This window comes from Platichthys flesus, chromosome 11 (assembly GCF_949316205.1).
Source record: "Platichthys flesus chromosome 11, fPlaFle2.1, whole genome shotgun sequence".
NCBI lineage: Eukaryota > Metazoa > Chordata > Actinopteri > Pleuronectiformes > Pleuronectidae > Platichthys > Platichthys flesus.
Window position 1 is genome coordinate 5622069 of NC_084955.1, and position 250617 is coordinate 5872685.

Sequence of the window (250617 nt, forward strand, 5' to 3'; positions counted from 1 at the left end):
GTTCTAAGTTTAATTGACAGGGGCTCTATCGCTTAAATGAACAGTAATGGGCTAAGTGGGCAGCCTTGACGCTTGCCCCTAGATAAAGGAAAATACTGTGAACATAACTTATTAGTGACTACTGCAGCTTTAGGAGATGAATATAATAGACAAACTCAGGACATACATTTCGGCCCAAACCCAAATTTACCCAGTACAGCAAAAAGATATTCCCATTCTACTCTGTCGAATGCCTTCTCCGCGACTAGGGAGACCACCACCTCTGGTCCTCCCCCAGACGCTGGAGAATGCACCACATTCAGGAGTCTACGAATGTTAATGAATGAGTGACGGCCTCTCACAAAACTGGTTTGATCATTTGAAATTATGTCTGATATTATGGTGTTTATTCGAGAGGCCAGAATTTTAGACAGTATCTTAACGTCCACGTTCAGTAAAGAAATAGGCCTATAAGAGCTGCAATCCACCGGGTCTTTACCAGGCTTCAGCAAGACTGTGATGAGAGCCTCTGTGAGGCTCTTTGGGAGAGCTGTCTGTTCAAACGAGTGCTTAAACATATTGAGAAGCAAAGGGATCAGTTTGAAGGAGAATTTTTTATAGAATTCGACTGGGAAGCCGTCCGGCCCAGGGGCCTTCCCGCTCTGCATGTCCTTAATTGAGTTATCTAGTTCCTGTCGGTTTAGAGGTCTTTCCAGGTTGTCCCTTTGTTCCTGTGCAATTGTTTGAGTATTCAGGGTTTCTAAAAAATTAACCATAGAAGAAGTGTCCTGAGGGAATTCTGAGGTATATAACTCAGCATAAAATGTTTTAAAGGTATTATTAATTTCTTGGGGATCAATTGTCAATTCTTGAGGTGTTTTCCTAATTGTTGATATGAGTTGGGCAGACGACTTAGCCTTTAACTGGTGAGCAATGCCGTGTTAAGTCTCCAAGCTGGCCTTGCTGGGCAATTAAGTGTAAAGCCAATATCAAGGATGACGGGTGCATGATCAGATTCTACAATAGCAGAGTAGTCTACAGATTTCACTGAGGGAAGAAGACGCCTATCAATGAAAAAATAGTCTATTCTTGAATAAGACTGATGAACATGTGAAAAACAAGAGAACTCTTTTTTGTTTGGATTCAAAAATCTCCATGGGTCAATACAGCCAAGGTGCGTCATAAGACTTAAAAGAGCTCTGGACATTTTGGATGAAGGTGCAGATTTGGGACTTGACCAGTCCATGGCTGTGTCCATCACGCAGTTCATATCACCGCCAAATATTAGATGATGAGTATTTAAATCTGGTAATAAGGTGATTATCTTCCTGAAAAAATCTGCATCATCCCAGTTGGGGGCGTAAATACTAACCAAAACCACCGGGGTATGATAGAGACGACCTGATACTATAACATAACGTCCCTGGGGATCTGAAATTATTTTTAAGCAGTGAAGAGTACTTTTTTATGGATTATAATTGCAGCACCTCTAACTCTGTTACTAAAGGTTGAATGGTACACCTGACCTATCCAGGCCTTTCTAAGCAAAACTTGATCCTGTACTCGTAGGTGCGTTTCCTGCAGAAATGCAATTTCAGTGTGCAACCGTTTTAAATGTGAAAAAATTTGCGCCCTTTTCACTGGGCCATTCATGCCTCTGACATTCCAGCTAACAAAACGTACTGCAGACCCTCCAGCTAAAGTTGTGTTTGCTCTATTCATAGCTTAATAAACAAGCGGATTGGGTAATGATACGGCTGAAATGGATGGTGCTGTATAGCCAGATCGGGAGAATATAAAATGGAGAACAACGGGAGAAAAAAAAAAAAAAAATAAGAAAATAAAATAAGAAAATAAATAAATGAAAAAATAAAATAAAAATACCCACCCTGGAACATGTGTAAACTATAGGTTCGTTCACTGAACAGTAACGAACCGCAGCTATCTTACTGTGACTATGCTTCCAATAGCCCAAGCTTCTGGTGAGTGGAAAAAGAGAGCCTCATCCTCAAACTGAACTCGGAGGCGTGCGGGATGCAGCAGGCTGAATCGTATCTTCGTCACCAGCGTCAAACTTATCACCAAAAGCCCTTGAATCTTTAAAATAGACATCATCGTCAGAGTCCTCTACATGGATGATATTTCTTTATGAGATATCTTTGTTCTTCTGTTATTTTCATTTTTATTTGCATATTAGAAACATCATCTCCACATCCACCTACTCTCTGTGGATTTTCTGGATTTTTCCCTATGGTGTTCTCAAATGGGCTCACTCAAACATTTTCCAGACATTTATCTCGGGGTCTGGCAGGAAAAATTCTGGAAAATGTCTACTGACGTGGACATTTGTGTTCTCACATAAACACCCTCCAGAACATTCCTGGAAAAGGACTTCAAGTGCATATCTGAAAGCAGCTAGAGTAGTGTGGGCAGAAGACAGGTCACCTTCCACTAAAAAGGTTGACGCTCTTCTACTTATTATTACTAAAATTAAGAAGGTTATTTGTGGTTATTTGACTTAATGGAAGCAAGTAACATTTATTCTATATCGTAACTTTTTAATTTTTCATGGTGAATGGATCATCAAGTTAATCTTATTACAACTTCACCACCCAACACTGTGAGTCACAAGATGTCAACAGATATAGACAGTAATAAGTTAAGAGCTTATCTGAGACACAACCCAGACGGAGGATTTCATTAGTGTTTATTGTCTGGTCACATAATTCTCAGACTGTCTGATGTGTCATTATTCACTCTTGCATAACTAATAACTGTTCTGCTGTACAGTAACGAACCGCAGCTATCTTACTGTGACTATGCTTCCAATAGCCCATGCGTTTTCCCCCTTACACAATGCTCCCCACTCTCACTTTAACAAGTATACACATTCAGCGCATTGACTCTGAACAGAGATTAATAACATTGTAGTTCCCAGTCAACATAAACAACCGCCATTATTGTAACTAGTAGGCAGGCTGACTTAGCATTATTCAAACTACTGCATAGACAGGATAGATGGCTAAATGATAAATAAATGCATCTGAACCATAGGATCTGAACAAATAGTCTAGGAAAGTAGTTTTGCTTGGGCTACGCCCCTCTCATTTGAGTCAGAATCAGTCAATTGGTCCGGCAACCCGACGGTCATAGAACATCTTGGCAGCTTCTGGTGAGTGGAAAAAGAGAGTCTCATCCTCAAACTGAACTCGGAGGCGTGCGGGATGCAGCAGGCTGAATCGTATCTTCTTCTCATAGAGGAGCTGCTTGACGTTTTTAAATGCAGCGCGTTTCTTCGCCAGGCCCGCAGACATGTCCGGGTAGATCCTCAGTTTGGAGCCGTTAAACTCCACGTCGTGCGTCCGGGCCCACCGCAATGCCTTTTCTTTCACCTGGAAACGATGGAAACACACCACAAAGGGACGGGGCGGCTTTGGCCGGGAGAACGATGAGCCCGCTCCAACTCCGGTGGGTTTTCAAAAACCTCTTCGCCCATTGCTTTCATTAGCAGGTCGGATACAAACTTGACGGTGTACTGGCCCTTCTCGCTGTCCTCCGGGACGTTCAGGATTCTCAGGTTTGCTCTGCGAGAGCAGTTCTCCTGGTCATCCATGCGTTTGAGCAGTGTGGCATTTTGCTCCTCTAGCAGTTTTATTTTCCCGTCCGCTGTGAAAATCGCACTGAAGTTATCCCCAGCCAGAACTTCGGTTGCGCTTAGCCGTGCTTGAAAGCCAGTAACAGTCTCTGTCAGTGCATTCACGGAGGACTGAAGCGGGGCAATTGACTCTTGAATCAAAGCAGAGATGTCCTCCTTGAGAGAAGACCGTTGTTTCGACAACTCGGCTACAAGCTGGCTCACGGAAACAGCCTCGGCGTTTGCAGTCGTTCCACCACCGTGTGGGCTAGCACTAGCCATAGCAGCTACCTTGCTAGCAACACTAGTTCGGGTTGTTGGCGCAGCACACAGCGGCGGCGCACTGGTCGGCTTATTCTTACTCATCTCACCAAAGTTGGTGGCCTTTTGTCTGTCTTAGACTGATTTAAGCAGTTGGATGCCCTGAGCGGCGTTTTTAAAGGTTAATATTGATAAGTTAGGTGGGGAGCTCTGCCTTCGCGCGTCCTACCCCTGTATGTCCAAACCTGGAAGTCCCCAGGCATTGGGTTTTTAGTTTCATATGGTAAACAGTGTGTTTGTGAACACAGTATGTCAGGGTATTACAAAGAAAGAACATTTTTGAATTCAAACTATTTGGCCTGTCATTGAACACTTGGTGTAGAGCAGGGGTTCTCAAACTTTTGCAAGGGCTAGCTGCAGTTGGAAGACGTTAGCTAGCTAGAAGGCTAGCTCTTGGGGCTATGAGCTTTCTAAAAAAGATAACCCTCCTCTTTTGATTAGTGGATCAGAGACGGAACAGTATTTGATTTGTTTGTGTCAGTCAGAATGTGCCCCCCCTGGAGAGTGTCCGCCCCCCATGCACACACACACACACACTTTGAGAACCACTGGTGTAGATAAAAAATTGGATCGGCCTGGTTGTGTAACATTTATCTATAATCTCAAGTTTCTACTGAAATCCAGCTATATGAGTCTGTACATAAAAAAGATTGTTTTGTATTTTTTCTTATTCTACTGGCTTTCCCTCCATAAGTGCCCACAACAATATTCATGAACAGCTTTAAAAATGCTCCATAAATAACATAAGTATTTTATTAAAATATGTGTAAAATACAAAATCTCTGACAGTATTACACAGAGACGGTATTATCTGTATTCTAAATATGTACGTCACTGCAGAGGCAGGGGAGAAACCAAAGAGGACATTGTCAAAGGAATGGAATTGAAGAGGAAATGAAAAAGTGACTGAGTCATATCAGAGCAGCCTCTTACTTGCTGGCGAGAGCTAAAAGACGCAAATTATACAAATGCCCATCTGATTAATCACCCAGAATCCTGCCTGCAGGAGACGGTAAAACACTTAATGGATGTTTTAATGGGTCTGCATCGTATGTCCTGGAGCTTCTGATAACAAGTGAGTTACTTTGTGAGACACGGAGAAAGAGAAAAAAAAGATGTTCACTGAAGCAACGGAACTAATACATTTGAGATATTTATGTTGTGTAAAAGATTAAAGCACCATTACTCAACTCTTGCAAAACGAATGTAGTAGATAAAGTGTGTGTGTTTGTATATCTATTAGCCTGTATAGAACTTGTGTCCAGGGTATTCAGTATCCCTATGATGCTTTTCATTCTTTTTGTTTGCGATGTCACATCAAGTTAAACTATGCATTGCATTTAGGGAAAATCTTGTAACATCACCCAATCTTGTCAGTTGACACGGTTCTTTGCCTTCTGTGGCTGCTGGTTCCTTTTTTATTTTTTGAAAACAAATGCACATGTGTACAGCTGTGCATGTAAGAGCACAAACCACAGTTTGTGTTTATGACAGTGAATTATGGGCCCCGCCTGTAGGGGGAGAGTGTCACAGAGAGCAATTGCTTGATTGTTTTGCTTTAATGAATTTGTTAGGGGGGCTTGTGGTTCTTTGATTTCAATGAATTATCCATTTTTTAATAACGTGTTAATGGACACAGTATTTTCATACTCCGCCCACTCCCAATATGACGTTGCAGAGTTTATGGGCATAAGTCAGGGTGATAATGGGAACAGTGTTTATCTGTGACATTGACATATTTGGGTAATCCTGAAAGGCTGTAGGTGAATTAAAACACGTCCGCAGGCCTGACTTAGCTCATGCTGCTGTGACTTAGTCTTGCGTGTATATGCGATTGTGTAAGGGGCTTTGAAACCTGTTTGGTCTAGGACCTCAGGTGACCTTTCTGACTGAAGGATTGGGAGTCAGGCTTAAATTCATTAAGATCAGAAGGGAATAGATGAAATTGAGTTGATTTATAAAATAAGACACACAAAGGCTCATATTCACTGGATCCACCTTTGATGAGCACTCATGCATTTGTGTGTATTCATAGTGGTGGATTTGTGTTGACCTGAGGCAAATTAAACTTTAATAACTGTGAGACTATACATCCTATTAGATAAATACTCAGTGATTCAGTGATGACACTGTGACACCAGTGCACAGCATGTGGTAAATTCCTCATACTAATCACTTAATAAGGAAGTGATTAGTCATTTTCTTTGAGAGGAAATTAAACTACCGGAGACTTAATTTTTCCAACTCATACTAACAAATTCATGCTGTTTTTAATTATGTTGAAGACTGTCTCTGTTACACGTCATCGATCTTCAATTGATACAACATGAAAATAGTTTCCGCATAAATCTTTAAAGGACTTTTGCAAAGCACTGTACTTTTGCAATAATCAGCAATTTGCAATGGTTTGGATAAAATGGCATCTATGAAAAGCACATGTGATACAATTTGTAGGGTGTCATAGAGGGATTTAAGTTTCTTTAGAGCCTTGTAGATCAAAATACACACACACACACACACACATGATTTTACACATAGCTCTTATAAAGACAAAGGGAGATAATATCATGTTTCTGTTTGTCATTAATAAGGTCATTTGTTGCCTATTTTGGCATTAAAGAATCTGATTTAATAAATAACACCTGTTGCTTTTAGTGTTAACATGTATTGTATTCATACTCGCTCCAACACAGAGGAGAGGTGACAGATCAGATACAGTTTACTGTGCAGCTCTCTGTGGAGTTTGAGTTGAAAAACATTGATGGAAATGAAAAACATCTTGATTGATCGTGACAATGCAACATGTGTGTGATTAACAAACCCTGCAGTGGTGGAAAGCCCCAGAATAAAATACACTCCAATGGATTAGCATGCTGATGTTAATGACTGTACTTGAACTGTATCTGGATGTCTTCTGACCTTCCACACTATGTTTATGGTCTGACTGTGGTGGGAGTTGCTGATTTGGGCTTGAATCTGGAATTTGTTTGTGTCCGCCTATATTTAACAAAACTGGATGTTTTTTTCCCAAGCTATTATATCAAAAGTCTTGCTTTGGTTCCCTTCCAGAACGAATTTTAGGAAAATGCAATGTCTTTGGTAACCCTTTTCTGTGGTTTATCAGGTCATAACAAAAGAAAAATATTGTAAATGCTATAAATGGTACTGACAGATTGGAGGCACAGCTAACCTCCCCAGACCTAGAAGAACAGAGACCTCAAGGTTGGATGCACATGATAGCAGCAGCCTTAATAGAGTTTTCAGGAATTATGTCAAAAATGCACTGTACACTGTCATCTGTCACACAACATTTCTAACTTTGTTACCTCCATTACTTCTCTTTTAGAAACACAAAGATTGATGTTTTGACAAATACCTGGCCTGTTACCCAAAAGACTCCATTACAACTATAGGCAATGACGGGTTACGTGGGCCCTGGAGCCAATGGTGACCCTTGCCTTAAAATGTATTATTCAACTTTTCCTAGATTTTTATAGTGTTAAGTGATTATTAAATAGTTTCAATGTTTTTCTTAATCGACAGATGAAATCATGTGACGTAATAAAGTAAACATTGCATTTAGACTGTACTTGACATTTCCTCAGGCTGTGTGGAGTCTCTGACTTGTTAAAATGGGCACCGAAATGAAAAGCAAGACGTTCTGAGTTGTACATGTGCACCTGACAAAGCCAGTGTAGCCCGGGCATACATGCGTGGGTGTAGGTTGGCTTGGGGTACGCGGAGGGCACATTTAGTAGGGGCCCGTGGTTGTGACAATTGTCCATGACTATAGGTCAGGGATTAAGCCAGGTTCAGGGTTCACGCTGTAACATGAGCCTGGTGAGTAAAACATTTACCACTTACAGGAAATGTTGCAGCCATATATATATATATATAAACAATATGTGTTCTCCTCCATTCATTAATTCAGTGGAATTCTCCCTGACACCAGACTAATGTGGGCATGAATCAGTCGCAACGACCATTTTACAGTGTAAATCAACACTGAATCACAGAGGGCAGTGAAACTGACACCCGGCCTAACCCAGCCTGATGCTCGGCTGCACGTGTTTTCCATCCGCTGGTAAAGGAAAAACACCTGCTGTGACTTCACTGACGCATGGTCTTTCCGTGGTCACTCGCTGGTGTTACAGAAGTGAATTGTTCTATAGAGTAGAGAGGTGATAATGAGCTGTTTTCAGACATAAACTCAGGAAAACATCCAGATATTTAAGTTTGCCTTTCACATATGAAGAGCGCAGCAGGAGATTGGCTGGGTCTGACTCATCCACAACAGAAAGATTCTGGTGACGGTTGGAGCCTGGGTAAAGGATGCGGGAGGCGGGACATAACGTATAAATACGACTGCGGAAATGTTTTTTATTTACAGCACATTGTCACCAGCGTCAAACTTATCACCAAAAGCCCTTGAATCTTTAAAATAGACATCATCATCAGAGTCCTCTACATGGATGATTTTCTCTTTATGAGATATCTTTGTTCTTCTGTTATTTTCATTTTTATTTGCATATTAGAAACATCATCTCCACATCCACCTACTCTCTGTGGATTTTCTGGACTTTTCCCTATGGTGTTCTCAAATGGGCTCACTCACAATTCTGGAAAATGTCTACTGACGTGGACATTTGTGTTCTCACATAAACACCCTCCAGAACATTCCTGGAAAAGGACTTCAAGTGCATATCTGAAAGCAGCTAGAGTAGTGTGGGCAGAAGACAGGTCACCTTCCCAGGGCCGGCCCAAGCCTTTCGGGGGCCCTAAGCAGAATTTGATATTGGGGCCCCCCCTCCCACTAGCGGAGTCATTTGCGCTCGACGATTATTGACAAAAATGTCACACTACAATGATTTGACAATTAATTAATTGACATTATCAATTGTATTAATACTGAATTACGTAGATGTGATTTCCTGTATTTTGTATATGGCCAGCTGGAGAAGGGAAATACCTAAATTTAAGCATATTCATAGCATTTTGCTTTTTGACTTATTGAGATGGTGACTTAGGCTTGGTCTCAGTGCCCCTTGACCTCTTGGGCCTGGAAGGCTCATTCAGTTGCTCTCATGCCAAAAATATTCTAGACTTTTGTCCCTTGATAGACCCCTGTATTATTATAGTCATTATTTACACCAAAACAGTCACCTTTTAACCTTAGAGGGCACTTAGATCACAGATTTATTTTTAACTTTCATATTCAAAGTAAAGCATCAAGTGTGGTTTACTGAAGTTAAATTGTAAAATAATTAAATACAACAGCATTTGTATTTTTTTTTAAAGTATCAGTTTAATAAAACAGATCTTTCAACAGATTTGTAAATGTGCAATCTTAAACTGAAATCAAAATACACAAACATTAGTATTATCAAAAATAACATTAAAAAATAAAAAATAAATAATGATAGTGCCTCTGTATTCCAAACAAACGATCACAAACATATTAAATAAATAATTTGCAACTGTGCAAATGCGTATTAAGTTAGCAATTTCCAATTACAAAATAAAACCAAAATAGACAAGCATGAATATAATAAAAAATAGAACGTTACATAGATACATAGATTAAATAATGAAAGTGACTCAGTATTCAATTAACCTTTTAAACCCCATTAACTAATTGTCTACACGTATAATGGTAATGAAAGCTTCGACCATTAGATTTTTTGGGGAAGGTGAAGGTGTCACTAATTTGCACTGGCCCTCTTCTTACCAGATCAGTCCTTTCTGAGTCAGACAGGAATGCTGACCATTCAGCTGGGTCAATTGGAGGAGCTGTTGATCCACCTTGATAGCTGGTGCTTGTTGAGGGAGTGGATGGGACATCCATAGCAGTGGATGCTGTAGAAGGACCTGTAGGGACATTAGATACAAAAATAGAATCATAACATAACACAAGATATTTCACAGTTAAGTAAGGCAACATAAAACAAAAACTGTTAGATTAACTGACCTGTTATGCCGGCAGAGGTTGAAGTCGGTGTATCAGTGACTGTCAATGCTGGTAACTGTTCCTCAATGGGTAAAAGTTCTCACTTTCAGGTGACTGTAAGTCTGCTGGGGGTGAACCTGCAAAGATAAAATAAATAAATCAACAAATAAAAAAAATGTAATTATTTTTTTTTAAATGTGTCATGTCATATTAAAAGACTATGTAGCCATTTGCCATCAAGAAAAACCTCACCTGCTGTATCATCAGCTGTGGAGGCACTGACACTTGATGACACATCGGGGGCAGGTACAGTTGGTTGTGCTCCAAAATACTTCAACAGTGTTCCTGAAAAAATAACATTGCAAAAGTGCATAGTTGATAGTGAGTTTATGAAAAATGAGTTTATTTTGCCATCATTACTTACACTCATCAACAAACAATTCCACACCTAACCATTCCTATTCTAGTGAGGCAAAATAAGGCACAGCCTAATTGCAGTGTGGTGAACACTTAACATCCTAAATATAATATGAATACAATATAAGTATATTTTTATCACAGACGTCTCCTCACTTCAACATGGTGTTTTCTCCTAAAGACCAATAGGCCATCTCTCAACAAAGATCTTAGAGCAGAGCGCACATTGTGCTCCATCTTTGGCTGAGATGTCACTTTTACTAACGTGCACAAGCACAGCAATGCTAGCTTGCATCCCTTACACCTAGAAGGTTAAGTTCACCTTTGGCTGTTTCCTCCAATATAAACCGATATCTCACGGACTAAGACTCTGCACTTAGTCGCTGTCAGACTCACCACTATGTCACATTTATAAAACAGTACTGTTGTCATGTAGCTAGCTACTAGTGCTAATGTCCACCTCAGTCAGCGAGCTAACGTTAGATTAAGCCTGGCAAGAGCTAGCAGTACATGTTTGATTGAACATCCTAAACACTGCCAATATCGTTGACATATACACCTAGATAAATGTATATTAATGAGATACATACACTGTTGATGAATATAGCTCATGTGATGTCAAATATAAGATGACATTAACTCGCTAGCTAGCTAGCTAACTCCTATTATAGCTTGAGCTGCTCCTCCCTCAAATGAGTTCAACACATATTTTAAATAATCATGCAATCATACCTTTATCTTGCTCTTTTTTCTCATCTTCTGTCCTTTTCTTTTTCCGTTTTTGGGCACCAGAGAGATACGTCCTTTTAGATGACATGCTTATATATGTCCCTTCCAACTTAACCTTGAGTATTATGCAGTGTCTGTCTTTGACCGCGAATTATCTGTCAGCAGATTGAGCACGCAGTTGATATGCATGACTTGTACGCTGGCAGATATATTGATCGTAAAATCTGAATTTTCTTGTATAGATGTATTCTTTATTTCATTCAATCAGGTCACTTGTTTAAGTTATTTAATATTATTATTATTTTAAATTATTTTTAATTATAATTTTTTTTTTCCGATAGGGGGCCCCCTGGCGGTCAGGAGGCCCCAAGCGCCCGCTTGTATCGCTTATGCCTCGGGCCGGGCCTGCACCTTCCACTAAAAAGGTTGACGCTCTTCTACTTATTATTACTTAAATTAAGAAGGATATTTGTGGTTATTTGAGTTAATGGAAGCAAGTAACATTTATTCTATATCGTAACTTTTTAATTTTTCATGGTGAATGGATCATCAAGTTAATCTTATTACAACTTCACCACCCAACACTGTGAGTCACAAGATGTCAACAGATATAGACAGTAATAAGTTAAAAGCTTATCTGAGACACAACCCAGACGGAGGATTTCATTAGTGTTTATTGTCTGGTCACATAATTCTCAGACTGTCTGATGTGTCATTATTCACTCTTGCATAACTAATAACTGTTCTGCTGCTGATCGGAAGTTCCTGACCTTTGACCTCAGACGCTGCATCACAGTATGTGGTGCGAGGAGGAGTGATTGGCCACAAAAGCCAAACAGGCTTATCAGAGACGTACAAGTCAGACCTGCTGACTAACTAGTGACTGGTGATTAAAAAGATGAAGCACTTGTACATTCAGGACAAAGAAATGTTCTTATTCTTTGGAGTTAGGACTGATCGTTTATACAAGAAAGACAAAACAGTGCAGAAGATTCCTTGAGACAAAAGTGAAATTACTAACCTATGTATTTAGAATAGAAATATATATTCTGTGTAATGTCAGATGAGATGAACAATGATGACGACGTACAACAAAAAAAGTATTAAAAAATTGTGCCGGAGAATAAGAAAACACTCACTGATCACTACAGTCTTTTTTCTTTTTTTGGGGGGGGGGGGGGCGTGGGACAGACGTTAGCATCAATTCAATTGATTGGTCCTGGTTGAGCTGGGATTGTTTTGGGGCCACATAAAAAATGTTGTTCAGGGCCACCAAAGTCCTGTTGATTGGGGAAATGAATCAATGAACTCTGGTTTGCAATAGCCAGGGAAGGTTGTAAATTCAAGGAAATCCATGAACGCAGGGGGCATAAAATCCTGGACAGTAGTACAGTGTGTTTTTTTGTTGGCATTTGGCAGTCTCTGTTGTGTCACTCTGGTCTGAATCAGAGAGAATCCCAAAGCTGGTTTGGACGTACATGTTGAACAACTGCGGTTTCTCTGCATAGTAATGTTGCTCAACATCTGTTGACCACAAAAGTATTTTTCAGAAGCGCAGGCTTAATATTAGTGTGTGGGAGGACCCAGTCGTCACAGGAGGTAAGGAAGTATAAAAATCCTGTCACTTTTCAAAAGCTTTTTTACCTTAAATGTTACATGTGGTGCATGAGAAACTAAAATATCATAAAGATTTAAAAAAGGAAAGAAAGGGTACCTGCTGAGCTGCCACATGTCCAAACCATGGCACTTTAGAGCCACATGTTACCGCTGGGCTGAAGACAGCAACTTCATTTTATTTATGCTTTGTAAACCAAATGTGTGAGTTTGCTTAATTATCCATGTTGAACCTTACAGAGGAATCTTTCACAATATCACGTTGTTTACAAGTCGCAATCGGGAACCCGCCGGAGACGCAAGCAGACAGCTGCAGTCTGTGTATCACTGGTGGAGTCTGGAGAACTTTCATCATGCTGCCAACATGCAGACTGGCCAGTTCTCTTATGGCTACCACAGTGATTTTCTTTGGGGCTTGATACACACTGCACCAGTAATCATATCAAAACAGCATTAGTTTGAGCAGCTGTGATGCACAGGAGTCTTAGTGCAGCAGCCAGGAGAGAAGGGGCTTTCCATTGCCCTAGTTTCTAACAGTGTGTGTGTGTTTGTGTGTGTGTGTGTGTGTGTGTGTGTGTGTGTGTGTGTGTGTGTGTGTGTGTGTGTGTGTGTGTGTGTGTGTGTGTGCGTGTGTGTGTGTGTGTGTGTGTGTGTTTGTGTATGTGTGCAATGGAGATGAGAAATACAGCTACAAGTGGAGCAAATTAAAAAACTAGTCAGAGAAAATGTGAAAAAATAGACCAAAGGCGGGAAAAGAGACTTTAAAAGTGTGTGTGTGCGTGTGTGTGTGTGATTGTGTCTGTGTGCTATCTCCCAGGTGGGCCGAAGACACATCATTCCTGTGACGTTCCTTTGCAAACCACAAACTCTCACATTACTTCCAGCACTGTAGCTGTGGTAAAAACCATTAAGCATCAAAGAACATTCCCATAAGCAGACGAACGCAGTGACAGTTGCCGATTCTGGTGAGGAACACAGACTCATGGAGACTGAATGTTTGTGGTGAATATGGATATATTAAATTCCACCAGATCCACTGGGAACCTCATTCTCGATATTCAAAGTCGAACACTTGTGAATCACTGTGTTACAAGAGCTCTGCAACGCGCTCACAGCCACACCGGCTACATGGCTATACATGGACACCGTGGTTCTTTGAGCTGAAGGCAAATAATAGCATTGCAACATCCTCAAAATGACAATGCTGCCAAAATGATATATATGCGCTGAGTCGATTGTTTACCATGGTCACCATGTGTCTGACTTTGTCATGTTGTGAACTTGGGGAATGTATTAGCTAAATATTTAGAATAAATCGCATAGACAACAATTCATTATTTACCTGCGTTAATTTCTGCTAAATGAACTCGTTGGTCAAACACTGTATTGTTGGAGGCGAAAGCTTCAAGCAAACCTGAGAGTCACTTATTTTTCTTCTTCTATTCATGTCCTTGGTCTATTGTCCTTCTTCTAATGCTGTCATAAGACCACCTCTTTTGCTCAGACTAAACTTTGAGTTGTTGCGGACCGTGGCCCGAGGCATCTTTCCCACCTGTTGGTTTCACACCAAACTGAAAATCTGGTGGTTTGGTAAGAGTGAAAAAGAGTCCTTGGAATGTCGTTAGTGCATGTATTATTTTATAAACCCATGAATTGGACAAATCCAAAATGTAACCTGATTAAGACGTGGGAGGACGAGAAAATCATTACATGGTAACTAATGAGGAAATCAAAAGTCTCTCCCAAACAATGCTTCCAACAGTCGCAGAGAAACAAAACCACAAATGTCAACCTCAAACAAAAAATGTCTGTAAAAGTGTTTCTGTCAATATATTTATCAGAAAACTATTGTTTTTATAGTTATTATTGCTTTTATACTGTAAAGCTCTTTGTGATACATTGTTATAAGAAAAGTGCCTTACAAATAAAGTCTAAAATATCATGTGATCAGCAAAAGTTATCCCCTTAACATCATGTATTTCTCTACAGAATATGAAGGTTATCAATGAACTGACATTACTCTCCCTTTCCACGACACTGTGACTGTGTTTCACACGTGTTTTCACACATGTGTCAAGGTATGTACATTCTTTACTGTTCAGTCAGTCTATTAAAAGTTAGGTTGGGGGATGGATCTGTATGATAGTAAATCTTTTTTCCCGAAAGAGCATCATGAAACCTCCTGACATATCATTTAACACCTGCACTTACACAAGTTCCTCATTCATCATCTGAACCTGCTCTACTTTTCTGTGCACATGTGCATTTGTGCCATGTTTATGTGCTTCATACAGTGATTTAGTGAGCAGAGATTTTAGAAGTGGGAAATGAAAACAGAGGTATTTTAAACCCCATTAGAAAACAGTGTAGCTTCCTGTCCATAAAGAAGCCATTTACTTTATCTTACTGCTGATTTATCTGATTATAAGTCAAGAGTCACAAGATTTATCTAAAGAAAATTTATTTTATTCATGGGATTAGTAGTTGAATGTTTTGAAGTGTGGATTTGGTATTTACTGTGGCCGTTACGTAAAGTTAGCTCTAAGGACAAATCTAGCAACATTTTATTGTTTTTTTAACAATTGTTATCTCTTTATTGGGGTTTTCTATAAACAATTCTATTGTTTTTGTTCTTAAGTCTTCAAATGGTCTCGTGTCTTTGTCTCTGTTTCTCTGTAAAACAGTTGTGTCACCTGGAGACTGTTTCCCTTCATAAGGGTGGGCCATGAAGCACTGATTAGTTCATAACACTGCATTTTTTGTATCATCGTGAACTTATGCACGGCTCTTCTTATATGTTGGATTAAAAATTGATGCCAATTTCACACAGTGTACCTTCACTCACCAATTTCTAAGTAAAGCCAGATGTCAGTGGGAGACTTTGTACTGTGAGAGTAACATCACACTGGGAAGCCTGTCATATTTACACACCTGGTTTATTGTTACTGATACAGTTAAAAACACGCACTCTAACACAACACATGCAGAAAAGACTCTGCAAATGTACCATTCATTTCTAAAGCTTATTGAGAGTTTTGTGGAGGTTCATTCTTATGATGTTCTTTCAAGCTAATGGATAATATTCTGAAGTTAATTTACAACTAACAGATGTTAGTTAGTATTTACACAACCTTAAGATGTCATTGTTTATGAGAACTTTGACATAGACCATAGACTGTGTATAAAGATGGACTCTACATCTTCGCTTCCTCGATTTGTTGAAAAATGTATCCAAATTATCCTGAATATAGGTGCAGACATCTTGTCATTTGTAGCCGGAGTCCGTCTGATATTGAGTTTCCATCAATGTGTGGTCATTCATGACATTCCACTCCATCCATCAGTCCTTTATCTATACCGCTGATCCTTTTGAGGGTCGCAGAGGGAGCTGGAGCCAATCCCAGCTGACAGAACCACACGAACATTCAAACCTATGGTCACTTTAGTGTCTCAAATGAATCTGACCCCAGTGTGCATATGTGTGGACTGTGGGAGGAAGCCAGAAAACCTGAAAAATCTGACAGGCCATGTCCACTCCACTTACATACAGGAGATGGGTTTATTAGATATGCAGCAGTCAGCCACCAGGGACCGAGGATTTGGCTTCACTTTTGTGCAGCTGTCATGTCGTCCGTCGATTTCTTTGGTTTGAAATCTCTCTTTTTTTCCGCCTCAGTTGAAGAACCCAGGCTTTATTTGGTGAGTTGCTTTGGTGTGTGCAGCGGAAAACTGAACTTATTTGTTCCCCACAATGAATATGAAGCATTAAGTCTGGATTGGACCCAGTTTCTTTGCCTCTCCAACTTAATATTAAACCATTGCTCAGATACCAATGATGGCAAACGACTGCCAGGAGCTGGTGGGAATTATCTTACCATTAAAATCTTACATTTCAGTGCTGAGCTTGCAACATTTGGTGACAGATGCATGTGTCACTGGGGAACTCTGAAGCACCAGTCTTCCAGTTCTGTCAAAACCTCAGAAATAATGAGTTTCATCCATGAATTCCAGAATTTAAAACACACTAAATGACCCAAAAGAAAGCTGCAAATTAGATTTCTTAAGATTTGATTTAAGGAGACAACACTGTTGACCACTTTCAAAGTTTGGATTTCTTTGAAATATATAAGCTCACACGAGTTAAATCCAGCACACAAGGCTGCAGGGCTCTAATGTGACATTTTGTAGAGATGCCAACCTTCTTCTTGTTTATCAAGCAGCTGTCTCCATAGTGACGGATGTAATATTTTCCACAACCAGAGCCGATGTTGCAACATTTAATCCTTTGATTGAATTACCAAGGAGGAGCAGAGAGAGTGGAGGAAAAGCTTTTCTAAACATTTACTCTGTTAGGTTGTATCTAACAGTATCAAGGTCCCAGCTGTCACTGAGGGTGTGTCCATTCACACCACTGACACCGAACAAGTTCAGCTCTGCTGTCACTATTGAGACAGCTTGATATCACTTCACTGCCCACACTTTCTCACTTCTCTCTCATTCTCTCACCAAACCTTGCACTGTGTTTTAAATTTGAATTCTTTTTAATTTTAATAAATAATTGTGTGATATTTTGAATAATTGTGTTTAAGAAAGAGATGCATTTTTCAGGTTTCATCCACTGTTATTCAAACCAAACACTCTATAGCACTTCTTTGCTCACAACATTATGACGCCTCAACTTGGTTAATTGTTCATTGTCTTAGTTTGGTATTCCATATTGTCGTTAGCTTACTATAATTTTGCCTTCATCTGCAAATGACGATCATAAAGCTAGTTGGGTAAGGTCAGTGAAAAAGCGGACTTCCTCCATCATCTTTATAGCTGATTGTTGTTCATGGTCCTGTGCTGTAAATGCTCTTATTATGCATCATAACCAGTGGGAGTTTCGTAGATACCTCTGAGCTAAACCACAAAATAAAGGTGGAAAATGACAAACCTACAAATAATCAATAAATGTATTAATTATAAACAAAAACACTGAGTTAAATGCTAAAAGGTCATATGATCTGTTATACGATTTTTATTGGCCAAAGATATCGTCTGACATAACATGGGGTATGTCAGGAATTGAAACTGGCACAAATTAGCTAAATGTGTTAAGTATATATAATCTTCTACTCTAATAAGCCTGTCCCACCTAATACTTTGTTATCATGCAGATATGGAAAAGAGGTGTAAAGGTGTAGTTTGAAAGCTCTAAACATGTTAACAAAACACCTTTTGTTTATATGTCTTTTCCACTTTCCGACACATGAACAAACTGAAGTCAGAACAACGACTTCAGGATTTGGCTCATGGGACCTTAGAAGAGGAATGTGAATGCCCAGAGATAATATTCAGGTTAAAAGTTTTGTGAAACTGGTCCACATTTGCAAATAATCTCTCTCCTGAGGTGTTGCAGAAGTATAAATGTTAAATGATAAATTGGCAGGAAATGGATAAGTATTTGTTATTGTTGTGAAAGCACCTTTGCCTTACTTGGCTAGCTGACAGTGTAACAGACTCTTTAATTCTATTCATGTAGCCATTAAAGTCTTTTTTGTAAACACATACTGTACACTTTAATCCCAAACTTACTTTGCCTCACTCTGCCTCACTCACCTCACACTCATCCACCCTGCCCCCCCCCCCCCCCCCCTCTCTCTCTCTGTCTCTCTTTCGCTCTATTTCTGAGTCGGTTGTACACACAGTGTGGTTTCAGTGTCCTCAGCCCATTAAACTGCATGAAACCAGTGTGAGTCCCTGTATTGTCTGTGGTGAAGGCCAGTCCTCTGCAGGCCTTGTGTTTTATTGCACAAATTCATCAGCATTAGGCAATGACGGCAGGGCGCTCTAGTGTGGTTCAAATACACATTCAGGGGAGCAGCCTGGAGGAGAAAGTGTGTACTTAAGTGACTTTGTATGAGAGCATGTTTTGATCTGAGCACGAGAAGATCAATTTAACAGCTGAGGGTTACGGTTATACTTGGATTGGTAATGGCTGAGTTAGGGTTGTGGTTTTGGGAATTAATTCACATTAAATAATAGCACATCATCAGAAATATAGTGACATGTCTGTTTTTCTTTGTCCAGTGATGTGCACAAAGAGTTTCACACGTACAGATACCAAAATATAAAAATTAACATCTTGTGTGCATTGCATATCTGTATATATTTCATACACAAAGACCACTGTTAGTGTGCTGATGACAGAAGAGAAACCGACTCTCCAGACCTGTAACTGTTAATGGAAATGTAATTGAAAGATGGCGGTGCAATAAAATAAGTCAAATAATGCCTGTGCCACCTCAGTGCCACAGCGGCTCATATATGTGAACATGGATTAGATGACGAAGAGAATGAGCCGACTGGGAGAAAGTAATGATAGAGGATAAAAGAAATAATTAAATCGGGTTTGATAGTTTCGGTAAACATTTTCTGTTTTAATCATGATCAAGTTTCTTGCCAAGTGTTAAATGACAAAATCCATATGACTCCTGGCTCCATCTTCATACTGCACGAATGTACGAGTGGTATCAATCTTATGTCTATCTAGATCTCAGTGTTCCCCAAAATAATTAAACATTTCTTTGGATTGCAGAGACAGAGTTATGTATGTGAAACAATGTAGATGAGATGAGATTAGATGATTGATTCCAGTTTGGTTCGAGAGAAGCTGCGAGCAGTTGCATTGTGTCTGGAGAAGCAAGGCAAGCAGTGTTTGACCAGTAAAGCTAAAAGTAGACAGCAAATAGAAATATCCTGAATTAGAGGGAATACAGTGTTATGGTCTCCAGTCCTGTAAAAGATCTGATTTTGCCTTTTCACATCCATCTTGTAATTTACAGCTCACTTGTGGCCACAGTGGTTTATTACTGTTTCTGTCATTTTCACAGGAGCAGCTATGTTCAAGCGGCCAAGGCTGTGACTAGTGAACCAGAGGGGAGAGCAGAGTTTCCTAGAGTAGGCCTTGGCCCAGCAGGCATAGTCAGAGACCACCTGTAGGCAATCTCTCAGCCAACAGAAGTTATCCATGTCTTTTCCTATGGTAATGTCTGGCTTGTACAAACATCACATCCATGTTCTGAGTTCCCGTCCACTCATATGGGCAGCAGGACTGCACTGGCTGGACTGCCAGACAGCAACAGGGGCAGGCAATCCCAGTCTGACTGATACAAGCAGGCGAGGAAGGTCATGCTACCATGATGGGGTTGCTGATTCCCTGGAGGACGGAAGGTTTACACCAAAGAAGTGTCACCTGGAAGTTCCAATAGAGACCTTTGGTGTGATCTAGTTGGCCGACCAGAGTGCACTGGCCTTAGAGGGGGACAGGAGACTGGAGTGGTGGTCTCATCCCAGGACCTCTCTGCCTTCATCTCCCCTCCAGTCATTGGGCTTTAGGACTGGGTGTCATTATTCTGTCCCTGTGTAGAACTTTTGATATGAATTTGGACCCTTTGACGAGACTTTTTTCAACTTCTAATGTGTTTGGAGTTTTATTGTGGGGAAACTGCGGCTCAAGAGGTAGAGCAGGTCGTCCACCAACCAGGAGCTCTGCACTCTCCCCCACCATGTGACCTTGAGCAGGATACTGAACCCCATATTAGTGCTGGTTCAATGACAGCAATGGCAACGAGGGGTGACAGTAGCAATGTGAGGCCAGCAGTAGTTCTCTTGGTCATTAGAGGCTGTTCATGGGTCACAGGCAGTGGGCATCACCCTTTAGTGACAGTTTTGGACCTACAACAGGCGGTGGGGTGGTTGAGAGGTGGGGCTGTGGTGCACTGTGACCATCAGGGCAGACCGGAAAACTCTGGCTGGCCATGTCAGCCTTTCAAAGCGACATTGGGTCTGCTAAGGGACTTGCAAGTTGGTTTTTCAGTTCTGCTTGCCTATCTATAAAAGTAATTTCACAGCACTGGTTGAGTTCAGTGTACATTTTGTTATGGTCAGGAGTCACACTTTCGGAAGGCACAAAATACAGAAAGAGGTAATTGAATCTCATTTGTCTAGTGGGAAGGTTACCTAAAGAATTATGTCCAATATTCAGAGATCTAACCTGTAAACAAAAGAACTGTAAAATAAATAAGAACACCACAACAACACATACTTCTTAAAATACAGTGATTATACAAATTACATAGAGCTGTAACTTTAAATGTTGAAAAGTAGCCAGATGTTACGTCACTGTACCAATTCTTAGTCTGTAATCCCTCACATTACTCCACATATAATTTCTGCCCTGGCCTTCTGCATACAATGGACTAGGCTTCCAACCAGTTCAGTTTTATGGTCCCCGAAGCTGCACTACACACATGGATATACACAAAACCAGAGACCACAAGAGAGAAAGAGAAAGTGTTCATACATTCTTCCAAGTAGATTGTTTATAAGTTGCAAATGCACCCACTTACCTCTGTATTAAAAACGTACCCACTGACATTATCTATGTTCTTTGTCTCTGCAGGATATTCATAGAACCACAGTTGCATGTAAATCTCTTAACAATGCTTTTATTGTTATTGTTATGAATATTAAGTGCGGTTGACACAATGGCATACCTGTTCAAATTGGTCTTGATGGTTCATAGGGAAATAATGGTCTGTTATTTAAGTGAATGTTGGAATTTACTTGTTGGGTACATCATGCAAAATGTTGAATTGTATCACATATAATTAAATTTTTGCTGTTTATGAATAAACTGTTTTGTAACGATGCATTGTTCTCAGTAAAGCATGTAAATGACAGATTGAGCAAATCAAGTACCCCTCAACATGTAGACTACATACAAAATAACCACCCACACACTTGCACAAATAAATACATGAAATTATATGAAAAACCCAAATAAAAACTTCGAAACAAAGAAATGGTTGCGACAAGTGAAATTGTATGCACATATATGCCAGCAAAGGATGCTGGTATGCTGCTCATTTCGACAAACACAGACTCAGAGACCAACTGATTAGATCTGGTGCTCAAAGGTTAAAGGTCACTCTGCCCTCACAAAACACACTTTGGCTTGAACTAAAGAATTCATGCACTAATTATGATTAAACCTGAACAAATTTCTAATAGTACATAAATAATGACATTTTATATCCAAGAAGTCAAAGTTAAATTCATATTTATATCACAATGAGTGCAAAAACACTTACTACAGCTGTGTCAAAATGCAGGGGCCTGCAACTCAGCCCCTCAGATAGCTAACCTGTTCACTGTGTCAACAGCTCGAAAAAAAACCTGGGATAGGATGGCCCGAGACACATCCACCTGTTGGATCCTTTGTTGCTCTGGAATGGAAGCACACATTTGTTGTGTGCATATGAAGCAGCCTTAGAAATCAGACGGTGTATTCATGCTGCTGTGACGCACTCTGTCTTCAAAGGCAGCCTCCTAAGGATGTGGCCCCAGAATTGAGACACAGCTCATAAATCAAGAACAGAGAGCAAAATTGCGACCTAATTTCGTGCAAACTGAACTATTAGTGGATGCCAGCCACCAGGAGACAATGTTTTTAGTTTCTGCCTTTTTCAAATCTCAGTGATTCTAAGTTCATCATGTTCAAGAAATAATTCATGCGATTGAAGATTTTGTAAACCGCACACAAATTATACAGTCAAGAGCATCCAACAATAAAATACAGGAATCAGACTAGAGTAAGGGAGTGACAATTCTCATAATCCACTGCTCAATTCAGACCGCAGGCGTGATCACTCAATGATGGTTGCACCAAAATAAAACACGATACGTGCTGTTAGAAGATAATAAAGTTGTTTTGTACCGTGTTAGAACGTGTAAGAGGTAGAACATGCATTTTGTGATTATGTGTGTTTTAGTGGAAATTGTGAAATGGAAAATGAGTTCCATTGATGAGAGCTTGTGTCATTCTATGAAGATGTTTACACGTCAAGGTGTTTTAAGAGAAGGGAGGACTTGCTATAAAATGGCCTAACTTGAACTTGAACTTACTTATATGTGCAAAACACAGTTATTTTTCCACATAAATAATCCATCAATTCCAACGTAACCCCCAGTCTGTAATTGTTTTAACCTTATGCTGAATTGAATCTACCTACACTGTGGCTTTCTGTAAATACAGTGATGCACATTAATGGATTATCGTGGCAGATCCCTCCTGTGCTCTCCTTTCATGCCTGCACCCCACTTGGACACGCAGACATTTAATTCAATCACTTTCAAGTGCAAACTTGAACCTTAATTCAATTGTTCTATGCATCACAGGATTGTTCAGTTTGTAATGAAAAAATATCTATTATGTACTGGTTTGTCACAAATTAGACTATTCTTTTCTGTATTTGCCCCTTGAAGAAGAAATTCTTTTGAACATGGTGCCCACCAGCTGTGGGAACCCAAACAACTTGTAAAAAAGAATCCTGGATTTTATGACCAGTGGTCCATCCGGCAAAAATGGCTATCTTGTCAAAGAAAGGAACATTTTACAGGTGGGGTCACGAAGGATTGATTACATATACAGTACTCATTGCTGTGTGCTAGTTTTGCATCAGGGACGTTAAAACACATTAACTAAAGTGGTTGAGAGTGTATGTCAGGGCTCTGATGAGCTGTAGAATAGGTGAAAATACAAGTAGTGTAACCAAATTTTAAATAACTTAATCCAATATGAAAACTGTGACACACTGTTCCATTCAGTTTTCATTATATAGAATTGTTTTATAAATATAACAGAGTCCAAAAGCAAGTGATCCCAAAAAATGCTTCTATCTGGACCCACAGTGAGGCCTGTCTCCCCAATGACCATGACACAAAGTTTCATCATTTGGCTTTGGCTCTCTCCTTCTCCCATCCTGTACCACCCAGCTACTCCCCTGGTCTCTGCAGAAAGTTACTCATCCATTGGTCCACACAGGCAGTGTGCCACCTCTCTAAAGCCTCACGCTTCGGCTTTTGCCTTTTCACAACATGTTTGCCAACTGTTCTGCTTAGTATCAAAAAACAGGTATCCAGGAATTATCAGACACCCCAACTCTGGCTGCATCATTAATAACGATCATTAGTGGATTGTTCACAGCAGAGCTTACTGAATCTTGCAATTATCAAGACACTAGAATCAACACCCTGTGAGTGCATGCCTATACTATGCTAGTAGACCCTTTATCTTTGACCAGTGAAATCTAATGAGCCACTCTCTGAGTCCAAGTGACAACTGGTCAAAATATGAGGAACTTCCTTGATTGCAGACTTGAGCCAAAAACACTGTGACCTTGGCCTTTGACCTTTGACCACTCCTCAGTTCATATTTGAGTCTAAATTAATATTTAGAAATTTGAAGAGATTACCTGGAGATGTTCCAGATATTGCATTTACAACACAAACAAATTTTCTCTGTGAGGAAAAAACAAAAATAGAATGCCTCTGGGCCACTGGCTGTCACCAGTACAATGGTCTGAAGATGAATATATTAATAGTTAAGTCCAGCTGAATCATGATGGAATGGAATTACATTCTACTTGTGACCACATTGTTTTCATATATGCATGACATTTAAAAAATGCATGTTATGGCATTTTTTGCTAAAATGGATATGTAATTCTCATTCTTTTGAAATCATCCTTATGCTCTCAGTGCACTGAATGTGCTCAGTGGCAAAAGTGACATTTCCACAAGCCTCCGACACAATGGCATCCGTCTGAGATTGTGCATCACTGTCTCACCGCTCCACTGCCTAATGGTGCCTGTGCTCATTAACATATTCCCACAAAATCCCTCATCGCCCGTCACGGAAAAATGTTGGATGCAACGGGCATCTGTCAAAATCAGCAAAAGTGTTCAGTAATGGACGAAAATGTCCTGTTATATGTTTGTGTTCTGTTTGACGTCATGTATCATCTCATCAGGCCGGAATTAGTGACCTCCATCTTTAAAGTGGATCACATTGTTCACACGCTTCCTAAGATTGAATGGTGTGACCAGGTTAACGTTTACATGTACACCAATATTCAGATATTACCTTGATTAAGAAAATAAAATGAATAAGCCAGTAAGTGCAATGAAAACAGGCATTTCTGATTACCTTAACCTGAATAAGGTCATACTCAGAATAAAAAATAATCAGATGTGGAGTATTCCCATTTTAGGCAAAATATGTATGTCTCCTAATCACATTATAACATCCAATAAGTAGGAATCCAGGAAATATTTAACTTTGTTAGATATAGTTGATTTCTCATTGTAAAAAGGCATGCTAATGATATTATATTTAAACAAAAATCCAGATCTAGTGAATTTAAATGTGGTGGTTTCATAAGGGAAGTGTGGCTTCATGATCGAGGTATGTACTTCTACGCCATGGAGTAGAAGTCATGGAGTCTGGAGTAGGAAATGTCAACAAATTTGCCAGACACTGGTCCATAATCTCAGATTATACTGTTTTATAATGTGACAGTGATCCCACTGCATTATAGATATGAACTAGAGACTATCAGGGTGATTCACTTTGCTTTTGAATCAAATTAATTTGTCCCCAGAGATAGAGTATTTTGCGTATTTAACTTGATTGATTATACTTCTTCCATGTGCCACTTCTCTGTTTCAAAGTCAGGGAGCATGTAATTGACTTAAGTGTCTTGGATATTTTCGGAAAGACCCTGGCGAAATCAGTAAGTCGTGCATCCTTAAACATCAAAGAAAAAAAGGATTGAATGATATACGAGACATAGAGAAAGAGAAGCCAATGGAATCATCATCATTGTAATTTCAATTATTATTTTTAAGTGGTAGAATGTCTGGGTGGTGTCCAGCTACAATTCTTACTGCATGTGAAGCTAAGGGATGATAAGTCAAAAAACAATGACGAGCTGTCTGACGTATTCATCAACTACATAGAACAGAATTGTGTCCAGCGGTGGATATCTCAACTCACCTGACCTTGTAGATGTGTTGGAGAAGATGGTGACAGTGAAAGATGAAACTCAAATTGGGGTGGGTTTTTATTTTGCTACTTTTGTTGAAGAAGGATCTCATTGCTGCCACAGACAGTTTTGCAACCACTGCGTAAAATGGAGACAATTGCATACAGATGAACCGATGCGATACATATTGTTTCATAATATGCTCAAAGTATTAAATATGCGTTCTCAAAGAGGCCTGGCAGTGTCACTAATGATCTCCCTGTAGCTCAGCTAAGTCGCCCCGGTCAACTGAGAGGATGTGTCTGCCCAATGAAGCACACAAGTGTTAAATGATGACCAGAAGAGATCAGGTCAACATAAGGGTCAGTCCTCCCAAATCACATAAATGAACATATTTTTTGTTTTTCTCTAAAAGGGAATTGGCCATGTGAAGACATGACGATTGTTCTGCAATTGCAAATAGTGCAAGTAAAACTGTTGACAACAAGTTATGTGGATGACCCACATTAACTGATGTTGTTTCTCAAAAGTCACATGTTTAAACTAACACGTGTTAATGCTTTCAATTGTCTCGGTTTTAGTGGGATACAACAAGAGGCGAGGGAGGAAAGGTTTATTCGGCTGACCCACGTATTGACAACCCAGCCATACACACAGAACTGTGTTCCACGATGTATTTCCTTTGTGCAATTGGTTCCCTGCAGGTGTTGACCTACAAGAGAGCAACCCCAGACTGATGCTCTTACCGTAAATGAATGTCTGTGTGTGCCACAAAATGAATATTGGATTTGCTTAAAACAAAAACTAGTTTTTTAAATGCCAGAAGATTTGCAGCATCACATTATGATACACAATAACACACACACACATACTTTCCAATAAAAACAAAAAACGCAGAGATACACATGTACAGCTGTTTTCTTTGGGTTTTTTTCAACACCAATCAATCAGTGATATTGTAGTGAGAAACTATCAAGAGGTTTTCTAACTACAACGTCCAAGTTGGCCCCTTGCTGTGTCATTGATCATACATTTGATCTATGAGCTCGGTTCTGTCATGACCTCACCATTCAAAGGGTTAGCAACTGGAAAACAAAAATACTCTGTTAGATGAAACCCAAAGATTCTGAAAGGTAAGTTAATCATTTTATATTTAAGTTACGAAGGCCATGCATACAAGACAGGGGTTAATGACCAATACTGCAACCAGCCACCAGGGGGCAATCAGGATGATTTGGGCTCCCATTTGTGTTTGATTTTGTGGCTGCAATCCACTGCTCGACTTCATCGTCCAATCAAACAGGTGGGTTAATGCGTGCTCAACAGAAATCACTCAGCATTCGCCTGCTGCGTGTACATGTCCAGCTTCCACTGTGTCTGTGTGAGAGGAAGTGTGTCTGTCGTTTCGCTGTGTGCCCGTTCCGCTGCTCGTTCATCCACATCACACAGAGCCTGCCAGAATTAAAAGCTAGCGGGCTAATTAGTGTTTGGCCTATGTTTTTTCCTCTAACGACCCCATGGTGCTCTGCGTCCTGATTGGCTCTGACACCGCAGGCCAGCAGCTAATTGGATCAACACAATTACCCACATTCTTACCATGTTGAATGTTTTTCAATGTGGTAAATTTCCCTCGAATACCCACAAAATCACACAAACACAGATATGCATCCACATAGACTGCACACATAAACATCCATGTGCACAGTGGAAATCACACACAACCACTACTTTAATGGCTGACCCAAGTCTTCATCTGTCAGCACACTTTTTGTTGATGATGAAGGTAGTGTGAACAGTTAGCAGATATTTTTATTTGTTGAGTAAGTAGAGAATTAGGGGAAGTTAAGAAGAAGTGTCGGCTAAGTACCTGGTTAACAGCTCATAGAAATGCTGTTTCAACTCCAGTTTCATAACTGCAAAACCAACATGTCAAATATTTCACTACCTCTGTGTCTCGACTGTTTTTACAACCACTTACTTATGACGTGTTTTTATGTCTTGTATTCAGCAGTGTGTCCCCCAGCTTTACTTCTTTTGTTTTCATTCTTCCTTAATTTCTCCTGCTAAAATAAACAGGTCTCTTTCTTGCCTCACCTCCTTCGATTTGTATGTGTGTTTTAGAAATTCTTATCATAAAAGAAGCAAACATGGTATGATTTACCTTGAAAATTAAATCTAGCCACTAGGAGAACATGTACTAGTGAGGTGTTAATATTTATTCTATCGACATATAATTCAAAATTTATCTAAAATTAAAATATATTTTTACAGATGTGGCAATATACCATGAAAATGACTTCATTATATCCACAATAGCTATTTCAATAAAGAAAATATACAGAAATAAACTAGAATGGCACTTTGAATACCTCCACTAAGCTCTAACAGTTCTAAACATTAAATAAGGTGCACCAAATTTCACACACACATTTTTCCTCTTAATATGCCAGATTTAATTATCTGAGAAATAATTGAAACTGTTGAAAGAAGTCCTTTCTCACAGTGTTAAGAAAGTGAAAAAACTAATTTGGATCCACCCCTTGATCCGGATCTGCTGCAAAATGTAATGGATTCTTCTCTGACCCTTGCTGCATCCTTGCTGCAAGTTTCACGGTTATCCACTCTGTTGTTGTACCAGGAAACAACCTGGGTTAAACATATGTTCAACCTGGGTATAGATATATATAGAGAGAGAGAGAGAGAGAGAGAGAGAGAGAGAGAGAGAGAGAGAGAGAGAGAGAGAGAGAGAGAGAGAGAGAGAGAGAGAGAGAGAGAGAGAGAGAGAGAGAGAGAGAGAGAGAGAGAGAGAGAGAGAGAGAGAGAGAGAGAGAGAGAGAGAGAGAGAGATAGATTCATTCTTGTAGTGTGGATGAGAGACCAAGGATGTGAAAACATAAAATAACAAATACATCTTATTTGACAGAAATGTAGTGAGTGAGTAAAATGGAGTGATGAAGAAAGAGTGTCTGTTTGTGAGAGGCTACAGAGCAAAACCACTTCAGTTCATCTGCTGCTCATTTGGCTTGAATTAGCATGCAGCCCCCTCTAGCTCCAGCTTCCTCTTTCTCTACCTCCCTCCTTCCCTACCTCCTCTGTCTTTGACACAGTTACCTCCAGCAGCCTCTCTGGTGAGTGTGTATATGAAAAAAAGAGCATGCCAGGGAACATACAGTGTGTGCACGTATGTGCGTGTGTGTGTATCTAGCCTCCCGCTGCCTTTTCTTTTTCTTTAACAGGCCACCTCCAAGGCAGGACCCCCCCTCATCTGTTTCAAGGCAGTTAACACAAACACACACACACACACACACACTGAACAAAGCCCCCACAGTTAGTCATTCCACGGATCTGCACAGGGATTGAGGTTTGTAAATGGTTACATATTCCCTCAGCTGCATGGACATAATGAGCACTCTCAAGGATTTCAACATGAAATTATGGCTCTGAGCTGATCCATTTTCACATGAAAGAAAAGCATGTCCTTTGCTGCTACATGGTGGAATTGAATAAATATCCCGCCAACACAAACATGTTAATGCCATTATTACTTCACTAGACACCAATAGAGTTTTGTTCAAGTTTTGAAAAGTTTGTCGTTCCGTTATCAACAGGTTGTAGGTTGTTTTACTCGGTTAAAATGTCAAATACTTTTGTCCACATGAGGAGGTGCTTGTTGGACTCTGAGTGTGACAAGTCCATTTAAACCTCCGTGACCTTTCATATCAAGATGACATCCCCCTGTAGACACATGGTCCAATTATTAATACAGGTTCTCTTATGACCGCTGGTATTTCCACTCCCTCTGATTAGCTGGGGGTCCCCTCAGGATGAGCCCTTATTGAGTCATTTGGGGTCCTCGTACTGTCAACAGCCCAATGAGGAATATAGTGCATGTGGCCTTTGGCTCCTGCTGCCGACCACGCCCTCTGGAGCTCTGTTGTATTTCTTCAGCATGCAGTATTTAAAGTAAACATTAAAGGTAATGAAAAGAGACACAACACGCAAGAGGAATCAACCTAACTGTATGATGTATTTGATTGCTAAATCATGACGGAAATTATCTCAGGGCAATCGAGCAGAACCAGGCTCAGGGCTGCTGTCATCTGCCTCAACCAGTTAAATTAAGCAAGTGACAATAATAATTATAATAATAATAATTATAATAATAATCAGGAGAGAAATTAAAGTTTCAATAAGGAAAGACCTTAATTGAAGTATGAGACGTGATATAAATTAGTTTGGTTCTTGGACTCTGCATGATGTCATCAAGTTTAAAATGGGGTGTGGCCTCTTAATAAAGGAAGAACTTGACCAAGCCACTGAATATGGAGACTGGAGGTGATTGGGGAGATGGAAGATTGCAGCAAATCACTGCACTGACAGCTGACAGTGAGAGAGGAGAACAGATATGAAGTGTGACAGCCAATACATGGTTAGTTGCTTTAGATCATGGCCCAATCTGATTGGATCACAGATAATATCCCACAGTCAGCTGATTAGAGAAGGCAGGAGTCATTAAGAAAGTCTTCCTGATTGAACTAATGATTAAGCCAAGCTTAATTTTTGATCGAAAGAGGGGTAGAAGATCAAAAGGGACACCCATATTCTTGTGTGTCTGAAATCATACATTTGTCATGAGTTACTGTTACCCTGATCAAATTGGTGTCTATGTCAGTCTGGGCCAGTGACAAGCATTCAAGTTTTATCAGAATTTAGGACCAGGGGATTTCAAGACATCTGGCTTTTTACAACAGATTGATATCAGTTTAATAGTTTCATCTTTTTTATATGCACATACAGTATCAGAAAAAGGAAAATGACTTGCATGACTGCAAAAACTTAAGAGCGAGAAGCAGAGGTTCAATGATGGAGCCCTGGGGTACTCATTATTTTTTATTCAAAAATGCTGATACAGAAACTTTATAGGAAACAGGGTTCTTTGAAATAAATAGAACTTCGCACCAATTTTGTTTAACATATGGAGTTCACAATCATTTGAATCCTTGGCAGGGTTGGGGAATCTGTTTCCTATCGATCTGATATGGTAGTCTTGAGAGTTTCTCTTTCAGTATCAGAGCTATTGTGCACAGTTCCACAAGCATATACCAAACCTGCAATCAATATCTTCCTGTTCACCTTGTTATTTGTGTGTTTATTTGACATTTTAAATAATTAATTTCTACATATAATATAAATACAGATAGATGACAAGAAATAAACAATAATTCACTCTGAAATTCAAATTTGCACCAGTTATTCTACATTTATATCTCTGGCAGCCTATATGATCAGTATAACTACTTGCTTAATACTGATCATATTGTCACGGTGTAACCATCACAAGTCAGATAAATCCATCCATCATCTAGACCACTTATCCTTTGATGGACACAGGGGTGGAGAAGCTAATCCCAGCTGACATTGGGCGAGAGGCAGGATATACCTTGCACACGTCGCCAGCAAAACACAGGGCTTACATACAAAGACGAACAACCATATTAACACCCTGAGACACAGGGAGACCATTCAAACTCCAAACAGAAAGGCCCTGGTTCAGCCAGTGGTTAGCATCACCGTGTCGCCCATTTAGATTAATAAAACAGAGCTGTAATGACATAAAGATAAGGTAAGATACATGAACAAATTATGTACAAAAATATGATACATTATTTGGTTGTTACTGTGGTGTTCACATAACAGGCCTACGATTAAGTTTACACTTAGGGTATTTGTGGGTCTTCTTCCAGAGTTGAAAAAAAATTATGAATTGTCAAAAACATACAGTAAGGACTGATTAGTCAAAAAGAAGTTCTGTGAATTTGCACTTTTCCCCAGTGATCCGGATCTGAATTTTGAAAACTGAATTTGACTTTATCATGATACATTCAGTTTCAAGTTTAATGGAATTCAGAACTAATAAATTACATTTCAAAATGTTATTTACATTCAGTCATGCAATAATTCAAATTAACTTTACAAATTCATATTAATCAGATTAAAATTCTGGCTTTTATTCCAGTTATTCAGTAATTCAAATTCTACATATTTCGGCCCGAAGGAGGCCTCCATTAAACCTCTTATCTGTATTGTCACTTTTATTCCAAAGTACTGCTAGACTTTCTTACAAGTACACAGCCTTTCTGTTCTAAAAGTAGTTAATGTGTATAGTAACTACATATCATTGATATAGGTTACAAATTATGTCTTTACTTGCCTCTGGTTTGGGATAGAACAGCCCTGGAGGAAGTCGAGGAGGTCAGTCAGCCGTACTAAACAACAAGAGGAGCAGTCATTAAATGGAACCCAGCTTTAGCCGGTTGGACGCAGGTGAGACTTTAGTGAGTCGTGAGTTATGCATGAATCCCAAGTCATGTCTGGAATTCTGATGTTGGATAAGAAAAAGGTTCACCTTGAGTCAAGATGATAGATTTAGCATTTGAATACAAATATTCCTATAAGGTTTCTGGTTGATTCCCTTTGTTTCAATACAGTCTCACAATCATCTTGGACAGGAGACATATGCCAACATTTCTGAAACAGATGTCAAGATTTTCGAGATTGAAAACTGAAAGTAAAGATCAACACGTTACCAAAAAGAGGCGAGTCAGGTGTACAAAGAATAAAAGGGGAAAAGTGTATATAAACAGTTAACTTTGACCGGAATATAATAACATAATGCAATTTGTGCTACATGCAATTGACAATCCAGTGACATCATTTGTTTTTGACCAGAACAACAAATCAAGTTTCTACATGTGTTTGATATTGAGAACAATGTCCAAAAGACATCCAGGGGCTGACCATAGTGTCGTTTTTTATACCAAACACGGATGTGAATCATTCTTCCCTCCATTGCTCAGTCTCTGTTTCAACATGCACCAACTGTAAAAGCGCCTGTGGACAAGGTTAACTTGATGTTGAGAAAGCACTTAGGATCAAAGAGATCACCAAATGGCATTAAATGCTCCAGCCTGCAGACACTGAAGGTAGAACAGTGCGCTCCACCTTCTTAGAGCTGCTGCAGATGTCCAGTGGTTTTTATTTTGGGTTAGAGTGGGGACAGAGGCTAACCAACTGACGGTTAAGAAACAGTCTCCCAGCTTTATAGAGACGGGGAAAGGAAACCAGAATGCCACTCAATTTCCTCCTTCAGCCGCCTCACACACACACACACAGGCTCACAGACATGCCACTAAAAATTGATGAGAAGGGGCTTGACTGCGGTCACATTTACAAGAAGACTCGACTCAACAGCAGCCTACAGATTCTCAGGCAGATTTATCACGGATGATGTTTCAGTTTGGGGTTAGGGAATATCCATGTATTCACAAATGCTCTGATCTTATCAATTTCTGTCTTAAATTTGTGATTGTATCATCTAAAAAAATATAGATAAGAGACAAGGAATAGCCTCAGACAGGAAAGGGGCACCACTGTGGGAGTTCCTGAATAATTCACTGAGTCCAAGTGTCCTGAAACTTGACATGATATTGTAAAATTTATGAAAATAACCAAACTAGAAATCACCAAGAGACTCTATCAGGATCCAGATCTGTATTACCATTTGTATTGTGAAAAAATAATTATGCAGATACTTGAAAAATCCCAGATCTGGCTTTTTAAAAGTTTGAATTTTCTAACATATTTGTTTCTGAGATTGTGTAATGCTGCTGTGGCCGCCATATTGAAACAAATTTCATAGACATTGCAGGATCAGTCACCTTCAAAGTTGTTTCTACTCAGTACAGAGTTATTGCAGAAAAGAGGAAGGAAATGATTTGTCAACCAAACACACATCATCAATAGTAAACATTTCAATTGTCATCATAATACATTACATATGCCAGAAGATTTAATTGCCAAAGAAATCTGAAAGCTTTTTCTTCAATGAAGCAAAAATGTCATCAGTAGCACATGGTCTTCAAAGGCTAAACAGTTTGGTCCTGATACTAGAAGGAAGCATGAATGTCTAATCATGTTCCACTTGTTTGTTTTGATTGTTTGATATGGTCAACTGCCACCAAACATCAGATCTTATGCTGAAACAGTCAATAAAAGTAAAGATGGATTAAACTCTTCTGTCTTGGGGGATGACCAGATACGACACTACGTAATAAAGGAATGATATTATAATTGGTCTTTCCTCTAGTGTGTTACATATTTTTTTTGGTGGATATAAAAGTTCTGCTAGGTCCTTGTTAAAATCCACAACAAACAGAGCTCCTGATGAAATGGCTTGTCAGTAGTCTGGCAGATAATATTGAATGTTAGCAGTTAGCCTGGCAAGCTCCCTAACAAAGCTAGATGAGGTGAGAGCAGAGGTTGGCATTTCGTAAACACAGTCAAAGTGGTTGACCAATCACAACAGAGGAGGAGGGGCCCTAAAGAGACTAAAGCTAAAAGAGACTAGAGCTAAAACCAAGTGTTTCAGACAGCGGCTGAAAAGAGAAGCAGCAGCAATGGACAATATGAGGACAGTGATGCTCTTTCTGAATTGGAGTTTGTCAGACTTAACAAGTAATAATCAAACTTATAACTATGAACCTGAATATGAGGATAATAAGTCTCATTTAAGATATTATTGCATTGTCCAAAAAAATCAAACACATTGTATTGTGAAAGGTAAAACAAGATCACGTGATATGAAGATTTAAAACTTGGACCATCATGCATTAAAAGGTTGTAACTCTTTTAACTACACAGATACACTTAGTACATTTTCATGAAGATAGTGCAGACAATGGACAATTACACACAAATAAATACAGAAATCAAAGGGAAAATAAGTACAGTTTGCAATGAAAGGCTATTTCTTTATTATTACATGTATTTATTCATACTTTTGTCATTTTTTTTTGTTTTGTCCTTCATACACATAGTGCTACAGTGCTATTAATGAAAAAAGAGCTGTTTAGTGTCCATTCATCTAAGCCTAGTGGTGACCTCCGTCATGGCCATCCAAAACTGAATTTGTTATACAACACCAAGAGGAAACAGCGTGAAATCAGGTAGCACTCCAGATCCCATACTGGACATCAAACAGAGTTCTCAGGGTTCAAACATTTTCCCCATCAATGACCAAATATCCATTCACCCTTCTTCCCGTCCATTATTCAGGGAGGCTGTTTAACCCATGTCTGTGACCATGGGTCGGCCATTCAATTAAACCAGTAAATCTGAGTGAGTCAAGCTGGAATAAATCCTGCTTCCCAGGTGGGTCCAATTCAAGTTGACTGGCCAGGCTGCAGTCACAGCAGTGCCCCCGTTCACTGTTTCACAGGGTTTGGTTCACTTGGCTGTAAACGGACACCATTAGCCGGCAGGGTCGTTAAGCCACTTTTGAGCCAATTAAATTTCTTAAACACGCAACACACCCAGCTGGAAGTCTCATGTTTGTTTTTTTTGCAAACACAAAAAGAAAAGGAGAGGAAGACAGTAAGGAGAACAAGATGTATTTTTCACATTTTTACATTTCCGTCTTTTCATCTTGTGTTTAGTCTATTATTGTGGAGTGTTGGTGTACAAAATTAAAGACTGGCAGGGAAATCTTTTGATGGAGGGGTTACCACAGTTAGTGCTGTGGTGTAGATGAGAAAGACATAGGAAGTGAGGATCGTGAAATGAGAAGGAACGGAGAAGAAGGGTCAGGTAAGGTGAGGTTGAAAAGTTAAAACGACCTAGAGAGGTGTGGGAACCAAAGGAAATGGAGTAAGGTCAGGCAGAACTGTGGTGTTGTTTTCATTCTGTACCCCTTGGTAATTTGCAATATTTTTCGTCTTACTGGATTCTCTCTCTCAGCATCCAGATTAAATGTCTGCCAGCATTTTTACCTATATATATATATAGGTAAATATATATATAAATGTATAGGTACTTCTTGATGTGCCTTTCTTTAACATTGGGCACTATATACTCTTGAATCCTGTGTTATGAAATCGGATGTGAATGTTGAAACTGGAAAATAGAGTTGAGAAATCTGTAATCAGGGAATGAAATGATAACACTGACAAACAGATAAAGGACAAAAAAAATGTTGTGGTTTCCAAATAACAGAGCGGACGGGAAGACAAAGAAAGTGAAAGAGGTAAACACTTTAATGACTTGGTGAGAAACACATACAAAAACAAGAGATTGGAATGTATTGATGATGAGATTATAGCCTTATTCCCAAGCCCTCCAATAAAAAACTTCATCTAAACAATTTCCTGGCTGTATGCAAATCTCTGTTTACAGGCCTGACCTAATTCTACTGCTGGGTGCATGTTAAGTTCCTATCAAACAAGTAAGAGAAGGCTCTCTGCAACACGATATACACAGAAATGAAAAGGAAACACGATCTGTAAATAGGCGCCACTCTCCAACAGATGATGTGACATCGGTCTGTATATTTTGATTACAGACTAACAGCCCAGGTTTATCATGCATATGTAAACCAGGCAGATATACACCGAAACCAAAGGAAGAGATGGGATACTTGCAAAGGTCTGGAATGACTTTACCAATGACTGTTTTTAGTCAATGTCAGTATACTGCTACATAGACACAACGACAAAGGGAGCATTGTTACTGTGTGCAGGTTGTTCTCATCCTGCACTCGGACCCATGCTGAGGTAAACTTAGGTTGTAAAGCCTGTTTGAATTTATTCTGTTCTCAAGCGTACATAAAGGTTGAGAATATAACTGCTTTTGTTGTTTGTCATTATTTCTTTCTCCCTGCTTTACTGTGGCAACATCAACTCCCTCTTCACCACAACAAAAGGGTACAGTCTTCACAGCACCATCACCATGACGTCACACTAGGCGTTTTCAGGAACCCCACTGCTAACACCTTTCGGACGTCATACCTGGAGGGGGGTTGGCGCCATTTGAAGAAAGGTTTTTGCTCTCTGTAGATATCAGAGAGCTAAAACCTTGAACCATCACGGTGCAGTGAATTCAACTTTTTCCCAGGAGAGCAATATGATCTTAGATTTTGTAGGTGCAAACATGTGCTTCAAACCTTGAGGTCATGGTCTGATACAGCAATTGCATTCACATCATCCACAAAGAGCATGGACGCAGTCCTGAGAACATCGAACTGGACGCTCCCCATCCTTCAATAGCATAAAGATTCTGGCCGTAAAACAAACAATATACAACTTGGCCACTAGGGGTCTCTCAAACATCATAACATTGACAAAAGATCTACTTCGAAGACATTGTGAAGCATATCGGACCATGGAAATTATTATCTGATGGGACTCCGGTGAAAATCTGGTTTGCGAATAAGGTCTGTGGAGATTATCAGTGGTCCAGGTCATAGTATTACCAAGAGAGATAATTAATCTGAAGAAGCCTCTTGGATGAGAGGTGAAACGTCTTCAAGAAACTCAACCAAACCAGTTGACCTGTTTTTTAGCACTTTGATTTACGGACTAGGTAATTAAACAAGTTTTATTCACATTACACAGCAAACGGCAATCAATAATCAACGTATAATCATTTAAGATAATCAGAAAATGGACCACTGTTGCTGTTAATGATGCAATATGATGCAGAAATATAGGGAAATTCCACGCCCCTTATCCCTCTTCTTCACTTGGTTTTTCACTCATCCTCTGGTGCCATTTTCATTTTTTTCTTCTTTTTGCTCTTTCATCCTGTTTTCTTTATCTTTTCTCTCTTCATTCTCCAACTTTACTCCTCCTCGCTCCACTGCACTCCTTCTGCCTCCACTGTCTCCGTGCTTTCCTTTTTCTCTCTCTCTCTCTCTCTCTCGCCCTCCCTCCTCTACTTAAAGCCATCTGGACTAATTGTAACCATGTGTGTGTTTGATGATTACAGTGGTCGCTCTGTCAGACTCTGAGAAACTTCACAACGCAATTCAGCCACAACATTCAAACCAGTTACCAGTTTTAATGTTTTGTTTTGGCTGAATGGCGTGTTTCAGTCTAGATATAGATTGCTGATTGGTATTTAATATTAGAAGACATCCCGGTGCATCACTCGCAACATGCTAGTGAAGACTCCAAGCACAAGAAACACTTTACTTTTCAAATACGAAAATACAGAGAGGAAGCATTTTCAAAATTTCTCCTTCGTGTCATTGTGGTGAATATTTTCATATCATGTGAAGTGACAATACCCTAAACCACAAGGATAAGCGTTTCACAGAAATGGAAATGGAGTGATGAGCCGGGTAAATGGCCCTCTTCCTCTTTTCGTGTGCCATGGGAAAATCATGCCAGGCTTTGTGCTTTGTGCTGCTGCCTTGCTCAATTAGAAAGAATGCTGTTTTTGTCTCGCAAACAAGAGAATTACGCAGATTTGAAATCAAAGAAAGCTGAGGATAAGAGGGAAGAGAAGGAGAAACGGAGGGAGTGTGATGGAGAGGGGGAGCAGTGATCTGGTTTCTTCCATGTAATGACTTGTAAAATGTTGACTTTTCTTCATCAGTTCAAAGTCAAGAGTTGGGATTCTTCAAAAACACACTTACAATTCGGTACTTTCTCTGATTATATGGCTATGATTGTTTCGCAATCTAAGGTTCATGTGAACAGTGTACAGTAGAGTGATGAGCCAAAAGCATAGAGTTGGATTTAGGCTTCAGCTGAGCCAATTTTCAGTATTGTTTAAAAAGCAGAAATATGCCGTAAAACTGTTTAATCCAACACATGGCTTGGCTCTCCTCTGTGATTCTACATATTTACTAAATCTACCAGCACATTGAACTTAATTGACCTCCAGAGCCTCTGGACCTAATTAAAATCTCCTGTGACAGAGAGATGGCTTGAGTAGCAGACTTTTTCCTAAATGTCTTCTTTTGTAATGTAGTATTCTAATGTTTGGTTTATAGGTCTCCACCAGAGGACTGTGGAGCACAGCTGTGGCAGGATGGTCACTCCAGCCGGAAGGTCTCTTGTGACACCTACGGAAAAGGCACAACCATTACTGTTTATGTGGCTAATCCTCTTTACACTCATCATTTCTTTTCAGCTAACTAATCTCTTCTCCTCCTCTGCATTTGCGCCACCACGGTTGTGTGAACAGCTGTGTCATGGCTGAAACTGATCGTGGGAAGGGAAGTTCGGTCTGGGGTAGTAGTGGGAGATAAAACCCCACTGGATGAGCTGTCTGTGAATGCATCGTTACCGAGCAGTTTCTTGATTACATTCCAGCTCTTTACTGTCTGAAGAAAGGATAAGTGCTCTCTGGCATGTAAATGCTCAATCTTCCGACACACATATACCAATAAGTCAGTACATGCCCTCTTCACAATTACACACTAAAGCTGCTTTCATACATGCACTGAATGATGCAGATATTCTGTATTTTCTCCTGAGAGGTGCATGTCTGAACGCAAATGTCAGAGTGAAAGGCTCAAACGCACAACAGACACAAAAATGAAAAGAACTAAAAGAAAATTAACTCCAAGCGAAAAAACGGTAACACAAAACATACAAAACTGCTGTAAACATGATCACGTGATCTCCTGCACCCGGCAGCTGCACCTCTCACCTGAATAATGCGCAGGATTTGATGCTGTTGTGAAAGTGTCCATGCAGGGAATTGTGTTGTGGATGTGTGAAAAGCTAAGTCTGTGTCTAATTCTCTGGATTTTACCCGCAGTTCATGTCTGAAAACGGCCTAACATGCCAACATTTATGGAACTGTAATTGAGACTACTCCTTAGGCTCCATCCCACTTATTGCTACAATTGTTAGCTTTGCTCAGCTAGCCCAACAAATACACAGTTAAAACGATTATCCCAGATTTATCACTTGAATTGAATAGTATTTTTTTTATGACTATGGGTCTTTGATTTTAGACAGAAGTAGGAAAAAAGTGGACATCTTCTATTTAACTTGCCACCAATGGTAGGTTTTTACCTCATCTCTTTGACTCGGTTAAACACTCGACAAACCAATAACTGTTTAATGTGTCAACATGACTCACTTGAAAATTGGGAACTCTTGGAAGGTGAAGTATAATTTGTGATCTACACACATAATAACAATGTGGGGGGGAGGTGTGGCCTAGTGGGTAGAGTGGTCGTTCTCCAACAAGAAGGTTGCCGGTTCATATATGTACTGAACCCCTAAAAAATGGCCCCTCATAAATGTTGAGTGTAATAATGGTTAGTCGCTTTGGACAAGAGCGTCAGCCAAATACATGTTATGTAATGTAATGTAATGTAGCAAGGGGGAGGTGGGGTTAAGGGCCTATACTGCAGCCAGCCACCAGGGAGAAATCGAGATGCTTCAACTTTACGTGACATACAGTCTATCTTGAAAGTAATACATAGAAGGATTATTCATGCAGAGTGGAGCCACTGTTAGAATACTGCTTTACAAGGAAAAATCTATTACTGCTGCTAAACATTCACTGTTTGGACGAGGGATTTACCCAGCAGTTAATTGTCATACAGCTGAGTATGAAAAAAATAATCACATGACGGACAAATGGAAAGGAAAAGCCTCCTAATGTCATCCTTTACTTCATTAAATGTTCACTCCAGTGATTTAATCCTGTTACAATCTGCTATGTTATTAAGGTACTAAAATAAAACATATAACAGTCTTATGTTTTCAGGAGAGGGAGAGTGGTTTAATTTAAGACAAGGGGCTACATTTCTTTTAGCTGTAAAGATATAATTGATAAGTGATTTAACTGTTATTAGCAGTCTATGGTCTTAATCCAAAGCCCCATTATGATATAGAGACATGAATGAATTGATATACTGAACCATAGCCTGTCCTCCATGCACATTTACCAATCAGTATACAACCAGTTCAATTCAGTTCCACTAGGAGGTCTAGATATTCTACACAAGAGATGGAACAGCCATCTGGCTCCATCTAGTGACCTTTTATTTCAATCACATTTATCCTAACAAAAGGTCACGCTCATCTGATCTTGGTTGAGGATGTATACTAAAAATATGATAAGAAAGTGTAAAAAATATTAAATGTGCTCTAGTTTTTCCAGATCTGTCAGGGAAAAAGACACAAATAAGGCCATAGGTTGGAACAGTAACATAAATTCAGCCCACGATCATCTGATCCTAATCAAGTTCACTCTTCCTTCATCAGTGTTTTCAAATAATCGATTGTCGAAAAAAGAATATGCTTCTAAAAGAAGAACTCCTGTAAGATCTGCAGAAGGTGCAGTGAGAAATGATGTTGAAGGAACTAAATGTTGGTATCAGAGTGACCAACAGTCCTTTCTACTGAAAATGGTAAAATAAATTGAATTAACAGATTATGGTCTTATTACAAAATATAATATATTTTTTTCATTAGGGAAATGTATATCAAAATCTATTCCATGCTTTACAACCGTTGCCTTTCATTTGATTGATCAGTTATTAACTATATTTGCAGTATATACAAAATGTTACCCTTGTTACATTAATCACGCTGTATTTTCACTTGTCATAGTTGGATGTTGTACATTCCTTAAGATAGAAACATAGGTCTCCTGGACAATGCCATGAAAAACAGACTATTAATGTTTTCAACGATATATAGTACAAAGGCCTCAAAGAAAAGTAAAACAGAGCTGTATGCCAAGCGCTTCTCTGCTCAGTTGACACTAAACACAGTGCCTTGGTTTAAGAATTAATCTGAAAATAAACCAGAATTTGAAACTAAACTTATTTAATATACTTATATTGCTATAAAATATGAAATTTGGCATTTGTCATTACTGCACTCTCTTCTCCACTTACAATTTAATTTACAAATAGGTGTGTTTTTAATTGTTACTCATCTCATCTGATCTATAATTTAATCCGGTTCTCTGGCCATTCAACAGTCACTTACCTAATACTGGACACATGAAATACCTTCTCCCACTTCACAGTTCCATATCTCTGTATTGAGTCTATTCCAATAACATTGAAGAATAAATGTTCATAAAACAAGGTCTTTCCAAATACAGAATCATTGAGATTGCACCACTGAGCCCAGGTATTTTTATCTGGAGGTCGCTGCTTAAGTAATTTGCATAAAAATGGTTGAACACACAGCTTCATCACCTTTTAATTGTTTGGTAAGTGAAGGAAATATACAGATAAACAAATCATATCTTACATGCATTACCAAACATACATTCAATTACATTTTTGTTTTTCCAACCCGTGCTGGACAGTGGCTGAAACAGCAATATAAACTCTGCAAAAAATAATAAGAATAAGAATAAGCAGTCATGCTTTAAGTCGAAAGAAGATGGAGTTTTGTTATGTGACTTCACTTTAAGAAGTTTGGCAGGCCCCATCAGTTCCAAAATTAGAATGAATGACCTTGAGACCATTCTTAAAATAAAAAAATATTTCTGGTTTAATTTGGCTTCATGTCCCAAAACAACTCATTCCATCATCAGAGCAGCAAGAGATGCTGTTGCAGCGCTAAAGACAGTAAACTGTATATGAATTGAATCTTCCTTACTTGGTGTATTCTGTCTGATTTCACCAGTCTGTTTAGAGTCATTAATCTTGTTGGAATAAATTAGGAAAGTGTTTTTAAGGATTTTGATTAAACTGACATATCGTAATATTTGCAAAGCAACCCTAATGCATTTGCTTATTCCCTATTAGAAATAAATTAGAGCGTCAGTGTCAGGCAAAGACTGGACAGGCCACATTTGGTGTCCCTTAACAAAGCGGTGAGAACTCCAGGCTCCATCCCTCTGCCGCTGATTTGGTGCGCAGTTCTCTAAGCAGGGGAAATTTTTCAGTTTTATCTGTGGTGGTGGAACGTTTCATTTTCATTTCCTTCATGTGCAGCAGAGCACACGTTGAACGTGTCCTTACATGCCTGGTGTGACACCGCGCATGGGCCCAAGGTCAGAATCAGTTCTGGTGTGGCTCCAGTGGAGGTCACTGTTGTGTGTTTATGTGTGAGAGAGCGCAGGATGGATCCGTGTGTGTTTGTGTTTGTGAGGGTGTGTGTCATGTCAGGCCAGTTTCTCTCAGCACTGTCAACTGTGAGAGGATCAGGTGACCTCAGGCTCAACTCTGGTCGATCCAGATGTGTCGGCTGACTACGTGCACGGTTGGAGGACACACCGGCTTCCACTTGAGAGAGCACTGCAGCAACTCCACGCCTCACATGCACACGCGGGGGAGACAGGGAGAGGGTGGGCGGGTCTGACAGAGTAAGGGAGGGGTTTTATGATGAGTAAGAAACGCCCCCTTCTCATACTTACATATTCAATGAGCTCCAGACAGGCAGCCAGGCATCAGGACAGGGGAAACTTGACGGCCACAACACGCAGCCCATTCATTCCCCCCAGCAGCGGGCACGCTCCACGCAGCCTCCAGGACTCCTCCCGCTGCCTGGACGCACACTTGTTAAACTTTCCCCCGCCGCACTTTGCCCGGCGTCGACGCTATGGACCCGCCATGGACGGACACCGGCGCTCCGGTACGGCATGCAAATACGTACTCTGACGTCGGCGATCATGTGGCTTTTGGCGTAGATCCTCCTTGTGATCGCCAATTTTCCCTTTCCTGTCGCCTGTTGTCTGCTCGGCTATTGGGCCGCCGCCGCGCGACTGTGTAGACGCGGAGACTCGGCTCATTTCGTGGGTTTACGGCGGAGGTGGGATTTGTACCCGCAACGCCTCAGCATCGCGCCCAAAAGACAACAACACGGCGGCCAGGTAAGAAATGGGACAAACTGCTGGTGTGTTGTTTGCGTCTCGGCACCCTGCTGAACCCCCCCCCCCCCCCCCCTCCCGCTCTACCAAGTTCTAACTGCGTGTAGTTTGTTTGTTTGCGGCGCTTCGCCCCCTCTGCCCCCGCCTGGCTCGCGAAGCAACCAGCACGGCTCTGCATAAATATTTCAACTTGTCTCGCCGCATGAACTTTGCCTGCCCCCTGACGCCTCCACCTGCACCACCGACGCGATGCGGCCGCCAACTTGTTTACGGGAACGTTTATCGCCGCCGCGTTCAAGTTCCACTTTGAGCCGAGGTGACCGCGTCGGCCGCGAGGAGAGGCGCCGTGTCTCACTTTTCCTCCTCCCCGTGTCGACATAACCAGCAAAACATGGCCGTCCTCTGCCGACATGTTGTTACGTCGATGGCGAGGGAGGGGGGGAGGAGAGAGGGGGTAGGGGGGAGACATTTGGGGAAAGTGTTTTTCTGCGCCCCTCTTGTCACATCGCGGGGCTTTGGCCGCTGGAAACCCCCGCAGCTCGGCCGGCGTGGGTCCGCTCCCACCCCGGTGCTGACGTTACACCGCAACTTTCTCCCGTGCGTCGCTGTTTGTACACTTTGATTTGTGCGTGTCTGTGATGTAGGCGGAACGTTACCCCTGGTGATGCCTCCTCCCCTCCGAGACCCCGCTCACACGCACACACACACACACGCAGGGCTGTAGCACCAGCGTGTGTCATTGCAGCAGCAGCAGCAGTTAAAAAAGTCACACATGGCTTCTTTTTATTCACTATATCAACTTTGGCCGTGGGGCACAGGAAAACATGTCCTCAGTTCACCCTGGGAGATCACATGGAGGGATAGTGGCTGTCTGATCTATGTCAATGTGTTTCATGCTTTCTGTTGTACGAGGCATAAGTTAAAATGTGTGAAGACACTGGACTGAGGCATGGACATAACCGTGTACAGCATCAAACATGTCACACGTTGTAACAAGAGGGGCAAACCTCCGCCAAGACCCCACTGACCCCTCGCTAAATTATCTTGTATCAGGATCCACACTGAATCCTACACACTCATAAATATCATTCGCTTAAACAGGCCAGATTCCCCACCCCCCCCCCAACACACACACACACACACCCCTTATCAAAATCTGTGATATCTGTGAAGATTTGGGTTCATCCAGGTCGTGGTATCTTCCGAACAAGATCCATGAATTATTCTTCAATTATTCACTGGAAACATTGAAAAAAACCACATTTAATGTTAAAGATAGTGATAATAACATCCTGGACCCACCGGTTGATCCGGATCCGCACCTAAATAGAATGGGTTCTGTCATTCCAACAAATTTTGTGATAATTCACTGGTAGTTATTGCATAACAAGAAACTAAACTGTTTATTACCCCAGTGCCAAAGATGTCATCTCTATCCACATGCAATTGTGCCAAACCCCAGGTTGGTATTGATGCTATTATAAGGGATATTGGGTCTCGGCCATGGAACGAAAACACATTGCACTCAGGTTAAATATTGTAAGAGCGGGCTATGACCATGTTACTGTAGTTGTGATAAAACAGGTTTTCTCCTGTTCACTAGGGAACAGTTTCAGATCTCTGACAGGTGTACACACTCACTCCCTATAGGTGGGCACATTAATTGAAAAGCATTCAGTGCCTGTTATGGATACTGCCGACTCTATATCTGTAGAAATGTCTTGTTCATCAGAGGATATTCTCCCGACACTGCGGTGATCTATTATGTTGTATTCATAAAAGCTCTCTGATCAACAGTTCCACCCTCTACGTTAAAAAGAAGAAAAGATGCAAGTGTCTTTCGATCCCAGAGCAGTTAACCCTCCTGTCACACCAGTTACTAGCAATTCCTCTGGGACAGAAGTTGGCTTCGCTCACTAAGCCACGCACTCATGCTCTCTCCACGTGAAGAGAAACATGGCTCGCTTTTTGTTCTTCACATGGTTTCCTTGTTTGATCTGCCATATCAGAGATAATGTTATGTAATTTGGAATGACAGGCGGCTCATTTTTATTGGGGGCTGAATAATCAAAGGGTTTCTGTTGATAAAAGTAAACCATCTTGTTTCAAATCGTACACAGACCGTGGTCTGCTCTATGGGGTAGTCAAGCGTTTTGCAGCATACATTATATGCTAATATATGCTATTATTGTTAAAGTTAATGTATCAAATAACCCAAATAGTGAAACAAGACATCTGTTTTGAAATAATGATGTCCAGTGTACTGGACAAATTTAAAACAGCTAAAATTCCTATTGTTGTGTGGTTTCAGATTTGAAGACTACAGTCAATTATTTTGACTGATGCTGCATTAATGTACATTTAAAATTACACTTGATTCGTGAAATAAATTATTTATATATAATATAATTAGATGTATTACATTACTATTATATATATTTTAATTATATATATATATATATCTTATATTTTTTATATATATTAGGTCAATATCCTACCACATGGGCCACAACATTGATGGTTGTTTCATTATAACACATCGAAGGGGGAAATGATTGGTCTTACTTCCCGAAAGGTGTCTATCCTGACTGAATTGTCTTCTTTCCAAGTCTTGCTCAGCCATGTAGTGGTTGTCAACGTACTGTGACCTCTTAGGGTGTCACAGGCGAAACATCCAGCTGTGAGGTGATCTGCTTTATTCTTTTCTCGAGGCAATTGTTTGTTCACAGTAGTCAGAAAGTGGATAATGAACAAGACTCGGTCTGTCACATTCATTTAAATCGAATATCACAGAGCCTCAAGAGTTGGTGTAAAAGTATAAGCCAAGAGTTGCATGAACACACAAATCTCTCCGTTTAGAAGGATTTCCTTGGATAGCTTGTGCACAAGCAATTGTAAACCAATGCCAAATGTGTTTTCCGATCAAGCTGCATATGACTTCAAAAGCAGTGTTTAATGTCCAAGACCATAATATACAGTGTAGCAGAGAAGAGAGTGCAGGATAATCAAATACAATTTATATAAATGACGTGTGAGATCAGATTGTTGAGTCATCGTGCTGCCAGATGTTACACATGTTAGACATGCGAGGGCTTTTGAAATAGTCTGACAGTGTTTATGGCAGGTAACTAGAGCTAATCTGGGGCAGACGAGTGACAGGAAAACACATTGACTGAGAAGTTATGTTTATTTTGGATAAATGAAGGTGGACAGTTGGCAGTTAGTATATGGGATGTGTGTGTTGCTGACGTTATAGCTGTTCACTGTGAATGTTTGAGAGAAGTGCCCATTAGTATTTTTCAGAGTGGGGAGGTTGCTGCTTGATCAGAGGGAGACTATAAACAATAGTGGAAAAGCTGTGGCCTATCCCTATAAAATAATGTAATTTTAGACAAATTATATTGTATATATTAGGAATTATATGAGAAAAAAAATCATATCTGTGTGTATCTAACACTGATCAATAGCTATATACAGTGAACAAACGTCCCTTTTCCACTGGTCAAAAAACCCACTAAAATCTGACTATTTTTTCCAGTGGGAATAGAAACAATTGGCATTCATTCCCAGGTCAAATGACGCTGCAGCAGAAAGTGGTAAACACAAAGATGAACTTGCTAATTTTTTATCTCTTCGTCTAGTCTAAGCGATGACGCTGCACATTTCCTTGCGCAGGCTTAACAACGTGCATGAGCGTTGTAGCGTAATATGAATCTGCACATATTTAAACAAATTTGTTGGCAAAATAAAAACCAACATCTAAATAAATTTGAATCAAACAACATTTATCCAGACTGAAGTGGGCTAGGGAGGTTAAAATAACATGTTGATATTATTGATTGACTCTATAGGAGTAAATTGCAGTGTCCCGTACACCAGAGTTCCTGTTTTATTATTTTGATCTTTGGTCATGCTTTGCTTACATAAATATTGTAACCTGCGTGTGAGACAAACATTTGTAGGAGCGGACTTGCAGTGTGTTTTAGCATGTTTTAGTCTCTTGCATTAATCAGGAACATCCAGACTTTTGTGATTGAACAGCACATGTCCACATCTAGTCCAGGGCGATATAATGGCTGTCCCTTCTCCTGGTGAAACAGTGCAATGAGTCATCACGGGTTGGAGGACGGATGCTGTTGTCATCAAGGCCCCTTGTGCTGAGTTCGACTCTGTGACGACATCACTGACCCTTTAAGCTGTGCTTTGTTGCAGGGTTTTTCGATTCAGGTGCCTTTTCTCCGCTGTACCTCCTCCGCCAGTTCCTCTGACATGTTGTTAGGTGACTAAGGCAACCACAGAGATGAGCTCATCACCTGTAGGTGGGGCTGAGAGGGAGAGCGTGATGGAGGGAAAGGGACAATTATAGCAGCAGAGCAGAGGAGATGCTTAGGGACAGACGGAGAGGGAGCATGAAAACTCTATCAGAAGATGTGTGATGTCTGAGTCAGACAGAGGAAGAGATAACTGAGTGATAAGAAAAGACAGAAAGTCCAAGGTCCCACATACGCCTTAACCTGTAAAGTAAAAGTGTCATATTGTGTCAGTTTTTAAATGTCAGCACTTTGTTGGATTCCTGAAAATCTTCCACCACAGCTCTAGTCGTATCCAAAGCAGTAACATGTACAGGTAACTCACACAAAGGGTGACATTCTTCTAGGGTGTAGTCGTTTTAATCACCTGCTTCAGCAATGTTCCTGATATAATGTCACTATTTCTCACCCATGGAAACCAGAGAATGACAAAGTATAGAAGCAGCCCACCAGTTAGAATATCTGAGTGGTGTGAATCAGAAACAAGTGACAGCTGAACAGTGACAAATTGAAAGAGAAGTCTGTGTATATGTGATGGAGAAAGAGCAGCTACAGTACATTTCATAATCTGTATTTTTGGAAACTTCAGTCAGTTCTTCATTGCTGCATTGATTATTATTTATGTCTCTATGAGTTTATAGCAATTTATACAGCAGTGTGATTCTGCGTGTGTAAGCACGTATTAAACTACTCTGTGCACATCATCCACCAGCCAAGGGGCTTTTTTCTTGTAGCCACTGTGGTCTGTTACTACTTGAAACTACTTCTGCAGTTACACATTAAATCTCATGTTGAAATTCTGAACCTCTGCACGCAGCTGTCAAAAAAATATATCAGCTTTATACCCATCCACACAATTTGGTATCTTTACGTCACGTGGAGCAATCATGCCTGCATGTGGTTAGAGTCGCTCCCCTATTCACGTCCCAGTGTGTCCTCCAAATTTCAAGTTTGGAAAAAAAGAAAGAGGGGTAATAGAGAGAGAGAGAGAGAGAGCGCATATTAAAAGGCCTTCTGCACTGCACCACGTCAGCCAGTGGTAGAGCTTAGACTCGCCCCACTTGTCTGAGTTACACCAATGGGGAGAGGCCGGAGACTATTCACAAGCCACACCCACTGCAGAAAGCAGAGATTGGCAGGTGGGAAATCTGGCCCCACGGAAGTACATGGAATACTTGCAGTGACTCTATGAAACGAACGCCAAACTCTCTGGGTGGTCGCATTTGGATTCAACAACGGAGAGCTTTCTGTTCTTCTGGTTACACAAATATAAAGGACAGACTGCGCAGAAATATACATATTTCTCCTCAAAATATACATTATCATAAAGTGATACAATTTGTAGTGATTCAAATCTGATAACAGTTGGACAGAGGTTTTGCAGCACCTCTCCACTGTTCTTTGTCATTGTTGACCTAATTTGCAAGCTGCCTGTTCTTTGCTGTATACAATGCAACAATTTTAACCAAGAACTCTCTTCAAACATTTTATCCTGCCCGCGAAAAACCCCTCCCATTTTGCTCGGTTGTAAGAGCTCTTAAGTACAAGGTTTCTGTGGGAGAGTAATGTGCTGTTATCAGAGTGACTGTCTGTTTGTGTGCAAGGCCATGCGGCAGAGTGAAAGAGAAGAGCATAAAGCAAATAGGACGACAAAACCAAGTTAATGGGTGGGGGGGTCTTCCTTACAAAGCCACATAAAATGTAGTTTACCACTGCACTACTCCATTTGCTGTGATAAAAGGCCGCCCCCACCCCATCTGCTTTTCATTGACACACGGAGCCCTCTGGAATCAAGTCAAGACTCTCTGACGTGTGGGCTTTCGTCATTGGGGTCGCTCTGCGAGTGCGGAGGGGTTGCAGCAACAAGCCGAGTCTATGAAGGCAGAGATGTTCCATGATGATTTGGCCGTTGGATGGATGTCAGTTCCTGATGGTCAACAGGCAAAACAGTCAGAGCCTGTCATGGTTGGTAAAATAGCTGTATTTTACCCAATTTCCTGGGTACACTGCCAACTTATAAATATTCAGAAAGGTATTAAAAATATGGTGGTTTCGTAAGTTTGTTAAATGTGCTCTTAGTTACAAACACAGGTAAATGTCACTCTCCTTTTATGCCCTGATCGATTTCACAAGCTAGTTTCAGTCATGGGTTTTTGAAGACCACAGCAGGAGATGTGGGTCAGACGCCTTCACAACAACAGGAAAATGTCCAGAACGTTCAGGAAAGAGGTGGCGTCTGGCTGGAGCATGCAGGAGGCAGGACATGGCGTATGTTTGTGGAAAGAAGAGTTTTTGTTTACAGAACATTGAAACTGGTGTCTGCTCTTAACTTCAATAGCTCTCAAACCATATTGTCTTCAAAATTGACATTTTAGTCCATGTCCTCTACATGTAGACTCTTTTTTTCACCCTGAGATATTTTTGAGGGTTTGTTTTTTTGAAGTTAGAAACGTCATCAACACACCCATTTGCTCACGGTGACTTTACAGAACTTTTTTCCTGCTCATCAGATATTTTATAGGAGGATCACAGGAAAGGTTCCTGAAAATGTCGAGCGGTTCATTTTCAGACATCAGTGGGGGTCTGAAGAAGCTTTAGAGCAAACACAACTCTTTGTTAGACATTCTGCTTCTTTCCTCTGAACCTGTCATTCAGATCTAATTATACTGTCAAACATTTGTCACCATGTGCAGTATTAGGTGTGGGGTGTGCACCTTACTGTCGTGCAGACAAAGTAAAGTCCTTGCAGTCGTGACACTGATTGACCTCTGTGTTTCTGCTCCTGGATTCAAGCACACTCTCACAAGCGCTTTCTGTCGGATACAGTGTTACCATAGTAACACAACCATCAGCCGCAGAGTGGGTGACACTTGGGTATTTTTATAGCTTGCCCTTTGTGTGTATGACGGTGTGCCTGTATGTTTTCAGTAAGGAGGCAGGTCTGGCAGTGTGTGTTCAGTGTGTGTTCAGTGTGTGAACAACGTTAAATGGAAGACGGTTCCTCCATCTAATGTATTCACAACATTAGTAGATTGAACAAGGGATCAGCATTGATCTGTATTTTTCTGGGACATCTATATAAAAGTTTGACAACTTGTCACAAAAACTGATGGCTGTGTGATAATACGAAAGCCCTCCTGAGTCCCTGCAACGTAAAGTATAAAAATATACCATAGAGAGGAAGTGCTGATCTAAAAAACAGTGGATGTGTGTATACAAATTTACAGTAGCTCAAACTTCCTGATGTGAACAGCCACTAATACTTTCTCCATATTAGTGGATGTCCAAGTGATTTCCTGATAAGTTTTGTCGACAATACTTGTTTAATGCTGTAGATGAAACGTATTGTTCATGGCCCCGTCGCTCCATCCCCCGATGCTAATGCGCAGACTCTGGTTCCAAATGTGTGTAACCGGGAAGTGGAGATGCATCCTCAATCTCTGTATACAGGCCAGACAAGATGTTGTACATGCTGATCTTTATAGGAGATGGTCTGTAAATGTTATTACCTTTGGAAAGAGCCAGTCTAGCTTCTTACCCATCTACACTCATTCCAGCGCAGCAAAAGTACTGCTCCTCTGTTGCTATGCAGAACACACCGAGCCCTCAGACACAGTGCAGCACTGGAGGAGCAGCGTGATGAGATTTAAATTAAGTCTGCAACGGTCCGAAATTCTGCTTCTCCCACCCCTGCTGGGACTCGTTGTGTTAATGGTGGAGGTGCCTCTTCTCTCTCTCTCTCTCTCTCTCTCTCTCTCTCTCTCTCTCTCTCTCTCTCTCTCTCTCTCTCTCTCTCTCTCTCTCTCTCTCTCTCTCTCTCTCTCTCTCTCTCTCTCTCTCTCTCTCTCTCTCTCTCTCTCTCTCTCTCTCTCTCTCTCTCTCTCTCTCTCTCTCTCTCTCTCTCTCTCTCTCTCTCTCTCTCTCTCTCTCTCTCTCTCTCTCTCTCTCACTCTCACACACTTTCCTCCTCACTGCAGTGGCTGACTTATGGAACAAGTAACCAGGAGGGAAAACACACTCAAAACAAGAGGAGATTGAGAAACAAACCCCTTACAGTAATGCCAACAGTACAGTTTGTGTGCTCCCTCCGTGCAATGTGTTTGTGAAATACAGTGTGTGATGGAGGTTGAAAGTTTTAGTTTATGTAAGAGCAGTGTCCTGGCACTGCTACAGTCTGTGTTGCTGCAGTTGGTTGTATCTATGCTGCTCTCTTGTTTTTGCCTTGTTATTGTAGAGCCCTGGTGTAACCGACTGGTTTGTACTTCATGCAAGGCTTCGAGTGCAGGAGCCGCAGACGTTGCCATTCATATGCCTTTGTTTGCGATGACTGCATGCCTGAAAACTCTGGCGCTCGGTTGACTGCTTCTCTACAGTACATTCATTTCTCCAGCCTTCTTCTTTCTTCAGCTACAACAATGACCCCTACCCGAATCTGCCAGCTCCTGAGCTTAATCTCTATTCAAGCTGTCAAGGAGACTCGAGTGCATCTGATCAGTCTGGCTCCAGTTTATAATTTAATGTTTACTCATTAATGTATTTATTTCATTTAAAAAATAGAGTTATGACCTTTTACCTTCACTTATCAGCAGGTATGGCAGCTGAGGAGAAAGTTAATTTCATCATTATACACTCCAATCATGTGCATAAAGTTAAGTTATAAGTTAATTTATAAGTTAAAAAAGATATCTGCATTAGAAGCACTCTTCATTCCAGGTTTTGATTCTGAGCCCCCCCCCCCCCACACACTATATTTATTACATTAATGACATCAGTATCTGTGTCCGCCTCCAGTCTGACCTGCTCTCGCTCTTTGTTTTAATATTTCGCCAAATAAAAAATATATTTTTAAGCTATTAGGCTGCAGCTATATGTTTTTATTTATTTAAAAATAGGATACTTCTTATTTCATACATTTCCCACAAATATGGGGAGGGCTCAAATAGCCCTTCAAAGTTCTGTGTTTAATTTATTTCAAAGTAGGCCGACATTGCCTGTGTATTTTGTTTGTTTGTTATTTTGTTGCTTGTCTGTTTGAGTAGTAGGTAGCAAAGAAGTAGTAGGCTTACCTTCTATTGGTAACCTAACTGTTACGGTTCATTGTTTCTGAAATAAGAGGCCTGACTGCTATGTTCATAGCAAACCTGAAAAAAATAAAATATTAGGCCATGGTTTTACTGCACTTTATAATTTTATTTTGTACCGCCCTGTTAAATATATTATATGCTTTTCTATTGTAGCACTATGCTTCTGCTGTATTAGATCATCTGTCTGTCTTCATAATAGACAGGCTTGGTGTTACTGAGGGTTTGTATTGATTTCCCCCTGTGCTCTCTTCAGTATGTATGCCAGTGTGTAGCCTAAACTGATTAATGTAAGAGCTGATGAATGTATATGTTGCCTGGCAGCATTAAATGTAGCTCCTTTAGAAATATTGATCCCCTGATATAATGCTCCAATCAGACAGACATCCAGACAACAGGCGACTTTAACTAACAGGTGGAGGCTGACTGTATGACCCAGCCTACAAAATCAGCCAAGTTTGAATCCACAATTAAATAGCATTTTTTGCTTTATACAGCGTCTTTCAAAAGCAGACATAACCAAGTACTGCAGACAGCGGCCGGAAACATTAGTCTGGGTGCATTTCTGTCTGCAAGTTGTTTACAGCCAAACAATCTAACTGCTCAACTAGTTCCCTGAAGGACACCCAGTGATTACTTGTAATCCATGAGACTGGAGTCTATTAGCGAGGCTATGATGAAGGTATTATTATAAGTTATATTGATAAAGTTTGAACAACTGTGGAATAGAGTAAAACATTGCCATGGTTATTAATTACAGAGTGGACTGGTTCTCTTTTCCATGATGGCATTCTGTGCTCCCAAACATCCAGCCAAGGCAGCAGGAGAGCCGCCCCTCCCTCCTCTGAAAATGATGGAGTGAGGAGAAGGAGGCTGTTGGTGCCAGTGTATCCTCAGTGTTCAGCACTTCATACAAGCATTTTTCTTTGTTTGAGGCAGTCAGTGCACTTGAGATAAACTTGACTGCTACAACTTAAACTGCAGAGCTGTTTCTGTTCGTTTTGTGTTACATATTCGCCTCTGCCTTTAAACATGAACTCGAAGAATGCAGAAATTCAGTCTGGACATTTTTCCCTTTTCATATAATGCAGCACACTGCCGTCAGCACATTGACGTCAGCCCTTATTGCCAAGAGCTCTTGAATCTGTCTTTCCAAGTTTACATATTTTATACGTATGGCTCCTCTTTCCAATCTGAGATATTTTACATTAGCTGACGCTTTTGTCCAAAGCGACTTACATTTTTAGTACACTCAACATTTATGAGGGGCAATTTAGGGGTTCAGTATCTTGCCAAGGACACTTGGGCATGCAGATGGGAAAGAGTGGGATTCGAACCAGCAACCTTCTTGTTGCAGAGCACCCGCTCTATCCCCTAGGCCATGCTCTCCCCGATATTTGTATTCTTACAGTTTCACATCTGTTCACACTTGTTAGATCCGCTGTGAATTGTCCATTCATTTACCGGCTGTTTGATCGTGGGAAAAGTATGAGGAAGTTTCCAATGCAACTGACTCAGACATTTGAACTCTCAGGTACAGCCCCTCTAGATTTATATAATTTCAGGAAAATGTCCCGATTTCAGTCGATGTCTGAAATTCGAAATGTATGGTGAATATCTTTTTTGTAAATGCAGTTAGTCTAATGTGATCCTCATCTGAGGAACCAGCAGCAGCTTTTAAGCCACACCAACATTATTTATAAGTTCTTTAGCAGTCGTGTTGGCTGCTTACTAATATGGATGTTGCATAAATAAAATTGCTCATCCACCCTCTACTTTTGTGGGCTCAGCACACACAGTAGGCGGTTAAGGTCCAGCTACAGCTCGGTTCTGTTCATAGTCGGTTCCTCATCCAGCGATCGCCCATCAGCACATCCAAAAGTGTCCAGCCTGTGTCAGAACAAATTCCGCAGATGATGTAAAGTGACATGGCAGATGCATCTCCAATTGCTTCCTGCTTTGTCTTGGCTACATTGCTGGATTTTGGACAAGGGCAAACTTTGAGGGACAAAGCAATAGTTAGTGGAAGAATGAGTATGTACACTGCTGTGTTTACATCAAGTGTCCTCTCAGAAGCACCTTATCTGTGTAGCACTCAAAACAGGGTTAGTAGGATAATCAGGCAGCATGTAAACTTGACTTTTAGCAGGGGAATCTTTTGTGGCCACCTCTGACCAGCTGAGATTTTGCTGGAAGTGTAGCCTTTTCTTCTCCTCCCAACTGTTCCTTGACCTTCCCCAAACTTCTGTCAATGAGAGAAGCTGAAGAAAGCTCAAAAAATGCTCCACAACACTCCTCATCCTGCAGGATGGGGGGGTTTCCAGGCTTTCAAAACGCACACTCAGTCTGTAGGCATTTTCTGCAAGATTTCTGTTTACCCAAGTATTTCAGTTGTCTCTGTCTGTTAACACAACCACACACAGTACTGCATGCAGTCGGGGGGGGTCACCCCTATCTCTGTCGGTGACACGGATAGTAACGACTTGACTATACTCTACGTCCGCGGTTGCCATAGCGACACCATGGTAATGAGTCTGCATTCTAATGATGCCTCAGTGGGTTGTTTGAGGAGTTGAGATATCTCGGGACAATGAGTTGGCTGGCGAATGACAGCCGTCAAGCCTTGAAGGGTACAGTGCCATGTGATTAATGCGTAGCTGTTGGATACGGCCATATTAAATATGTGACACTTAAAGGGATTACAAAGCACAGTCCTAATGTGCTAAGCTGAAAGAAGCCTCACAAAGTCATACTCACATATTTACTGCTGCCCCTCCCTGTGTAATAGACTTAAATATGATCAGACTGTTAAACAGAATCTTTGTTGAAGTTAAACCTGTTTCTTTTTGCCACTATTTACTCTTAAGCACCACATTTTGAATTAGCACAGCACACATGAGATTCTAGGAGGACTTTTCCCCGTCCTCTGTGTTAACTTGGTTTTATGGAAGCTCATTATGTCCTGATAGAAGAGCACCACTGCTGCATCAACTCATTAGATTTTTACCCATGTGGATATGGATATGAAGCTTCAGCGTGAGGCCTCAGGAATATCAATAGACTTTTTCAGTCAGATAATGCTTCTCTCTCTCTCTCTCTCTCTCTCTCTCTCTCTCTCTCTCTCTCTCTCTCTCTCTCTCTCTCTCTCTCTCTCTCTCTCTCTCTCTCTCTCTTTCACTCTCCTCGCATTACAATATTACCACGGCTAAGTTTCTCCTGCTCACTCTCACTCTGCTTTTATTTTTTCTTTCTATTTGGATGTTGTTTCTTCAGTCCAAATAAAGTCGCTTGTAGCTTTTTAAATTGTGTGTCTGAAGCTGCTTGTCTGATTTCTCACCCTGTTCACACTCTGCTGTGTAATTTGATCTGTGATTGGTCAATATTTCTCGGGAGGACTAGTCGTACTGACAGCCGACAACCGTCGTCTTGCATATCGGCTAATGTCAAATCACTGTCATAAACGTTTTTCAAGCTGCATTAATAGATGTCAAAGTCTGTGACTTAAAAAGTTCATCCGAGTCGTGATTGTTGACCGTCGTGGCAAGAGACGTGGCAATGCCCGACCATCCCTTAGCAGGGCCTGGCTTGGCCCTGTTAGGACACACAGTTGTGCACTGACACTCTCCAGCATCCAAACAATTGCAGTCTGGGATTAAACCACACTGAGTATGGTTTTTGTAAGACCTGCCAGCAGTATTCTATGTTTATGACTTAAAGTGAGGGATAAAGAGTTATATTATTGAGCAATAAAGAACATTAAAAAACTATTTCATGTTCTCATTTGAAAAACTGGAACCAGGGTGATTTTGACTTTCATACATTTCTTTTATAATAGTTGAAATTATGCTATTTAATAGTTTGGTCAACGAATCATTTCAGCTCTAAATTGCATCAACAGTAACTAATACAGCAGGGGTCAGCAACATTAGGCATGCGTGCAACTATTGGCAGGCAGCGCCATAACCATTGGATCACATGCAATATCTTATTAAAGAAATGTTCAAAGGTTTTGCCATCACGCAGCCTGTATTATATAGCTTGATTGATGTTAACACCTTCCAGCCACTAGGTGCCAGTAATGCAGCACAGGCTGGATGCCAATCGCCATTAAACAATAATAATAATAAGAAATCATCAAGGGTGCACTATGTTGTGTGCCAAACGTCCAGTGTTAGGGCCACTTTGACACAAAGCACAAATGAAGTTTCAAAGATCAGGCAGACAAGGGAGAATCAATCAAAGTGGAGTGTCCAGGTATGAGAAGCCAGTTAAGTCTTTGCCACTGCCAGAAACCATGCGACTGAAGCAAGCATTCGCAAATCTGAATGAGTGTGGTTGGTGGGGTTAATGACAAACTTATTATTGCAATCATAATGAGATAAACATGTTTCCTTAGAATGTGGTTATATATACTGTATATATATATATATATATATATATATATATATATATATATAGCCAATATGGATGAAAAGAAGTCTGTTGGAAATATGTGGTTCAATAATAAAACTTAATATAAATAAAATGTTGATTATGGCACACTAAGATACATAAATGTTCCCATTGGCACTCATTGTCAAAAAGGTTGCAGACCCCTGTAATATTATATGTTGTTCCTCTCTTCCTCTTCCTATCTGCCACATCCTTGATGATTCTGTGGCTGACTTCTATTTGTTTCTATCGCACACACACCGAAATACAAACACTAAGATTTGTCTGAGTTGTGTAAGTTATGGACTTAACACGGTGCACAAAGCTGTTTATTGGATTTATTGCTGTGAGGGAAACCCCACAGTTTCTCATCCATGTCTTCTCCAGAACACTGTGCAGTTATTTCAGCACCAGTGTCCACCCAACCACCTGTTGACCGTCTGCTTCTGTCCACTGTTTGTTTGATTGTTTGCCTCTTCTGACCTTTTCTCCTTTTGAGACATTTTTGCCAGCTGTAGTCTCTACCTCCTTTGGGTGGCTGTTCACTACAGCTCCACATGGGACGCTGCTGAGAATAAATAACCCAACATGTTGCCTTACTTAAAATCCTCTTACCAGCCTGTTTGGTGCCCCCTATATAAAGGCTTTTGAAAAACAATAGTAGCTTAATGTTTTTTGTACAGAATGTTATAGGGACGGGAATCTGCAGGGACCTCCCGATACAATCGCGATATTTAGGTGGTGATGCGATATTTATTGCGATTCTGAAAGTATTGCGATTCGATATTACGATTTTTTTTTTTTTTAAATACTGGACCATGGAATTCAGTTGAATCATACCTTCAAATACAACACAGTCAAATTCACTTACAGCTTTACAAGTTTCATTTCAAATATTAACATTTACTTAATGACTGCAGCCAATAGAGAAAATAAATAAAAATGTGCCCTATTATTGTATAGTCCCTGTCAACTGCACACAAACTGATTAAGAAATTAAGAAACGATGCCACCTAGCCTACTTTTAAAAAATAAATAAAAGGTAAATTAAATAGAATGAATTAAAGTTTACTTAAAATATAAACTTTGAAATAAACAAAAAGTAGGCAATGCTTGTTGTTTGCATGTAGGCTAAACAAAGCTAGTGCTTGGATCTGTTTAGATACTTGTGCAAAAACAAGAGCTGGTCAACATGCACTGGGGTGAGGTTGGTCCTCCCCCGTATAAAACAAATAAATATGTTTTTAAAAAAAAATACAAGCAATTTGCTTTGTCTTTATTTCTGTGACTTGCATTGATAATTTCAGGTGAGATGTGGTTACACTGATTAAATAGTAACGGTAAAAATTAGCTCTTGGAACTGGAATCAGTGTGATACAAAATGACAGAAACCACCTTTGAGAAAGCTGTATTTGATATATTTTCAGTGTGGTCTGTGATCTCTGCACCCTAACCCTAACCCTCTGTCTCTTGCACGACACTTCCCCGTCTCACCTGAATAATGTGGAGGATTTGTTGCTGTTGTGAACACGTCATGTGCATGTGCGGGTGAAATCTGTATTACATTTTTTAGGACTCTATCTGAAGGTCATATCTGAAAATGGCTATAATGTTCATCATTACAAAGTTGCTTTAAACAAAATAAAATAAAAATGTCTCTCTAATGTTTATAATGGTCTGTCTCTCTTCTCTTCTCTCTAATGCAGGTAACATCCTGTCATGTATTTCCTGGAAGTTGGAGAGCACTGTAGCTGACACTGTCAGCGAGCTCAGCCTCCACTGCCATAAAACAGTTCCATCTCCACCAGACCTTCACATTTCACTGCACTCCTCTCTCTCCGGCCACTTATCGCACCCCAGGGGAAGATTTGTCCTCAGGCTCCTCTGTCCCATCCCACAAACTGTCCTGAGCTTGCTGCCTGTATCTCTGGCCTCTTACGCCTGACTATACGTCCACAGCTGCATATCCACATCCTTGGCACCTCAGCCATATTCTCCATCACAACATCCCTGGCCACGCACAAGCACCAGTGTGGGGCTGCCGTCCAAAAGGACAAACCCAGTATCTACCGTCAACATGTCCAGTCGACGGAAAGCTTCCACTCCCTGTATGATTCGACCAGAGCAGACCATGGTGGAGTTGGATGATGAGGCAGATGAATCACACAATATGGAGGTAAACCTTTAGTATGTCTGACATCAGCATATGATTTGAATATTTGTATACTCTGACTTCATTGAGGAATTAAATAGGTTTTTGTTTTGCTGCTTTTTTCTGAGGATTTCGGTCATGTACTAATCTCAGTATTTGCTTTTATAATTAAGGACATTATCCAACTACTAGTTGGTTAATTTGTAGGTTAATTTGTAGACTTATTTGAAAAAGTTATCTGAAATATTATCCATCTGAAAGCTGAAATTCCTCTCTCACAGATAGCGACAGAGAACCATAGTGAGGATGGGCCTATGGAGGCAGATCTTTCGACAGGAGCAGCCATGGACCTGGATTTATCAGAAAAGGCCTCTGACCTCCCGTCTCCTCCTGACAAACCTGCCATTGAGCCACCAGACCTTTCTAAGCCCCAACGAAGGCAGCAGGGGGGATATGAGTGCAAATACTGCCCCTTCTCCACGCAGAACCTGAGCACTTTTAAAGAACATGTGGACGCCAACCATCCTAACGTCATCCTAAACCCCCTGTATCTGTGTGCCGTCTGCAACTTCAACACAAAAAAGTTTGACACCCTGACGGAGCACAATGAAAGGTGTCACCCTGGGGAGAGCAACTTCAAATTCAAGCGTATAAAAATGAACAACCAGACAATCTTAGAACAGACGATAGAGGGGTGCAGTAACAACGCAGTCATTTACAACATGTCAAGCGCCAATTCTGGCAAAGGGGACGAACTCTGCACTTTGCCACAAAGCAGACCCGCCGCAGTCAAACTTGGTAAACCAAAAATGTTGTCGGATAATAAACGGACAGAGTTGGGTAAACTGATGCCAGATCTGGCCAAGAAACCAATCACAGCGGTTAATGTCAACGGGACGGTCATCATCCCTGAATCAACGCTCCTTAAAGCAGACGGCCTTTCTCACATCATGCCTTCCCTCCAGCGGCCAATAAACTATACCCAGGTAAGAATTCTTCTCTTATTCCTGTACAGTTAAAGGAAGTGTGTCTCTTTTTATTCCCCAGGAAACTGAACCACTCTCACCACTCTCACTGTTTGTACACTTACTCTAAAGCTACATCTATCCGGATGCTCTTTCCGAACAAAATACCTCGGAACAGTACTTGAAGAGATCAGTTTCTAGGTGTGTGAAGAGAGTTTCCCTGGCTGACTCTTTTGTTTCAGGTGCCGAAGATCGCAGTGCCCCTCAACACAACCAAATACAACCCGTCACTGGACGACAACCTGACGCTCATCTCGTCCTTCAACAAGTTCCCCTACCCGACGCAGAATGAGCTCTCGTGGCTCACTGCAGCCTCCAAACATCCCGAGGAGCAAATTAAAGTGTGGTTCACCACACAGAGGCTCAAACAGGGCATCAGCTGGTCGCCTGAGGAGGTACGGGGTGTCAGGTTGACTCTGTTTTTAATTCTCAATTCTCAGTGAAATTCATTTTTTTTTTTTTACTTTATTTCTAGCAAGTATAGAGAATAATTATTCTTTGCTGCAGTATTTCATGGGCTCAGATAATGTGATAATGTAAAATAATACATACAAATCTGATTAGTTTGCTAATTACGCTACAATTTTGTCCAACATACGCAGCAATAAGTATAAGAAGTCCTCTCCATCTGTTACAGGTGGAAGAAGCCAGGAAGAAAATGTTCAATGGTACAATCTCCTCTATGACTCAAACCTTCACCGTGGTGACTCCTCAGCTCAGCTCCCACTCATCCACCAACATGTCTGCAGCCTCCAAATTCATGCACCCAGCAGCCTCTGTCCTGCAGTCCCTCCCCTGTCATCTGCTGGGACAGACCAGCCTGGTGCTGACGCCTGTAGTCAACGGCTCCACGGTCACCTGTGCACCGCTGGCACTCACCGTGGCAAACCAGGTAGAAAACACTGGGCAGACTCAGACAGACTCACCGAGGTGGCAGAAATACACACATTCTTTACTCCAGTAGAATTACAGATACTTGTGTTAAATGTATAAGTACTGAATCACCCTCCTCACTCAAGTAAAAGTGTAAAGTATAGGCTCAGAAATGTCCTGAGTATAAAAGTAAAAAGTTCCCCACTGAAGGTCAAAGCAAACTGAGTCACAGTAATATAGTTCAAATACAATTTCACTTAAACCACTCTTACATTAAATAAAAAAACATCAATCTAAAAATAGTTAAAGCAAGAGAAGGCTGATGAGCATGAAACATTGTCCAGGAGGAAATGTGAACAGTGTATTGAATGAAATATCCTTCAATTCAATAAGTGCAGGGATGGGACATGTTTTGTTGCTCTGCTCCGTCGTCGTTCTCAGTGGTGACGGCTAATTCTTCACTTTGTCCCATGTTGTTTCTCCTTGTCACAAATATGCGCCTACATATGTGCCTCTTCTGTGTGGTCCTGTTTCCTCTCGATACGTTTCTTATGCCCTCTTAGGTATGTTGTGGGAGATGTGTCCCATTAGATAAACAACACGGAAACATATCTTTGTTACTGTTTTATTGTACATTTAGGTTCAAATCGATCTTGATGTTGAGAAGGCAGGGCTCAGATAGAAAGTACAGATATTTGTGTTTGAAATGTAGACAGTAAGTAAAAAGTTAGCAGAGATACCTGAAAAATGTATTGAGTTGCATTAACTTTCCACCTCTGCGCACACAGTAACACAAACAGTTAATATGTCTTGCAGCAACCCTTCTTAAACTTTAATTGATATGTCCTCCATGTTTTTGACAGGTGGCACAGTCACTCAAACGACCCCTGACCTCTGCCGTGATCGCCACCGAGAGTAAACGCCCCTCCATCATTCAAACCCTCCCGGCGCCCAAGCTGGTTTCCCCCAAAGTGCTAAATTTTACAGTTGACACCAATAAAACTGGCGAGCAGCTCTCAGTACTGAGGTCCAGCTACACACACTGTCCTTTCCCTGAGGAAGATGAGGTAAGAATAAGTGAGTCAAATGGCTTCATCTTTTGAGCCATGCCTTTATAAGTTGAGATTTTTGTGGCTGCTTTAATTGCCTTATTTATACTGCCGCTCTTTTTAAGCATAAAAACTGTCACAGATAAACACCCGTATTCATTGTTTTATCCCATGTTACATCTTGTCGTGCGATTAGATCTACAGGCTGATAGAGACCACCGGGTTGTCCAGAGGAGAGATAAAGAAGTGGTTCAGTGAACAGAGGCTCCTTAATCTCAAAGGTACGAGGTGTGAACAGTGCCAAACATTTCAAATGATGAAATACACTGTAGTTAATCGTATAAACAAAAGTTTTAACCACCAAATCATAACAAACTGTTTTTGAGCCCTGTTTAATTCCCACGCTGTTTGTCACTTTTCAAAGGTGTTCCTCCACCACCAGTGCTGGTGAAAACAGAGGTGACACCAGCAGTGAAAGATGGCCCAGTAAAGAAAGCGGTTCCCAGCCACTTTCCCCTGCTGGAGAGGGTGAAGGGAAAGACATCAGAGCAGCTGAAGGCGCTGGAGGAGAGTTTCCAGAGGAGCAGCTCTCCAACTGAGGCAGAGCTCGGTACAACTCACACATCATCCGCTAACAAGCTCACGCCTCAGGATTGTTACTTCCTCCTTATTTTGGTTTACAACTTAGAGGAGCTCTAGGAAGAATTGATTAAATCGCTTTCGGAGAAAATGTGAGAACACAGCACGAGAAGCGGTGTTAACGATGTTTCCAACACGTGACAGAGGCCGAACTTGAAGAATACAAATATTAATCAGGATGATGACAACGAGATTTAAGAGCTTTCAGCGATACGAGCCTATGTCAGCGTCAATGGGCTTCAAGCAAAAACATTGTGCGTTATTTATACCCCCCCCCCCACACCTGACTGTTCCAGTAATTTTCCTGTTGTATTGAACGTGTCTGTACATTGTCCTGCTGCGTCCTCCACATGTGTAGCTCGTTTTGAGGACATTTTGTGGCATTCATGTCTGAGAACAGCTTTAGAGAGGAGTGCTGTACATGACTGAACTGTAGCTCAAGAAAATACAGATACACATTGAGTCAGTTATAATATAATAAGTATCACTGTCATTTTTGTAAGTTGATATGATGGTTGCCTTAGGGGATATTTCAGATATTTCAGAGTTCTGTCGTGTATTTGATCAAATAATTGATAGACATTAATGTAACTCTTGGGAAGAAAACAATCCGCCTCATCAAAGGGCATTATTCAGTGTGCAGCCTGTGTATCGGTGCATTCAAGCAAATGTTATTCTGCTAACTTGTTTGCCTGTGCTCTCAGCCCAAGTGCAAAATTCAGATGCTTGATGTGAACACATTGTATTTTCCTTTGCCTCCAAAAACACATATCAGCCCTCCTGGAGTTCAGGAGCTAATGAGGCAGAAAATCTGCTTCTCAGATATCTTATTAGGATCAGTTACTGTTGTGTAGTTTCCCAACAAAAAGGATGATAGAACATTTAAGCAACTTACTAAACCTTTGTCCCTGAATAAGGATGAATGAGGTTATTCAGTAGCCTCACTTTTTAACTATTTAAATAAATTCTGTACTTTTTCGTTACTATTTATAGTTGCTCACAGCATGTGACTTTATTTTATTTTACCCTAACGGAGCTGTAGGCTCGTCTCTGGTGGATTCATGCATGACAGGAACAGCAGAAATGTCTTCAATGGACACATTTCTAAGTTCCCCTGGGGAGAGAGTACATTTCCAGGTTTCTAAAAAAGCTTCCACATCTAATCTACTGTTTCTCCCCCTGCTGCAGACCAGCTGGCCCAGGACACCAGATTGTCCAAGACGGAGGTGGACTGCTGGTTCTCGGAGCGCAGGGCACTGAGGGACAACATGGAGAAGACTATCCTCACCATGGCCTCAAAAAACACGGAGGACCGACAAGAGCGGCCCGTAACTCTGCTGAACGGGGCCTCTCATCGAGAGCAGGACGGGAAACCCCTCAGCTCCTCCCCTCAGCCACCTGTCCTCTCCTCCTCGTCCTCGTCCTCGTCCTCCTCACCTCCAGTGCTGGCAGCCACCTCACCTCAACCTCCAACCCTCTCCTCCTCTGCATCTCCTCCCATCCTCACCTCATCCTCCTCTTCTTCCCCCCATCCTCCCATCCTGTCAGCCTCCACAAGCCCAGCTCCCATCAGCAGCCGCTGCCTCACCCTGCTCAGACAGGTAAGAGGAGCTGTATTGGAGCACACCAGGAGTCAGAGCGATGATTGGAGCTTTAATGGTATACAGATGAGCACTCTTCTAATTGCAGGGATGCAGCTAATGGTATCAACAGATTAATGAGATGAGACTTTAAAGAGATTAGTTGATGAGGTGGCACCTTGTTGATATCATCTGAAGGGGGATGTGTCAAAGTTAATGATTCATTTTGAGAAGGTATTTTACATGTAGTTGACATTAAGAGGGTTGATTGACACTACATGAGGAAATTGGCTGATACCGGAATATTAAAAGTGAAATATGATGTAAAGTGACATATAGGTCCGATCGGGTTCAGTATAGAGAGGATATTAGAGAAGTGTCATGTCTAGAAAACAGTTGGAACCCAAAGGATTACAAAACCTTAACAGTATGTGCATGAGACGTCTCTTTAACAGTCTCTATGTTTCATACCCAGAAACATAGAGACTCCGTTTGGAGACTGGTATTAACATCTGTCTCGAGTGCAGATGTGAACGCACCCTAATGTCTTTGGTCCATCCTGTCATCTGATCACAAAAACCACAGTCAGAGGTCCGGGGCCCACGACGCCGCATTCTTTTCACTGTGGGAGGGAATGTACAGATTTTCAATGGTGATCCATTCGTTTCAGCTACTAAAAATAAAAGTCCAACAATAGCTAATGTATTTCTAGCCTCATATCACCGTACATTGAACATAAAGATAGAGGATTTCAAAGATATTCTCTATTGAATTGGGAATGAAGGCAGCTATGATGTGCAGTCCCTGTGGTGGGCTCGATGTCTTACTGTTAGAGGGCATTTCAAGGAACTGTCTCAGCATCGTCACATCACAGAAAGGAATTATTAAAGAAAACTGTTGTTCTTACAGTGGACATTTCTTTTAATTTGTTCTCACAGACGTTCTGTCGGACCCAGTGGCCATCTCCTGAGGAGTACAGTCAGCTGGAAGTCCAAACAAGCCTGGGACGCACCGACATTGTCCGCTGGTTCAAGGACCACCGCTTGGTCCTGAAGAACGGGGAAAGTCTGGACTGGATGGAAAGTTCCCAAAACCCTAACGTAGCCGAGCAGCCGGAAGAAGGCCAAGAACAGAGCAAGGGCCTTTCCTTGGAAGTCAAAGATGTACCTGGTGAGTTTTTGAAGTGTGCATGTGTTTTCACTACTGGGATAGCCAGTGCCCGGAGGCAGTGTGTGTATGAGTTGTCCGGAGGAACTGATCGAAATTTGGTGGTCAAACCCAACACATTTTGGTCCTTTGAACCAAACCTCTCAGGAACACCTTGAGGAGTATCTCCAATGAATGAATGAATAAATAAATGAATGCTGATGCTGCACTGGTAGGTGGTGGCAGACAACCGCAGGGCAGTTTTTCTAGTTTTTCCTCTTAATATGTTTTGCAAATTGTCAGGTTCCCTTGTTTGACTTTGTGCTCTCTGTTTTTGTACAGACGCTGGTGCAGTGGAGGAGGCTGGTGAGAAGGCAGCAGCTACAGAGCCCCCCAAGCTGCCAGAACACGACGAGGTAGAGAGGCTGACTGACAGACTAGCCCACGGTGTGACAGACCTGAGCCAGACCACACCGGACCAGACTAGCTCTGGCACTGCTGATAAAGAGAGGTGGGTGGAGACATGAAAAGATAAATGTCCTTCCTAGTTTATTTGATTGTGTCCGATTCATTTTGTACAGACAAATAAATACCAGATCAATGTGGATCCTGGAATAATCAATTGGTGATTGTTCCATGAACTACATTTTCATGAATGTGTGTATGGGACAATCTAGTGCCAAACATAAATAAATCTTTTTCAGATGTTGTTCTACTTCCCATAAGGCGTCTCTTTGTGTTTTAAACTTTGTCTGTTGTCTTGTTAGTTCGGTAAAGGTGACTGTGGCAGTGGGGGAGGAGACTGACGGAGGAGTGGAAAGACAGAGGCTCTCAACAGACTCCGATGTTCTGACCTTAGAGCAACCAGAGAGAGTCACTGGTTGATGGTGGGTTCAAATGGTGTAAGGAAAAAAACATGCAACATATTTTACTATAAACACAGAGGGATCAAGAAATTAGATGCAGTGTTTCCCATCAATTACCTAGACTGTGTCCAGCAGTAATATTCTAATTAGTCCTGCCACTGTTTCATGATGAAACACTCAGACGTCTGACTTGGTGTGACCAGCACTGTGCCCACGCAGACCTTGTAGTTGCATCTGCAGCTGTGGCATCGATGCAGTTCCTGCTCCCATGTGGGAACTGACCTGTCACTGCTTAGTGTGTGTACCTGTCACTCAAAAGAAGATCATATTGATAACAAGGGGCAACACCTTCAGTTCTATCAGTATTAATTTTCAGATGTTTTCTGGCCACCAAGGGAACATCGGTAGAAAAATATCTTGTGTGTATCTTCCAAAGTTTGGTATCTGGTCGCAGCTGGATGTGTCTTAGACCGCTGTGGCCCCAAACAGAAATAAGTGTCCACACAGAATGGATTGATGGAGGATGGTGGCTCACATAAATAGAAACAGAAATGTTGAGCTGTTCCATTGAGATGCCACAGCTGCTGCCTCCGGCTACACAGGAAGTTATTAGTGTGTAATTATGTGTGACTGGTCCTTCAGAGAGATGGCATGCTGGGACGGCAGGATGATACTTGGTCCACTCTGTCATTAGCATCACACATGTGGACAAGCACACGCATAAGCACGCTGGCTGTCACAGGGAGGCGAAGGAGAGGGAGAACATGAACAATTTCTAGTCTGTTTAAAAACATAAAATCAGTCGGTTCAATTCTTGTTTTTATGTTTTTTCTTGTTCATTCAAGCAAATACTTAAAATGCTTATCTCGGGAACAGTATTACAAATTGATATCTGTTCATGTTCCAGGTGAGTCGCTGACCACCATTGGATGATGACCAAACGTGGAACCGGTGATGCCGCTGTCTGCATGCGATGTCATCACAAAGCTCCGGGGACGTCGGAGGTCTGCCGCTGGAAGCACTGATGTGAGGTGCAGACGCTAAGAGGAGTGCCAAAGCTGGACTTGATGCATTGTTCTTACAACTACAACACTTAAAAGAAAAAATAAACGAAACGAACAGAAGCAGCCTTGTAAATATTTTTCTGTATTACAAAGAAAAAGGTTTGTACAGTTTTATTGCGAGGGCGAGTTTTGTTACATTTTTAAACAAGTCTGACTGGTGCCCTGGAAATTCTCTTTTGTTCTCGTACAATGATCAGAGCGTATGATAATCTCTGTCAATCAGTCCTATTTTCTTGGGAATCAAACTTGCGCACGACTCTTTATGAGCAGTCTTTGATGGCACTTACATATCCCTGCTGTAGTGATAGATATTCTCATGGCCACTTCATTTCACACTGTAGGGTTTCATTTTTTTCCAGCAGCGTCACCTCGACTCATCCTTGTAGAATAAGGTGAAGGTGGGAATAACTCGCGTGTGCTCGAGGGGATGTGTGGAGGAGTAACAGTGTTTTGAGAGATGTGAACATGGCAACAGCCGAGAGGCCAGAGGATGAACACAAGCCGCCACATGGGCAGACAGCTGAGGGTCGAGTGAATGGATGAACGCATTGTGCATCATACTATTGGTATAGCATTTCCTTACCAGCTGGTGCAGTACGTGAGGCATGCTGAGGTCACCGCACAGAATGTTTCCTTTTTTTAGAAATAGAATTGATACAAAATATCATTTTGGAGAGTGTGTCTGTAGGATCGCACCACGCTGCCTTTTCAGCTGTCATACCGATGACGTTTCCTAAAGTTCAGCCTGGTGATGATTTCACCTTGTTTTTTTTAAATTTAAATATTCTCCAATGAACTTGGCAAGAACATTTTGGTGACAGTGTTTGACGCATGATGAACTAGTCGAAGCTCCTTTTCTTCGAACGCGGTCAGAAACCATCTGATCTGTGACCCCACCTCTCCTCTTCTCTCCAGGCTTCCTGGCTGTAGGTATGTCTGTGTTTTCCAAGTAGCAGCGCAGGACTCGCGGCTGATTCCAGTTCATGACAAACATGATGGAGGCTCTTGAACTTCTCACATTGATGAAATGATAAAAAACGGTGCTGATTTGATTTGGAAAAATTGGTCAATATCTCAGCAAAGCCATCATCAACTGCTCTTGCATGTGCTTCAACAGCTTTCTTTTGAAACAAAAAACATATTTTGAGAAATGATTTTTAAAGGGACCTCATTTTTTTTGGGTCAAATCTGTGCGATATCTGTGCAAGTGGGAAAAGGTTAAGTTGAGCTCCTTTTGAATAGTGAGACCAGCAGTTGAATGGCTGTTTGCTGGCTGAATGTCTGCTGCTGCTGCTTTAGTTTTATGCTCCGACACGTTTCTGGGATAATGTACATTTGGTGGGCTTGTATGAAAACCTTTGCATTTTTATTTTCTAAGCCTGCTGTAACTCAATAAACACACAACTGACTGTACAATTCCCCTCTGTCTTCCAGTGTTAATGATATGAATGAGAAACATGAACCAGGGTTGGAGGGTGACTGACTGAGTTTGCTTGTTTACTTGAAAAACATTTTTCAAAGTTCTATCATAATTTGAAAGTTTGAGGTTGACAGAATTTCCTGAAATCTTTGAAGTGACATTTGTTTGAGCACATGTTTCATTAAATACACGTAAGCAGCTGCAGTTACTCCATCTTTCCACTTGTCCAGGACTTTAGGTCGACCATGGGAAACGTGTTTGTGTTACACACTGGACACATTGTGGTCTGTCATTGGAGCCGATACGCAAAAAAACCTTCCTGCTATTATACATCCACTGGTTAAAGAAGTTAGTGTTGTATATGCAAACCTCCAAGAACTTTAAGCCCGAGCAACACAGCGTCCAGTTATCAGTTATTTTTATCTGCACTTGAAATGCAATTACAAATTCATATCTCACTAGAATAGCACTCAGAGCGCCAAACTTTGTCAAGGCCCAACAGTTACCAAATTTGTAATGTTTCTTCCTTGACCCATAATACATTCTTCCAAGTTTCATTGTAATCCGTTGAGTAGTTGTTGTGTAATCTTGCTCATAAACCAATCAACAAACAAGACGGGTGAAATCATTACCTTTACATCTCTGCATTAGCAGAAAAAATTACTAGTGTTAATGAACTGGAAACACGTCTGAACTTTTTTTTTTTAGACTTGTCAGAGCCAAATCTTTTTCACTGTATTTTCTGAAATTCATAGAACAAAAATCACAAAAATAATTAGTTGATCATGAAAATAAACTTTAGTATCAGCCAAAGCTTTACCACACAGGCACATGATCAGCTGAAATCCCTCCCCTCACTCCTGATTTTGGAGAAATATTTTAGCTCAGAGCTGGAAGAGGGGAAAGTAAGATATTCATACACTCAGACTCAATTGCCTTTTCAATGAACTGTTATATTTACAAAAAAAAGCAAACTCCCATTTTCACCTCATTTTGGTTCAGATCATCACATCTTAAGACAGAAGAAAGGTCAGTTCTGTGCCACAGGGGGCTCCACAAACATTTTACACCCATGTACATTCCGACCTGGAGACAGTGCTCATCTCTGACGCTTTATGTTCTGTGGAGGGACGACAGGGAGCGCGGCCCCTGTGCGTTGGTAATTACACTGTAATCTGATATGGCAACACAGAGAGAGACGGAGGACAGGAACACATGAATCAAAATCAGCAGCGTGCTTGTGTGCAGCTGCAGCATCTCACCTCGGCAGTGCAGTGGCAGTGTGTGGAGAAGAGGTGAAGGAGGGATGAAAGAAAGAAAGGCAGAAGGAAAAAGGGGAGGGGAGATCAAGAATCATCAAATTACAAAAACAAACTATTTATTCATGTTCTCTTCTATCTGCTTCACTTGGACTCGACAGCAGAAGTGTATTATTGGATTTCATGGTGAACTGAGCCTTCAGCCAGAGTCCGAGTCCTGCTACGTGCTGCTCTTTCAGTTGAAATGCACGCTTCTTCAAATTCCATCTCGTCATATCCTTTAAAACTAAACATGAAGTTGAATTAATTCACAGAGATGTTTGTTCATTCCCTCAAACAGAGAAGAATGTGAAGAAGCAGACATTTTAACTTCAATCATCAGCTGCACGGCTGTTTGTTGTTGGTAGCAAAGGAGGAGGAAGGTGAAGCCATCTCCTCTGGCCTCCTCTCAGTCGTCCCCCAGGCGGAAGCCTTCGCCCCAGTTGTAACGTCCTCCCCGACCTCCTGCCGCCGGCTCCTGGGCAACTGGTCTCCTGCTGGGGGGGGCTCCAAAGCCTGACACCCCTCCCCTTCTGTTGGGGAAAAAGCGATACCTGGAAGGAGGAGAGAGATGTGCACAGGGATGAGATGAAATGTGATTTTCAAACAATAAAACAACAAAACATTTGACATTAAAACAGTTGAAAATGAGGTAAAAAATATAATTTTATGAAAAGAATTGGATGGAATTATGGCTATTCTTGACAGGCCATACACGTCCGGATTAGTCAATCGGAGGGTCGATTGTTAAAACTAAATCGACAGGAGGCTAAAACTTCAAAATAAACCACAGGATGAAAAAAAAAAAGAACTCACAAGAACTGTGGTGTGGTGAGGAAGGAGCGTCCACCCAGGTCTATGGGGTATTTGAACATGAGGAAGAAGTAGAGGTGACCCACCAGGTTCCCAGTCAGTTCATTCACAAAACTGTGGAGTAACAGGAAAGTTGTGCAGATTTTTCTCAGTTACAATGTGCTGGTGTCAAATGTACACATACAGTTATAATACTTAAAACATATAAATGCTCATTTTCAGGTTATTTTCTACTAAAGCAGTTGGCGTGTTGTCAATTCAGCAGGCAGTAGTAAGAGAAAATGTATGAACTAGTTAATTTTGTCAATTTCATTGCCACTGCAATATCATCATTTTATCACTACTAGTACTCGACATGCTAGAATACGTCCTCATCTTTTAAAAATGATATGGTCAGCAGAAAGACAGCAAGAAATCCTCCTGGATGCTTTCACTTCTTTTTCTTCTTCTATTCTTGTTTCGTGCCGTCTCTGTTTCCTACCAGTCAAAAAGTAGGAAAATATGCAACTAAGTGTTTTCACACTGCAGTTTCATCTGGACTGAGACCAACTCTTTTTAGTCTGTTCAGACTACACTTGGTCTGTGGTCTGAAGAACCTCTCGCAATCTTTACTTTGGTTCGGACTTAACTGAACATTCTGAAGGTCCGGACCAAACAAGTTAGGTGAGAAGGAGCCCTTATAGTGCAGTGTGTTCAAATTGAAACCATTCAAATGTGACTTTGATCCTACTTATCAAAAATAATTACTTACGAGCCTCCAATGATGAAGTTAAAGGCCAAGATGACCCACGGTAGATAATGTGCCTGAGACAGACATAAAGCATTTCATTAGAACTATCTGCATGTTGAATGATAAAAACTCTTCAAATTCACATCATATATGACCCTACCAAACTTAAATAAGACAAGATACAAAAAGTACCATTTGGAATGTACATGACGTACCTTGAAGCGTGTTCCGAACCAGAAGGAGACGATGGTGTCTTTATTGAACTGAGCCCAGACGTACAACACGGACATGATCAGTGGGATCATGAGTAGCTGAAACACAAGCAGCCAAAGGAAAGCATCAGAAACACAGCTGTGTAAAAACTATAAATACATTTAACCTCAACCTATTGTTACCGTACTGAAGTCTGTTCATCATAAAGCCAGAAGCACAACAGTGTCACAGTGAAAAACAAATGGAAAAACATCTATTTGCAGAAAATGTATATATTATTGGATCGTCTAAATTCGAAGAAGAAAAATCTGGCACATTTTTGGAACTGATATCCATGAGTATTTACAAGTTGGTGCAGCTTGATTGAATTTAAGGAGACTGTTGGCTTTTGGCGTTTATATACATATATATATTGACAGTGGCTATGATTTCATGTTTTGATAAAAATACAGAGAAAACAAGAGGAGTCTCACCCGCATGTTCATCAGCATCCCAGTTATCTACACACACACAGAGTCAAGGACAGCAACTTTGTGGCTGAGTACAATCACAGCTGGAGCCTTAAGATTACAGCAGCTGGGGCTGGAAGGTTGCCAGTTTAAATCCCCCACTTCTTCAGCCTCTTCGCCCTGTGAGCAAGACATCTGACCTTGACAAATTAGTCCCCTCCTAACCCTCCCACACCTTCCACACCTCACACACGTAGTCTTTTCCTTTTTTCACCCATGTCCACAATTAGCCAGAGGTGAGAAAAAACAAACTTTTGGGAAAACTGAGGTTTGCCTCAAGTCAAGAATTGTCAAAAGTGCCAAAGCTGAACTCACGAAAAAAAAGTGTACTGCACTGCTGGTACTGCATGTGACCTAGATTAGGTTTCTCTGCTCTGCAGGGGTAGACTGACACTGGGCCACTGGCACAGAGCCTCCCTGACATGGCACAGTGCTGCAGGGAGGCAGGGAGGGAGGGAGGGAGAGGTACAGAAAAGACAGACGAACGAGGGATGCAGAGGAGAAAGGAAGCAGCACAGTGTGGTAGAGGGGAAACAGGCTAACAGGGATTTAACCTTAGCTGTTGAAGGACTAATTTACTGTAGGTAGATTATTTGTCATTGGAACTGGAGGTTGCTGGTATTCAGTGATGCCGCTCAGAAGGATACAACGATGCAGATCCAGTTGAAGAGGAGCATGAAGATATAGTCTGCAGGTCTGCCATCAAATCCTCCTGCAAAACCACACCAAGAACAGATCAGCGTGACGGGAAGAGTATTAAATGTGACTGTGTGTGTTCAAAGAAAAACATTAGCAATCTCACCCGTCTCTAGCCGAGTGGAGTAGTGGTAGAGGAAATACAGGTTGACCATGTACAGGAAGCCGGTGTTAGGGGTAACCGGGAAATACAAAGTGGCTGTCACTGGCCTCCAGAGCTGAAACAAACAGAAGAGACGTTCATCTGACAGAAATGTAGTAAGATCTTAACATGGCTGTGTGCATTTGCGCAGATCCAGCCTCGGGTCTCTATTGAGTTACAAAGAAAAACGTCGACGCTCTCAAACAGTGGCATCTGACAGCTGGCGTTCCTCTGCAGAGCCGCCACAGCACAACTGGATTCAAAGGGTTTGTTTGATGGTGACAGAAGTCGGATCAGTGTGGCATTCAAGAGGTGATGAAAGGATGAAGCATTTTCTGTGATAAATCAGTGATTCTCAAGGGAATTTTATAAAACAGTTAAAACTGAAGTGGTGTGTGTAGCAATAAACAATAGTACAAGAAAATGATGATGATGAATAAAGATTTTTTTCGTGGATTCATTAGGGTAGAAAAAAAACCCCATCTGAATCAATTTTGGTGCGTGATGACATTTAATGAAGCAAAAGTGCCAAATGTGCCGTCTGCACATTTAATGATTTATGATGGGGGGGGTCGTTGGCTGGGATCTTTCTGTGTGGAGTTTCTCTCTGTGACTGACTGAATAGATGTGAGTGGGAATGGTTGTTTGTCTCTGTGGGCAACCTGTCCAGGGTGTACCCCGGCTTTCGCCTAATGGGATTGGCTCCAACCCCCTCTGCAACCCTCAAAATACTGACTGTTTTTTATCATCTATTAAAGCTTGTATAGTGTCCACTGACAAAACTAAACAGTAAGGTCTTGATCTAAGTGTTGGGGGCATATGGGGGCAGCTGTGGCTCAGGAGTTAGACTGGGCCTTCCACTCACCAGAAGGTTGGCGGTTAGCTCCCAGTCTACCTCAATCCCCATGCCAAAGTGTCCTTGGGCAAGATACTGAAGCCCAAAACGACTCTGTTGGCTGTGCTGGCAGTGTACGAGAAATGTATGGTAGAGAAAGTGCTGCACATAGATGCACTGAATGTGGACTGTACTGTAAAGCACTTGGTCATCAAGACTATAAAAGTGCTGTATAAAAAACACACAATCTTACCATAATACACAGTATACAGTATATATATTGCATGGAAATAATGACATTACTATGCAATATACATGCAACAAACAGCTTGCTCTTTGCTGCTCAGATACACTCTGATGGAGGAAGTATTTGAGTAAACAGTTTGTACATAAACATATTTAAATGTCATCAAACTAGATGAATATTAACAGTTAAATGTAGTTCAAGTTTGAATATTATTAGAAATAGTTACCAGTAATTCTGCTATTTTGCTCTAAAGTAGTACATGTGAGTTGATGTTGTTGGCTTTAAAATGTGAAAAAATCCAAAACTGCCTAACTCAATCATATACAGCCTGAGCTAAAACATATCTTTTCCTATCACATGTTGATTTAGTGTCTTTATTAAGTGTTGAAGAGCTGAAGGTGTCACTTGATCTGCAGAACAGTTGCCATGAAATGCATGTCCATAGACCTGACCTTTATACAAGCGGGTCAAACGTCTAAAAGAAGCAAATCTGTTTATCGATCTCTAGAAATCATTTTTGGCAGTTGTGTACTTGACTAAATGCTAAGATTTGCTTTTCTCAGACTAGATGAGTGTTTAATGTATGAAATGATCAATTAAGAGCAAAACCCAAAATATTAGTTGGGAAAAGGGTTTGATCACAGGGTGTCTGTAAAGTGACCTGGGACGGGGTGGGGGATGCATTATTTGGCTAAGCTGATTTTGGATCTGCTGAGGTTTGTCCATATAACTATGTTATGAACTTTTTCTTCTACTGAGTCTAATAAATCCTTGATGACTCTGAAAATGCACGAACAATAGCCATCGGATCATTTATTTGATGTGTGTGTGTGTGTGTCTGTGTGTGTGTGTGTGTGTGTGTGTGTGTGTGTGTGTGTGTGTGTGTGTGTGTGTGTGTTTGTGTGGTACATTGCAATGCAGCCTCTTCTGTTTTCTTAGTCAATGAGCTGTACCTGATAACTGACGTATCATAATTCTCACACATGCCACTGGTCTGCTTTATGTTTCCTTAACTATTACTTGAAGGCTACATAGCCATTGTTGTTTTTTGTATGTTCAAATACTTTCATTAAAGAGTGTGTGATGAAGTCTATTGTTTGTTTTTTTCGCTGTGGTATCAAATTGGGTATCGGTCCTATTTTGACCTGAGTGGAGTTTTTCAGGACTCGTATTTCAATCCTGCCTGCTAACATGTTTTAACATCACAAGTCTTAAACAACATAACAAAAAAAAAAGTTTATCAACAAATCAATGTAGCTCAAGTATCAAAGATATCATCAAACACATATGTATACACGGATTATTGTTAAGGAGCATTAATGTTACGTGGGGGTTAAGCTAACAAACTGCTTAATATCCTAATGGGTTGTACAATAAAATAGAAGTACTCAAGTAAACTACACATACTTCAATGTGATCAGCACTTGGTTACTCTTCACTACTGCAAGTAACCAGGCTCCAGGGTTCATTTTGGGATTTCCACGAAAAAAATTCACGTCCTGCTGAGCTAACATTGTTAAACCTCTCAGTGAGTAATGGAGGGTAAGGTCGTTTAATAATGAGTCTGTGAGTAACTTCTTTAATTAAAGCTGCTCGTGTGAATTACAACATGTCTGCTCGGTTCTCTGGTGAATCAACCATCGTGTTATATTTACACATTCATCTCGCTGTTGCTAAATTAAGTAGCATTTTGACAGCAACCGGAAGTGCTTACCTACTACGTCTCAGCCTGTGATTGGCTGTCACACACCTCGGGGCCTGCTCAGTGAGCCCCGTTAGCCAACTGCTAACTAAGCTAGCTCATCTAACACACAAGCAGCGAGTTCACGCCGACAGACCAACACAGCAGAGAGCAGAACAACAACAACGTACATGGAACTTGCTGAAGACGTACTCCGGCACCAGCACCAGGTGTCTGAAGTCCACCAGCCCCAGCTTCCCGATGAGGGGCACAGCGATGGAAGCAGCGAACCAGGACCTGGTGATGAACGGGATGCTTTTGAACCAGTCCCCGAGGTCTGACATCTTCCCAACGGGTTACTGCCGACCTCTAACCCCGAAACAAGCGCCCCCTCTCCGTCAATGAATCAGTGTCCTCCCCCAAATCACACTACGAGCCAGGCTGCCAGATATATCACTACCGCTCCACTGCTAACTTTACATGACGTGGCTAATCACAGGCAGCTAGCTGTACACATGGGGAAGCTTCTGGAGGACAGGCATACATATCCGCAGCAGCTTTTCAAAGTAAAAAACCCTTAGGTCATAAATATAACAGCTTCCGCACAACAAAGACCGATCGATGCAAAACAGATAAAACCCAGAAAGCAGAGGGTAAGGGAACAAGATATAATTATTTGGTTTACTCAGAGTACAGAGACCTCTGTTACTTTGTTTGTTATAACTCACAGGATAATAATAGGACTTATTAACATAAGTTGACAGTGGGAATTCAATTAATCAATTTAACAAACTTTATTTGTATTGTACCTTTCATACAGGTTAGTGTTTCACAATTGATTGATTAGTCAAGAATAACACAGAACAAAAAAAATGCTGACAATGAACTACCATAAAAAAGATTTTAAAAGCTGTTATAATAATAAAACTATTTTTTACAAATTATAATTAATATAATTAATATAAATCTCTAAAATGGAATTTAAATATTATATTAATAGAGATAGATCTGAATAGAAATTTGAAGCCAGGCCAGAGAGTTTTAATAGTTGGTTGAAAGATGTCAACACTTCGGGCTGCTCTCAGGTCCTCAGGTAGAGAGTTTCGGGCTTCAAGCATAAAAGCTGAAAGCTGCCTCACCAAAAGTTTTTGGGAAAAAGCTACAGACTCATAACAGAGCACCTGAGGAGCCGTCCTGGTTCATACACTCAGGATGTGTGAGATATCTGCTGGTTCGAGACCATGAAGTGCTTAAAAACCAGTGACAGCATCTTAAAATCAGCACAGGAACAGACAGGCTGCCAATGTGAGGTCATGAGTTCAGGAGTGATGTAACCTCAGTGTTCATCAATTTTCCTCTGTCACTCAGCGAGAGAAAATTATCTTATTATTCTCATTATCTTTGCTATAAATGCTCACAACCACTGTCTTCCTGCTTCATTTTTGCCAAGTTCTGGGCTTTGAGACTGGTTCATATCACGCTCTTATTTTGAAAGAAAAACGCCAGCACCGGATGTGTGTTCAGGATGTAACACCAGTATCAATTGCCAATGTTTTGCACTATACCAGCACTTCCTGTGAAATTTGCACCAGATCGCACTTGACCATCCAGAGACAGCCAGCAGCAGAAAGGGGCGTGACTAACACGACAAAAGCCCAGCTTCCTGCTGCAGCCACCTGAGGGTTTGAAATACAGCTGCATCCATCAGACAGAAAGGAGTGACTGTAAATACAATTATATCATAAGTTATCATCCACTTTCATGAAACCTCCCTTTTGAATAAAGAGATGTGAAGTTATCATTAAACAAATTCAAAAGCTTAACGACACAAGATCATTCAAAAATAATGAGGATCTGATTCTTTTTTACAACTATCCCAGCGGTTCTGATTCATTAGTTTGTTCCTATTTCAATATTTTCTTTTTTACACCACAACTCATTTTGTTATCATCTTAGAGAGTATGTCAATAGTTTTTTTTATTTCATTGTGGTTGTAAGAGTAAATCTAAAATATTGTTGCATGTGCCTGACCATGCTCTGATCCCTAATGACAAGCAAAGACTCAAGGGCCAAACTCTCTAGAGTCCTTCATGGTACGTAATACGGAGATCTGACTAGTTTTGAGGTTTGGCTTTATAGTAGTTATTATCACTCATAATTTATTTATTGTTACATCAAGAGTACTGTTGAGAACCTGATAACCATTTCAAAGCAAATCAAGTAGTCTATTGTCCCATGGGGAAATATTTCTTTAACCAAAGTGCTACAGCAGCTGCAGAACAGTACATTGTGTAACAAACAACAAAAAACAGCTCACAAGGAGTTATCATGTAAGGATTTCATGGGGACCTATAATAACGCATATATCTCCCTATATTGAGATCCTAAGCACAGGCAATTTGGTTCCGTCAGTTTCTCATGTGACCAATGCTACGAACACACATCTTCTTTCATTAAGATCTGTGGTGGTTTTCCCTAAAGTCTGATGATTTGACAAGGAATCGCCGTTTGGGGAACTAGATTCTGGTTAATTTAAAAATTCTGTTTTGTTCCTAACGCTGATATTTTCTTATTGTGTTCAGTCCAATCTAGATTGTGAAGATTGATAGAATCTTTATTAAATCTGAAACATATACATTGCACTTCCAAGACGAAGAAAATAAATGTAAATCAAATCTCAACTCTTATGTGGTTCAGATCACATTTGTTGTGTCTCATGATTGCATGGCTTAAGTAATCAGATAACTGTTGTTGGGCTGTAGCAGGTACAGTTTTGATCATCGGAGAAACTGTCTTGCCCCTTGTGGTTGAAAAATGCTGCAGAGTTGGACTTGAGAGTTTGATAAACCACTAGAGAGCGACCACGATTCACTGAGCTTTGAGATGAGTTCCAGCTCAGGGTGGGTGTCCTTCTCCTCCTCAGTGTGAGCTGCTCCTCCTCCGTATGCTGCCCGAGCGGCTCACTGCCTTATCCACGTGACCTTTCATAACCATCACCATGGCAACATCTGTCATTGACATCAGCAGAATCAGGTGATTGACTTTGCAGAAAGATCCCAACACCATTTTTGGTTTGAAGTGTTTGTTAATCACTTGGATTGTATTTTACAATCATGATTTTCTCTGCAGAGCTTGGCAACGTTGACATTTTAAATAACAATAACCTTTTTTAATTGGTGCCGTCACTGGTTCGAGTCTCTGAACTTCCTGAACATCAGAGAACGTTCTTGCTCACCAGGATTTTCTCCAACCAACCGTTATTGGAGACCAGATGAACAGCTGACCAATTATTCGTATTTAACCGCCAAAACCTGCTGTTCTTTGCTTGTATTTGCTTTTCTTTCTCAATATTGCTTCTTATTAATCTAGAAAGCCATTTTCGAATGTAATACCATAACATTTTATAACTTATCACTGTTTCCTTGCTAGATATAGAGTAAATGAACAGTGTAACAGCCGTAACAGGTCAGCTTTATCAGGTTTTGACCAATTGCAGCTTTTACATTAATGTAATTGAGACCATATTATTGCAGTGATTTGGCTGAAACTATTACCATGTGGTGTTGTATCAACATCTTTTTCTTTTCATGACCATTTTCCCTCATGGTGTGGAGGAGGAGGAGGAGGAAGATGAGGAAGGCAGACAGAGGAGAAGAGCCTCACAGAGCGTCTGCATCACACAGAATCAAACATGCAGATCCTTGACACATTCCATTATGAACCATGTGTAATACATTTGAAATATACTTGATCTTGATTCGTTCGTACATCAGGCTTTACAAGAAACTATCAAAGCCTCACAATCATCCAACTCTGGATTTTGGCCCAGGTATCTGTGATCTCCTCCTCCTCTATCCATTAAGTGTCTCTTCGCACGCAGATCCTGGAGGAAACCCCGGCGGAGGCGTGCCAGCTGGGCCTGGAGTCCGACTGGCAGGGCGACGTGGCGGAGCGCCTGCAGCAGGTCGACGCTGAGCAGGAGAGGGAGAGCGAGAGGCTGGCACAGCTTCACAGGCAAACACTGGCAGTGGAGCAGGGACTGGCTGACACCACGGGAGATGTGGCAGGAAGGAAGGTGAGAACAACAAGAGAATGTTTGTCAACACATCAGTTTACATGCTGTGTTGGCTTGGCTGTCACTTTGAAATAGAGAATGTTCTTTTCTGTCACATTCGGTCCTGAAGAAGAGCTTTTTACTATAAAAATGACTGCTCAATGCTCAGTGAGAAACGTCACAGCTGACCATGTACATGTCTGAAGTATTAAGTATGATTCATCACTAAAGATAAGCCTGTTGGCTTTCTGTTAGACTGATAAGTATTTGTATTTGTATTTTGTTACTGGAAACTGTCCATGGGAAATTATAAGCTTGGGAATTTGGGGAATTTTGAAAAAAATAATAATAATACACAAATTAAAAATGAGCAATAAAAACATAATTCAAAACTCCATTTTAAAGATGTATGGAATGCAGCACACGCTGCAAGTTGAATTTCAACCCTGCACTGTGCATTTCTCCATCACATGCACAGATAATTGCCAGCATCCTGCACACTAGCAGAGCTATTGAGGCCTGCTGTAGTGTGAAGGACTAGTCAGGTAAGTTTCGATGATATTACTGGGGAAATATATTAGCATGCTTATTGAGGATTGTTCATCTGTTCCTCTAGCCTATTGCTATTCATTTATCCATCAATTGTAAAATATTTTTAAAGACAATTCCAATTGGCCAACTATTTATATCTCTGGCATTGATTTTGTGTTTTTTTACAAGCTTTTTCTCATCTTATTCTACAGAAGAATGCCACGTGCACTATCTCATGTGTGGAGACATTTCAGCCCAGCCAATGTAGAAGGATAGGCTGTGTACATTTGCAAATACTCTGCAAAGACCTATGTTAAGAATGATACAAAAATGCAGAAGCATATAGTCAAGTCTGACAAGTTTCCTCAGGGCTCAAATCAGCCTATAACAAACAAAATATTTATATTTATGTCTGTATATGACAAAGTAAATACAGTCAGTATAAATTACCCACACAATTTCCCGTATATTCCCTTTAATTCCAATGGAAAGTTTCCAACTTTGAATATTCCCGGAATTTTGCAACACTAATCCTGATACAGTTTAGTTAAAAGTTAAACTGTATCGCATGTGTGTGTGTGCATGTGTATGCTTAATAACTCCACAGTCTGTTGATTTCTGTCATGTCTTGGTCATGTTGGATTAAGTCCTGCTCCTTTACATGCAGTGAGTCTCTCAGTAAAGCTCTTGCTTCTTCTCAGTGAAGTATTTATGTTTGAAGGAGCTGGCCTCCAGACTGGCTGTCCCAACGTCTTCTGTCCCGTCCCGTAGGTGGTGTCAAAGGAGCTGGGTCTGGCTGTAGATTCATCTTGTGGGCAGCGTGTGCTGTAGATTCATCTTGGCCCCTGTACCTGCATGGGAGAAGAGCTCGGTGCGTCTGGAGACAGTGTTTTTGATTATCAGTTCCATCTTCAATTTGAGGTTGGGCAAGTGGTTCTATCATGTTGTTTGAAAGAAAGGAAGAGAAGAAAGAAAAGTCCTCCATTTGATTGAGAACAGATGGTTCTTTGCTGTCTGTGTGTGAGGTGTGTAGCATGTGGAGTGTTAGACTCTTGAATCTTGGCATTGCTTCCAGCTGTGCTGTTGATAGTAAGACTGTTACGCGGACACTGATTGTATGAGATGTGGCTCTGATCGAGTCTTTCACTGACTCTGGATCAGGTTAAGATACTTCACCAGGTGATCCTCCTGTGTTTTTGCATCCTGCTGTGTGGAGACACTGATCATGTTTGCACTTTTTCATTAACGGAGATTTAGTAGAATATTCAAAGTGTTTGTGTTTGACCCCTCTGCTCTCCTCAAATGGGTTTTCAGTTAGTTGGTCAGCTGCTCAGGCAGCTTAGTGTTGTGACAAAACCTGAATGGGACGAACTCCAGTCAAGTCCTGAGATGAGACATGTAACATAAAAGTTTGTGTTTTAATAAAAGTTTTAATATTTCAGCTGCAAAAACAATACCAAAATAAACAACATCAACAATTTTAATGTTTGATGAGCAATTTAGACTCCCAATCGATGAAAATGTCTGACATTGTGTCTTACTTCAATGCTGAACACAATCACTGTCATTACATTTCACACAGTACGAAGAGGATGGAAAACAGTCAAGTTCATCTGGGTTGTTTGGTGCTGGACAATCTCCCTGTGCACTGGTACATTACTATTCCATTTGAATAATAGACTGTAGATGAAAATGATGACATGACTGGACTTGATGGCTACCTGGTGGCTGGCTACAGCACAAGTTATAAATCCACCCTCCACCATGTTAGCAGATGGGTTATGAAGAACATTTATATTTAATGAAAACAACATATACATTTTTCTAGGTGTTTCTGAATATTTAGGTTATAACACTGATGTATGTACATGTTTCCAGAGAGTTTGATTTTAATACTGATTTGATATCATATAAATGTGGGAAAACTGACACGTGATTGGTTGAGCGGGTTTATCAATGGGATCTGGCTACAGAGCTCCAGCCGCTGATCACTACTCCGCAGACTCTGGCTCAAAATGCTCAAGATGGCAGCGTTCGAATCTGGAAGTTGAGATGTGTCCGTCTTTATATACATTATAAATTACCAAAAGTAAACATTTGAGCTGTAGCAGTGATTTACAGACATAAAGTGACCATGAGGCCCAGGATCTGACTTTCAGTTCATTCAGTCTGTGTCCGATACTCTTTGATGGGATCTATCAGTGGCTGGGCCGTCTTCAGTGTGGTCTTCAGTCCCGTCTGTAAACATTCAACATCAGGATTCTGTGTCCGTCTCTGTCTGACTCAGACTTTCGCCGGTCTCTAACACACCTGTCAGTAGGATCTTGTCCCACCAGCGCTCTCTGAAGCTCTGCACACACACACTGGCCAGACTCTCTCCATCCTGGTAGTCCTCCCTCATCTTGTCTGGGACTAGGTCCTCTGACATCACCTGGGCAATCAAAGAGAAACACTGAATGGTGTAAAACTGTCTTGTTACTTTAAGTCAGTGGCCCTTCAACTAGACTTACATTAACTTCATAAATATCAGGTCTTGATACAGTGTGCGTGAGTATTGCGTACTCACCTCAGTGAGAGTCTGCAGTGTTGATTCTTTGGGATTTAGCCGCTGCAGAGCCTCATCTGTCGTCTGTAGGGCACGTTCACTGCTCTGCAACACAAAGGAGGACTGCTGCTGCCGGAGGATTCTCAACACGAGTCTGAGGGAGACAAAACAAGCAGGGAGACATTAAGGCCCTGTTCAGACCTGTTAACATCATCCGCCCTGATAGAGTAGGACTGATCTCGGGTCCTCCGTTTTCATGAGTGTAAGTGAGAACCAATCAAAAGTTGAAGAAAAACCATCAATTCCAGAATTCCTTAAATAAATGAATGATTTATTGGATTACACAAAACATGATGATTTTCAACTATAACAATATGTTTCTAGTGGTATTTGTTCCTACTTCTATTGTAGAATGGTTGATAATTTGTGTGTATGTGGCGTACATTTAGGAAACAGTAAACAGTGTACCTCGTCCTGATGAAACAAGTGCAAGCTTTGAGTCGGAGTCTGTCCTCATCCATCTCTGCTGCCTCCTCCTGTATCTCCTCAGTCTCTCCATCTTTCTTCTCTTCTGCTGATTCACACCTCTCAGAGGAACATAAACCTAATGAAGGTCGATAACATTACCCATATGTAAGTATATAGACAACCGAACAAGGTTGTTTATTTATATATAGCAAAAAAATTACTACTGCATAACTGACTAAAGAAATGATATGGGTATTCAATGAGATGGGAAATGAAGTCAAACCTACTTGTGGGTCTGTTCTCCAGCAGCTGCAGACACATCTGACCCAGGTTGAACCAGTACCATGGGTTAAAGGGCAGCAGGCTGCACAGCTGCTGGAGACATGACATCTTTGATCCCATGGCTCCGAAATGCTGGTAGATGCTGACCTTTAATAAAAAATGTAATGTTTATTACATAACTTTTTTATTACATTTACAGGTGTGTGTGTTCTGACTGATGCTGACCTTCAGCACCAGGAGGCTGGTCAGGTGACTGGTGTTGGAGGCTTCTTTCCTCTGGAGAGAGAAGTTGTAAAAATTACAACCAACTACAAACTTTTCAACCCATTTCTTACTGATATTTTAATTAAACACTAAAATGCACCTGGCTCATTCAGAGAACATCTGATAAACTTAAGATGTATTACTGTTGTTGTAATTTCACAAGCTGCATGAAAAAACAACCTCTGAAGACAAAGGCTGCAACACTGACACTGGTGGACAGTTGAAACCAGAGGGCCGACAATAAGCAGATGTGGTATATTGAATTATTAAAGATGTTCCAGGTGTTTTAAGGCAGACCAATGTTGGAGCTTCCTGAGACACATTAAAGCACAAATGTTATTGGCTCATAAAGCTAAAGTCATTGAGAAATAAAGGCTGTGTTAAGAAAGCTTTGAGATTAGATGAGTTTACTTGCATGATATTGACAGGGAAAAAAACAAATGATAAACATGAAAGTAACTGGCTGCTTGAAAAAAATACATTTTTTTCATAACTAGGAATTCTGTGTAGGATTTATCTTAACCGATAAGTACCACAACCTATGTTTTTCGCTTGATATTTTGCAGGATTGAGTTAAAATTAAAAGAGCAGATTTCTACGAAACCAGGTGGATGGATGTGGTTTGGATCAGGGAAGAACCCTTACATTTTGTTTACTAATTAAAAAGAAACAAAAACTACAGTTAGGGGACAGTTATCTATGAGAGTGTGCCATGTGGTGCCGCTTGATTGAATTCACAAACACTGCAGGTTACAGACCCCTGCACGTGACACTGTGCTACATGGAAAACACTTCACAAGAAAATCTCAAAGGTGACTTACCAGTAAGTCAGCCAAGTGCAGAGCCTTGTCTCTCTGTCCCAGTATGGTGCAGCATCGGGCCATTCCCTCCATGACATCTCTTCTGATGGTCAAGTTGTTGTCAGCGAGCACCTCTAGGCAGCAGCTGTATGCTTCTAAGGCTTTCTAAACCCACACACCATGAGAACAGAAACACAACAACACACTACACATCAAAGTGGACAATGGAACACTTTTGTGAACGACATCAATAGAACAGGTTATCATGTGGTAGCGACTATGAGTCAAGTCAATATCTTAATTTGTTCCAAGCAGCTTTTGTTGGTATCGTAACTGTGAAATCACAGAAAAATAAATGAATTTTATAACGGACCATTGCGTGTGTGTATAACCACACATCATGGTCACATAGCAGTGTTTTATAAAAATATAGCAGTTCACAAAATTTTTTTACTACTCTAACAACTTCTGGTTTGAGCTTATTTCAGGTCTTCAGCCGACTACAATATATATAGTTTACACTGAAACATGGTAGGTAATAAGTAAACAAATGTAATCATAGTCTAAATTAAAAAGTGATGAAAACCTTCAGTGCTCTTTTGGATACACGACAGAAGCTGTACCACTGACATCCTATTGATTTACATTTAAAAATTGAAGAGCAGCATCACATTAATGCTTCAATACTGCTTTATGACAACAGGTTTGCCGTAAATAAATGTTTAAGGAGAAAACGCTAAAATCCTCAGATACTCTGGCCACTAACTTTTCAGATGAAATTGCAGTGGTCTGAGGTTCGAGATGATCGATTGACCTAATACCAACCTGATGGTTCCCCTGTCTCACGGCCAGGTCACCTCTGAACTTGTAAACTTTCTGTTTCTCCAGGGCATCGTCTGTATCGAGAGCAGCGCTGTCACAAAACCACTGCAGAGGAGCAAGACGCAGGAGAACAACACAAAGACACTTGAGTAATTAGGGGCCACTTATCATTGACTGGTGGAGAATGTTCTGGACTTTTACACATTGTACAAGAACGTAAGCCACACATGCAACATGAGAAAGTGTCACTGAACCAAAGAACAAACACAACACATACTCAACAAATAAGACACACTAGGACTAAGTTAACATGATCACACATACATATAGATCAACATGGATAAATACACTTTGATCCAGTTTACTCAGCTTTAATGTTTAACAGCTAGCTTACATGTTCTCTCGATTTTCCACCCTGACAGTATCTTTGTTCATTTAGGGAAAACTGCTGAATATATTCTGTATCTGGTACAAATTAGAAAGAACACCAGGATTCAATAAAACTAAAATTGATACATGAAGTTTGTTACATTTGATTACTTATAAGTATGTCATAAATAAATCATATCGTTCTTTACAAAACATTTACAAATATTCAAAGAATTATTCTGACGGGAGGTCGCCTTATTGATGTAGCGGTGGCTAACGTTGTGAGGCTAATGATAGCAGGTACTTCAGCAGTCTTCTGTTAGCTAGCAATGATTAGCAAGCTAATGTTGGCCGGCTAACGTTAGCAGGTACTTCACCAGTCCAATGATAGCAAGTAATAAGTATTAGACTAATATTGGTAGGCTAACGTTAACAGGTAAGTGACAGCATGTACACTTTACACTGTCCACTCGACATTGCACCTTCCTGGCAGTACTGAGTCCTGACTTCAAGACTAACCAGCGTTAACCTGCCTGGTTTGGTTGGTTAGAGTCGGACTCACTCACCTCTGGTTCACACAGTTTCGCGTTGTATGAAGACAGAGACACACACACTCGGTCTCTCGCCTCCGAAAACACAGAGTCGTCAAACGTGCTCCCTACAAGCTCCATTCGGACCTGAAGAACACTCCAGTGCCTTTTTTTTAGACAGTCCACGATTAGTACGCAAACTTCAGAGGATACAAGTGAAGTTTACACACTCGTGGGTACGCTGTCTCTCACTGTAAACTGATCGACTGATACAATGTCCACTACCAATTGTTCCGGCCTGAAGGTTCCGACAGGAAAATATGCAGCTCAATCAGCAATAGAGAAAACATAAAATATTAATATCTCCTTTACTTTCATTTAACTGGACACTGACATCCCCAAAACCAAACACTGCAAACACTTTCTGTATTCACTTTGCCCCCAACTTAAATACACACACACACATGGACCATTACAGAACTTTCTCACACGTATTTCATTTACAAGTTTTTTTATATCAGCGTATGTATACAAATCAAATTAACATGAATAGCATTACATTTTTGTAATTACTGTACACATCTCAATTATTTCAGAATTTATCCGAATTTAGATAATCAACTCTTAGCCTGTTAAAATGCCAAGTATAGTAAAGAGAGAATAGAAAAGACAAATCCTTAATGCAGTTTTCATTATTCCATCCACTCGTCTCATTTTGCAGCTCTGTCTTACTTTTGATTTTGTGTTAGAGCTTTGAATTTCTGTTAAGTTGCACAAATATTTATTATACTTCTAAGATAAATAAAATATTCTGCATATTAAGTCTGCAATATATGCAATGTTATCTTGATGTGCAGGATATCCTCAAATACTGACTTCTTCCAAATTAATTGAATGCAAATCTTTTCCCCTTATTGACAAAAAAAAGACACTGCATCACTGACGGTTTATTAAAAACACTATTAATACTAATAACTTATCAGTGATGATAAATGAATCTCTGAGGTTTTGATGAGATTCTTTGCAACATCATTTCTAGAAAAGGTACTAAATGTTGACTAACTCACAGGATTAGAACAGGACTCTATGCAGTTCTTTCTGCTCTGAATCTTACTGCTTCAGATCACATTTAAAGCAAAAATGCAAAATAGTGCTCACAAGTGCACATATTTTGATCAGATTTTATTGGGGTTTGTCCTCAAACAAGTATAAAATAGAAATCTTTTTTTTTTAAGTCAAGCTAAAAATCAAGCCAGGGCCCAAATAACAGCCAGGATACTAAATTAACATTGCACAAACTGTTTTGCCTCATAGCCGGTCGCTTCAAGTTGATAACTGCAGGGAAGCCCCAAAGTTTGTTTAGGTCTCTAGAGCGAACCTGTAGAGGCGATCGCACATCACGTTTCATCATAGTTTCTGACAGACACTCTTGAGTTTTAACAAATTTCAGACACATGGGCAGAGTGTAGATGGGGAAGTCCCTTCCATAGACACAGAAAACCCCCATGTTGAACGGTGTGGTTGCAGAGGTTGTTCATGATGGTTGTAGACAGAGCAATCATCTGCAAAGAGTCCCACCTCAAGTAAATCAATCCCAGAATTTCCTCTTTCAGTTATCCATCAGGTGTACCTACCATGAACCAGTTCATGGTAGGATTTTACACGACTCAAACTACAGCTTAATTTAGAAAACCTGGTAAAAAAGGACTTAATATCAGTTAAAATCAGGGGTGACATCACTTGAAAATGGCACAATAAATATCAGTTGTCTTTATATTAACACACACCCATTTATTAAAGCAGAGCATGGAGTTAGACCTTTGGGTTCTTCCTACAGTATCTGTGTCTATGGAAACAACTGTTACTTAATACAGGAGCGGAGAGATCACTGTCATCACTCTCTGAACAGGTCTGGAGATGTACGCTGTATTGAAGCAGGAACAAAGAGAAAAGTTTACAAGTTCAAAGCAACTCAAGCCCAATAGAAGCAAATAATGTGGGTAAAAAAAGAGAAGGTGGAAAGTCCAAAGTAAATGAATAAAAAAAAAAACTATTTTCATACGCACAGTGTATTACAATTCTGACAGAATGCATTTTTTAACCAAAAAGCTAGCTGTTATATAGTGAAGCCATTTGAATCTCTGATTGCATAAGAAACATTCAACCAATCTACTCTAAATACAGAAAATGAGTGAGGACTAAGCAGAAGTATAGCGAAGCATACAGGTATGACACATGAGTATAATAGGACAGCAGGTAAACTACTAAGATCACAATATAAGCTCTACTGCACAGGAATACTGGGACACATGAAGAGAGACGGATATAAAATCACAACTCAGAGGAGGGACACGTCAACGGAACTGAGGGAAATATTTGAAAACCTAATTTCTGCATGTAATACTATTACAATATTCTTCTCATTAACCTCATAATGGGATAACTGTCATCATGTTACAGTATTGTTACAAAACACTTAGTCATTATAGGCTAGTTGAGAGACACTGGTTTTAAAAAAGAATGGTTCAAAACTGGGCAGCAGACACTGAGATGCAACAAGGTCCAAAATCACTGGAATCCTACATTTCCCATAAGGCAGCAGCAAGTCTTTCATTAGACTTACTCTGGTTTCAAGACAAATCTGAGATGACCCCAAAGGCATCAATATGTCAGGGTTGTTTTACATTTTTCCCTCCAGAGCAACAAAAGACTACATTCAAAAGGACGTTGTGTGCAATATAATGGAGTGCCTCTCAAAGCAAGTTAAAGTCTTGCTCAACATTTTAAATAAATGTCATATTTAATATATCACAATTTTTTTTTTACATATTATCAAGTAAATAAAAAACCTTCCATGTGCTACGAAAATGCAATCTTTGAAGGGGCATGTCTCTTCTTTTGAGTTGTGATTTTATATTTTTTGCAACCAAAGTGTCAAAAAGCCACTCGGGCAAAACACTGGTTGAACTCTAAACAGATTCTATTTCAAAACACTAGTCTGCTGTATGTATTGTATGAGTCAGTATTGTTAACAAGCAATCCACTGGTGTCTGGACAGAACTGTGGGCTGGATACCTTGATACAGAATGAAGCCTAACCTCAGAAATAAAAGAAGTTAATCTGGGACAAGCCCTTTTGTAGCATGTGTACAACATTAGCACACAAAGTACAAGGATTCAAACGGTTACAAATGGCTGCCAAAGAATCACCTCAATTGTTGAGACTACAAAATCACAAGCAAAGCACTGAAAGTAAACATTCTAGAGTATTTGATTGAGAGGAAAAAAACAGGTCCATGATTGTTCTAGTCAACTTAATCATTCAAAATTAACTAGAGTCTTAAAAGCTACACAAAAGTGTTATCTTAGGTTAGGCTTCTACTGTGCCAAGTATACCAACCCGAAATAATTTATGTACAAAAAGAGCAGTTGTTCATCTTAGTTATTGCATGCAGTATTAGACAATAGGTTGACCTCTGCATTTTGAATGTGTTACTTGTTATTTGCGCTTGTCACATCACAACAAAGCAGTTTCAGCTCTCCTCCAGATGAGACACTCGGGTACCAACATGTAGTATGTGACAAGTGCTTATTAAAACAGAACAAAATTCAAAACACCAAGGTTATTTGTTTAAGGACTTAAAACAGAAGTTCCCAATCAACTTCAACTTCAAAGTATTTAGGCATCTTTTAGCATCAGCAGAAAGCAGAGCTCGGTCATGCATCACACCTTCGTTTGAACAAGCCTCGCCAAAGAATCACTCACTGGTTCACAAATTCATTAATTCTTTTGTCATCTTTTGTCGAGTGTTGGTGAAATTGTGTTCAAACAAGTATACGAGCCATGTAGGCACATAGGTTTATCTGCAAAGCTTCATCAGAGTCTCTCCCCTGTGTGTGAACAACTGTAGTCGAGACAGCTTTCAGTCCATTGTCCTCTTGATGCAGTACAGCACAAAGAAAACAGCTGGAAAGCGGAGCGCTATTTGGTAGACTTCCCACCACAGAGGGAATGCTGTGCTGTTCCTTCAGATATCATGATTCCCTCCATGAGAGAAATTTATTTTCCCAAGAAAAGTCCTTTTGGAATTTTCTGATTGGTTTCAGTTCTTGTGGAGTCGTCCCTAACAGCCCTGTCATTTCAGAGACAGGGAACCAACAGGACACTGCCAACATTTAAAGGAACATGTTTCAGGAAGTGCACATGAAAACTAGGCATTTATTTTACAAAAGTGGCCTGGATGAAAGTGGTTGAAGCGGACAGGGGCAATTGAGAGCAGAGAAGGAGAGATAGGAAACAATTCCCAAAATTTAAAGCCAACAACACAAACAGATGTAACACACGCGCATTTTCAAAAGGACAGATGGTTAAAAACTGGGCTCAAATTGTGCAATTTAGCAAAACAAAGTGGTAGGTGATTGTTCTACTATTTTCTTTTGAGCCATATGAACATCCAAATAGGAAATAACACATATTATTATAAAAGTTGATACATTGATAATATTCCTCCCCTTGAAAACACACTAAGGATAAAAAAGGCAAAATACTGGTTCAGTTCTACATCATACAAAAGAGATTTGGTCTCTCAGAGCCATTTCATGGTTTAATAAGAGATTAAGGTGCCTAATCAGGGTTAGTCCACTGGGAACACAAGCGGACAAAGTGCAACTTTTAAAAAGTTTAGTTTAGGTGCTTCATGTTCTTCTGTTCAGTGCAGATTGGAGTCCGATTATTATTTAAAATACTGTTAAACAGTGCTTCTTAAAGTACGGGTCAGGACTAACAATAATTCTCAGGCCTCATTGTTAACATGAGCCCAAACCTAAAGGCAAAAAGTCGGTGATTTGGTGGTGATAGCAGTCTTGTCAGGGGAAAACATGCGGATCGATTTACTTTCAATTCACACTGGAGCTGCAGCTGGTGCTTGTATTTACATGCATCCCCCATTGGAAACAAAAAACAGTCCATCCCATCAGAATCCCACCACAAGCAAACTCTAACTGAAATGCTGCAGCAAGGATACTTCTGTTTGTTTTTATGTCATTGGACCTACAGGTCTGCCTCATCATTCAGTTAACAAACGGTGCCTCTGCTTCAAACTGTAGCTCGCTGCTCCACACATTCAGCTTTGGCACAAAAGCCTCGTGCTATCTGAATTTACATCACCTCTTTCCGAAGGTTGATAGTAGCACGGGATGAGTTCTATCAAAAGGTGAAGGTGTTGTTAAAAAACATTAATAGCAGTGCATATTTAACACATACTGTGGAATTCCTCCATCAGATCTGTAGGTGCTCCATTAAAAATCTATAGCGATAATATTAATGAGGAATGAGTCACTCTTAAGGGAAGACTGGCGCAGACATCCTGCGTTATTTAAAAGCATCATGGCATTGGCATTCATTCAGCGTTAAGGTACTTTTCCGGTCATTTAAAGATGACATACCTGATTTACACTGTCATTATCATCAAATATTTCCAGCTCACACAACCTGGTCGATCTTCACAGGTGCTTTAAAAAACATGCCGTAATGTGTCAAATCAACCAGCTCCTCTATGAGATGAATGCTGGATTATTAGGGAGATTGCTCAGCAGTGACATCTGGTGATAGGTTTTTAAGCACCTTTGTTAACACAGTGTGCAGTTAGTTTGGGACCACGAGAAAAACATTCATAATGCTGGGGATCAAAGTTAGAATTTAGGCCTGCGCTCACAACAGCATCACACACTACTTCTTAGGGAAATGCAGCATAAATGTGAAAAATTAAATATTCCATATTGGCTTCATTTAAGCAATGAAGGAGTGCAAATTTAAATAGGAACATGCTGGACATTGGAGCTTTCAGTTCCTCCAAAAAATAATGAATTTACAACAGTCAGTATTCCTAAACTGTTTCTGAAGAACGGTGTATGGGTGTGCTTGGATATACCATCTTTTGGGGCAACTGTTTCATAAGTTCTCATCTTTAGCTCAGCTTGAAGATTGCACTTCTTGGGATTCGTGTTCACAATTATTGTCTACACTGTGTCACATCACCTACAGTTAATAAGATAAGTGTTGAGAGGGTGAGTTAAAGTTATGGTACATCTGTTAGTCGCATCTAGACATGATTCAGAGATAGTTTGAAAAAACAGTTCATCAACGTTGCTAATGTGTACAAAAGAAAATCAGTGGCAAAAAAGACTTGGTTCGGCTAACTGTCCTCCAGCATTGATCACGTCTCTTGTAACATTCTGTAATGTTTCACCATCACTTTCCACAATCATTAGTCTTCAGAAACTGACAAGGATTTCCTGACGCTACGCGATGGTTCCCAAACCTCACTGTCATCCGTGTCGTCGCCATCCTCCTCCTCATCTTCTTCATCATCTTCTTCATCTCCCATCCCAGTTCCGGTCTGGTCCTCGGGGGCCACTGACGCCTCTCCCTGCACCTCCTCTCTCTCCCGCTCTCCTCCCTCCGCCCTTTCCGCAGCCGGCTCCTGGAAGGGATCTGCACCTACGTCCAAGCGCCGCTGGACTTCAGCAAACCACTCCCTCACCTTTACAGGAAGAGAGAAACACGGTGAGAGAATGATGACACCAAGGTCCTGTCATCAGTGATATTTCAGGGGTTTTAGCAGTTTTATTTATGTGATGGTAGGTTAAACCCTTCTTTTACACAATTCCTATTTTCCACTAAATATAAGTTTTTCGATTGGAGTTCTGCTCGATACATGAAGTCCTGACCTCAGTGTTTCTAAATCCTGCCAATCTCCCGACAACGATCATTATAAGAAGTGTTGCTACCAACGCTCTAAAACTCCAACAGGAAAGGCTGGATGAATGCTGATGTTGGAAATAATGATGAACACACTTTAGTAACTGCCTATGAGCTGCACTATATTATAAAATCACAACATTTTCAGTTTGTTGCACTTTAAGATTCATGATTTGGGAAAGTCAGTTTGGGAAATTGAGCACATTCATTCAGCTGCTGCGCCAGGAATCATAAGTATGATAAGGAAACAGAATGAAGTGACCTCTAGTGGTGAGGTTGCAGACTAAAAGCAACTGGAAAGCCCTCGCCTCACCCTTCCCTTTCAGAGTGTGTAGGAGAAGGTACGGTGGCCTTAATGTAACATAAAAAGGTGCAAGACCATCTGCAGAACCAGTGTTGGGTTTGTCCATTTTAGAAAAATATGAACATTCTAAGCAAATGAAAACTAATTTCTTAGATTAAGGTCATAATACCCAAATGAAAACATTTTCCTCGCCCCCTTCCAACCAATTCTCAAGGAATTTTTTTTTTAATATTTACTTTCAATTTCTGAAAGTAGATCTTGCACACTGTTATTTTAAGAAAATTTAGGGAGATGGGCCCTGGTTGACAGCTGACAATAACAGAGTGATACATGTCCATCCTAATCAACATTACCTGTTCATAGCTCATGTTGGTCTTGGTGACAAGCTCATCCAGGTCCTGCTCGTTGAGGAAGTGGTGCTTCAGGTAGTACTCCCTCAGGATCTCCCTCCCAGTCTTGAATTTCTTCGCAGGGGGAGATCTGTCAGTATCTACACTGGAGGAGGCGGACCTTCTCGGCTGCTTCCTGGTTCGGGAACGACCCCACCCACGGTTTCGGCCGCGTCTTTTTCTGCCGCCGCTGTTTCCCATTTTAGTGCCTCCTCCTCCCATGCTCGCTCCCTCTACGTTACCACTCTGGTACTGAAAGAACCATTTCAGGTTTCCGTTCTTCCAGGAGTAGCGAGAGTCCCCGAACCAGCTGACGATGTAAGACCGAGGAAGGCCGCTCTCTTCTGCCAGCTGGCCGTACTCCTCTGGTGTGGGCCACTGGGTCCGCACAAAGGCACTTTTCAGAATGTGGAGCTGCTCTGGAGTCTTTTTGCTCTTATCTTTTATGTCTTTCTTGCTGCTGCTGGTGGAGGGCAGATTCCTACTGCGACCTCCAGGCGGCGTTTGACTACCTCTACGAGACGAGGTGGCGGAAGGTGAAGAAGAGGGTCCTCCTCTTTCTCCTGCTTTTGCTCCTTCCGTATCCATCTTCCCTCCGTCTGAAGAATCTGGAGAGGTACTGACAGATGGCATTTTTCGTCTCTCAGTGAACCACGCGTCGATCTCCCTCCTCGTCAGTTTCGTCTCTGTCCTCAGGCGGCTCAGTTCTTCATCTAATGGGTTGATGCTCTTCTCAAAGCTCTCCTCCAGTACCACCAGCTGCTCCGGTGTCTTCTCTTTAAACTTCTGCAGAGTAAAGTCTGGGAATGGGTTCCACGTTTTGGGCCGTGTCTCCTTCACAGGAGGTGTGTAGGGAGGAAGGGGAGAAGTGGGGTTATCGTCACTCGAGTCAATAACAATGGTGGCACTGCTACTACAGCTGCCACCTCCTCTACCCCCTCCATCGTGGAAAACAATGACGTTGCTGTTCTTGGAGTTGCGCTGGTTGTACCGGGTGTCACTGAACCACTTCTTGATCTCTCCCTTTGTCAAGCTGGTGATCTCCATGAGCCTCGCGATTTCTGCATCAGTGACAAAGTGGTTTTTCAGGTAGCTGGCTTTCAGCTCCGCCAGCTGCTCTTTGGACTTCTTAGGCCGCATACTGAATGTGTCAGCGCAGAGGGCTGAGTTCTCCTTAGGAAAGAAGGGGAAACGTTTTATGTTAAACATGTATATATACCAAACAAATATTTGTCTGAAAGCCAGCTTTAAGGTTGTCTTCACCTGTGGAGAAAGAGAGGGAGGTTGGACAGTGGTGGCTCGTTTCAGCTCATTGTTCATTGAGGTGGGCTGGCAGGACACTCGGCTGGAGCTCCGGGACTGACTAGGCAGTCCTGCTACTGTCAGTGTAATTGGACTGGTCACTGGAAGGTTGCCCCCTGGACCGACCTGCAAAGAGTCAAAAAATTATACATATGAGGATGACATATTTATATATATATAAAAACAGACTGAGAAGTATGTAATTGGTTATTACTTTAAACACTTTGGAAATGAAAAGGGCCAAAAACCTGGTACTTTTATTGTTAGGATTGCTTTTCTTCTAATATGTAAATATGAGTCTGACCAAAGACCAAAACAACCACCACTATCAGAACAGCCTGCTAAGAGAAAAGATGCCAAACTCTTCAGTTGAACAGTTCACTTATTCACTCTGCATTTGTTAGATACAAGACCTGGGTTCACGAGATACAGCACAGAACATCTTTGGTATAATGTGCAGTGGCATTACAACTGTTTCTTTGGGTTTGTGACAACCTGGTTGTGGATTTTTATTTTCTGTGTACTTCTCTTTAGCGTTGTATCAATAGGTAGCATAGCACAAAAGTACGCAAGCACCAAGCTTCAGGCCTGCCCTCCGTCAAACATGACGCAACAAAAATGTGAGTCCAGCACAAAATATTGTTTTACATATTCTCTAAATCGAAACGAAATACAACTAAAATCCATCTGCTTCAGACCTGATTCAAAGGTCAAAGCCGAGTCTTGGTAGACATGGCACGTTGTCTTTCCTTACCTACCTGTGTGAACACCAGGCCGGGCTGGCCCACTATCTGGCAGGTCTGAAGAATGGACTGCAGGCCGTTGGCAGCAGCTGAGAGCTGGTGAGCGGGTATGACAGTGATGGTCTGAGGCACCGTGTGCACTGTGCCGTTAAACTGTTTCCTTCTGGCCTCCTCCACCTCCTCGGGAGTCCAGCTGACACCGTGCTTCAACCGCTGAGCTGAGAACCACACCTGGGTGGAGATCAAGTCCATTGGTTCAGGTATTTTACAAAATAAGCCAAAAGGCATTATTTACTATATTCAATTCAAAACCTTAATTAAAATCAAAGTGACAATTTCAATTTTTATTAAATGCAATATACAGAATAAGTAGCCTCTACTTGTAACCTTTTGAGTTATATCACAAGAGGAGCCCCTTTTACACAACCTGATCGAGGCAGGAAGGTTGTTCTTGAATTTCACAGCTACAGGAAGATGCATATGCTGTTTATGTTGGCAGAGGAGGAAGTCACACATTCTAATCTGTGTAAAAGGCTGCACCAGCATGGGTCTAATGTTTATGTGTTACATGTCACATTTCTGAATGCTGGCATGCTAACTGATTAACAGTCACACATTGGGCAAGCATGATGCTGGCTTGTGTGGTTTAGTGTAAACAAACACATGTAGACTGATGAGAGGTTTTTCGTAACAGGATCTCTGTATAAAAGGTGCTATAGAGACAGACGAGTGAAAGCACCACATCCTTTGTCTGACACTTTCGTCTACCTTGATCTGCTCCTCTGTGAACTGTGTCTGTGCTGCCAGGCTGCTGATCTCGGCCATCGAGGGGTAAGGAAACCTCTTGTACGTGCTGCCCAGCAGAGGGTTGGTGTCCATGGCCGCGCTGTATGATGGGATGCTGCTGAGGGGAATCAGAAGCTGAGGCTGAGCTGCAGCTGCTGCCACTGCACTCTGCTGAGCCTGGAAAGCTGACAGCACCTGGGACAAAGGAAGAGATGGAGGGACATTTGAAATACAGAGAGTGGTGCTCACACCCTGTTTGGCAACCTGCTGTCCTGAAAAAGTGTCAATGGATATTTACCAGCTTTAAACTGTCATCTAACATCCATGTTAAGGATAATTAGCATTATGACCACTCTGTAACATCTTATGACCTATATTAATTTTACATAGAAAGGGGTATATGCAGTGTCCTTATACCTGTGCTGCTGAATTGAATTTACTGAAATCTTTAATAATCAAGAGAGTCTTTACCTGTGCCAGGCCAGGAGGCAGAACTGTAGGGTTTAAAATGGATGACTTCCTATGCTGCTCTGATGGCGGGCTGACAAGCAAGCCACTTCCACCGAGCTTCATGGAGTCATGCAGCAGCATCTCCACAGGTGTCATCGGCCCCAGAGGAGCCTCAATGGGCTCCTGCTCTCCCCCCACCTCTCCTTCACCAGCTCCTCCAAAGCCGTCCGCTGCCTCGTCTGCCGCTTTCAGGGACACAGCAATCCTTTTGGGTTCGGACTTGGTCTTCAACCTCATGATGGGTGTCTTACTGACAGAAATGGCAGCGACAGACACGGGGTCTGCTCCTCCCTCCTCGGGCGTCTCACACTGTTGCTCCTCTGGCAGCTGATCGCTGCTCGCATCCTCTGGAGGGTTTGTAGCACTGCGTTTCAGTGAGGGATCAAGAACCTCACTCTCCTCTACAGTAGAGAAACTGGGCTCATCTGTAATATTCATAATAACAATATAACATTTGTTGTGACAAATATTTCCCACTGGTGTTTGTTCAGTCACGTACACATGGGAGTTTGGGTCAAAATGAATCTTACAGTACCAGTATCTGGTGGTGTGGGAACGACCACGACAGCCTGACCAAGCTCCTCTGCAGTCGGCCCCTCCTCTGCTCCCTTCTTCACCTTCCCCTCCACCTCCTCCTCTGTCGCCTCTTCTTCCTTGGTCCTCTCTGTTTTGTCCTCCGCCTCTTCCTGTTCCACCACATTAGAGGACAGCACCATGCAAGGTGTGGTTGATTTCCGCCGGCTCGACATTGTGAAACCAGTGCCTATTTACTTCTTCTCAGTGTAATGAAGATCCGTGGCTAAAGTGTTGAGGGTCACATGGTGGTTGTGTTCACTCGCTAGACTCGTGAAATTGTTTATCTCTGGGGAGTAAACAAAACAGATATGCAGATGTAAAATGTGTAATAAGTCACAAAAACAGTCTGTATGAACCCTGATTGGTTTATATCCCTGGCCTGTTTTGAACCTCATTCTGAAACATCTGTTAAGTGATTTAAAATCTATTTTGTGCTTTTATTGCTTGGCCAATTGAAACTACACTGATCTGCTACAACATTAAAACCATTCACCTGTTTTACTGTTTAGACTGATCAGTGTACATTGATACAGTACTTGTTTTGTAGAAAGCCAATGACAATTTGCCTTATTGACTCCTTCAGTGTAACAACTGTGAGGAGTTTTTTCCCCTGCTGCATATCAATAGAAACTGAACATCCTCACTAAGATGAGGTAATACATTTTGAGATATTGTGTTTTAAAACAAGCGATTGCAAATGGTTTTAATAATTAAAACACCAAAGACAAACTCTTAAACAGTTTTATCACAAGTTAAAGTTACTGTAAGCTGCAGTTTAAGACAACAATGTAACAATACAGAGATACATGTGTTTGTAATCATTCAATAAGTATTTAAAGAATAAGCCAAAAACATTATGCAGTGTTTCTTGTGTTTATTAAAAACCATATTGCACAGTTTAACTGTCAAAACATGTATAAGGCCTGGTGTTAATGTAGCCCACACACTGAGACACTGAGTCTGCATGAGGTGCACTCTCCTCCGCATCAAGACTAACAGCATGAATCAATATGGTTCTGTGAAGAAATTTAACAAAGTGCTGTTTTGACATTTGTAGCATTACTTAAATCTCTGATGGTAAATGAGAGTAATAAAGTGGATTTTAAGGTTAAAGATTATTTCTAATAACTACATGGTCAACAAGATATGGTAAGGGAACGCAATCGGTGAAAACAATATAATGACTTTATTATTACTTTACTCTTTTTCCGTCGGTTGACCGATATTCAAGATTATTCACATTTCTTGATATTAGCAGCACCAACCAAAAGGTCTGTCATCTGTCAAGCAAAAACACTAAAAATTGCTGATCATATCAGCTTATCATATATAAATATTCAGATTTTTTTCTCATTTACATCAAACCTAGACAAACTTTTAGCTGGTCAAAACATACTTAAAGTATGCCAGCTTGAGTTCTAGGGAATTTGGAAACTACACAAGTAATCAATTTATATATAATGAAAACGTTTTTTGGGGATCCTTAAATTAAAAAAGTTGTATAAAACCATAAAGACAATGTGAATTCGCTAGAAGACTTGAATTGTTTAGCCCCAGGGCCCTGACTCTCAGAACAGCAGCCACCTCACTTTGCTATCTGGTTTATATTCATCTGATTGGGAATGAGCCCAATATGAACTCATATAATAAGGACCTGGATGTTCATGTATTTTCTTGTTGAGGAGTCTCCTGTCAATAAGCTAGTGGGAACGCTTCTGTTTGAGTTGACGCTGTGCACAAATGACACATATTCCATTATATCATTAACCAAAAATTACCATAGAAACAATCCAGGGATCCAGGTATTACCCTAACACCTGAGTATTGTGCACAGTGACCTCACAGGCTGTTCTAACACTATTATTCCACTGCTATTACCAGATCAAAAATCATTTTAAATACAAGATGACCTTTCAATCTTGGTCTGGATGGCACACTCACTGGCAGATGACAACAAATACCTGACTCATGTCTTGTTGTTGTGTTGTCACACAGCTTCACCTGGTGACCACAGGTTTCTTCACTGACACATGTGCTACACACAAAAGGTGCGGGTGTTCACTTGAGAGGCAGCAGTGTACCAGTGTGCTGTTAGCCTTCATCGTGATGAAGTGAGCAGCACTATGCTACTCTGCACATGCACAATTGCATGGGCTGAAAGCAGCGCTACCATTAGGAGGTGTGTTGCAGATGATTCGCCATTATTTCATTAACGCTAGACCGATAGATGAACGTGTGTGTGGAGGCAGCAGCGTGTAGCGTGGATGTGAGGTGGGCCAAGTAGCCAGTGTTAGCCGGGGCCGGTCGTTATTATTGATCACGTCTGGCGGTAAACTTACTGAACTAGTGGGATGCGCATGGTGCTGCTGCCGGGCTGTCTAGACGAGGCGAGGAGTTAATTTCCTGGGTCCTGGTCGCTGCCGTGTGTCGGCGTCTCTCCCGTCTCGGTCCCCGGGGCTTAAGCCTCCACAGCCCCGCCGTGGCCGGGTCGAACAGGCGCGCTCACGTTCCTCGGGCTCGCAGGTTTCACAGAACCAAGCGGCGGCGGCGGCGGAGGAGGAGGGAGGGAGGGAGGCGGACAGACGGACCGGTCCAGCGGCTACAGCAGCTCCCGTCTGCAGAGGCTTCGAGCACCGCTCATCTCCGTGTCTTCTCCCCGGCTGAGCAGCTGAATTCACACCGGGGCCGGCGCCTTTGTTCCGGCCAAACCACCACACGCACCTCGGTAAAGAGACGTGTCGGTCGGCGCAGTTTACTCCGCTGACCTAATTCTGATATGTTTTAACGGCAGATTTTTTTTAATGATCAGACGGCGTCATCATTCAATGTGATACGTCCTGACGTCATTCCCCGGCGACTCCCGCTGCTCGCTCAGTTTGTACACTTTGGCTCAGAAACGCAGGATTTCACCACAATAACACGTAAAATATGACATATATGTAACTGTGTGTGTGTAAGAGAGAGACTCGGGGCATGAAGTGTGGTTCACAAGGCGCCGTGGCAGTGACACCGAGCTGATCCTGGGCTGCGTGCCACCGTGTCCTCACATGACCCGGCAGAGCGGCAGCAGAAGCTACACGAGGACACGCCACTGAGTTTCACTTGCACCTGATCCTGTCTCATGATGCCAATCAGTCCATTATTTCTACCTTCTCTCTATTGTTTGTTTTTCATTGATCATCCTGAGAAGCTGCTGTGCAAACCCACCCTGTGCTTCTCTATGAAAACAGCGGATTTTTTTAACTGGTTGAAATCTACCACAGGAGAATAAACCAGCAAATCTGTTGAGACTGATCGGAGCTAAATACAGAAACATGTCGGGTGTGTGTGCAGGAGTGTGACACGATCAGGGCTGCCACACTACCCAGAAATGTTTCTGTCAATTCAGTACAGTTATCAATAAAAATTGTCATCATTTAACAGTAGGCCATTTGTTGATGCATTTAACCCCATTTTAATTTCTCCCTTTTTAATAATTCCGGGTTCATTATTAGTTTCTACATCCATCAGAGCAAACTGAACAACTGTGTTACACCTAAATGTGGGTTATTGTTTCACAAATTAGTTGAATACTTATACTTGAAATGGGAAATAAATATATTTCCAGTTCTTTTCCATGACAGGAAAAGCTCTCTAAATTTCAAGGATGAGTGGGAAAACCAGCAATGATATTCTGACTTAGCTTCAGAAGTGCAGACTTCAAATTACCTTGATCCAACAGCCAACTCTTCAGCATATTGTATTCGGTCTTCGGGAAATGGCATTTAATTGGTTTTATCAGTCTCTCTAGGGACAAAAGTCTTCCCACCGCTTCATTCACCCTTAATTTGAAAGGGGTACAAATTGGTGGAATGGGCACATGCTGTTAAATCAGTAGTACATATTATTTTAGGACTTTCGGTTTGCCAAGTTCAATTTGAATTATCGGTGCTTTTTAAGTCAACCACACCATGACCTGAAAAACAGGAATACAAAGTAAACAGGACACTTTTAAATACAAATATACTGTACACACTGTCAGGATGAGTATTTCAGGGTTTATGGCAAACTTCAACATGTCATGTAAGACATTATTATTCACAAGATACTCTGAATCCTGAGCTCACAAAATACACCAAACAACATTAAGAGGAAAGCAGTTTAATTAAATATAAACACGGTTACAAAGTTTTGGCCAAAGCACAAAAATATGTGTCAGTCGATTTCTATGAAAATAGAGCCAATGTTTGTACATTAACACTTTTGATAAGGATGATGAGCACAACACTTAAAAATAGTCATGGGGTTCCTGTTGAAAAGTTATTGGAAATCTTCAATCTCCTGGTCCATCTCCTGATAAAATTAAAAGACAAGAACAGGTTAATGTCATAAATAATACATTTAATTAAGAACTGAATAAAACTGCCAATATTCCATGTTTAGGTAACGTTCAGATATCCTTCTCTTAGACAACAGTGCAAGAATAAAATATCGAAATCTCAAATATCCAAGGTTTTCTTCAAAGCAGACATGTGAGTTGATCAAGGACCCAACTATTGTTCTAACAAGCTTGACTTCCTGAGTGCCACTTCAGATTATTGGTTGGTACCTGTGCTTTTCCTCCTGCAACAAGTCTAAGTATCTACAGTAAACAAAGTGTGGCTCAGTTCAGTTCATCAGTGCAGTCCAGTACCAACCTGTATTAGTGCTGTTTTGTTGAAGTCTCGTCTGTGTCTGTAAATGCTCTGGCAGAGCAGAGCGTAGAGTTTCTCAAGCTTGTAAACCTCGAAGCTGTCAGTCTTGGTCACTACTCTCTCCAACAGCTCCTGAACAAAGGAGGAAGACAGTTAGCAGAGTCATGAAATGCAATAGACATTTCAGCTGGAAAACTTGATAAAGCCATTTTGAGACATGAAATGTCAAAGGCAAATGTCTATATCCAATTCTCCTGATTTTTTTTCTGGAGCTCGCCTTACATATGTGAAGAATACAGGAGGGTTGGGGGCCCAGGTAGAGTATACAGGAGGCAGGACATGGCGTACAAATTCTGCCTTAAGATCACTTGTTTTTTGTTTACAGCGCTTCAACACCGGCATCAACCCTTCAAACCGAACGCTCTTGAATCTGGTTATCCTTTCATGTTGACATCTTTTACTTGTTTGGCACCTCTTTTTCACTGAGATATTTAGTTTCGCATCAGTTTTAATGTCCGAAACGTCATTAACACCCCCACTCGCTATGAAGTTACTGGAAATGTTCCTCACATGGGCTCACACAAATATTTTCTGGACAGAGATTGTCTGAAACAACTGACTTGCACATGTGTGTTCTCATACTCAGAATGAATTAATGTCCAATCGACAATGCATGTCTGAAAGCAGCTAATGTGAGACAATAGCATATAAAGGATTGCAAACGAAGGGCCTTGACTTCAGTCACAAACACCAACAGTATCCCACACCTTTAATTTGTCTCTGTCCACCACAAGTAGTGGAACTTCCTTGTCTAGGATCTGCATAGCTTTGTCCACGTCGATCATCTGCTGCTGCAGCACAGGGCTTTTTACAGACCGAGTCCTTCGCCTCATGCTCCGCTCTGAGACACAAAACACAAGGACACCAAATATTAACAACACTGTTAGAGATGGCTATTGGTTCACATATTCACTTAAACCTCATAGTTGGAAAAAATTATATAAATTTGTTTTTTTTTATCTCTAGAAACATTGCACAAGGGATTTTCTTTAACATTTAATGGGTTGTCACTCACATTTTCTCTGCACTTTAAAATCAAGAGCTGAACTCAGTGGTAATAGCCAACCTGTGTTTGTGTCCTCCTCTCCTCTGACAGCTGCAGAGGCCTCTGTGGTTGAGGTTTCCGTTGCTTCCACCTCCATTGGCTCAGCATGACTGTTCAGTGCAATCTCCTCTGCAGTCGCTACCTTATTACTCTCATCCCCCTTTTGTATGGTTTGACATTTCTCAGTCTCAGTTTCCTTTAGCTTTTGATCTTGAGATTCACCTCTCTCTGCTGTGATGGACTGTTCGTGATGATCTCCTCTCTCTGTCTCAGTGAGGCTGCTCTTAGTGTTTGCTGAAAGTGTTTTGCTGTTCACATCCCCTTCTTCTGTCAATGCTTTGTAATTTTCTTCTAATTGTCCTGGTTCATCTGCGACAGCTTGGTCCACCTCTTCTTTTTCATCCCCCATGTAGTAGTCATTTTCAGACAGGATATCCTTGTCTCCAGCAGCTCCATTCCTCCCCTCTTTTTCCTCCTTCTCCTGGCTTCCCTGTTCCATCATAGGCTCTGGGCTATCTTCCTGACCTTCTGCAAGCCCTGATTGTTTATCCACCTCTCCTTCAGTCACCTCTGCCCCGGTTTCCTTCTCAGCCTCCTCCTCATCGTCTTCATCCACCTCATCCTCATCAGACCCTAACTGTATGTCATCTCTGGACAGGTTAAGAGAGGAAGCAGACTTCCTCTTTACGTATACGCCAGAGGCCCAGCGACTCTTTCTTCTTTTCTTCCTCTGGACTGGAGGTACAAAAAACAGATATTTTTATATAGCTCTTTCGTGTGTATATTTTTTTGTGTTGTTATTTATGCAGTTTTTACCTGTGTTTTTAGGAGTTGTGAAAGCAGAGGAAGTTGTATAGGGGGTAACAGCAGCTGTGGCTCCAGTCGGATCTCTTTTTGGGGTTGTGTCCGTGAACTTTGCCTCAGCAGGAGAATTTGGCTGTTTGGGAAGGACGTGGTAAAAGGAGGGGGCAAACCGGGTTGTAGTCGAGCTACCTGTGGAAGTCAAAAAACAAAGAACGGTAGTTTTCACCTACCGCTCTGAAACAGTTCTGTCCATCTAATGAAGCTGGAGGTCTGATTTAAGTCGATGCAACTGTGCAGTCTTAAATAAATATTACGTTGTTCTTTAAAGGGAAAAATGCTGAAAGAAGTATGAAAGCGGCATTCAATTAAAAGCATAAAAGTTGTATAAGATATTCCATAAGGTTAAAAAGTCAGTCCAACAATAACAAAAATGATCTACACTGGTTATTGTTGTAAAGAGAAGGCTAACACAGAATGTCCCAGTTAAAAAAAGGCATCCCTCAGGCTAATCATGAGATGTTTGCTTTCTTAAAAAAGCACATACACACACACACACACACACACACACACACCCACACACACACAAACAAACACAAACACAGAATTGACCTCTTGTGCTGCGTGATGCTTTGATTTCCTCACAAATCTTCTCAAAATCTTCATCCAGTTCATCTCTAATGATGGCATGGATAGTATCCTTCAGGGCACACGCTCTATGGCGGATCTGACGGCCTGGATGCCAAACACACACAAGCACAGACACACAAAGGTTGAGTTTAATGTTTCTTTCATAATCCAAGGCTAGATTTGACAAAACATAATTGAATAGTTACATAATGTAATCATTTGATTTAAATTTTAGCACCTCATATCTCTGCATCAGTTTGGTATATAAAAAGTATATGTATATATTGTATAGTGTTTGTACCTGAGGGGTCCCTGTCAGGGTTGTATTCCAGTGCATTCTGCCAGATAAGATCTACATCCTGCACAAACTCCTTCACTGCCCCATACCGATGGAGATCGATCTTAGAGAGAACTGTTGAGAGGTCCATAGGCTTCTTGATCACCTCAGCATAATCAGGAACCTGAAACAAAAAGATGACATGTATATAATCATAATAGTTATGAGCAACAAGTATCAGTTACTCATTGAGCTGCTTAGATGCACCACCCCAAAAAAAACCCACCAAAAATCAAACACTTTACAGAAACTTTTTGAAGTCACACATAACACATAAACCACAACTTCTATGTAAGTGACCTTCATACTGTATCAGGCATTATTAGACAGGTCATTCGGAAGATAACGAAATAGATAAAATAGCTACCTCCTCTAAATCCACAGGCTTTGTAAAAGTCTTAAAACGTTTATCCTGGGACAGTCGGTTGGTGACATCACGGAGGAAGAGGCGGAGCTCCCTGAGGGTGTCTTCCTCTTGTTCCTCCAATTTTTGAGTCTCCTCTTCAGTTAGCTGACGTGGAGGAGGAGGAGGGGCGACAGGAAGCACCTCCAAAGCACGGAGCACTGAGGAGAGAAGAGGGTTAAAACACAAAAATATTAAATCTCACACACGTCATACACCCTGAAAAAAGTCATGGTTTTTAAATCAATATTTCATCAACACATAACACTATGCCCCGAATCTTTTGGTCCCAGTGACCCTCTCTCTCTTGCTATATACTTTATGTCCATTCTATTCATTTAAAGAGTTTTCACACTTATATTTGTTCCCAGAAACTGACAAAAAAATGTAATGGGTAATACCATTACACAAAATGCCAGAAAAAATTAAAATAAAAGACTTACTATTCATTTCTATTGTAGAATTCAACTAATAGGGTTTTCCTTAAAATTGTATTAAGTACATTTATCTCCACCAAGGAGGTTATGTTTTCTGTATGTTATGGTGCTATAACGCAGAATTATGCAAACACTACTAACCAGAAGTTATGACACCTTTTAACTGTGAGGTATGGGTCATGGAAGAAGCTATTAACTTTTGCAGTTTTTTATCCACTTACTTGCACAGTCTGAGACTGCAGCTCAATTTGAAAGATATTCAGATTCAGACTTTCCATGACAATAATAAGCAATAAAAGCATTGTTAAAAGACAAGTGAAGCCTCCTTCCAATCTAATGTCGCGTTCCATTACATCTTGTAGCTGGGCACTCGGAATGAGGTCACACCCAAATAATCCGAGTTAATAGCCTTCCGGTTGCACAGGACCAATGTTGACGTTAGCCTGTCAGCCATTGTTAGCAAAACCAACAGCAATTGGACACTAAAATGAATATGTGCTAATAAACAGTAAAAACAGCAACTTCCATTGGTAATGAACAAACAGATACTGTAAAGTTATTCAATAGGTTAATTCCTTTACACTGCAATGTCACAAAAGCCACTTCACACATTAAGTGTTGTTCAGACTAAAACTTCTAAATTATTCATCTTATTGTTTTATTTTTGTTTACATATTTGTAAATTTCTTACAAATTCATGCATTGATCCTGATGGGAAAACAGGCCTGAGGAATGATATTTATGTCTGATCTTAACAAATATTAACCTTGAGTTTAGAAAAGTCAAGGTACTGCACAAAGCGAACTTAGATTTGTGCTTTGTTATCCAACTTCTTTATTTCTCACCAGCCTTCTTTTTTGAGGCAGGGGCCTTGGCAGCCTGGTTAAGAATCAGGTCCTCAAAGAAGTTTCTTCTTTCTCTGCTGGTGGGGACCTGGACCTGGAAAACTTCTCCGTACTCCACCCGAAACAACTCCTGTACCTGAGGCAAGAAGAGTGAGACACATGGAAGATATTATTATAGAGGAATGTATGTAAACCCTTTTTGAATTCAAGAAAATCGGATGCATTGATGTTGTTTTCGGAGCTAGTCAACATTGTATTGATCATCTTTTGATACCTCCATACTGAGCTGGTCGTATCGCTGGTTGCAGGTGGCCATCAGCAGAATAGGAGAGAAAGCAGGGATCGAGCTAAGTAGGCTCAGGAATGTGGCTTTTAAGGCAGGACCCACTGTTTCCCACCACTGTCCGATGTGAGGGATGTACAGGATACTTGGGGAGGTCCTCTTGGCTTCAAGAAAAATCTGTCAAAGAAAGAACAGTGGCCGGAACAAAATATGTGGATTAGTATGAAAAGGATGATGAACGCTAAACGGATAAATCAGTATGACGAGGAGAGGAAGACAGGAAATTGTTCAATGATATACAACCGTATAAAGATGGATGACATGACAGCTCTCAAAAAGAGTGGCTGAAGTGTAGATCATAAACCCCACCTTCTTCATGTTAGTGGAAAGGACATGGACCAAATTGCAAAGTCAAAGTACTAGTGTATGTTCAAGTGCTAGTTTTTCAATTATTTTGGTTTTAAACTGCAAACAACGATCACTATTGCGCAGACCCTGGCTCCATTTGATGTCAAGATGGAAGCACTCATGTCCAGGATATTTTGTCTTCAATTTTGGATAATGGGAGGTAGTCGAAACTCATCATCTAGGGCTGCTCGATTATGGAAAAAATCATAATCACGATTATTTTGGACAAAATCAAAATCACGATTATTCAAACGATTATTAATATGTGCCCTTATTTTGAAGTCTATGCTTTATTTTTTTAATCACTTCCGGTTCCGGTAAACACCGAGGACGGCTGCGTGTCTTATTCCTACGTAAAACCAGGATATCGGTGCCCAGTTATTCAAACCCTTAATGATGGCAACCCTAACACTCTATGACCGACTGACCTGTGTGGAGAAATGCGAGTCCGGTCTGAACAGCCAGGCGGGAGAGCGCTTGAGAATAGCGGTGCGTGGTGAGGCCGCTACATGGTCTGCTGCTGCCCTCCCTGCTTTTCCACTCGCTCAGTTTTTTTCACTGCCGGTCACCACCCACCCACCCACCCGCCCGCCCGCCTGAATTTGACAAGTCTGCAGGACCTCTAGTCTGCATCAGTGACATAATAATACGTATATATATTATACGTCAATATAAATAAAGTTGATCCAACACAAAGACATCCCACGAATTCTTATGTTACTTATTATCTAAATTAATATCTGATTTACCTGAGCACAGGTCTCTTCTGGTGCTGCTGCACTGGCTATAAACAGCACGGCTATGTCCAGGGTGTACACAGGGAATTTCTCCAGAGCATGCAGGACAGCAGGACCCAGGTAGGAGCTCTGACCTGAGCCTGGTCTGCCCTCCAGCAGCAGCCTGGGACGGTAGGATGTCGGCTGGCTGAGCACACTCCTGCACAAACAGGGAGGACAGTGACAGATAAGTGAAGTGGTTGGGATGTTTAGATTAATTTCATATTTTTTAACTTTTTTCAAGGGCTCATTCAGACTACATCTACACTGTAAGCTTTAGTGTTCCCTCTGGTTTTTTTTCGAGTGATTCATTTAGCTGTTCACATTATCTTTTAAAATGTGAACAATATCAGACTCCATGTGAACTGGTCATGCTCCTAATATGACCGGCATGCAGAGAACAACAAGATGCAACATGCAGCACGCTGTGTAGGGAGTTTACAAGGACAAGAAGGTAACTAACATAGAGGGCACAGATGTGCTTATTATGATTATTGTGTTTTTGTGCAGTGGAAGCAAGCATATGAGCGGATGAACAGGAGAATAACGAGAGATAGACTGAATGTCTAATTATGGCTTTTTGTGGAGTAACTGCTGTTACTTCTGTACAGAGGTGTGGTGATCCAGGAGTGGGGGGATTGTGACCTGAATGGCTTCAATTTAAAAGATTTCATCCAAATCTAGGGCTACTTTTGGTCGGTGCCTCTCCACAAGGCCCACCATCTATTTGCATGCGTATAATCTTGAGGAATGTCAATATAGTGACGTAAGAGTTGCTTTGAATTCTCTTTCAGGTCACTCATCTGTTCAGAATGAGGCTGCATTTAAAAAATATCTGATCTGTATCTGATTTAGGCCCAAGTACGAAAGTGGACCAAATCTAATTTGAAAGGATCAAATTCCATTTGATTTGTGCCATTAACACTGTCATTAAACAATCTGATCAGGGTTACTCGGGCCCACTGTGTAAACCTGGTCTTAGTTGCATAAATTATCTTCAAAAAAAGTTGGTTTACTGGGACAATAGATGCCCTACAGCATAAAGTGAAGAATACAGGTACAAAACAAGACTTCATGCTACAGTTTTCACAAACGGATTATCATCACAGAGTTTCACACTACCTGCTGAGGTTGAGGAGTCCCTTCACAGCAGGCGTTTTGCGTGGAGTGCCAGGGGTGTGCAAGGTGAAGCAGACGTCCTCATCCTCACTGAACATCAGGTCATCCTCAGACACACCACAGGCCACATCTGGAAATTAATGCACAAGCACAAACACACTCTGCAGCAGTTAATCCAAATGGCTGACCGATGCTGCAATAGAAGTTGGCAAGTGAACAGTCAATCTAGTCATTATCTGCAATTCCCTATGGACACTGGAAATTATTTTGTTAAATTAAATCAAAGAATGCAGGACCATGTACTGCTGAGGGCCAGAATAAATGAATCCAAAGCAGAGCAAGAGAAGAAAATGCAGAACTGTACCTTGTTCCCTCTTCCTCTTTAAGCCCACCTCAGCATGCGGGAACACTCTTCTGACAATGAGGAGAATGTTCTGTAGGGGGGCGTTCAGCAGAGGAAGGATGGCAGGAATCAGGGATTTGGCTGGGGATACCACTGCCCTAAAAAAAAAAAAAATAGAGAAGAAAATAAATAAAACCACAATATGCATCATATTCACTTAACATCCATCAGCAGGACCTAGGCCTCAGGGCTGACAGAATACTTTTATTCTAACCAATAATATACACTACCTCTGGGCAGCTGGCACCATCTTAGACATGGCGGACATAAAGTCTATGTTTGTGATGGCAATGGAGTTGACATCAAGAACAAGTTTCTGTGACGAGGAGTAGATTTGTGGGTAGCAACGCCGCAGCGCACACAGGGCAGCCTCTGAACACACTGCCTTAATGTCTGCTCCACAATAACCTTCCAATAAAGACAAACAGGTTGTTAATGGACACTAAAACCAGAGAATATAATCTGTACAAAACTTTGTGCAAGTTTAACCTATAGAAGTTCATTGATGGAGTTGAAGGATGTTGAGATATGGGCTTTGTGTAACTCTAGGCTTTTGGGAGCTGCTATGCAAACATACCAACGCATTTATCTCCCAATTCCTCCAGAAAAGTGTCAGAGGGCAGCGGGGTCCACTGTCTGGTGTGGATCTTCAGGATGTCCTTTCTAGCCTGCCATTGAAAATACAATCTCATGAACATTTAAAATCCAGATATTAATACTGTACAACCTGAATAACATCTACTCCCCTGCACTCAGAGCTACTGCTAAGTACATATCACACAGCTCTGAAATAGGACAAGATACAACAAGAATTACGAGATCCTTAAAATCCTAAAGATGATTACATTTGAAAAGTTTCAACACATACAGAAAAACTACCATAGTCTCTGCAAAGTAATAGCCCCCTAAAAACAGATGTCCCGGAAGTGGCCGCAGGAGATTGTTGTTTACATGATTATATTCAAATCGATCTAAAATAAAAACCATCATTGTAAACATTCATTCTTTTTACAGCAGTATGTCATGGCCTTTGTCTTCTACCTTAATGTGTTGGCACCAGTAAGTGGCAAGAGATGAGCAGAGAAAGACCTCAAACTTTTACATAGTTTAAATAAGTTATGGAGTGTTATGAAATATAATGTCCAAGTTTCTGTTTGAAAATCTTTTCGATCAATATGTTTGCAGTCTTGAGCTAAATGTGTTGTAAAAACATGAGATGTTTATAATTTATAGGACAAATTCAATGCTTTTGCACTTTATTACGGTTTATTGAGTAGCATAACCTTTTAGCTGAGGCTGTGCAGAGTTTAGAGATGTGGGAATAGATCACAGTAGCAAAGGAATACCAATGTGGGCACTGGCAGACCAATTTGAATCATTAAAGTGCATCTCGAGTTTCTCACCTCTCTGTCAGGCAGGCCGAAGAGGAACTCTCTGTCAAAGCGTCCTGGTCTTCTCAGAGCTGGGTCGATGGAGTCCAGTCTGTTTGTGGCTCCTATCACAACAATCTCACCTCTGGCATCTAATCCATCCATTAGAGCCAGGAGGGTCGACACGATGGAGCTACAGAGAAAAGACTAACATTATAAACTGATCTTCTGAGGTGATAATGTTTGTGATGTTGACAATCATTATAACAGCAGCATTGTCATCTTCCAGAACAGCATCACATTATCTCTTAAAAAGTACCGAACTACCACAATCTAAATTCAAACTGTTGTAGCCATTTTCTTCTCAATACATACAAAATCTCCTTGAAGAAATTATAATTGAAACACAATGCTTTAATTAAAGTTCAAGGACTCAAAACGATTTTTTTTTTTTTAAACGTATTTTCTGCTCCGCCACCCATCAGGCATGTGTGTTACATACATGCATCTGTATGTAGCTGTGTACTTCTTTGTTTTCAGTTCTGAGTGAGGTGCGTTATATTGCTGATGCTACCTTGTAGTAGTTTCAAATTTCCTGTGAACAACTTTACTCATCAAACATGAACAGGATGTAGTAAAGAGCACAGCTGACCTGTGGATCTGATCCTGACGGCTGGACCTGACTGGAGCCAAACCATCAATCTCATCAAAGAAGATGATCGAGGGACGCATTTGGTATGCCTAGAAACAATTAATTAGGAAACAATCATCAGTCAAAGATAAACATAAATTTGTTTAATCTAATTTAAAACCAACTTTTTTTTACACTAAATGTTATCTGATTCTTTGATGATAGTTTTCTCTTTTGCTAAAACAGAACAACAAACGTAGATGAAACGAAGATGAGTGGCTTACCTGGTCAAACAGCAGGCGTAGCTGTCTCTCAGATTCTCCCACCCACTTACTGAGGCAGTCAGCTCCTTTTCTCATGAAGAACGACACCTTTTTCTCCCCCTGACTGCACTCGTTGGCCAGCGCTCTGGCTACAAGGGTTTTCCCTGTGCCGGGGGGACCATAAAATAAACAGCCCCTAAACACAAAGGAAGACATGACAAACACCAAGAATGGGTTTAGCCTTAAAACCAAACTAAAGCCTGAGGCAGCAGCATGCTGAGGACAGCACATGTACATACTGTATACGCTGTATTTTAAATACTGTATATACAAGCAACCATTTCACTTTCAAAAATTCAAACAAGCATTGTTTACCTGGGTGGCTGTATCTTGAACCTCTCAAAGACTTCTGGATAGAGGAGAGGGAAGACCACCATCTCCTTCAGTGACGAGATGTGTCTACTCAAGCCCCCAATGCTGCCAAAGCCAACCTGAGCCACAAACACTGTTATTTTAATATACTTAGTGTAATCTTACAGTCTATAGTGTTTTTGAATGTGAAATATCTCTGTTTCTGGTTCAAATTACAGTACCTCTTCAAATTTATAATTAGGGTAGACTAATGCTTGGATTAACAATGTGTATGTTTATGTTTTTTCTTTCAGGCTGCTTTGATATATTATTTGTCTTCATCTTTACATCCATCTTACCGTCTTGTCTATGCACATGGGGTCCACATCAGCAAGGCTGGCTCCAATCTTCATCCTGTCCTTCTGGATTCCCAGCAGGTCTTCCTTCACAAGGTTCATTGGTAAACATCTAAATAGAAGACAAAGGAAATATCAATATTAGTTAACTTATAAATCACTGACATCATTATCTGTAAATATTACTGTGGGAAGTTATTATTACTTGACCGGATGATGGGCTGTGACAACATGTAAAAACAATCATTTTTTAAAGACAATTTTATGAGCTTGTCTTGTCTAATCCCCTTTACACTTTATGAACTGAATGAAACATAAATGGTCTCAACTTAGTATGCTTGTTTTTGTGCTGTTTGAAAGCTCCTGCTCCTGCTGCTGCTACCTGTTGACTGGCCGGCTCCTGCCCCTACTCTTTCGTCTCTGGAATTTCTCATCATCTGAAGATGAGGACGTAGAGTCGCTACTGTGGATGGCATGTCTCCTTCTGCAAGGGCAAAAACAAAGGGATACAACAATGGCAGCAGTACTGCATGTCACTCTCTGCAACAACAACTGTTGAGTAACAACTAAAATGAACAACACTGCTACCAGTCACCAATCAGACAGTATTCATATACACAAACACACTGTGGATAGAATAGTGATAATACATGGATTTAGAAAAGATTATTCAAAGCAGAATTATCTGATTATGATCTGCAATAACAGAAAGATGAATCATCAAGTTCAAATGACACAATCACCATGCATGACCCTGACCAACACACCACAAGAACAACATACAACAATTACACAATTCACTTTAAAGGCCAAGTGACAAATCAATTACACAAAATGTTTTAAGATGTACATATGCTAAGGCTGGCAAATAGAAACTCAGTGAATATTTCTTTGTTTTAAGAATACTTAAAAAGTATAGTTTGGATAATTTGATTCTCTGTCTCAGTATTTCAAGTGTATTCCCACCCAAATGTGCCACAACTACACACGACCATAGTGCATGGATAGACAACATCCCAAAGAAGAACTACAGAATAAACACTGACAAAGTCAAGTAGTGAGGGTCTTACCTCTCTGAACTACTCCTGAGGTTCGGAGGAATCATAAATAAAAGGAGGAAAACAGAGGAATTTCTAATGGATTTTATACCTGAGGTACTGACCCATCTCTGTAGGTTTGAAATACTGACCTAACTTCTTTTTGTGCCACTGTCTAAATGAGTAAGTGAATAATATGATATAATAGCGATCGCATGGTGAAGAAGAGACTTATTCAGAGGCTCTATCTTACAGTAAAGGCTTTGATGAAGCCGAGAGAGGAACGTAAAAATATATCTGATCCATGGTTATTACAAACGTTAGATCTCAGATGACTCAGTCATAAACTAGTATTTTTAATATAAATCAATTTCTGAATAATGTTGGGTGTGATGTTTTTTTGGCTACTGTGTGGAGGAAGAAAAACCTGAATATGAGTATATGGTGAAACTGTCACCGCTACCCCCTCTTTGAGCAGCATCACAACCTCAAAACACACTGGTTATTCAAAATGTACTGAACTTTTCTTTTTGTCAACGGGGGGCTTTAAATAACTGAACTTAATCTTTAACATATTTACATTATCAACTGTGGAAAAATCTTCATCTTAAAAGTAACTAAAGGCCTAATTATAGTCCTGCGACTGCAACCCCGGAAGGCCACGCAGCTGCATGGTTTGTCAAACCATCGACGGATCCGTTTTGGTTTATGCTTCCTAAACGTGTTGCACGTGTTGCAACGCAATTCACCGCCAGAACACTAGGCGGAGTACCTTTTTTTTCGAAAACAAAAACACACAAAGAAGAGACGTCTTCCTCTTCGTCGAATGTTTATTTACATCGCCACACCGGCTCCTCATAGCCTATTTCTGGCGGACAAATCGGCCAGTCAGTGACGGGTTATACAAGTGGTCATACTTTCGGATCACTTCTGCCAAGTGCTCTTCTATTTGGTCCATATTCGTTCTTCTAAATCTTCCGTGATTTCCGCGTATTGTGGGGCATGAAACCGGAAACTAGACTCCGGACGGGATGTAGTCAGCCGACCAATCACAAGCCTTGCGGGCTGCGTGAGGCTCACGTCTTTTTGTCGTATAGTTAGAAAAATTGGCGGACGCACGCAAGCCGCCAGAGGGCTCGAAAGGGGCGTGTTGCGTGCGTCTGTGCAACACGAGTATAATTTGGCCTTAAGGCTGTCAAATAAAATATATATGGCATATAAAGGTTTGTCAAACCAGTGCAACCAATGAACTGAGCTGTCATACTAACCGGTTTGTTCTTCTTCTGTTGTAGGGGCTCCTGGGGGCCGTGGAAGAGAATCTGAACCTGCATCTGGAAGGGGACGAGTGGTCTTTGTAGTACATGCTGCGCTTCCTGGGCTCTTTGGGTTCTGACAAATAAGGGAAACAAATGAAACTGAATCGGAAACTGAAAATTCCGATAAATTGGAGAATTTCTGAGCAGAGTAAACAAATGAAAAATTTAGCAGCACATGCTAATAGCCCAAGAAAATGTACACCCCATCCTTTAACTTTCAAATAAGTACCATCCTGTGGTGCCTGGTAGCGAACTGCAGTCTTTCGCTGTCTGAAGTCGTAGCGCCTCTGGTTATCTTCTTCCTCATCCTCGCCATCTTCGTCTTCATCATCTTCTTCTTCCTCCTCCTCCTCATCATCAACTTCTCTATCTTGCTCCCCCTCTTTATCATGATCCTCCTCGTCCACTCCTGTGAATTAGAAAAATAATCATAAACTCCTGCTGCCGTCTGAATAATCTTCCCCTCAAACTTTAAGGTACTTTTAAAAAACATTTTCACATCAACAAAATAAATATACATACACAGGTGGATTGGATGCAGGGTAAGGCTCGCAGTTCAGGTCGGCGTTAAGAATTGTGGCCGGCCAGTGGTGGAGACAAAACTGATCTGCCATACGCATGCGCATGACTTCTTATTAGGGGTGCAACAATTAATCGACAAAATTGCTGACAAAAATAGTTGCCGACGAATTTAATCGTCGATGATTCGTTGGTTACGTCATAGCGCGTGTTTTTTGTACTGTGCAGTTGAACTTAATGTTGATTTACCGGAGGTGCTGATGGAAGTAGCTGAGGAGTGAGACATCTCGCTCCCTTCCTATCTCTGAAAGTCGCACATGTGCAATAGCGACAAACATGGACCAATGGCGGTGTCCGTTGCAACATCATCGCATACCAGAAAGTCAAAAGTATGGAAGAACTTCTCCCTCAAAATAGCCCAGAAAAAATACCTGCAATATTTGTAGGGCAGACCTTGCTTTCAATGGAAGCAGGACAAGAACATTTGAAGAAGAGGCACGTGTGACATCGTAACGTAGACGATACAGACTCGCCTCGGTAATATAGCCTGTTAGCTAGCTTTGTATATAAACGTATATACCTGCGGGCAGGATTCTAGAATCCATTACAAAAACATTTTTTTAACGAGTTTAAAAGCCTAATGTTATTTTTATTTTTTACATCACAATTACTCAGTCCGAAAAAGACTGTAGTTTTGTTTGTTGACTGTAGTTTTGTTATTTGATGTTTTTATTAACAGAAAAAATGGATACATGATTTTTTATAACGGCACTTTGCCTGTTCTTGGTTCACAGGAAAAAGGGACACTTGAATTATAAAAAATTATATTAGCACTTTGCCTGTCCTTGGTTTTAAATGGACAAATAATAGATTTTTCTTTGTCTTGTATCAATAGTACCCTTATATGCAGCAAAGTTTGTTAAAAGACATTTTTGAATGAAGTATCGACCTGTATTGTCTTTATTTTCAGTCATCACATGCCGCGAACAACCTCAAGCTAAATTTAAAAGCTGTTGGCTAAATAAGAGCAATGGAGAATTTGTGTGATTCATTAGACGATTAATCGAATAATCGATAGATTAATTGACTATCAGAATAGTCGTTAGTTGCAGCCCTACTTCAGATCATCATCTCCTGCTGTGTGATGCTGGCACTTCACACTAGTTTCTCTGTGAGCCAAAAACAGTATTCTCCTCAGCAGCATTTACTACTAGCTTGATTTGTTTGTTTTTAGCTAGCTTGCTAGCTTCTCGCTCTCATCATGGATTTGTGGGCACTGACTTCCGAAATTCTGGGTGCCCCCAAAAATAAATGCATGCACCTTGCAGGAGCACGCACAGCTACAACTATATCATACAAAGCCTGAGCTAAAACCCATTTTTCCTATCACATGTTGATTTAAGTGTCTCTATTTAGTGTTGAAGAGCTGAATCTGTGACTTGATCTGAAGAACAGCTGCCATGTAATGCATGTCCAGCTATTTCATCATCATAGACTTGACCTTTATACAGTCGGGTCAAATGTCTAAAAGAAGCAATTCTGTTTGTCGATCTCTAGAAATAAAGCTGCATTGTAAAAGCATTATTTGTCAGGTGTGCATATGATTGATTGCTGGGATTTACGTCCTCTTCTTTTCTCAGACTAAATGAGTGTTTGATGTATGAAATTAATCAATAAGTCAAAACAGCCCAATATATTAGCTGGTAAAAGAGATGACTTGAAATACCTGAAATACATGAACAGTCTGCTGGACACCTGAAAACAGATGTTTATCTCCGGCCCGTTCTTGGCTAGTAGTTTTAGTGACGTCAACTTCAGTCGCCTAAGGCAGTTCCTCATCTTGCTCCAATGTTACTGCATGGCCAGAGACCTATGCAGAAAATTTCACTGCTTTCCGTAACAGAACTGACCTTTTTCAACATGAACGCCTCCACCCAAACCACGCGGGATCTAGTCTTCTATCCAATGACTGTTGAGTGCTATGTTGTGTGTCTAATTGGTGAGTGGATTTGTGATGCATTTGTTGTATGATTTAAGCATTACATTACACCTTTATCCGTTTCTATATATATGAATGTATTTTGTTTTAATGTTTGCTTTAATGTGAAGCACATCGATTTTCTTTTAATGAAATGTGCTTTATAAATAAAATTGCCATTGCCAATGGATAACCCATACACCTGGACTCAGACCTATATGCTTCTATTTCCCAGCTATGGACCTGAAGTGGTTACTAAACCTATAACAGCTCACCTTGGTTCTCCTCCTCAGGGTCTTTACTCTCCACATTCGTCCTAAGAGACATTCGCATCTGGCCCCGAGTGTAAACGCCAAGCTGCACAGAAGGAAAAGATTATTAAATCACTGCTAAAAAGTTTTTTTCTTTGTCAAAATGAAAATACCAAAATTAAACATATTTCCAGATTTTTACCTCATCTTTAGTGTCTCTATCTCTGCTCTTCAGTCTCCGTCTCATCTTCTTCATGTCGTCCATCTTCTGGAGGACAGCTTCTGCAGTGCTGAGGTTAATCATAGAAAAAGCTCATTAAATTGTGCCAAAGTATATCAAGAAACTAAGTCATTAGATAACGTTGCAATCGCAACAATCAAGCAAATTCAACCATAAAACTAGGGCTGCAAAGCAGCACTGAACGGACCCAAGCACATGCATTTTGAAGCATTGCATGCATTTTGCCCTAAGGATAAACGCTTCACTTCTTGCGTCCATCACGTGACAGCGATTCTTGCCTGCTAATTGCTCATACGGTCAATGCTATCAATTACACATACACTGTGAAAATGTTATGTAAACTGAATGATAGTTGTAAAATAAAGCTTATTTCCAGTTGCCAGTAGGTGGCACCATCAGTATGATTACATACAGACTAATAGATCTGTTCGGGTAGGGGCTCTGCTGTGTAACTGTCTGCTAAACTTGCCAGTTTATGCAGATTTTCTCATTTGTTATTTGGGTTGGGTTTATTTTGTTCTTTATGTTCAAGTATATGTCGTGTTATTTAAGTTAGTAATCTTTTTAATCGTAGCGACTCCGCTCGCATAAGTGCCTGTGGGAGGAGCGGACCGTTTTAATAAACACACCATATCCCTTGCTTCCATGCTGAGGCAAATATAAAACACCTGCCGTTCAGCTGCGTCAAAGGAATGGTAGCAGCAAAAACGACAGGACGCCAGCTGTGCAGCAATTGCCAACCTTACGGACCTACTGATCCTAGTTAAACACCCCTCGCCGAGTGGAGGTTAGGAAGCTGGTTTTATTCACTTTGCTGAAGGTAGCGCGGAATGGGAGTCGCCATGTCACGACTGGAAGGTTTCCTGTTGCGTTTTTCAAAATGCGCCTCAGACTCTTTTGTTTGTCTGGTCATGATACACCTGTGTATTAATTTTTGTGAAGATTGGTCATGTGAACGCGTTCCAGGGTCCTCGGGGGGCACCTTTTAGCCATTTTGCCACGCCCATTTAAAATTACTCCAGAATAGGGAAAATGGCACCACTTTCTATTTTTCTGCAAATTTTGTTAAAGGCCTCAAAAAGCCAATTAATTGGCCTGAAAAATAATACAAATAATTCATACAATTTCAATGGGGCCTCCCATCATCTCCTACTGTTCGGGGCTCGGGCCGTACATTTAACTTGCTTCATATTTCTTTTGGAAAAGCTGCTGTGAAAAATACAGCTTTGAAAAATTTATGAATTTGATGAATTAGATTTTATCTGAACTCACTTGGTGATGAGGCGATCGTAGAGCACTGACTGGTTGCGGGAATCCAGTTTGTATCTGGTAATTCGGGAGCTACGTCGCACTGAGCGATCCTCCTCCTCTTCCTCCTCCACTTCCCTGCTCTGTAGGTTAAAGCGGCTCCTCTTGGGAGTGGACGACCCTTCTACCTCATCTGGAACTTCTTATGGACCAACAAAAGCACCAACCTGTTAGTATAGTGTACACTGCTGAACACTAACTTCTTAAAAATCCAAATGCTCTGAAGATGAACACTGTAAAGACCCGCACCTGCTTGCTGCTTACCGCTGGATGCGTTTCCTTCTCTCTGAAGCCTGGAAGATCTTCTGAAGATGGAGAGAACAAATGAAATATTACATTTGATTGAATTCTTAAATGATCACAACTTTTTCCAAAAAGATTCTGTAGTTTGTTTTCATGGGAAAACAAACTACAGAAATATAACAAAAATATTCTTGAGGTAATAATTTGTGATCTCAAGATAATGGCATGAAAGATACAATTGAGAGTACAGCTGTTCAGCTTGTACAACTTGACATTCTTGGCTCTGTACATCCGCACTGGCCAAGAGTCATTTTGTTGCAACCGCTTTTCCGCATGTAAAACCTAAACCACAGACAGAGGGATGTTGGCTATGTAGTGACACTAATAATCAAATGGTGGTCAAGGTGAGAGACACTGTATTACCTGGTGCTATCCTTTTCTTCAGTCACAGGAGAGCTGGTCGTTGGCTCCATGTCAGCATAGGAGACCTCTTGCTTCATTCTTTGTCCTCTGGTCCGTGGAGAGAGATGGACACCACTTCCCTCATCCTGCCTCATATCACTTTGTCCCTGGAACAGTCACATTACAGGATTATCACAGGACATATGAAGGTAATGTCTGTTTTCAATAATTTAAGTTAATCATGGAGCAGCATAATAAATATTAGCAGGTGTATCAGACACACTTCTACAAATAAGTTGCGAATATGACCCTTTAATTACCAGAGCAGGATGAAGCAAACTGTTTGTTTAACAATTACAAAGCTGTAAGAGGTTTAACATTCCATTTAAAGTTGGAAAATCTAATTTTTAAATTATACAAAATCAGTGTAAAGTGTTATATTTTGACACGTATAGGCCTCCATAGTCAATATGAGGAACATTTTATGCTTTCTGTAGTCCTCCATCCAATTTTAGGGGACCGCTCGTTATAAGGGTGTGTCCTGCTTCATCTCTGCCCTTTGTTGCTCTTATACTCCATGGGAGAGGTACGTGCAGTTTTTGTCTTAGAAATCTCCATAATTTAGCCTCTCTGTTATTACATTTATAAGTGTACTTTCTAGTTTAAAGTTATTGTGTCGTATGCGAAACCTATTTCTGTCGTTTCACTAGTATTGGGGCCCTACACATTTGAAGGGATGATTCTGCTATATGGCTCTTTTGGTAAGAATAAAAGGAGATCACCTCCAAAAGACATTTAAAACATCCATTGCAAACATTCACTTTGTATATGTGGATGATCCATAAATTGTGCATTTGTTCCTCTATATATGATATTAGACTGCTGGGTGGCAGTGAATGTCCCATGACCACATACAGGCAAACAGGACAATATCAGTGTTTGTCAGTCACTGAACCACTGTGTGACTTAAGGGGGCTGCTGCTGCTGACCCCTCTCTCAGAAACAGAACAATTCTTCAGATGTAAAGTACAGTTTACATTGTGTCAAGCAACATCTAAAAACTTAGAACAGATCAATATCAAGCATGTATTGACTAAATCAAGCCTTTAACAGCTTGTTTAAAAAAGTATTGGATACATAATGCGAATCTGGATAAAATATTATTTCCAGTGATGAAGTAAAAGAGGAATTTGTCTAAGCTTAATGAATGACTGATATGAAGGGGGAATTAAAGAATGTATACTTTTCGTTTCAGTCTCTGACCAAACACATCAGCACCTTACTGAACACTCTGGACATATGGGATACTAAATAGACAGTCTGTACACATTTAGTGCTGCTGTGTGCAAAGACACATATCATTGGACATAACATTAATTTAAGATCATTTGAACTGAAGAGATTTAAATGGTCGATAAGTATAAACCGGCAAATGTCTGTCAGACATGGGACCTTCTGTAAACTGTCAGACAACAGGTGCCCGGTCTGATCGGGTCAGTAGAGCCAGTGACAAGCTGTCAGTGTAGCTAGCAAAGCTAGCTTAGCAAAGTTAGGTGGATAATTGATCCAGCTCACACATGGTGCTCTGGTTATCTGAGCGGATATCTGGCTGAGTATCCTCACATTCTCAGTGTTGTCGTCGTGGCCGGTGAAGCCTTCATCCAGAGCCCGGGAGGAGCGGGTCACCCGGGCGGACTTTGAGTGCGACGCGGGAATCAGCGACAGAAAGTCGCCGCTTGTATCCAACTCCATCGACCTCCTCTTCGGAGTTGTCGCCGGCTCAGCACCGACGCCGCCGCCGCCGCCGCTACTGCTGCGTAGTATCACCATCTTGCCCGCAACCCGAACATATACCAGTACAAACCACGGAGAGTCCGCCGCTGCTCAGCCTGATAATGTGCAGCGCTTACTGGACCTTCCACATAGCACAGTGACCACCAGCTGGCATACACACACACACACATTGGATCGTCACTAAACCCTTGATTTCTGGCGCCACAAACGTCATCGGAAGTGAAGAGGTAACCGGCCAAAGCTGCCGCCGGGAAAAATAGATCCCTTAGAAAAATCGTAAATGAACTCAAATAGTGAAGAGTATTTTATCTTCAACTCAGCGATGATGAAAAATATATTCGTTACCGCGTATTTTACCTCAACGCTCACGGAGTAAGTTTAAATGTAACATAGGCGGAGAGATACGTTCACAATTTGAAAAGGTTTCCCGGTTTGTTACAGCGCGCTCTACTCCATCTGCGCACCAGCGCGCGCTAAATATGTACACATACTGGTTTATGGAAACGTCATAGATAAATTGTGTTTACAGATATATTATAACTTATGTTATTTGAAGTTTATAAACAGTCTTTACGTGTTCATTCATACATGGACTGTATATACAGATTTCTTATAAACTTAACTTATATATTATTTTTAACTTTATAGACAGTATATGTGATGTCCTTACCTTTATACAAATAACAAATTATAGGGAAAATTATAAATTATAAGATCGTGATATACATTTGTAGCCTCACTAATGCCACAGCTAATAGTGCAAGGTGCATTAGTTTGTTTTCGTTGTCATATCAGATAAAAGTAAAAGTGTAATGTATTCTCTTTGCATAAAAACTATTAACATTTATTCAAGATTTAAGTATTATTCTTAAAAAAATTTTACCGCTCAAATCAGTCTGCCCACTTCGATAATTCCATGCACAATGCTACTCAGTTGTGGATGTGGAAAGGGTCTTAAACTCATTTTTAAGTCCATCTTTTACTTTGAGGCTCCATATATTTGTTCTGGATTCATATCAAGATAACACACATTTAATTATAGCATGGCTCTGAGCTGCCATCTCCAAACAAAATGATATATAACAGAGTAAACACAAACCAAATAAACTAATTTTGTTTTATTTGAATGGGACAGATTACAGAAGAGAAAATACAAACTCTAGAATTGTTTCTAGCCTGAAAAAAAAAGTACAATGTGTAAAACTGCTGTACAGGCAACCAGATCCTGACTGTAAATTCTCACAATATTCCATTGTATCCTCCCTTCTTTTTGTCTTTTGTTTATTCTCCTACTGCGTGTTGAGGGACAGATGAAATGCAGGTGGGTAATGATCAGGGACACGTCAATGTCCATGATCAATCACCCCCCCAGACAGATGTAATAGTTCTTATAGGCATTTGTATTGTTAGCATTTCAGTTTGTTTTGCCAGGTCATTTGTCACACTTGGTAATGCTGGAAAGCAGTTGCACTTTGCACAAATACTTAATGCAGCAGTATTAAATTTGTAAAGCGATGGTATTGCTGTAGCAGCAGAAATGAGAAAGAAGAAAAGTGAAGGATTCAACGGTAGACTTGAGACTTCACTCAGACCCCACATTCCTTTCTGTAAGCACAGCAGCCAACTGTCTCATGTCAAATTTCACAAAGCCAATTAGTTGTGAGACAACATCTGCCATCTCGCAGCCGATGAGTTTGTTAATGCGCTTGTGAGTGGTAGCCAGGTCAGCTGCACACACACAAAAGCTATCTCTTTAGGTGAATAGCTGTGGACTAGTCAGATTCTATCATCTCACATTAATAATCTTGAATAAAGTCAAGGTATGAAAATATGAATAACCGTGGATTGTGTCATGAGACTGTTGGCTACTCTGCTGCTGTGTCTTTGTCTTGAAATGTGGCCAGCGAGCCCCCGCACCAGGCAGGACCTGATCATGCGATGGCAGCAAGGTAGTCTTTCACCTCTGCTGGGGTGAGTCTTTTGAAGCCGGCCTCGTTGCAGATCCCCACCTCAATGTTCTCCTCTGTCATCTGACCCTCAAAACTCTCCTGTAACACAGAGATAGAGCAGTGTCAATGACTGAGAATAATAGTGGAGAAAAACAGTGTATAAGTAAGAGAGTCCAACCAAACTGGGTATTTTTTTTAAATGAATAAACAACATACCTTCAATGTCAAGATGGCTGTGTGGATGGCATCTTCCAGTTCCAGATCATTGTTATACCTGGAGATGGAAAACAAAGTGGTCATCTACCAGTCTGTGTCGTGTTTATCAAAACCCAGCACATATGATCATAATCCACATTTGTACTTGTAACATGATTTTCAGGATTAAAAACTAAATTAATAATTGTAGACGCCTACCTTTTCTCCAGGAATGTTTTTCCATTAACGTAGTTCTTTCCCATGGCTGTGGCTTTCCATGCAAAATATGCACCCTGCCAATCAAGAAGAAAAAACTCTTTAGGCCTTTAGGTATGTTAACGTCTGAAGTACAGAGAATTAAAAATAACATAATCCTCACATTAGAATCACTGCAGACTGAGGCCTACATCCATATTACTACATTCTAATTTAAAATTGCATCTCTGTTACTATGTTCACGCCTGTCGTCAACACTTCTTGGGAGCACTGCTAAACCCATTTTAGGCTGGAAACACTGGAGCTACAAAGTAGTATGGACGTGCAAAAACCCACATTGACTTCCTGGTTCTTGCGAGTCAGGACTCAACTGCCAACAATGACAACATATACACTTCGTCTAAGTAACAATTCCATCTCACTGTCATTCCAAGATATGACATCCCTTCTCTTACTTTTCACCATTCTCGTTCATATCGGTTAATTCTCCAAGTAGGCAACCCAGTGCAGAGTAGGACACCTACTTCCTGTGTACACTGCCTTGTGTAGGTGAATTGTGTTAGCTTGAATAACTGATAGGGATTACTGATGGGGAGCTAAAACACTCATCTGGAAAAATATTGTTTTAACTTTAAAACCAAAATACATCGTAGAATGGATGTAGCCTGAGGGGGAATGTGTAATTGCTGAGCACATTAGAAACAGACAGGATCTGCATGTTATACACAGTATAACTAACAGGTTTGTGTATCACCTCTTGGAAATTATCAGTTAACCCAAGAAAAAATGAGCAGTTCATTCTTAAAAGCAATTCAGATATATTTTGAGTATGAAAAACACTTACAGAGGGGTCTGACTGGAACAGGTAGGGCTGATCTTCATCCCATCCAGCTATCAGCAATGATACGCCAAATGGACGCACACCACTGAAAAAAAAGACCACAAGGTAAATATTCTGACTGAACATTGACGTATCTACATATTCATGCATCTTAGTTAATACACACCCAGACTGTGTGTACTCCTGCATTACAGAGGCAACTCTCTGGACAAGCTGGCCTGTGGGAATTGGCTCCTGGTAAACCAGAAAGTACTGTTGCGCCAACTTCCGGGCTCGTCGCACTAGAACTCTGCAAAGAGAACACAACTCAATAAGCTTTTTGAATATGTGAGGTAAGGCAGTCAGAAAAAAGAACTGGGCAGCTTCTGGATGTTTTCATGTACAAAGCCAACAAAGGCCTGAACTGTTTGTTAATCTTCTACACACAAATGATTATATGTTATTCTTACAACCACTACGCATGAAACTCATCAATGTAATAAATGCCTATAATTAATCTGTAGTATAGCATAGTATGCATGGCTGCAGCCGTACTCGCCACGGAGTTTGATTGTGTATATGTGAACAATCTATCAAAAGGAGCCTGTTGTCAGTTTTCTCGGCCCCTGAACGTGATTTCTTGCTAGGAGCAGATGCTGGTTTCAGTCACTTGCCAAGAGCTTCGGCCATTGCTGTATTTACCACACAAAAGTTTATAAAATGCCGTCTGAGCAGCGCTAATGCTATATTGGCTCTAGTTTTTCCTAGACAATAGAGGCTAGCCAGGATATAAAGCTTTGGTTAGCAAGCTAACTTCAGTAAAAGAAAAATAAACAGATAAAAATAGACATAACCAAAAATTTAAATCGGTGTTGCTTTCTACCACTGGAGACAGCTGTGGGTGACAAAAGGAATGAAGTTTGATACTGCACCTTTCCTGCTAGTTACTAATTTAACTTGTATCGATGGCTATGTAGCAACAACAGTAACTGGCATACAGCCTATTTAAGCTCAAGTCACTGAAGAAATATACAATACTGCCAGTAGTACAAGTCTACACCACCGGGAAAAAACAAGCCATCAGTAGCTGTCTGGAGACTGGAATATCAATAAAAATACTTTATAGTATGCTTTGCAAATATTTTCCAATTTGTTTAAAATGCTTAAAATTGCATAACCTAAAAAACATTAACTTACATCAAATGCGATAAGACTAGGAATAGTTTTGTTGTGTCTGCTTCTGAACAATGTTTTTTTTTTCAATGTTTTTCTGTATTGACATTTAGAAGCTAATGGACATCACATAGAAAGACACTCGTCTGAAATTAGAAAAGAAAGACAATCGGTTTAAGAGGACCCACCTGTAGTCAGGCCCCATGCCACTGTAGACCATGCCTATGTGCTTAGTGATGGGCTCCACTTTATGGACACTCTGCTCATCATACAGAATGGACTTCTGTTTCTTCTCTGTTGCCAGGACAACTCCATTGGAAGCTGAAATTCAATGAGAATACCAAAGTTAATGTCAGCACAAATCCAAACTTGTGGTAATATCGAATATCTAACTTGTTTAATCTATGTAATTAAATGTAATGCAGCCCCTAAGGATGATGTTAACAGCTTCAGTGTGTCAGGGTAACTCATCCACTTGTTCAGATACATGACAAGGCTTTGATTGTTATGACAAAATGCTGTTCACATATAGGATTAACTATAACGTTAAATTACTAAATTAGCATTTTGAGTTTTGTTTTTGAGGTTGAAAATTCCATACTGGTAACCACTAGCACATTTAAGCTTACGTCACACTGGCATCTGCACCTGGCATTTAATCCAGGTCAAAAGAAATTTCTCCAAAGCAGTGACACTATGTCAGAAATAATTTACATCCAATTTCTGTATAAAAAAAAACACAGTAATGAATGTTGCTGCAGATTGTCATCCTTTCAGCAAACAGTCTAATGTGTAACGTATGTGGTTTATTATCCAATATCATTACCACTGCATATCTAAAGCATTTTCTATAATTAATCCACAACCTGTCAAAAACCATCAAAGGCCAGTGGTGCAGATTTGACCCAAACCCAGTTTATTATGATTCACGGTTTCCAAGAGTTCATACCTTTGATGCCAACTGAGGGAGCTCCGGCTGCTACAGCTGCCAGTGCATATTCAATCTGGACCAGTTTCCCCGAAGGGCTGCAGGAAGAAACACAGAGAAGGAAACTACGTTTACATGCTGCAGAGTGGAAGAGAAAAGTACTTAATTTAATGCAGATTCACCAACAACTTTATTCTGAAAACCGGAATTAGCGTTAGCAATTTCCACAGGCGAAATAGAAAGCAAAAGCTAAAACAACTGACTCATGTGAGCTAAGTTAGCGCTAGCTAAATAGACACTTGCCTCTATCATGAAGCACCGAGCCGTTTCAGTCTGTTCGGTTATTTGCTCAAAAACAAAACATTTTCAAGGGTTTTAAATATCTGCACCAGGGAGACTAAAGATAAGAGCGTTTCATTTAGAAACCTGTTAGCCGCCAAGCTAGCAGTTAGCCGATTCATTGCAATGACAGTGCATCAACTACAGAGGCTCCCGAAACTCTCTCCCCAGATTAAAACAGAGATATGTGCATACATTTGATCAAACTGTGAAAGTGTCGTAATCACTATATGCAGCTCTTTTATGTGTCTTTTTTCATTTTATGATAATTTTAACAAAGTTTACCTAAATGTGGTGAGGGAGAAACTGTAGCCTCGTTCCGCCATCTTGTTCGTCTTCCTGTTCTTCTTCTTCTTCTACTGTGAGTGAGCCGTGAGTTGTAAAGCTGCTTCAGTGTGTTTACCGCCGCCTATAACGACAGAGCACACACCACCTCCCGTGATGCTATCAGGAGCTGAAGCATTGTGTCTGTAAACAAATACAAATGACAGGTTTGGTCTTAGTCTTATGAGATTGAAATTATATTTTTAGATCAAGTATTTTTTATTAAAAATTATATTTCGTTTTCTTAATGGTTCATTAACATAATTTACATTTTTACATGAATGGAACACAATTGGTGTTAAAGTAAGAGATTAATCATAAATCAATGTTAGTTGTACAGTATGTCCATATCAACTTTATGAGCTTGAAATTAAATAAAACAAAAATAATTAAAAGTAAATCAAATGTATTCTTACTACAACATTTGTAAAAACATCATTACATATAAATAGTAATACTCCAAATTAAAGTCATAGAATAAACTTTTTTTTGAGAACAAATATTTATGGAACTGTTACTAATCAGAAGATAACCGATAAAGAAAACGCATTAAGTTTAAACTATCTTGACAACAAACTTGATTTGGTTTATGTTTTTGTTATGTTGGTACTTGGAGGGCGTAATTTGGTAGTTGACCATTAGATGGTAGTGAATCACCATAAGCCGTCTTGTCTTCCGGAAACAAACAGAAGAAGAAGTTTAGCGTGTCGTCGCCGTGTAGTGACGTCATCCGACTGAGTGACCGAGAGCTGTCTGACATGTTGAAAGAAGAAACGTGCTGGCAGATTTAAAGATGAATTTAGCGGCTTTAGTGAACAGCCTTAGATGCTCTTTGCTGCGCATCGAGAGCAGGCTCCTGCAGGCGGCGGGATTCGACCCTCATCTGGGTGAGTTCACCGCCTGGAGCTCTGGACATTCACATCAGCTAACGGATCAGTGACAAGAGAAGATGCATGTTGGTGTTTTTATTTCTCCTGTATGCAGCTCCGGCTCTGGCAGTCAACGGTCCCAGCTTCCTGCCTCAGCTCCAGCCTCAGGAGGAGCAGGAGCAGCCCTCTGCTCTGCAGGACAGTATCATGTGGATGGCAGCACCCAAGAAGAGACGAACCATAGAGGTCAACCGCACTAGGAGGAGAGCTGACAGCAATCTCCTGAAAGTTAAGGTACACAAGACTCGGGCTTGAGCTAGAGCTCCTAAAAGAGGCTCCACCCACTCATAATTCAATTTGTTTAGAGTACAAACAGAAGGAACCCTACAGAGTATAATGGTGTTCATAGCAACGTGCTTAGATGGTGTACAGTATGTCCATGCACAGAGTGTATATACACCATTAGTCAAATGTTTGAGAACACCCACATTTCAAGGTGAGATTTTACTCGTGTGTATTGGAATATCAGCAAGCCTAAGTCCCCTGAATATCCTTAAAGGGATAGTTCACTCAAAAATGAAGCATCACTCATTATGAACTCACCACTATGCCGATGGGGGGGGCTAGTTGGAGTGTTTGTGGCTTGTTTATTTTTAAGCTATATAGTATGCAAAGCACTTTAAGCTGTATTTCTTATATGAAAGGTGCTATACAAATAAAGTTTATTATTATTTTATTATATCTGTGGCAATTCTGAGCGGGCAATTAAGGTTATAACAAAAATTCAAGATAAACTAAACTGTTGTATTTAGGACCCCTGTTGTTAAATGTGACTGATGATGCACATTAATTCATTAGCACTTACATCATTTTGGAATAAAGGTATCAGTACACCTCTAATTTATCACAATAATCCACTAAATTTGATCTTTTGAGACTAAGTTTGTACAGAAGTTGTTCAAGAACTGCATTTATCAGTGTTGGGGATCAAGCTGAGAGTTAATGAGGAAACAGGAGTCGTAAACGAAAGACCTGGGTGTTTATTTACTGTTGTCCTGACATATCTTGATCCACATCTTCACTCTCTTTCTTGCTCTTTCTCTCTCGCTATCTCTCTCAGACAAACATCGAGCCGTGCTCAGAGTGTGGTCACTTGAAGCAGAAACACATCCTGTGCGGCGTCTGCTACTCCAAGGTGTGCAAGGAGACCGGTCGGATTCGTCAACAGATCCAAGCAATGGAAGGAGGCCCGCTGAGGGTGCCCACAATGGAGTCGGTGGTGCTGTATGAGGGCGAGACACCAAGCCAGCAGGACAAAGACAAGAGGATAGTGGAGAGGGCCAGGAAGAGGCCGGCCTGGTTCAGCTCATGATGTCTTTTTTGATACAGTGAATGGCACATTTTGTCCTGGCTGTTATTCAGTAAACGAATAACTAATATAATTCATCAGAGGAGATACAGTTTTTCTTCAATCTGAGACAATGCTTTATCATGAATGTGTTGGTGGAAAAAAAAATCTAAAATTTAGATACAACTACAGTCTTTGGAGTTTGTGCAGCAGGACATCATTGATCCTTTTGTGTTATTGTTTGTCAGACTTGATGGCAGTCTGAGAGAAATTTACTGTAAATTTGAATGTGTGATAATAAAGCCATTGTTTGACTAAAGTCATTTTATGTTTGTTACTTCTTTACGTTTTAAATAATAAGTGAGCTCTAGTAATGGCTGCATTAGTAAAACTAGAATGACTCTCAGCAGAGCGCATACCTCAGTCAGGGCCCAGGGTTCTTCTTCAATTCAACCAGACTGCACCAAATTACACACACGCACAGACATAAGTCACATAAATATTAATTTTTTCTTCAACATCCATAAATGATTTCTTCAGAGACAAGTAAAAATGTCAATTAAAACAACTACTTGGAAAGTAATACAAATTTTGGATCCGCACCAAGATTTAGTGGGATCTCCCCTGACCCATACAATATTCTTCCACCAAGGCTCGTGGTAAAACAGTTTTTGTGTAGTGCTGCAACTAGCAGACAAATGCAGATGAAAACAACCTCCTTGGTGAAGGTAATGAAAGTGAAGTTTACATATTGATATTTCCCACACCATCTTCATCAACCACCTGTCTGACCACCTCTGCATCACTGGTAAAGCTCTTCCTTGGATCCAGTGCTACCTCTCCTACAGGATCCAGTTGTCAATATCAGAAACTCCTGCTCCTTCCTAGCACCAGTCGACCTTGGCGTTCCTCAAGGCTCTGTTCTTGGCCTCTTCACAATATACATGCTACCACTTGGTCAGATTGTCCATCACCATGGACTACTGTTAAGCTGAGGACACTCATCTATATCTCAGCACCAAACCCTCCACCCAACTTCCCCCACAGTCCCTTTTCAACTGCCTCCATGGCATTAAATTCTGGATGTCAACCAGTCTTCTCTAACTTAACAGCAGTTAAACAGAGCTCTTGGTTGTGGCTCCCAAGGGCCTCCTCCAGAGGGTGGGTGACTTGCTTATCACTAGAGGGCTATACGATCTGCTCATCCTGTGATGTCCGCAACCTGGGAGTTATCCTGGACTCCACCCCTAATTTTTTAATCCCACATCAAGTCTGTCACCAAAAACTGCCATCCACCACCTCAAAAACATCTCAAGACTGCAACCCTAACTTTCAAACTCTGTTGCTGAAATGCTCATCCATGCCCTTATCCCCTCCTGCCTGGACAACTGCAATGGAGTTCTGTTTGGGGTTCACAACAGACCCCTGGAAAGACCCCAGTACATGCAGAACTCAGGGTTCTCACCTTTTCTAAGCCCTGGCAACACATCCAACCCTCATCCATCTTCACTAGCTTTCAGTTAAATCCTGGGGTGAGTCCAACATACCCACTGCCTAAGTCACACAACCATGCACCCTCTGATTCAGTTTTACACAGCAAATGTGTTTGACTCCCACCTCTCCTTTACTTTGTCCATCATAACAAAAATAAAAACAGTATCTGGGCGCACAGCTGTTCAACTCAAGACTCTTTCTTTGTAAAATCGAACTCTCTTTATTAAAGTGATGCATTCGGCGGGCTTTTACTTTGAATGTAGTGTTGACAAGAATTTGTCACTCATAAACATCGGTTTTTGTAGCGCTCAGCATGAATCTGGCCAAGGTACTTGAATGGCTTTGGATGAATGTATCGGATTACTGCTGTGAGTTAGTGATCTGTTCAGCTGTCTCTTTCCTGCAACATGTGAGAGACATCTGATGACTGGGAAGAAATTAACTCTGAAGTAATGACGTGACCACTGGATCCATCTTAATCAAACAGATTAGTCATTTTATACTTCTGTCAACACGCACGCACACATGCGCGCGCATGCACACCACACACACACACACACACACAAACACACACACACACACACACACACACACACACACACACACACACACACACACACACACACACAGGGTAAGTTCGACCTTACTTTGTTCTATGAAGTCAGTGAGGATTCACACTCAACTTTCATCTGGATCCATGTGGTCGGCTCACGTCATGGAAAGAACTGAAGCTCCATTTCAAATGAAAACCAACCTTCAGGATGTTTTGCGTGAGGACATTCACTAGATTCACCACAATGTGATTCAGACGAGTAAAAATAGAAACAAGACTTGATATTTAAGACGTTGCCAACACACACAAATCTCAGACTACTTGATAACTCAGAGACACACACATTGGCGAGGACACATTCTTTTTTTATGAGATTTTTTATAAAAATATCAAGTAGGATTTAGGTGAGAAAGTGAAAAGAGGGCCTTTCTGGTGCAGACGGACAAACTGACGTCCACGCTCTTGACACAAACACACCATGCACTGTGTTAGCAGAGGAGGCTGCTACCTGGTGAATTCCCACTGTGATATTCACGAGGACAACCAGTGGAGGAAGGAGAGCCTCCAAGCATGTTGGCTGAGCCTGATTATTGAAACAAGACCACAATACAAGTAGGTTGATCTCCTATGAAATTCAGCTTTATTCTGTCCATTATGAAGTTTGTTTGGCATTTGTAGATTTGCATGGTCCAGTGTTCAGTATGATGTGGTATGAAGCAGAACAGCAGCAGTTTTCAACCGTACTTTGTGTCAATCACTCTTTGCCAAAATTGATCTTGTTGATTCTGCTTTACTTTGGTTGAAAATTACTCTTCATAACCTGATTGTGATGCAGGTCTATACGTCAGCTATGGATATAAAATATTTCAGGGACACATTCATGTATGTCCCGTGGAATCATTGCACACTTAGGTGTGTGGAAAACAAGACCAAAAAAATGTCTTGGAAAGATATTAGACATTTATTGAAAGTATTTTCACCATGTCAACACAGAATACGACAATTTTGATCATTTTGGTGGGTGAATCTAAAAACCTTTCAAGAATCCCATGGCAGTAAAACACTTTAGACGTTTGATGAGGTCATAAATCCTACCAACATCAGAATCGCATCTAACCAAGAGCAGTAAAGCAGCAGTTTTACAGAGTTTAAAAATCATCAGTCTGGTGTTTGTATTATGTTCCAGGCTGAAACTGTCGGAGACAGATAACGTCCGCAGAGAGAGTTATAAGCTCCAACAGGTGGTGCACTTCATGGTCCAGAGGGGCCCCAGTCAGACAGTGATGCTGGGGACTCTCAACGGAGCTACGAAAGAGCACCACCTACCTGTCCTCCACACCGGCAGGGACCCAGGCCCTGCCAGAGCCTCCTCTGGCTGCACAGTGGAACAGCCAGCCACACAAGAGCAGGTGAAAGATGAGTTGAACAAGCAGGAAGTGACTGACACAACTCAGGTCCTCAGAAAGCCAATCAGAGTGAACTTCAGAGCTTCCAGCCTGATGTCCTCTCCAAGAGAAAACTCTCATCGGGCGCAGAGGAGGGAGTGAAACAAGGAGGTGAAGCTGAAGGAACATCGGAAACTGTGGCTTAAAAATTACAACATAACATTTTCTCTTGTTGTTCACTTGCTGGTATCTGTACGTTAACATTTGCTTTAACGTTGCATGAAATAGCTACATTGAGTCAAAATGAAAAACCTAATGAAATGAGCCACTTTTATTTGTATGAAACTTCTGCACAACACATGTTCTGACTTAGTATTTGAGTATCATCCATATAAAACTCTTAGAAAAAATGTTTTTGACTTCTAGAAGTTATGTTAGAAGTGTATTGCTTGTCATAATTAAAACACTAAAAAGCTGTGAAATATGTTGTATTGTGGGAATAACACATTCTGAAGTTAATCTTTTAAGATAACGGTTATGCCCCTGGAAACTATATATTTTTCATATTTTCAGTGACTTCCATACAAAGCTCAACGAATATGCGCTAGAAACTATTTGTGCTTACTTGTTTATATTTATTAATAAATTTGTAACATTAGAGAAAAAAAATCATAAATGTGCATACATAATGTGATAGGACTATAAATATGAGTATCAATGTGTCAATTCTTTCTCTGTATTCCTGTTGCACAGTTTATACAATGCAGAATTAGTTTCCATGTCACTACTGTGCTATTCTTAACAGCAAAGACAGCACCTACTTGTGGTAAAATAAAAACATTGTAAAGAGACCCCCACAAAAGTTGCTTTTATAATCGAAATACATCAGTACTTTTGAAAGACTGAGGTGAATAGCTGAATAACCTAGAGGAGTAAAAAAAATTGTTTGAATAATTGAACTGAACAGTCAGCGACAATACATCCGACACTCACCAAGCTAGATTTCAATAAACAATCAATTCCAGGCCTTCAATGTGTTTTTTATTTTATTTTTTTTCTGTAGCAATGTAATGGGTTTCAATATAAGCGCTGCTTTCTGATCTGTTCCCTTAAAATGCACATGCACCTGAAATAGTCCTGTCTCCCTCCTGATCGACTAAAGACTCCCACAAAACCAGACTGAAGACGATAACTGTCCCACAACCGTCCATCAACATATAAAAACCAAGTATCCACACATGTAAGAGCACTGACAAACTTAACCATGTTTTATTAATGTCGCCAGTGTGTTTTAAACGTGTATCTGTTTTTGCTTCAATGTAGCATTTTCAAATAAAAATTTCCTGATGAGAATTTTTTTTCTCTGCGTGTTACCTGGGACGACAAGCACCATTTTTTAAGCCATCAATTTATAACAATGACAGAAAGAGCAACTTTCACACACTTACTCAACTGGAAGTGATTCGTGGCCCTTAGACGAGCTCAGTAAAATGAACACAGAATTTCTGACCACCTTTTCCAAGGGTATAAATAGAAAAAATAAACCTGTATATGTAATCAAGCATTGGTTGAGTATCCAATATGGATATTAACAGAGAGATCATAATGCATATTTGTGATTGTAGGTTTTCCCACAGTTAATTTAAAGCTAATGACTCTTATCTGGAGCGTCTGAAGTAATGGTTGTTCAACCTGACAGAAGTTCTCCTCTTCTCTAAACTCTGAGATGAAGGATGGAACTCTCAGCTGCTGAATATGATCTTGTTGAGATTAACCTGTGTGTTTCCATAACATCCCTGTCAAGTAAGGATAATCCCTCAGAATGAATAATACATCTTCATTTTCAGTGCACCTCAATAGTCAATTAAAAAACACCAGCCTTGTCTTTTGTCACTTTGTGTGAAGCTGGATTTTCCCTCCTAATATGGCTTCCTCAGCTTTCTTGTGTTTCTGGACAGTGACCTGCAGCTGCCAATACTTGAGATACACCCACATGAGGCTTCCGTTCTTCCTCTTGTCATTGTTTAGCAGGTCAGCACAATGCTTGTCTCTCTTAAAAATGTCCATCAGGTCAGACTCTAGGTCTAGTTCTGCCCCGATGGGTTCTTTGACGACCCTCAGAAGCATGTTCTTCTCCATCTCCAGCCGCTGATCTCGAGGTTGGATGAGGGAACAGTAGGCATTCTGGCGTTCTAAAAGGTGACCCTCTAACTCCTTCAGGGTGGTTGTGGCTCTCTGGCACCAGTCCTGCTCTCGTTCCAGGGCATGATGCAGCACAGCTCCCGCAGCTCCGGACTTTACCAGCCTTTGTGTCTCTTCCTCCAAGGCCTCTCGCTCCTTGTTAGAGATAAGAAAGAGCTTTAGTTATCGAGAAGAAGCTTCAGGTTATGGAGGAAAAGTGAACAATATCAGAACTGGAGGGCCAGTTGATGGAGTTTTTACCTGTTGTAGCTGTTTCCGCTCTTCCATCAGCTGCTGGCTCTGTGAGATCATGGCCTGTTTGTAGCCTTTCACCCTCTGTTTCTCCTTCTCTAGCTCCAGCTCTAGTTTAGCAGCTGCCCTGCGCCTCTCTGTAAGGGTCTCCCTGTACCGTGCCTCCATCTTATCTCTCATGGTGGACACATCCTCGTCATACTGGGCTCTGACCTTCTGGATCTCCCTCTGAGACTCTCTGGTCCAGATCCAACCTGTTGGAGTGGTGGAAGATAGGATGCAGGCGTGAGAAGATATCTCAAGTCTTAACCAACTGCAGCAAATAATACAGATTTTCTAAACCTGCTTAGCTGCAGGTTTTTAAGCGACAGTAATGTGGCGACTGTATGACCTGAGAGTAAAAATTATCAAGCATTCAAATGATAAGCAAGAGTGTGTTTTACCTCGAAAACGTGGCTTTAATGGAGCAGATATAAAAACCTGATAACATTTGAAACTTTTTAACACCATAATAGACCTTTGTCAAGTACAACAGATGTGAAGGTTTATTGAAATCCCACAACTACGTACACTGTCAAAACTGACTAATAACATTATAGACCATGAAATGTAAATAACATTAAGAACTACGTAATCATAGTTAAGACCTAGCATATAATATTTTAACTTACTACAACTATTAAAGGCCTCAAATTCAGATGACTGATTTTTGGACATAGCAGACCACGCAGAAATTCTGAAAACTGCTTCTGGTTGCCTTGATGCCATTTTAAGTCTTGTGAGTTAAATGCTTAAAGTTTTTTTTAACCTGTGATAACAAAACCGAAACATAAATATCAAGATTTAGAAAGTAAAAGATTTTTTTTTCTGAGTTTAAGTGTAAATGTCACACAATCGACAGGGATGAAAACATAACCACACTAGCCAAGTTAAAGGTTCTGTGTGTAGAATTTAGTGGCATCTAGTGGTGAAGTTGCATGTTGCAGGTTGAGTACCCCTCACCTCACCGTCCCCTTCCAAACATGAAAGAACCTGTGGAAGCCTTCAGTTGAGGATCTGGTCCTGTCGTTAATATAGAGTTTATTAAATATAAGAAGGAGGGTGAGGTGAGGGGTATTCAGCTGCAACATGCCACTTCACCATTAGATGTCACTAGATTCTAAAAGCTGAACCTTTAACATTGTTTGTGAAAATACATGTACACTCAACTCCTCAAAAGCTGTGTTCCCGTATTTGTTAGCTCATACACACACACACACACTAATTCTAACTTACGAAATGCAGCAAGTCCCAGCATGGGGACCAGCAGGGCGTAGTTCCATTGGTTGCCATCCCCAGCCCCCGCCCCCCTTCCTCTGGCTTCTGGTTGGATGTTCCATCTGGGGGGGTCATTCAAGTTGTTCATGGAGGCTGTCAATCACACACATTCATAAACACAGGGTAAACAGACATCAGCAATAATGGACATGTTTACATACAGATTATGGGCAGATGGTGAAGTTAAAATGTGCAGCACAGATGGAAGGATGTAACTGAAGAAGCACAGGTATCTCATTAACACTTCTAACACTGATGCCAATGTAACAAGCAGGAAGATACATGCCAGCACTTGGAGGTATAAACTGGTTTGAAGACATAAATATACACGTATGATTATGAAGCTAACTGCCATGCCTCTGTTTCTCCAGCAGGGTCCATTGGTCTGGTTTCAGATCCACTGTGCACTGTTATAAACAGAACTGTGTTCGAAAGCTCACGCGTGGCCTTTGCAAATTGAGTGCAAACAAACAAATTGTGTTGCATAAAAACATCGTTAGCATTTAGCCTTGTTAGCATACGCCAAAACACAGCAACAGCGAAACCAGTCTGGCATGAGTCGGAAATTTGACAGCCCGTCTAACCACAATATTGCTACGAGCTAACATGCTAGCTAACGCTTGGCTCGCTGGTGAATGCTCGCGGTAGCATTTGAATATGAAGCCAACACGGGGCTCTACAGATCTGTATTGTTTAGAAGCATCCAGTGGAGGGCTGTGATACACGGTGCTGCGTCTCACCTTGAAGGAAAAGTCTAGGTCACTTATATATTTGTTCCTCCTCACCCTGATTACACAAGTTTACGCTTCAGCATTCCAACTATACCAAGCGGGGGTGCTACAGATGAATCGTATATTCACCACAAACAAATTTGGTGCAGAATCTAGAGTCCTTATATGTGTAATACTATTTAAAGGTTTTATGGTAGCGTCTCTTTGGATAGAATAAAGTTTAGAAATTCATTTAGCGGTAAACCATTAGGTGCAACATATACGACACCCCCATATCTGACGGTGGTTTGGTCCTGTGCAGCAGAATATCCCATCCTCCGTCGTGTTTCAACCTCGGTCCTACAATTGACAACATGGCGAGTGTCCGTGCCGCGTCCCGTCTCCTCTCCAAGAGGGTTTTATCGAAATCAAAAGCTGTGAGTTATAACAATACGACTTTAAACTCTTGATTTATCTTTAAATTACTTGTTTATTTCGTCTGGTTGCTTTTTCCGAGCATAAAGGACAAAAGTGGACGCACTTTGAGCTTTCGTAACCAGCGCATTCCCTCTTTCGTAACCTGTGTTATGTAGCCGGGGGTTGTTTCAATGTGACACCAAGAAAAAAGCTTTTTTTACCAGTCTAACTAAAATGTTCCTCACAGTTATTTCATCTGTAGTTGGTTGAAATCGTACATTGTTAGTAACGTTTACAGTAAACTGTCAACAGAGCTCTGTCAGCGAGTTAATAACAGGGACTTCCGCTGCCCTTGTGGATACCTGCTAGCTGCTCATGTTAACATGCTCAATGATAGAGGATGAGATATAACGTGTTTCTAATGAAAGCTTTCGACTAAAATAATTTTTAGTTAATGCCACAGGTTTATGAAACATAACTTATTTATTATGTATTGTTGTCGGGGTGCTCGTAGCAATACATAGTGAAATCCACCTTTGATTACATACTATTTATAGCATTCTACGATTATTAGCAGTCTTTGATTTCTCTAGATAAGGAAGCGTCATTATTTGATTAAATTTTGTTTTTTAAATGTGTTCTGTTTTTAATGTCTCCTCTGTTATAAACTGTATTATTTTCTGTCAGGTGCCTGCTGCTGCAGTTCTGGGCTCCAGGAACTTTCACTTCTCCATCTATGGCAAGAAGAACAATGCCAAAGTATCAGATGATGTGAGTGTGATTTGCTAGAAATTTCAGTTTGTGTGTTCTCATATTGGCCTCTGCATTTGGTGTCTATATAACACTTACTGTTGGGGACATTTTTTAAATGATGACAGCAAACTAGCCTTACGTTATGCATCCCTATGAGTTATCCTGAGGTTTGACAGTAGCGTCTCTCCTTCATTGTTTGCAGATCTCTACTCAGTACCCAGTTGTGGATCATGAGTTCGATGCCGTGGTGGTAGGAGCTGGAGGGGCAGGACTTAGAGCAGCCTTTGGCCTGTCAGAGGCTGGCTTCAACACTGCCTGCATCACCAAGCTCTTCCCCACCAGGTCTCATACTGTTGCTGCACAGGTACAACACATTTCATCCATTAATTCTTGAGATATATTATTTTGTATGTTTGTTTGCATAGTGTCAGGTTGTCCAAGTCTTTCTCCATGTTGAAAAAAAGCTCTACAGATTTGTTTTTTTATGCTTCAAGTAAAGACAATTGATTGGAGAATTGAGTTGTCGTCTTGTTCCACAGGGTGGGATCAATGCAGCTCTGGGGAACATGGAGGAAGATGACTGGAGGTGGCATTTCTATGACACAGTGAAGGGATCTGATTGGCTGGGAGACCAGGATGCAATTCACTACATGACAGAGCAGGCTCCTGCAGCTGTAGTGGAGGTAAGATCTAGCTCAGATACCCAGTTGAAAGTTAACTGCCAAAGGCTGGCCTCTGACCACGAAAGAGCTAAACCATTCAATTAGAACGTACAACATAGCATGACGAACCCCCCCCCCCCCCCCCCAAAAAAAAAGCAAGCAGCTACCTTATATAACATGTTTAAATTAGGTTTTAAAACTTAAAATCATTTGAATAGTTGGGATAATTTGTTTTATATATAATTCAAATCACATCATATACTAGCCTGCTGTAATGTTGGTACACTGTAATGAAATGTATAATAAATCAATCCTTACACTGACAAGTCAGTAAATTTCAATTGCATGAAGTGTAGTACAGTTTTCATAATGGTTCACGTGCTCACCGTTTTAAAATATTGTCCAATTTCATATTTGTTATTGCACCAGATTATGATACAGTTTTTATATATTTTTTAATGTGCTGGTTTGCAAGTTAGAAAGATCGATTTTAATACATTTAAGAAGATGGACCAATAGAGGGTGATGTATTTTAATACATCTATTGTAAAATTCTAGTTAAATACATTTTAAACACACATATGAGGGTTATGGATAGACTGGCTCAGATTATAAACCAAATGCTGACCCTTTGATTGAGGTTCATCTGACGCACAATAATTGCAGATCAGGAACTCATGTTGCCGTTTTACTTTCCAGCTGGAGAACTTTGGCATGCCGTTCAGCCGCACTGACGATGGGAAGATCTACCAGAGGGCATTTGGAGGCCAGAGTCTCAAGTATGGAAAAGGAGGCCAGGCTCACCGCTGCTGCTGTGTAGCCGACAGGACAGGACACTCTCTACTTCATACACTATATGGACGAGTAAGTACACGCCTTCTCACCTTCTTTCTCTGACTCCGTCCAAACATAGTTATTTTGTGAAGCACAGTTTTATCTGAATTTCCTGTATGTTTTTTTTTTTGTTCAGTCACTCCGTTACGACACCAGTTACTTCGTGGAGTACTTTGCCCTGGACCTGCTGATGGAAAATGGAGAGTGTAAAGGAGTAATCGCTCTCTGCATGGAAGATGGATCCATTCACCGCTTTAGAGCCAAGAATACTGTCATTGCTACTGGGTAGGCGACGCCAAAATAACACAACTTAGCTTATAGTATGTCTTTACCATAGTTTTGATATGATATACATTTCTTCACGAGTGCACGTGTGTTTCTTTCCTTCCAGGGGTTATGGAAGAACCTATTTCAGCTGCACATCTGCCCACACTAGCACAGGAGACGGAAATGCGATGGTGACAAGAGCTGGCCTGCCCTGCCAGGACCTGGAGTTTGTACAGTTCCATCCTACTGGTGAGACATATAGATTTAAAGATCAAGTTATGGAGTAGTTCAGTTTCTGAAGAGTTAACCTGAGTCTTGTTTTAACGACTCCACTGCAGCTAAATATGTGTACGTACGTTAAAGACATGTCTGGATTTCTTAAGCCATTTTCAGACATGACCTGGTCAAATCCGGAGAATTGGCTACAGAGTCTACCAGGAGTTTGCCTTTCACATTGTCTTCTGCATTTCTGTGGACATTACACTTGGAGGCCAGGGTGACATTTGCGTGCACACATGCACCTCCTCTGGAGAAAATACGAAGGAGCTGCGCAGTCCAGTGCGTGTCTGAAAGCAGCGTTATAGTGATTTTAAGTAATCAAGATATTTTATCAACGACAGTTCAAAGTCCATTTGTCAAAGTCGAGCCCTTAATGGTGTAGTAAGAGTATGAACAATCAGAAATGTTTTTCATTCTCAGTCTATTCACACTTTTATCTAGTGGTCAATGTTATTCAATTTTTTCACAAGATGTAAACACTAATTATCTATAGTTTAATTCATAGACAACTGCTCAAGTGTATATGAGAGATAAAGAAAATTGACTTTGACACCAAATCCGTTTGTCTAATTGACTACATGGAACAATAATACAATTAATCTTTTAACGCTTGATGTTCTTTTATGGTAATGTGGTACTAAGGATTACATATTATTTGAACTCCCTAACTTAATATCTATGTTGTGCTTTTTATAAATGGGGTGGATTCATGAGTGTTCAGGCTAGCTAGTTGACATAAAGGTTACATAGATAAGTGGTCATCTTTATTTTTGTTCCTGCTGGACATTCGACACCAGAGCCTTCACTTACAAGTAGCCCAGTGATGTGACCTGTGGCAGGTCCTCAAAGGAGCCTCTAATTTAGGGACTTAGTTTGAAGTCTGTGGTTACAGAAATACAGCACAGTTTGTATTGATCAGTTGTTTTAGGTATCTATATAAGTGTTTTAATTTCAGTGATAAAAGACTTTTAGCACTTTTAGCATTCACCAGCAGAGGATGCAGACTCCTTTGTATGAGCTCACAGCACTGTAACAAGCTAAATTATTAACACAGTTAAATCCCTTTTTTTAAATCATAGAATAATTTTGTAACAAGAAACTGGCTTGTATAAAAATAAGTTGGCATAATTTAAGAAAGATAAGGCACTTACTATTCCCCCCCCCCCCACACAACTATTAATGAGTGTGAATCTTCTGGTGCCTGAGATGAAGTAAAATCTCACTAAATGTCAAGATGAATAAACTCATCACGTTGTTATTGACACATTATTATACCGTAACAAATTGGCAATAACGCAGTGAGGATTTTTAAGATTCCTTTGAAGTCCCTTACTCCTTGTAACTGAGCATTATTAGTCTATTATCAACATTGGGATTGAATGATCTAATTTAATTTACCATGGTTACACAAAGGAATAATGTTGTGCCCCATATAAAACTGGGACATTATTGTGAGGACTAGTATCAAAGTCTGCCTACTATGATGCTATTCCTAGATAAATAATGACTGAGCTGGATCGCGACCATCAGTGAGTCGGACAGACTTTGGTTTAACGTGTGGATCTCTACAGGGATCTACGGAGCCGGTTGCCTGATCACAGAGGGTTGCCGCGGTGAGGGAGGGATCCTGGTCAACAGCGAGGGAGAGCGCTTCATGGAGCGCTACGCACCCAACGCCAAAGACCTGGCCTCCAGAGACGTGGTGTCACGCTCCATGACCATCGAGATCAGGGAGGGCAGGTATGGACTGAGTATGAGTCAGAAATGAAATGTTTCTGTCACACTTATAATTACAATTCCTGGGAGATTGAAACCACTGAACAGGAAGCTGCTGATTCCCCTGTTTTTAAACCCCAGACGGTCTTCTTTTGTTCAGGGGTGTGGGGCCGGAGAAGGACCACGTGTACCTGCAGCTTCACCACCTGCCTCCTCAGCAGCTGGCCACAAGGCTGCCTGGTATCTCGGAGACAGCCATGATCTTTGCTGGAGTCGATGTCACCAAAGAGCCCATTCCTGTCCTGCCCACTGTTCATTATAATATGGGTGGCGTTCCCACAAACTACAAGGGACAGGTAGGTCACATTTACCCACGCACGCTAGAGATGTTTTGATTCCATTTTTCCCTTGGTACAGTTAAAAAAAATACCAACAAATATTATTTATCACGTGCACCACATTGTTACATACGTTATACATAGCTGTTTCACTTGTGGGACTTTCCACCGAAACTAAAATACTTAAATGATGTGATAGCGGACTGGTACATAGATTTACGTACACGCTGTTGGCCGAACCTGCACGTTCAGCAATATCTGAGGTATTGAAGTACTTTGCTAGGAGTTTGACACACTGCTTTTTTTTTCCCACAGGCGATCACTCATACTAACGGAGAGGATAAGGTGGTTCCTGGACTGTATGCCTGTGGTGAGGCGGCGTGCGCCAGTGTCCACGGTGCCAACCGACTGGGTGCCAACTCCCTGCTGGATCTGGTGGTGTTTGGCAGAGCTTGCGCCCTCACCATTGCAGAGGAGAACAAACCTGGTGAGGACCACTGTTGGATTGTTTAATCATTTTCGATGCAAAAATTTGAAACAAGAACAAAAACATACAATCATAAAACCTGGAGAACTTTGAAAAATCCTGTCAACTTTCCGCAGCTCTTTTACACATAGAGGTGCAGGGTGATGAGATTAGAGAAGTGTCAATTCTTCTTCTGTTTTAATATCAAATAACACCACTACTCCATAATTATAGCTGATATCAGAAGTTTTAGTGCATATCACTTCGCCGCTTACTCTGATATGTTGTTCTCTTTTCAGGAGAGAGCCTGTCTCCTCTGAAGTCCAGTGCAGGAGAGGAGTCTGTGGCCAACCTGGACAAACTGAGGTTTGCTAATGGAAGCCTGAGAACCTCTGAGATCCGTCTCAACATGCAGAAGGTAAACACACTAGCAAGCACACAAACCGATGGCAAACTGACATAGTGAAAAAGGAAAACTCTTTGGAAGTGTGTAATCACTTAGCTTCACTAACATGACCTGTCTAGAAACATGATTTATGTGTGTGTTTATCCGCCTCTCTATACAGACCATGCAGGCTCACGCTGCAGTGTTCCGTACTGGCTCTGTCCTGAAGGAGGGATGCGAGAAGATGGATGTTATTTACAAGAGCATGGATGACATCAAGACCTTCGACAGAGGTTCGCCGCCTAACTGTTTTCCTGTTTCTATCAGTTTACAATTCTACGTGAAAAAGATTTCCCTATTTGTCTCACTGTAAGGCAAGATACTTAAAGTATTTTTACCTCCCTACTTTCCAGGCATTGTGTGGAACACAGATCTGGTGGAAACCCTGGAGCTGCAGAATCTGATGCTGAATGCCGTCCAGACCATCAACTCTGCTGAGCAGAGGAAGGAGAGCAGAGGAGCTCACGCCAGAGAGGACTTCAAGGTCGGTTTTATCTGAATTTATCAGAATATATCAGTGGTCTTCTTCGATGTCTTCTTCATGTCTGACACCCCTTTTCATCCTGGGATAATTGTATATTCTTTTTCTTCATCAACACAACCACTTGCTCGCTGTTAATCCTCCGGATAAATTCCTGCTCTATTCTCACATGAGCTCATTTAGACAATAACCATAGTTTTTACTCTAAAGGGCTGTCAGGAGAACCTCTGGAGAATGTCCGTAGCAACTGATTAGGGACATTTGTGTGTTCACATACAGCCCCTCCTGATTATTTCCAGAGATTATCAGGAGTTCAGTGCATGTTGTAGTAGTAGTAAAGAAGCTGAACTCTGTCTTCTATTCTAAGCTTACTCTGTTTTCCTTATTGTGTCTGTATATAATTTCAAAAACAAGCAAGCATAACAGCCACTCCCCTCTCTGTCACTGTATTCCAGGACCGTATGGACGAGCATGACTACTCCAAGCCCGTGCAGGGTCAGGAGACGAAGCCTTTCGAACAGCACTGGAGGAAACACACTATGTCCTACGTTGATCCCAAGACTGGCAAGGTACGTCCAGTGTGTTCTCTACATTTTAAGGGTAATGGTGTGTGTATACATTTAATACATCTTTTGCCTTTGTTTGATCACAGGTGACCCTGGAGTACCGCCCCGTTATCGACACCTCTCTGGATGAGCAGAACTGCGCTGCCGTCCCACCTGCCATCCGCTCTTACTAAGAGACCTCCTCTTCCTCCGCTGGTCCCCTCCCTCATCTCCGCCTTACTCAATGAGTGAATTTATGATCTATTATTTAACAAGATACGTTTTCTGTAAAGGAGATTGTGTTTTGGGACAAGTTTTGCTTTCAGTTGCACATTTGTACTCATTTAGAAATGGTTAAATACACAACTGTCTTGTCGACGTCATCCCTTTGTGTCACTTTCCTGCTTCCTCTCATTTTTTGTCTTGTGTGTGCATCAGGTAATATTAACGTGCTCTTGTGACCTCTCATGCTGTGTGAGTTGGTTTTCTATAACCATATACCTTGAAACACTCGAGTGTGGATTTTTCAGCTTTTAGCTGACGGGCACAGAAAAATATAAAAAGGAATAGTCAGCTAGTTATAAAACCTATGTGTGACTTTTTGTGATGACACTATAGTTTCATTTCGTGGTGTTGCATTGCATTAAGAATGTAAGCAGAGTGACAGTTGTTCAAATCTGAGAAAGCTTTCAAATTCAAGCTGAAGTGAGGAGATGATGGAAATTGATGGAAGTCGCACCTCAGAGGAAGTGTTGAGTTTGTAAATATTGCATAAATGTACAATAAACATGGCAACTTATATTGTATGTACTTGTTATACTTCTATGTTAAATATGAAGTAGTCTTTTCTCACTTACCATTGCCTTCAGTTTTTGATATTTGTGTGGTCTAAATGGTTAAATACATATAACTGTTCAGTAGATAATCAGCTTTAGGTTTATCAATATATTCCTGTAAACCAAATTAATCAGCTTGAATCTTTTTAGCCACATGGTGTCAGAACAATGACATGTTTTGGTGTGTTGTCGTTCTCTTATTTACATCATATCTCTTGAGGGTAAATTCCAGTTAGGCTCAGTGAAGACCACAGGGTTGTTTTAGGTATTGGGCCTTTTAGATAGTAAGTGATTTGTGTGCTCTCAGAAGTTATGAATTATTCAGAGTCCAGACATCAGTGTCAATTCTTAAGTGCTTGAAAAAAAAAGAGGAGATTCGAGTGGGTTCTACAGAAACGGTTGGGTGTGATTCCCCCGACCACTGGAATTCACTTCCCGCACCTCGATTACAACTTTCACAATTTAACAAATGCATGCGTTTCTTGTACTGAATCACTCGAAGGGTAACATAATTTATTTTGCTGTTTTAAAAAACAATTGACAAGTTTTTGCCATCTGCATGTATTTTCATATGTTCAATAAAGTGTAGACTATGCATAGATACAAAATCTTCTGGTTTGTCTTCACCTGATGTTCAAGAGTGGACACACTAACATGAACACCTACATACTTCAATTTTATGCATTATGATATAGTAAATATCATATCTACCTAACGTTAGTTTTGCACGAAACATTTCACAGGAATGACACGTTTAACTTATAAGAGTTTGCAGCTTTTATTTAATACAATTGCCTTTTTGTCCACTGGGGGCAGCAGAGTGTATACACTGCTTACAATTAGCCATTCCTACTTACAGGAAATCTCCCGATGACGTCAGTATTCAGTGGAAAAACACTTCAGTAACCTGAGTCTGATCCCCATCTCGAGCAGCCACACAACAGAAATGTCAGCACACACTTACTGTTGACTGTAGAGGGAAATAAAGAGATGTTTTTCATTTTTTACATTTTGCGTGCCACACCGTCTAATCAGTCAGTTCCTTTAGTTCATATGGGAAAGGTTTCAGTGCCACACCTGGGAAAACGGTTGAGAGCAGCCTATCCTAACAGGCTACGAAGATAAAAAGAAACACTAACTAAAACTGGAGTTACTGCAAATTGACCCCCCACACACACACAAACCCCTTATTCCCATTTTTGATGTGGGAATTGATGGGAAACCCAAAAAGAAAACATAATTAATGGTAGACGATGTGGCTGTATAGAATCCTGTGGAGGATTAGGACGGCATTAGGAGAAAGATAATGGTGCCATTATTCAGTGCGAGTGTTTTTCTTCCAAATTCTTGCAGCTCATCCAATTGTGTCTGATGAATCAGTGCAGGTCAGAGGACTTCAACGGTATGTGTGAGTGTGTGTGTGCCGGAGATCATATGTCACGTTGGATTTTTGCAAAGGGAAATCCTGAAGATAGAGTCGGCACAATGAGAATGAAGGATTTGATAGAAAAGGCAAGTCAGAAATTACAACGTAACTTGAAGACGAGGAAGGAGAAGAGGGGTCTGGGGAAAAGGAGTGAGCAGGGTGAGAGAGGAAGAGTGTGATGGATATATTTCTTCAGGGCCTGTTCTTTACAGGAAGTCATGTGAGCGAGCCTGTTCTCTGACACGCACTTTCCCAGCAGCACCATAAATGCTCTGACGTATTGTGAGAAACCTTGTTAGGATCTGGCACTGCTCATCATCACAACAGACCACGGCACAAGGGAATGTTTCTCTCAACATACTTCACTTTTATTTATAAGGAAATCTGGTACAAAGTAAAATCTTTATTTCAGCTATGGTTAAGAAAAGCACAAACAGACATTGGTTGACAAAACAATACTAAACCAGTGAGACTTAACAAACCACAACTTTCAAACACAGAACCACAGCCCCTGATATACAAACTGGTCGTGTCCGCCAAGTTTCTGCTGATATTGAGAGAAGCTGTGAGTTCCTGTTCATTTGGAATAAAGAGGAGGCCTTTCCTGTGTGGTGTGCACATTAAGCTCAGAGACTATCTGATGAGACACAGACATTATTATTATAACCCATTTTCTTCACTTGATCAGGGTGAGCTTCAAACCCCTCCTTTTTTGAGTGATTTTTAAGGCATTACTTTGCTCGTTTCTTTTTGCGATTCTAGCAGAGCAGACTTCTAAGTGGGTTAAAGGGTGTTAGTGCATATTTACAGCCAACAAATAATTTGAAAAGGCAGGAGTGCCCCCCCCCCCGTCACACAACCAGACAAATCTCTTTAAAACCGCACCATGAATAAACATTTGCAATTTGAACACAAAATGTAAAACTTTCTTTGAATGAAACATGAAGTCTGCATGTGTGAAAGAGCAACATGGAACCGAGACACAAATTTGGGACATTAAAGTGTAAGAATGACCAAATAGCATATTTTTTAGATGTGTGATAACAGAAAGTTTGTGATTAAACAAATCACAAACAAAAAGAATTGTCGATGGAATGTGAATACAGTAAAGCTGAAGTGGTTACTCTGCATTGTTGGAACGTAATGACAACGTAATTAAAATGTAAAATGCTTCTGAGGTCTCTTTAAAACAAATGGCCAATTACAACAACAAAAAAATCTGAAACTCTTCAAAAGATTATCTTCAAATCATGTTAGCAAATATAAGCCCTTTCTGATGGTCATGTTCCAGACGTGGTTCGACAACCTGGTGTAGACTGATTATGGGGACAAGAAATATGGGAACAAATTTCAAGCTGATTTAATGGGCGATGACAGTCGCAATAACCACCAGGTAGACAGCCATGAGGATGACAACCGCAAGACCGAGTCCCAGGCCCACATGGTTCAGTGTTCGGGCCAACCTGCTGCTCCGCTCCGCTGCAAGCTGGTCACCGGAGTGGTTGGCTTCACGAGTCTGTGGGGGAGAGCAAATATTTAAAACGTAAATGACTGAGGTAGATATAACAAAATATTTTTTAAACCTTATGTTCACAGATGTAAAGATTAGATTGCTGTACCACAAATGAACATAATATAATCAAAGTAGTTTTGATAGGGCCTCATCTGCAGAGCAACGACGTCATATGATTCATTGTTTTGCAACATCGCTACAATAATAATGTTAATGATGCAACAGCCAGAACAGAGTTAGCTTAGCAATAAGATTCAGACGGAACAGGAGGAGGACATGTTAAGCCGGGCTCTGTCCAAAGGTAACAAGTCTCTCTGGTTTTGTATAAATTGTATATATGTGTGTGTGTGTGTATATATATATATATATACACACACACACACATTCACCGGCCACTTTATTAGGCACACATGCTCAATTGCTTGTTAACACAAATAGCTAATCAGCCAATCACATGGCAGCAACTCAATGCATTGAGGAATCTAGACGTGGTGAAGACGACTTTCTGAAGTTCAAACCGAGCATCAGGGATTTAAGGGACTTTGAACGTGGCATGGTTCTTGGTGCCAGACTGACTGGTCTGAGTATTTCAAAACCTGATGATCTACTGGGATTGTCACCAAATTTGGAAAATAGAAGATTGGAAAAACGTGGCCTGGTCTGATGAGTCTTGATTTCAGCTGCGACATTCAGATGATAGGGTCAGAATTTGGCATAAACATGAAAGCATGGATCCATGGTGGTTTAATGGTATGGAGTTTTTTTCTTGGCACACTTTTGGCCCCATAGTACCAATTGAGCATTGTTTAAACGCTACGCATTGTTGAATCTATGCTATGAAGAATTAAGGCAGTTCTGAAGGCAAAAGGGGGTCCAACCCGGTACTATCAAGTACTAGTTACATCCACTTCAAGGGCCTTCTTTTTTTTTTTACTTTAACAAATGTTCACTAATAACTTTTACTCAATATACCTATCATCAAATGTAACTATAAACTCCCACCCCTCAAATTGGGCAAAATTTATGCAATGTCCCCTCTTATTCTCCTCCTAGATAGCGATGGGGCCCTATATTTGTGAGAAGATCGCAGAGAGAGCATAAGTGAAAAGAGCTGATGAAAGAGGATGGAACAAATTTCAAAAGCCTGCAGAGTCTCTCTCACACACAGTGAGACATACCGCCTCCCCTGAAAACAAAATCATGGTGTCAAAGCGTCAAGCCTGTTGGTTTGACATGGTGAAATTAAAGGCTGGACATCCCCAGTTCACAGCTCTTTACTTTGCTTCACAAAATCATAATTCAGTTACATCAGATAAAAGAAACAGCTGCTTAGAGCGCTTTTCAGAAAGCATCCTTGGAATTTAGATTGTGTGAACCACACTGAGGCCACACTTTAATATAAAATTGTGATGTGATGGCTGATGTCTACAAACAACTGTTAGCTAGCTTTAGCTCCCTGGCAAGGACACAATAAATAGCTTATTACATACCCATAGCTCACTCGAATTCCACGGCCTGACTTCTCTTTAACAAACAAACCACTCAGATCAGTGAGCAGAGTACTTCTTCAGTCTGCCTCTCTCTTAGATGAGATCTCTCCGAATTCCCTAAGATAGCCTGACTCAGTTTAAGTACAGCTCCACATTGACTTAAACCAGGGATGTCGAAACTTTTTATCCCGTGGGCCACATACAGAAACAAATACGACCACTCATGCCGCCACTACCCCTCGCGCTGGAGTGGACTGCTGACAATCGCATTGCTCAGGGAGGCGGCGTGGCGGCCTTAACTGAGAAGAACATTACATTACATTTCATTTAGCTGACGCTTTTATCCAAAGCGACTTATAATAAGTGCATTCAAGGCTATAAACCCAGAACAACAGGAATAAAGACTGTACAAGTTCTTAAAAATTAGAGCAAAACTATAATTCTAAAAAAATTTTTAATGGATGGCGGCCCGCAGATGGCCCGCGGATCGTAGTTTGGACACCCCTGACTTAAATGATCTCAATGACTAAATGTGGCTCATTGGTCATTGTTCCTCTTCAGACATAATAAAACAACAGAAAAAAACAAAACATGCTTCCATACTGCTCATGCGGTGTCATCCTTGTGTCCACAAGCCCCGACATACATATTTGCCTCGAAACAAGGTCAGTTACACCGTGTTTTATCCCTAACGGTTCAGCAGAAGTGACCAAGCTAGTGGAAGTAAGCATTTACGACGGTCCATGAATGCACCTAGAGGCAAGTTTTCTGTTTTATTACCTCTGAAGAAGCACTTCATCTCCAGCAGTGTTTTGTGGACTCAAACACTTCAACCAGCCTTCCATCAGCAGAGGTGTGAGTGATAACGAGTGAATTTTCTTTGTATTTCTGGATGAACTATCCCTTTAATTTAAGACGATAGCTGGTGTTAAACCTGCAGCCCCCTCACTTGAGTGTGGATACTTGTCACTTCATCTGGTTTGTTTTTAACACACAAGGGTTACTGTTTTTGCAGTGGGGGCAGGCCAGCTGATTCCAGAGGGAATCTAACACAAAGCAATCCCTTCACTCTACTAGCCCTAATAACTTCGGATTAGTGTTGTCGTTTATTGTTGTGAAGTAAGCGCAGGCCAGCGTGGGAGTTAGGAGGGAGCGTAGCGTAAACCTTGTTTATTGGTTTGTTGTGATATTTCCCTGCTTTTTTTTGTGTCCTGGCAGGCCGCAGCAGAAACACTTACATCACTACGTCTCAGGGACGCAGAAACACAATCTCAGTGCAGCTTATATTAACCTAATCAGGCTCTGGTTCACACACAAAAAAAAAGATATGGCTGTTGAGTTCTGGTCGGGCTGTATTTTTTCCTTTTCGAGCCTGAACAGAAAACTCTACCCCTCACCAACTGTGTAACTTTCCAGGTTTCCAAGCACCCATGAAAACAACAACTACACAAAAATGTATTAAAAAAATTTGCAGTTCAAAGACTTGACACCTCAACCAAACATTCCATCATTCCTAACCTTCACTCCCACGATGGGATTCAGCTTGGGGCCTGTATCTGATTGGCTGACGGCAAGGTCAACACTGGCAATGCATTCCACTCGGTGACATTGATCTGTGTACCTCTGGTTGACACACATGTACCTGTTTTTACACTAAAGACCTTTACACACCGAGTTCTGTGGATATTTTTTCACTCACATGGTGGTGGCTGTTGTTGTTTGTCCATGGCTAAACAGACGTAGCCTCAAAGCTGCTGCCAGTTTCAAGGGAAGCCTGCCTTTATAATGTGAGCTCGGATATTTTACTTCAAAGGGCCACTAGGTAGGTCTTTAAAATGCCACATCTGGGATTTATTACAGTCTGACTTCCCGGGGGGAAGCCCACCCAGGGGTACAAGGGTACAAGCTTGTGTCTGGTGCTTGCCCCCAAGAGAGAAAAAAGACACGCCTGAGAAACTGGAAATGCAGATACACTGACCATCACAGATCAGCGTCATAGTGATTCATTGCGAGGTAGCTAGAGTGGATTGCCTATGTTGATTTAAAGCTGGACGGATCAATAGACTATTTAATTTAAATGCAGTGTGCTTAAGCTCTCTCTTTCCACTTGTTTGTAGTTCAAGAGGGAACTGTTTTTAGTGACAAATCTCTGATACCCGCTATACACCATCTACCAGTATTGAATGTCACATCGTCAAATTGTTAACAACTAGCGAGTGGACATAGTGGAGCATTCAGCAGCCAATTTATTGGGATGTAAATGTATTAAGTCCATGTCTCCAAATGAATGCTAGGGTTGTTAAATTTCTGCTAAAATATTAGCTAAACTATTAGCCATCACATAAAATGTATATGAAGTTTATTACAGTCAGCTGGACTGCACAATAAATTGAAACCCTAACCCCATCAATAGGTTCAATATATATATATGTATAAAACCCTAACCCCTAACCCCCATATATACATTGGCGAAGTATGCCATATAAAAGGTTTAAAAACACAGCATTCACACAGGAGAAAAGATCGGTCCCTAAATTTAAAAGAGATAACATGATTTATTGTGATAACTATCGAATGATGTGAAAATATTTATCTGGATATCATTTTAGGCCATATTGTCCAGCCCTTATAAGTATTGAGTATTAGTTGCTTGCAGTAGTCAAATTACAAAAAAATGTAACAAAATAAAAGCAGTCAGTTAGTTCATTAGTCTTATTGACCTAGAGAAAATCCAGTTGAACAAATATTTGCATTCAATGTGGTCACAGCTACAGAATGCGTTTATTCAGTCTTTCCTAATGCATTTGACTGTAAGACAGATTTCATTCAGTTATATCTAAAATACATATTTCTTGTCTTAGGATCAATTAGGATCGGCGATCTTTGCTTTATACAATATTTAACTTGCATGTTATCGTGTTATGTCCATTTACATCCTTTATGACCCTCTGTGATGCCGAATTCTCCACGAGCTTTCTGCCATTTTGACTGGCAGGCAACAGGTGTCTGTCCTCACATAATTCTCTGCAGCTAAGTGGATTAACACACACAACTCTATCCACTGGGACTCGGATTCCTAAAACACATGTTCTAATGGTATCATTTGGACTTGTGATGACGAGAGATGAGAAGTTCTGATTTAAGTGTTCAATCTTGTCATCCAGGTGGGATAAAGAAATCCCATCAGTTTGCTAGTGAGAAATTTAAATAAATCTGCTGAGTGAAAATTTGATAATCAACATGTTTTGCTCTTTCAGGTTAATGAGGAGCTCTCACATGTTCCTTCATGGCAAAGCAGCAGTTAGATGTGATCAGTGTCAACAGCTTATTTTATATATAGCTGCCTTGTGGGGGTAGATTTTTAGGTGCGGACTTTATTTAATAACTTAATTTACATTTCCAATTTGTTTAACAAGCTTCAATCATTTGCAAGAACAACACAAGCCTAGGTATGTACCGATTATCTAAATACTACCCTTACAGTATCTACTGCTACTAATACTACTACTGTATCTATATTTGTCTATATGTGTTATCAATCCATGTGTACTTGTAAAGCTTGATAATTGGATTGTGTATTTTTGTGCTGCACTTTTTAATGAATTCATTTTACATATGTTTTTATTTCACTTTTATTCTAACATGGACCTTTTTTCTGACCAACTGCTAAACCAACTAAAGAAATGAATTGAAAACAGTATGTGTTTAGTTTTTCAAAAACGTTCAACATTTGCACATCTAATTGAATTAGGGACAGAGTAAAACCCTTTGGCTCTGCAGGCTTCTTTTCAGTCTTTCAAATAATGCAAGATGATCTGTCCTCATATGATCCAAATAGAGCCCAACGTCAGCAAGATATCTTTTATGCAGCTAAATTAAACAGTAAATCATTTGTTTTCCTGTTTTGAACCGATAATGTCTGAGCTTATCAATTATGTGATCTCAAATAATTTAACCTAGATTTAGCAACTAGTGACATGTAGGGTTGCAGTAAGCAGTAGTTGAAAATTATTTATTATAAGTAAAACACATTTTTATTCCGCCCCTACACCTCAAGGATGTGTTAAATTAACACATTATATTATATTATGTTATACTGCATTGCATTGATTATTGCAATCTGACACCGTTCAATGTCTTGCATTTCACTTTTTATATCTTTTATCTATTATATATCTTTTATTTAGATATGTTTATGTCTAAATAAATGTTGCTTTGTATAAATATTAGAAAAAGGGAGTAAACAGTAAATAGTGAGTAAATATATATTGTTTCTTTTTATTGCTTTTATTATGTGTGTTGTATTTATTGTGTTTGTATGTTTTTATGTTCTCTGTTCATTGTATGCACCAATAACCAAAGCAAATTCCTTGTAGGTGTAAACCTACTTTGCAATAAATACATTCTCATTCTGATTCTGATTTTTGAATGTGAATAATTTAATTTATAATGTATTATAAGTGATTTCCATGTATTTTGATAAGGAAGTTCTCACTGTTGCAGTAGAGGGGATCTGTTGACAGGAAGTAACCCATTATGACATCACACTGTACAGACCCTTCCAGTTAATGTCTGGAAGTTAATCCACTGTCATAGCGAGCTTAGATGTGACGAAACAAAGAACCGTTTGTTGACGCTGCCATCGAGAGAGGAGTGGCTTGGCCACAGAGCACTGACAAATTCATTGTGTGGACACTTCTTGTGTTCCGCCTTGTAACTCTCCACATCTCATCCTGCATCTAACAGGAGACCAATTCTCATTAACTACACATTTATAGAGTAAAATACTGTTTTACTTAGCAGGAAAGAAAGAATGTGTACATGAAGAGATGGTTTCACGAGAGGCTAAATCCCTGGTCCTTTGTGCTTGAAATGCCACATAGAAGATGTTAAGTGGAACAGATTCAAGCAGTCATCCCTATCTCTCTCCGCCACACCCCGTCTCCTTGTTTGTTATTTCCACTTGATCTCATTCCCGTCTCTGCCTCCTCTTTTATCTAGCTTTCCAGTAATAAACTCTGTGAAAAAATGCAGGAACACACACACAAAAGTTTGAGACACACCCAACCCTAACCATGGCTGTCTCATGAGTGTCCCTTAAACACTTGTCCTTCCAGCTCCCTCTTTGTCCCTCCTGTCTTGCCAAATCTCTCATAAAACAACTCAGGAGAAGAATGAAGTACTTACAAGCACTAACTCCTTTTTGACAATATTCTATTTCAGTTTCTAACTCAATCGAGGCTGTCTATACTGCAAGGCTTATTAGATCCTTGTGACAACATCTATGGCACATGCAATGTAACACATACATGTCCATCACACTTATTGGACTCAACTTTCGTGTTTGCAAGACACACTATTGCAACTGAGGGACGGGCAGAAGGAGGGATAGAGACACGTCTAACTTCCAGGAAGCACACAAGGAAAATGACGGGCGCTGTACAGATCATCAACAAAAACTTCTCAACAGAAGGGAATTCATCTGTTTGTCATTCATGCAGCTACAATATCACAAAGAGTGTGCTCAAAGGAATGCAAATGTTCTGCAGAGAAAAATTATTTGATCTGTGAAATGTTTCCATGTGTGTTTAAGAGCCCTATTCCAATATTTGACCCTACAAGGCAATGTTAAGGTGGAGGCTCTTTGTCGTGTAATGAATTGTCGTCATGAGGTCTGATGCAGGGGAAAGTAACAGATGATTAGGAAGTGACTAATCAAAAGTACACAGGATATGTCCACGGAAAGCAAAGAGGGAAAGGTTACGGCCGATGTTTAAGAGCTGGAGAGGAGGAGAGCAGTCGCCCTGAGGGAGTTATTATTCGGAGATGTGAATCAGCTTTGTAAAATGTTGGATACCAAATTGTTGCAAAACTTCAGAAATGTTATTTGCTGCAGTGAAATTGGATAGGAGTGTTCAGGTTGAGTAACCATGTAGAAAAAAAAGGAAAGCTAGAGAAAGCACACTATCACAGCCGTTAAGTAAATACAGCAAGAGATTAAGTCATACAGGGGTTTTCCATTGGGTTTTACATGAATAGGCTAAAGCTGAATGTAAACCAACCTTTTGAGAGGACATGTTTGATCTCGTCTGTTCGACGGCCATGACTCCATAAGCGAATAAAGATATGGTCTCTGCAGTAAAGCATCAAACAATTCCCTGTGGTGAGCTGCAGAGATACATGCAGCAGTATGCTACTATGTGGGATCTTCATCATGATAACATCACAGGATATGGTATGTTCTAGTCAAGGAAAGGCTTCAGCACAGTTGACACACTGACACGTTTTTTTTGTACTGCCAGAAAGCACAGAGACGACCATTGCCAACACCAACACCAGTACTTTTCAGTTATCATTAAAAATGTTGATGGTTGATGTTTTATGCCCATATTTAAGGTTCAGTACCCGAGTCTCAGAAAAGATAAGCAAAAAGTTAATAAGTTAATAAGTTTTCATAATAAAATATATACACATAAGTTGCTGACAATCTTTACTTGTGTCATTTACTTGTAAAGTGTCTGTAATGGGTGACAAAATAAAAGCACATTTTTTTCTGAAATGCAAGATTTCTGCATCCACCACATAACAAGAATGATGTTCAATTTAAAATTGTTGACAGTGAGCGAGATTTCATTATCTTTTGAATCCCCCCCCGCCCCCCCGAAGACTATAAGACCATCATTAAAACTGAGGCATATTATTGTTATCAGTAACACAGATTGACTGATGTGCACAAATATATTCACAATATGAAAGAAATATCTTTCAGGATCAGATAAGAAGCAGAACACAAGACGCGCACAACCAGGATATCGCAGGTAAAGTGACAGGAACGATCCGGATTCATGATCCAACATCATCCATTACCAACTAAATACATGTCATCGTCGGGTTGTGTGTGAGAAGAGTGACAAGCAGTCAGACAGACGCACACACACACCATCCAAAGGTGAAACGCTGAATACTAACCTAACACAAAAGATTATGCAGGATTATGCTATAATATCATTATATCAGTGGTTTAAAATTATGCACATTTTCTATTTATCTCAATTTTCTGGGATAACATCTTGTCCAACTAAAGTTTTATTGTGACGGGCGTACCATAAAATCTTTAAAATGCACCAAGTGAGATGTTTTCTTGCACAGTTTAAAGCTTTAGTTCTCTGGGCATTTCTTCTTCGTATTCAAGCAAAATTGGTGTTGTACAATTAAATATAATGTGTGTATTTATATGCACATATAAAGCAAAAGCCCTCCCCCTCCGAAAAGCACAGTGCCCCAGTGCCAAACCTCTTGATCTACAGGCCACACTGCAATGAAACCAGAAACCAGACTCCACACACATACAGCTGAAATCTGCAGTGACAGTGGTATCTACCAAATATAGCTCCGTTTAGATACCACACAAATCGACTTCTAATTATAACTTCAGCTCTTGCCTGATTGTTACTTAATAAAGTGTCCACACGTCCATGGTAACAGTGCAAACAGAAACTGCTGGCAGCAAACAGAATCGCCAAAGATGTAAACAACCTTTCGGGAACAATAGTCAGGTTCAGTCCATTTTTGATTATCAGATATCATTCAGTATACTCATAAAAAAGACTTGTGATATAGAAATGTAGATGGTCCTCCTTTAAATATATTTACTGGTTTATATGGGGGGGGGGGGTATATGGGGGGAGGAGTAACCTCACCCAGAGCATGTTGACCAACTCTTGTTTTTGCAAAAGAATCTAAACATACCCAATCACTAGCTTTGCATAGCCTACTTTTTGCAGTTTTTACTTACTGTTTAAAAGTAGCCTAAGTGGTATACATTTCTTAATCTGTCAGTTTGTGTGCAGTTGACAGGGACTAATCAATAATAGGGCACATTTTTATTTATATTCTCTATTGGCTGCCCGGCAGTCATTAAGTTAATGTTGATATTTGAAATAAAACTTGTAAAGCTCTAAGTGAATTTGACTGTGTTGTATTTGAAGGTATGATTCTACTGTTTTCCATGGTCCAGTGTTTATAAAAAATAAAAATAACCAAAAGAAATCACAAGAAATTGTAATATAGTATCGCAATACATATCGTATCGCCACCTAAGTATCGTGATAGTATCGTATCGGGAGGTCCCTGCCGATTCCCGTCCCTAGAAAATACTATTATGGTATTCATATAATCTGATTAGGTTCAGAACAATGCAGTGATTCCGAAGTGTCAATCTACTGTTATTGAACGGAACTGTGAATATGTGTGACATCACTCAGTTGACCTACATGCATCACCAGAGGTGTTTCAAGTCCCACTCTGGGGGTAGTTTTCCACTCTGAGGTTTTAAATCAACCTCATGGAAACAATCAGCCAACTCTTCCTCTCAAACAAGATGTACTTTCTTTACCCCAAAGAATTCCAGTGGGTCACAGAGGAAAAACAAACTCAATAATCAATGTTTTGAACACAAAACAGACCCACAACTGCTTTTATATAAACTGCTGAATTAATTCTAAACTCAAGTGATGAATATGTTACTAGAGAAAACCTTCTATGTCCTCATGAAGCTTTCTGAAGAGTAAATACTACATTCCATGTCTAACTGATAAATTATGTTGCCTAACTTTGGATTGGAGTTTAACAATACAGCAGTCATTCTTTCTATTGCATAATTAGTTTTCTCAATTTTCCCTGGAAAGCAGGAAACATGACCCTGTGATGACAAAAAAATTAAACAAATGTTTGCACAGAAAATGTGCTTGCTTAAATACTACTACAGTCCCCCCTATACACCTTTCACAAAAAGAGGAATCAGATAAATAGATTCAAACTGAGTAAAATAAAGAAATCAAACAGATCAACACAATTATGAAATAATCGATGACAGAGCCCGGGCGAACCTGTGGTTATTAAAAACATGGCTGGGTACATCTGATCTAACACAAGATTAAGGACCACTGAATGTCTATCTCAGCTTTTTGTTGTCAACATGTGCCATCTCTTCCTCACCACCTACTGTACCTAACTCTTGCGTACCCACACAGCATGCACACACGCAAGCCACAAATAACTGAGGCTGTTTCGAAAGTAAAATGGAGGCTGTTTAGGCCAAACCAGTTTTAAATCCAACAGAAACACAAGCGCTCCTGGTGTATCTCTCTCCCCCTCTTCCCCCGACTCGACCCACCCACACTCGGGTCTTATTCTATTGGTGGTTTATTATCCTTACAAGGGAGTTCTGTTTCTTTCCACTGTTGCCAACTGCTTTCTCATAGAGGGAACTGTTTAGTTCCACTATATCATTTTACAAGGGCTCAGCCTTAAAGTGTCTTGAGATAACATATGTTTTGATTTGGTGTTACACACATGAGTATGCATGTGAAGACAAGTGAATCAAACTCACTGAGATAGAGTAGATGAGGGCAGCAATGCCGAGTGGCAGGCAGCAGCACATCAAGGTGAATATGGAGTAACACATGTAGTCGGAGACAGGCTCGGCCAGTGGACTCCGAGTCACGTACACAACAGGCTGGTGTACAGTGACAGTGGACGGGTGTGCTGGGTACTCCTGCATGGGATGTGGCTGATGTCCGTATGCTTGATTCCCATAAGGTGGTGGAGGTCCGAAGCCCTGCAGGTCACAGGCAAGAAACACAATTCCAATAGGGCCGAGCCATAAAACAACATCAATCATTATCGAAACATATTTATCATCAATATTGTTCAATATACGTTATATTGATATATATCTAATAGATAATGCAAGCCCAGTGATGAGTTAAGATAAGGTACCTTTATTTATCCTACAAAGACGGAATTCACAATTGAAACAGCAGCATAACACAGAAGCAACACAAGGGCAAAACATAGTCATATATATCGAGTGCTAAATTGTTACTAATATTTCATGTAAAAGAAGGGGGAAATGAGGAAGGCTTCGAAAGTAAACAATTAAACTGTCTGTCTTGATGAGGAAATAATCCCATCAGATTTGGCAAACATAAAATGACACGTGGTTAAATCAGAGGAAGTGAAACTGAACTGAAAATGTCAGTGTGGGTTTACCAGCACTGTTTAAAACCGCCATCACATCCATTAAAGGACACAACGTTTATTTTCTTTTATTCAGTATTGACATATTAATGTGAAGCTTAGTGGGGAAATAGTAGTGAAAATGGTGGTGTGGTTAGCCTGGCATCAACAGGCCATTAGGTCAATGTTACAGCAATTGTTAAGGATCCTTCCTTTAAACAAACACTATTGATTATCTTTCTATTGTCAAAGTTCACATGTCTGGTTTATGATTTAATGGATTCATTGTTCTGAGAAGTGGCCTCTCCCCCCCCAGTTCCCACAAGGACTGTTTTAAAAAGATAAGATTTGCTGATCCTATGCGGAAGAACTTCACAGCAGCAGAATGAGGTAGACAAAAGTAAAAACAAAACAAAACTAAAATAGGCAAAGAAAGAGAATGTGTACAGAACATACACCTTTCACTACAGATGAAAATACTATTTGTAGAGAAATGTACTTTAAGTAAAATGCAGTGGAACAGGATGATTGCGCACGGATGTATACCATATGTATAAATTATGTAAAAAGAAATATTGAAATAATCATACATATATATCCTTATATAACCTGAGAAGAATATTGGGAGTTATGGTATTCAATATGAATGAGTATGAAAAACGGTATGTGTAATATAGATGGGTATACTTCACTAAAAAGCAGTGTTATTATAGGGGCAAACATATGGAGTAATGTACAAATAACTGTTTAAAGTTATATAGATAGGAATTAGTGCAGAGGACACTAATGTCCAAATGGACATGTTATATTTCGTATTAGGGATGCGTACCTGCGGCTGTGCTGGGTATCCCATGCCGGGCTGAGGCGGGTATCCCATGCCGGGCTGAGGCGGGTAGCCCGGGTAGGGGCTGGCGATGTAGGCCGGAGGGGGCACCTGGCCCATGGGGGACTTCTCACCGCCGTAGTTCATCTCAGGAGCCGTGGGAGATTTACTTGGGTCCATTTTGCAACTGCTGGTTCTCTGTCTTTCAGGAGAAGAAGAAGAAGAATGTTCCCACACGGTCCACGTCTTTTTATTCCGTTTAAAAGGCGTTGGGAGACTAAAGTCCACCGCCGTTAGTTTCCCTCCGTTACGTAGAGTAGCAAGACAAAGTAAGAAGTTTACTCGTGAAGTGAGTCAAGTAACGTACAGAGAACACGTGTTCCTGTCAACACTTTCAAAATAATAGTGAATGGAATTCGGCTTATTATGGTAGGGCTATTTCATTTATAAAACATCTTTATTTATAAACAAGCACTAAGTTAACAATGACAGGAATCATAAACAAACAATTCAAATAACAAAGAAGTAAAATCACGTAGCAGAGGTACTAAGTTTAAATGAGCGATAATACAAAGCAGTTTAAAACAGCTGAATATATCTAAAGTAGCTTGGAGACTTACCATTAGATTGTAATCATTATGTGCGTTTTGTAAGAAAAGAATATAAGCAAATTGTGAATGTATAAGCTCTTATACATTTCATACATATTGAGACCATTTTCAATTTCTTTCTCAGGCTTTTATAAGGAAATTAGACTGGTTTCCGTTCAAATTCTCGCTACTGATGGCGAACTTGATGATCTCCGATTGAAAAAATCAAGAGGGAGGGGCAGCAGGCTGGGGCCTCTCACAAAGGGCCGGCTGGCGAGGCGACCTGAGAAACCACCATAGGAAACCACCATACAACGGATTTAACTGTAACTGCTCCTATATGTGTCAAGTGATCTCACATGAGATCAGATCCACTGACACAAGAGGTCACACTTCGCACTGCAGGTTTACAGAAACATCAAGAATACTTGTCCACGGAGCAATGGGTTGGACTAGTATGAAAACATCGGTGTTCACTAGATGGAGCCAGAGCATTTCTAAACCCCAAACAGCGATCAGGCATCACATGCATACGGAAGTCCTCGGGTCCAGAAGATTACGTTGTTTTTAACTTTCAGGCACAGGTTATGATATGAGATATATTTATTCCTAGAAGAGGTTTGTGTTTTAATAACTCTGGCGCTCACAGCCACAAGAATTGTTCCACAGCATGGAAAAAAACTCGGCCAATAAAGTTTTATTTTCAATTGAGAATTTGACACCATGACATGCTTGTTGCTCTTGCACAGAGACACAGGGTGGTCAGGCATCATTTGCTGAGCACACTTAAGGACAACAGCTCAGTCGATGGGAGGACCGTGTTTCAAACATAATACTTGAGAAATTAACAAACTCTTAAAACCTATAAATGCAATTTAAAAATTGATCTTAATAATGTGTGCGCACAAGATAAAAATATATACTAATTTCTGGGACTTCAGGAGCTCTGTACTTGTACAAACCCTCCACACAAAATGTGATGTTTTGTCACTTCATTATTTTTATCTGAAAAAATAAATAAATAATCCAGCTCCACCTTAAAGGTTCAGTGAGTAAGATTTAGATGAAATGGATCTATTGGCAGAAATTGAATATAAAAAATCGTAGTGATAATTTCACTAGTGTGTTTCATCTAGATTGTATTATTTGTTGTTTTCTTTACCCAGGAATGGGCTCTTTATTTTTAAATACTTTAGGAGTGGGTCCTCTCTATGGAGGCCGCCATGCTTTTTACAGTAGCCCAGACTGGACAAACTAAACACCTTTTGAGTTTTTATGACAACTGACCACAGGTTCTCCTTCATGTTTAGAAGGGGAGAGTGAGGTGACGGGTATTCTGCTGAAACATGCAACTTCACCACTAAATTTTGCACACTGAACCTTTAATGCTCCTTAATGGTTCACTCTTAGTGCTTGATTAGGCCTTCGCACATAGAACATTTAAAATCTGCCACGCTAAAGTTTAATTGATATGAGATTGCATTTGTTCATCTAAATTGTCCGCATCCAGAGCCAGTTGTATATTTATATTTTCTCTTCCTCAGCTTCACCTGCTTCCAGCAGAACTCATCTTCATCATGTATTACAACACCACCTTCTCTGCCTGTCACTGCTTTAACATCACACTGTGTCACCTGCGGCATTTTAACTTTTTCTATAAGGTCAAGAATTCTGAATTGCCCAATTGCTGGTGCATTAATATAATATTACAATTTATATTCACTTCATTAATGTTGTTCTGTCGATTTATATCAATCGTTACACAACTAAAGCTGTTTTAAACCTTTTTTTTTAATTAGATCAGTTATATATTATTTTTGTGGAGCCTGATCAATATTTTGGGGGTTAATGCCAATATTATGGATTAAATATATCAATACCGGTATGTTGGTCATATATGTATATATACAATATATGGCAATGATTCTTAAGATGTTATTATCACTCTTATGAAGAGTCTAAATGGTAGTATACTATAAATATATATATATTCACACATATATAACCAATATTTGTGTCTGAAGTGAGGTGTTTCAGTATATATTCTGTATTTTTACTGAGTAAAATTTGGTTTATATTATTGCCTATTTCATTATCTCATTTTGACGTATCTGCTGTTGAAAAAAACGAATTTCCATGAGGTTTATCTACTTTTATTTTATGCCGACAAAATGGTAGTGAGGCTTGATATTTTTAGTTTTGACCATAAACAACTACCAATAAAAGACAACAAAATTACGTGTATATAGAGCTTAAAATCAAAAACTATGTATGTTGTGTAAAATAGGTTTTCCTACTGGCAGACTTTGAGGCTGATACCTATCTTTGTGATTCAGTGTCATTAGTTCAACATGATTTCATAGTTGGAATGGGCAAGGTCACTGGTTTACTGGGGCATATTGGCTGACCACTTGTAGTGCTACGCAAGAGTCCAATTATGATGTATAGATTGGATATGGCCTGGAATCACTCAACAATGATCAGTTTGAAAAAATCAACTTACCATTGAAAAGTATATTATTAATACAATATCTTAAAAGTGTTCATCAAATTGAAACAAGTCAAGCTTCAAGGGCTCACAGTGAAACACAACACACAGGGACACTGAAAAGAAAGGTCCACCACTCACAGTCGGTTCAACAGGTCTTTTATAGAAACATGACAGATTCTTTATGTATCTCTGAACAGTGCAATCCACTACAACTCCTCCATAAAGCTAAACGTCAGACTCCACAGCTTATCTTGAACTATCGTGGCCACATTGATTGTGTATATATATGACATGAAAGAATGGACAGTGGGTTAGCATGGTCACGATTAGCGACTAATATCTACATCAATGTTTACCATACAGACATTACAGACGGCAAAAGTAGCACGAGACACGACCTACAGCATGTAGACACTTGTTTGCTTTTTTTTTGGTTGTAAATTGGGGCTGTTGTTCGAAGTCACTTGAAGATGAAAGTAACAATGACAATGTGTGCAAGTGTGGATTTGTGTGGAGGTGCAGGCTGCAGGACAGTAGCTTATCAGGCAGCAAGCATCACACCTCACAGCACCTATGCACAATACTACTTCCTGTTAATCTCTCTAGATAAAAAAACAAATGAAAAAAACATGAGAAGCCTCTCATTGGGTGACAAAAAAACTGCTGCTGCTCCTCCTTCTTGTTATCTCTTGGTTGCAGGTTTGGGAAGTCAGTGTGTGCTCTGATCGAACTCTAGCATTCGCAGGAACGACCTGGAAAAACAGACAGACAGACAGGAGAGTGAGTTTTAACTGTGTAGTTCATCAATTTTCTGCTTGAAAATCAATGAATCAATCAAATCAAAAATAATTTGCATAGCCCATATTCACAAATCACAATCAAATATCAGCAACAAAATTCCTACACCAAGGCGATATAGAGGTTGAGTTTGGATGTTCTCCCCATATCACCATGGTTTGCTCCTGCTCCTCCCACAGTCCAAATACATGCAGATTGGGATAAGGTTAATTAATACACTCTTAATAGACCAGAAGTGTTAAAGTGAGTGCACGCTTGTATCTCTCTGTATGTTGGCCCTGTGGTTTCGGTGACAACTGGTCCAGAGTGTACCCGGCCTCTTGCCCACTGTCACCTGGAATTGGCTCCAGCTCCCACTGTGCCCCTCAAAGGATAAGCATCCATGGTGGATGGATGGAGGAATTATATAATACACCAGGTTATAAAAAATAGAACTATATATATTACTGTAAATTGTTTAACATTACTTCCCTGTAATTTGAATTTAAATAACAAATCATGGTATATGTGATCCAAGCCGTAATTTTTGCTACTTTTTAAAGCTTTAGCTTTATTTTACATGTGTGAATATTTATAAGGGTGTGTGATATATCATGTATTCACTTATTGGGCTATATATATTCATGTATTTTCTATTATACAATATTTTCACGTTATATTTATATATATTCATGATAGCAAAAGAGTTCAGTGTTGCAATTTGGATTTTACCTATGTGGAAAATGAGACACCGTCAAGTCATTCTCTGATGTGGTGGAAAGGGGACGATGTGTGTGTGTGTGTGTTGTGTGAGTGTGTACTTGTACAGATCACCAAGATTTGAGGACCATTTTGAGCCTACAACCTATAGACTGAGGACATTTTGGGAAAGTCAGGACATTTTAACCGGTTCTCTCTTACCGACCCTCCTTTAAAGGTCTGTTTCAGGGTTAAGATTTGGTTTTAGGTTAGGCATTTACTTTTGATGGTTACGGTAAGGTTAAGGGGCTAGGGAATACATTATGTCAATGAGTGTTCTCACTAGGATAGTTGTACAAACATATGTGTATGTGTGTGTCCCTGTAGGCTCCTGCTGAGTTGCTTACACAATGCACAAACACACTGGGTTTTTCCACATGGGCCACCTGTGTATATTATCTGCAACAATGCTTAAATCAAACTTGTTTAGTTTTTCCAATTTGCAAATCGTTAGAACTTAGGAGCAAAAAAACATGGGTGTTTTGAGTGTAAAGGTCAAATCCTCAAGGGTGTTGTTTACGTCTGTTGTTTCTGACACAAACCAACCCCTTCTCGTCCCTCCCTCTTAAGCCTGCCAGACACCCAGAGTCCCGCCACCTGTTGAACAGCGAGGTCCATGGCATCTCAGTCCAGCACTATGGGAGTTTTCCATACAATGTCAGTGTGTGTGTGACATATGGCCAGTTAACAGAGAAACAGATGGACAGCGTTTAAATATAACTTCAGACCCGAGCAGGACGTAAACAGGGTGATGAAATCCTGAATGTTTCAAATGGAAAAATGCTACAGTTGTATGTGTACAAAGAAATGGGAGATTATGTGGAAGAATTTGTTCAGAACATCTTGTGTGTTGTATTAAATTTTCTGGACTGGTTTTAGCAGGTTAAAGATGATGGTCTATTCTGTTGACATTTGCAGTAAACTGACTCCAAATAGAACTGTCATCCTGAGGTTCCATGCCTGTGCCAACCAGTGCAGTTTCAGTCCCTCCGCGTGTTCCTGACATAATCCATTCACAATGACATGAGCTCACTGTGACTTTTAACCTTTCACCAATGATGACGCCTCTCAAATGCGACAGAAAATGAAAAGAAACCCTAAAAGGATACATATGTGAAAAGGCGGTGACGCATGCTTAGAAGACAGACAACAATGTCAAGAGAGTTTGTGGTGACAAGCACCAACCACGGTGTCTGTAAAAAAAAAAAAAGGGAAGTCGGCAGCAGAGTAAATACATCACTTCCTGTCTCTGTCGGCTGCACCCAGCTGCTCCACCTCTTTTCTGTGTTGTGCAAGTGTGAAAGGCAGACTGCGGGATAACTCTGTGGCCAATTCTCTGAATTTTTCCCATAGGTCATGTTTGAAAATGGCTTCTGTAAACGCTTTCTAGAGGTGTTCTTATGCTAACACATTAACGAGGGAAAACATGGTCTTGTGAGGTTATTGGGACCTTTGACCACCAAAATCTTCTCAAATCATCTTTGAGTCCAAGTGAACATTTTAACCAATTCGGAGAGAATTAATGTGGATGTAGCTATGGTCTTGGTTGGTGAGGGGTCGGCTGGGGATAAAGTCCTACATCCAAAACAGTTTCTTAGGTAAAAGATGGGTTTGCTGCTTGGTAAATATCTGCTACCTTGGTCAGTGAGCATCTGCTGAGCATTGCTTCCTGTCCTCCTCCTGCAAAAAGAAGAGAGTAGAGAGTAAGAAGAGAGTATTTCATCTAGTTCAATTTTGTTGATGAAAACTACACAATCTATACTAACCTGGTCATACATACTACTTTTATTTATTGATGCATTCACAATTTTCCACGTTTAACTGTATGAATGTTTACCTCTTGTCCTGGTTGAACTTGCATCTGCAGTGGCCACCTACAATAAGAGAAAGAAGAAGCACTGATTTTCTTGATATTATCTTGCATTTGAGTCTGTTCATGACTTGTGTGTCTGTGAATGTGTGTCTGAGCCCAACCGATGTAAACATCTGGTAAATAACCCAGCCGATGTGACCGCACCCGATCCAAACTTGAATGTCATTCCCAAACATGACTCCAACCTGAATAGCATTTCAAAAGTTTTGCCCAAACCCGGCCTGAATGTGTGTGTGTGTAATCTGCTTCTTACTGAACAGGATGGTGATGCCAATGAGACAGAGGACGGCAGCTAGAATCAGCCCTCCAACACGCAGTCTGTGGTAGTCTGCACAAACACATCATCACCATTAGACAAGGAACCAAAACAAGCCAAAACCAAATTACCTCACAATTGAAAAAACATCATGAAAATTACAATGTTACTGCTGATGGCAGATATCATCTCCCATGAACTTATAAATGATAAAAAATCAAAAAATACAAAGACAACAGAACAATGCATTACCAAAAGTAAATGGATCGTCTTCCGCTGTAGGGAGAGAAAAAGTAGAGCATTAGAGAAAATCTGGTGTGATGGTGATATGCAGAAACCTCCACACATCAAACATTGATAAAGTCAAAGGTACAAAGTGAGAGGAAGGTACACAATCGCCTAGTTTATTTCTATCAGTAATGATTAACACAGCGGACAATCAGGTCAATACATTTCAACTTAAAGCAAACACTACACTAGATTTTAATCAAACATGTGAAGAAAAGAATGTAACTGCAGAAAAGTTATTTTTGAGGGGAAAACATAGACTACACAGCTCAAATCATTTCAGTTAAGGTTATTCATGAAAGTGAAAAGTCAGTTTACATACGCTTCTCTTCTTCTGCCGACACCAGGGACACGACTGTAAAAAAAAGTCCAAAACAGAGACACAAACATTTTACCATGGAGAAATACATCCTGAGGAACTGTTTATCCCAGTTCATGAAGGTTGGACTGAAATGAAAATGATTCTCTTTTGTGGTTGAACTAGTTTACAAGATTGAAATGCAAACAATTCACTTTTCATTTAAATGACACTGCAGCAGCTCAACTCTCATCCAACTGCTGCATTTTCACATGGCTCACCTGTCAGCAACATGCTGATGCCAGCAGGTCCTCAGGCAGAATGTACTCATAATGAGGGAAGTTGAGCAAACAGAACCTTTGTACTTAGTGGCCAAAAATTACACTTTAAGACTTGTTAAGACTTTTACTCACGTGTCATCAACACCAAAGCACAGATCTTTGACATCTTGAGGCTTAAGGATGTTTAGCTGTGGAGAAAAATACAGTGATATCAACAACAATGTTGTTATTAATGAATTTTACATGGGGGCTTCTTTTTTACTCTAGCAACAACCCTAATAAGTAATAAGGGTATTAGAACCTGCATGTTTGACTGATGCATGCATGTGGCCTGCTATTTCATAAGGCCTGAGTTGTGCTATCATGGAGCAGATAAAATCTTCTTATAATAATAATCACATTTTATGTGTGCAGGATACACAGCTTATTACAGTACTCCAAACTGGCTCAGACTGGCCAACAACGTCAACAGAGGTGTGAGGCAACATTTAGTCTTTCTGTTTTTTCTGAGGGGCACTCTCAGGATTTAAATACACAGAGACAAACTCATCTCTCTTACAGTACATACGTCTATCCCCTGTGAAGCACACAGCACATCTGATTCAATTTATATTGACATTAAATGGCTTCTCCGGCTCGCTCGCACTCAGACTCACAGAGATACTTGATCCGATGTTGATGGGTACAAAGTGCTCTAATGGAGCCATAACACGAGAAGCTTCAGCTTTCTCTGTTTTACATGTGAAGTGTATTCCACTTCACATGTAAAAGCCTCAAAGCTTCAACATCTTTCTCATTTCAGAGTTATTCTTCAATCTTTACCACAGGGTTTTCAAACTCTCTATAACGTACATCCCTGTGTGCATGTGAGCCCATGAGTGTGGATGCCCAGATTCTTACTTTTATATTTAGCTTTCCTTTGCTGAGGGGAAAAAATCCATGAAAATATGATTGAAGTCCATTCACCATCTAGTGTATAGATTAGTGTATAGATGATGAGATGTTTGCGTCTTTTGGGAATCAATCGAGATATTTTTATTTTCTAATGCCTGATAGTGACTGAAAACTGACGAAAGCTCTCTTAACGAATAGATTCCCAATAACAATAAAAAACAATCACACTTATACCGTCCCTAATAAACAAGTACTTCCTGCAATAAGATCCCATGCTGTGTCTGAGCTGCTTCACACCACAACGTAGCGGCTATGTTGAGGCAGCAGCAGAGGAGACACACCTCACAGTATTGATTTTCCACTTACTGCACCTTCCACTGAGAGTAGGGTACTCAACAGGGGAACCACCCTTTGAATTCCAGCTGAATCTGAGTTAAGCACAGCGTTATGATCTCTAAGTTTGTGTTAACTGAAGGCGACAGAAGTGAAGATATTGCTGTAAGTAAAGTTATGAAAGAGCTGTAAGTAACGCTATAAAAACAAAAGACATTGTTAAAGATGTCACAGTTAAACTACTAGAGTTTGGTCTGATTTATCTTTAAGTTTCTGGAAGGAAAATAACGGTGACCTTTGAGGCTCAGTGATTAAAACTATACCAAGGATGTGAATAAACCAATGTGCCTTCCTCGTTGGCTGTTGGTATTTAGAGTTTGGCAGAAACTGAGTGCCGCTCCACAGCAACCCAAGGCAACGCAGAGGGAATGTAGAGGATGGGAAACAGGCCAACAGCCATAAGAGAACAGTTTACCTCAGAAAATAGTAAAGAACACATAGTGGGGAGCAAGTAGAGCGAGGATGAGCAGAGAGAGGGCAGAGGCCGTCATGGGAGAGAGAAAGATGGGGAGAAAGACAGGAAGATAAAGAAGGAAAAGTAAAGCTAATATTGTTGAAAGATTGGGTAGAAGTTGAGAAAAGCAGAGGACTGGGTATAGATTATACAGAGGTGGCGCCTAGCTCCTACTTGTTCCTATTTGAGGATCATTTTCTTAAGCAAATGTTAGTGCAAGGTGGAGCTAGGGTGTGAGTGCTGGAAGTGTGTGATAACATTTATTGAGTTCGAGGAGTATAAGGGGTAAAGGCACAGCACCCAGATGGATAAAGTACAGTGCTTGGAGTGGCCATAAAGCAGTTGCAGCAATTAACATAATTAGTGCGGGACAGTTTAATTGGTTGAATATTCGCCGATATGAGCCTTTCTCAGACATATCGGTATCACCATGTTTTGTGTATTTTGTTTAGAGCACATCAACACCAGTCACATCTTTTATCACCAAAAAGAATCTTGATCGTCCCCTGTGTCCTCTAGGTGTATCGCACCACCCACTCACTCACAGAGAATCCAGCAAGGGATCCCCTGCTGTGTTCTCACATCAGATTCAGCAGACTTTCTGTTGACTTTATACTAGGGGGCCAGGTGGAGAAATCCCACAGAAACTGTGAAGGCTCTCACTCGGACATTTGAACTCACTCATACACCGTCTCCAGAGAAAACGTGGAAGATCTCCAGAGTTCAGTGCATATCTGAAAGTATTGGGATCACTAGGTATTCAAGGCCTGCAACTAAAGAAATGTTTTCTTATTGTTGATTCATAGTCTGTGAAATGTGAGATGCATGTGACAAAGGCTGATCCCAATTTCCCAGAGCCTTAGGGAAAATATTGACATTACTGAATTAACTTATTAACAATCAAAAAACTAAAATATAACTAGGGCTGCGAGCAGCACTCTGCGGTCCCGAGAACTTGCGATCTCGGGTCCTGATGCGGCAGCGGGGGAAGGGGAAAGGGGACCGGGCGAAACGGCTCTGCCCTTATACCGTCCTTAATGAACAAGTGCTTCCTGCAATTAGATCCCATGCTCTGTCTGAGTTGCTTCACACCACAGTGTAGCGGCGATGTTGAGGCAGCAGCAGAGGAGACACACCTCACAGTCTTGATTTTCCACTTACTGCCCCTTTCCATTCAGAGTAGGGTACTCAACAGGGGACAACAACCCCCCCTTGTAATTTACAGCTGAAGCTTGAGTTAATCACAGCGTTATGATCATTCAGTTTGGGTTAATTTCTGGTGGAAGGTTAAAGGAAGGTTAAACACGTCACTTCCTGCATCCCTCACAGGGGCGCTGGACCACGGCCACTTATCACGCATTACAGCCCACGCCATTAAGTGTAGACCATACGATGCAAATTTAATGTAAATCGAATTTAAGATGTAAAGAGGCTTACCTCCCTTTTGTAGAAGGTGGTGCTATCACTATCACTAAATAGAGACTAATAGATCTGTTCAGGTCAAAATCCCTTTTAACAGGGGGAAAACAACCTAGAAACTTCAGAAAGGGCCATTTCTGAGTGATCCTCTCCCAGGATCAGAGGTGCAATTGTGAATGAAGAAAATCAGAACGATAAGGGTATTTACAGCATTGATGAGAATAAACCTTTGAAGTATAACTTTATATAATGCCTTGCTGAAATGGTAAATCACAAACAAGTCTTATTCTTTCAGCTGCACCTCAGTGTTTACATGGTCACAACTCTGACCATGGTCTTAAGACTTGTCTGAGCTCATTTGAGCTGTATACTGTAAAGCAGCCAGGGGCTGTTCATCCAAGGATAAAACATGTCACATCCTGTCGACGGCAGGTGGCGCTGTGTTGATGGGTCAATATTGACTTATGGATCTGATCAGGCCAAGAATGTGAGTTAAAATAGATCCCTCTTTTTCGGCGAATCATCAAACTTAGACGCCATGCCACTGTCACACCCTGTGACGTATACTAAAACATTTAATACATTTGTGAATTTTCTGCCAACTTTGGTGAGTTTTTGAGCATGTCTAAGACCTGAAAAATGCAATTAATTTACCTGAAAAATAATAACAATCACATCAGTTTCAATAGGGCCTACGCAATGCCGTTGCTCGGGCCCTAATTAGCGTAATAATATATAAAAAACAACACCAGAGAATCTAGAATCAGCAATTTCTGGGTATTTCTTTACTTATAAACATATAGATCGAACAGTTTCATGCAATACAAAACTTTTACAAAACAAACAATCAGTCCAATACAAACTGGTATTGAAAAGCGCTTAATAAACTGAGTTTTTTCCCCCTGAGCATCAGTACCCTGGTGAGCCACTGATCCTGAGATAAAGACTGTTCTGTTCTGCCTCTGTCATGCCTCTTTGCCTGTCTCCAACTGTCCCTGTTTTGGTTTTTGTCTTCAGTTTTCACTGCATCTCTCTTCTTTGTGTCTTTAGGGTTGTTTTCCCACTTTTTTGTCTCTTGATCTCTACACACCCTCTGCTTTTTTCACTCCTTTCCTCCTATGTGATTTAAGAATCGCCCGTTTGTTTTAATTCGATGGTTCACACTGCTCTTCTGCTTTTGTCAAGCTACTGCTCATCAATTTTCTCCAGCCTCTTTAATCCTCTCCTCTACCACTTCCCTTTTTCGACACACTTGTGCACGTCCTTGCTCCCTCACCCACCCCTCTGCTGTCCCTCTTTGCCACTCCCCTCCCTTTCTAATCTCCCTGGAGCACAGGCTTCCTGGGCTTGATGCCCGTCTCACGCTCATACACTATCATCCTCTCTTTTCCATCCCCTTTTACTCTCTCCTGTTATTTACCCATGAGTAACACAATAAGTAGCAGGGTCTTTAAGACAGTTAACATTCTTAAATGGGGGCGCCTCGGTCTAACATGGTAATAGAAAAACTTCAACCGGCAACATAAACTACTGCCTCCATAAAGCTTGAATCAACATCTGGCTTAAAAATAATGTTTCTCACACCTCTGCTAAGGTCCAAATATGTCAGAATCTTTTTCAATCAAACTCACAGTAAATGTTGAAAAATGCCCTAACCCGCCATAAAAAAATAAACAATTAAAACAATTAAGGGATTGTGTAATACTTTTGTTGTTGATTTTCTAAATCATATATTTTTAATGCTGTGACCTCCAAAGCATAAATAGAGAAATCTAAATCCCTCCAAAAGAAGATCAACACTAGAAGACAAAAACTATAAGACCAAAACTATCTCTATGACAATTGAAAGACTGAATGATTCCTTCTCTGGGTACAATGGATGTGCTCTGTACATTTCCTGGGTGCTGGCCATAACATTTTCATATTACCAATGAATAAATGACTACACCCTGTTCTTAGAGCTAAACCTGATACTTTATGGTTTAAAATGGTGTTTTAAAACTTAAACACTCCAACCAAACAAGTGTATAAGCTCTTTACCAGAGATGAAAAGTGTGAACACATTACCTTTCCCATACACTAGGCATGTGTGTGCCAGTGTAAACAGGAAGCAGACTGTCTACTCTGCAGCTGGTTGCTTGGTAGCAGTAACTACCACAAATGAGAAACAGCATGGTGAAAGCTAAGGGCAGGGTTGTCAATGTTTGGGTTTCACCACTGCTCGTGGAATTGTGTCTTATATGACACGTTCAGTAAGTGAATGCAGGGTACTGTGTCCTTGTTACATACCATCTCCATTTCTGCTAGTCAATCCTCAGCTACAGCTACTGAGATTCCAAACTAAAACGTGGCCAGCAGCTTTTCCCAACTTCTCAGTTTTAAGTGAGGAGCAAAGTGTTTTACAAAGTCAACGGTCCTAATCCATAATTTCTTGAAAGAGTGATGGTGGCCAGCATTATATGAATCTGTGAAGTTATGTTTGTACGGTATGTCTGTATGATAAATCTACTAATCAAAAAATGTACACAGTCGCTTGAGTTTATGTTTTTACATGAATATAACCCAAAATTAAGAGACTGAATTTCTGCTCCCTTTATTTTGAGTGCATGTGACTGCATGTTTAAGATTTGGTTGGCACAGTGTGACTGAGTCCCTGGTTTTGTTCATTCACCACACCCAGCCCTTTGAGTGCTGGACCCCAGTGTGTGTGTGTGTGCGTTCCTGTAATGCACTACAAAAACAGCTGCTTGTTCTCAGTGGCATTATTTATTCCTAAATTAGCAGCACTGGATTCCACATACTTTACGACAAACACATGTGTGCACGCACACTATGCTACCTTGTATCTCGGCTGAGACACACTTGACGTTCTTTGTAAATTTGTTATTTCTATGACTCCAGTACAAAATGTGTCTCAGCAGTTGAAAGGCCAGAAATGTGACTGATGAAGCACATGACCTCAAATTCCTGAACTATTATAAAGAGAAAATGTATTTTCCGTTGCTGAGCAACTGTGGAGTTGGGTGTTAACTGCCAAAGACCAAAGATGAAATTCAACAGATGCAGCTTAAGAGCATTACTGTGTAAAACCACAAATAAACGGGAGAGATAGGAAAGAGGGAATAGACAGCGGATGGGAATCAGTGGAGGCAGTGCACTGATAAAGAAAAGGGGGGAAATGGATGGAGAAATAGAAAGGGAAGAACAAACAAGTTATCGAGTGAGTACGAGTGGGAGTGAACATGGTGGGAGAATTGAAGGCAGAGCAAATGAGAGAGGACGGCAGAGAGACGAGGGAGAGTGCGGTTAGGAATGAGGAGTGGAGCAAACAAGAGCAATGAGTCACACATGGTAACCAGGCTAGCAGAGCTGCTAGCAACAAGCTCCATGCTTCCTCCCTCTGCAGGCATGATCAGTGGGTGAAATGATGGCACATAATTCCATCATTCATCTCATCTTTACTTCCAGACAACAATTAACCCTGCACTAATGGACTGTGACCGCCTTGAAAAAAAAACAAATTCACATTTTGATAAAACTCCGCCTGTAAGATGTTACTTTTTTTGTATCGAACTATTGTAATATTGCTCAAAAAAACTTTTCAAATCAGAAAAGATAATCTGCGTCTCTGCTGCGATGGAGAACTGAAGGTCACAGTCACATCCCTCGCGATAAATCAATGTCTCCTTGTCGAGGTTTCTAAATTTGTGTTTGTGAGGCACCAAAGCGATGCGAGGAAAGGTGAGGAGTCGCACCTCTTTCTTTCCTTTTCTTTTTTAGGATCTGTGGTCATGTGAGGCGATGACAGAGAGCTAAATCTGTCTCATCTGAGAAAGGAGATATAACACTATAACACTGTTCAACCTGTCTCCACCTCTGTCTGTCCCCCTGTGATCTTACTCATCTCTCTGTTCTGTCTCTTTTCACATGCAGTTGTATTTTACAAGAGAGGAACAGAATTGACAGCATTTATCCCTGCCTTCCGACTGTCTCTTCCCTTACAATAACATATAAATATTTATATTGGATAACTTGAAAACCAAATAAATGTTTCAATCATCTAACACGTCAATTTTTCACAGACATAACTCTTTAAATGTGAAGAAAATAGTTTTCCACCTTTGCAAATACAAAGTTTCAACGACCATTATAAAACTGAAAACATACCATCAAAACCCTAGATGATCCAATAGCTCTAGTAGTATTGAAAATGTATATTTAGTAAATGTAAGCAGCTTGGCAAAGTCCTAGGCTGGAAAATCCCACAAAGCAAAAATCCGATGTGTAGCAAATGCAAGACTTCACTTTCAAGTCGTGTAGCAAATGCAAGACTTCACTTTCAAGTCATGTGCAAACAACAACACTAGAAATCTCATAAAGCAATTGAAAAACAAGAACCAGCTAACTTTTGAAACGACGCAAAGCATGAAACATACTTTTTTGTGTAATGATAGTTTTATTCTATGTATTTCTTCATCATCTATGACCAAACAAGATCTAAAAAAGTTTGTAATCAACAACATATTTATGTTTTTCGAAAGGTTTGTCATACAGGGTTTGAAGCATGCGGCTGTTAACATATATCATATACATTATTATTTTAAATGCATTGGTATCAAAGCAGCACTCAGTATGTGCCGATAGGTATGGGAATTGATACAGGTTAAGGGAAAAATGGTATCTGAATCAATATAGTACTGTCCTCTTGACTTTACAGTTCTATAACACACAGCTCCTGTATCTGTCCTTGTCCCAATATGTCCTTGTTCCACATAGTAGCAAACTGATATGACCACTGCCCTTATCAGCTGGCTCTTTCACATCAAGCACACACACACACAGTATGACAATGTTCAGACATTCCCTAACAGTTCCTCATTTGTATTCAATAGTCAAATTGGGCCCATGATTGATTGACGTCCACTCTGCTGATATTTCTATACATTACAATGTGAAAAGGGCCGATTCTAAGGTTGAACGTCTGCGAAGTTTTTATTTCTCTCCTCTGGTGAGACTAAAAACGGACCAAAGACACAGACAGACACAGTAAAACGTGTAAATGTCAGTAACTGCACTTGAAGCAGATGTTTCTCTAAATCTCTTTCCAGTACAAACAGTGCGTCACCAAAGCGCGTGCAGCAGGACTCTATTCTCAGAGCGCGTGCCGGGCCATTGTGCTGGCGCAGGTCGGTTCGAGCAGACAAGTCGTGTACAACCTTAAATTGTAACATGTGCTGTTCTGTAAGCATTTTCACAACCTTCAAAACTTTTCTCACTTTTCCCATTTTTTTTAAACCGAGCCCCCGTTTCGTTCTAAAGTCACTTCCTGACCCTGTTGGTTTGAAATACACGGATTTATCAACAGCTGTCTGTTCAGAGAGCAATCGCTGGCGGCAGATAACTAGCTAACGCTGCTAAATTGTGCGTCAGTTGGCTAAAGGGAAGAAAAAAAAAATGCGCATCAGTATATTAAAAAAGTTATTAAATGTGTTCGACTGAAGCCGGAGGAGCGAAGCGGTGATTACGAGCCGGTCCTACGGTCAACACTCACCTTTTACTTGTTGTTTTAGCTGCGACTCAAACGAGGTAAATTCTCCAGTGAGACGGATACGAGGGACGGAGCGGAGAGCTTCACTGTGCGCCAACACCCTGTCTGTCTGCACTGACACACTCAACAGGTTGGTCTGTTCTCCGTGTCAAAGCAAAAGAGGGGGACGGAGCTTACTACGCTGTAGTGAGGCGGGTGGATCCTGATCCGGGGTCGGTGTGTTGGTTCTGTGAGCCCGGCAGCTGGAGGGGTGAGGGGCGTGGAGGCGGATCCAGAGTCAGCCCTGAGCAGGAGGAGGAGGGAACCATTAATGGTTGCTGGTCGAGAACGAAGATGAGGAAATTTGTCGAGCTCCACTCTGACGGTTGATGAGCAGTTAACAGAGGCAAAGCCTATGGATGCTGAGGGATCATTTAATTATTGGCTTATAATACTGTAATATACAGTGATAGGGAACTTTAGGAGATCAGTGCTGCTCCATGGAAAGCAAAAGTCCCTAAAAGAAAGAGATTTAAACCATTTAATCTGCTGCACACAGAGCTCAGTGGCAGATCTAGCTATTGTCTATCCCAGGGGGCCACGGTGTACACAGAGAAGCCAATTATATAGCCAACATCCACGCACAATGCCCGGTGCAGAAAGGTGCACATTGAAGTCGTTCCTTGTTCATTGTTAGCTCCATGACTTTGAGCGAAACCACAAAACATTGAATACCTTTTGAAAATTGTTCCTCCCAAGCACAGTAGCTGAGTAGCATCCTCCTCCTGAGGCTGCATTCGACGACTGGGTCACAGTGGATCAGCTAAGCTGTCCCCATTTCAAAGGCTCATTCAAATGTGGCTAACAAACGTTTCCTTCCAACCCCTGAGACAAAAAGTCTCCAACAGGTCGACCCTCCTTGTACCAACCTATCCCAGGATTCATTCGGCACCAGTGACAAACCGTTAAAGAGGTAATGGCACTGTTAAGCGAAGAGAAAGTGAGAAGAAAAGCAAGTAAAGGGCTTCAACTCAACCAAACAGCTAACAGTACATGTTAAAAAAACAAATGGCATTAAACTCTCTTGTCGTATCGAACATCAGCTCTGTTGCTAGGTAGCAGCAACAAGAGGGGGACGAGATGGAGATACCCGTCACAGAAATCGTCTGTGGACCAGGCCATCTCATTTCAATTCAGTATTCGCGGCCCGCAATGGAGGTGGTCTTCATGAGCCAGTAAACTGTGGTCTCTGAAGGATGCATCCCTAAAATGTCATATTTTTAGTAACTATTGTTAGTAAGTGAGTAGTTTATTAAAAAAGGGCAGGGAGCTATTTGGGGATTTAAGTGGGGACCAGTGCCCACCCTGGCCCCGCCCCTGGATCTAGCCCTGACATAGCTGTAAAAAAGAACACTGAAATACCAAAGTTATGATTTAGTGTACAGTGACATTTATTTTCATTTCATTTAATTAAGTTGTTGTTTACTATTTCTTTCAGTGAGGAAATGTTTGACCACTTGATCATACAGCAAACAGGAAGTGAACAAAGACCAAAACATAAGACTCTGTTTTTATTTCCAACACTTTTAGAAGCTATGTGTCGCATTATGACAATGTGACCCAACTAAGCAGCACACATGAGACATGCAGGATTGTTTCTATAGGAATAAAGATGATTTACACATCAGTACAGATATATATGAAACAATAATGAGGGGGAGAGGGGGGGGGGGTCTTCTCTAATGACATCATCACATCCTTCTATATAGCTGCGTTTCCACCCTTGTCAAAATACGCTGAACCTCAGTTAGTATTTTTTTCATTCAAATAAAAGTTTTTTTCCTTTAACAGGTCTGTACAAGAATTATCTGAGCCGGAGTGTTTGCACCAAACCATCCCCCTCATTACACACCCACAAACACACAACAGATCTCTCCACCCTGTCGACTTCTTCCCCCAGGGGAAAACCAGTTTATCAGGTTTGATATCAGATTTCACTGTTGTCGTCCTCCACTTTTCTACAAAGTAAGACAGAAGAGAGGGGCAGGATTTGCATGGCAGTTTGCAAGACTATGACGTTTGTTAGACTATGACACGAAAAATGAGCCGACATAGATTTAGCATTGAGTTTAAAGAGGAAATAATGACTTACTTCCCCTTTCTGGAGCATTTGTTATCTGTGAGGAGAAACCAAGATGTGTTACTGCGGTTACACTTCCACACACATCTTTATTACTTCTCTGACTATACTTAATGGCTGTAAGATTTGATATTTAATAAGAAATTATTCTCACAAACGATGTTGTGGTCCACATTATTCAGTATTAATGTATTTTTTTCACAGATTACAGTGCTTTAGCACTTACAGAGTAAAACGGCAAGTCCTCCAAACACCAACAAGAAGGCCACGATTAAGCCTCCAATTCGTAGCGATTTATAGTCTGTTGGAAAAAAAATGTTACAAATTAAAAGGGTCCTGGTGAATTTAATAAATGGTGACAATAGATGGGTTGTACATCATAAGGGAGATAAAGGTTGTGATACTTACTGTAATCAAATGCACCTGCAAACACAAGAGGACAAGAAGAAATAAGAGAAAGAGACTAAATTGCTAGAATTTATTGTATAAAAAAGAGCTAGTGTCGATGTAAGTTGTGGCCCGAGCAACACAGTGGTCCATGTTACTGGGTTACATTTACTCTTTTTTTTACGGCATCTGACCTTCACCGGGGGTAGCAGTTTTTTTTGTGGCGACAAAAGAAGTTCAAACGTCTTCACAAACCAGTTTCACAACAAGATAAGGGCAGAGCAGAGTTTTGGTCTTACTTGCTTCAGTTTCCATGAAAAGGGTGAAAAGCACTGCAAGAGAGCCAGACAAATGAAATGTTAATTTTGTTGATGGGGAGGGAGTTGTTTGTGTACAGTCAGGGCCTTGGAGGAGTCGCCTCACAGTCAGCATTTTGAGATGACATTGTAGAAGCTCGTCTTTTTTCGGACGGGATTAATAAAATGCCCAAAAACTTTGTTGGTCATTGAAAGTATTTGACACAAGGGACGTTTTGTATGTTTCAAAGAGATCAGTAGGAGTGTGGGAATTGCTTTGAAGGCCTTTAAAGTCCATTTTGTACAGTTATTTATGCATAAGCCTGTTTCAAAAATTCACAGTCACATTCTTCAAGTTCCAAACAATTTCCAGTTGCTGCATTTTGAAGATTACGACTTTTAGTGTTTTGTCTAAATTGTATTATCTTCCTGCAGTGTCTTTGATGCACCAACAGTGAGCATTATGTCACAGAGATAATACAATAATCCACGACCATGAGACCATAAAACATATCAAAGGCCTTTTTTTTCCTTAGCTCCTGTCTACTCTTTTTAATGCACGACACTGATGTGGAAAGAATCTGCTGTAAATATATGATTTACCTGCCATTACAGCCACGATATTGAGTTGAGCCATCTTCAACACAACGAGGAGTCAGACAAAGAGAAAGAAGGGGAGACAGACAGAGAAGGAGAGAGAACATGATTATGAGATAGAACAACAGGAACAATGGAAAAGCAAGGCATGATCTCCCAAGCAACACAGCTCAAGCCTCTCCCTCTCCCTGGGAAGGGCGTCTTTGTGGTGTGAGGGGTCAGTATTTCGTCGGCAGGGAGGCATGGTGGGTGTTTGGAGAGTAAACATTGGATCATTTTTTGTCTCTGAGGGGAAACGCAGCAGGTCTGCAGACAACAGTCGTTCAACCTCCACTCAAACCACAGAAAGATCTCACTGTATCGAGCCAAACACTGTCATGTGCTTCAAAGTATCTCAAGAGTTATTCTTTGATTTTGTTCTGACTAATTTCAACTTTTCAAGAGAAATTTCTTTTTTAGACTCACTTCATATTGTATATTTGATAATATATGGTCCCAGTGAAGTTACTGACAGTTTTACAGTTTCCTAATATGCATTAGGAAATTGATAATATATAGTTATAGGATATTGCTGCTGAATATCTTCCATTGCTGGTAATATTATTTTAATAAGGGTTGTTTGGACCCATTGGCCTAATTACACCGCTATAAAGTAACTATGATTTAAAACATAAAGAATAAACTGTGATTACAAGGGATTATGTTAGGTACTCTCACCTCTGACTGACCTTGGACAACCTTGAATCTCAATGGAGGTTGGATTCATAACTTTTTGAAAACAATTTTTTCCTGAAATGTGTTGTTCAATTGACAGTTAGCTCTGTTTTTAACACTCAGACCTGTTATTGAAAACATGCATGCAAAAAAGTGAAACAAAGCAATAGGCTTTGCGAAAAGAGCAAACACTGTATTTAAGTCCTGCAGCAATTTACACTGTACACTGGATTTTTCTTCTGAAGCCAAAGATGATACAAAGAGGTGATATCATGTCTTCTGTGTTACATCCATCATGACCTTTGTCACAAAGTTCTAGCTCCCAGTTAGCATGACATTAGTCAAGGTCAGGCCTTTTTCTTTCATATCCCACATCTTAAAATATCTCTCGCTCCCCAGATGATGTGACAAACAGGATTGAACAGAATAGATTTTCTACTTTGTCTAAAAGTGGTTTTAAAGAGAAATTTATTTTTGGCCAGTTTACTGGATATTATTGAACACAGTTAAAACGAGTACATCTCAGAGCGCATTCAATGTTCGCTGAATGCTCAACTCAAAACAGTAGGACAAAATGCCAATATGTCAAAATGCAAGACCAAACATAAATCAGTGCCAGCTTAATGAAACTGGTGCATTTAAAAAGATTACCATGAAATACCAATAGAGGCCCATCATCGCCTAAACACACATAGGAAAACATCAACTAATTAAATGTTATGTGTGAAACTTCAATTTTAATTCAGCATCACAGGCATATTATGAATATCGTATATTTTAAAGAAATAAATACAAATTAATTAATTCTTCAAATTACCCAAACCCCTCATATGTCCTTCTGTCTAAGACACTGTCCTCTCCCAATATGATAAGCTTTACATTTCGGCCTTGCTCTTCACCATACATGTACCTGTGCTTACCTGATCTGATGGATGCAGGAGTTGAGGAGTGTGAATGTTCCAGTGGCACTGGCTCGTTAAAAGTATGTCTTTTCTATTTCACCTGAAAAAGTAGCGCCTGCTCCTCCTCTTTGTGTGGGGTATAAACATTTGTGTGTGTGTGAGTTTGTGCATATATCCAGTGTGAATGTGATATGGTTACAGGGGACATGTGTTGGTGTGTGTACAGGAAACTAGTGGGAATGTTGTTCCATAAACATCAGCGTGTGGGCATGTGGATAGGTAAGTCAAGACACGACTTGGCTCTGGCCATTTAATGTGCACCTTTAATCTTACACACGACCCTGATGCAACTTTTTATATAAATATTTTAATGTCAGATCTGCTTGTGGTACCAGTCATAACCATTAAAGCTTTAAAGTTCAAATAACATCCTCTTGAGGATTTTCTATATGGTTCACTCAGAGAGGCTACAGGTGATATTGAGACAAAGAAAACTAAGACAAGATCTAATTAAATGACTCAAATTCTTTGACTTGAGCGTTATTGTGGCCAAATATTAAATGAGTCAGAATAAGATATTTACTTCCTTTTCAGACAAATTCTCATATGTGAGATGATACAAAGAGGGTGTACTATCCTGCTCCCCTGTTTTCCTTCTCCCTTGCAGGGCCTCTGTTGACTTTATTTGTCTACTGTCAGGTATCCCAAGTATTCCCCTGATGCTCCTCTCTGTGGAGTAGTTTGCACTGTGCTTGCCTGATGGTTGTCAGGCATTTTCCTTTTACTACTCCTGGGAAGTAGGGGGCAATTATAATTGTTCTATGCTCAGTATCTCCTGACCTTGCTTGAAAGAAGCTGCTTTTTAAATTGTGAGGTGTTGTTTGTCAATGCCTTACATCAGGTTAATAATTGAATAACCCCAAAGCTGAGCGTTTGACAATATCTTTGATTACATAAAAGCACAGCTCTATTCTAGGTGTAGATTTGTTGGTGTCGCCCTCTTGCAAAACGTGTGTGCAATGATATGTGAGTGCATTTGTCACTGTGATAATCTGCGACTATTAATAACTTTTCTTGTCACATACTGACAAAGCTGTGGCATGCATTGGCCTCCTGAGGAATGATAATACTGTGAGGACATAGGAGATAAAGACGACGACACAAAGACACAAGTGTGTTTTGTGTTGAGGTGTGTGGGCTTGTGTATATCTAAGTGATAATACAATAATTTGAAAGCAGATAAAAAGGCAACTGGTTAGGAAAATTCTGAAAGAACGAATAAAGCTAGCATTACTGAAGCTTCACAGTGGCCTCTTCATTTTCTCATGCTATTTCATATAATATCTTAATTTAATAATAATGTTTTTTGATGTCAATAATCTACACACAATTTACAATTAGGACACTTTTCCCCATTAAATCCTGGATGCATGAATATAACCACAATGTTTCAAATCCACTTTGTAATTCTTTAGAAGAGAAAATCTGTTTAACACAATGTGGAAAGATCCAGAGCAGTTTCACCACATTGTGACTGTACCTGTGTGTTTGCTGTTGTGTGTCTGTCTGCCTTTAGCAGCAGATTCCTGTAACATTGTTTGTGAGGTTGAATGAAGGTCACTTTGTTGCATGACAATGTCATGACACTGGTAGAATTAGAGGAGATAGAAGACTAGACATCTTGTTTTGGATATGGTTTGTATACATTTATGAGCCACCCCACTACTCAGCTCTTACATTACTTTACAACACAGAACCAAACAGTCCTGCTTGAGTTAGTTACCCTGGAAATCCTGGCAAGGCTACAGACTACACTTATAAAAGATAGTAAAGCTCTGCTGCACAATCAAATCATGAACAACACCAAAAAGGAAGATTTCAGAGCTGTGAACAAAAAATATATGTATGGGATGATTTCCTGCTCCTTTAAAACAAGCTTATCACTTCGTTGATCAGCATTAAAACCACAGCAAGTCTTTTTGAGTCCATTAGTGAAGTTGGATGAATTTACAGAAATAGTAATAATGTTAAAAAAACATCACAAACCCATCAGATAACAGGTGGAAAGGGTTTCCACTGTAAGACAGAGTCAAGGTCCAGTTTACAGGTCAAACCCAGATCAGCACCAATACTGGAATCATTTCTGAAAACAACAAACCAACAGAGGCTGAACAAAACTGAACATGAGCTTTCAGTCACGTCATAACGAGTGGTTGTGTCTGAATCGTCTGACTGAAGATGAAGATGAAGATGAAGATGAAGATGAAAATGAAGAATCAAAACCTTCACATTGGATGATCCTCCTGTATATGATCACATGACCAAATGTGGCAGAAAGCTTGAATAAGGAAGATTTAAAAATACGTATTTCAAAAATGTTTTCCCATCCAGAATACATCAGAACCAAATCTAGCTCAAAATCCCCACTTGTGAAATCTGGAGCAGATTATTAAGGCGAGCGTGAAACCCAGTTTAGATTTGTGAAAAGTTCACACAAACGATGAAATGGTCAGGACAAGTTCACAGTTTGTTTTCTTATCAACAACAAATTCAACCAGGTAGAGAACAAAAACTCAATCAAATGTTCAACTGTGAAATCACGATGAGCAAATCTTCCTGAAATTGAAGTCTCATAGTTATATTACATTATTTTTTCTTAACATCTGAACAGTTCAAGCAGCTTAAGAAATAAAATCAACCGGAAGCTGAATAGTTTACGTTTAGACACATGATGGGAAATTACCTCATACATTTGGATTTGTTTTTATTTAAATTCATAATTAAAAGCCTAAGAAGAGTATAATTAAAAAGTTAAAGAGACAAGTTGAGGCTGTTGCTCTTTATTTTTGTTTCTGGTTTCACTTGGTGTTCAATCGGCTCATCGGTTGTTAATGTTTTATCAGTTTCCTTTAATTCAGGGTGAAGCTAAAAAGTCTGACAGCTCATCAGATGAAGACCACAAGGACCCCAACAAAACCGCTTGTCCAGTTCCAGCAAAGACAGAGGACAATGAAATAGAAACGCAGAAAGAGAACTTGAAATCACAAGCTTCTGGGGTCAAATCTCTCAATGGCAGCAGCGTTGCCTTTTATAGCCTTTAATAGCGCTGCTATCAAAGGCTATCAAAGGCTATCGAAGGCGACGCTGCTATCAAAGGTGATGCTGCTATCAAAGACGACGCTGCTATAAAAGGCGAAGCTGCTCTCAAAGGCGACACTGCTCCCAGAGGCGATGCCGATCTCAAAGGCAACACTGCTCCAAGAGGCGATGCTGCTTTCAAAGGCGATGCTGCTCCCAGAGGCGATGCTGCTCTCAAAGGCGATGAGTCTCCCAGAGGCGAAACTGCTCCTAGAGGTAACGCTGCTCCCAGACACGACGCTGCTCCCACAGGCGACGCTTCTCCCAGAGGCAACGTTCATCCCAGAGGCGACGTTGCTCCCAGAGGCGACGTTGCTCCCAGAGGAGACGCTGCTCCCAGAGGAGACTCTGCAAAGCTGCTCCCAGAGGCGACGCGCCTCCAAGAAGCGACACCGCTCCAAGAGGCGATGCTGCTCCAATAAGAACAGAGGACTGAATCTCCTGTGGTTAAATCTCTAGAACCAAGAGAAAATAAGCTCGGAAAATAAATTCAATCGGCTCATCGGTTGTTAACGTTTTATCAGTTTCCTTGACTTCAGGGTGAAGCTAAAAAGTCTGACAGCTCATCAGATGAAGACCACAAGAACCCCAACAAAGCCGCTTGTCCAGTTCCACCAAAGACAGAGGACAATGAGAAAGAAACGCAGAAAGAGAACTTGAAATCACAAGCTTCTGAGGTCAAATCTCTCAATGGCAGCAGCGTTGCCTTTGATAGCCTTTGATAGCGCTGCTATCAAAGGCTATCAAAGGCTATCGAAGGCGACGCTGCTATCAAAGGCGATGCTGCTATCAAAGACGACGCTGCTATAAAAGGCGAAGCTGCTTCGAAAGGGGACACCGCTTCCAAAGGTGATGCTGCTCTCAAAGGCGACACTGCTCCCAGAGGCGATGCCGATCTCAAAGGCAACACTGCTCCAAGAGGCGATGCTGCTTTCAAAGGCGATGCTGCTCCCAGAGGCGATGCTGCTCTCAAAGGCGATGAGTCTCCCAGAGGCGACACTGCTCCTAGAGGTAACGCTGCTCCCAGATACGCCGCTGCTCCCACAGGCGACGCTGCTCCCAGAGGCGACGTTCATCCCAGAGGCGACGTTGTTGTTCACCTGCTCACTGGTGACTGTGTGGTGCTGCTGTAAATGCTGATGTGTGATGCACACTTCGATATTTAGTATCTTAATTTAACAGCTATATATTTTAAAATCCTTTATAATAAAAACACTTCTCTATATTGTCTACTGTGCGTTTTGTGCGACTCACAGAAAGGAACCAGGAGCCGGTGTTCAGGCTCTGCAGTTCAGCCCAGGTAAACATGGCCGCCGTGGTAACGGTCCGGTTTTGGGAAAAACCTTGTAGATGTTGGTTGTCCGCCGCAGCGTGCGGTCGTGCATCAGGAAGGGGACTCCGTCATAACTGTTACCATGACAACAAAACAGCTATCAACACAGTAAAGTGTGTAGAAATACTTTTCACGCCCACTGACCTGATGGTGACGTCGGACACCAGACCTTCACTTCCTGCCTCCATAGCCTTCTCAAAGGACATCAGAGTGTTTTCTGGAGCGAGCTGTAACACACAGTGACCAATAAATTCTGACATTGACAAAAGCAGATTGTACTTTCACACTAAATATTTCTTACGTTGTGTTTACAGAAATGTAAACAGTTTGGCTTGGAAGGATATGAGTTACAAATCTATATCAAATATATGAAACATTTCCGATGTCTGAAGCAAAACTTAAAAATTAAAACCGTGACATCACTCGACAACAATTTATAATATGCAAATTTAGATAAATAACACATCTAGTTTGAAAAGGCATATGTAATTCAATGAATCTGCCCCAGGACCCCCTACTAGTTTAACCTGGCCATGACTTTAAGGGACTGATGACTTGGACCAGTCGAGTTCCTAGCCAGATTTCGTGGGGCTCATCTGAAAGTGCCCCAGCTCCGCCCTGTCAACTTTGGACTGTGTGGTTCACGCTCATTGGTGTTTCCATGGCAACAGTCTTAAGCTTGGGCCGTTGCCCCCAGAGCAGAAACGGACGGCAAGAGAGAAGCGTTTGACAAGGTAAGCACACAGACAGAAACACACACGAATCAAATTACTTCAAAACAAGACTATAATGCTTGTGAGTCAAGTTTATTCACACACACATTCACGCTACTTTGCATATAAAATAAAATAAAATATATTTTGCCGCAAAGAACAGATGTATTGAGCTTTCTGCACAACAGCGCCATCTGGATTTGGTAGGGCAGTGCCCCAAGTACCCCTAATGTAGAAACGCCACTGCAACTAGCAGGCTACATCCCTACCTCTTCCATTGGGCATCTCATCAAAGCTACTGGTTTGCTGCTAGACGGAGACTTTACTGTCACTTCAGATGCAAAAAATGAAGCCAGCGCGGAATTGCTAGAAACCTGTATTCTCTCGAATTACTAGCAGAGGGTGACTCCACTGGTTCCAAATAACTCTTTGGTTTCTTTTGAAGTTATTAGAAGAATTATATGAGAGTACTTCAATCAACATCTTTATGATGCTCTAGTTTTCCGTCTTCTTCAAAACCACACGATAATCATATTTTAAATGAGGATCCCATTTAGAGAGAAATAGACACGGTATGCTTTGGGACATGGGTGCAGGTTGCATTTGTGGGTGAGTTCTCAGTCTGGCTCAACCCCAAATCCTTCAAATATGGTTTCTTCTGGGTTTCAAAAAAAACAAAATGGCGCTGCCCAAAACCACTAGGCAATGTCACAGTGGGTTGCACTTGGTGTCATGTTTACAACGCTGCGCTGAGTCAACATGTTTTGTAAACGTGGGCAGTGCAGCGGTTTCTCAGGAAGGGAAAGAACAAATGAAATAACGGAGGAGCTTGTATCACAAGAGAGTTAGACTTAATTCTCTGCTCAGGACACTGTTACTTAAATATACCTTCACATTGACAATAGTTAATGTTTAAAATGCTGCATGTATAGCATTTAGAGGTCATCTTGATAAAACACACTGCACAATGTAGGTTATCAGCGGAGACCCACAAACACACACACATTCACTGACACATAACACCTGTGTCTCTGTTATGATGGTATTTATGGTGTTTGTCCATAAACAGCAGAACTAAAGTCTTGAGCTTATAAGGTCAATAATTGATCCTCTAGGTGATAGAAAATAATTTGTAAGAGACAATAATTCTTTGAGGGGAAACACAAGAATGTAGAGCCTTGCCAGTTAGTGGTTGATCCTCACATGACTGAGGGTGTTGTGTATTTAGATAGTGATACCAGATTGGTCCCTTTTCCTCCCTCAGCCAGTGCTAAGAAAAGAGGAACAAGACAAGACTAACTCCCAAACATTTCACTTACGCTTCTTTCAAATTATCTTTTGTAGTGCAAACATCAAATGTTATCTCTGACTCTGCATCATCCTAATAAGACTTTATTGTCAGCTGTTGAGAATATGAAAATGAAAAGAACAGGACAAAAAGCGTCATGGAGTGAAGTGAAGTGTAACGTTGCAGCTGAATCAACACGTTGCTCCATACTTCTGTTGTACGAAGTACGAGGGAGAATTCTGTCATGCTGTGTGTGTGTGTGTGTGCGTGTATGTGTGTGTGTGTGTGTGTGTGTTTTCTGTCTATGCTGCTTGATCAGGTGTCACAACACAGTCAGGGTATTAAAGATCACATTTAAGTCAGTTAGTTTTTTGATATTTTATGTGACAGACCATTTTGAAGAAGTGACTGAACAGAAAATATAATATTGTCTGATTTACTTTTTAATTAAATTAAAATTTAATTAAACTTTTTAAATTGTTTGTGGTCGATAATGAAAACAACAGAAAAACTGAAGGACAAAAGAGAGCACTGAAAGTCTTGATCCTGAGGTCACCACCAGGGGAAGCAAAAGACATATGTAACCAGTGCATCACTGATAACAGCGTGTCTTCCTTCACTCTCATACCAGCTCCTTGCCATTCACTTTTTGCTGTTGCGCATAACCAACATCGTAGCTGCTCTTCTTATTCCATTTATTTTGCAATACTATGCAGTAGGTTCAAAATAATTCAGTTCATCAGAATCAAGGAATACAAACAATAAAATTCATATGTCAGACTTAGTTGAATGTTGTGTATTGTTGGCTCTGGCTAAAAGGTTGTTTTTGTCACTCAAAAATAAAATTTGTTGCATGTAGATAGATTCATTATTTGTCCTTCTAGTGCTGCCATGGTTGAGGAAGTACTCAAACATTTTCCGAGGTAAAAGTACAAATAAATAGGTGAAAATGAACTCAAGTATAAGTAAAAGTATCACATTATATTTCTACTTGATTGAAAGTAAGTACTTGCTATATAGTGAAAGTATTAAAAGCTGAAAAGTGAATCCTATTCCCTCCTGCTACAGATAGAGATTATTATGGCTGAATCTGCCACTTCTAAATCCATTCCAGGTTTTTTCTTCATCCGTGATGCTCCTGCTGCAAGAGGAGGGATCTAATGTAACCTGCCCGCTTTTATTGGATCAGGGATCTAGATCAATGTGAACATGCAACACAATGATTGTAAAAATGTAGTGGAGTGGAACGTACAGATATATACTGATATATGTGGTGGGGTAAAAGTACCTGAAAATAAATCTAGTACACGAAAAATGTACTTTCCTGCAGTAACAAAGCAAATTAATTCAGTTACATCCACCTCTGTTATGTACAATACATACCTCATGTACTAGATGGGTCATATGTACATTTCCACTGCTTTTTGTTTTTCAAAAAACCTCAATGAATAACGGAAGGAGAGGAGATGTGACCCAGCCCGGAGGAAGCCCGGGGCCCCCGTCTGGAGCTAGGCCCAGGCGGAGGGCTCGATGGCGAGCGCCTGGTGGCCGGGTTTGCCACGGAGCCCGGTCGGGCATAGCCCGAACAAACTACGTGGCACCCCCCCTCTCTTCATCCCATGGGCCCACCACCTGTGGGAAGACCCGTTGGGGTCGGGTGCGCAGCCACATGGGTGGCAGCGAAGATCAGGGGTCTCGACGGACCAGACCCGGGCGGCAGAAGCTGGCTCTGGGGACGTGGAACTTCACCTCGCTGTGGGGAAAGGAACCGGAGCTTGTGAGGGAGGTGGAGCGCTATCAGTTAGATCTGGTGGGGCTTACCTCCACGCACAGTCTCAGCTCTGGTACCGTACTCCTGGATAAGGGTTGGACTCTATTCTTCTCCGGAGTTGCCGAGGGCGTGAGGCGCCGGGCGGGTGTGGGGATACTCATAAATTCCCGGCTGAGCGCCGCGGTGTTGGAGTTTACCCCGGTAGACGAGAGGGTCGCCTCCCTGCGCCTAAGGGTTGTAGGGGGGAAAACTCTGACTGTTGTTTGTGCGTATGCACCAAACAGCAGCTCAGAGTACTTGGCCTTCTTGGAGACCCTGAATGGAGTCCTGTATGGGGCTCCAGTAGGGGACTCCGTAGTTCTGCTTGGTGACTTCAACGCCCACGTGGGCAACGATGGAGACACCTGGAGAGGCGTGGTGGGGAGGAACGGCCTCCCTGATCTAAACCCGAGCGGTCGTTTGTTATTGGACTTCTGTGCTAGTCATGGATTATCCATAACAAACACCATGTTCGAACATAAGGGTGCTCATAAGTGTACCTGGTACCAGAGTACCCTAGGCCTCAGATCAATGATCGATTTTGTGATTGTGTCAGCTGATCTGAGGCCGCATGTTTTGGACACTCGGGTAAAGAGAGGGGCGGAACTGTCAACCGACCACCATCTGGTTGTGAGTTGGATCAGGGAATGGGGGAAATTTCCGGAAGTTCGGAGAGGCCATGGAGAAGGACTTTCGGTCGGCACCAAAGTGTTTCTGGAAGACTATCCAGCACCTCAGGAGGGGGAAACGGGGAACCATCCAAGCTGTGTACAGTAAGGATGGGACTCTGTTGACCTCAACTGAGGAGGTCGTCGGACGTTGGAAGGAACACTTTGAGGAACTCCTGAATCCGAATAACACGCCCTCTATGTTGGAGGCAGGGCTCGAGGTTGATGGTGTTTCGTCGTCAATTTCCCTGGTGGAGGTCACTGAGGTAGTCAAACATCTCCGCAGTGGCAAAGCCCCAGGGATTGATGAGATCCAGCCAGAAATGCTAAAGGCTCTGGGTGTTGAGGGGCTGTCATGGTTGACACGCCTATTCAACATCGCGTGGGAGTCGGGTACAGTGCCAAAGGAGTGGCAAACCGGGGTGGTGGTTCCCCTGTTCAAAAAGGGGGACCAGAGAGTGTGTACCAATTACCGGGGTATCACACTTCTCAGCCTCCCTGGTAAAGTCTACTCCAAGGTGCTGGAAAGGAGGGTTCGGCCGATCGTCGAACCTCAGATTGAAGAGGAACAATGCGGTTTTCGCCCCGGACGTGGAACTACGGACCAGCTCTTCACTCTCGCAAGGATCCTGGAGGGGGCCTGGAAGTATGCCCATCCGGTCCACTTGTGTTTTGTGGATCTTGAGAAGGCGTATGACCGGGTCCCCCGGGAGAAACTGTGGGAGGTGCTGCGGGAGTATGGGGTAAGGGGGTCTCTCCTCAGGGCCATCCAATCTCTGTACTCCCAAAGCAAGAGCTGTGTTCGGGTCCTCGGCAGCCAGTCAGTTTCGTTCTCAGTGGGTGCTGGTCTCCGCCAGGGCTGCGCCTTGTCACCAATCCTGTTTGTGATATACATGGACAGGATATCGAGGCGTAGTCGTGGTGGGGAGGGGTTGCAGTTCGGTGGTCTGAGGATCTCGTCACTGCTTTTTGCGGATGATGTGGTCCTCATTGGATCATCGGCTTGTGACCTTCAGCACTCACTGGATCGGCTGGTGGCCGAGTGTGAAGCGGCTGGGATGAGGATCAGCACCGCTAAATCTGAGGCCATGACTCTTAGCAGGAAACCGATGGATTGCTTACTCCGGGTAGGAAATGAGTCCTTAACCCAAGTGAAGGAGTTCAAGTACCTTGGGGTCTTGTTCGCGAGTGAGGGTACTATGGAGCGTGAGATTGGCCGGAGAATCGGAGCAGCGGGGCGGTATTGCGTTCGCTTTACCGCACCGTTGTAACGAAAAGAGAGCTGAGCCGCAAGGCAAAGCTCTCGATCTACCGGTCGATCTTCGTTCCTATCCTCACCTATGGTCATGAGGGCTGGGTGATGACCGAAAGGACGAGATCGCGGGTACAAGCGGCTGAGATGAGTTTTCTCAGAAGGGTGGCTGGCGTCTCCCTTAGGGATAGGGTGAGAAGCTCAGTCATCCGTGAGGAACTCGGATTAGAGCCGCTGCTCCTTTACTTAGAAAGGAGTCAGCTGAGGTGGTTCGGGCATCTGGTAAGGATGCCCACTGGGCGCCTCCCTTGGGAGGTTTTTCAGGCGCGTCCAGTGGGGAGGAGACCTCGGGGAAGACCCAGGACTAGGTGGAGAGATTATATCTCAACACTGGCCTGGGAACGCCTCGGGATCCCCCCGTCAGAGCTGGTCAATGTGGCCCGGGAAAGGGAAGTCTGGGGCCCCCTGCTTGAGCTGCTCCCCCCGCGACCCGACCCCGGATAAGCGGATGACGATGAGTGATGAGTGAGTGAATTCTGTAAAACATGCTACTAAGTCTCTGTTGATCAATCTGAATCACAGAATTATTCAAACAAGAGGTTCTGGCTGATTCCGCTTTGAATTCAATGTGGATAATAATATAATTTCTGTCAAGATGTTTAAGTACATCAGGTTGTTTGGGACATTATATAATTTGATTCTGGTCATGGTCAACAGACTGACAGCCACACCCTATCTTCAAGTATGTCTCATATGCAGTAAATGAGTGAAAATAAAAATTGTATCATAAAAGACTATAAAGAAACTGAGAGGCAGAGTAGAGTGCACAAACAACAAGAACAGAAAAACATAAAATACATCCCTGAGTGTACTTTTAGTAACTGTGGCACTGAGATGGTGCTTTTGAAATATTTGCAGCTACATTAAACACTTAGCATGGACACAAAGGGCCACAGTAGTCTGAGTGGTTTGTAATCTGTGATATTTATTTGGAATAATTTTTCAAAATGAACAGGGCTCGTTGACTGGTGAGTTATATCTGAAGCGAAGGCTTCTCTCTAGTGGACAGATTGTGAAAGTGCAGTAGACCAACCGGTTATTTAAAGCTCAGCTTGAAGCCCTTGTCTGTGATCTCCTAACCTCGATTAGTGGGTTTGTGTGGAACCGTCAGTCATGTGAACTGACACAAAGAGCAGCTGCTCTTCTCATTTTACTGCTGACGATGCTTTTTTGTGATTGCTTCCTCAGCACTTTCACAACCTCTCTGCTTCCTCACTGTTTTAAGAACATGTGGGTGAAAACTATTCATTCATTTTAATAATTTAAACATTGTGTTCTACAAGACCCAGTTTTTAAAAAACTTCACAATCTTACTACGGATATATGCACATTACAAAACACGACCCAAAGTTTATGTAGGACTATAAGGAAGACAATGCTGAATTATGATCCAGCCAATGTGGGGAATTATGTATTAATCATTTTGGTGACTTGTTTTAAGTGCTCATTGTGAACAGGTTCAGTTATTGAGGACACGACAAGGAGCAGAAGATATCATGAGTTACAGTGGATCTGGCCCCATCATTTCAGACGACAGCATCTCGTGATCTGGGTTCACTTCAGCTTTCGAGAACAGAACAGGTAATTGTTGGAAAGAATAGTGAAGGGAGCTTATCACTGTGGGATGTTAACAAGCCACATCATCTCCTCCTCAGTTTTTTATCTTCTTCGAGTCCTTCGTCACAATCTCGGTCAGATCGTCTTCTGTATCATTTCCCCCTGAAAGCACGAAGACATAAAAAATCCGTTCAGTCAATGTGTGGCTAATACATGAGGTTCTTCCCCACTTTTTATATCTTTTATTTATTATATATATTTTATTTAGATATGTTTATGTCTAAATAAATGTTACTTTGTATACATACTAGAAAAAGGGAGTAAATAAGAAGTAGATAGTGAGTAAATATATATTGCTTCTTATTATTGCTTTTCTTATGTGTGTTGTATTTATTGAGTTTGTATGTTTTTATTATTCTATGTTCATTGTATGCACCAATAACCAGAGCAAATTCCTCGTAGGTGTAAACCTACTTGGCAATAAATACATTCTGATTCTGATTCTGATTCTGATTTCTGCTGTACAGTTTTCATGCCGGTGAACTCAAGCCTTATATATACTTACTGAAGCACCTCTGGAAGCTATCTGATCTCCACAGCAACCCGTAAGATAAAGCAAACACCAGCAGGATGCCAAAAAAGCCCCCGATGGTGCAGCCGATGAGAACGGCATAGCTTGTGCCATTATCTAGGAGAGAAGGCAGAAGGACTCAGTGAAGGAAGGACAAAGGCAAAGGAGATAGGGAAAATAACTAGCAAAAAAAATAATGAAGAAGAGTTCTTTTCTCAGAGAGGGGGGGACTTATACATTAACTATAATTTCCACTTTCCCACAGCATAAAATAATCAAAACCAAACTTTCTGGACAAATTTAGACTTTCAGTGTGATAAGATCTTGGAGATTTTGTTCATGTGTACTGTTCACAGTCTATTTGAACTTTATGGACATGCTGATGGAATTACAAATCAGATTTGATTTAATTGATGCCACATTCACTGTTTCATGGCCTTGCATGAAATGAACCAAAGGCAATGCTTTGGTTTCAAGACATTGCCTTTTGTGCATCTAGTTTTTTATAACTATATGACTTGAATTATTTAACGTGAACGAGACAGAAGACTTTTCACCATAAACATGAAGGACAGCGGCCAGAGAGTCAGGATCTGCTGACTGCTTACACACGACCCGTGTGCCGTTGTCAGAGAAAGAGGTTCCCCTGAGGGCCCACACAGCCAGTGATTCTCCATCTTTCACATCACAGCTTCCATAGAGGGCCTGCAGGGGGGGATGAGATAGAGATAGAGAGAGAGTGAGAGAGAGAGAGAGAGAGATTTGATTTTTGAAACCTTTATTTTCAAAATTAAAACACAACTACTGTCAAGGTTTCAACGGATCTGTACAGTTTCAGCACAATACTAAAACCTACCTAGAAAGTAATATTAAAAATTAAAACATCATCAACCACAGAACATACTACATCATTAAAACACCACTGTTTGATGAAGCCATCCATGTCCTTCATCTCTTTAAAAAACCTAAAATCTACCCACACTCTTGCTTTCAGCAGCGAGATAAAAACAGGAAGAGCTTCTTGTCCTGTCCTGTCCTCCACTCTGTTCTTCCTGCTGCTGTAAACTGACATTTTTGCTTCTCCTACGATCCAATTTAAAAGTTTCCATTTGCACTCATTCGTTTTCCTATACCCTACTCCTAAAATGAAGACACTCTTAGACCATGTCTCACCAAACTGTTTAAAAACCTTTTGTAGTGTATTAAAAAGGAAACAGAGTCTTTCGCAATCATAAAAAGCATGGAACACTGTCTCTTCTTCTCCACAAAACGAGCAATTGTTCATGACTGTTGGGTTGATGATGGATATAAAACTGTTAACCGGCTCCGTGTAAAATCCTTCACTGCAGGTCCCCAGTCCTCTTTCTTAAAGGCGGTTTGTATAAAACCCTCCACACCGGTTTGTCATTGATGTCCAGATCCAGTCTCCTCCTCCACACCGTGTCAGGCCTCACATCCAGCTTGCTTCTGTTCAAGGTTAAAACACAGCATTCATACATGGCTCTCCCTTTTGCTGTGTACAGGTCCACTTGCTTCCAGTCTGTTTTATTTAAAAAAGGTCCTGAGAGCCCATCCAGATTCGGGTTAAAACCTAGCTCCGGAAAGGGGTCGCTGTTGTCAGGGGTTTCCGCTCCATCAGAATAATCCTTCAGCATTTCGACCTCCTCGTCCGTGAGTCTTTTAATCCATTCGTTTAAAATCCGTTCTGTCTGTCGCCTGGACCTCTGCCCGATGAGGGTCGCCACCGCCGGGATGTTTTTTAGTCCAGGACCCGCTGCATCGACGATAGTCCTCAGGGTCACAGCTCCGGCGGTGCACAGCATGCTGGTGAGGCCTGGTGTGGAGCTGCTCTGGACATCCAGCCTGGCTCCGTTGATCAGCGGCTCTTCTAACAGCCAGTGTAGAGAGTTTGTATGTTCCAGCCTTCTCCATTTAAACAGACTCCATGTCTTAAAAAGTGACTGATAAAAAGTAGATAATCCATACATGTTAAAAAGCTTAAAATCCATTAAGAACAGTTGCATGTCTAAAACCAGCCCAGTTGTCTCCCTCAGGATGCTGCTTGTCACTCGTCTCCAAACAACATCCTGTGGACCTAAAAGATACTTTTGTAAAAACTGTAATCTAAAAGTGGATATTCTACTCTGAATGTGCACCAACCCTTGCCCCCCCCTCCTCCTTTGGTAAAAACAACACACACTGGGGCACCCAGTGCAACCTGTCCCAAAAGAAGTCTGTTAAAATGGCTTGTAGTTTCATTACTAAGCCTTTCGGTGGTTCCATGCAGGCCAGTCGATGCCACAGAGCAGAAGCCACCAGGTTATTTAAAATCAATGTTCTCCCTCTGTAGGATAATTGTGGCTTCAGCCATTTCCACTTGCTGAGCCTCCCTTTCATTTTCTCAGCCACTCCCTCCCAGTTCTTCTGGACCATGGACTCATTGCCTAAATAAACCCCGAGGTATTTGAGACCGTCTCTCCTCCATGTTAACCCCCCCGGAAGACTTGGTAGACCCCCTTCCCACCTTCCAACTGCCAGCGCCTCACTTTTCCCCCAGTTCACCCTGGCAGCTGACATTGTTTTAAAATCATCGACAATTTTTCCAAGTTCCTGGACGTCTTCCTGATTCCTTACAAAAACGATAATGTCGTCCGCATATGCTGATAAAATGTGACTTTTTTTAAAATCACTTAAAATCAACCCTTCAATATTTGCTCTTATCTTCTTTAGCATAGGTTCAATAGAAAGTGCGTATAACATCCCTGAGAGCGAGCAGCCCTGTCTCACCCCCCTGTATACTTTAAAAGGTGCACTCAGGCCTCCATTGATCTTCAGTACACTCTCAATTTCCTGATACAGAACCTTGATCATAGCTATGAGACAAGGGCTGAGGCCAAACCTCTCCAGAGTCTTCCAGAGGTAAAGGTGCTCAACCCGGTCAAAAGCCTTTTCCTGGTCCAGAGAAATCAGACCAGTTTTTATGCCTAAAGAACTAGAGAAGTCCACAATATCGCGAATCAAGGACACGTTGTCCAGGATAGACCTACCAGGCACACAGTAAGTCTGGTCCTGGTGTATCACTTCCTCCATCACCTCCCTCAGACGGTTTGCCAGCGCTTTGGACAGGATCTTATAATCAGTACATAGCAGCGACACCGGACGCCAGTTCTTGATCTCCTGAAGGTCTCCTTTCTTTGGCAGGAGAGTTATCACTGCCCTCCTGCAGCTTATCGGCAGCACCAAGTCTCTAAAACTCTCGTTAAAAACAGTTAAAAGATCTTCCCCCATCTCGCTCCAGAACTCCTTAAAAAACTCGACTGGAATGCCGTCGATGCCCGGGGCCTTCCCCCCCGCCATGCTCTGCAGGGCCGTGTAGAGTTCCTGCATCGACAGGGGGCCGTCCAACCCAGCGTTCATGTCTTGGGGGACTTTGGGCAGCTCTCCACAGAAGGAGTCAAACAGGCCATTGTTCTCAGTGTATTCAGTCTTGTACAGGTCCTTATAAAAACTCACGGCTCTCTTCCGGATATCCTTGCTGTCGCTGAGTTCTTCTCCTTCAGGAGATCGAAGAGTGTGGATGATTCTGCTTTGTCCATTCTTCTTCTCCAGTCCAAAGAAGAATTTAGTCGGTGCATCCATAAGCGCTGCCGTCTGGAACCGTGACCTAACCAGCGCCCCCTGGGCCTTCATGCCAAGTAGGTCTGTAAGAGCAGATTTTTTAGACTTGAGATCTTTAATATGATCTCGATTTCCAGTGGAATCTATTAAATTCAGCACCACCACAATTTCCGACTCTAGATCCTCCATAGATCTGGTTATGTCTCTTGTAACATTGAGGGTATACTGTTGACAGAGCTGCTTTATCTCAACCTTACCACAGTCCCACCACAGCTTTAAAGAAATAAAATCATTCTTTCTTTCTTTAAAACCGCTCCAAAAAAACTTAAAAACATCCTTAAAATGTGCATCACATAAAAGAGACGTGTTAAAATGCCAGTAGGCGCTTCTAGACTTGAGCTTTGAAATAAAAACGTTGCACACAACCAGCGCGTGATCTGTAAAACCAACTGGGAGTATGCTGCACTTTCTGAAGATGCTAAAATTGTGTTTAAAACAATAAAACCGGTCCAACCTCGCCATGGAAATGAGATTCCCTCTGCAATGAGTCCAGGTGTACTGCCTCTTACTATCATTCATCCTTCTCCACACATCACACAGCTCATGAGCCTGCAGCAGCTGCCTCAGTGCACTCTGTGAAGCTCTGTGGGGCTCCAGGTGGTTCCGGTCTAAAACATCATCTTCTGTACAATTAAAATCACCTCCTAGAAATAAAAACTCATCAACTTTTACTCTGCTTAATGCCATGTCTAAAACCCTTAAAAAACAGACTCTGTCAGGTCCTGAGACCGGAGCATACACATTCATAAAAACAAAATAAAACTCCTCGACCTTTGCCCTCACCACCAGGAGTCTGCCCTCCACCACCTCCTCCACTTCTAAAGACTCCGGTGCGAAGCTCCTGGAGAAGATGATGCCCACCCCCCCACTGGTTGTGCTTAGGTGGCTCAGGACCACCTGCCCCTCCCACTCTCTTTTCCAGTCGTTCTCATTATTAATGTCACTATGTGTTTCTTGTAAGAACATCACTTCAGTCCCTTTCAGTTGTATTTGCTGGATCATCAGAGACCTCTTCACAGCGTCTCTGGCTCCGTTAACATTCAAAGAACTGATGTTTAAAAGACTCATAATGAAAAATATAAAAAACCCACAAAAAAACAGGACTGATTTGTAATCAGGATGCACTTTATTCATCATCATCATCATCATTGTTTTTATCCTGTCTAATTTTCTGAACAATTTTCTTGAGTCTGTATATCTCCTGGTCAGTGAAACCTCCTCTGCCTTTGCTGCTCATGTGCAGCCGGGCAGAGTTTGAAAACTGCTCTTTATCAGAGAAATAATCCTCCAATTTCAAACCCTTCATGTTCTTTGTTTTCTGGAGAAACACTTTCATCTTCCCCGCACTGTAGCTTCTTGAGCTCTTCTGGCTTCCTGTCTTGAAGTCGGAGGATTCACTGTCAGCAGAGTCGGTCTCCATGTTAGACTCAGACTCTCCTGCTCCTCTCCCTCCTTTCTTCACTGTCCCTTTCTTAGCTTTTGAGGTTCCACTGTCGCTCCTGGTTTTTCTTTTAAGACGAGGAACTTTAAGCGCCTCCTCGTCCCTCTCCATGTCAATATCACTGACTCGGCCTGTCTCCTCCTGTCTTTCCTCACTCACCTGATTTGCCTGTTGGACCACCTCTGTCCCCTCTTGTCTTTCCTTGCTCACCTGCTCTGCCTGTTGTACCACCTCTGTCCCCTCTTGTCTTTCCTTGCTCACCTGCTCTGCCTGTTGGACCACCTCTGTCCCCTCTTGTCTTTCCTTGCTCACCTGCTCTGCCTGTTGGACAACCTCTGTCCCCTCTTGTCCTTCCTCACTCACCGGAACCTCCTTCGGGATCCCCCCTGTCCCTTCTTCATTCAACTGACCCTCCTTTGGGATCTCCCCTGTCCCCTCCTCATTTGCCTGAACCTCCTGTTGGACTCCACTTGTCCCCTCCTGTCTCTCCTCACTCATCTGACGCTCCTGCTGAACCCCCCCTGTCCCCTCTTGTTGCTCCTGAGTGTCAGCTGTTTTATTTCTCTGAGGACACCCTTTAGCTTGGTGTCCTTCTTTTCCACAGCTGAAACACTTTGTGTTATTTGAAGACACAAATATGACATAATCAAACTCCTCCACCCTTATCTTGAACACCAGGTTCAGATCCTCAGTCCTGTTATTAAGAATCATAAAGAGATGTCTTCTGTGGGACACCACGTGTTTTAACAGCGGGGACTTGCATCCTGAGGACACTTTCTTAATCTGAGACACGATCTTACCGTGTCTCGCTAATTCTCTCAACAACGTCTCATCTCTTATGAACGGAGGGACGTTGGACAGAGTCACTTTTACCGCCGGTGTGGCGAGAGGCAGAACAGACACGAAGGTATCGTTCACTTCAATCCCGTTCGCCACCACCGTGTTCACCTTCTCTACACTGTCCAGAAAAATGACAACCGCGTTGTTCATCCTCGCAGCGGACTTCACGCTGCTGTTGCCGACTACCCGCCCCACGGCCAGACTACACTCCTCCACGGAGCACGGGAAAGCCGTAGCGATCTTAATGCCGTGCTTCCGGGTTAACCTGGCGAGGTCCATGGCGTTTAGCACGCCGGCCCGCGGCCGACTGCAAACACTCACACACACACACACACCACCTAACACCTCCTCCGTGTACACCGTAACACCACCAACACTATAACCAACAATACACTATATAACTATAATCAGAATTATCAATAAAGAGATCAAAATCGCACAAACCGCTCATTTACCGCCACCGCTCTCAACTCGCACGCACTACACCACCACACTCAGAGAGAGAGAGAGAGAGAGAGAGTATATTTACATCAAGGACTGAACATATTGACCTACATATCACAAGACATACTGCAATCTTTTGCTTACGTGCAGCCCAAATATATTATTTATATATTGTTAGTATAACACTGGCCCTACAGTGATACGTTGTTTTTCAGCTTAACCTAAGCAGCACTTGTGTCTGCTTGACGCTCTGTTGTTTCCTTAAAACAACATCCTCGATGTGTCAGGAGAGAAGAGAGAAGATTGGAATCCTGAGTGCAGACTCATCTTGGTAGGAAATCTTACAAAAATAAAAACATTTACAGTGAGCTAATAACACCTTCCAACTCAATAAAATAAGATGGTGTTATTGAGGGACAGCTGGGATCAAGGATTTTTGTAAATTGAGGGCTGTAAAGGGGCCAAATTTAGACAACTGCTGGGGCCTGTGCCCCCCTGGCCCTGGATGCGCCCCTGTTGCTAAAGACAACATGAAGTGAGATGTGTGGAGTAAACAGCGGGGCACACAGTGACTACCTCACCTGGGGGATATCTTCCAGATGGCCATTAGGGCACATGAGAGTGTAGTTGCCGTGACTGCTATATAAGGTGAACGAGAGACTGGGAGAAGCTTCCGGGACGCCACAGCTAAACACTGCCGGCTCTCCCACTGCCACTGTGACATCAGCTGGGCGTGTGCTGTAACTGAGAGGTGCTGGGCTGGGTGTTGAAGGGCTGCTGGTGGTAGTTGTGGTGTTTTGAGCTGAAACAGTGGTGACATGCAAGTGATGCATGTGTTAGAGAGAGGGATGAAGAGAACAAATGAGAAACATGCAAATTATTGACTAAAATCTATATTCAAACAATAAATGTATATTTAGTGTCTGGTGTAAAGTCGGGTGTACAATTACCTCTGCCAAGGAGATAATGTTTGAACCCCTGTCAGAATGTTTTTTGTTTGTTTGCTTGTTGGTTTGATTGTAAGTAGGATTACACAAAAGCGACTAACTCTTGCACGACACACTGTGCATAGCTTTCCTCCGATTGTGGTTGATGTGAAACCTGACACATTTTAATGTGTCATGAACATTTGTCTATTCTTAAATATGTGCAGTTGGTGGATTTCCAAAGAATGAGGAAGTGTTAACAAATCTTAAGTAACTAAAATTCCACTAACGTCTTGAAGACTACAAAATGGATTAAAGTTTGGGTGAGAGGAAACTTTTCTCTTGCTGTACCATTTAATTTCCCTGATGGGATTTTACACCTCATTCTCACGCTGCACTGTCCATTGGTGTGACTGGAATAAATCTTCTTCTTTGAAATCATTACCTGCGGAGGGCGTGGGGGTTTGGAGCAGAGCCAGAAGCAGCAAGAAGATATGAGAAACTTTCCATGTTGTCATCATCGCTCTGTTCCTCCTCTTCTCCATTCTACTTGACACACAGTCTCTCTTATTCCATAGATTAAACTGCAAAGGTTCACCGGACATCCCTTACATACAACACATAATAACACATGATTCCGTGTGTCCCAGAGGACAGACAAACAGTCAAATGCCTGTTTAGCTGTATTGCAGTCTAGCTGATTTACAATACAATGATTTTAAACGTGTTGTAAAATCAAGCTTTTATTTTACATCATTTGATAATAATCAGATATGCTCCTCCCTTCAAGAAACCGCGTATCTTCTATATAAAACTACTGATTCTATGCCCGGTTGTCTTTTAAGTACGTTATACATTCCCAGCACGATAATTACTAAACTTACTAATGTCACACGTCAGTTCAGAGTGTGAAACAAAAGCCAGCAATCGTATTTTGTTTACTTTGCAGCAATAATTTCTCAATTTCAACTTTGAAATAAGTGTTCTGAAAATCTGACCAACCATAACCATCCCTCTCAAGTCTGAAAGGGTTTTTGTTAATGTAAGAAATCAAGTAAAATGGAAAAAAACCTAGCTCAAAATGCACAGAATGAGCATCAAAACGTATGGATCCTTATCACTAACTGCCAAATGAAGTGAAACTTCCTCAGCAGGTTGGCAAGCAGCTTCCTTACTTGTTTATAGACAATTCCCCATTTTTGTAAGCTTTCTCTTTTCGCAAAACTTCTATAAACGGCCAAGGCGAGTATACAGACTTCCCTATATATCCTTAGAATTTTAGTGTCTCCATGAAAAACTACCCTGTCCTCACCTCTGTCTGCATCACTCCATCCTCCCAGTCAAATAAGGTAGAAAACAACAAGGCTCCTGAGAGAATATAGACATCTTCCTGCTTTACGAGCCAGATGCCTTACAATGAGAAACAGGTTGAGCAGGCTCAACATGAGCCATTAATAGCTGGTCCTCAAAGCAATACAGGCACATACACAAAACACAAAAAAACACAGAGGTTTGTGCAGCTATCCTTATGAGGACTTCATGTTGGCTTCCATTTGTTGTGAAAGACCGAACCAAATCCTGATTCTGACCTTAACCAAGACTTAACCCCAACCTTAACCTAATCCAAACTCCGATTGGACCCCTCACCTTAAAAAAAAGGTTTAGAAATAAGGTGAAACTCATTAGGACCGGGTTCAGGACTACACAATGACGTAAACTGGTCCTGACACACTCCTTTGGTCTCCATTAATTTACTACCTCTCTGTATTAGATGACAGAGATTTATTCACTTGGGCAACACACTTTTACTTTTAAATAAGTAGATTAACATGCTTACATCAAATCAGATATTGCATCACTTTCCACTGCACACTTGTGCTTGTTCAATTATAGTGTGTTGTTTAGTGTTACATATTGAGACCATGAATTATATGAAGCTGAAAGAGAACATGTCGACATGTCTATGAGCCCATCCATGCTAGCAGGTCTGGGAGGTCGTACTTTGGCACAGGGGAGCTTTGAGCTAAATGCAGCAATCCTTCTGAAGTAAATTTCATGTCTGTACTTTTTCTACATTGGAGTCTTTACTTCTTCCTGTGAAAAAAAAAATGTGTGACTCATCTCACACTCAGTCTTACATATATTGACAGCAACACGCTCGTGCCTCAGGGACTCTATTCTGAGTCGATCTCAACTTTGAAATTAGCGGAGCTCTGAGTCGTTCCGTCTCCTCGTCCCCCCCTTTCTGATTTATTCTGTTCACTGTCTGTCTCCCCGAGATGGAGAGGATAACCACGGTTCTGGTGCTTCTGATCATGAAGGAAGGTAAGGTATATTTTTTCATTGTTTCTTAATCATTCATGTCATAGTACTGTTATAAAAAATAGTTTTTACTTAACAGGGTAACCAGTAAATCAGAGCTGAGGGGAAATACAATAATTTGCTGAGTTGTACTTAAGCAAAGGACGATCTGTTAAAACCATATAATGTTTGTAAAGATGGGAGACATGGCAGCCCAACAAAAGTGAAACCAAAGCATCTCTCATGGCAGCAGTGTAGATCATAAACCCTGCTTGCTGTTGTTGAAAGGGACAGGGACCAACTAACAAATTGAACTACACGTCAAATGCATTTTTTCAAAGATTATCACATTGATATTTGCTCAAGCGTTAGAGGAGGATACCTCACAACCACAGCTTTATCCCCACATTAGTATTTTCACACAATGACGACGTCGGTATCTGGGATGTTTGTCTTGAATTCTGGAAAGTGGGAGGAAGTGAAGACGTAAGTTAAAATTGAGATGCACCGCCTGACAAATACAAAATGAATCATAGTAATGATGTTGAAGTAAAATGTTAACAGATTTGAAACCACTTCCTTGAACAAAGTATTTTGTATTTCGTTCCAATTTGCTCAAATTATTGTCATTTCTTCTTCTTTTTAAATCTGCATGTAAATCATCAATACCAAATACTTAACATTTCATAGCATGACTCGTGCTTTGTGCAGGAACTGGGACTTCTTACCACAAAGTGACTTTTGAAAATCCAGATCCTTGTGCGTTGAAGGGATCGTCGGTGGAGTTCAAATGCTCATACAGTTTCAATGAGGGGGAAACTGTTCTACAGACTCGATGGTACAAAGGAGACTTTTTGGGGGAAATCTGGACACGTGTCATGCTGTCAGATCTTCCTTCATATGACAATCGCACTGAATATCTTGGTGACCGCAAGCACGACTGCAGCATTGCAATCCATGATGTGCAGGAAAATGACACTGGACATTACTACTTCAGGTTTGATACAGAGAAGATTGGATACCGTAGCAAGAAATCAGTGCAACTGTCTGTCACAGGTAAAATCATTTCAAATTAAATGTTATTCTTCATGTGCATCATCTTACAGCTTTTCTACATATCATCTTCTCTGTTTATTCCACTGATTGATGTATAGAGCTTAGTGCCAGCGTGTACCCAGACAGAGTGAGAGCGGGAGAAGACGTCAATCTTGAATGTAGAACATCCTGCCAGCAACTTCCCAGCATAATGTGGTTCAAAGATGGATGCCCCGTAGCCAAACCAGTTTTTCAGGCTCAGGCAGAGGATTCAGGAAATTATTCCTGTGCTATTGAAGGACAAGAATCATATAAATCGGACCCTGTGACTCTAATTGTCCAGTGTAAGTAATGCATTACGACATTGTGAGTTGAGTGTTACTTGAAGATGTTTGTGGTGATATCCAGAGTTCGACCCCTGGTTTTAAAGACTACAATTTATTAAGTAAGAAAATAATAATTTTAGCACAGGTGATGCTCAGTTCAAAGCTCTACATTTTTTTCCGTACAAACAAATCCACTTGGTCTGTTGGGAAACGCTATAGACCAGGGGTCTCCTTTAAAACCGTTGCGTACGCACAAAACGGGGCCTGAAACGTGCGTACTCCACTTCTCACGCAAACGTCGGGAAGTGGCTGAAGGGTAGAGTCATATCTATGGGTAGAGTGGTCGTCCTCCAACCTGAAGGCCGGCAGTCCGATCCCCAGTCTGACCTATCTGCATGCAGAAGTGTCCTTGGGCAAGATGCTGAACCCTGAATGGCCCCTCATAGAATAGCTAAGCGCTGCGAATAGATCAGGCAATAGATGCACTGTATGAATGTGTGTGTGGATGGGTGAATATGTGTGTGAATGGGTGAATGTAGAACTGTACTGTAAAGCGCTTTGAGTGGTCATAAAGACTAACAAAGCGCTATATAAATACAAACCCAAAGCCATTTATAAAAAAACTAACCTGACGGGAAAATCAGGGTATTTCTACGCAAACTCTGACCCATTCGTACGAACGTTTATGAGACGGGAAAGTGGCAACACAGACGTGAAGTGTTGAACTGAAGCCAGATTATTGATCCAATTCATAATTCACATTAAAACCAACAGCTCAGTTTCGCTTGCACGACATATGTGCTCCACACAAGCCTTTTAATTTAAATATATGTAAGCTATTTTGTGTAGTGACTTTTATTTTGAAGAGGGGTTTTCCCGGAAGTGTGTTCGGTGAGTGTGTTGGATATGTGACGAGTTATTAAACGGGTGCTGTGTCCCGAATGGATGAACTTCTTCTGTCTTCTTTCGGTGCATTCAACACAACTAAAACGCTCGGCTACATTGGTGGCAGCGGTGGGATTTTGCCCACTCCAAACCCATCGGAAGATAAGTGCAAGGTGAAGACGAATGAAGCAGCTCATAAAGTTTAGCGAGTTAGCTAAAGTTAGCCACAGCTAATTGACGTACCGCTAAAGTTGTGGACGGATATTCTGTGCCGTGTTGCACGGGTAAAATCCAGCGCTCTCCCTCACTACAGCAAAGAGAGTGTTAGAATTGAAAGAACGTCATCGTATATTAAGATGTGGAGTGGTGACACAGACCCACTGGACTACAAGATGCCGTACGGAGAGAGATCCATTGCGAGCAACGTGAGGATCGAGCTCCCGCTGCCCTTCACTGGGGGGGAAAAGGAAAGTTTCCCTGCTGGGCTCGACAGTTTGAGGTGGCCGTGCAGGCTCTGGTGTCCGGCACGGGGGGCGACTATGAGTATGAACTTGTCCGGATTTTACCAACCCGCCTGGCCAGAGCTGCGTTTCTCCTGTGGGATAGCCTGCCGAAGACCGTCCAAACTGACTATTCTGCTGTAAAGGAGAAGTTACAAGAGGCGTTTGGACAAAGGCATTTTCTGGATCGCTTCAGAGCAAATCTCTCCGCGCGTCCTCGTGCTTTAGGTGAGAGCTTGGAGGTATATGCAGCAGACATAAGCAAACTGGTCCATGAAGCATTCCCAGGTTATGGGGATGTTGCTCAAAGAGAGGAAAAATTCCGCCGATTTTTACATGGCCTTGACCCCTCTCTTAGAGCTAAATGTCATGAGCAGGGGGCTACTGATTTAGAAGAAGCTCTGGTTATCGCAGGTCGGTGTGAAATGGCTAGAGAAACCTTAAAGATGGACTATGGCAATCCTCATACAAGCCAGCCAGCAGTAAACAGTGTTTCAACATCCATGGTGGGTTCCATTTCTGATGGAGGGAGTTTTTTCAAAGCCATAGATCGACTCAATGAGGAAATGAGGGAAATGAGGATGGACATGAGACAAATGGCAGATGAGAATAAACGATTGAGATCCATAGAGAGTCGTAGTGAATGGAAAAATTCTCCTTCGGCGCATGGAGGTCATTGCCAGTGTGACTGTGGTAATTATGGCTGCCAATCTCGTCGCCCACAGGGGGAGCGAGGAGGACGCTCCCCGGACCGTGGCTGGCGTGAACGGGAAACCGAGGGTGGCTCCAGAGAGAGACAGTTTTACCGGGGCCCGGAACATAACCGAGCCCCCTCCCCAAACTGGAGGGGTCCAAGACCTGCCAGGGGACCCATTTATGATGAACCGCAGAGACAGCGGGGTGTACGGTTTCTCTCCCCCAAAAGAGAAGACTCAGCCAGGCAGTCGGGAAAAGAGATGTAGCTGATGTTGCGGCCCAGACACCAGCTACAACACGTATGGGTCATTGGAAGGAGAAGAGCACCTCATATGTGAAAGGTTGCATTGAAGGGACTGAAGTCAACATCCTAGTGGATTCTGGGGCAACAGAGTCATTCATCAGTGCTGATTTCCGCATGTCTGTCCCCGCGCTGCGCAGACGACCCCTGAACCCTGATCTCATTGCTGCACGTGCGGTGAATGGCCAGATGCTCGACACTTTGGGCACTGTAACTGCCACTCTACGCTTGGGTAATGAGTCCTGGCAACATGTTTTCTATGTGCTTAGGGGATCTACACAAGCAGTACTGCTGGGTTTGGACTTTCTTGTTCTGAATCACGCTCTGTTGGATTTTGCCCATGGCCGACTGCAGTTGTGGGACACAGTTACTCCACTTTTAAGTGACAAAGACTTGGTTCCTGTGTGCTGTAATGTCACAGTGTCCACTGCCCTGGACTTACCTCCCCTCAGTGAAATGATTGTTCCTGTAAGTGTATCTCCAGCTGGGCCCACTGACCAGCTCCCAGACTTTGTGGGATATTTAACTCCCAATCTCCAGCAGAATAGTGAGTTTGTCGTGGCTCACACTGTGACACTAGTGAAAAATGGAGTTACAACGGCCCGTGTTTTGAACCCTACAGACAGGGTTATTGTGCTCAGAGAAGGCATGCATTTGGGGGAGTTTTTGTCGGTCGATGAATCTGAGTTAGTACTACTCCCTCAAACCCCAGCGGCGACGGTCTCCACCATCTCATCCACGGATGAGCCGTTATTGTCTCTGAGGGAATCCCCAACTAATCAGCATGAGAGGGCACAGTTGAGGGAGCTGCTGGAGGAATATAGGCAAATATTTAGTACATCAGAGGGGGTGAAGGGCAAATGCAAGCTCATTGAACATCATATCAAAACCGGTGATCATCCACCTCAGCGACAGCCAGCATATCGCACCTCACCAGACAAGAGGGAAGAGATAGACAGGCAGGTGTCGGCTCTGTTAGCTGATGGGGTGATAGAGGAGAGTTGCAGCCCCTGGGCCTCACCTGTCGTTTTGGTGAAGAAAAAGAATGGAGAGTGGAGGTTTTGTATCGACTATCGCCGCTTAAACAGTGTAACAGTGAAAGACTGCCACCCCCTCCCCAGGGTGGATGACACATTAGATGCATTAGCAGGGTCCGTTTGGTTTAGTACGTTGGACTTTTCTAATGGCTACTGGCAGGTTGATGTCGCTGAAGATGACAGGGAAAAAACCGCTTTCACAACGGGGAGGGGCCTCTACCAGTGGCGTTCGATGCCCATGGGTCTCACCAACTCGCCTGCAACATTTCAACGCATGATGGAGCTCGTGCTTAGAGGGCTCCCATGGCAGGTGTGTATGGTGTATCTCGATGATGTGCTCATATACAGCCCCACCTTTGAGGAACATCTCTCTAGCCTGCGGGAGGTTTTCTCCAGGATTCAGGCGGCGGGTCTTAGGTTGAATTCTAAGAAATGCCATCTGGCTCAGGATCACGTGGTGTTCCTGGGGCATGTTGTGTCTTGCCGTGGCCTGCAGCCAGACCCACGAAACACAGACAAGGTCAGAACATGGCCTACTCCACGGAATCCAACTGAAGTGAGGGCATTTGTGGGACTTTGCTCTTACTATAGACGCTTTGTCAGGGACTTTGCCCAGCGTGCGGCTCCATTGCACCGCCTCACATGTAAAGACACACCTTTCCAATGGACAGCGGAGTGTGATGCAGCCTTTGTGTATCTTAAAGGGGTGCTCTCATCTGCTCCGGTGGTCACCATGCCTGATTTCAACTGCCCCTTTAAAGTGTATACTGATGCCTCTATGGACGCTGTGGGGGCCATATTGGCACAGGACAGGGATGGATTGGAGAGAGTGGTAGTGTATGCTAGTCAGTCACTCACTACCACCGAAAGACGCTGGTCCACTTTTGACAAGGAACTGTGGGCTGTAGTTTGGGGCGTACGGCAGTTCAGACACTACATTGGATCGGCTGCCTTCACTATCATAACTGATCATAAACCTCTGTTGGGCCTCCGAGGCATGTCAATTGATCATGACCCCACAGGGAAAAGAGCAAGATGGATACTGGAACTGGATCCTCTCAACTGGGCCATACAGCACAAGGATGGAAAACGGCATACTAATGCGGATGCTCTATCACGGCGACCTCCGGATCCTGATCCTGACACAATGAGGGACACCATGGGGGACACATCTGGCCAAGTGAATGTCGTGGACTCTGACAGGGAGTTGAGTGATCCCAGGATTGGCAGTTCGCAGTCTCAATCACAGTTGCGAACCCCCCAGAGTCTTAGTTCCTCCACAAGGGGGCAGCATGAGGACATGGACTGTGAGTCAGATGACTTTTCCTTTATTCATTCACTTTCCCAGGATGATACTGAGATTAAGCTGCGGCAGAAGGATGATCCCGACATTAGTGTAGTTTTGGACTGGATTGAGTTGAAAGGGTCTCGACCTCCGCGGTGGCAGATGAAAGGGAGCTCTCGGTGGCTTCGTAAACTATGGACTGAATATCCTCGTCTTTCTGTGGTGAATGGTGTGCTCTGTCGGTCAGTGAATTCTTCTCTCACAGGGGACGCTCAGTATCAGGTGGTTGTGCCCTCCTCGTTTATCCCTGATATATTGCAGCACCTTCATGGAGGCCCTGCATCAGCACATTTTTCTGCAGAGCGGGTGTGGGAAAGAGCGAGGAAATCGTGTTACTGGCCCTGCATGTTTAAAGATGTTAGGCAGTGGTGTGAGCAGTGCGTCCCCTGTCAGACCCGCAGGGCCCCTGTCCCTAAACATCGGGCACCAATGGGGGGGTCCCAGGCTACTCATCCGTTTCAGAGAGTGGCCATGGACATTTTGGAACTACCAGTGACATCTAAGGGAAACAGATATGTGTTGGTTGTGGAGGACTATTTTACCAAGTTTGTGAACCTGTATGATCTTCCTAATCAAACCGCTCAATCAGTTGCAAAGTGTGTGTTTGAGGGTTATGTGTTGGTTCATGGTGTTCCAGAGATAATTCACAGTGATCAGGGTCGGCAATTCGAGGGGGAAATTGTTCAGAGTCTGTGTCAGCTTATGAAGATTAAGAAAACGCGCACCACGCCATATAATCCAAAATCAGATGGGATGGTGGAACGTTTTAATCGGACACTCATTGATCAGTTAGCTAGATCATTGCTGGCCTGTGGAGGTGAGTGGGATGACTATCTACAACATGTTGCATTTGCCTATAACACCTCAGTGCATGCTAGTACAGGTTACACGCCTTACTACCTGACTCATGGGCGGGAAGCTCGTGTCCCGGTGGATGTGTTAGTATCCCCTCAGGCGGTGCGTTTGGACTTGAATTTGTCTCACGCTGATTTCGTAGCCTCTCTGGTGGGGAGGCTGGAAACTGCTTTCGGCAGCGCCAGGCAGTTTAGTATCAGTGCTCACGAGACACAGAAACTTTATTATGATGTGACTGTTCGTCATCGGCCATATGCAGTGGGAGATTTGGTGTGGCTGCACAATCCTACGGAGGACCGTGTGAAGCTGGCTCCCCATTGGAAGGGCCCCTACAAGGTACTGGCTGTGATGGACTCTAATGGGGAAAGTGGGCTGACCTATCACATTGACTGCCCGTTCAATCCTGGACAAGGGCGGGTGGTTCATTATGACAGACTCAAGACTTACACTCTACCTCTGCCGATGGGTTCTGGGTGTAGTCCCCCAGCATCTCCTCTTCGTGCTCCTTCACTACGGGATGAGGGGTCACCTGAAGGAGGCTGTGGTGTTGAGGAGCCGCTGGTGGATGGTGTCGCCAGCCCGAGAGAGCCTCACCAAATGGTGTCCCGTTCTGGGAGAGCTGTAAGACAGCCTGTTCATTTCAAAGACTATGTTGTGTAGATATATCTGATCTGGTTGACGGTTGTGGTCAGGGTGGTTTATGGTTCGTGGTATTTGGTGTATGTTATATATGTTTTTTTTTTTTTTTTTCTTTTGTATGTTTCTATGTATATGTGTATATGTGTATCTCTTTCTTCTGTGGCTGTTATTATTTGTGTTGTGTTCTGATACTGTCTCTGTTGGAAACGGGGACGTTTCTTTTGTTAGGGGGGAGGTATGTAAGCTATTTTGTGTAGTGACTTTTATTTTGAAGAGGGGTTTTCCCGGAAGTGTGTTCGGTGAGTGTGTTGGATATGTGACGAGTTATTAAACGGGTGCTGTGTCCCGAATGGATGAACTTCTTCTGTCTTCTTTCGGTGCATTCAACACAACTAAAACGCTCGGCTACATATATATAAAACAACTTGCACGCTCAGATTAGATTTAACAGCGGAGTTACGGAGCCGAGTCATTAATAGTTTTTAATCATATCTTCTAATGCTGTGCGTGTCTCATCAAATCACTGCAGTGAACGGGACAGAGCCATCAGGCGCACAGAGCGCAGATTGCGCAGAGCGCGCAGAGAGCGCAGAGGAGATCACTTGAAGACGTTTTCCAAACAATATCCCAGAGTGGAGGTTAGGATCATCCAGTGATGTGAGGGAATCGGTCCGATGCTCTAAATAAATAAATACTGCCGTGACAGTGGTGCGGGGTTCTGCGTGATGTGTGCATGCGAATGGAAGGACGAGGAGGAAGCGAGGGTTCAGTGATTTCTTATCTCACACATTGTGTTATCCACAGCAGCTGCAGAGTATCAGTGTATTTTTTCTATTAGTGACATCACTGCTGTCCCATAAAGTCGCTCTTCACCTCCTCCTCAATAACAAACACCTCGATGTCAGTGTCAGAAAGTTTCACTTCCTCTTCACAGCGCTTGATGCCGTGCCTCCGTCAGGACTCACGGTGGAAACCCATTGGTCAGCAGCATAATTTGATATTCATGCCGTGCTTTGCATTGACCATTTATGGTTGAAAGTGGGAGTGTGGAAGGTGGATTTGGAGTCAGAACCACGTACGAACGTTTCCAGGTGGACCGTTCTATCTAAACACCAAGCAGGTATACAAACAAAAACCATGGGGAACGTAAATAAGAAACATAATACCATATATTACATATGAAACGCAATTTAACTCTCTCTCCAAATATATACTGTAATCATGTTACTTATTATATACACTAATAAACATTAATTCTAAGATACTATCACACAAATTAATATGCAATCGATATTAGTATGAATATAAGAATATAATAATAACTGTAAAATAGTAATTTAAGTAAAGTCTGCTGTTACTATGGTTTCAGTATCAATCTTATCATCAAAATCTCAGCTCAAATTTGGCCTATCGTAAAATGGCAAATTAGGTTTTGATCTTTGTTTATCTTGCAGATGCTCCATTGAATGTGTCAATTAAGATGAGCCCTCCTGGTCTCATTGTAGAGGGCAGCAATGTGAGTCTGACCTGCAGCGACACAGCTAACCTTGCAGCAGGTAACTACACCTGGTACAAAGATGTTTCCAGCTCCATGCTCCAGGTGGGCTCAGGACAGGTGCTGTCTCTTCCCTCTGTGAACGTTTCCCACTCTGGACTCTACCTTTGCCGGGTCAGGAACGGTGTGGGGGAAGGCAACTCAATGGGTGTGCTGCTGACGGTGTATGAAACAGACAGTGAGTATGCAGGGAGGCTAAAGCTCATGGTTTATTGATGGTTACAGTCATGAGCTGCATGAGACATTGTCCACTGAGGAACAATAGCTTTAATGTTGCAGACTAACCCTGATTGGGAGGATAATTGTAGGATGAGGTTGACAATGTTGAAACTTAAATATCAAACAAATCTGGATGACGACCAGCGTGTTAAAATTGCCTGAATTTAGAAAAAATACTATCAAACTGAAATTTAATCAAACAACTACTCGGTTTTTCGTATTTGCTAAACGTGCTGCTCCTCACTCAATTTATTTTTCTGCCTCCAACAGTTCACCATTTAATCCTCCGTGTTGGTTTTGGATTCAAAGTTGTCATTGTGCTGTTGCTTACAATGATAATTATCTGGGCTTGGTAAGTAAAACACACATCTCCCTTTCTAGTTTTTATTTCCACATATAAAAGAATAAAGAAATGCAATACATAATTTCTGATGGAACGTGAACGTGAAAATTTCCTAAAACCCCCCCAGGATCTTGAAAAGTGGCATTCTTATAGCAGAAAATCACAGGAAATAGGAAACAACATTGAATATGCAGATTATGTATCCCACCTTTAATTTTTTGTGAATTTCATTTCAAATAGTTCAAATGTTTTGTCTTCTTTCATTTTTCAAGTAAAAAGACGCGGGCATCTCCAGTGGATAAAGAGGTAAGGAGGAGCCTGCTTTGTTTAAATGGATCAACTACAGATTGTCACAAAAGGTGTAATATTGTTCTGATTGTGTTTCAGGAGCACAGCCATGTCAACAATGTCAATGGGTGAAAAAATTTCTGGTTAAAGAAACTACATAAGCTGAAGTGAACAGATAACGGCATTACCTGTTATCATCCCTGATTTGTACTTACTCACCTTTGTGTTAATTGTTGTGGTAACAACTTTATTCTTTATTTTATAGTGTTTCATGTCATTATGCTTTATTAATTCCATTGTTTATGGTGTGAATGAAGTGATGGTGAGGGTTCAAAACTGGTACAGCACATTGTAACCACAAACAAACCAGGATATGCTGCCCCCTTGAGTCTAAAATACACACCTACAATATGTTTGGAAAATAATAAACGACTTCAGAGGCTATCAACAGTCCTAAGGTTAATTTATTATGTCCACCAAGGAAGTTATGTTTTCACTCCTGTCTGTCTGTTTGTGGGTTGTTATTTTTTTTGTTGGTCAGAAAGATCTCCACAAAACATGTTGAAAGGATGTAGAACAGGTCAGGGAAGAAGCCTTTACTTTTTGGATCATAGGGAAGATCAAGGATTCTTTTTTTCCTTCCCTTTATTCCTATTAAAATGTATTTTCCCGAGTCAAACATATAAAAAAAACAATTCTGGCTATTGTTATATAGTTTTAATATCTAATAATGCTCCTGTTTGGCACATTGTCATGACTTTTGTAAAATGTTGTACTATGCATCATGTTTACCGTTCTTTAATCGGTTAGTGACAATAATATGTAAAACATTTTTCATTAAAGTTGGTATCACCCTTCACACTAAGTGCTATGGATTATGAGTTGTAAAATTAGAAGCTAAGTTATTTATTATTAGGTTTAATTATGTATGTACGTAGAATTAGTGAAACTGCAGCGAAATGTGCAGCACTGATGAACTGTTCTCAACCAGTGCGAAATGAAACAAAAAAAAGGCCCATGAAACTGATGTAAAACTGTCTCTTTAAATATTGGTGAACTTGAACTACCTTGTTTACTGGCTGATCTTTAAAAATAGAAGTTGTACACGTCACTCGACTCAACTTTTCTCAGTTTGACTTCAGCCAACTAATGAGAGGAGAAGCTGACATGATGTAAATGGACGTCAGAGTCACTGTCCTCCTGGTTCTCAGCCTCCTTCACTTCTCATGGGGCTCTGGTCAGTGTCTGTTGCTGCCTTATCACAGTGAAGAGTTTACGCAAACCCGCAGAAATGTGACACAGTATGAACTGCTGACAGCTTTTAATTGGATCAATGTGACTGCATTTCCCATCATCTGCTTCTTATAAAAGCTGCTGCAGGATTTTTTCTTTCTGGACACTGCTTTTACGGGACTTTGTGCAACGTTGTTAAAATCCAGTAAAGGATCGGTTCTTTCAGGTCCAAGTTATCTCTGGTCTGCAAATGTAATGAAGCATGGAAGCTGTATCCAAACTCACACCTGCCACTTTAATAATATAAGTAACATCAACATAGAAATATTCAGTGGAGGCAACACAAGATTTTCTGTCACAGTTATCACAAATAAAGACATTTTCTTTCTCTTGAAGATTCCTTGGTTTAGTCTTGACAGAATCATTTAGTTCAGACACAAAAAACAAAGAAATTAAAAAAATATTCCAACACCTTTTCCTTCAATTGAGTCACACCTTTCTCAGGCCGAGTTCCCCTCAGTGCATTGGAATTCAAGAATTACAAGTAGGATTGGTAATTTGTCTTATTGTGAAAATCTTCTTCATGACCTGATAGACATCAATAAATAGAGTTGTCCAAAAAAAGAAGAAGGAGGAGCCGGAGATTGAACCCTCTCTGCGGACAACCCTTTCAACCTCCTGATCCAGAGCCTCCCCCTTTAATTAGTCTGCTTTTGTCGTAGGGCTCCACTGGTGACATGAAGTGTGAAGGCAAATGTACCTTTTGACGGTGTTGAGGAACAAAATAGACCTATCTAGAGTTTCCTGAATGTCATCATATAGGGATGTCTTATGTTTTTGATGCCCGCTGAGTCTTTAAGCTTCTGTAGCAGTTGTCGCTGTGAGAACGTACGACCGTTGGTGGGATGTCCTCTTTCTCCTGAGAGGAGAAATCAATCAACAAAACACAGAGAGTTACATCATTTAAATATTTTTTTTGTAAGAACTCCGGTTTAATATGGTTTAAATGTAATAAATAATTGATTCATGTAAACCAAACTCAGGCACTGAAGATTTTTGGTAAAGTTGCTTGTGTTACATACTGGGTCATTTTAACCACACACTTTCTATAAACAACTGTCATTAGGACAATATTACTTATATTGTCCACTAAAAAAACAACTGTACATCTGAGAGATACATAAATAGCCCATGATGATACTGACTGCTTGAAAGAGAACAAAAAAACTCACCTTCTCATAAGAAACGCAATTGCGGCTATAATAACCAATAAGACACCGATGCACACACCAATGAGCAGCACTCTTCTTTCGGTGGTCTTAGGTGGGGTCGCAGCTGCAGAGGACAGACAAATGAAGACAGCAACTGTCAGTCAAAGTGGCTGATCTACACTCAGTAAATCCTCTATAGACCAGACCGTCTCATTTGGGCCTTCGTGGTCTACCTGGCCCATGAAGGAGGCGGTCTTCAAGGGCCAGGAAGACAACGTATATCGGAAGAATGCATCCTCTGAATAGAGACCACAGCTAGAGGCTCTTCACCCACCTACCTCTAATACCAGTGAGTGTCACAGAATAAGTCTGTGATCCATATGTGTTGCGTGCTACACAGCAGTGCTGCCCATATTCCTCTGCGCTGATGGTCGTGGTGCTGAATGTGGAGCCTGCGGATGTAGCCGGGGACTGTCTTGCTTGATGGAAACTGTTGTCTGTTGTAGGGAGACACGCTGCACCCTGGTACCAGGAGAAGGTGTGGACAGGTGGGTTGGCGTCACTGCTGCAGGTCAGGGTCACAGGGAGGCTCCTCTGTAGCTCTCCAGGTGGAGAGATGGACACATGCGTATTTCGAGGTGAGTCTGGACAGATGGGGAGGTCAGAGGTCAGGTATAAGCCTTGTTATAGTCTGTCATTTCATTGTTAGTTTAGAATGAATTGTGTTGAGAAGTAAGTTTGAATGTATGTATACATAAATGTATATGTACGCGGACGTTTCTCTATACAACAAAAATGAATTAATAGAAAATTATTGTGATTGAATACCTGTCTAGAGTATTTAACCGAGTTTATTTGTCAGTCTGCCTTTGACTGGGAAAGTTATTGGATAAATTGCTGCTGAATGAATTCAAAATGAGTGGATGAGTTTGCTGAAGGGGAGATCTTTAGTTGATACGATGTCGTTTTTTATTTCCAACAGTTCACAATCATGAAAACTGTGGATTTGAACAGAGGATAGAAAACCAAAATGCTAACTGTACATATTTCCTATAATTACATTTTGACTTACACTCTACATCAATGTCCAGCATCGTTGAGTTCTGTTCTCCCTCTTCAGTCTGCATCTGACAGTAGTAGCTGCCAGAGTCATCAGAAGCAACGGCGCTGATGTTCCACACCTGTCCGGTGTATCTTGGGGGGGCGCTTGTGCTCTTGAACCACCTGAAACGGGCCTGTGGATTGGCTGAAGGGCTGCAGCAGGCCAGTCGCAAATCGACGCCCTCAGTGATGCCACCAGAGGGACTCGCTGATGTTGACACTGCACTGGAGGAATCTGGAGAAAAGATATGAGGTTAGATCTTTGACTTCATATGTGTCCAAGTAGACGAAATTCATCAGTGGATGTAACAGTCAGTAACTGTATTTATTCTGTGATTTCTAAAATGTGTTAGTTGTTTGTTAGAAAAGAGTTTCTTTATGTAAAAAGTTGTATTTTTTACTGAGATATGAGTTCTGCTGAAATGAAAGGGTTTTATATGTACTCCTTTCTACATTATTATACAGGCTATATACCAGGCTATTAAATTAATAGTCACAATTTTGGCTTACAACAAATGTTAAGGTCTAAAGCTTTAAGTATTAATTACTATATTTTTTTTTTAAGCCACTGGGTGCAAGGTTTAGTTATAAAAATGTGAAAAAAATAAACTTTAGCTCTCTATATTCCCAGATCAAAGTACATTGAGGACATGACCTCAGTGTGGTTCATAAATCTGATTGTTGGTTTTAATAATTTTGTCATGAGTTATAAAATTGTGCAATGATGAGTACACAGTCTGTTTTACACCTAAATTACACAACATGGAAACCCAGATAAACAAGTCAATAACAAGTGTTTGACTTCACACAGAGGTTTCACAATAATTGCTTAAGGACATCTTAGTGGTGGAACAGCAGCCCTACTTCCCAAAAACACTGACTACACTGCCCCACACACACAGTGTGAGACTGGCTCTCGACAGGCTCTCATACTTTAACCTGTGCTACATCCCCGTTTGCTTAATGTTCAGCAAAGACAAGTCAGAGTTTGTCTACACATATTTGGTTGTGAAAGCAGTTGGTCAAGGAAGGTCATTGGGAAACCTGATTGTAAAGAAGAAAATGACCAGGTTCACATAGTTGCCTTTTTATGTGCAGACAGTTTCAGTTCTACTTCTCATAAATAGCACATACTGTCAGACTAAAGGTTCCAGAGTGGAATTCTGTTTTACTTTGTTTGATTTCACTGGCTACAAGTGTTAAATGATGTACATGTTGATACTTTCGGTAGCTGTTCATCATTTCAGGGAATGAATAACGTTACATTGAAGGCTTGTTTTGTGTTTGCCTTTTGAAATGATGGTGAATTATCCCCACCTGCCACCAGTAGCTGTACACCTCCCTGCGCTGGCATCTTCTGTGTTGGGTGACTGGTGATGAGGTAAAACACGTAGCTTCCACTGTCTGATGGTCTCAGATCAGAGATGCTCAGAGAACAGTTCTTTGTTCCTGCTAGTCCCAGGTACTGCACCCTGTTCTGGTAGGATGGATCCGGGAAAATACCTGCACTGTGGAACACATACCTGACACACACACACAAACACACACACACACACACACACACACACACCCTGGTATGTATGTTGTTTTCTTAAATGAGTTGCAGTAGACTGTGTCTTCTGTTCCAATACCTCGGGGTGATACAGCGGCTGTCTTCCAGACACCAGATCTCGGACAAAACTTCGTACTGATGCCCTTCTTCCCCTCCTCCACCCTATAAGAGAACAATACAGATAGTTGCAGCCAAATGATCAATTCTGTGTTTATTTAATTTTTGACTGTAGGTCTTCAAACCTCTCTCAAAATGCGAAACCTTCATCAAAGAGTAATTTCTGTTACCCTTCATCAACTACCTGTGACTGCACATATCCTTTCATTGCCTTACAGGTTTTAGCCCTTACAGAGTGGACACCACGGTCGACCAACGGCCTACAGAAGCTAACAATGCCTCCTTTATTCAATCACCTGAGTAGAGAGCTGTTCCTCTGGCCTGGTTTCATTTGAACTTTGGGGGTAGTCATAGGAACAAGGAAGAACCAGCGAAGAACCAGTCACAGCACAGATGGGACCAGAGGGGAGATGAACTGACCAATCGCCAGCTAGAATACCTGAGGGGCATAAGATGTGAGATACCACATTATAACCATTTATATTCGTGGAAATCAGTGCTGTGATGTGAAAACATCTTTAAATAATGATCATAACTACAGTAGATACAAAAAAATGCTGATGTTACTGTATCAGTTCCCTTCAGCAATTTCAGTATTAGAATGACTCTATACTGAGATAGAGTGGAACCATTATCAAAATTACTAAATGTAGCTTCTTGAGAGTTATTTTACAGTTAGTTTTTTATCTACTGTATTTAACAAATGCTACAGCCTCTAATGGACATTATAATTTTGTATTCTTCCACTGGGTATAAGAGAAATAAGAACAAGTCTCCTTATACTACTACCAGTACTACTACTACAAATAATAATAATAATAATAATAGTTATAATAATAATAATAATAATAGTAAAAGAAAAATACAACATTAAAAAACTTTTCAAAATGCACATTATAAAGTGCTTTACAGTGGCAGCTCAATGAAATAGACTAGTCATTAAATGGTCACTTTTGAAATGGAGTGGTATTTGATGTATAAAAACCACCACGGTATAATATATGAAAACAGAAATAGAGAAATTAAAACTCATGGAAGACTTTCTGATAAAAGCATGGGACAGAGACATCGATCCTGAGCTGACCCAGGGGTCTCATTTATAATCCTTGTGTAAGCACAAAATAGGTCCAGAAGTTTATGTATGCCACTTCTCACACATCTTCTGGATTTATAAAAACAAACTTGACGGGAGAATATGCGCACTTCCTCGCAAACTGACCGGAAAATGACGATGCTGACGTGAGGTGGTGAACTGAATTAGATTATTGATCCACCTCATCATTACCATTTAAACCAACAGCGACATTTGTGCTCGCGTGACACAACTATTCCATAAGAACCTTCATATGAATGAGATATAAAACAACATACTGCTAATTAAGTTCAGATTTGATAAAACAAATTCCGGCTTTTGTTTGCACCTACACTTTTCTAGTATGAATCCTACCCACTGTTTTATAAATGCGGCCCCATATCTCCTCAGGCAGGTCTCTCCAGAGCCTCAGGGCCCTGACTGCAAAAGCATGGTCCCCTCAGTCGGGCCCACTGGATGTGACAAAAGCCCCCTGCCCGAGGTTCTCAAAATAAAAGGTAAGATAGGATATAGCTTGGGCGGAGACCATGGAGTGCCTTAAGAGTCATCAGTAAAAGGGGTGATATGATCACCGCTCTTATTTCTGCTTAAAAGCCTGGCTGACAGGACAGTTTTTTTCGCAAAATAGAAAATGAATAAATCAGCTGATCTTTACAATGCTTGAGGTGTGAGCTATCATGAATGTTGCTGGTACTTCTACACAACACAATCTTACCTTTCAGAGATAGTATGAGGAGCAGCCAGCAGCCTTGTGTCACTTCTCCACCCATCTTCTGCTCTTTCTGTTGTTTTCCAGAGCGTCTCCTCGGCAGCGTCGGCGATCTGTGTGTTTCTCTTTTCTCACATCAAACACTTAAGTCAGACTTCAACTTCCTTTTTTATTTCCACTGCTGAAAAGGAACTAGAGAAATGATTTGACTTGGATTTCAGCAAAGGTTTCCTAGTATGCATATGTGTGCCTGTGTGCTCATGTGTGTTCCTGTACTTATATTATACCTTTGTGAGGACCATTTCAAGGGCAGACCCTACAGAGTGAGGACATTTTTGGAGAGTGAGGACATTTTGGCCAGTCCTAACTTCTTGAAGGGACTGTTTCGGGCTTAGACTTGGTTATAGGGTTAGAATTAGGTTTAGTGTACAGGTGAGGCATTTAGTTTGGGTGGTTAAGGTTAAGGTAAGGGGAATACATTTTACCATTCATTGTCCTCACTGAAATAGAAGTACAAGCGTATGTGTGTGTGTGTGTTAACATGTCTGTGCATGCCTTTTTTTTTTGTTTTTACACTTAAAGAAGTGATCACTAGTTACTTCAATTGTATTGGATTTGGCTGCAACCAAGTTTACCCCTGAACAAAAACAAAAAGTGTTGTGTGGACTCAAACACTTCACCCACTACTCATACAACATTGCAGTTGATACTGCGTGCATTTTCATTGTTGGGTGAACTATACCATTCAGACTTGGTTTTATGGTTAGGGTTAGAATTAGGTTTAAGTCAAGGTTAGAGGCTAGGGAATGAATTATGTCCATGGGTGTCCTAACACTATAGAAAGGCGTGCATGTGTTTGTAATGTATTCATATAAGGGCATCCACAGTAAAGGAGCTGGTGTTGATGTGTGTCACTCTTGTGATCCTTGCTCGTGCGTTCACCTGCGCAGAGTTCTCGTGCGCGCTCTTGTCCAGCCAGAAGCGTAACGTGACGTCACTGGTGCCCCTCCAGTCTGCGCAGCTGACCGCTCACAGGACGACCCCCCCCCCCCCCCCCCACACACACACACACACACACGGACACACGCACACACTTGATCCCAGCTACGGCAAACCTCGGAGAAAGTCGGACTAACTTGTGCTTCACCTGCTCCAGTTGTTCCAGATGTTTCTGTGTTTTCTACTAGAAGCGGGTGCAGGTGGCTTTGGTTGAAGGAAAGAGTCCAAACTGTCGCTGAGAACTCTTCCTCTCTCTCTCTCTTTTGTCTTTCTCCGCGGTCAGGAGCCTGTGAAAAGAGACGACAAGGATTCACTGAAAACTGGGATTTACCTGTGGTGACGCCTTTTACATCTTTGGGAATAAGTTTTATGATTTTTTTAAGAAGAAATAAATACAAACAACGGAGGGCTCCACCTGCTGAGAAGAAACGACAGGTGAGCCATTTTTCCGCACGTAAAGCGTGTATTTCAGCAGTCTGTGATTTATTACTACTCTAAAATTAGTTTATTGATTATAAACAGGTTTTTGCACTGTGCTGCTGTTAATCTAGATTAGATCTACAGTTAGTTGTATGTTAATGTGCTTTGCTCTGTTGAACCTGTTTTGTTCTATATCAACCTGATGCAAACGGCCATCTAATGTGATACAAATAGCAAAGCACAGATTATAATTCATTATTTCTTAAATATGATCGTTTCTGATCAATCAATTAATTCAATCAACAGGTTAGGAGACACTAAAGGTGCAAAAATCAACAGCTATAAGATAAAGATGTATCTTAATTCCCTTTAAAAGAAAGTTTTCGATATCTCATGTGACTTCATGGCTGCAGGACACTGAGTTCTGTAACTGTTTTAAACCTGTGCTGGTGGTTAACAAAACATTTGGCTCACTTTTAAATCTAGTAATATGTGACTAGATGTGTACATGTGACTTAGATACAAATAATAGGGAAATAATAAAGATACAAGTTACACATCGAGAACGTGGTCGACGACCTGGCGTTCGGGGGGGGGTGGGCCCTTGACCAAGTTGGTCTTATGTGTCAGTTTCTGTCTGTGTGTGTGTGTGTGTGTCTGTGCTTAAACATATAGCTTTGTGAGTACCATTTTGAGCAAAGGCCTTTAACAGATGTACATTTTAGTCTATTCTCACTTTCAAAGAGCTGATTGAGTGTTAAGACATGATAGTTAGAATTAGGTTAAGGTTAGGATAAGCTGTGGAATGCATCCTGTCAATGATTGTCCTCACTGAGAGAGAAGTACAAGATCATGTGTGTGTCCGAGTTAAAATAAAGAAACACAACTGTCAAAATATTGACATTGATGTGACCTATCGGTTTACTACGATCTTTTTTATTAAACATTTAAGGTAAATCATTTGATTATCCGTTTTATAAAAAGAATACTCATAGATGGGGAAAGTAGCCCTATGACTTCATATTATCAATGGTATTCAAATGCTCTCTTATTTTTCTTTCTTTATAACTCTCCATTATTGCAGGCTTTAGGGATTGTTTAAGGCTTGCCCTAAGGAATTAGGAGATAAGGAGGAAGTAAGGAAGGAACAGAAGAAGGACGGAAGAACACTGATCATCATTCCTGTCCACTGTATACAGATGTATGTTGAGAAAGTTGTAACAGAGGGGAAGATGGGTGAGTGCACATTTTACAAACACAGCTCTCTCTCTCTCTCTCTCTCTCTCTCTCTCTCTCTCTCTCTCTCTCTCTCTCTATATATATATATATATATATATAGATATCGCCTTATCACACATACACACACACACACACACACACACACACACACACACACACACACACACCCACATGCAGCTGTGCTGGTCATGCCACAGCTCACGCTGTCGTTCTCTGTGTTCTGGAGCAGACATCAGTCCACTTGTCAGTTAACCATTAACAGATTTGTTCAAAGTTGGTTGTCCATCTCTCTAAATTTCCTCTTCATTTATTTTAAGAGATTTGTCTTTCAGCCTGAAAAACATTGACTTAGATTGGCTGTAATATTTTATCTTCCAGTAAAAAAAGAAAGGTCTAAACCCAAATAGAAATGTGATAGTGATGATAAGGGGGGTCACACATTACCGGAGTGTTTTCCACCAGATACAACTTCCTTTCAACGCATCACTCTCATTAAAACTAGAATGACACTGAGCAAGTGAATACCTCCACAACAGTTTGGATCACTAGTCTGGATTTTTATTTGTACCAAATTGCACACACTCATAAATATCAGTCCTGAACCTGAACAATACCCATTCTCTGAGAATATAAGAAAATGTTGAAATGTTAAAGAAAAGTGAAATAAATCTTGGATCTGCCCCCTGATCCAGTTATGAATTGAATGGATTCTTTCCTCCATCTTCCACAAAATGCCATGGTAATCTATCCAGGAGTTTTTGTTTCAAATATTGTCAGATAAAATGTAACCTGCACAATATCAAACTCCCCTACTTCATTCCAACAGTGTGCTCCCATCAGCATCAATGAAACCTCAAAACAAACAACACAGAGAATCCATATCTGTCCTCCTGTTGCTGGCCATTTTGGCAGTTTTATGGCTCCTAATGAGTTTACTGCAAAGTATATGATGCTTTTATAGAAGGAAAGATAAGAAAAGTTGCTGTTGATAGAAAGCTTGTGTGCCACTGTGCACTCTGAAACGACTTTTTCCTGTTGTGACACACTTTTATTTTTAACACAGATTTAAAACATTACTGAGAGAATACTGCAAGGTCCCCCTCATTCGTTTTAACCCTGTTCCACAACACAATGAGTACCCACCTTACATTGCAGTGCCAAACTGAGTGTCGGTACCATGAAGCCAGCAGCCTCCCATTAAGTGAGTCTTCAGTAGAGAACTGATATCATGCCAACATAATCCATTCTCATTGGCAGATCTTCTTCTTCATTTTATGTCCTTGTTGTGCCGTGACTTACTCTCCGTCTGGGCAGCTTGATGTTTCACGGTTTCTGTATCCTGACTGCGAGTCCACCCAGATGCAAGGAATCATAGTGTGTCTTTGGTGTGTGTAATTACAGGAGAAACAAAGTCTAGTCAAGGAGTGGCACATGTGTCATGGGGGCTTGTTTTGTGTACGTCTGTGCTTTTGTTAGATTAGGTCAGACATCAATTTCAGAAGCAAGCTGTATTTACCTTTAATTGCGACACGCTCACATGCGATACGCTCACACACCATGCGTGTGTGAATGAGTGCAGCAAAACAAAAATGCACACTTAGGCAAAGGCTAAACATAATTTTTTATAAATTGGCTAATATTTACTATACACAGTGATTGTGTTTACTTTAGACTTTTCCACCATGGCAACCACTACAAGTGTGAGTCATTGCTTATATTGTGTCTCCATCTTTATGCATGTGAGGTCTGCTCCTGCTTCATCCCATCTTACCACACATGAAAACATTTGGTAGGTTCTGGCTTAAAGATCGTCCTGGTTTGGGTCGTTTGAGTTTAACAGTAGTTTTGTCATGTGGTTCCTCAAAGTCCAAATGTCAGTTCATGATAACACAGTGGATGCTGACTGTGCAGTTGAGACTGGAGTGGAACAGGAGACATAAAAAACATAAACATAGCACATTAAGAATTAACTTTAATGCTTAACTTAATGCCAATTCATATGACAACAAAAGCTAGTGGTCAAAAGATCTATCCTCTATGATAACTTACCAAACTATCAAAACAGTTGCAATAACTTAGTAAGTAGACCTTAAGTACAATTTACGACTAACTCTTAGAGAAAAGGACTTCAGAGGTTTTTTCACAGAGAAATAACAAAGCAAGCAAAGGCTCCTTATTTCTGTTTTAAATACACCATGTGTTATCTATGCATTTTGGTTTGGGGCAGGGCGTGGATAGCCACGTATCTCATCTGGTGCACAGCTGCTTCTTTCTATCCACCCTGTGGTACTACAGTAGGCGGGCGCAATGTATCTAAAGCTCAGGGTATCCCTCCCAACATCCCACAGAAAAAGAAATGACTCACAGAACCTTTTTCCACTCTGCTGCATGTGGCTGCCCATATGACTCATAGGTTAGGATAGAAATAACCCAAACAGAATATTTATTATGTACAGCATGTGGAAGGGTCCCATATAGCACGTGATGATTTATTTGCACCTCTCGTGCCAGCTCTGTTAACTGCATTGGCAACCACAGATCCAAATACACTTTGGGTCAGTCCACCATATGTCTAGAACGCTTTGAGTGAATTTCTTCAAATTTGGTACAAACGTTCAGTTTAGCTATTTTCTGACATGCACTGAACTCCGGATAATCTCCTGACGCTCTCTGGAGGGACTGCATGCGAGAACACAAAAGTCAGTGTGCGAAACCCTGGACTTTTTGCACAGTTTTTCTTACCAGCCCCCCCAGGCGTTTCTAACACACTAAATCAATACAAATATCTCTATAGATGATAAAGCGCTGCCATACGTAAAGGACAAGTCAAGAGAGCTTCAGTTGATCAGGGCTGACACCTTTGCCTATATGCTGTAAACAAAAATAATTGATTTATATGTTACATCCTGCCTCCTGCATGCTTATTTGAATGCTGCGGAGATGTCTGCATTGTTGTGAACAAATCTGACAATCTCCTGTTGTGTTCTTCATATGTGAAAGGCCCCCTTGTCGGGACGTTCTTCAGAGTTCGGCAAACTGCTTTAATGTGGCAACCAGCTGCAAGGCTTTTTTGAGTTGACCCAATTTAAGGGCTTTTTTGAGTTGACCCAACTTAAGGGCTTTTTTGAGTTGACCCAACTTAAGGGCTTTTTTGCGTTGACCCAACTTAAATAATGAAGTTCACTCAAAATGTTATTTGGAGTAGCTCTGAATGGTGATGTTCTGTTAGACTAACTTAACATCTCCATTCAGAGCTACTCAAATCTACAAGTTAGGAATACTAGATTATATGCTTGCTAATGAATTGAAAACATACATCAACAGAACTGGATAGTTTCAGTCGAGAGAATTTAAGCTTAAACTTGAAATGCTAAGTTAACTCAACTTTGCTGCCTATCAGTTGAGCTAACTCAAATTTACTCTATTCATACTGTTGTGGGAATTCAATAATAAGAGCAAAATTTTATAAAGAATATGTTTATTAAGAACACAGGGTTTAACATTATAAACATCCAATAACTACAAAAAAGGCAACATTGAAATTGCAGCAGCAGGGATACTTAAGTGAACTTGGTAACATTATACACTTATTTTCAAAGATAGAATATGTAAACACAACACAACACACCATGCTTTTTACCTCACAGTATTCAAACAAAGCGCAAGAGTCGTCTACTTAGAAGTCCCTATATTGTAGAGTAGAGGTTAGTGAATGAAGGGGTGACTCCTGACGCAGCCTTAAAGTCTCCAGTGTTGAAATTGCTTCCTTGTGTGTTCATTCAAGTTAATGGCTACACCACCCCCCATGATTTTCTCTGTTACTTCTCAGTTTAGTCTGTTTCATCCATATCCGTAAACGTCAGACAGACGGCAGTGTTCTTATATACGCTTAGCATAAATGAGCCTGGAGAACACCTCGAAAGAATCCTTGAAAGATTTGGCATAAATGTTCAAATAAAAAGTACTTTTTTGATTCTTGAGAGAGAAATGTATAATTTGTCATCGTCTGGACAGAATTGTGTTGCATAACCCAGATAAAGTTAATGCAGGTTAAAGTTATATATCCTGTTCAGACTATAATGGTTACAACACAATACAAACTTCCATGAATCAGTGCTGGTCACCACACTTTCTATACCACAGCAGTTTCAGATGAACCATGCCTTGTAACACACACACACACACACACACACACACACACACACACACAGACAGACACACACACATAGGAGAAGGAAGTCTCAGGTAGAAGTGGACACAATAGAGTACTTGTTCTGTGAGATGGACAAGCACGGTGTGGGGGTAAAAGAGGGAAAGAAAGAAGTTGAAAAGAGGACAGGATGAGGGTTGGTGCTAGACCTGAGACTTGTAGAGGAAATTTGGGGTATAGCTCAGAAACCACTATCTAATGAACACAAGCCTGGTGTCCCTCTGATAATATGCCCAGTGGATGTCAGACATAGAGCAAAAACCCACTAAATTATTATTTGCTCAATTTCTGTGCATCGTCATTGTCACAGTCCAAGGAACAAAATGCCGTTGTCACGCTGACTGCAAGTTTGCAAAGGAAGACTAACCAAAGGAGGGAAGGAGAGAGGACAGGTAGGGAAGTGGAGGAGGAGCAAACACGAGGCACAAGAGGGGAGTCGTGGTCGGAAGGAGGTGTGGAGACATGGAGGAGAAGGAATGGAGCTTTTAAAAAAGAAAAATTCCAATCGAGAGACAGTTAGAGGTGGGCAGGTACAGTTGTGGTGTAGAGCAGGGTGAGCAGATTTGAGGAAATAGCGGAGAAGAAGGTTAAGGTCGGTGGAGTAGCAGGGCTACACAGCTATCGTGTTTCTCCATAACAACATAGAAATTCAGCAACTGTGGGACCAAGCGGGGTCAGTGGGTCTGTGTAACGCTGGATCCACGTCAGTCTTTGAGGTGTTTACTTCCACAGATCAAGTCACATACATAAAGAACTGATTTAAGTAACTGGGCTGGATTGTTCTTGCTCGCTTGTCTGATTAAAAGATTTAACATGTTCCCTATAAATATTTATAGTGTAAATGTCACAGTTCAATCTAAACATTGAAATGGAGGTTTCACTTATCCCCCCCCCGCATGTGAGAGAGGCGGGAAAATGTTAGAGACAGGAAGGAAACTGGGCATGTAAACTGTTTTCTCTGATTTGATAAGAAGGACTTGTATACTTAGAGTATCTCCAGCTGTTTCCTGCCTCACAGATGGACGGTAATAGTGTTACAGTTGTGACTGTCTTATAGTGAACAGAATATCCACTCACAGTCAGGAAACTCACAAATAATCATGGACGCAGGCTTTCTTGATTTAAATCTTTCTTTTTCACTGCATGAAAATCACAGGTTGAAATATTAAATGAATGGTGGCTAACTGCCATTTAAGCGAGTTAGAGTTACAGAGTTTTTGCTCGTATCACACTGTCACAGCTTACTGGGACATCTGCATGAAAAACATTATGGGTTCTCTCCTGCACCGGAATCCTGCTAACTAACAGGCAAACACAAAACACAACCTCCTTGGTAATGATGGTATATTAAACTAAAGTAAACCATTAGCATATGCATGATATGAGGTATATCGCTGTTAATGTTTATGCCTGCTTTTTTCATCAGGTTGTTTTCTAACACTAAGATGTGGGTTAAGTTGACAAAGTCTGCTCAGAGCAGTGGATAACAAGGCAGAAAAAGACAGTGAGAGCAAAACACAGGTGCACACGGGACAGACATGGCACGGAAATGGTTTGTTCTTGCCTGGTGGAGAAGTGCTTTAGACTTTAGACTATTGATCAGTGTCACTTGTACTTTTCGGTCTGTGCCAGGACACAGAGCTGAAACCAGCTGATGTTTGTTGTAGGGTGGTTGAGTCCAAAACAAAGAGCCACAATCACACAGGAGCAGTCTGAGCTTTTGCTTTGTAATATCTTGTCAAACATATTCATGCATACATAAATATGAGTAGAACACAGTTAATGTCACTGTTGTTATATTTCATCTCTTAACTCTTCTCTTCAGCTTTGTGTGTTAATGCAATTGTGAAATGTATGTGATGTTAAAGGCGTTGAAGCTGCTGCTGCGCCTGTGCATTCAAGTGTGTGTCTTTGAGTGCAGGCTTTCTATGTTCACTGATGTGTATGTGTATGTGTGTGTGTGTGTGTGTGTCTGTGTGTGTGTGTGTGTGTCTGCAGGGAGCAGGGGAATCTCTCTGACCTGTGTGTTCACCCCCTGCCGGGTGATCGGGGCATTAGTGACACTGATTATCTTGGGAGCCATAGGAGCAGCTGTTTGGGCCGTAGGTTAGACCACATGCTCTTACACATTAGACACACATTCTATATTCAAACAAATCTGAGAATTAATAGTCTTTTGTTATTCCCTGTCGTACATTGCACTGATGCCCACTGTGTTACTACTCTTCTGTAGTTATGTACTGCACGATGGAGGAAGACACAGGCCTGTATGACGGTGAGTGTGAGAGGACATGCTGATGGTTTCAAAGATGACAAAATATTTCTAATATGTAGCTTTCATTCTGTGATATAGTTCGAATGAATATTTGTTACCATAGATAACTGATTAAAGACCATCTCCCTAAAATTACTTAACTGGATTCATGAATTGATTTACACAAACAAACTGTTCATAGATAATTGCAGTCTACAGATGTTGGATTTTGTTTTAAATGAAGATCTTTTTTAGATAAAGGTCTTGAGAAATTTGCAAAAATGCGAAAAATTGCCATCACAATGCTTAAGAAAGTCTTTCAATATGTTTTGTGGTAATCCATTCAATAGGTTTTTTGTGCGTAATCCTGCTAATCAACAAACAAACCAACACAGATAAAAACACAACCCCCTTGGTAGAGGTGATAAATATCCAATGTCCCTGGGATAAGTCACAGTTGTAAAGACAAATGATATATATATATGTGACAGGCAAACAGGAGTGTGTGTGATTACATGTGAATACATGTGATTCCCTGCAGTCCAGGTCAATTCTGCTGACCAACGTCTTAGAGTCTTCGATTCCACGCACAGGAGGTGGCGTGAAGTGTGTTCCTCTTCAGCCAATGAGCTGCTTGCTGGTATCAGCTGTGAAGAAGTGGGCTTTGTCAGGTGAGATATATTATTCTTATTATATAGTGTGAATGTAGTGTAATCTAACAAAAATTTGATTTGGATCAGTTTAGGGGTCAATGCAAAGTCCTAACAATGATAGCTCTCTCTCCTGGTGTATGTGTGTGCGGTTTGTGTGTGTTTGTGCGTGTGTGTCTGTGTGTGTGTGTGTGTATGTGTGTGTTTCAGTGTGGCGAATTACTCAGTCACATCGGTGCCAGAGGCCAGTAGAGATGCTGGAGAGTTCTTCTGTGTCAGACAGGAAGAGCTTAGCTACGGCAAGAAAATCAAAGACTCATTGTTCCCATGGTAAAAAAACATCTGTTTGTCTGTCTGTCTGTCTGTCTGTCTGTCTGTCTGTCTGTCTGTCTGTCTGTCTGTCTGTCTGTCTGTCTGTCTGTCTGTCTGTCTGTCTGTCTGTCTGTCTGTCTGATGCACCACCTGTCCACCTGCTGGGACTGACGCTGTGTGTCTGTGTTTCAGTGACTGTGAGAGTAGGGAGGTTCTCACTCTGCTGTGCCAAGGTAAGATGTTCTGTGTGACAAACTGGTTCACTTAAAGCTAGGGTTGGTAATCCTGGAAAAGCAAGCGAGCGCAGGCTACGCTTGAGAAATGCAATGCCACAAAGCCTGTACACCACTGCTGTATTCAAAGGGTCAAGCCCTTTTTGTAATTTACATTTAAATAACTTTTTTTGTAACAATGATGGCTTATTGCATTAAAATTATATTTGATTTTGGAAACAATCTTACGACCCCCCTCTCAGGGTCTTGCTACCCTCCGTGGGCTCTGACCCCTAGTTTGGGAACCACTGATATACCGTATGTTTAATTGTGTCACATACACTTTACATAGATAATGAAGTGTGTAACTCCTCTCCTCTCCTCTCCTCTCCTCTCGGCAGACTGTGGCAGGCGTAGTTTTGCAGCAGACCGTATAGTCGGTGGTGTGGATGCCAGGCAGGGCAGCTGGCCTTGGCAGGTCAGCTTACAGTACGATGGAGTTCATCAGTGTGGAGGATCCATCATCTCGAACCGCTGGATTGTCTCTGCAGCTCACTGCTTCCTCCAGTACGTGAAAGAGCTGCCTTATGTTAGAGATAATTATTTTATTAAGTTTCAGTAACAGGCCAAATCCGTATTGAAGAATTTAGTAATAAGTAGCGTATTATGACTCTCACATGACGGTAGAATCAGATTCTATTGAAAAGGACATCTGCTCCATTTGTGTGATATTTGTGTGCATTTGTGTGTGGACAGCTGAAAAAACCTGAGACATTCTTCCCCTGTCTCTCCTGCTATGCTAGACGCCGCACTGTGACTAGCTGGCGTGTGCTGCTGGGCTCCATCTATAACAAACCAGTCAACGCCGTCGCGGCGGAGGTGAAGACCATCGTTGTTCACAGCAGCTACCTGCCCTCTGTAGATGCCAACATCGATGACAACAGCAGGGACATCGCCGTTCTGGCCCTCACCCAACCTCTTACTTTCACTGGTAGGACACACACAAACGCGCTGGTGCACGCATGCACACACACTCAACTTGAATATTTGAGTGAAAGATGACCATGATTAGAGATGAGGAATAATGACAAAGGAATGGAGGGAGACAGAGACACACAGTCATCCTGTAATGAGCCTGTTTTAGGTTTCCTTGTCTGTCCAGGACAAAGGTTCTTTTATCCAACATGATTAAATCAGCTATGAACAGGTTTCCACCGTTTCCTCTTATTACTATAACACTAATGCACTTCCTTTCTGCCATGGAATCCCCGGTGTCCTTCAGTAAAAGATCTTTTCCATTTTCTCCACGTATTAAGGAAAGAAGGACTAACTCATGTAATCTATAGTGATCTTACTATACTCTGAGTGTTTGTGCCCTCATGTGATGGTCGTGTCCTTCTACACTTTGTAAACGCAACATCACAAGCAATGTTTCAGTAGCTCAGGTCTGACATCTAGTGTTTGGTGTTCATAATTACAACCACAGCATTATGTGCACTGAGGAGAGAATCTGTCTTGATTTTCACATTTTTCTATGTGGGATGATAGTTTATGTGTCATGCCGAATGTATTCATAAAATCACCTTTGACTTCGACATTTATTTACTGAAATCACATGATTCATTAAGGTCAACATTTAAGTCATTGCTTGTTTAATTTAAGCTGATTAGATTTCAGCAAAAATCCTTGTTCGAGCACATTTTGTTCTTCAAAAAATCTTGGAAAATTAAAATTTGTAACAAATTACAAAAACAAGTCTGGAATCAGAGTCTGTGCAGGAATGATGGTGGATTGGATCTGTTGTAGCGAGTTCCCATCGATAAACACGCTCTACCAATTACAAGTCAGTTATTGTCAATAATGATGTTTCACCCTGTTTGTAGCATCAATTAACTAATTAAAACAAACTTTACTGTAAAGATTAACATTTAAACATTCTTAATTTCCGGCATGACTGTGACATCTTTGAGAAAAGTTTGTTGGATGTGGTCCATATCTTAACTGCTGAAATGGAGGACATTTCCACCACTTCTTGTCTCCCTGTCTGGACACTTGTTTTGTTTGATGGTTCAGGATTATCATCATAGCCACATGTTTGCTTGTATCTTAAGACACAGAATATGTTTGTGTGTTTGTGTGTAGAATCCATCCAGCCTATTTGCCTGCCAGCATACGGTCAAAGACTGATAGACGGACAGATGGGAACCGTGACGGGCTGGGGAAACGTTGGGTACTATGGTGAGTCTACAGCTGTATCATCGTACACTGCAGACAGTGATTCATTTGATGACGGTATTTGCATTCATTGATTTCTTTGATTGAAAAGTATGACACTCAAAACGTTTTGTTATTTGTATTGAAACACATCAATTTGCTCTTCCGTGTATATTTTGATCAATAAAAGAGGAAAATAGTGTGATAAGTCATGACTGAAGAAGCAGATTCATATTCATATATCGGTGTTTTATAGTCTGTAGTATTGTTGGTTTCACCAGGGATGTTTGACTCGCAGGTCATCTAGCAGACGTCCTGCAAGAAGTGAGCGTCCCCATCATCAGTGACGCTGTCTGTAACGCTCCCGACTACTACGACAATCAGATCACCTCCAGCATGTTCTGTGCTGGTTACGAGAAAGGAGGCACTGACGCCTGCCAGGTCAGAGTGTGCATGTGTTCATGTACAAGAGCTAGCATATGTGCATGTGTTTGGTTTTCTAGTCAGGGACCCATATTCTCAGATATGTCCTAATGTGTGTATCATCTTTATTTAATCTAAAATCTAATATCTAATGCATATATCCCTGCTTGTTTGATATCATTTTACATTCATACATTTCTGTCAAAGCTAAGGCACTTATAAGGTGTATGTGTAAACTTCTAGCACCATGTGTGGTTTCAGGGAGACAGTGGCGGTCCCTTTGTGTCAGAGGACTGTCTGTCTAAGAGCAGTCGGTATCGGCTGCTGGGGGTGGTGAGCTGGGGAACTGGTTGTGCCATGCCAAAGAAACCTGGTGTCTACACCAGGGTTTCCCGCTTTCTGCCGTGGATATCTACAGCCATGAGGGTGAGACGTCGTATGCTTTGTAATTTATTGTGTTGTTACAATGACAAATAAGGACATACGGATAATAATACTTGGGAAATGTATAAACCACTCATCACCAGTGAAGGGACAAATTTAATTCTGCACTTTCTTTGGTCCTTTACAATACACATGCCAAATATGATGCTGATAGGATGAATGGTTATTGAGATGTCTTCCACATTCAGACAGAGAATTCAGAACCTGCAACACTGATCAAAAATCGAGTCATCTAAATGATTTGGTGGCGATTTTCACCTGATGACTCGGTTGTCGATCATTGCTTTAGTATATTTGCGAACTGTTCTTCAGACAGAGATTTGTGGAATTAGTAGATATATAATCGGGTTTATCTGCTTTGACACTGCTATGGCCACGAAAAACAGAATGATCAACAGAGGACTAGCTAACATTTACTCACACAGACCCAGGTGTGTTAAAACAGTTTCTCTTCTCACCTCTCTCCTTCAGAACTATCACAACTCACCAGGGGTTCACAAATTGGCCCGGACATGAGATGCTCCTACATTTCTACTTTTTCTAAACTGAGACGACAATACGGACAAATCCTGTACATGTCAACAGGAAGTGTTACAATGGAGGGTCTTGAAAGCTGCGATGTTCCTCTTGTATCGAAGTTCTCGACACCCCTTCTTATCAAAAAAACATTCTCAAGGATTTCCCCCCCTTATTCCACATGGTAAAAGGTTTGCCTATATCATATTCCTTTAGAGAGGAGTCAAGCGACCACATTTATCCAATAGTTTAACTGTTTTTTTATTCATTGGTTCAAGAACAAATGATCAGGGGCTCAGATTTGAGGAGAAAGTCGTCTCTCATTATGACGAGTGAAGACGTGACCATGCAAGCAAATGTTAATTTGTATGAGTATATGAGTCCCATAAAAGCAAAAATCCTATCAAAGATAATTGTTTTGCCAAAATAAAAGCCCAAGAGAACATCAGAGTCTGTGGGTCCAAACCTTCAGGCAGCCATTCACAGCAAAGGACTTTCCACAAAACGGTAGATATGTAAATCTTTATATGTATTCCTTCAATTTCTTTCTAACCTGTAAACTTCTCCTACTATGTGTTTAAAGGTCTATATCTCCCCCACAGATCTTTCTATGTCGATGTGAACCTACTCAGATATAAGCTGAGACTTAGCACCTTAATGTTACAAGATCCATGACTTTATTTAACTTGAATGTCCCGAGTCTGAAGTTTAAAAATCTGAACCTGTCCAAGGTCTGGAATGCATCTGGAAGTTTTGTAGATTAAACAAGACACAGAGCTCGTTAAGAGACAGGAATAAAGTTATAATCAAACTTTGCTGCCGAGATATTATCGAGACATTATGAATTTTATTCATAAAAAGTCAAAAGTGGAATAATACAAGACTCACTATACTGGATTTAAGATTCCTGCCATGTAGAGCACAATGAAATTATTTTTCTGAATTGGCATTGGCAATTTTTATTCTCTCTTTTTTTTAGCTGCATTTACTACAATGTCAGCCGAAGCTACATTAGAAACAAATAACCAGTATAATATTTGAGCTAAACATCAATAACATGAATGAAATCTTGTAAAGACTCAGGTCTATCTTCAATATTCTAGGTGTAATCACAAGTATTCATTCGATAAGATTTTAATGATTTTAAAGATCACGTGCAGCCTCAGCACTTTCAATACTTTCACATTGTGCAACACAAAGACACAGACAGTGTCAGTGATGCGTGAGTAATTCCAGCTGATCAGACTTATTTCGACAAATTTACAATTCTTACACAGTATAATTGTCATTTTGTTATAAACCCGTGTGCTGAATGCAGTGTGTGTTTTTATGCAGTCGCCTGATTTCATCATGGACTATTATTCATACAAGATTTAACTCTTTACCAAATTTCCATGTTTGCATCAGTATTTTGGCTTTATTTTGTAAATATTAGTTAGTAAATTTTTGTTTCTTGTAAATGTAGATGTTTTTGTCTGACACAGATCTTATTGCCAGTCGTGCAATAACCTCATAAATCCTCCTTGTGAAATAAACCTTTTAGTACGTATTAGAGAAGGCTTTACTGTACCTCTGAGTACCTGTAGCTAACACTGTGTGAGGATCCTTCACCTGTCATGAATAAAGAATGGGATGTGAGCACTAATATCTACATTTAAACTGTTTGTGGCATGTTTGCTTCTGATGTACAGTATGTATGCATTTATAGCAAATGTGATGTGAGAGATAAGTATGTAAGATGTAAATTGTAGCATTGAGTATTGTATTGAATAATTAAAAGCGACTTGCCCACAATAACTGTGTTGATAAAGTCCAATTTATTCTTATTAAAGATTCTCTACACTGCTGCATATATAGTGAAACTGCAGTTTGCAGTCTCATAAACACAGCAGCACCAATCTCTGTGGTAGCTTTATCAAAGATAGTCAGATTGTATGAAATAGCTGCTTCAGTCAGTGCAACTGTAAACTAAACCTCGAAGGAACAAAGTGGAATAATAAATACATCATAAAACAAAAGTCGAGTAGATCGTAGAAACCTCGCTCTTTCCTTTTGTGGCCCTGAAGAGAAGATGATAATGTTAATGAGCATCAATGCATCAGAAGTTTGTGCTGCAGAAACTTGGACACTGAGGTCAAGTCCTCTGGAAAATATTTGTTTCTTTTTCAGAAGTTCACATTCCATGGTAACACATTTTACAAATGTGAATAATATTTATTTTAAACTACTTTAAAATTTGAATTTCTTAAAAGTTAATTAGGTCATATATTTTAAACAGATTTGAAGTGAAGTGAACGGTGTCATGGTGTTTTTAGAAAGAAAGCAAAGCAAATTCAGTCTGATTCAGACCCATTATGAATGTATGAGGTGTCAATGTAAAGATACAAGTGATCGAAAGAACTAAAGCAGGGGTTCTCAAAGTGGGTCAGGGGCTGCTAAGGGGTCCTTGAGGCGTTGAAGGGAGTCCCCAGCAAAGGGGAATGATTTTTGCACCATAAGTAACACACTAAGAGAATGTATGAGATATTTGGTCCTGAATGTCGTACTCCTCCTGAAATAAATCCATATATTTATATATCTACATTATTACTACCGTATTTCAGCGGCATACAGAACATATTCTTTTTGGTTTTGGTGCTTTTAATTTTCATCTATCAGTCGATTTATCCATTATCTATATCGCGGATCCCTTGAGGGTCACAGGAGCCAATTCTTGCGGACAATGTGAGAGATACTTCCTGGACAAGTCACTTGATTATCACACACATTATCACATTAACAGAGATTAACGTTAAACTTCACATTCTCACCTATGATGAATTGAGGGAGGAAGCAGTGGTAAACACAGGAAACCCAGGCAGACATGGGGAGAACATGCAAACTCCAAACAGGCCACAAACTGCATTGGTTATTAGTTTTTCCTTGTCAAAAAAAACAACAGCAACAAGCAACCCACATTTGTTACCACATTCACACTATACCTCTCGCAATTGTTTCTCAATCCTGTGGCTTCACATTTCAAGTAGTTGTTTTGTAATAATGGTAAACACAGCAACAGCAGCATGATATTTCAATAAACCACACACACACACACACACACACACACACACACACACACACACACACACACACACACACACACACACACACACACACACACATTTTTACATGTACAGGAGACACTTGTCATTATAAGAGATGTGGAGACAATATATATAAACGGCTGTGCCACATTCACTCTCCCTGACATTTATTGACTCACCAGTACAAAAGATGTGATACCACAAGAGTCACCAAAACAAAGACCCCTACTCTGGCTATGATCAGGTGAATCCGGCTGCCTGAGGAGGAGACACAGTAGGGTTTAATCAGAAGAGGACAAACCTAACACCACTCTGTTGAACACAATAATGAAGATTAATTCTTTAGCGGCACGAACCACGGTCCTCTGTTTTCAGGGTCACCAGCAGAGCAGTTGAGTTGCCTGTCCCCACACTGTTACTGGCCTGTCAGAGGTAGAGTCCAGTGTGGGATGCCTCCACAGAGGGAAGAGACAGCACCTGTCCCCAGCCCACCTGGAGCCATGAGCTGGAACTGGGAGAGTCTGTCCTCTTGTACCAGGTGTAGTTGTCGGCCGCAGGGTTGGCCACACTGCTGCAGGTCAGTTTCACACTGCTGCCCTCAGTAAATTGTTGATCATCTACTGAAATTGCCATGTTCCCTGGGCCGTCTGAAAACAAGGACAAACAGCACATGTGGAATAATGAGACAAGAGACAACGGTGCAACTATTTTTTATCTGGGCTCCTCAAATCTGAGGGTCTCATGATTAAAAAAATAAGCAAGAGATTGTTAAGGAGTAACAGGAGACAAAATTTAATCAGTAAATTTTAGACTTTAGACTTTACACTTTTTCTTGTGAGATGTTGGATGCATTCACCTTTTCAGGCCTCAGGAATATTTAAAATAAAATAAACTCTCTTTGGCTGAGCAAACCTTATCACACATTGCTACAGCAGATGCGTGTACTTAGCTGAAGGATAGGGTTAGGGTTAGGGTTAATTTTGTCTCATTTTGTTTGCATGACTTCAATTATTACTTTTGTTCAAATATGTCAGGCTCATTGATAATATTTTCTACAAAATAAGACAATTTCTTCCCGACAAAATCTCTTTTTTAGTAATCAGGTTAATCTGTTAAAAATTATTTTCTCCTGTAGGACCTCCAATATCAGGAGGCTGTTCATGTTGACGTAAATGCATGCTACAGTGTGGGCATGAGTCTGTAACGATCTGGCAGTTAAGATTTTGTAGAAGTGTTTTCTGTTAACTGTTAGATCTCTGTTGTTTTGTGTTTGAGTTGTTTTCATGTGTGCATTCTGTTTCTTGTTTTATTTTGTAGTCTCTGTTCCTTGTTGGTTCTTTCGGTCTTCACTTCCTGTCTTGGTGATTGTCTGTCTAACTCCTCATGTGTTGCACCTGTGGCCAATCCCCCCGCCTTCCCTGTGTATATAAGCCTCTGTCTTTCCCTTTGTCGGATTGTCTGTTTTGCTTCTTGGCTTTTGTGGTTCCTATTCATCTACCTGCTGTCCTGTGTTCCTGTCCTGCCTTGTCCTGATTCCTTGAGCCTCTTCACTTTGAACCCCTCGTGTAAGCTTCCTTGTCTTTTTGTTTAGTTTAGTTATTTTTACATTAAAAAGTTGTTTTTGTTAAACATCTCTGCATCTGGGTCCATCTCCTTCCACAAACGTGACAGAGTCAACATGAAAATTATAATCAGCACTTCCTCCTTCAGAGCCTTTCACAATGTTTGCTCCAAGGACTCTTTGACACATCATGATAATACTTGGGCAATATTGAAACTGAGGAAGAAGATAACTGAGAATTTTCAACTTTGCCTTTTACCATTTGAAAGGCTGACAAAAGATGACACACAAACATCTGTATCTATCTATCCATCTATCTGTCTATCTATTGAAGTAAAACATACATGAGACCAGATTTCTCATTGCAGCATGTCTTTAGATTAAGATTAAGATGCATTTATTAGTCCCAAACACATGCACAGACATGCAAAGGCACACTCATGCAGGTAGGGAAATTTAACCTCTGCTTTTGACCCATCTGGTACAGAGCAGTGAGCGCCCATGTACGGCACTCGGGGAGCAGATGTTGGGGGAGTAAGGTGCCTTGCTCAGGGGCACAAGACAGGGTAGGGAGACTCTTGGACAGATCAATCCAGGTTTGTCTTTTTGTTGTCTCTCCGTGGAGTCTAACCAGAGACCTTCTCTGCCCATAGTCCAAGTTTCTGCCACTAGACCACCGCCTCTATCAAAGGACATTCAGGTGAATGTCGGTTGAGTTCATCATGTCATCGCCCCTCCAGCTAACATTGTTCCAGGCCTGACCGTGGTACAGTCCACTGTGTCAGGGCTGCAGGTGAGAGATGGTGTGTTCCTGCCCTGAACTGATTAACTCTCCGTCCATGTACAGGCTGTATCCTCTGGGCTCAACAGGTGGCTTGTTGTAATATGTGCCAAACTGAGTGCTAGCTTATTTGGTCTTGGTATAGACAAAAATACTAAACACTAAATAATTACGTAAACGACCTCAAGTTAAAATAAAACTTCAAGATAAACTGTGAAGACTTCCAGTGTTGGATAAACAACCTCCTGTTGCGCATCCAGTTTAGCTATTACTGCTAACTGTAGACAGTCATTTAATTCACCGTCTAAATCAAGTATTACGTAAAGTAGCTGTAGCTGGAATGGTGAATGTTGGATAAATGCATTTATATATATTTTATAACCTTGAGCCACAGCACCAGCCTCATTCACCTATTCACACACACATTCATGCTGCGTTGTGTCTGTCACATAGTCAGCAGAGCCGTCAGGGGTTATTAGTGGTTCCCTATATTGCCAAAGGAACCTGTTAGCCTGTGGACCGGAGGAGGCAGGGATCGATCAACCTTCTGTGGACAACCCACTCTGCCTCCTGAGCAACAGTTTAAAAGGCTCCCAGGTAAAACTCCCAAACGGTATCCCTGTAACAGAGCAATAGGCCATTGCCAGTGGAGGAGTATCTATTTAGTTTTGTTTTCACCGTGTCCCATGTTCACAAATGTGCCAAAAAACTGAGGCACTCTCTCAACCTGCTGTCTTGCAAAATTAACTTGTTCATTCGGTTGTCACATTTCCATCACTGCTGACCAGAGAATATAAAACCAGTGTCTACTGCGGAGTCCTTTTACCCCGGAGTGAATAAGTGAATTCTAGTTGCAGGCAGAAGCCGTATGTAACTGGATGTTTTTGGGAGTGTTTTTTTTGACCAGTGGAAATGGAGCTTTACACAGAATGGGGCCAGGCGTGCTGTGGAAAAATCCTATAAATTGAGATTCAGTGTTAATAGTTTACTTACACTGAACATTCAGAGTCACAGAGTTGGATCTGACTGTCTCTTGTCCCAGTACAGCACAGAAGTAGCTCCCAGCATCCTCTCTCCTCACCAGGAACCCTGGTGTCGGCACTTTCTGTCCATCTTTAAACCAGACAATGGTTGTAGGTGTAGGACAGTCTGACACACAGGTCAGACTGAAATCATCTCCCTCTTTCACAGTACTCGGCTTTAAAACAGCGATTAACTCTGGGCCAGGTACAGAAACGGAAAAAAAAAAAATATTTTACTCAATTTTATTTATTCATGAGAAATCTATAAATTAATAATTATAACTTTTTTTTTACCATTAACAGACAAATAAGCGTAGGTTTTGCTTGTCGACCTGTCTGATGTTGTCACAAAACTAAAGTAGTATTTTCTCTCATCAGTGGGTTGTATGTTGTTGATCTTCAGACTACAGTTATGATGTAGATTACCCAAGTATTCAAAGTCCGGGGGCGAAGGGAGACTAGGAAGGGGATGCAGCCGCCACGTGCCAGATGTAAACAGGGGTCTAGACCAGCCCACCTGAGTGACTGTATCACGCCAAGGGTAGTCATAGCTACACTGCATAACTACTGACCCCCCTCTCAGAGCACACTGATATCCGAAGGTCACGCCCCAATCTCCACTCCAAACACCTTCAGGCAGAAATGTTGACAAATACACAAGTTCAATTTATAGGTAGAGATAACATCCGATACACAATTGTGTGTTGTCATTTCCTTACCTGGCATAAAAACAAGGATCATCAGCATCCAACTTTCCATCGTTAAATTCTGCCTACAACATGATAATTCACAACACGGTTCATTACTCTACATTCTGGGGACAGCACTCCATCAAATAAAGAGTTTTAAAGTGAAAAGTACTCTCCCACTAAAGCAAACAGACCAATTGCTTGTTCAAGAGATGGTGTTGAGGAATGAAAAGCAGAAGTCAAAATGTTTTTTCACCCTGCTTCCTCTCATCATCAAACGTTCAGAGTTCTGATTACGTAAAGTTGTGAGTGTCCTCACTGTCATAATCTGAATCTACACAAACAGTCACACAAATTGACAGCAGGGAACTCAGTGCAATGTGTTCAAAGTCCTGCATTACACCAACATGCACAAGCGGAGGATGAGGCGTGAGCAGAGACCTGGTCAGAGAATCACTTATTGTAAAAATGTTCTGGGTTTAACTTCTCGACAATGTTTGCATTTCTTCTTTTCCCTTGGTGGTGTACGAGGAAATGAAAAGGTGTAAAAAAAAAAAAAAAAAAAGTTGACAGTTTCTAAACAAATGGTTTGTTCTGAGTTTTTGTTTCAAAAATAAACATCAAGCGTAATGTCCAAATATGTTTTTTTAATCGTTGTTTTATCATAGCTTTTTGGGCACGTTAATCCACAAATATTTCCACTGCAGCTCCATGTCAAGAAAGAAATGTTTTTCAGTACATGATGATTGCACCTCCATAAAACTGCTGTAGCCACTATGTATAATCTTCAAACATTTATAAGTTAAATGGTTAAATGGTTGGTATTTATATAGCGCTTTTCTATTCTTGATGACCACTCAAAGCGCTTTACATTACAGTTTGACAGTCACCCATTCACATTCAGCATCTTGCCCAAGGACACTTCGGCATGCAGATGGGGAAGACTGGGATCGAACTGCCAAGCTTCTGATTGAAGGGGGACGACCGCTCTACCCCTCAGACACAGTGTGAAGTAGCAATGCTAAAGGAACTAGCGTTATTACTACGAATCCCGTGCACACCCTTGGGCGAGAGCTTGTGTGCAGTGTGTGAAGTGTGAACGTGAACAAGGCTCCAGGATAACAGCAGACATTTAGACTTGAAACATACTGTAAACTCAGGCCCAGAGCAGGTAAAAAAAATGCAGAGTCATAAGGAAGATTGTAAAAGAAGATCTTTCCTTTATTTTATATGTAACCCCTCTATAAATCTTGTGTGGTATCAAAATATTGTGCAAATACGGACAACAATAAATACATAAACATCTGTGACAATACTATTGCCTACGCCTACCATACTGTCATGTCTGATTATGCAATTAAGTTCCATGGCCTCAATTGTGATTATAAAGATAAGCATTAAATGTTTTACAAATACACACCTTCGTTATTACGTTCAAATCCCCACACGCTTATAATGTTAGGACAGTTTGATTAAGGTTAAAGCAGCTGTAGATGCATATGATATGATAGTTGTGATACAACTTTAACAGAAAACGCTCCCGAGGATGATGAGCAGTTACTGGCAGACAATCACAAACACTGGTCTACAACGCTGACACCGGCTGCATCCTGCAATGGCCACGTAGAAATAAATGTACCCTCATGGCCTTAAAAAAGTACTTCAATGTCACTCTACATCTTCCTTTGTGTGAATGCAGGCAAGGTGGCTATTTGTAGTGATGCTGCTTTCTCTAACTCAGGACTTTAGCACTTTGACTTCATCAGATAAAACTGTAGTGAGATGCATAGAAAAGGAAGAACAGGAAAGACATGCAGCACAGTGCAGACACAGGACTCGCAGTCAGCAGCAGGGCTACATGTTGTGGAACCATAACAACATGTCAGTAGATAAGAATAAACTAGAATAATATGAACAGAAACGTGAGTCGGGTTAGGCGCTTGATATTAAAGATAAAACAGACACATAACTCTGAATGTTAGCCTTCATAATTTTAAGGCTGCTGCACACTATAGAATAATCGGGTTATTACCGATTATTGACCTGATTTTTCCCTTCCTACAATCAGGGGGGAGAGGGTGTATGAGAGAGAGAGAGAGAGAGAGAGAGAGAGAGAGAGAGAGAGAGAGAGAGAGAGAGAGAGAGAGAGAGAGAGAGAGAGAGAGAGAGAGAGAGAGAGAGATGACTGGGAAGTGTCACCAACCGAATGTTGCGTCCTTGAACAGCTGTGATGAAAAAGAACAATGAATTTCTGACTCACTTCCAGCTCGCACTGCAAAATGTAAAATCCATGACCACAATCATAGTTTTGTTTTATTCCTCTTTGTTTTTCTTACTGAAGAAGATATAGCGCATGGTCTGACGTTCTGGCCAAGTTGTCCAGTATGTGTATGTTCTGAAGATTATAAGATGAACAATTGGTTAAACCTGTCAATAGGTCTGTGGTCTCCCACATTTTTAAAAAGATCAGAAAAACAAAGCCCTTATGTGTATTGTTTCTATCTCAGTGGCACAACTGTAGTTGATTATTGTAAAAACTAATTTTAAGAATGCAGGTGGATGATCTTAGTTCTGATTTGTTCCAGTGTATATTCTATATGTGTGGTCATGCCAAATTCTTTAATTCTTTTACGACTCTTTTATTTGGTTTGAGTGCTATTTGATTGTGTTTTTACGTGTGTGTTTTATTTATGAAGCCTTTTGTAACTTTGAAGTGCTGTATAAATATTGTTTGTTATGTTATTATTACTAACATCATTGTTGTTGTTATGTTATTATTATTATATTATTATGATTAATATCAGTATTAGTATCAGTATGAATATATAAACCTACCAGTTTTACTTCAGTTCAGGGAGGAGGATGGGGCAATAAGGTGTAAACACCTTTGGAGGAGTCATTTGATTTTCTATCCCCACCTAGTGACAGGTTGTAGACCTGCACTTGTTCTGCACCTCTGAATGTCTTTGTTCAATCTAATAAAAAAATTGAATCGTCTAGATTTGATTTTTGTATAGATTCACTATATCACAAGTAATTTTGGACACGTTTTGCAGTTTTAATGTAAGTTTCTCTTATTTTTTATATTTTAAATTAAGAAACTATAATCTTAAACGTTGATGATGAAAGATTATAATTTATTTTTATTTTGTTGTTTTGGATGAATTGTATCACAACTCAAACTGGGGCAATTGAAAACGTAATTAATTGGAAGTCATTTTGTGATTTAAATTGGAAATACACTCGTACCAACAAAACCGAATGAGTTTCATGCAAAATTATACATTTGGTCTTTCCTGTAGATCAGGTGATTTTGAAGTAAAGTAGACTTTATGTCATTTACATTTTCTATTCAATTAGTATTTGACTGTACAATAAACCGTACAAGGTTAGATAAGTTGTGTGCTAGCCATCAGGGTCCGATATCTCCCTAATGTGGGAGTATGTGTGCCATCCACAGATGGCTTGAGGATTCACTGTCTTCTCTACATGCATGTTTAAAATACAAACATGAATCTGTGAATTACTTTAATAGCTCAGTGTTGTATGCAAGATGTATGTTTATAAATGGCAGTGGCATGGCCACCCTGTATCTTGCACATTTTTAAATTAAAAACATGAAAATGTAAACCTGTGTAATATTTGAATAGCTTAGTATTGAATGCAAAATAACAGGGTAGCTATGTTTATACGTAGCAGTAGTCCCAGTTTAATATAAAACAGAATTTGTACATTATATATATATATATATATAGCAGGGGGTCCCTGCTCCATCTCTCCACAAGTTTGGGGGTACTTGGCCTGAAAAACGTTGAAGACCCCTGCTTTGGAGAGGAGTCAAGCGACCACAGTTATCCAATAGTTACACTGTTTTTTAATCATTGGTTCAACAACAAATGTGAGGAGAAAGTCGTCTCTCATTATGACGAGTGAAGATGTGACCATGCAAGCAAATGTTAATGTGTATGAGTATATGAGTCCCATAAAAGCAAAAATCATATCAAAGGTAATTGGTTTGCCAAAATAAAAGCCCAAGAGAACATCAGGGTCTGTGGGTCCAAACCTTCCGACAGCCATTCACAGCAAAGGACTTTCCACAAAACGGTAGATATGTAAATCTTCATATGTATTCCTTCAATTTCTTTCTAACCTGTAAACTTCTCCTACTATGTGTATAAAGGTCTATATCTCCCCCCAGTTCTTTCTATGATGATGTGAACCTACTCAGATATAAGCTGAGACTTAGCACCTTAATGTTATAAGATCCATGATTTTATTTAACTTGATTGTCCCGGGCCTGAAGAGTAAAAATGTGCACCTGTCTGCTGGGACATGGTTATTGTGAAACCAAAGTTCGGACAGATGTGAACAAAGCCTTATGCTGCATGTTCTGTGTTCTGGAGAAAGCCTCCCTAGCTCAGTCTCAGTAAGTGTGAAAAGCCACGAGGGTCACCTCCTGTTGGTCACTGTGGCCCCATGACATGTGAGGTCACAGGGCCAATATAAGGCCAGGTCACCCCCCGATTCTCTCTCTTTCCACAATTCTTCCAAGGGGGAAGGCGGTCGGCCTCTCTTCTCCTGCATCGCCGAGGGGTAAGCCTGGCTGCTCCAGCTCAAATCTTCTCTTCCCATCCAACGAGAGGAGCATGAAGGTGTAGCTTCCAGCTCATCTCACTAAGGAAACCTCCTCGCATCTCAAGCTCTACTAAACTCCTTGCAGTTTTTATGAGTCTGAAATGTGTTGTGATATTTTTGGTTATAAGTTATTCGAAAGTAAGGTTAATTTGTAATGCTCTTCACGGGCTTTCCTTGCATTTCATTCTACACCCTTTGTCTAACTTGGCACAAACACACACATATCTCTTCACCTCATTATATCTTCCCCCGCTACCGGCCGTAAAGTCACTTCTGAAGGAAGGGGGGCCGTTAACTAGACGGGGGCCAGTGACCATTTTGAAAGTTTGTGAGGAAGATGTGACATTTTGGCAAGCCACCATTTTGAGAGCACCATGATTTACATAGGTACACACACTCACATACACATCTTTGTCTAGTTAGTACGTTGTTAGTAATTTGTGTTTTTATATTTTATTATAATTATAATAAATGTTTTTCTTTCATTCATGTTCTTTCATTTATGTTGCATAAGTGAATTTTTCAAACCTCTACACTGTCAAGAACTCCGTAACCTTCGCTGTTTATTATATCATCTTTAATAGTAAATATTGAGATTTCTAAATGAACTAGGTGTAAATGAGACGGATCCTTACAGATTGACTGTTGATCCCTGTTACCAGGTTGGTGCCACGTCGTTTCTAAATTAAAATTACTAATTGTATAATTCTTAATTGATAATTGTACTGCAACTTAATACTGCGATCTGGAACACATCTGGAAGTTTTTTTAGATAAACAAAGAGAGAGCTCTTTAAGAGACAGGGAAAAAAGTTAAAATCAAACTTTGCTATCAAGATATTATGGAGACAAGTCAAAAGTGAAATAATACAATACTCACTAAACTGGATTTAAGATTCCTGTCGCGTAGAACACAATGACATTATTTTCCTGAAATGGCTTTTTGTTCTCTCTTTTTTTCAGCTGCATTTACTCCAATGTCAGCCGAAATTACATTATAAATAAATAACCAGTATAATATTCGGGCTAAACATCAATAACATGAATGAAGTCCTGTAAAGACTCAGGTCTATCTTCAATATTCTAGGTGTAATCAAAAGTATTCATTCGATAAAATTTTAATAATTTTGAAGATCACGTGCAGCCTCAGCACTTTCAATACTTTTACACTGTGCAACACAAAGACACAGACAGTGTCAGTCATGCGTGAGTAATTCCAGCTAATCAGACTTATTTTGACAAAATTACAAATCTTTACACATTATTTGTCATTTTGTTATAAACCCGTGTGCTGAATGCAGTGTGTGTTTTTATGCAAAAGCCTGACTTCATCATGGGTGATTATTCATACAAGATTTAACTCTTTACCAAATTTCCATGTTTGCATTAGTATTTTGCTTTATTTTGTAAATATTAGTTAGTAAATATTTGTTTCTTGTAAATGTAGATGTTTTTGTCTGACACAGATCTTATTGCCAATCGTGCAATAACCTCTTAAATCATCTTCTCTTGAAATATATCTTTTAGTACGTATTCGAGAAGACTTTACTGTACCTCTGAGTACCTGTAGCTAACACTGTGTGAGGATCCTTCACCTGACCAAGAATGGGATGTGAGCACCAATATCTACATTTAAACTGTTTGTGGCATGTTTGCTTCTGATGTACAGTATGTGTACATTTATAGCAAATGTGATGTGAGACATTGGATTGAAGTCATAATTAAAAGCAACTTGCCCACAGTAACTGTGTTGATAAAGTCCAATTTATTGTTATTAAATGTTCTCTATTCTGCTGCATATGTAGTTATGCTGTAGTTTGCAGTCTCATAGACACAACAGCAACAATCTCTGTGGTAGCTTTATCACATATAGTCAGATTGTATGATATACCTGCTTCAGTAATTGCAACTGTAAACTAAACCATGAAGGAATAAAGTGGTATATATTAAATACATCATAAAACAAAAGAATGAAGAAAAGGCATTTTTAACCTATTAACTAACACTGGGCTGTTGTTCTTCTATTCACATCGGATCAGCTGGATGTGACCACAGTCGAGTAGATCACAGAATCCTCGCTCTCTCCTTTTGTGGCCCTGAAGAGAAGATGATGATGTTAATGAGTATCAATGCATCAGATGGTGTTACTGTATCTACATTGATAATGGCAGGTTCACAGCAGCATTCACACCTCACACAATGTGTTACTTACTGAATGTCATACCCTTCCAGAAATAAACCCCCCAAAATGAACTTCTTTCGAATCAATGTTGTAAATACTGTTATTTTGTTGATGTGTTCAGTCACGCGTGGCATCTATTGCACTTCTGCCCGTCCTGGGTGAGGGACCCCTCAAGTGTGTCTTTCTCTGAGGGCTCCAAGTTTGTTCCCTCTCTAGGTATTATTAGATTATTTTTTATGCTCTTGTTGAGGGATAAGATCATAGGATGTCTCACCTTGTTAAGCCCTATTAGACGAATTGCAATTTGCAAATATTGGTTATAAAAATAATATTTGATTTATTGATTGTAAATTTGAGAACGACTGAACGACTGAAACAAATGGATGACCCATATATTTCATCTATATAATTACTACAGTAATTCAGCGGCATACAGCGGCATACAGCGGCAAACATATTCTTTTGGGTTTTGGTGCTTTTAATTTTTATCTATCAGTCGATTCATCCATTATCTGTATCGCAGATCCCTTGAGGGTCACAGGAGCCAATCATAGCGGACGATGTGAGAGATACTTCCTGAGCAAGTCAATCGAGTATCACACAGCCAACAAAGACGGACGTTCAACTTCACATTCACACCTATGGTGAATTGAGGGAGGAAGCAGTAGTACACAGAGAAAAAACCAGGCAGACATGGGGAGAACATGCAAACTCCAAACAGGTCACAAACTGGGATTCAAACTGGGAA

General features: G+C 41.0%; 18 protein-coding genes and 1 long non-coding RNA gene across 23 annotated transcripts in view; 6 read left to right on the plus strand and 13 right to left on the minus strand.

Annotated features, from left to right (window-relative positions):
• Window positions 1-42722: 42722 nt before the first annotated feature.
• Window positions 42723-68786, plus strand: LOC133965524 (zinc fingers and homeoboxes protein 2-like). Of its 2 annotated transcripts, none has more exons than XM_062400126.1 (13): window positions 42723-43153; window positions 58679-59148; window positions 59406-60110; window positions 60332-60544; window positions 60787-61041; window positions 61886-62089; window positions 62268-62352; window positions 62496-62681; window positions 63899-64311; window positions 65229-65460; window positions 65779-65947; window positions 66204-66338; window positions 67210-68786. In XM_062400126.1, exons 2-12 carry the CDS (start codon window positions 59050-59052, stop codon window positions 66319-66321), a joined length of 2679 nt encoding a protein of 892 aa, XP_062256110.1. In that variant the 5' UTR covers window positions 42723-43153; window positions 58679-59049; the 3' UTR covers window positions 66322-66338; window positions 67210-68786. The 2 variants fall into 2 exon arrangements, with proteins under 2 accessions (XP_062256110.1, XP_062256109.1); XM_062400125.1 differs by having other exon boundaries at window positions 42724-43153; window positions 66204-66323.
• A 779-nt stretch (window positions 68787-69565) lies between these two features.
• derl1 (derlin 1) lies at window positions 69566-76481 on the minus strand. The gene is made up of 8 exons (XM_062400127.1): window positions 76142-76481; window positions 73152-73263; window positions 72997-73061; window positions 72314-72340; window positions 71843-71938; window positions 71649-71701; window positions 70901-71011; window positions 69566-70638 (listed from the first exon to the last, which is right to left on the minus strand). Exons 1-8 carry the CDS (start codon window positions 76292-76294, stop codon window positions 70494-70496), a joined length of 762 nt encoding a protein of 253 aa, XP_062256111.1. The 5' UTR covers window positions 76295-76481; the 3' UTR covers window positions 69566-70493.
• Window positions 76482-79564: 3083 nt separating this feature from the next.
• Window positions 79565-86881, minus strand: zgc:101716 (uncharacterized protein LOC492784 homolog). Of its 2 annotated transcripts, XM_062399848.1 has the most exons (9): window positions 86652-86881; window positions 85720-85821; window positions 84916-85059; window positions 84056-84106; window positions 83836-83977; window positions 83549-83684; window positions 83102-83234; window positions 82846-82966; window positions 79565-79993 (listed from the first exon to the last, which is right to left on the minus strand). In XM_062399848.1, the coding sequence occupies exons 1-9, from the start codon at window positions 86754-86756 to the stop codon at window positions 79959-79961; spliced, it is 969 nt and encodes a 322-aa protein (XP_062255832.1). In that variant the 5' UTR covers window positions 86757-86881; the 3' UTR covers window positions 79565-79958. The 2 variants fall into 2 exon arrangements, with proteins under 2 accessions (XP_062255832.1, XP_062255830.1); XM_062399846.1 differs by lacking the exon at window positions 79565-79993 and having other exon boundaries at window positions 81933-82966.
• A 903-nt stretch (window positions 86882-87784) lies between these two features.
• On the minus strand, window positions 87785-100911 carry LOC133964949 (zinc fingers and homeoboxes protein 1-like). The gene is made up of 8 exons (XM_062399294.1): window positions 100324-100911; window positions 97944-98270; window positions 97370-97833; window positions 96881-97093; window positions 96128-96343; window positions 95331-95495; window positions 94032-95240; window positions 87785-93156 (listed from the first exon to the last, which is right to left on the minus strand). Exons 2-8 carry the CDS (start codon window positions 98155-98157, stop codon window positions 92881-92883), a joined length of 2757 nt encoding a protein of 918 aa, XP_062255278.1. The 5' UTR covers window positions 98158-98270; window positions 100324-100911; the 3' UTR covers window positions 87785-92880.
• A 1197-nt stretch (window positions 100912-102108) lies between these two features.
• LOC133965200 (ATPase family AAA domain-containing protein 2-like) lies at window positions 102109-122441 on the minus strand. The gene is made up of 29 exons (XM_062399638.1): window positions 122094-122441; window positions 120492-120637; window positions 120075-120130; window positions 119790-119967; window positions 118479-118566; window positions 118301-118382; window positions 115758-115937; window positions 115481-115601; window positions 113558-113659; window positions 113179-113287; window positions 112844-112959; window positions 112490-112664; window positions 112227-112315; window positions 111608-111767; window positions 110782-110872; window positions 110435-110612; window positions 110166-110302; window positions 109805-109931; window positions 108656-108842; window positions 107490-107675; window positions 107216-107351; window positions 105898-106094; window positions 105495-105654; window positions 105176-105298; window positions 104579-104755; window positions 103784-104497; window positions 103425-103558; window positions 102661-102789; window positions 102109-102316 (listed from the first exon to the last, which is right to left on the minus strand). The coding sequence occupies exons 1-29, from the start codon at window positions 122298-122300 to the stop codon at window positions 102284-102286; spliced, it is 4518 nt and encodes a 1505-aa protein (XP_062255622.1). The 5' UTR covers window positions 122301-122441; the 3' UTR covers window positions 102109-102283.
• Window positions 122442-123367: 926 nt separating this feature from the next.
• Window positions 123368-128308, minus strand: psma2a (proteasome 20S subunit alpha 2a). The gene is made up of 8 exons (XM_062399408.1): window positions 128170-128308; window positions 127567-127643; window positions 126806-126938; window positions 125632-125754; window positions 125469-125550; window positions 124628-124701; window positions 124430-124487; window positions 123368-124312 (listed from the first exon to the last, which is right to left on the minus strand). The coding sequence occupies exons 1-8, from the start codon at window positions 128208-128210 to the stop codon at window positions 124196-124198; spliced, it is 705 nt and encodes a 234-aa protein (XP_062255392.1). The 5' UTR covers window positions 128211-128308; the 3' UTR covers window positions 123368-124195.
• A 598-nt stretch (window positions 128309-128906) lies between these two features.
• On the plus strand, window positions 128907-130744 carry mrpl32 (mitochondrial ribosomal protein L32). Its single transcript, XM_062400152.1, has 3 exons — window positions 128907-129095; window positions 129193-129371; window positions 130198-130744. The coding sequence occupies exons 1-3, from the start codon at window positions 129002-129004 to the stop codon at window positions 130447-130449; spliced, it is 525 nt and encodes a 174-aa protein (XP_062256136.1). The 5' UTR covers window positions 128907-129001; the 3' UTR covers window positions 130450-130744.
• A 2062-nt stretch (window positions 130745-132806) lies between these two features.
• On the plus strand, window positions 132807-135210 carry zmp:0000000930 (telethonin). The gene is made up of 2 exons (XM_062399563.1): window positions 132807-133084; window positions 133659-135210. The coding sequence occupies exons 1-2, from the start codon at window positions 132951-132953 to the stop codon at window positions 134017-134019; spliced, it is 495 nt and encodes a 164-aa protein (XP_062255547.1). The 5' UTR covers window positions 132807-132950; the 3' UTR covers window positions 134020-135210.
• On the minus strand, window positions 134711-138474 carry ccdc127a (coiled-coil domain containing 127a). The gene is made up of 4 exons (XM_062399561.1): window positions 138348-138474; window positions 137566-137700; window positions 136300-136544; window positions 134711-136194 (listed from the first exon to the last, which is right to left on the minus strand). The coding sequence occupies exons 2-4, from the start codon at window positions 137693-137695 to the stop codon at window positions 135748-135750; spliced, it is 822 nt and encodes a 273-aa protein (XP_062255545.1). The 5' UTR covers window positions 137696-137700; window positions 138348-138474; the 3' UTR covers window positions 134711-135747.
• A 157-nt stretch (window positions 138475-138631) lies between these two features.
• Window positions 138632-146319, plus strand: sdha (succinate dehydrogenase complex, subunit A, flavoprotein (Fp)). The gene is made up of 15 exons (XM_062399560.1): window positions 138632-138754; window positions 139422-139505; window positions 139690-139851; window positions 140027-140170; window positions 140849-141013; window positions 141120-141268; window positions 141375-141499; window positions 143101-143269; window positions 143406-143601; window positions 143899-144070; window positions 144349-144467; window positions 144616-144727; window positions 144848-144978; window positions 145431-145544; window positions 145628-146319. Exons 1-15 carry the CDS (start codon window positions 138692-138694, stop codon window positions 145712-145714), a joined length of 1992 nt encoding a protein of 663 aa, XP_062255544.1. The 5' UTR covers window positions 138632-138691; the 3' UTR covers window positions 145715-146319.
• A 1807-nt stretch (window positions 146320-148126) lies between these two features.
• On the minus strand, window positions 148127-161972 carry LOC133965152 (proline-rich transmembrane protein 1-like). Its single transcript, XM_062399562.1, has 3 exons — window positions 161635-161972; window positions 160177-160404; window positions 148127-149298 (listed from the first exon to the last, which is right to left on the minus strand). Exons 1-3 carry the CDS (start codon window positions 161806-161808, stop codon window positions 149143-149145), a joined length of 558 nt encoding a protein of 185 aa, XP_062255546.1. The 5' UTR covers window positions 161809-161972; the 3' UTR covers window positions 148127-149142.
• A 2876-nt stretch (window positions 161973-164848) lies between these two features.
• Window positions 164849-178188, minus strand: LOC133964794 (phospholemman-like). 2 transcript variants are annotated; one of them, XM_062399036.1, is made up of 8 exons: window positions 177953-178188; window positions 169374-169429; window positions 168985-169017; window positions 168627-168650; window positions 168372-168446; window positions 168083-168119; window positions 167879-167925; window positions 164849-165461 (listed from the first exon to the last, which is right to left on the minus strand). In XM_062399036.1, exons 2-8 carry the CDS (start codon window positions 169405-169407, stop codon window positions 165442-165444), a joined length of 270 nt encoding a protein of 89 aa, XP_062255020.1. In that variant the 5' UTR covers window positions 169408-169429; window positions 177953-178188; the 3' UTR covers window positions 164849-165441. The 2 variants fall into 2 exon arrangements, with proteins under 2 accessions (XP_062255020.1, XP_062255021.1); XM_062399037.1 differs by having other exon boundaries at window positions 167882-167925; window positions 177953-178182.
• A 1179-nt stretch (window positions 178189-179367) lies between these two features.
• Window positions 179368-183044, minus strand: LOC133964446 (uncharacterized). Its single transcript, XR_009923778.1, has 7 exons — window positions 182983-183044; window positions 181355-181388; window positions 180755-180787; window positions 180477-180491; window positions 180295-180369; window positions 180081-180105; window positions 179368-179946 (listed from the first exon to the last, which is right to left on the minus strand). It is a non-coding gene; the product is annotated as an uncharacterized LOC133964446 (long non-coding RNA).
• An 11077-nt stretch (window positions 183045-194121) lies between these two features.
• LOC133965165 (uncharacterized) lies at window positions 194122-204080 on the minus strand. The gene is made up of 6 exons (XM_062399581.1): window positions 203996-204080; window positions 203129-203290; window positions 202339-202559; window positions 195912-196059; window positions 195349-195471; window positions 194122-194945 (listed from the first exon to the last, which is right to left on the minus strand). Exons 2-6 carry the CDS (start codon window positions 203286-203288, stop codon window positions 194878-194880), a joined length of 720 nt encoding a protein of 239 aa, XP_062255565.1. The 5' UTR covers window positions 203289-203290; window positions 203996-204080; the 3' UTR covers window positions 194122-194877.
• A 685-nt stretch (window positions 204081-204765) lies between these two features.
• Window positions 204766-215452, plus strand: LOC133965167 (B-cell receptor CD22-like). Of its 2 annotated transcripts, none has more exons than XM_062399585.1 (7): window positions 204766-205008; window positions 205696-206040; window positions 206139-206363; window positions 214058-214336; window positions 214648-214729; window positions 214993-215026; window positions 215111-215452. In XM_062399585.1, the coding sequence occupies exons 1-7, from the start codon at window positions 204963-204965 to the stop codon at window positions 215138-215140; spliced, it is 1041 nt and encodes a 346-aa protein (XP_062255569.1). In that variant the 5' UTR covers window positions 204766-204962; the 3' UTR covers window positions 215141-215452. The 2 variants fall into 2 exon arrangements, with proteins under 2 accessions (XP_062255569.1, XP_062255568.1); XM_062399584.1 differs by having other exon boundaries at window positions 204768-205008; window positions 215108-215452.
• A 1063-nt stretch (window positions 215453-216515) lies between these two features.
• On the minus strand, window positions 216516-222488 carry LOC133965166 (B-cell receptor CD22-like). Its single transcript, XM_062399583.1, has 8 exons — window positions 222031-222488; window positions 220519-220661; window positions 220185-220267; window positions 219871-220076; window positions 218525-218788; window positions 217791-218096; window positions 217474-217576; window positions 216516-217160 (listed from the first exon to the last, which is right to left on the minus strand). Exons 1-8 carry the CDS (start codon window positions 222083-222085, stop codon window positions 217097-217099), a joined length of 1224 nt encoding a protein of 407 aa, XP_062255567.1. The 5' UTR covers window positions 222086-222488; the 3' UTR covers window positions 216516-217096.
• Window positions 222489-223077: 589 nt separating this feature from the next.
• On the plus strand, window positions 223078-237714 carry hpn (hepsin). The gene is made up of 13 exons (XM_062398726.1): window positions 223078-223458; window positions 224528-224679; window positions 230891-230998; window positions 231126-231167; window positions 231688-231817; window positions 232007-232126; window positions 232301-232341; window positions 232722-232887; window positions 233124-233311; window positions 234463-234558; window positions 234833-234975; window positions 235219-235383; window positions 235873-237714. Exons 2-13 carry the CDS (start codon window positions 224643-224645, stop codon window positions 235915-235917), a joined length of 1281 nt encoding a protein of 426 aa, XP_062254710.1. The 5' UTR covers window positions 223078-223458; window positions 224528-224642; the 3' UTR covers window positions 235918-237714.
• Window positions 237715-237764: 50 nt separating this feature from the next.
• LOC133964563 (carcinoembryonic antigen-related cell adhesion molecule 6-like) lies at window positions 237765-243257 on the minus strand. The gene is made up of 6 exons (XM_062398727.1): window positions 243084-243257; window positions 242659-242994; window positions 242336-242560; window positions 239357-239647; window positions 238728-239258; window positions 237765-237977 (listed from the first exon to the last, which is right to left on the minus strand). Exons 1-4 carry the CDS (start codon window positions 243121-243123, stop codon window positions 239427-239429), a joined length of 822 nt encoding a protein of 273 aa, XP_062254711.1. The 5' UTR covers window positions 243124-243257; the 3' UTR covers window positions 237765-237977; window positions 238728-239258; window positions 239357-239426.
• A 6041-nt stretch (window positions 243258-249298) lies between these two features.
• Window positions 249299-250617, minus strand: part of LOC133964345 (B-cell receptor CD22-like) — a 7730-nt gene continuing 6411 nt past the window's right edge. Inside the window, exon 11 of the mRNA XM_062398369.1 lies at window positions 249299-249783. Within this exon, the coding sequence (XP_062254353.1) occupies window positions 249723-249783 (61 nt within the window). The 3' untranslated portion in view covers window positions 249299-249722. The remainder of the gene's footprint in view (window positions 249784-250617) is intronic.

What these genes read in the sequence shown, in the direction of transcription:
- zgc:101716 (XM_062399846.1), bottom strand. Translation starts at nt 86,756, where the DNA reads ATGGAGCTTGTAGGGAGCACGTTTGACGACTCTGTGTTTTCGGAGGCG. An exon ending in CGAAACTGTGTGAACCAGAG is followed by an intron (nt 85,822 to 86,651) that starts GTGAGTGAGTCC and finishes GCTCCTCTGCAG; the next exon opens with TGGTTTTGTGACAGCGCTGC. An exon ending in TGCACTTGGCTGACTTACTG is followed by an intron (nt 84,107 to 84,915) that starts GTAAGTCACCTT and finishes TTCTCTCTCCAG; the next exon opens with AGGAAAGAAGCCTCCAACAC.
- psma2a (XM_062399408.1), bottom strand. Translation starts at nt 128,210, where the DNA reads ATGGCGGAACGAGGCTACAGTTTCTCCCTCACCACATTTAG. An exon ending in GGCATGGGGCCTGACTACAG is followed by an intron (nt 125,755 to 126,805) that starts GTGGGTCCTCTT and finishes TTCTCTTTGCAG; the next exon opens with AGTTCTAGTGCGACGAGCCC. An exon ending in AAAACATTCCTGGAGAAAAG is followed by an intron (nt 124,488 to 124,627) that starts GTAGGCGTCTAC and finishes TTCCATCTCCAG; the next exon opens with GTATAACAATGATCTGGAAC.
- ccdc127a (XM_062399561.1), bottom strand. Translation starts at nt 137,695, where the DNA reads ATGAACAACTTGAATGACCCCCCCAGATGGAACATCCAACCAGAAGCC. An exon ending in GCTGGGACTTGCTGCATTTC is followed by an intron (nt 136,545 to 137,565) that starts GTAAGTTAGAAT and finishes CCACTCCAACAG; the next exon opens with GTTGGATCTGGACCAGAGAG. An exon ending in AGCGGAAACAGCTACAACAG is followed by an intron (nt 136,195 to 136,299) that starts GTAAAAACTCCA and finishes ATCTCTAACAAG; the next exon opens with GAGCGAGAGGCCTTGGAGGA.
- LOC133965165 (XM_062399581.1), bottom strand. Translation starts at nt 203,288, where the DNA reads ATGTCCGGTGAACCTTTGCAGTTTAATCTATGGAATAAGAGAGACTGT. An exon ending in AACCCCCACGCCCTCCGCAG is followed by an intron (nt 202,560 to 203,128) that starts GTAATGATTTCA and finishes CCACTGTTTCAG; the next exon opens with CTCAAAACACCACAACTACC. An exon ending in CGCTGTCCTTCATGTTTATG is followed by an intron (nt 195,472 to 195,911) that starts GTGAAAAGTCTT and finishes CTTCTCTCCTAG; the next exon opens with ATAATGGCACAAGCTATGCC.
- hpn (XM_062398726.1), top strand. Translation starts at nt 224,643, where the DNA reads ATGTATGTTGAGAAAGTTGTAACAGAGGGGAAGATGG. An exon ending in GAAGAAGTGGGCTTTGTCAG is followed by an intron (nt 231,818 to 232,006) that starts GTGAGATATATT and finishes TGTGTGTTTCAG; the next exon opens with TGTGGCGAATTACTCAGTCA. An exon ending in GGATATCTACAGCCATGAGG is followed by an intron (nt 235,384 to 235,872) that starts GTGAGACGTCGT and finishes TCTCTCCTTCAG; the next exon opens with AACTATCACAACTCACCAGG.
- LOC133964949 (XM_062399294.1), bottom strand. Translation starts at nt 98,157, where the DNA reads ATGTCGAGCCGGCGGAAATCAACCACACCTTGCATGGTGCTGTCCTCT. An exon ending in TCCCACACCACCAGATACTG is followed by an intron (nt 97,834 to 97,943) that starts GTACTGTAAGAT and finishes TGAATATTACAG; the next exon opens with ATGAGCCCAGTTTCTCTACT. An exon ending in CCAACATGAGCTATGAACAG is followed by an intron (nt 93,157 to 94,031) that starts GTAATGTTGATT and finishes CTTCCTGTAAAG; the next exon opens with GTGAGGGAGTGGTTTGCTGA.
- LOC133965152 (XM_062399562.1), bottom strand. Translation starts at nt 161,808, where the DNA reads ATGGACCCAAGTAAATCTCCCACGGCTCCTGAGATGAACTACGGCGGT. An exon ending in GATACCCAGCACAGCCGCAG is followed by an intron (nt 160,405 to 161,634) that starts GTACGCATCCCT and finishes TGTGACCTGCAG; the next exon opens with GGCTTCGGACCTCCACCACC. An exon ending in CCCTCATCTACTCTATCTCA is followed by an intron (nt 149,299 to 160,176) that starts GTGAGTTTGATT and finishes TCTCCCCCACAG; the next exon opens with ACTCGTGAAGCCAACCACTC.
- zmp:0000000930 (XM_062399563.1), top strand. Translation starts at nt 132,951, where the DNA reads ATGCACTGTGTTAGCAGAGGAGGCTGCTACCTGGTGAATTCCCACTGT. An exon ending in GAAACAAGACCACAATACAA is followed by an intron (nt 133,085 to 133,658) that starts GTAGGTTGATCT and finishes ATTATGTTCCAG; the next exon opens with GCTGAAACTGTCGGAGACAG.
- LOC133965524 (XM_062400126.1), top strand. Translation starts at nt 59,050, where the DNA reads ATGTCCAGTCGACGGAAAGCTTCCACTCCCTGTATGATTCGACCAGAG. An exon ending in GCCTCACCCTGCTCAGACAG is followed by an intron (nt 64,312 to 65,228) that starts GTAAGAGGAGCT and finishes TTGTTCTCACAG; the next exon opens with ACGTTCTGTCGGACCCAGTG. An exon ending in GGCACTGCTGATAAAGAGAG is followed by an intron (nt 65,948 to 66,203) that starts GTGGGTGGAGAC and finishes TTGTCTTGTTAG; the next exon opens with TTCGGTAAAGGTGACTGTGG.
- derl1 (XM_062400127.1), bottom strand. Translation starts at nt 76,294, where the DNA reads ATGTCAGACCTCGGGGACTGGTTCAAAAGCATCCCGTTCATCACCAGG. An exon ending in GGTTCGGAACACGCTTCAAG is followed by an intron (nt 71,702 to 71,842) that starts GTACGTCATGTA and finishes TGTCTGTCTCAG; the next exon opens with GCACATTATCTACCGTGGGT. An exon ending in CTCACCACACCACAGTTCTT is followed by an intron (nt 70,639 to 70,900) that starts GTGAGTTCTTTT and finishes TCCTCCTTCCAG; the next exon opens with GTATCGCTTTTTCCCCAACA.
- mrpl32 (XM_062400152.1), top strand. Translation starts at nt 129,002, where the DNA reads ATGAATTTAGCGGCTTTAGTGAACAGCCTTAGATGCTCTTTGCTGCGC. An exon ending in GGGATTCGACCCTCATCTGG is followed by an intron (nt 129,096 to 129,192) that starts GTGAGTTCACCG and finishes TCCTGTATGCAG; the next exon opens with CTCCGGCTCTGGCAGTCAAC. An exon ending in GCAATCTCCTGAAAGTTAAG is followed by an intron (nt 129,372 to 130,197) that starts GTACACAAGACT and finishes TATCTCTCTCAG; the next exon opens with ACAAACATCGAGCCGTGCTC.
- LOC133964794 (XM_062399036.1), bottom strand. Translation starts at nt 169,407, where the DNA reads ATGTCAAAGATCTGTGCTTTGGTGTTGATGACAC. An exon ending in AGACGATCCATTTACTTTTG is followed by an intron (nt 168,447 to 168,626) that starts GTAATGCATTGT and finishes GTGTTTGTGCAG; the next exon opens with ACTACCACAGACTGCGTGTT. An exon ending in AAGTTCAACCAGGACAAGAG is followed by an intron (nt 167,926 to 168,082) that starts GTAAACATTCAT and finishes TTCTTTTTGCAG; the next exon opens with GAGGAGGACAGGAAGCAATG.
- LOC133965200 (XM_062399638.1), bottom strand. Translation starts at nt 122,300, where the DNA reads ATGGTGATACTACGCAGCAGTAGCGGCGGCGGCGGCGGCGTCGGTGCT. An exon ending in AAAGAGGAAGAGGGAACAAG is followed by an intron (nt 109,932 to 110,165) that starts GTACAGTTCTGC and finishes ATTAATTTCCAG; the next exon opens with ATGTGGCCTGTGGTGTGTCT. An exon ending in AGCCTGTGGATTTAGAGGAG is followed by an intron (nt 105,655 to 105,897) that starts GTAGCTATTTTA and finishes TTTTTGTTTCAG; the next exon opens with GTTCCTGATTATGCTGAGGT.
- LOC133964563 (XM_062398727.1), bottom strand. Translation starts at nt 243,123, where the DNA reads ATGGAAAGTTGGATGCTGATGATCCTTGTTTTTATGCCAG. An exon ending in CGCTTATTTGTCTGTTAATG is followed by an intron (nt 242,561 to 242,658) that starts GTAAAAAAAAAG and finishes TACCTGGCCCAG; the next exon opens with AGTTAATCGCTGTTTTAAAG. An exon ending in TGTGACTCTGAATGTTCAGT is followed by an intron (nt 239,648 to 242,335) that starts GTAAGTAAACTA and finishes CCTTGTTTTCAG; the next exon opens with ACGGCCCAGGGAACATGGCA.
- sdha (XM_062399560.1), top strand. Translation starts at nt 138,692, where the DNA reads ATGGCGAGTGTCCGTGCCGCGTCCCGTCTCCTCTCCAAGAGGGTTTTA. An exon ending in CCACAAACTACAAGGGACAG is followed by an intron (nt 143,602 to 143,898) that starts GTAGGTCACATT and finishes TTTTTCCCACAG; the next exon opens with GCGATCACTCATACTAACGG. An exon ending in ACGCCAGAGAGGACTTCAAG is followed by an intron (nt 144,979 to 145,430) that starts GTCGGTTTTATC and finishes ACTGTATTCCAG; the next exon opens with GACCGTATGGACGAGCATGA.
- LOC133965167 (XM_062399584.1), top strand. Translation starts at nt 204,963, where the DNA reads ATGGAGAGGATAACCACGGTTCTGGTGCTTCTGATCATGAAGGAAG. An exon ending in AGTGCAACTGTCTGTCACAG is followed by an intron (nt 206,041 to 206,138) that starts GTAAAATCATTT and finishes ATTGATGTATAG; the next exon opens with AGCTTAGTGCCAGCGTGTAC. An exon ending in TGTGACTCTAATTGTCCAGT is followed by an intron (nt 206,364 to 214,057) that starts GTAAGTAATGCA and finishes TTTATCTTGCAG; the next exon opens with ATGCTCCATTGAATGTGTCA.
- LOC133965166 (XM_062399583.1), bottom strand. Translation starts at nt 222,085, where the DNA reads ATGGGTGGAGAAGTGACACAAGGCTGCTGGCTGCTCCTCATACTATCT. An exon ending in AGGAACAGCTCTCTACTCAG is followed by an intron (nt 220,268 to 220,518) that starts GTGATTGAATAA and finishes GTTCTCTTATAG; the next exon opens with GGTGGAGGAGGGGAAGAAGG. An exon ending in GACACTCACTGGTATTAGAG is followed by an intron (nt 217,577 to 217,790) that starts GTAGGTGGGTGA and finishes TGTCCTCTGCAG; the next exon opens with CTGCGACCCCACCTAAGACC.